General features: G+C 43.4%; 5 protein-coding genes across 8 annotated transcripts; 3 read left to right on the plus strand and 2 right to left on the minus strand.

The window, feature by feature from the left end:
• The first annotated feature begins 86,853 nt into the window (after positions 1 to 86,853).
• On the plus strand, positions 86,854 to 106,332 carry LYG2 (lysozyme g2). The gene is made up of 5 exons (XM_061626879.1): positions 86,854 to 87,139; positions 89,935 to 90,015; positions 95,545 to 95,741; positions 104,666 to 104,804; positions 105,844 to 106,332. Exons 1-5 carry the CDS (start codon positions 87,133 to 87,135, stop codon positions 105,975 to 105,977), a joined length of 558 nt encoding a protein of 185 aa, XP_061482863.1. The 5' UTR covers positions 86,854 to 87,132; the 3' UTR covers positions 105,978 to 106,332.
• Positions 106,333 to 111,523: 5,191 nt separating this feature from the next.
• MRPL30 (mitochondrial ribosomal protein L30) lies at positions 111,524 to 117,205 on the minus strand. Of its 2 annotated transcripts, none has more exons than XM_061626878.1 (5): positions 117,073 to 117,205; positions 116,389 to 116,472; positions 115,690 to 115,836; positions 112,203 to 112,276; positions 111,524 to 112,091 (listed from the first exon to the last, which is right to left on the minus strand). In XM_061626878.1, exons 1-5 carry the CDS (start codon positions 117,121 to 117,123, stop codon positions 111,956 to 111,958), a joined length of 492 nt encoding a protein of 163 aa, XP_061482862.1. In that variant the 5' UTR covers positions 117,124 to 117,205; the 3' UTR covers positions 111,524 to 111,955. The 2 variants fall into 2 exon arrangements, with proteins under 2 accessions (XP_061482862.1, XP_061482861.1); XM_061626877.1 differs by lacking the exon at positions 117,073 to 117,205 and adding an exon at positions 116,770 to 117,013.
• Positions 117,206 to 117,227: 22 nt separating this feature from the next.
• On the plus strand, positions 117,228 to 126,346 carry MITD1 (microtubule interacting and trafficking domain containing 1). 2 transcript variants are annotated; one of them, XM_061626875.1, is made up of 7 exons: positions 117,228 to 117,653; positions 122,348 to 122,449; positions 122,575 to 122,711; positions 122,792 to 122,878; positions 124,656 to 124,771; positions 125,912 to 125,972; positions 126,053 to 126,346. In XM_061626875.1, the coding sequence occupies exons 1-7, from the start codon at positions 117,533 to 117,535 to the stop codon at positions 126,146 to 126,148; spliced, it is 720 nt and encodes a 239-aa protein (XP_061482859.1). In that variant the 5' UTR covers positions 117,228 to 117,532; the 3' UTR covers positions 126,149 to 126,346. The 2 variants fall into 2 exon arrangements, with proteins under 2 accessions (XP_061482859.1, XP_061482858.1); XM_061626874.1 differs by having other exon boundaries at positions 117,229 to 117,653; positions 122,348 to 122,464.
• Positions 126,347 to 127,841: 1,495 nt separating this feature from the next.
• Positions 127,842 to 131,757, minus strand: LIPT1 (lipoyltransferase 1). Of its 2 annotated transcripts, none has more exons than XM_061626873.1 (3): positions 131,556 to 131,757; positions 130,337 to 130,478; positions 127,842 to 129,292 (listed from the first exon to the last, which is right to left on the minus strand). In XM_061626873.1, the coding sequence occupies exon 3, from the start codon at positions 129,091 to 129,093 to the stop codon at positions 127,978 to 127,980; it is 1,116 nt and encodes a 371-aa protein (XP_061482857.1). In that variant the 5' UTR covers positions 129,094 to 129,292; positions 130,337 to 130,478; positions 131,556 to 131,757; the 3' UTR covers positions 127,842 to 127,977. The 2 variants fall into 2 exon arrangements, with proteins under 2 accessions (XP_061482857.1, XP_061482856.1); XM_061626872.1 differs by lacking the exon at positions 131,556 to 131,757 and adding an exon at positions 131,350 to 131,529 and having other exon boundaries at positions 130,337 to 130,482.
• Positions 131,758 to 148,076: 16,319 nt separating this feature from the next.
• On the plus strand, positions 148,077 to 236,548 carry TSGA10 (testis specific 10). The gene is made up of 20 exons (XM_061629406.1): positions 148,077 to 148,133; positions 150,918 to 151,037; positions 153,229 to 153,444; positions 170,338 to 170,403; positions 179,086 to 179,277; positions 180,076 to 180,231; positions 183,055 to 183,228; positions 183,366 to 183,443; positions 184,499 to 184,650; positions 185,242 to 185,357; positions 191,420 to 191,574; positions 193,779 to 193,834; positions 194,173 to 194,341; positions 196,608 to 196,718; positions 204,016 to 204,201; positions 214,573 to 214,782; positions 223,134 to 223,336; positions 223,990 to 224,094; positions 232,897 to 233,031; positions 236,524 to 236,548. The coding sequence occupies exons 1-20, from the start codon at positions 148,077 to 148,079 to the stop codon at positions 236,546 to 236,548; spliced, it is 2,682 nt and encodes an 893-aa protein (XP_061485390.1).
• Positions 236,549 to 249,982: the final 13,434 nt, after the last annotated feature.

Raw genomic sequence — 249,982 nt, forward strand, 5'->3', positions numbered from 1 at the left:
CAATGTCCTCATTGCCTCAACCTGACAATAAAACATGTCAGCTGTGGCCCATGAAGGACCCCGCTTCTGGCCCATGAAAGAACCAGGTTTTAACTCCAGCACCAAGTATGATGCAAGCTAAATCAATGTAGGGCAGTTAACCATCAACAATGTCCCGTTCTTCTCACCCTGAAAATAAAAGTTGGAAGCTGTGGCCCATGAAGGACTCTGCTTCTGGCCAATAAAGGACCTCGCTTCTTGCCCATACAGGACCCCGCTTCTGGCCTATGAAGGAAACAGGTTTTTGCCCCAGCACCAAGTATGATGCAAACTAAACCATTGTGGGGCAGTTAGCAACCAGCAATGTCCTCTTTGCCTCAACCAGACAATAAAAGATGTAAGCTGTGGCCCATGAAGTACCCTGCTTCTGGCCAATAAAGGACCCCACTTCTGGCCCATGAAAGAACCAGGTTTTCACTCCAGCACCAAGTATGATGCAAGCCAAATCTTTGTGGGGCAGTTAACTATCAACAATGTCCTCTTTGCCTCAACCTGACAATAAAAGTTGTAAGCTGTGGCCCATGAAGGACCCTGCTTCTGGCTGATAAACGACCTCGCTTCTGGCCCATAAAGGAACCAGGTTTTCGCCCCAGCACCAAGTATGATGCAAGCTAAACTATTGTGGGGAAGTTAACCATCAACAATGTCCTGTTCTCCTCACCCTGACAATAAAAGTTGTAAGCTGTGGCCCATGACGGACGCTGCTTCTCGCCCATAAAGGACCTCGCTTCTGGCCCATAAAGGATCCCGCTTAAGCCTATGAAGGAAACAGGTTTTTGCCCCAGCACCAAGCATGATGCAAACTAAACCATTGTGGGGCAGTTAGCCACCAGCGATGTCTTCTTTGCCTCAACCTGACAATAAAAGATGTAAGCTGTGGCCCATGAAGGACCCCGCTTCTGGCCCATGAAAGAACCAGGTTTTAACTCCAGCACCAAGTATGATGCAAGTTAAATCAATGTAGGGCAGTTAACCATCAACAATATCCTGTTCTCCTCACCCTGACAATAAAAGTTGTAAGCTGTGGCCCATGAGGAACCCTGCTTCTGGCCCATAAAGCACCTCGCTTCTGGCCCATAAAGGAACCAGGTTTTTGCCCCAGCACCATGCATGATGCAAACTAAACCATTGTGGGGCAGTTAGCCACAAGCAATGTCCCCTTTGCCTCATCCTGACAATAAAAGATGTAAGCTGTGGCCCATGAAGGACTCCGCTTCTGGCCCATAAAGGACCGCGCTTCTGGCCCATGAAAGAATCAGGTTTTCACTCCAGTACCAAGTATGATGCAAGCTAAATCATTGTAGGGCACATAACCATCAACAATGTCCTGTTCTCCTCACCCTGACAATAAAAGTTGTAAGCTGTGGCCCATGTAGGACCCTGCTTCTGGCCTATGAAGGAAACAGGTTTTTGCTCCAGCACCAAGCATGATGCAACTAAACCATTGTGGGGCAGTTAGCCACCAGCAATGTCTTCTTTCCCTCAACCTGACAATAAAAGATGTAAGCTGTGGCCCATGAAGGACCCCGCTTCTGGCCCATAAAGGACCCCGCTTCTGGCCCATCAAAGAACCAGGTTTTTACTCCAGCACCAAGTATTATGCATGCTAAATCATTGTGGGGCAGTTATCCACCAACAATGTCCTCATTACTTCAACCTGACAATAAAAGATGTCAGCTGTGGCCCATGAAGGACCCTGCTTCTGGCCCATAAAGGACCTCGCTTCTTACCCATACAGGACCCTGCTTGTGGCCTATGAAGGAAACAGGTTTTTCCCCAGCACCAAGTATGATGCAAACTAAACCATTGTGGGGCAGTTAGCCACCAGCAATATCCTCTTTCCCTCAACCTGACAATAAAAGATCTACGCTGTGGCGCATGAAGTACCCTGCTTCTGGCCAATAAAGGACCTCGCTTCTGGCCCATAAAGGAACCAGGTTTTCGCCCCAGCACCAAGTATGATGCAAGCTAAACCATTGTGGGGCAGTTAGCCACCAAGAATGTCCTCTTTGAGTCAACCTGACAATAAAAGATGTAAGCTCTGGCCCCTGAAGGACCCCGCTTCTGGCCCATAAATGACCCCGCTTCTGGCCCATGAAAGAACCAGGTTTTCACTCCAGCACCAAGTATGATGCAAGCTATATCATTGTGGGGCAGTTAACAATTAACAATGTCCTGTTCTCCTCAACCTGACAATAAAAGTTGTAAGCTGTGGCCCATGAAGGACCCTGGTTCTGGCCCATAAAGGACCTCGCTTATGGCCCATAAAGGACCCCGCTTATGGCCTATGAAGGAAACAAGTTTTTGCACCAGCACCAAGCATGATGCAAACTAAACCATTGTGGGGCAGTTAGCCACCAACAATGTCCTATTTGCCTCAACCTGACAATAAAAGATGTAAGCTGTGGCCCATGAAGGACCCCGCTTCTGGCCCATAAAGGACCCCGCTTCTAGCCCATGAAAGAACCAGGTTTTCGCTCCAGCACCAAGTATGATGCAAGCTATATCATTGTGGGGCAGTTAATAATCAACAATGTCCTGTTATCCTCAACCTGACAATAAAAGTTGTAGGCTGTGGCCCATGAAGGACCCTGCTTCTGGCCCATAAAGGACCTTGCTTCTGGCCCATAAACGACCCCGCTTCTGGCCTATGAAGGAAACAAGTTTTTGCACCAGCACCAAGCATAATGCAAACTAAACCATTGTGGGGCAGTCAGCCACCAACAATGTCCTATTTGCCTCAACCTGACAATAAAAGATGTAAGCTGTGGCCCATGAAGGACCCTGCTTCTGGCCAATAAAGGACCCCGCTTCTGGCCCATGAAAGAACCAGGTTTTAACTCCAGCACCACGTATGATGCAAGCTAAATCATTGTGGGGCAGTTAACAATCAACAATGTCCTGTTCTCCTCACCTTGACAATAAAAATTGTAAACTGTGGCACATGAAGGACCCTGCTTCTGGCCCATAAAGGACCTCGCTTCTGGCCCATAAAGGACCTTACTTCTGGCCTATGAAAAAAACAGGTTTTTGCCCCAGCATCAAGCATGATGCAAACTAAACCATTGTGGGGCAGTTAGTCACCAGCAATGTCCTCTTTGCCTCATCCTGACAATAAAAGATGTAAGCTGTGGCCCATGAAGGACCCCGCTTCTAGCTCATGAAGGACCTCGCTTCTGGCCCATAAAGGAACCAGGTTTTCACCCCAGCACCAAGTATGATGCAACCTAAACCATTGTGGGGCAGGTAGCCACCAAGAATGTCCTCATTGCCTCAACCTGACAATAAAAGATGTCAGCTGTGGCCCATGAAGGACCCTGCTTCTGGCCCATAAAGGACCCCGCTTCTGGCCCATGAAAGAACCAGGTTTTCACTCCAGCACCAAGTATGATGCAAGCTAAATCAATGTAGGGCAGTTAACCATCAACAATGTCCTGTTCTCCTCAACCTGACAATAAAAGTTGTAAGCTGTGGCCCATGAAGGACCCTGCTTCTGGCCCATAAAGGACCTCGCTTCTGGCCCATAAAGGACCCCGCTTCTGGCCTATGAAGGAAACAGGTTTTTGCCCCAGCACCAAGCATGATGCAAACTAAACCATTGTGGGGCAGTTACCCACCAGCAATATCCTCTTTGCCTCATCCTGACAATAAAAGATGTAAGCTGTAGTCCATGAAGGACCCCGCTTCTGGCTCATCAAGGACCTCGCTTCTGGCCCATAAAGGAACCAGGTTTTTGCCCCACAACCAAGTATGATGCAAGCTAAACCACTGTGGGGCAGTTAGCCACCAACAGTGTCCTCTTTGCCTCAACCTGACAATAAAGGATGTAAGCTGTGGCCCATGAAGGACCCCGCTTCTGGCCCATAAAGGACCCCGCTTCTGGCCAATGAAAGAACCAGGTTTTAACTCCAGCACCAACTATGATGCAAGCGAAATCATTGTGGGGCAGTTAACAATCAACAATGTCCTGTTCTCCTCACCCTGACAATAAAAGTTGTAAGCTGTGGCCCATGTAGGACCCTGCTTCTGGCCCATAAAGGACCTCTCTTCTGGCCCATAAAGGACCCCGCTTCTGGCCTATGAAGGAAACAGGTTTTTGCCCCAGCACCAAGCATGATGCAAACTAAACCATTGTGGGGCAGTTAGCCACCAGCAATGACCTCTTTGCCTCACCCTGATAATAAAAGATGTAGGCTGTGGCCCATGAAGGACCCTGCTTCTGGCCCATAAACGACCCCGCTTCTGGCCTATGAAGGAAACAAGTTTTTGCACCAGCACCAAGCATGTTGCAAACTAAACCATTGTGGGGCAGTTAGCCACCAACAATGTCCTATTTGCCTCAACCTGACAATAAAAGATGTAAGCTGTGGCCCATGAAGGACCCTGCTTCTGGCCAATAAAGGACCCCGCTTCTGGCCCATGAAAGAACCAGGTTTTAACTCCAGCACCATGTATGATGCAAGCTAGATCATTGTGGGGCAGTTAACAATCAACAATGTCCTGTTCTCCTCACCTTGACAATAAAACTTGTAAGCTGTGGCCCATGAAGGACCCTGCTTCTGGCCCATAAAGGACCTCGCTTCTGGCCCATAAAGGACCCCACTTCTGGCCTATGAAGAAAACAGGTTTTTGCCCCAGCATCAAGCATGATGCAAACTAAACCATTGTGGGGCAGTTACTCACCAGCAATGTCCTCTTTGCCTCATCCTGACAATAAAAGATGTAAGCTGTGGCCCATGAAGGACCCGCTTCTAGCTCATCAAGGACCTCGCTTCTGGCCCATAAAGGAACCAGGTTTTCACCCCAGCACCAAGTATGATGCAACCTAGACCATTGTGGGGCAGGTAGCCACCAAGAATGTCCTCATTGCCTCAATCTGACAATAAAAGATGTCAGCTGTGGCCCATGAAGGACCCCGCTTCTGGCCCATAAAGGACCCCGCTTCTGGCCCATGAAAGAACCAGGTTTTCACTCCAGCACCAAGTATGATGCAAGCTAAATCAATGTAGGGCAGTTAACCATCAACAATGTCCTGTTCTCCTCAACCTGACAATAAAAGTTGTAAGCTGTGGCCCATGAAGGACCCTGCTTCTGGCCCATAAATGACCTCGCTTCTGGCCCATAGAGGACCCCGCTTAAGCCTATGAAGGAAACTGGTTTTTGCCCCAGCACCAAGTATGATGCAACCTAAACCACTGTGGGGCAGGTAGCCACCAAGAATGTCCTCATTGCCTCAACCTGACAATAAAAGATGACAGCTGTGGCCCATAAAGGGCCCCGCTTCTGGCCCATAAAGGGCCCCGCTTGTGGCTCATGAAAGAACCTGGTTTTAACTCCAGCACCAAGTATGATGCAAGCTAAATCAATGTAGGGCAGTTAACCATCAACAATGTCCTGTTCTCTTCACCCTGACAATAAAAGTTGTAAGCTGTGGCCCATGAAGGACCCTGCTTCTGGCCCATAAAGGACCCCACTTCAGGCCTATGAAGGAAACAGGTTTTTGCCCCAGCACCATGCATGATGCAAACTAAACCATTGTGGGGCAGTTAGCCACAAGCAATGTCCTCTTTGCCTCAACCTGACAATAAAAGTTGTAAGCTGTGGCCCATGAAGGACCCCGCTTCTGGCTCATCAAGGACCTCACTTCTGGCCCATAAAGGAACCAGATTTTCGCCCCAGCACCAAGTATGATGCAAGCTAAACCATTGTGGGGCAGTTAACCATCAACAATGTCCTGTTCTCCTCACCCTCACAATAAAAGTTGTAAGCTGTGGCCCATGAAGGACGCTGCTTCTCACCCATAAAGGACCTCGCTTCTGACCCATAAAGGACCCCGCTTAAGCCTATGAAGGAAACAGGTTTTTGCCCCAGCACCAAGCATGATGCAAACTCAACCATTGTGGGGCAGTTAGCCACCAGCGATGTCCTCTTTGCCTCAACCTGACAATAAAAGATGTAAGCTGTGGCCCATGAAGGACCCCGCTTCTGGCCCATAAAGGACCCCGCTTCTGCCCCATGAAAGAACCAGGTTTTCACTCCAGCACCAAGTATGATGCATGCTAAATCATTCTGGGGCAGTTATCCACCAACAATGTCCTCATTGCCTCAACCTGACAATAAAAGATGTCAGCTGTGGCCCATGAAGGACCCTGCATCTGGCTCATCAAGGACCTCGCTTCTGGCCCATAAAGGAACCAGGTTTTTGCCCCAGCACCAAGTATGATGCAAGCTAAATCATTGTGGGTTAGTTAACCGTCAACAATGTCCTGTTCTTCTCACCCTGAAAATAAAAGTTAGAAGCTGTGGCCCATGAAGGACTCTGCTTCTGGCCCATAAAGGACCTCGCTTCTTGCCCATACAGGACCCCGCTTCTGGCCTATGAAGGAAACAGGTTTTTGCCCCAGCACCAAGTATGATGTAAACTAAACCATTGTGGGGCAGTTAGCCACCAGCAATGTCCTCTTTGCCTCAACCAGACAATAAAAGATGTAAGCTGTGGCCCATGAAGTACCCTGCTTCTGGCCTATAAAGGACCCGGCTTCTGGCCCATGAAAGAACCAGGTTTTCACTCCAGCACCAAGTATGATGCAAGCCAAATCTTTGAGGGGCAATTAACTATCAACAATGTCCTCTTTGCCTCAACCTGACAATAAAAGTTGTAAGCTGTGGCCCATGAAGGACCCTGCATCTGGCTCATCAAGGACCTCGCTTCTGGCCCATAAAGGAACCAGGTTTTTGCCCCAGCACCAAGTATGATGCAAGCTAAATCATTGTGGGTTAGTTAACCATCAACAATGTCCTGTTCTCCTCACCCTGACAATAAAAGTTGTAAGCTGTGGCCCATGACGGACGCTGCTTCTCGCCCATAAAGGACCTCGCTTCTGGCCCATAAAGGACCCCGCTTAAGCCTATGAAGGAAACAGGTTTTTGCCCCAGCACCAAGCATGATGCAAACTAAACCATTGTGGGGCAGTTAGCCACCAGCGATGTCTTCTTTGCCTCAACCTGACAATAAAAGATGTAAGCTGTGGCCCATGAAGGACGCCACTTCTGGCCCATAAAGGATCCCGCTTCTGGCCCATGAAAGAACCAGGTTTTCACTCCAGCACCAAGTATGATGCAAGCTAAATCAATGTAGGGCAGTTAACCATCAACAATGTCCTGTTCTCCTCACCCTGACAACAAAAGTTGTAAGCTGTGGCCCATGAAGGACCCTGCTTCTGGTCCATCAATGACCTCGCTTCTGGCCCATAAAGGACCCCGCTTCTGGCCTATCAAGGAAACAGGTTTTTGCTCCAGCACCAAGCATGATGCAAACTAAACCATTGTGGGGCAGTTAGCCACCAGCAATGTCCTCTTTGCCTCAACCTGACAATAAAAGATGTAAGCTATGGCCCATGAAGGACCCCGCTTCTGGCCCATAAAGGACCCCGCTTCTGGACCATGAAAGAACCAGGTTTTCACTCCAGCACCAAGTATGATGCAAGCTAAACCACTGTGGGGCAGTTAGTCACCAACAGTGTCCTCTTTGCCTCAACCTGACAATAAAAGATGTAAGCTGTGGTCCGTGAAGGACCCCGCTTCTGGCCCATAAAGGACCCCGCTTCTAGCCAATGGAAGAACAAGGTTTTAACTCCAGCACCAAGTATGATGCAAGCGAAATCATTGTGGGGCAGTTATCAATCAACCATGTCCTGTTCTCCTCATCCTGACAATAAAGTTCTAAGCTGTGGCCCATGTAGGACCCTGCTTCTGGCCCATAAAGGACCTCGCTTCTGGCCCATAAAGGACCCCGCTTCTCGCCTATGAAGGAAACAGGTTTTTGCTCCAGCACCAAGCATGATGCAAACTAAACCATTGTGGGGCAGTTAGCCACCAGCAATGTCCTCTTTGCCTCAACCTGACAATAAAAGATGTAAGCTGTGGCCCATGAAGGACCCCGCTTCTGGCCCATAAAGGACCCCGCTTCTGGACCATGAAAGAACCAGGTTTTCACTCCAGCACCAAGTATGATGCAAGCTAAATCAATGTAGGGCAGTTAACCATCAACAATGTCCTGTTCTCCTCACCCTGACAATCACAGTTGGAAGCTGTGGCCCATGAAGGACTCTGCTTCTGGCCCATAAAGCACCTCACTTCTGGCCCATAAAGGACCCCGCTTCTGGCCTATGAAGGAAACAGGTTTTTGCCCCAGCCCCAAGCATGATGCAACCTAAACCATTGTGGGGCAGTTAGTCACCAGCAATGTCCTCTTCGCCTCAACCTGACAATAAAAGTTGTCAGCTGTGGCCCATGACGGACCCCGCTTCTGGCCCATAAAGGACCCCGCTTCTGGTCCATGAAAGAACCAGGTTTTCACACCAGCACCAAGTATGATGAAAGCTAAATCAATGTAGGGCAGTTAACCATCAACAATGTCCTGGTCTCCTCAACCTGTCAATAAAAGTTGTAAGCTGTGGCCCATGAAGGACCCTGCTTCTGGCCCATAAAGCACCTCGCTTCTGGCCCATAAAGAACCCCGCTTAAGCCTATGAAGGAAACAGGTTTTTGCCCCAGCACCAAGTATGATGCAAGCTAAACCGTTGTGGAGAAGTTAGCCACCAAGAATGTCCTCTTTGCTGCAACCTGACAATAAAATACGTAAGCTGGGGCCCATGAAGGACCCTGCTTCTGGCCCATAAAGGACCTCACTTCTGGCCCATAAAGGACCCCGCTTCCGGCCTATGAAGGAAACAGGTTTTTGCTCCAGCACCAAGCATGATGCAAACTAAACCATTGTAGGGCAGTTAGCCACAAGCAATGTCCTCTTTGCCTCAACCTGACAATAAAAGTTGTAAGCTGTAGGCCCATGAGGGACCCCGCTGCTGGCTCATCAAGGACCCCGCTTCTGGCCCATAAACGACCCCGCTTCTGGCCCATGAAAGAACCAGGTTTTCACTCCAGCACCAAACATGATGCATGCTAAATCATTCTGGGGCAGTTATACACCAACAATGTCCTCATTGCCTCAACCTGACAATAAGAGATGTCAGCTGTGGCCCATGAAGGACGCCGCTTCTGGCCCATAAAGGATCCCGCCTCTGGCCCATGAAAGAACCAGGTTTTCACTCCAGCACCAAGTATGATGCATGCTAAATCATTGTGGGGCAGTTATCCACCAACAATGTCCTCATTGCCTCAACCTGACAATAAAACATGTCAGCTGTGGCCCATGAAGGACTCTGCTTCTGGCCCATAAAGTACCTCGCTTCTGGCCCATAAAGGACCCCGCTGAAGCCTATGAAGGAAACAGATTTTTGCCCCAGCACCAAGTATGATGCAAGCTAAACGACTGTGGGGAAGTTAGCCACCAACAATGTCCTCTTTGACTCAACCTGAAAATAAAATACGTAAGCTGTGGCCCATGAAGGACCCTGCTTCTGGCCAATAAAGGACCCCGCTTCTGGCCAATGAAAGAACCAGGTTTTAACTCCAGCACCAAATATGATGCAAGCTAAATCACTGTGGGGCAGTTAACAATCAACAATGTCCTGTTCTCCTCACCTTGACAATAAAAGTTGTAAGCTGTGGCCCATGAGGGACCCTGCTTCTGGCCCATAAAGAACCTCGCTTCTGGCCCATATATGACCCCGCTTCTGGCCTATGAGGTAAACAGGTTTTTGCCCCAGCACCAAGCATGATGCAAACTAAACCATTGTGGGGCAGTTAGTCACCAGCAATGTCCCCTTTGCCTCATCCTGACAATAACAGATGTAAGCTGTGGCCCATGAAGGACTCCGCTTCTGGCCCATAAAGGACCGCGCTTCTGGCCCATGAAAGAACCAGGTTTTCACTCCAGTACCAAGTATGATGCAAGCTAAATCATTGTAGGGCACATAACCATCAACAATGTCCTGTTCTCCTCACCCTGACAATAAAAGTTGTAAGCTGTGGCCCATGTAGGACCCTGCTTCTGGCCCATAAAGGACTGTGCTTATAGCCCATAAAGGACCCCGCTTCTGGCCTATGAAGGAAACAGGTTTTTGCTCCAGTACCAAGCATGATGCAAACTAAACCATTGTGGGGCAGTTAGCCACCAGCAATGTCTTCTTTGCCTCAACCTGACAATAAAAGATGTAAGCTGTGGCCCATGAAGGACCCCGCTTCTGGCCCATAAAGGACCCCGCTTGTGGCCCATGAAAGAACCAGGTTTTCACTCCAGCACCAAGTATGATGCATGCTAAATCATTGTGGGGCAGTTATCCACCAACAATGTCCTCATTACCTCAACCTGACAATAAAAGATGTCAGCTGTGGCCCATGAAGGACCCCGCTTCTGGCCCATAAAGGGCCCCGCTTCTGCCCATAAAGGAACCAGGTTTTCGCCCCAGCACCAAGTATGATGCAAGCTAAATCATTCTGGGTTAGTTAACCGTCAACAATGTCCTGTTCTTCTCCCGACAATAAAAGATGTAAGCTGTGGCCCATGAAGGACCCCGCTTCTGCCCATAAAGGACCCCGCTTCTGGCCGATGAAAGAACCAGGTTTTCACTCCAGCACCAAGCATGATGCAAGCTAAATCATTGTGGGGCAGTTATCCACCAACAATGTCCTGTTCTCCTCACCCTGACAATTAAAGTTGTAAGCTGTGGCCCATGAAGGACCCTGATTCTGGCCCATAAAGGGCCCCGCTTCTGGCCCATGAAAGAACCAGTTTTTAACTCCAGCACCAAGTATGATGCAAGCAAAATCAATTTAGGGCAGTTAACCATCAACAATGTCCTGTTCTCCTCACCCTGACAATAAAAGTTGTAAGCTGTGGCCCATGAAGGACCCTGCTTCTGGCCCATAAAGGACCTCGCTTCTGGCACATAAAGGACCCCGCTTCTGGCCTATAAAGGAAACAGGGTTTTGCAGCAGCACCAAGCATGATGCAAACTAAACCATTGTGGGGCAGTTACTCACCAGCAATGTCCTCTTTGCCTCATCCTGACAATAAAAGATGTAAGCTGTGGCCCATGAAGGACCCCGCTTCTAGCTCATCAAGGACCTCATTTCTGGCCCATAAAGGAACCAGGTTTTTGCCCCAGCACCAAGCATGATGCAAACTAAAAAATTGTGGGGCAGTTAGCCACCAGCGATGTCTTCTTTGCCTCAACCTGACAATAAAAGATGTAAGCTGTGGCCCATGAAGGACGCCGCTTCTGGCCCATAAAGGATCCCGCTTCTGGCCCATGAAAGAACCAGGTTTTCACTCCAGCACCAAGTATGATGCATGCTAAATCATTGTGGGGCAGTTATCCACCAACAATGTCCTCATTGCCTCAACCTGACAATAAAACATGTCAGCTGTGGCCCATGAAGGACCCCGCTTTTGGCCCATGAAAGAACCAGGTTTTAACTCCAGCACCAAGTATGATGCAAGCTAAATCAATGTAGGGCAGTTAACCATCAACAATATCCTGTTCTCCTCACCCTGACAATAAAAGTTGTAAGCTGTGGCCCATGAGGGACCCTGCTTCTGGCCCATAAAGCACCTCGATTCTGCCCCATAAAGGACCCCGCTTAAGCCTAAGAAGGAAACAGGTTTTTGCCCCAGCACCAAGTATGATGCAAGCTAAACCATTGTGGGGAAGTTAGCCAAAAACAATGTCCTCTTTGACTCAACCTGAAAATAAAATACGTAAGCTGTGGCCCATGAAGGACCCTGCTTCTGGCCAATAAAGGACCCCGCTTCTGGCCAATGAAAGAACCAGGTTTTAACTCCAGCACCAAATATGATGCAAGCTAAATCACTGTGGGGCAGTTAACAATCAACAATGTCCTGTTCTCCTCACCTTGACAATAAAAGTTGTAAGCTGTGGCCCATGAAGGACCCTGCTTCTGGCCCATAAAGGACCTCGCTTCTGGCCCATAAATGACCCCGCTTCTGGCCTATGAGGTAAACAGGTTTTTGCCCCAGCACCAAGCATGATGCAAACTAAACCATTGTGGGGCAGTTAGTCACCAGCAATGTCCCCTTTGCCTCATCCTGACAATAAAAGATGTAAGCTGTGGCCCATGAAGGACTCCGCTTCTGGCCCATAAAGGACCGCTCTTCTGGCTCATGAAAGAATCAGGTTTTCACTCCAGTACCAAGTATGATGCAACCTAAATCATTGTAGGGCACATAACCATCAACAATGTCCTGTTCTCCTCACCCTGACAATAAAAGTTGTAAGCTGTGGCCCATGTAGGACCCTGCTTCTGGCCCATAAAGGACTGTGCTTATAGCCCATAAAGGACCCCGCTTCTGGCCTATGAAGGAAACAGGTTTTTGCTCCAGCACCAAGCATGATGCAAACTAAACCATTGTGGGGCAGTTAGCCACCAGCAATGTCTTCTTTCCCTCAACCTGACAATAAAAGATGTAAGCTGTGGCCCATGAAGGACCCCGCTTCTGGCCCATAAAGGACCCCGCTTCTGGCCCATAAAGGAACCAGGTTTTCGCCCCAGCACCAAGTATGATGAAAGCTAAACCATTGTGGGGCAGTTAGCCACCAACAATGTCCTCTTTGCGTCAACCTGACGATAAAAGATGTAAGCTGTGGCCCATGAAGGACCCCGCTTCTGGCCCATAAAGGACCCCGCTTCTAGCCCATGAAAGAACCAGGTTTTTGCTCCAGCACCAAGTATGATGCAAGCTATATCATTGTGGGGCAGTTAACAATCAACAATGTCCTGTTCTCCTCAACCTGACAACAAAAGTTGTAAGCTGTGGCCCATGTAGGACCCTGCTTCTGGCCCATAAAGGACCTCTCTTCTGGCCCATAAAGGACCCCGCTTCTGGCCTATGAAGGAAACAGGTTTTTGCCCCAGCACCAAGCATGATGCAAACTAAACCATTGTGGGGCAGTTAGCCACCAGCAATGACCTCTTTGCCTCACCCTGACAATAAAAGATGTAAGCTGTGGCCCATGAAGGACCCCGCTTCTGGCCCATAAAGGACCCCGCTTCTAGCCCATTAAAGAACCAGGTTTTCGCTCCAGCACCAAGTATGATGCAAGCTATATCATTGTGGGGCAGTTAACAATCAACAATGTCCTGTTATCCTCAACCTGACAATAAAAGTTGTAGGCTGTGGCCCATGAAGGACCCTGCTTCTGGCCCATAAACAACCCCGCTTCTGGCCTATGAAGGAAACAAGTTTTTGCACCAGCACCAAGCATGTTGCAAACTAAACCATTGTGGGGCAGTTAGCCACCAACAATGTCCTATTTGCCTCAACCTGACAATAAAAGATGTAAGCTGTGGCCCATGAAGGACCCTGCTTCTGGCCAATAAAGGACCCCGCTTCGGGCCCATGAAAGAACCAGGTTTTAACTCCAGCACCAAGTATGATGCAAGCTAAATCATTGTGGGGCAGTTAACAATCAACAATGTCCTGTTCTCCTCACCTTCACAATAAAACTTGTAAGCTGTGGCCCATGAAGGACCCTGCTTCTGGCCCATAAAGGACCTCGCTTCTGGCCCATAAAGGACCCCACTTCTGGCCTATGAAGAAAACAGGTATTTGCCCCAGCATCACGCATGATGCAAACTAAACCATTGTGGGGCAGTTAGTCACCAGCAATGTCCTCTTTGCCTCATCCTGACAATAAAAGATGTAAGCTGTGGCCCATGAAGGACCCCGCTTCTAGCTCATCAAGGACCTCGCTTCTGGCCCATGAAAGAACCAGGTTTTCACTCCAGCACCAAGTATGATGCATGCTAAATCATTGTCGGGCAGTTATCCACCAACAATGTCCTCATTGCCTCAACCTGACAATAAAACATGTCAGCTGTGGCCCATGAAGGACCCCGCTTTTGGCCCATGAAAGAACCAGGTTTTAACTCCAGCACCAAGTATGATGCAAGCTAAATCAATGTAGGGCAGTTAACCATCAACAATATCCTGTTCTCCTCACCCTGACAATAAAAGTTGTAAGCTGTGGCCCATGAAGGACCCTGCTTCTGGCCCATAAAGCACCTCGCTTCTGCCCCATAAAGGACCCCGCTTAAGCCTAAGAAGGAAACAGGTTTTTGCCCCAGCACCAAGTATGATGCAAGCTAAACCATTGTGGGGAAGTTAGCCAAAAACAATGTCCTCTTTGACTCAACCTGAAAATAAAATACGTAAGCTGTGGCCCATGAAGGACCCTGCTTCTGGCCAATAAAGGACCCCTCTTCTGGCCAATGAAAGAACCAGGTTTTAACTCCAGCACCAAATATGATTCAAGCTAAATCACTGTGGGGCAGTTAACAATCAACAATGTCCTGTTCTCCTCACCTTGACAATAAAAGTTGTAAGCTGTGGCCCATGAAGGACCCTGCTTCTGGCCCATAAAGGACCTCGCTTCTGGCCCATAAATGACCCCGCTTCTGGCCTATGAGGTAAACAGGTTTTTGCCCCAGCACCAAGCATGATGCAAACTAAACCATTGTGGGGCAGTTAGTCACCAGCAATGTCCCCTTTGCCTCATCCTGACAATAAAAGATGTAAGCTGTGGCCCATGAAGGACTCCGCTTCTGGCCCATAAAGGACCGCGCTTCTGGCCCATGAAAGAATCAGGTTTTCACTCCAGTACCAAGTATGATGCAAGCTAAATCATTGTAGGGCACATAACCATCAACAATGTCCTGTTCTCCTCACCCTGACAATAAAAGTTGTAAGCTGTGGCCCATGTAGGACCCTGCTTCTGGCCCATAAAGGACTGTGCTTATAGCCCATAAAGGACCCCGCTTCTGGCCTATGAAGGAAACAGGTTTTTGCTCCAGCACCAAGCATGATGCAAACTAAACCATTGTGGGGCAGTTAGCCACCAGCAATGTCTTCTTTCCCTCAACCTGACAATAAAAGATGTAAGCTGTGGCCCATGAAGGACCCCGCTTCTGGCCCATAAAGGACCCCGCTTCTGGCCCATAAAGGAACCAGGTTTTCGCCCCAGCACCAAGTATGATGAAAGCTAAACCATTGTGGGGCAGTTAGCCACCAACAATGTCCTCTTTGCGTCAACCTGACGATAAAAGATGTAAGCTGTGGCCCATGAAGGACCCCGCTTCTGGCCCATAAAGGACCCCGCTTCTAGCCCATGAAAGAACCAGGTTTTTGCTCCAGCACCAAGTATGATGCAAGCTATATCATTGTGGGGCAGTTAACAATCAACAATGTCCTGTTCTCCTCAACCTGACAACAAAAGTTGTAAGCTGTGGCCCATGTAGGACCCTGCTTCTGGCCCATAAAGGACCTCTCTTCTGGCCCATAAAGGACCCCGCTTCTGGCCTATGAAGGAAACAGGTTTTTGCCCCAGCACCAAGCATGATGCAAACTAAACCATTGTGGGGCAGTTAGCCACCAGCAATTACCTCTTTGCCTCACCCTGACAATAAAAGATGTAAGCTGTGGCCCATGAAGGACCCCGCTTCTGGCCCATAAAGGACCCCGCTTCTAGCCCATGAAAGAACCAGGTTTTCGCTCCAGCACCAAGTATGATGCAAGCTATATCATTGTGGGGCAGTTAACAATCAACAATGTCCTGTTATCCTCAACCTGACAATAAAAGTTGTAGGCTGTGGCCCATGAAGGACCCTGCTTCTGGCCCATAAACAACCCCGCTTCTGGCCTATGAAGGAAACAAGTTTTTGCACCAGCACCAAGCATGTTGCAAACTAAACCATTGTGGGGCAGTTAGCCACCAACAATGTCCTATTTGCCTCAACCTGACAATAAAAGATGTAAGCTGTGGCCCATGAAGGACCCTGCTTCTGGCCAATAAAGGACCCCGCTTCGGGCCCATGAAAGAACCAGGTTTTAACTCCAGCACCAAGTATGATGCAAGCTAAATCATTGTGGGGCAGTTAACAATCAACAATGTCCTGTTCTCCTCACCTTCACAATAAAACTTGTAAGCTGTGGCCCATGAAGGACCCTGCTTCTGGCCCATAAAGGACCTCGCTTCTGGCCCATAAAGGACCCCACTTCAGGCCTATGAAGAAAACAGGTATTTGCCCCAGCATCACGCATGATGCAAACTAAACCATTGTGGGGCAGTTAGTCACCAGCAATGTCCTCTTTGCCTCATCCTGACAATAAAAGATGTAAGCTGTGGCCCATGAAGGACCCCGCTTCTAGCTCATCAAGGACCTCGCTTCTGGCCCATAAAGGAACCAGGTTTTTGGCCCAGCACCAAGTATGATGCAACCTAAACCATTGTGGGGCAGGTAGCCACCAAGAATGTCCTCATTGCCTCAACCTGACAATAAAAGATGTAAGCTGTGGCCTATGAAGGACCCCGCTTCTGGCCCATAAAGGACCCCGCTTCGGGCCCATGAAAGAACCAGGTTTTACCTCCCGCACCAAGTATGATGCAAGCTAAATCAATGTAGGGCAGTTAACCATCAACAATGTCCTGTTCTCCTCAACCTGACAATGAAAGTTGTAAGCTGTGGCCCATGAAGGACCCTGCTTCTGGCCCATAAAGGACCTCGCTTCTGGCCCATAAAGGACCCCGCTTCTGGCCTATGAAGGAAACAGGTTTTTGCCCCAGCACCAAGCATGATGCAAACTAAACCATTTTGAGGCAGTTAGCCACAAGCAATGTCCTCTTTCCCTCAACCTGACAATAAAAGTTGTAAGCTGTGGCCCATGAAGGACCCTGCTTCTGGCTCATCAAGGACCTCGCTTCTGGCCCATAAAGGAACCAGGTTTTCACCCCAGCACCAAGTATGATGCCAACTAAACCATTGTGGGGCAGTTAGCCACCAGCAATGTCCTCTTTCCCTCAACCTGACAATAAAAGATCTACGCTGTGGCGCATGAAGTACCCTGCTTCTGGCCAATAAAGGACCTCGCTTCTGGCCCATAAAGGAACCAGGTTTTCGCCCCAGCACCAAGTATGATGCAACCTAAACCATTGTGGGGCAGTTAGCCACCAACAGTGTCCTCTTTGCCTCAACCTGACAATAAAAGATGTAAGCTGTGGCCCATGAAGGACCCTGCTTCTGGCCTATAAAGGACCCCGCTTCTGGCCCATCAAAGAACCAGGTTTTCACTCCAGCACCAAGTATGATGCAAGCTAAATCAATGAAGGGCAGTTAACCATCAACAATGTCCTGTTCTCCGCAACCTGACAATAAAAGTTGTAAGCGGTGGCCCATGAAGGACCCTCCTTCTGGCCCATAAAGGACCTCGCTTCTGGCCCATAAAGGACCCCGCTTCTGGCCTATGAAGGAAACAGGTTTTTGCCCCAGCACCAAGCATGATGCAAACTAAACCATTGTGGGGCAGTTACCCACCAGCAATGTCCTCTTTGCCTCAACCTGACAAGAAAAGTTGTAAGCTGTGGCCCATGAAGGACCCCGCTTCTGGCTCATCAAGGACCTCGCTTCTGGCCCATAAAGGAACCAGGTTTTCGCCCCACAACCAAGTATGATGCAAGCTAAACCACTGTGGGGCAGTTAGCCACCAACAGTGTCCTCTTTGCCTCGACCTGACAATAAAAGATGTAAGCTGTGGCCCATGAAGGACCCCGCTTCTGGCCCATAAAGGACCCCGCTTCTGGCCAATGAAAGAACCAGGTTTTAACTCCAGCACCAAGTATGATGCAAGCGAAATCATTGTGGGGCAATTAACAATCAACAATGTCCTGTTCTCCTCACCCTGACAATAAATTTGTAAGCTGTGCCCATGTAGGACCCTGCTTCTGGCCCATAAAGGACCCCGCTTCTGGCCTATGAAGGAAACAGGTTTTTGCCCCAGCACCAAGCATGATGCAAACTAAACCATTGTGCGGCAGTTAGCCACCAGCAATGACCTCTTTGCCTCACCCTGACAATAAAAGATGTAAGCTGTGGCCCATGAAGGACCGCGCTTCTGGCCCATAAAGGACCCCGCTTCTAGCCCATGAAAGAACCAGGTTTTCGCTCCAGCAGCAAGTATGATGCAAGCTATATCATTGTGGGGCAGTTAACAATCAACAATGTCCTGTTATCCTCAACCTGACAATAAAAGTTGTAAGCTGTGGCCCATGAAGGACCCTGCTTCTGGCCCATAAAGGACCTCGCTTATGGCCCATAAAGGACCCCGCTTATGGCCTATGAAGGAAACAGGTTTTTGCCCCAGCACCAAGCATGATGCAAACTAAACCATTGTGGGGCAGTTAGCCACCAGCAACGTCTTCTTTGCCTCAACCTGACAATAAAAGATGTAAGCTGTGGCCCATGAAGGACCCCGCTTCTGGCCCATAAAGGACCCCGCTTCTGGCCCATGAAAGAACCAGGTTTTCACTCCAGCACCAAGTATGATGCAACCTAAACCATTGTGGGGCAGGTAGCCACCAACAATGTCCTCATTGCCTCAACATGACAATAAAAGATGTCAGCTGTGGCCCATGAAGGACCCCGCTTCTGGCCCATAAAGGACCCCGCTTCTGGCCCACGAAAGAACCAGGTTTTCACTCCAGCACCAGGTATGATGTAAGCGAAATCAATGTAGGGCAGTTAACCATCAACAATATCCTGTTCTCCTCACCCTAACAATAAAAGTTGTAAGCTGTGGCCCATGAAGGACCCTGCTTCTGGCCCATAAAGGACCTCGCTTCTGGCACATAAAGGACCCCGCTTCTGGCCTATAAAGGAAACAGGTTTTTGCAGCAGCACCAAGCATGATGCAAACTAAACCATTGTGGGGCAGTTACTCACCAGCAATGTCCTCTTTGCCTCATCCTGACAATAAAAGATGTAAGCTGTGGCCCATGAAGGACCCCGCTTCTAGCTCATCAAGGACCTCGCTTCTGGCCCATAAAGGAACCAGGTTTTCACCCCAGCACCAAGTATGATGCAACCTAAACCATTGTGGGGCAGGTAGCCACCAACAATGTCCTCATTGCCTCAACCTGACAATAAAAGATGTCAGCTGTGGCCCATGAAGGATCCCGCTTCTGGCCCATAAAGGACCCCGCTTCTGGCACACGAAAGAACCAGGTTTTCACTCCAGCACCAAGTATGATGCAAGCTAAATCAATGTAGGGCAGTTAACCATCAACAATGTCCTGTTCTCCTCAACCTGACAATAAAAGTTGTAAGCTGTGGCCCATGAAGGACCCTGCTTCTGGCTCATAACTGACCTCGCTTCTGGCCCATAAAGGACCCCGCTTAAGCCTATGAAGGAAACTGGTTTTTGCCCCAACACCAAGTATGATGCAACCTAAACCATTGTGGGGCAGGTAGCCACCAAGAATGTCCTCATTGCCTCAACCTGACAATAAAAGATGTCATCTGTGGCCCATGAAGGACCCTGCTTCTGGCCCATAAAGGACCTCGCTTCTGGCCCATAAAGGACCCCGTTTCTGGCCTAAGAAGGAAGCAGGTTTTTGCCCCAGCAGCAAGCATGATGCAAACTAAACCATTGTGAGGCAGTTAGCCACAAGCAATGTCCTCTTTGCCTCAACCTGGCAATAAAAGTCGTAAGCTGTGGCCCATGAAGGACCCCGCTTCTGGCTCATCAAGGACCTCGCTTCTGGCCCATAAAGGAACCAGGTTTTCGCCCCACAACCAAGTATGATGCAAGCTAAACCACTGTGGGGCAGTTAGCCACCAACAGTGTCCTCTTTGCCTCAACCTGACAATAAAAGATGTAAGCTGTGGCCCATGAAGGACCCCGCTTCTGGCCCATAAAGGACCCCGCTTCTGGCCCATGAAAGAAACAGGTTTTAACTCCAGCACCAAGTATGATGCAAGCGAAATCATTGTGGGGCAGTTAACAATCAACAATGTCCTGTTCTCCTCACCCTGACAATAAAAGTTGTAAGCTGTGGCCCATGTAGGACCCTGCTTCTGGCCCATAAAGGACCTCTCTTCTGGCCCATAAAGGACCCCGCTTCTGGCCTATGAAGGAAACAGGTTTTTGCCCCAACACCAAGCATGATGCAAACTAAACCATTGTGGGGCAGTTAGCCACCAGCAATGACTTCTTTGCCTCACCCTGACAATAAAAGATGTAAGCTGTGGCCCATGAAGGACCACGCTTCTAGCCCATAAAGGACCCCGCTTCTAGCCCATGAAAGAACCAGGTTTTCGCTCCAGCACCAAGTATGATGCAAGCTATATCATTGTGGGGCAGTTAACAATCAACAATGTCCTGTTATCCTCAACCTGACAATAAAAGTTGTAGGCTGTGGCCCATGAAGGACCCTGCTTCTGGCCCATAAAGGGCCCGGCTTCTGGCCCATTAAGGAACCAGGTTTTCGCCCCAGCACCAAGTATGATGCAAGCTAAATCATTCTGGGTTAGTTAACCGTCAACAATGTCCTGTTCTTCTCCCCTGACAATAAAAGATGTAAGCTGTGGCCCATGAAGGACCCCGCTTCTGGCCCATAAAGGACCCCGCTTCTGGCCGATGAAAGAACCAGGTTTTCACTCCAGCACCAAGTATGATGCAAGCTAAATCATTGTGGGGCAGTTATCCACCAACAATGTCCTGTTCTCCTCACCCTGACAATTAAAGTTGTAAGCTGTGGCCCATGAAGGACCCTGATTCTGGCCCATAAAGGGCCCCGCTTCTGGCCAATGAAAGAACCAGTTTTTAACTCCAGCACCAAGTATTATGCAAGCAAAATCAATTTAGGGCAGTTAACCATCAACAATGTCCTGTTCTCCTCACCCTGACAATAAAAGTTGTAAGCTGTGGCCCATGAAGGACCCTGCTTCTGGCCCATAAAGGACCTCGCTTCTGGCACATAAAGGACCCCGCTTCTGGCCTATAAAGGAAACAGGTTTTTGCAGCAGCACCAAGCATGATGCAAACTAAACCATTGTGGGGCAGTTACTCACCAGCAATGTCCTCTTTGCCTCATCCTGACAATAAAAGATGTAAGCTGTGGCCCATGAAGGACGCCGCTTCTGGCCCATAAAGGATCCCGCTTCTGGCCCATGAAAGAACCAGGTTTTCACTCCAGCACCAAGTATAATGCATGCTAAATCATTGTGGGGCAGTTATCCACCAACAATGTCCTCATTGCCTCAACCTGACAATAAAACATGTCAGCTGTGGCCCATGAAGGACCCCGCTTCTGGCCCATGAAAGAACCAGGTTTTAACTCCAGCACCAAGTATGATGCAAGCTAAATCAATGTAGGGCAGTTAACCATCAACAATATCCTGTTCTCCTCACCCTGACAATAAAAGTTGTAAGCTGTGGCCCATGAAGGACCCTGCTTCTAGCCCATAAAGCACCTCACTTCTGGCCCATAAAGGACCCCGCTTAAGCCTATGAAGGAAACAGGTTTTTGCCCCAGCACCAAGTATGATGCAAGCTAAACCATTGTGGGGAAGTTAGCCAAAAACAATGTCCTCTTTGACTCAACCTGAAAATAAAATACGTAAACTGTGGCCCATGAAGGACCCTGCTTCTGGCCAATAAAGGACCCCGCTTCTGGCCAATGAAAGAACCAGGTTTTAACTCCAGCACCAAATATGATGCAAGCTAAATCACTGTGGGGCAGTTAACAATCAACAATGTCCTGTTCTCCTCACCTTGACAATAAAAGTTGTAAGCTGTGGCCCATGAAGGACCCTGCTTCTGGCCCATAAAGGACCTCGCTTCTGGCCCATAAATGACCCCGCTTCTGGTCTATGAGGTAAACAGGTTTTTGCCCCAGCACCAAGCATGATGCAAACTAAACCATTGTGGGGCAGTTAGTCACCAGCAATGTCCCCTTTGCCTCATTCTGACAATAAAAGATGTAAGCTGCGGCCCATGAAGGACTCTGCTTCTGGCCCATAAAGGACCGCGCTTCCGGCCCATGAAAGAACCAGGTTTTCACTCCAGTACCAAGTATGATGCAAGCTAAATCATTGTAGGGCACTTAACCATCAACAATGTCCTGTTCTCCTCACCCTGACAAAAAAAGTTGTAAGCTGTGGCCCATGTAGGACCCTGCTTCTGGCCCATAAAGGACTGTGCTTATAGCCCATAAAGGACCCCGCTTCTGGCCTATGAAGGAAACAGGTTTTTGCTCCAGCACCAAGCATGATGCAAACTAAACCATTGTGGGGCAGTTAGCCACCAGCAATGTCTTCTTTGCCTCAACCTGACAATAAAAGATGTAAGCTGTGGCCCATGAAGGACCCCGCTTCTGGCCCATAAAGGACCCCGCTTCTGGCCCATGAAAGAACCAGGTTTTCACTCCAGCACCAAGTATGATGCATGCTAAATCATTGTGGGGCAGTTATCCACCAACAATGTCCTCATTACCTCAACCTGACAATAAAAGATGTCAGCTGTGGCCCATGAAGGACCCCGCTTCTGCCCATAAAGGGCCCCGCTTCTGGCCCATAAAGGAACCAGGTTTTCGCCCCAGCACCAAGTATGATGCAAGCTAAATCATTCTGTGTTAGTTAACCGTCAACAATGTCCTGTTCTTCTCCACAGACAATAAAAGTTGTAAGCTGTGGCCCATGAAGGACCCTGCTTCTGGCCCATAAAGGACCTCACTTCTTACCCATACAGGACCCTGCTTGTGGCCAATGAAGGAAACAGGTTTTTGCCCCAGCACCAACTATGATGCAAACTAAACCGTTGTGGGGCAGTTAGCCACCAGCAATGTCCTCTTTCCCTCAACCTGACAATAAAAGATCTACGCTGTGGCGCATGAAGTACCCTGCTTCTGGCCAATAGAGGACTTCGCTTCTGGCCCATAAAGGAACCAGGTTTTCGCCCCAGCACCAAGTATGATGCAAGCTAAACCATTGTGGGGCAGTTAGCCACCAAGAATGTCCTCTTTGCGTCAACCTGACAATAAAAGATGTATGCTGTGGCCCATGAAGGACCCCGCTTCTGGCCCATAAATGACCCCGTTTCTGGCCCATGAAAGAACCAGGTTTTCACTCCAGCACCAAGTATGATGCAAGCTATATCATTGTGGGGCAGTTAACAATCAACAATGTCCTCCTCAACCTGACAATAAAAGTTGTAAGCTGTGGCCCATGAAGGACCCTGGTTCTGGCCCATAAAGGACCTCGCTTATGGCCCATAAAGGACCTCGCTTATGGCCTATGAAGGAAACAGGTTTTTGCCGCAGCACCAAGCATGATGCAAACTAAACCATTCTGGGGCAGTTAGCCACCAGTAATGTCTTCTTTGCCTCAACCTGACAATAAAAGATGTAAGCTGTGGCCCATGTAGGACCCCGCTTCTGGCCCATGAAGGACCCCGCTTCTGGCCCATAAAGGACCCCGCTTCTGGCCCATGAAAGAACCAGGTTTTAACACCAGCACCAAGTATGATGCAAGCTAAATCAATGTGGGGCAGTTATCCACCAACAATGTCCTGTTCTCCTCACCCTGACAATTAAAGTTGTAAGCTGTGGCCCATGAAGGACCCTGCTTCTGGCCCATAAAGGGCCCCGCTTCTGGCCCATGAAAGAACCAGGTTTTAACACCAGCACCAAGTATGATGCAAGCGAAATCAATGTAGGGCAGTTAACCATCAACAATGTCCTGTTCTCCTCACCCTGACAATAAAAGATGTAAGCTGTGGCCCATGAAGGACGCCGCTGCTGGCCCATAAAGGATCCCGCTTCTGGCCCATGAAAGAACCAGGTTTTCACTCCAGCACCAAGTATGATGCATGCTAAATCATTGCGGGGCAGTTATCCACCAACAATGTCCTCATTGCCTCAACCTGACAATAAAACATGTCAGCTGTGTCCCATGAAGGACCCCGCTTCTGGCCCATGAAAGAACCAGGTTTTAACTCCAACACCAAGTATGATGCAAGCTAAATCAATGTAGGGCAGTTAACCATCAACAATGTCCCGTTCTTCTCACCTTGAAAATAAAAGTTGGAAGCTGTGGCCCATGAAGGACTCTGCTTCTGGCCCATAAAGGACTGTGCTTATAGCCCATAGAGGACCCCGCTTCTGGCCTATGAAGGAAACAGGTTTTTGCTCCAGTACCAAGCATGATGCAAACTAAACCATTGTGGGGCAGTTAGCCACCAGCAATGTCATCTTTCCCTCAACCTGACAATAAAAGATGTAAGCTGTGGCCCATGAAGGACCCCGCTTCTGGCCCATAAAGGACCCCGCTTCTGGCCCATGAAAGAACCAGGTTTTCACTCCAGCACCAAGTATGATGCATGCTAAATCATTGTGGGGCAGTTATCCACCAACAATGTCCTCATTACCTCAACCTGACAATAAAAGATGTCAGCTGTGGCCCATGAAGGACCCCGCTTCTGGCCGATAAAGGGCCCCGCTTCTGGCCCATAAAGGAACCAGGTTTTCGCCCCAGCACCAAGTATGATGCAAGCTAAATCATTCTGGGTTAGTTAACCGTCAACAATGTCCAGTTCTTCTCCCCTGACAATAAAAGATGTAAGCTGTGGCCCATGAAGGACCCCGCTTCTGGCCCATAAAGGACCCCGCTTCTGGCCCATGAAAGAACCAGGTTTTCACTCCAGCACCAAGTATGATGCAAGCTAAATCATTGTGGGGCAGTTATCCACCAACAATGTCCTGTTCTCCTCACCCTGACAATTAAAGTTGTAAGCTGTGGCCCATGAAGGACCCTGTTTCTGGCCCATAAAGGGCCCCGCTTCTGGCACATAAAGGACCCCGCTTCTGGCCGATCAAGGAAACAGGTTTTTGCAGCAGCACCAAGTATGATGCAAACTAAACCATTGTGGGGCAGTTACTCACCAGCAAAGTCCTCTTTGCCTCATCCTGACAATAAAAGATGTAAGCTGTGGCCCATGAAGGACCCCGCTTCTAGCTCATCAAGGACCTCACTTCTGGCCCATAAAGGAACCAGGTTTTCGCCCCAGCACCAAGTATGATGCAAGCTAAACCATTGTGGGGCAGTTAGCCACCAAGAATGTCCTCTTTGCCTCAACCTGACAATAAAAGATGTAAGCTCTGGCCCCTGAAGGACCCCGCTTCTGGCCCATAAATGACCCCGCTTCTGGCCCATAAACGACCCCGCTTCTGGCCTATGAAGGAAACAAGTTTTTGCACCAGCACCAAGCATAATGCAAACTAAACCATTGTGGGGAAGTTAGCCACCAACAATGTCCTATTTGCCTCAACCTGACAATAAAAGATGTAAGCTGTGGCCCATGAAGGACCCTGCTTCTGGCCCATAAAGGACCCCGCTTCTGGCCCATGAAAGAACCAGGTTTTAACTCCAGCACCAAGTATGATGCAAGCTAAATCATTGTGGGGCAGTTAACAATCAACAATGTCCTGTTCTCCTCACCTTGACAATAAAAGTTGTAAACTGCGGCACATGAAGGACCCTGCTTCTGGCCCATAAAGGACCTCGCTTCTGGCCCATAAAGGACCCCGCTTCTGGCCTATGAAGAAAACAGGTTTTTGCCCCCGCATCAAGCATGATTCAAACTAAACCATTGTGGGGCAGTTTGTCACCAGCAATGTCCTCTTTGCCTCATCCTGACAATAAAAGATGTAAGCTGTGGCCCATGAAGGACCCCGCTTCTAGCTCATCAAGGACCTCGCTTCTGGCCCATAAAGGAACCAGGTTTTCACCCCAGCACCAAGTATGATGCAACCTAAACCATTGTGGGGCAGTTAGCCACCAACAGAGTCCTCTTTGCCTCAACCTGACAATAAAAGATGTAAGCTGTGGCCCATGAAGGACCCTGCTTCTGGCCCATAAAGGACCCCGCTTCTGGCCCATGAAAGAACCAGGTTTTCACTCCAGCACCAAGTATGATGCAAGCTAAATCAATGTAGGGCAGTTAACCATCAACAATGTCCTGTTCTCCTCAACCTGACAATAAAAGTTGTAAGCTGTGGCCCATGAAGGACCCTGCTTCTGGCCCATAAAGGACCTCGCTTCAGGCCCATAAAGGACCCCGCTTCAGGCCTATGAAGGAAACAGGTTTTTGCTCCAGCACCAAGCATGATGCAAACTAAACCATTGTGGGGCAGTTAGCCACCAGCAATGTCTTCTTTCCCTCAACCTGACAATAAAAGATGTAAGCTGTGGCCCATGAAGGACCCCGCTTCTGGCCCATAAAGGACCCCGCTTCTGGCCCATTAAAGAACCAGGTTTTCACTCCAGCACCAAGTATGATGAATGCTAAATCATTGTGGGGCAGTTATCCACCAACAATGTCCTCATTACCTCAACCTGACAATAAAAGATGTCAGCTGTGGCCCATGAAGGACCCCGCTTCTGGCCCATAAAGGGCCCCGCTTCTGGCCCATAAAGGAACCAGGTTTTCGCCCCAGCACCAAGTATGATGCAAGCTAAATCATTCTTGGTTAGTTAACCGTCAACAATGTCCTGTTCTTCTCCCCTGACAATAAAAGATGTAAGCTGTGGCCCATGAAGGACCCCGCTTCTGCCCATAAAGGACCCCGCTTCTGGCCGATGAAAGAACCAGGTTTTCACTCCAGCACCAAGTATGATGCAAGCTAAATCATTGTGGGGCAGTTATCCACCAACAATGTCCTGTTCTCCTCACCCTGACAATTAAAGTTGTAAGCTGTGCCCATGAAGGACCCTGCTTCTGGCCCATAAAGGACCTCGCTTCTTACCCATACAGGACCCTGCTTGTGGCCTATGAAGGAAACAGGTTTTTCCCCAGCACCAAGTATGATGCAAACTAAACCATTGTGGGGCAGTTAGCCACCAGCAATGTCCTCTTTCCCTCAACCTGACAATAAAAGATCTACGCTGTGGCGCATGAAGTACCCTGCTTCTGGCCAATAAAGGACCTCGCTTCTGGCCCATAAAGGAACCAGGTTTTCGCCCCAGCACCAAGTATGATGCAAGCTAAACCATTGTGGGGCAGTTAGCCACCAAGAATGTCCTCTTTGCCTCAACCTGACAATAAAAGATGTAAGCTCTGGCCCCTGAAGGACCCCGCTTCTGGCCCATAAATGACCCCGCTTCTGGCCCATGAAAGAACCAGGTTTTCACTCCAGCACCAAGTATGATGCAAGCTATATCATTGTGGGGCAGTTAACAATCAACAATGTCCTGTTCTCCTCAACCTGACAATAAAAGTTGTAAGCTGTGGCCCATGAAGGACCCTGGTTCTGGCCCATAAAGGACCTCGCTTCTGGCCCATAAAGGACCCCACTTATGGCCTAGGAAGGAAACAGGTTTTTGCCCCAGCACCAAGCATGATGCAAACTAAACCATTGTGGGGCAGTTAGCCACCAGCAACGTCTTCTTCGCCTCAACCTGACAATAAAAGATGTTAGCTGTGGCCCATGAAGGACCCCGCTTCTGGCCCATAAAGGACCCCGCTTCTGGCCCATGAAAGAACCAGGTTTTCACTCCAGCACCAAGTATGATGCAAGCTAAATCATTGTGGGGCAGTTATCCACCAACAATGTCCTGTTCTCCTCACCCTGACAATTAAAGTTGTAAGCTGTGGCCCATGAAGGACCCTGCTTCTGGCCCATAAAGGGCCCCGCTTCTGGCACATAAAGGACCCCGCTTCTGGCCGATCAAGGAAACAGGTTTTTGCAGCAGCACCAAGCATGATGCAAACTAAACCATTGTGGGGCAGTTACTCACCAGCAAAGTCCTCTTTGCCTCATCCTGACAATAAAAGATGTAAGCTGTGGCCCATGAAGGACTCCGCTTCTAGCTCATCAAGGACCTCACTTCTGGCCCATAAAGGAACCAGGTTTTCGCCCCAGCACCAAGTATGATGAAAGCTAAACCATTGTGGGGCAGTTAGCCACCAACAATGTCCTCTTTGCGTCAACCTGACGATAAAAGATGTAAGCTGTGGCCCATGAAGGACCCCGCTTCTGGCCCATAAAGGACCCCGCTTCTAGCCCATGAAAGAACCAGGTTTTCGCTCCAGCACCAAGTATGATGCAAGCTATATCATTGTGGGGCAGTTAACAATCAACAATATCCTGTTATCCTCAACCTGACAATAAAAGTTGTAACCTGTGGCCCATGAAGGACCCTGCTTCTGGCCCATAAAGGACCTTGCTTCTGGCCCATAAACGACCCCGCTTCTGGCCTATGAAGGAAACAAGTTTTTGCGCCAGCACCAAGCATGATGCAAACTAAACCATTGTGGGGCAGTTACCCACCAACAATGTCCTATTTGCCTCAACCTGACAATAAAAGATGTAAGCTGTGGCCCATGAAGGACCCCGCTTCTGGCCCATAAAGGACCCCGCTTCTGGCCCATGAAAGAATCAGGTTTTCGCTCCAGCACCAAGTATGATGCAAGCTATATCATTGTGGGGCAGTTAATAATCAACAATGTCCTGTTATCCTCAACCTGACAATAAAAGTTGTAGGCTGTGGCCCATGAAGGACCCTGCTTCTGGCCCATAAAGGACCTTGCTTCTGGCCCATAAACGACCCCGCTTCTGGCCTATGAAGGAAACAAGTTTTTGCACCAGCACCAAGCATAATGCAAACTAAACCATTGTGGGGCAGTTAGTCACCAGCAATGTCCTCTTTGCCTCATCCTGACAATAAAAGATGTAAGCTGTGGCCCATGAAGGACCCCGCTTCTAGCTCATCAAGGACCTCGCTTCTGGCCCATAAAGGAACCAGGTTTTCACCCCAGCACCAAGTATGATGCAACCTAAACCATTGTGGGGCAGTTAGCCACCAACAGAGTCCTCTTTGCCTCAACCTGACAATAAAAGATGTAAGCTGTGGCCCATGAAGGACCCTGCTTCTGGCCCATAAAGGACCCCGCTTCTGGCCCATGAAAGAACCAGGTTTTCACTCCAGCACCAAGTATGATGCAAGCTAAATCAATGTAGGGCAGTTAACCATCAACAATGTCCTGTTCTCCTCAACCTGACAATAAAAGTTGTAAGCTGTGGCCCATGAAGGACCCTGCTTCTGGCCCATAAAGGACCTCGCTTCTGGCCCATAAAGGACCCCGCTTCTGGCCTATGAAGGAAACAGGTTTTTGCCCCAGCACCAAGCATGATGCAAACTAAACCATTGTGGGGCAGTTACCCACCAGCAATGTCCTCTTTGCCTCAACCTCACAAGAAAAGTTGTAAGCTGTGGCCCATGAAGGACCCCGCTTCTGGCTCATCAAGGACCTCGCTTCTGGCCCATAAAGGAACCAGGTTTTCGCCCCACAACCAAGTATGATGCAAGCTAAACCACTGTGGGGCAGTTAGCCACCAACAGTGTCCTCTTTGCGTCAACCTGACGATAAAAGATGTAAGCTGTGGCCCATGAAGGACCCTGCTTCTGGCCCATAAAGGACCCCGCTTCTAGCCCATGAAAGAACCAGGTTTTCGCTCCAGCACCAAGTATGATGCAAGCTATATCATTGTGGGGCAGTTAACAATCAACAATATCCTGTTATCCTCAACCTGACAATAAAAGTTGTAAGCTGTGGCCCATGAAGGACCCTGCTTCTGGCCCATAAAGGACCTTGCTTCTGGCCCATAAACGACCCCGCTTCTGACCTATGAAGGAAACAAGTTTTTGCGCCAGCACCAAGCATGATGCAAACTAAACCATTGTGGGGCAGTTAGCCACCAACAATGTCCTATTTGCCTCAACCTGACAATAAAAGATGTAAGCTGTGGCCCATGAAGGACCCCGCTTCTGGCCCATAAAGGACCCCGCTTCTAGCCCATGAAAGAACCAGGTTTTCGCTCCAGCACCAAGTATGATGCAAGCTATATCATTGTGGGGCAGTTAATAATCAACAATGTCCTGTTATCCTCAACCTGACAATAAAAGTTGTAGGCTGTGGCCCATGAAGGACCCTGCTTCTGGCCCATAAAGGACCTTGCTTCTGGCCCATAAACGACCCCGCTTCTGGCCTATGAAGGAAACAAGTTTTTGCACCAGCACCAAGCATAATGCAAACTAAACCATTGTGGGGCAGTTAGCCACCAACAATGTCCTATTTGCCTCCACCTGACAATAAAAGATGTAAGCTGTGGCCCATGAAGGACCCTGCTTCTGGCCAATAAAGGACCCCGCTTCTGGCCCATGAAAGAACCAGGTTTTAACTCCAGCACCAAGTATGATGCAAGCTAAATCATTGTGGGGCAGTTAACAATCAACAATGTCCTGTTCTCCTCACCTTGACAATAAAAGTTGTAAACTGTGGCCCATGAAGGACACTGCTTCTGGCCCATAAAGGACCTCGCTTCTGGCCCATAAAGGACCCCGCTTCTGGCCTATGAAGAAAACAGGTTTTTGCCCCAGCATCAAGCATGATGCAAACTAAACCATTGTGGGGCAGTTAGTCACCAGCAATGTCCTCTTTGCCTCATCCTGACAATAAAAGATGTAAGCTGTGGCCCATGAAGGACCCCGCTTCTAGCTCATCAAGGACCTCGCTTCTGGCCCATAAGGGAACCAGGTTTTCACCCCAGCACCAAGTATGATGCAACCTAAACCATTGTGGGGCAGTTAGCCACCAACAGTGTCCTCTTTGCCTCAACCTGACAATAAAAGATGTAAGCTGTGGCCCATGAAGGACCCTGCTTCTGCCCCATAAAGGACCCCGCTTCTGGCCCATGAAAGAACCAGGTTTTCACTCCAGCACCAAGTATGATGCAAGCTAAATCAATGAAGGGCAGTTAACCATCAACAATGTCCTGTTCTCCTCAACCTGACAATAAAAGTTGTAAGCTGTGGCCCATGAAGGACCCTGCTTCTGGCCCATAAAGGACCTCGCTTCTGGCCCATAAAGGACCCCGCTTCTGGCCTATGAAGGAAACAGGTTTTTGCCCCAGCACCAAGCATGATGCAAACTAAACCATTGTGGGGCAGTTACCCACCAGCAATGTCCTCTTTGCCTCAACCTGACAAGAAAAGTTGGAAGCTGTGGCCCATGAAGGACCCCGCTTCTGGCTCATCAAGGACCTCGCTTCTGGCCCATAAAGGAACCAGGTTTTCGCCCCACAACCAAGTATGATGCAAGCTAAACCACTGTGGGGCAGTTAGCCACCAACAGTGTCCTCTTTGCCTCAACCTGACAATAAAAGATGTAAGCTGTGGCCCATGAAGGACCCCGCTTCTGGCCCATAAAGGACCCCGCTTCTGGCCAATGAAAGAACCAGGTTTTAACTCCAGCACCAAGTATGATGCAAGCGAAATCATTGTGGGGCAATTAACAATCAACAATGTCCTGTTCTCCTCACCCTGACAATAAATTTGTAAGCTGTGGCCCATGTAGGACCCTGCTTCTGGCCCATAAAGGACCTCTCTTCTGGCCCATAAAGGACCCCGCTTCTGGCCTATGAAGGAAACAGGTTTTTGCCCCAGCACCAAGCATGATGCAAACTAAACCATTGTGCGGCAGTTAGCCACCAGCAATGACCTCTTTGCCTCACCCTGACAATAAAAGATGTAAGCTGTGGCCCATGAAGGACCCCGCTTCTGGCCCATAAAGGACCCCGCTTCTAGCCCATGAAAGAACCAGGTTTTCGCTCCAGCACCAAGTATGATGCAAGCTATATCATTGTGGGGCAGTTAACAATCAACAATGTCCTGTTATCCTCAACCTGACAATAATAGTTGTAGGCTGTGGCCCATGAAGGACCCTGCTTCTGGCCCATAAACGACCCCGCTTCTGGCCTATGAAGGAAACAAGTTTTTGCACCAGCACCAAGCATGTTGCAAACTAAACCATTGTGGGGCAGTTAGCCACCAACAATGTCCTATTTGCCTAAACCTGACAATAAAAGATGTAAGCTGTGGCCCATGAAGGACCCTGCTTCTGGCCAATAAAGGACCCCGCTTCTGGCCCATGAAAGAACCAGGTTTTAACTCCAGCACCAAGTATGATGCAAGCTAAACCATTGTGGGGCAGTTAACAATCAACAATGTCCTGTTCTCCTCAACTTGACAATAAAACTTGTAAGCTGTGGCCCATGAAGGACCCTGCTTCTGGCCCATAAAGGACCTCGCTTCTGGCCCATAAAGGACCCCACTTCTGGCCTATGAAGAAAACAGGTTTTTGCCCCAGCATCAAGCATGATGCAAACTAAACCATTGTGGGGCAGTTAGTCACCAGCAATGTCCTCTTTGCCTCATCCTGACAATAAAAGATGTAAGCTGTGGCCCATGAAGGACCCCGCTTCTAGCTCATCAAGGACCTCGCTTCTGGCCCATAAAGGAACCAGGTTTTCACCCCAGCACCAAGTATGATGCAACCTAAACCATTGTGGGGCAGGTAGCCACCAAGAATGTCCTCATTGCCTCAACCTGACAATAAAAGATGTCAGCTGTGGCCCATGAAGGACCCCGCTTCTGGCCCATAAAGGACCCCGCTTCTGGCCCATGAAAGAACCAGGTTTTCACTCCAGCACCAAGTATGATGCAAGCTAAATCAATGTAGGGCAGTTAACCATCAACAATGTCCTGTTCTCCTCAACCTGACAATAAAAGTTGTAAGCTGTGGCCCATGAAGGACCCTGCTTCTGGCCCATAAATGACCTCCCTTCTGGCCCATAGAGGACCCCGCTTAAGCCTATGAAGGAAACTGGTTTTTGCCCCAGCACCAAGTATGATGCAACCTAAACCATTGTGGGGCAGGTAGCCACCAAGAATGTCCTCATTGCCTCAACCTGACAATAAAAGATGTCATCTGTGGCCTATGAAGGACCCCGCTTCTGGCCCATAAAGGACCCCGCTTTTGGCCCATGAAAGAACCAGGTTTTACCTCCAGCACCAAGTATGATGCAAGCTAAATCAATGTAGGGCAGTTAACCATCAACAATGTCCTGTTCTCCTCAACCTGACAATGAAAGTTGTAAGCTGTGGCCCATGAAGGACCTTGCTTCTGGCCCATAAAGGACCTCGCTTCTGGCCCATAAAGGACCCCGCTTCTGGCCTATGAAGGAAACAGGTTTTTGCCCCAGCACCAAGCATGATGCAAACTAAACCATTTTGAGGCAGTTAGCCACAAGCAATGTCCTCTTTCCCTCAACCTGACAATAAAAGTTGTAAGCTGTGGCCCATGAAGGACCCCGCTTCTGGCTCATCAAGGACCTCGCTTCTGGCCCATAAAGGAACCAGGTTTTCACCCCAGCACCAAGTATGATGCAACCTAAACCATTGTGGGGCAGGTAGCCACCAAGAATGTCCTCATTGCCTCAACCTGACAATAAAAGATGTCAGCTGTGGCCCATAAAGGGCCCCGCTTCTGGCCCATAGAGGGCCCCGCTTCTGGCCCATGAAAGAACCAGGTTTTCACCCCAGCACCAAGTATGATGCAACCTAAACCACTGTGGGGCAGTTAGCCACCAACAGTGTCCTCTTTGCCTCAACCTGACAATAAAAGATGTAAGCTGTGGCCCATGAAGGACCCCGCTTCTGGCCCATAAAGGACCCCGCTTCTGGCCCATGAAAGAACCAGGTGTTAACTCCAGCACCAAGTATGATGCAAGCGAAATCATTGTGGGGCAGTTAACAATCAACAATGTCCTGTTCTCCTCACCCTGACAATAAAAGTTGTAAGCTGTGGCCCATGTAGGACCCTGCTTCTGGCACATAAAGGACCTCTCTTCTGGCCCATAAAGGACCCCGCTTCTGGCCTATGAAGGAAACAGCTTTTTGCCCCAACACCAAGCATGATGCAAACTAAACCATTGTGGGGCAGTTAGACACCAGCAATGACCTCTTTGCCTCACCCTGACAATAAAAGATGTAAGCTGTGGCCCATGAAGGACCCCGCTTCTAGCCCATAAAGGACCCCGCTTCTAGCCCATAAAAGAACCAGGTTTTCGCTCCAGCACCAAGTATGATGCAAGCTATATCATTGTGGGGCAGTTAACAATCAACAATGTCCTGTTATCCTCAACCTGACAATAAAAGTTGTAGGCTGTGGCCCATGAAGGACCCTGCTTCTGGCCCATAAAGGGCCCGGCTTCTGGCCCATTAAGGAACCAGGTTTTCGCCCCAGCACCAAGTATGATGCAAGCTAAATCATTGTGGGGCAGTTATCCACCAGCAATGTCCTCTTTGCCTCATCCTGACAATAAAAGATGTAAGCTGTGGCCCATGAAGGACGCCGCTTCTGGCCCATAAAGGATCCCGCTTCTGGCCCATGAAAGAACCAGGTTTTCACTCCAGCACCAAGTATAATGCATGCTAAATCATTGTGGGGCAGTTATCCACCAACAATGTCCTCATTGCCTCAACCTGACAATAAAACATGTCAGCTGTGGCCCATGAAGGACCCCGCTTCTGGCCCATGAAAGAACCAGGTTTTAACTCCAGCACCAAGTATGATGCAAGCTAAATCAATGTAGGGCAGTTAACCATCAACAATATCCTGTTCTCCTCACCCTGACAATAAAAGTTGTAAGCTGTGGCCCATGAAGGACCCTGCTTCTAGCCCATAAAGCACCTCACTTCTGGCCCATAAAGGACCCCGCTTAAGCCTATGAAGGAAACAGGTTTTTGCCCCAGCACCAAGTATGATGCAAGCTAAACCATTGTGGGGAAGTTAGCCAAAAACAATGTCCTCTTTGACTCAACCTGAAAATAAAATACGTAAACTGTGGCCCATGAAGGACCCTGCTTCTGGCCAATAAAGGACCCCGCTTCTGGCCAATGAAAGAACCAGGTTTTAACTCCAGCACCAAATATGATGCAAGCTAAATCACTGTGGGGCAGTTAACAATCAACAATGTCCTGTTCTCCTCACCTTGACAATAAAAGTTGTAAGCTGTGGCCCATGAAGGACCCTGCTTCTGGCCCATAAAGGACCTCGCTTCTGGCCCATAAATGACCCCGCTTCTGGTCTATGAGCTAAACAGGTTTTTGCCCCAGCACCAAGCATGATGCAAACTAAACCATTGTGGGGCAGTTAGTCACCAGCAATGTCCCCTTTGCCTCATTCTGACAATAAAAGATGTAAGCTGCGGCCCATGAAGGACTCTGCTTCTGGCCCATAAAGGACCGCGCTTCCGGCCCATGAAAGAACCAGGTTTTCACTCCAGTACCAAGTATGATGCAAGCTAAATCATTGTAGGGCACTTAACCATCAACAATGTCCTGTTCTCCTCACCCTGACAAAAAAAGTTGTAAGCTGTGGCCCATGTAGGACCCTGCTTCTGGCCCATAAAGGACTGTGCTTATAGCCCATAAAGGACCCCGCTTCTGGCCTATGAAGGAAACAGGTTTTTGCTCCAGCACCAAGCATGATGCAAACTAAACCATTGTGGGGCAGTTAGCCACCAGCAATGTCTTCTTTGCCTCAACCTGACAATAAAAGATGTAAGCTGTGGCCCATGAAGGACCCCGCTTCTGGCCCATAAAGGACCCCGCTTCTGGCCCATGAAAGAACCAGGTTTTCACTCCAGCACCAAGTATGATGCATGCTAAATCATTGTGGGGCAGTTATCCACCAACAATGTCCTCATTACCTCAACCTGACAATAAAAGATGTCAGCTGTGGCCCATGAAGGACCCCGCTTCTGCCCATAAAGGGCCCCGCTTCTGGCCCATAAAGGAACCAGGTTTTCGCCCCAGCACCAAGTATGATGCAAGCTAAATCATTCTGTGTTAGTTAACCGTCAACAATGTCCTGTTCTTCTCCACAGACAATAAAAGTTGTAAGCTGTGGCCCATGAAGGACCCTGCTTCTGGCCCATAAAGGACCTCACTTCTTACCCATACAGGACCCTGCTTGTGGCCAATGAAGGAAACAGGTTTTTGCCCCAGCACCAACTATGATGCAAACTAAACCGTTGTGGGGCAGTTAGCCACCAGCAATGTCCTCTTTCCCTCAACCTGACAATAAAAGATCTACGCTGTGGCGCATGAAGTACCCTGCTTCTGGCCAATAGAGGACTTCGCTTCTGGCCCATAAAGGAACCAGGTTTTCGCCCCAGCACCAAGTATGATGCAAGCTAAACCATTGTGGGGCAGTTAGCCACCAAGAATGTCCTCTTTGCGTCAACCTGACAATAAAAGATGTATGCTGTGGCCCATGAAGGACCCCGCTTCTGGCCCATAAATGACCCCGTTTCTGGCCCATGAAAGAACCAGGTTTTCACTCCAGCACCAAGTATGATGCAAGCTATATCATTGTGGGGCAGTTAACAATCAACAATGTCCTCCTCAACCTGACAATAAAAGTTGTAAGCTGTGGCCCATGAAGGACCCTGGTTCTGGCCCATAAAGGACCTCGCTTATGGCCCATAAAGGACCTCGCTTATGGCCTATGAAGGAAACAGGTTTTTGCCGCAGCACCAAGCATGATGCAAACTAAACCATTCTGGGGCAGTTAGCCACCAGTAATGTCTTCTTTGCCTCAACCTGACAATAAAAGATGTAAGCTGTGGCCCATGTAGGACCCCGCTTCTGGCCCATGAAGGACCCCGCTTCTGGCCCATAAAGGACCCCGCTTCTGGCCCATGAAAGAACCAGGTTTTAACACCAGCACCAAGTATGATGCAAGCTAAATCAATGTGGGGCAGTTATCCACCAACAATGTCCTGTTCTCCTCACCCTGACAATTAAAGTTGTAAGCTGTGGCCCATGAAGGACCCTGCTTCTGGCCCATAAAGGGCCCCGCTTCTGGCCCATGAAAGAACCAGGTTTTAACACCAGCACCAAGTATGATGCAAGCGAAATCAATGTAGGGCAGTTAACCATCAACAATGTCCTGTTCTCCTCACCCTGACAATAAAAGATGTAAGCTGTGGCCCATGAAGGACGCCGCTGCTGGCCCATAAAGGATCCCGCTTCTGGCCCATGAAAGAACCAGGTTTTCACTCCAGCACCAAGTATGATGCATGCTAAATCATTGCGGGGCAGTTATCCACCAACAATGTCCTCATTGCCTCAACCTGACAATAAAACATGTCAGCTGTGTCCCATGAAGGACCCCGCTTCTGGCCCATGAAAGAACCAGGTTTTAACTCCAACACCAAGTATGATGCAAGCTAAATCAATGTAGGGCAGTTAACCATCAACAATGTCCCGTTCTTCTCACCTTGAAAATAAAAGTTGGAAGCTGTGGCCCATGAAGGACTCTGCTTCTGGCCCATAAAGGACTGTGCTTATAGCCCATAGAGGACCCCGCTTCTGGCCTATGAAGGAAACAGGTTTTTGCTCCAGTACCAAGCATGATGCAAACTAAACCATTGTGGGGCAGTTAGCCACCAGCAATGTCATCTTTCCCTCAACCTGACAATAAAAGATGTAAGCTGTGGCCCATGAAGGACCCCGCTTCTGGCCCATAAAGGACCCCGCTTCTGGCCCATGAAAGAACCAGGTTTTCACTCCAGCACCAAGTATGATGCATGCTAAATCATTGTGGGGCAGTTATCCACCAACAATGTCCTCATTACCTCAACCTGACAATAAAAGATGTCAGCTGTGGCCCATGAAGGACCCCGCTTCTGGCCGATAAAGGGCCCCGCTTCTGGCCCATAAAGGAACCAGGTTTTCGCCCCAGCACCAAGTATGATGCAAGCTAAATCATTCTGGGTTAGTTAACCGTCAACAATGTCCAGTTCTTCTCCCCTGACAATAAAAGATGTAAGCTGTGGCCCATGAAGGACCCCGCTTCTGGCCCATAAAGGACCCCGCTTCTGGCCCATGAAAGAACCAGGTTTTCACTCCAGCACCAAGTATGATGCAAGCTAAATCATTGTGGGGCAGTTATCCACCAACAATGTCCTGTTCTCCTCACCCTGACAATTAAAGTTGTAAGCTGTGGCCCATGAAGGACCCTGCTTCTGGCCCATAAAGGGCCCCGCTTCTTGCACATAAAGGACCCCGCTTCTGGCCGATCAAGGAAACAGGTTTTTGCAGCAGCACCAAGCATGATGCAAACTAAACCATTGTGGGGCAGTTACTCACCAGCAAAGTCCTCTTTGCCTCATCCTGACAATAAAAGATGTAAGCTGTGGCCCATGAAGGACCCCGCTTCTAGCTCATCAAGGACCTCACTTCTGGCCCATAAAGGAACCAGGTTTTCGCCCCAGCACCAAGTATGATGAAAGCTAAACCATTGTGGGGCAGTTAGCCACCAACAATGTCCTCTTTGCGTCAACCTGACGATAAAAGATGTAAGCTGTGGCCCATGAAGGACCCCGCTTCTGGCCCATAAAGGACCCCGCTTCTAGCCCATGAAAGAACCAGGTTTTCGCTCCAGCACCAAGTATGATGCAAGCTATATCATTGTGGGGCAGTTAACAATCAACAATATCCTGTTATCCTCAACCTGACAATAAAAGTTGTAACCTGTGGCCCATGAAGGACCCTGCTTCTGGCCCATAAAGGACCTTGCTTCTGGCCCATAAACGACCCCGCTTCTGGCCTATGAAGGAAACAAGTTTTTGCGCCAGCACCAAGCATGATGCAAACTAAACCATTGTGGGGCAGTTACCCACCAACAATGTCCTATTTGCCTCAACCTGACAATAAAAGATGTAAGCTGTGGCCCATGAAGGACCCCGCTTCTGGCCCATAAAGGACCCCGCTTCTGGCCCATGAAAGAATCAGGTTTTCGCTCCAGCACCAAGTATGATGCAAGCTATATCATTGTGGGGCAGTTAATAATCAACAATGTCCTGTTATCCTCAACCTGACAATAAAAGTTGTAGGCTGTGGCCCATGAAGGACCCTGCTTCTGGCCCATAAAGGACCTTGCTTCTGGCCCATAAACGACCCCGCTTCTGGCCTATGAAGGAAACAAGTTTTTGCACCAGCACCAAGCATAATGCAAACTAAACCATTGTGGGGCAGTTAGTCACCAGCAATGTCCTCTTTGCCTCATCCTGACAATAAAAGATGTAAGCTGTGGCCCATGAAGGACCCCGCTTCTAGCTCATCAAGGACCTCGCTTCTGGCCCATAAAGGAACCAGGTTTTCACCCCAGCACCAAGTATGATGCAACCTAAACCATTGTGGGGCAGTTAGCCACCAACAGAGTCCTCTTTGCCTCAACCTGACAATAAAAGATGTAAGCTGTGGCCCATGAAGGACCCTGCTTCTGGCCCATAAAGGACCCCGCTTCTGGCCCATGAAAGAACCAGGTTTTCACTCCAGCACCAAGTATGATGCAAGCTAAATCAATGTAGGGCAGTTAACCATCAACAATGTCCTGTTCTCCTCAACCTGACAATAAAAGTTGTAAGCTGTGGCCCATGAAGGACCCTGCTTCTGGCCCATAAAGGACCTCGCTTCTGGCCCATAAAGGACCCCGCTTCTGGCCTATGAAGGAAACAGGTTTTTGCCCCAGCACCAAGCATGATGCAAACTAAACCATTGTGGGGCAGTTACCCACCAGCAATGTCCTCTTTGCCTCAACCTCACAAGAAAAGTTGTAAGCTGTGGCCCATGAAGGACCCCGCTTCTGGCTCATCAAGGACCTCGCTTCTGGCCCATAAAGGAACCAGGTTTTCGCCCCACAACCAAGTATGATGCAAGCTAAACCACTGTGGGGCAGTTAGCCACCAACAGTGTCCTCTTTGCGTCAACCTGACGATAAAAGATGTAAGCTGTGGCCCATGAAGGACCCTGCTTCTGGCCCATAAAGGACCCCGCTTCTAGCCCATGAAAGAACCAGGTTTTCGCTCCAGCACCAAGTATGATGCAAGCTATATCATTGTGGGGCAGTTAACAATCAACAATATCCTGTTATCCTCAACCTGACAATAAAAGTTGTAAGCTGTGGCCCATGAAGGACCCTGCTTCTGGCCCATAAAGGACCTTGCTTCTGGCCCATAAACGACCCCGCTTCTGACCTATGAAGGAAACAAGTTTTTGCGCCAGCACCAAGCATGATGCAAACTAAACCATTGTGGGGCAGTTAGCCACCAACAATGTCCTATTTGCCTCAACCTGACAATAAAAGATGTAAGCTGTGGCCCATGAAGGACCCCGCTTCTGGCCCATAAAGGACCCCGCTTCTAGCCCATGAAAGAACCAGGTTTTCGCTCCAGCACCAAGTATGATGCAAGCTATATCATTGTGGGGCAGTTAATAATCAACAATGTCCTGTTATCCTCAACCTGACAATAAAAGTTGTAGGCTGTGGCCCATGAAGGACCCTGCTTCTGGCCCATAAAGGACCTTGCTTCTGGCCCATAAACGACCCCGCTTCTGGCCTATGAAGGAAACAAGTTTTTGCACCAGCACCAAGCATAATGCAAACTAAACCATTGTGGGGCAGTTAGCCACCAACAATGTCCTATTTGCCTCCACCTGACAATAAAAGATGTAAGCTGTGGCCCATGAAGGACCCTGCTTCTGGCCAATAAAGGACCCCGCTTCTGGCCCATGAAAGAACCAGGTTTTAACTCCAGCACCAAGTATGATGCAAGCTAAATCATTGTGGGGCAGTTAACAATCAACAATGTCCTGTTCTCCTCACCTTGACAATAAAAGTTGTAAACTGTGGCCCATGAAGGACACTGCTTCTGGCCCATAAAGGACCTCGCTTCTGGCCCATAAAGGACCCCGCTTCTGGCCTATGAAGAAAACAGGTTTTTGCCCCAGCATCAAGCATGATGCAAACTAAACCATTGTGGGGCAGTTAGTCACCAGCAATGTCCTCTTTGCCTCATCCTGACAATAAAAGATGTAAGCTGTGGCCCATGAAGGACCCCGCTTCTAGCTCATCAAGGACCTCGCTTCTGGCCCATAAGGGAACCAGGTTTTCACCCCAGCACCAAGTATGATGCAACCTAAACCATTGTGGGGCAGTTAGCCACCAACAGTGTCCTCTTTGCCTCAACCTGACAATAAAAGATGTAAGCTGTGGCCCATGAAGGACCCTGCTTCTGCCCCATAAAGGACCCCGCTTCTGGCCCATGAAAGAACCAGGTTTTCACTCCAGCACCAAGTATGATGCAAGCTAAATCAATGAAGGGCAGTTAACCATCAACAATGTCCTGTTCTCCTCAACCTGACAATAAAAGTTGTAAGCTGTGGCCCATGAAGGACCCTGCTTCTGGCCCATAAAGGACCTCGCTTCTGGCCCATAAAGGACCCCGCTTCTGGCCTATGAAGGAAACAGGTTTTTGCCCCAGCACCAAGCATGATGCAAACTAAACCATTGTGGGGCAGTTACCCACCAGCAATGTCCTCTTTGCCTCAACCTGACAAGAAAAGTTGTAAGCTGTGGCCCATGAAGGACCCCGCTTCTGGCTCATCAAGGACCTCGCTTCTGGCCCATAAAGGAACCAGGTTTTCGCCCCACAACCAAGTATGATGCAAGCTAAACCACTGTGGGGCAGTTAGCCACCAACAGTGTCCTCTTTGCCTCAACCTGACAATAAAAGATGTAAGCTGTGGCCCATGAAGGACCCCGCTTCTGGCCCATAAAGGACCCCGCTTCTGGCCAATGAAAGAACCAGGTTTTAACTCCAGCACCAAGTATGATGCAAGCGAAATCATTGTGGGGCAATTAACAATCAACAATGTCCTGTTCTCCTCACCCTGACAATAAATTTGTAAGCTGTGGCCCATGTAGGACCCTGCTTCTGGCCCATAAAGGACCTCTCTTCTGGCCCATAAAGGACCCCGCTTCTGGCCTATGAAGGAAACAGGTTTTTGCCCCAGCACCAAGCATGATGCAAACTAAACCATTGTGCGGCAGTTAGCCACCAGCAATGACCTCTTTGCCTCACCCTGACAATAAAAGATGTAAGCTGTGGCCCATGAAGGACCCCGCTTCTGGCCCATAAAGGACCCCGCTTCTAGCCCATGAAAGAACCAGGTTTTCGCTCCAGCACCAAGTATGATGCAAGCTATATCATTGTGGGGCAGTTAACAATCAACAATGTCCTGTTATCCTCAACCTGACAATAATAGTTGTAGGCTGTGGCCCATGAAGGACCCTGCTTCTGGCCCATAAACGACCCCGCTTCTGGCCTATGAAGGAAACAAGTTTTTGCACCAGCACCAAGCATGTTGCAAACTAAACCATTGTGGGGCAGTTAGCCACCAACAATGTCCTATTTGCCTAAACCTGACAATAAAAGATGTAAGCTGTGGCCCATGAAGGACCCTGCTTCTGGCCAATAAAGGACCCCGCTTCTGGCCCATGAAAGAACCAGGTTTTAACTCCAGCACCAAGTCTGATGCAAGCTAAACCATTGTGGGGCAGTTAACAATCAACAATGTCCTGTTCTCCTCAACTTGACAATAAAACTTGTAAGCTGTGGCCCATGAAGGACCCTGCTTCTGGCCCATAAAGGACCTCGCTTCTGGCCCATAAAGGACCCCACTTCTGGCCTATGAAGAAAACAGGTTTTTGCCCCAGCATCAAGCATGATGCAAACTAAACCATTGTGGGGCAGTTAGTCACCAGCAATGTCCTCTTTGCCTCATCCTGACAATAAAAGATGTAAGCTGTGGCCCATGAAGGACCCCGCTTCTAGCTCATCAAGGACCTCGCTTCTGGCCCATAAAGGAACCAGGTTTTCACCCCAGCACCAAGTATGATGCAACCTAAACCATTGTGGGGCAGGTAGCCACCAAGAATGTCCTCATTGCCTCAACCTGACAATAAAAGATGTCAGCTGTGGCCCATGAAGGACCCCGCTTCTGGCCCATAAAGGACCCCGCTTCTGGCCCATGAAAGAACCAGGTTTTCACTCCAGCACCAAGTATGATGCAAGCTAAATCAATGTAGGGCAGTTAACCATCAACAATGTCCTGTTCTCCTCAACCTGACAATAAAAGTTGTAAGCTGTGGCCCATGAAGGACCCTGCTTCTGGCCCATAAATGACCTCCCTTCTGGCCCATAGAGGACCCCGCTTAAGCCTATGAAGGAAACTGGTTTTTGCCCCAGCACCAAGTATGATGCAACCTAAACCATTGTGGGGCAGGTAGCCACCAAGAATGTCCTCATTGCCTCAACCTGACAATAAAAGATGTCATCTGTGGCCTATGAAGGACCCCGCTTCTGGCCCATAAAGGACCCCGCTTTTGGCCCATGAAAGAACCAGGTTTTACCTCCAGCACCAAGTATGATGCAAGCTAAATCAATGTAGGGCAGTTAACCATCAACAATGTCCTGTTCTCCTCAACCTGACAATGAAAGTTGTAAGCTGTGGCCCATGAAGGACCTTGCTTCTGGCCCATAAAGGACCTCGCTTCTGGCCCATAAAGGACCCCGCTTCTGGCCTATGAAGGAAACAGGTTTTTGCCCCAGCACCAAGCATGATGCAAACTAAACCATTTTGAGGCAGTTAGCCACAAGCAATGTCCTCTTTCCCTCAACCTGACAATAAAAGTTGTAAGCTGTGGCCCATGAAGGACCCCGCTTCTGGCTCATCAAGGACCTCGCTTCTGGCCCATAAAGGAACCAGGTTTTCACCCCAGCACCAAGTATGATGCAACCTAAACCATTGTGGGGCAGGTAGCCACCAAGAATGTCCTCATTGCCTCAACCTGACAATAAAAGATGTCAGCTGTGGCCCATAAAGGGCCCCGCTTCTGGCCCATAGAGGGCCCCGCTTCTGGCCCATGAAAGAACCAGGTTTTCACCCCAGCACCAAGTATGATGCAACCTAAACCACTGTGGGGCAGTTAGCCACCAACAGTGTCCTCTTTGCCTCAACCTGACAATAAAAGATGTAAGCTGTGGCCCATGAAGGACCCCGCTTCTGGCCCATAAAGGACCCCGCTTCTGGCCCATGAAAGAACCAGGTGTTAACTCCAGCACCAAGTATGATGCAAGCGAAATCATTGTGGGGCAGTTAACAATCAACAATGTCCTGTTCTCCTCACCCTGACAATAAAAGTTGTAAGCTGTGGCCCATGTAGGACCCTGCTTCTGGCACATAAAGGACCTCTCTTCTGGCCCATAAAGGACCCCGCTTCTGGCCTATGAAGGAAGCAGCTTTTTGCCCCAACACCAAGCATGATGCAAACTAAACCATTGTGGGGCAGTTAGACACCAGCAATGACCTCTTTGCCTCACCCTGACAATAAAAGATGTAAGCTGTGGCCCATGAAGGACCCCGCTTCTAGCCCATAAAGGACCCCGCTTCTAGCCCATAAAAGAACCAGGTTTTCGCTCCAGCACCAAGTATGATGCAAGCTATATCATTGTGGGGCAGTTAACAATCAACAATGTCCTGTTATCCTCAACCTGACAATAAAAGTTGTAGGCTGTGGCCCATGAAGGACCCTGCTTCTGGCCCATAAAGGGCCCGGCTTCTGGCCCATTAAGGAACCAGGTTTTCGCCCCAGCACCAAGTATGATGCAAGCTAAATCATTCTGGGTTAGTTAACCGTCAACAATGTCCTGTTCTTCTCCCCTGACAATAAAAGATGTAAGCTGTGGCCCATGAAGGACCCCGCTTCTGGCCCATAAAGGACCCCGCTTCTGGCCGATGAAAGAACCAGGTTTTCACTCCAGCACCAAGTATGATGCAAGCTAAATCATTGTGGGGCAGTTATCCACCAACAATGTCCTGTTCTCCTCACCCTGACAATTAAAGTTGTAAGCTGTGGCCCATGAAGGACCCTGATTCTGGCCCATAAAGGGCCCCGCTTCTGGCCAATGAAAGAACCAGTTTTTAACTCCAGCACCAAGTATTATGCAAGCAAAATCAATTTAGGGCAGTTAACCATCAACAATGTCCTGTTCTCCTCACCCTGACAATAAAAGTTGTAAGCTGTGGCCCATGAAGGACCCTGCTTCTGGCCCATAAAGGACCTCGCTTCTGGCACATAAAGGACCCCGCTTCTGGCCTATAAAGGAAACAGGTTTTTGCAGCAGCACCAAGCATGATGCAAACTAAACCATTGTGGGGCAGTTACTCACCAGCAATGTCCTCTTTGCCTCATCCTGACAATAAAAGATGTAAGCTGTGGCCCATGAAGGACGCCGCTTCTGGCCCATAAAGGATCCCGCTTCTGGCCCATGAAAGAACCAGGTTTTCACTCCAGCACCAAGTATAATGCATGCTAAATCATTGTGGGGCAGTTATCCACCAACAATGTCCTCATTGCCTCAACCTGACAATAAAACATGTCAGCTGTGGCCCATGAAGGACCCCGCTTCTGGCCCATGAAAGAACCAGGTTTTAACTCCAGCACCAAGTATGATGCAAGCTAAATCAATCATCACCCTGACAATAAAAGTTGTAAGCTGTGGCCCATGAAGGACCCTGCTTCTGGCCCATGTAGGACCCTGCTTCTGGCCCATAAAGGACCCCGCTTAAGCCTATGAAGGAAACAGGTTTTTGCCCCAGCACCAAGTATGATGCAAGCTAAACCATTGTGGGGAAGTTAGCCAAAAACAATGTCCTCTTTGACTCAACCTGAAAATAAAATACGTAAGCTGTGGCCCATGAAGGACCCTGCTTCTGGCCAATAAAGGACCCCGCTTCTGGCCAATGAAAGAACCAGGTTTTAACTCCAGTACCAAATATGATGCAAGCTAAATCACTGTGGGGCAGTTAACAATCAACAGTGTCCTGTTCTCCTCACCCTGAAAATAAAAGTTGTAACCAGTGGCCCATGAAGGACCCTGCTTCTGGCCCATAAAGGACCTCGCTTCTGGCCCATAAATGACCCCGCTTCTGGCCTATGAGGTAAACAGGTTTTTGCCCCAGCAGCAAGCATGATGCAAACTAAACCATTGTGGGGCAGTTCGTCACCAGCAATGTCCCCTTTGCCTCATCCTGACAATAAAAGATGTAAGCTGCGGCCCATGAAGGACTCTGCTTCTGGCCCATAAAGGACCGCGCTTCCGGCCCATGAAAGAACCAGGTTTTCACTCCAGTACCAAGTATGATGCAAGCTAAATCATTGTAGGGCACTTAACCATCAACAATGTCCTGTTCTCCTCACCCTGACAAAAAAAGTTGTAAGCTGTGGCCCATGTAGGACCCTGCTTCTGGCCCATAAAGGACTGTGCTTATCGCACATAAAGGACCCCGCTTCTGGCCTATGAAGGAAACAGGTTTTTGCTCCAGCACCAAGCATGATGCAAACTAAACCATTGTGGGGCAGTTAGCCACCAGCAATGTCTTCTTTGCCTCAACCTGACAATAAAAGATGTAAGCTGTGGCCCATGAAGGACCCCGCTTCTGGCCCATAAAGGACCCCGCTTCTGGCCCATGAAAGAACCAGGTTTTCACTCCAGCACCAAGTATGATGCATGCTAAATCATTGTGGGGCAGTTATCCACCAACAATGTCCTCATTACCTCAACCTGACAATAAAAGATGTCAGCTGTGGCCCATGAAGGACCCCGCCTCTGCCCATAAAGGGCCCCGCTTCTGGCCCATAAAGGAACCAGGTTTTCGCCCCAGCACCAAGTATGATGCAAGCTAAATCATTCTGGGTTAGTTAACCGTCAACAATGTCCTGTTGTAAGCTGTGGCCCATGAAGGACCCTGCTTCTGGCCCATAAAGGACCTCACTTCTTACCCATATAATTGAGGGGCAGTTAACAATCAACAATATCCTGTTCTCCTCACCCTGACAATAAAAGTTGTAGGCTGTGGCCCATGAAGGACCCTGCTTCTGGCCCATAAAGGACCTTGCTTCTGGCCCATAAACGACCCCGCTTCTGGCCTATGAAGGAAACAAGTTTTTGCACCAGTACCAAGCATGATTCAAACTAAACCATTGTGGGGCAGTTAGCCACCAAAAATGTCCTCTTTGCGTTAACCTGACAATAAAAGATGTAAGCTGTGGCCCATGAAGGACCCCGCTTCTGGCCCATAAAGGACCCCGCTTCTAGCCCATGAAAGAACCAGGTTTTAACTCCAGCACCAAGTATGATGCAAGCTAAATCAATGTAGGGCAGTTAACCATCAACAATATCCTGTTCTCCTCACCCTGACAATAAAAGTTGTAAGCTGTGGCCCATGAAGGACCCCGCTTAAGCCTATGAAGGAAACAGGTTTTTGCCCCAGCACCAAATATGATGCAAGCTAAACCATTGTGGGGAAGTTAGCCAAAAACAATGTCCTCTTTGACTCAACCAAAAATAAAATACGTAAGCTGTGGCCCATGAAGGACCCTGCTTCTGGCCAATAAAGGACCCTGCTTCTGGCCCATGAAGGACCCTGCTTCTGGCCCATAAAGGACCTCGCTTCTGGCCCATAAATGACCCCGCTTCTGGCCTATGAGGTAAACAGGTTTTTGCCCCAGCACCAAGCATGATGCAAACTAAACCATTGTGGGGCAGTTAGTCACCAGCAATGTCCCCTTTGCCTCATCCTGACAATAAAAGATTTAAGCTGTGGCCCATGAAGGACTCCGCTTCTGGCCCATAAAGGACCGCGCTTCTGGCCCATGAAAGAACCAGGTTTTCACTCCAGTACCAAGTATGATGCAAGCTAAATCATTGTAGGGCAGTTAACAATCAACAATGTCCCGCTTCTGGGGCAGTTATCCACCAACAAGGTCCTCATTACCTCAACCTGACAATAAAAGATGTCAGCTGTGGCCCATAAATGACCCCGTTTCTGGCCCATGAAAGAACCAGGTTTTCACTCCAGCACCAAGTATGATGCAAGCTATATCATTGTGGGGCAGTTAACAATCAACAATGTCCTGTTCTCCTCAACCTGACAATAAAAGTTGTAAGCTGTGGCCCATGAAGGACCCTGCTTCTGGCCCATAAAGGACCTCGCTTCTTACCCATACAGGACCCTGCTTGTGGCCTATGAAGGAAACAGGTTTTTGCCCCAGCACCAAGTATGATGCAAACTAAACCATTGTGGGGCAGTTAGCCACCAGCAATGTCCTCTTTCCCTCAACCAGACAATAAAAGATGTACGCTGTGGCGCATGAAGTACCCTGCTTCTGGCCAATAGAGGACCTCGCTTCTGGCCCATAAAGGAACCAGGTTTTCACCCCAGCACCAAGTATGATGCAAGCTAAACCATTGTGGGGCAGTTAGCCACCAAGAATGTCCTCTTTGCGTCAACCTGACAATAAAAGATGTAAGCTGTGGCCCATGAAGGACCCCGCTTCTGGCCCATAAAGGACCCCGCTTCTGGCCCATGAAAGAACCAGGTTTTCACTCCAGCACCAAGTATGATGCATGGTAAATCATTGTTGGGCAGTTATCCACCAACAATGTCCTCATTGCCTCAACCTGACAATAAAAGATGTCAGCTGTGGCCCATGAAGGACCCCGCTTCTGGCCCATAAAGGGCCCCGCTTCTGGCCCATGAAAGAACCAGGTTTTCACTCCAGCACCAAGTATGATGCAAGCTAAATCAATGTAGGGCAGTTAACCATCAACAATGTCCTGTTCTCCTCAACCTGACAATAAAAGTTGTAAGCTGTGGCCCATGAAGGACCCTGCTTCTGGCCCATAAATAACCTCGCTTCTGGCCGATAAAGGACCCCGCTTAAGCCTATGAAGGAAACTGGTTTTTGCCCCAGCACCAAGTATGATGCAACCTAAACCATTGTGGGGCAGGTAGGCACCAAGAATGTCCTCATTGCCTCAACCTGACAATAAATGATGTTAGCTGTGGCCTATGAAGGACCCCGCTTCTGGCCCATAAAGGACCCCGCTTCTGGCCCATGAAAGAACCAGGTTTTCACTCCAGCACCAAGTATGATGCAAGCTAAATCAATGTAGCGCAGTTAACCATCAACAATGTCCTGTTCTCCTCAACCTGACAATAAAAGTTGTAAGCTGTGGCCCATGAAGGACCCTGCTTCTGGCCCATAAAGGACCTCGCTTATGGCCCATAAAGGACCCCGCTTCTGGCCTATGATGGAAACAGGTTTTTGCCCCAGCACCAAGCATGATGCAAACTAAACCATTGTGGGGCAGTTACCCACCAACAATGTCCTCTTTGCGTTAACCTGACAATAAAAGATGTAAGCTGTGGCCCATGAAGCACCCCGCTTCTGGCCCATAAAGGACCCCGCTTCTAGCCCATGAAAGAACCAGGTTTTAACTCTAGCACCAAGTATGATGCAAGCTAAATCATTGTGGGGCAGTTAACAATGAACAATGTCCTGTTCTCCTCACCTTGACAATAAAAGTTGTAAGCTGTGGCCCATGAAGGACCCTGCTTCTGGCCCATAAAGGACCTCGCTTCTGGCCCATAAAGGACCCCGCTTCTGGCCTATGAAGAAAACAGGTTTTTGCCCCAACATCAAGCATGATGCAAACTAAACCATTGTGGGGCAGTTAGTCACCAGCAATGTCCTCTTTGCCTCATCCTGACAATAAAAGATGTAAGTTGTGGCCCATGAAGGACCCCGCTTCTAGCTCATCAAGGACCTCGCTTCTGGCCCATAAAGGAACCAGGTTTTCACCCCAGCACCAAGTATGATGCAACCTAAACCATTGTGGGGCAGGTAGCCACCAAGAATGTCCTCATTGCCTCAACCTGACAATAAAAGATGTCAGCTGTGGCCCATGAAGGACCCCGCTTCTGGCCCATAAAGGACCCCGCTTCTCGCCCATGAAAGAACCAGGTTTTCACTCCAGCACCAAGTATGATGCAAGCTAAATCAATGTAGGGCAGTTAACCATCAACAATGTCCTGTTCTCCTCAACCTGACAATAAAAGTTGTAAGCTGTGGCCCATGAAGGACCCTGCTTCTGGCCCATAAATGACCTCACTTCTGGCCCATGAAGGACCCCGCTTCTGGCCCATAAAAGACCCCGCTTCTGGCCAATGAAAGAACCAGGTTTTAACTCCAGCACCAAGTATGATGCAAGCGAAATCATTGTGGGGCAGTTAACAATCAACAATGTCCTGTTCTCCTCACCCTGACAATAAAACTTGTAAGCTGTGGCCCATGTAGGACCCTGCTTCTGGCCCATAAAGGACCTCGCTTCTGGCCCATAAACGACCCCGCTTCTGGCCTATGAAGGAAACAGGTTTTTGCCCCAGCACCAAGCATGATGCAAACTAAACCATTGTGGGGCAGTTAGCCACCAGCAATGACCTCTTTGCCTCAACCTGACAATAAAAGATGTAAGCTGTGGCCCATGAAGGACCCCGCTTTTGGCCCATAAAGGACCCCGCTTCTAGCCCATGAAAGAACCAGGTTTTCGCTCCAGCACCAAGTATGATGCAAGCTATATCATTGTGGGGCAGTTAACAATCAACAATGTCCTGTTATCCTCAACCTGACAATAAAAGTTGTAGGCTGTGGCCCATGAAGGACCCTGCTTCTGGCCCATAAAGGACCTTGCTTCTGGCCCATAAACGACCCCGCTTCTGGCCTATGAAGGAAACAAGTTTTTGCACCAGCACCAAGCATGATGCAAACTAAACCATTGTGGGGCAGTTAGCCACCAACAATGTCCTCTTTGCGTTAACCTGACAATAAAAGATGTAAGCTGTGGCCCATGAAGGACCCCGCTTCTGGCCCATAAAGGACCCCGCTTCTAGCCCATGAAAGAACCAGGTTTTAACTCCAGCACCAAGTATGATGCAAGCTAAATCATTGTGGGGCAGTTAACAATCAACAATGTCCTGTTCTCCTCACCTTGACAATAAAAGTTGTAAGCTGTGGCCCATGAAGGACCCTGCTTCTGGCCCATAAAGGACCTCGCTTCTGGCCCATAAAGGACCCCGCTTCTGGCCTATGAAGAAAACAGGTTTTTGCCCCAACATCAAGCATGATGCAAACTAAACCATTGTGGGGCAGTTAGTCACCAGCAATGTCCTCTTTGCCTCATCCTGACAATAAAAGATGTAAGTTGTGGCCCATGAAGGACCCCGCTTCTAGCTCATCAAGGACCTCGCTTCTGGCCCATAAAGGAACCAGGTTTTCACCCCAGCACCAAGTATGATGCAACCTAAACCATTGTGGGGCAGGTAGCCACCAAGAATGTCCTCATTGCCTCAACCTGACAATAAAAGATGTCAGCTGTGGCCCATGAAGGACCCCGCTTCTGGCCCATAAAGGACCCCGCTTCTCGCCCATGAAAGAACCAGGTTTTCACTCCAGCACCAAGTATGATGCAAGCTAAATCAATGTAGGGCAGTTAACCATCAACAATGTCCTGTTCTCCTCAACCTGACAATAAAAGTTGTAAGCTGTGGCCCATGAAGGACCCTGCTTCTGGCCCATAAATGACCTCGCTTCTGGCCCATAAAGGACCCCGCTTAAGCCTATGAAGGAAACTGGTTTTTGCCCCAGCACCAAGTATGATGCAACCTAAACCATTGTGGGGCAGGTAGCCACCAAGAATGTCCTCATTGCCTCAACCTGACAATAAAAGATGTCAGCTGTGGCCTATGAAGGACCCCGCTTCTGGCCCATAAAGGACCCCGCTTCTGGCCCATGAAAGAACCAGGTTTTCACTCCAGCACCAAGTATGATGCAAGCTAAATCAATGTAGCGCAGTTAACCATCAACAATGTCCTGTTCTCCTCAACCTGACAATAAAAGTTGTAAGCTGTGGCCCATGAAGGACCCTGCTTCTGGCCCATAAATGACCTCTCTTCTGGCCCATAAAGGACCCCGCTTCTGGCCTATGATGGAAACAGGTTTTTGCCCCAGCACCAAGCATGATGCAAACTAAACCATTGTGGGGCAGTTACCCACCAGCAATGTCTTCTTTGCCTCAACCTGACAAGAAAAGATGTAAGCTGTGGCCCATGAAGGACCCCGCTTCTGGCCCATAAAGGACCCCGCTTCTGGCCCATGAAAGAACCAGGTTTTCACTCCAGCACCAAGTATGATGCATGCTAAATCATTGTGGGGCAGTTATCCACCAACAATGTCCTCATTGCCTCAACCTGACAATAAAAGATGTCAGCTGTGGCCCATGAAGGACCCCGCTTCTGGCCCATAAAGGGCCCCGCTTCTGGCCCATGAAAGAACCAGGTTTTCACTCCAGCACCAAGTATGATGCAAGCTAAATCAATGTAGGGAAGTTAACCATCAACAATGTCCTGTTCTCCTCAACCTGACAATAAAAGTTGTAAGCTGTGGCCCATGAAGGACCCTGCTTCTGGCCCATAAATGACCTCGCTTCTGGCCCATAAAGGACCCCGCTTAAGCCTATGAAGGAAACTGGTTTTTGCCCCAGCACCAAGTATGATGCAACCTAAACCATTGTGGGGCAGGTAGCCACCAAGAATGTCCTCATTGCCTCAACCTGACAATAAAAGATGTCAGCTGTGGCCTATGAAGGACCCCGCTTCTGGCCCATAAAGGACCCCGCTTCTGGCCCATGAAAGAACCAGGTTTTCACTCCAGCACCAAGTATGATGCAAGCTAAATCAATGTAGGGAAGTTAACAATCAACAATGTCCTGTTCTCCTCACCCTGAGAATAAAAGTTGTAAGCTGTGGCTCATGAAGGACCCCGCTTCTGGCTCATCAAGGACCTCGCTTCTGGCCCATAAAGGAACCAGGTTTTCGCCCCAGCACCAAGTATGATGCAAGCTAAATCATTGTGGGTTAGTTAACCGTCAACAATGTCCTGTTCTTCTCACCCTGACAATAAAAGTTGTAAGCTGTGGCCCATGAAGGACTCTGCTTCTGGCCCATAAAGGACCTCGCTTCTTGCCCATACAGGACCCCGCTTCTGGCCTATGAAGGAAACAGGTTTTTGCCCCAGCACCAAGTATGATGCAAACTAAACCATAGTGGGGCAGTTAGCCACCAGCAATTTCCTCTTTGCCTCAACCTGACAACAAAAGATGTAAGCTGTGGCCCATGAAGTACCCTGCTTCTGGCCTATAAAGGACCCCGCTTCTGGCCCATGAAAGAACCAGGTTTTCACTCCAGCACCAAGTATGATGCAAGCCAAATCATTGTGGGGCAGTTATCTATCAACAATGTCCTGTTCTCCTCACCCTGACAATAAAAGTTGTAAGCTGTGGCCCATGAAGGACCCTGCTTCTGGCCCATAAAGAACCTCGCTTCTGGCCCATAAAGGACCCCGCTTCTGGCCTATGAAGGAAACAGGTTTTTGCCCCAGCACCAAGCATGATGCAAACTAAACCATTGTGGGGCAGTTACCCACCAGCAATGTCCTCTTTGCCTCATCCTGACAATGAAAGATGTAAGCTGTGGCCCATGAAGGACCCCGCTTCTCGCTCATCAAGGACCTCGCTTCTGGCCCATAAAGGAACCAGGTTTTCGCCCCAGCACCAAGTATGATGCAAGCTAAACCATTGTGGGGCAGGTAGCCACCAACAATGTCCTCTTTGCATTAACCTGACAATAAAAGATGTAAGCTGTGGCTCATGAAGGACCCCGCTTCTGGCCCATAAAGGACCCCGCTTCTAGCCCATGAAAGAACCAGGTTTTCGCTCCAGCACCAAATATGATGCAAGCTATATCATTGTGGGGCAGTTAACAATCAACAATGTCCTGTTCTCCTCAACCTGACAATAAATGTTGTAAGCTGTGGCCCATGAAGGACCCTGCTTCTGGCCCATAAAGGACCCCGCTTCTGGCCTATGAAGGAAACAGGTTTTTGCCCCAGCACCAAGCATGATGCCAAGTAAACTATTGTGGGGCAGTTAGCCACCAGCAATGTCCTCTTTGCCTCAACCTGACAATAAAAGATGTAAGCTGTGGCCCATGAAGGACCCTGCTTCTGGCCCATAAAGGACTCCGCTTCTGGCCCATGAAAGAACCAGGTTTTCACTCCAGCACCAGGTATGATGCAACTTAATTCATTGTGGGGCAGTTAACAATCAACAATCTCCTGTTCTCCTCACCCTGACAATAAAAGTTGTAAGCTGTGGCCCATGTAGGACCCTGCTTCTTGCCCATAAAGGACCTCGCTTCTGGCCCATAAAGGACCCCGCTTAAGCCTATGAAGGAAACAGGTTTTTGCCCCAGCACCAAGCATGATGCAAACTAAACCGTTGTGGGGCAGTTAGGCACCAGCAATATCCTCTTTCCCTCAACCTGTCAATAAAAGATGTAAGCTGTGGCCCATGAAGGACTCCGCTTCTGGCCCATAAAGGACCTCGCTTCTGGCCCATGAAAGAACCAGGTTTTCACTCCAGCACCAAGTATGATGCAAGCTAAATCACTGTACGGCAGTTAATTATCAACAATGTCCTCTTTGCCTCAACCTGACAATCAAAGTTGTAAGCTGTGGCCCATGAAGGACCCCGCTTCTGGCTCATCAAGGACCTCGCTTCTGGCCCATAAAGGAACCAGGTTTTCGCCCCAGCACCAAGTATGATGCAAGCTAAATCATTGTGGGGTAGTTAACCGTCAACGATGTCCTGTTCTCACCCTGACAATAAAAGTTGTAAGCTGTGGCCCATGAAGGACCCTGCTTCTGGCCCATAAAGGACCTCGCTTCTGGCCCATACAGGACCTTACTTCTGGCCTATGAAGGAAACAGGTTTTTGCCCCAGCACCAAGTATGATGCAAACTTAACCATTGTGGGGCAGTTAGCCACCAGCAATGTCCTCTTTGCCTCAACCTGACAATAAAAGATGTAAGCTGTGGCCCATGAAGTACCCTGCTTCTGGCCTATAAAGGACCCCGCTTCTGGCCCATGAAAGAACCAGGTTTTCACTCCAGCACCAAGTATGATACAAGCCAAATCATTGTTGGGCAGTTAACCTTCAACAATGTCCTGTTATCCTCAACCTGACAATAAAAGATGTAAGCTGTGGCCCATGAAGGACCCTGCTTCTGGCTCATCAAGGACCTCGCTTCTGGCCCATAAAGGAACCAGGTTTTCGCCCCAGCACCAAGTATGATGCAAGCTAAACCATTGTGGGGCAGTTAACCATCAACAATGTCCTGTTCTCCTCACCCTGACCATAAAAGTTGTAAGCTGTGGCCCATGAAGGACGCTGCTTCTGGCCCATAAAGGACCTCACTTCTGGCCCATAAAGGACCCCGCTTAAGCCTATGAAGGAAACAGGTTTTTGCTCCAGCACGAAGTATGATGCAAGCTAAACCATTGTGGGGCAGTTATCCACCAACCATGTCCTGTTCTCCTCACCCTGACAATAAAAGTTGTAAGCTGTGGCCCATGAAGGACCCTGCTGCTGGCCCATAAAGGACCCCGCTTCAGAGATTTGCTCATCTCTGTGCAGCTCTTACCTTCTATGTCAAGTGTCGTGCATCAAACTTAGACACACCTGATGGTCAAACACATGTTAATGGCTGCCTCCATTAGAAACTGCTGTCAGAAGTAGCTGCATCACCTGGTTTTATGGTAACACAAACCTGCCTTGTAGGCTTGTAATGTTTTGATTATTTATTTGTTTATTATTTGATTTATATCCTGCCCTTCCTCCCAGCAGGAGCCCAGGGTGGCAAATACGCTACGGTTCGGATGGTTAGACTTCATGGTTAGACTAGATCAGGATCCAATACTCTAGATCAGGATGGTTACACTTCAAGTTTTTGGTATTGATTTTTTTATTATTATTATTACTACAAAAACCCAAGATCCACCAACCAGAGCAAGCCACAAAATATATGCACTTAAGAGTTAAGTAATTCTTAGCCGAGTAATTTGTTTGGAGTTCCAAAATTGAACTGAGCTCACAGTCTTTCCACACAAAAATCCACTCTGATTACCCCCCACTTCCTTCATTTCAGCAGTATAATGGTGGGGTGGTCATTTTCTTGTTTTCACTGTGAAACAGGAGTCTCAAATCCTCACTGATCTTCTGTGAGTCATGCTGAGGTACACCAATACATTTTGATCTACATTCTGCCCACCCTGCTTTTAAGTGCTATCCAAAAGCTAAATATTATGACATAGATCAGTGGTTCCCAACCTGGGGTGTGTGAAGTAATCCGGAAGGGGCTGCAAACAGTAAAGAAATTAATTATTAATTTTTTAAAAAAGTCTTCACTCCCTAGACACTGTCTGCTCCCCACTGCCGCTGCAGATGACACCTCCTCCTTGCTCCAAATGAGAAGGGAGGACTTTTGCTCGAGTGCTAGAGCATCTTTCGGGCGCACCAAAGGCAGGCATCTGCCTCTAAAATACATGGCAGGCACCAAAGGAGACTGAGGTGGAGCTACCAGAAAGAAGGAGGAATTACTACCACTGACTGCCGTCTCCTCACACTACCACTACTGATGACGTCCTTACTCAGAACGAGAGGGCTTTTTGTGAAGCAAAAAGGACCAAGGCTGCATTGAAAGGCCGCTTTCCCCCATCCTTCCTGGCAGCCAAGCTGCCTTCCTGGACGGAGGAGGTCACAAAAACTTTTGAGCTTATAAAGGGGGTTCCATACTCATAAAGGTTGGGAATCACTGACATAGATCATAAAAAAAGCTACTGATGATCACTTTTTGATACTGAGCTACAAACATTTCTACTGAAAAACCACAGCCCAGAGCTTTCCTGTTTCCCAAATACCAGGAAAGGCTTTCCAGGGGACAGAGTATGTTACAGTGGGAGCAGTAGGCTGGAAAGCCCAACTGATAAATATTTTTTTCCCCACATTTATATTTTGAGTGTAGTTTTGTGTATTAAAACGGATGATATCCTCAAGAAAGAATCAGGTGTACCATGTTGGAAGAATAGTTTCAGTTCATAATCTTTTAAGCAGCTTGTTTTTGTTGCAGCCCCCTCAAAATATTTTCATATATAAATATTCAATATATTTAGGTCTGCACTTTCACACATTTATCTATGAGTCCTATTGATCTCTATAGGACTGTATAGACATGTATAGGATTGATCCATGAAAGCCTACATCAAAACCCATACATTCTCTAATAACAGACAATGAAAAATGCAATATTTTAATAACTACATTTATGATAGTTACAGGTTAGTATTTTCTTTTTAAAAGTTGGTGTTTTGATTTTAAAAACTTAAGAATCTGCAGGAAAAATGAAAAGAGTAAAACTACATTCCTGCTTCTGCCAACACTCTTTCTATTGAATGCACCCCTTGACAAGAAACAGTTTGAGGAAGTATAACAGACCCAGCATGCCTTGCCTTGTTGCCAGTAAAAGGGAATTGCTTCAATGGCGCATTTATAAGTGTCATTGAAGCCATTTTCTTTCCCTGGCAGCAAATATGTATATAACAGACTGTACACTCGTTGAATGTTACATGTCAATAACTGTACGAGTGTACAGCGCAGCTACTTCTGTACCAGGATACACAGACTGTACACTCGTTGACTGTAACGTGTGAACAGGGCCGTGGTGATTTCAAAAATCACCACGTGTACAGGTACCCTGAAAAAAGACGTCTTCTACTCACGTGGTGATTCTCCCTGCATGCTGTCCACGTGGAGCTGATCCTGAGCAATTAGTTTTCCTCCCCGGGGACAGCCTGAGCCTTCGTTCTGGTAGCAGCAGCAGCAGCCAATCAGAAATGGGCTCAAGGAAACGTCAGTTGCTGGAGCCATGGAGCGGGAAAGAAGAATAAAGCTAAAATGGAAGCAAGGGAAGATTTGTAGTTAATTGGCAAGCGCTTCTGGCTTCCAGTTGTTTAACAATAGCAACAAAAGGACACACATCCGTTTGGAAATTTGACAGCTGAAATTAAGAATACTTGTGGTAGGAATAGATCTAGGTGTGGAAAGACTGTGAGCTCATCTCAGTTCTGATAACCCTGTGCTCAGCAGCTTCTCAGACACCATGTTCTTTCATACTAGACGTACGTCTTTTGCAGCTGGTGGTTCTTGAGGTTCTAGTAAAATGCAGGGTGGATCCCTGACTCTGCAATAGCAGTGCTCTCTCAGTAATGGCAACATTGCCACTCACTGAATGAGACAAGGTGCCTGCAAGTTCAGGGCTGGTGGCTCCACCATCCTGCAGCACGTGGGCATGCCCCTGCAAGCTTGTGCTGCATTCCACCAAAGTACCCCCAACCTTGCCGTGTCTGTGCCACTGCCATTCCGAAAGGACCCATCTAGTCCAGCCTCATGTTCTCACAGTGGCCAACCAGATGCCCCAATGGGAAGCCCGCAAGCAGGACCTGAGCGCAAGAGCACTCTCCCCCTCCTGTAGTTTCCAGCAACTGGTATTTGGAAGCATACCACCTCTGGCCATGGAGGCAGAGCGTAGCCACCCACCCCCTCCTCTGACAGTTCCATGGGTTCATCATCAGGTATCGACCCAAAGGGGCCCTCAAGGGGGCCATCAGCATTGGATTCAGGGTGTGGCTGCCTGCTCCCCAAGGTCCTCAATCTGTGGAGTGTCTGGTACCAGGTCAGGGCTAGGCATGACAGATCCTGGGTGTGAGGAACATGATGCACAGCCACTGGACCACCACCCCTCCCATTTTCACTTCATCAACAACTGGCCTGGTATCCAAGATGGAAACTGCCCTGCCTCCTGCTCCATCTTGCAGCTCACAAAGGCTGCAACCCAATACATGCTTACCCGGGAGTAAGTCCCATTGAACCTAGTGGAGCTTACTTCTCAGTAGACACATATTAGATTGCAGCCTAAGCTGTTTGTCCCTGACACACACACACTGCATCTCTTTATGGCTGCAATCTCGTACACATCCCTATTTAAAGAATAATTTAATTAAGTGGAAGAAAGTGTAATTAATTTTATTTATTTATTTATTTATTTATTTATTAAATTTATATACCGCCCGACTAGCAATAGCTCTCTGGGCGGTGAACATAAAATAGCATAAAAATACAATGAATAACAAAATGATACTAAAATACAATCATCAATCCAATACAATAAACATTTTAAAAAGTAAATCAGTGTAACTTAAAATGCTTCAGAGAATAGGAAGGTTTTGACCTGGCGCCGGAAGGAGAGCAGAGTCGGCGCCAGGCGTACTTCCTCGGGGAGACTGTTCCATAGTTCGGGGGCCACCACTGAGAAGGCCCTAGATCTTGTCATCACCCTCCGGGCCTCCCTGTGAGTTGGAACCCGGAGGAGGGCCTTCGTAGCAGAACGTAGTGCACGGGCCGGTTCATATTGAGTGTAACCCCATCCAGGACAGGGTATATATCCACCATCCGATCAGAGAACCCGTCCACCAACAGCATCTCAGTCTTGTCTGGATTGAGCTTCAGTTTGTTAACTCTCATCCAGTCCATTGTCGCGGCCAGGCAACGGTTCAGCAAATCGACAGCCTCACCTGAAGATGAAAAGGAGAAGTAGAGCTGCGTGTCATCAGCATACTGATGACAACGCACTCCAAAACTCCTGATGACCTCTCCCAACGGCTAATTTTAATTGTTGATGATCATTCATTTTCCCTTTATTAATATATCTATCTATCTATCAGTGCCCAGTTAATGTTGTATAATAGGCTTATTAAATTCTCTTATAAGAACTAGTTAATCTTCAAATGCTTTGGACGTGGCAGAGCTCAATGACCCTTGGGGGCTTTGTCTGAGATTGGGATTGACTCCAACAGCTGTCAGGAATCAGAGAAGAGTGTCTCTGAACATAGGCAAAGTTAGGCACAAGAGTGGACGGGGAGGAGTGAACATGTACACTACAATACCTCTATAATTCCAATATACATTACCCACTATACTTCTCTTCCTTGGTCTTTTAAAACCTATTGAAATCAATGGTAAGGTAAATTCAGTGATACATGGGGGGGGAGAATGGCAGTGGCACAGAGATGGCAAGGTTGGGGGTACTTTGGTGGAATGCAGCACAAGCTTGCAGGTGTGTGCCCACGTGCTGCAGGATGGTGGTGCCACCAGCCCTGAACTTGCAGGCACCTTGTCTCATTCAGTGAGTGGCAATATTGCCATTACTGAGAGAGCACTGCTATTGCAGAGTCAGGGATCCACCCTGCATTTTACTAGAACCTCAAGAACCACCAACTGCAGCCAGCTGCAAAAGACATACGTCTAGTATGAAAGAACATGGTGTCTGAGAAGCTGCTGAGCACAGGGTTATCAGAACTGAGATGAGCAAACAGTCTTTCCACACATAGACCTATTCCTACTTTCCACAAGTATTCTTAATTTCAGCTGTCAAATTTCCAAACGGATGTGTGTCCTTTTGTTGCTATTGTTAAACAACTGGAAGCCAGAAGCGCTTGCCAATTGACTACAAATCTCCCAGGGATCTACCAATACATTACAGTCTATCTTCTGGCCATCCCTGCACTAAATCATTTGTATGGGCACAGACCTACCTTGCAGGGTTGTTGTAGCATGGTTCAAAGGAGTGCTTGCAAGAATGAAACTACAATAGCAGAGGTAAGACTCTTCAAAACATTGCCAAAGAAGGCATTCTCAAAAAAGCAGTGTCACCTTTCTACTGTGTATCCAGAAATTGAGAAGGAAAAAATTGTGGATTTGCTCATCTCTGTGCCACTGCCATTCTCCCACCCCCCATGTATCACTGCCGACCTATGTCATCAAATTATTGGAAGAGTCTTGGCTACATTTCTCTTCCTTGACCTTTAGGAGGAAATAGAAAGCACACAACAGAATTTACCTTACCATTGATTTCAATCGGTTTTAAAAGACCAAGGAAGAGAAGTATAGTGGGTAATGTATATTGGAATTATAGAGGTATTGTAGTGTACAAGTTCTACAAAAGCCAGTGTGGTGTAGTGATAAGAGTACTGGGCTAGGGCCTGGGAGACCTGGATTCAAACCCTAATTCAGCCATGAAACTCACTGGGTGACTTCTGGGCTAGTCACCTTCTCAGCCTAAACTACCTCATAGGGCTATTCTGAGGATATATTTGAGAGGTGCAGGACTACGTATGCCACACTGAGCTCTTTGCAGGAAAGTTGAGACGTAAAGGAAATAAGGCATTAAATAAGATTAAGGCTACAATCCTTTGCACAATTACTTGAGAGTAAACTCCATTGAACTATGAAAGTTACTTTCGATAAACCTGCTTGGGATTATGTTGTTAAGATACAAGGGATAGCTATTATTTATTTATTTATTTTATTTATTAATTATATTTCTATACCGCCCAATAGCCGAAATTCTCTGGGCGGTTCACAGCAGAAGACATCCAGTATACAATTAAAAACATATCAAACAACTTAAAACAATATATCAAAATAGCTAGAATAATTAAACACATAAATAACTACAGACACAATCCCAAAATGTTAAATATAAAAACGTATTAAATCAGTTAAAAGTATTAAGATGTTAAATGTTAAAAATTACTAAAATATTAAGATTGTAAGTGTTAGATGTAGGTGTTAAAAGCAGATGTTAAAAATATTAAAATGCCTGGGAGAACAAAAAGGGTTTTACCTGGCGCCGAAAGGATAACAATGTTGGCGCCAGGCATACCTCATCAGGGAGAGTTCCATAATTCAAAATTTCTATTATTTATTGATAACTATCCTTTCTGAGCAATGTGTTACCTAGCCATTAAGTTATTTTATCATTGCAGTTGTGATAGCAGCTATTATTCATTACCTGCACAGGGGGGCTGGAGCAAGTTTTGGAATATCTTTGTGGCACTATCCTGAATAGTAGGTGTACAACTCCTAACAAGAAACAATAAGAGTCACATGATGACACATTGAACATTTAACAGACATTATAAATTCTATAATATTTATTGATAAATCACCTAGTATTTAAAGGAAAGGATTGAATTTAGAAGTTAAAGGCTGTAATTCTATATTCACATTCACTCCAGGAGTAAGCCCCATTAAACTCAGTGGAACTTACTTCTGGGTAAACATGGCTAGGATTGGACTCGACTGTGAGCAGACACAGAGGCAAACTCCCCTCCCTTTCTCTGCCCCGCCCCCAACTGTTTATTTTAAGGGGCTGGAATCCTAATGCTTCTTACCTGGGAGAAAGTCCCACCAAACTGAATGGAATTTGCTTTAGAGTAGGCATGGGGTTAGGATTGTACTTTAACCATGTAAACAGTCCTGCCTAGCTCTAGCTTCTCTGACAGAACACTTGCTTTTTTTTAGGCAATCCTAACTCCACTTACCTGTGAGTAAGCCCCATTGAACTAAGTGAGACTTACTTCTGAGTAGACATCTTTAGCATTACAGTGCGAGCCCTCAGAATCTCTGCCCTTTTCTCTTCACTCGCTGATTGCTCCTTCCTTCTGCCCTTCTCTCAAAACAGCAGTTTCCATTTGTCTGAGCCCACAAGAGGCTTCAACTCCATTTAAGTTTGTAAAACAAACTTATTTTTTAAACCTAGCTTCCTGACAAGTCTCTCACATTTTTAGTCACTCCATTTACCTGGGAGTAAGCCCTATTGAACTCAGTGGGATTTACTTCTGAGTTCTTTTGCCTGCTTCCTTCCCCTCAGGCTTATTGCTAGCACACAGAAGCTCTGCTCCATTTACATTGGAGTAAGCCCCACTGAACTCAGTGGGATTTACTTCTGAGTAGACATTTTTAAAATTCAAATGTGAATCCTGCAAAGCTCTCCCCTCTCCATTTTTTCCTCTGTCCTTTCCTCAAACTCACTCATTGCCAGCACACAGAAGCACTGCACTCAATGGGACTTACTTCTGAGTAGACTTTTTAAAAATTGCAGTGAGTCCTTCACAGCTCCTCCCACCACACACATTTTTTGCCTCTTTCCTTCCCTCAAGCTCATTTGTTGCTTCAGGCTGGTCTCCCTTCCCTTCCCTCCATTTTAGCTTTATTCTTCTTGCCCGCTCCCTGGCTCCAGCAACTGATGTTTCCTTCAGCCCACTTCTGATTGGCTGCTGCTGCTGCTGCTCCTAGAAGGAAGGCTCAGGCTGTCCCCAGAGAGAAGAACTAATTGCTCAGGTGGACAGCATGCACGGAGAATCACACTGATGACACATTGAACATTTAACAGACATTATAAATTTTATAATATTTATTGATAAATCACCTAGTATTTAAAGGAAAGGATTGAATTTAGAAGTTAAAGGCTGTAATTCTATATTCACATTCACTTCAGGAGTAAGCCCCATTAAACTCAGTGGAACTTACTTCTGGGTAAACATGGCTAGGATTGGACTGGACTGTGAGCAGACGGGTGACCTAAGTGGTTAAGACTACCTTTTACCAGCTTCAGCTGTTTCTGGACCAAGATAGCCCGACCACTGCTGTACTGGTAACCTCCAGGCTGGATTACTGTAATGTGCTCTGTGTGGGGCTGTCCTTGAGGTTAATCTGGAAGCTGCAGCTGGTGCAAAATTTGGTGGCATGCCTGCTCACTGGGGCAGGGTATCTTCAACATGTTTTTTTTTTTTTTCAATAATTTTTATTCAGATTTTCATAAAACATACAAGACAAAATCATAAAACATTCAAAGACAAAAAACAAAATCAAAAATAGTTAAACAAAAAGAAAAAAAGAAAAGAAAAAAAAAACAAAAATAAAAAATAAAAAGTAAAATATTGACTTCCCATTTGTCAAAGATCAAATCAGTTATAAGTCTATAATATATAGCAATCCTGTCTCTTAAGTCATATTATAAAATCACTTTCCTCCAGTAGTTATCTTACTTAATCATCAAATCTCATAAACATTACTTTATTCTTTCCACAAAAAGTCAAAGAGAGGTTTCAATTCTTTAAGAAATATATCTATCAATTTTTTTTTCCAGATAAGCATATCGATTAATCCATCTCATTACTAATTATGATAATCTTATTGTCATAACCATAGTCAAAATAAACATTTCAATTAATCCATCACATCAGAATCTGTTAGGTTCAGTAATTTCAGTAGCCATTGTTCTATTATCTCTATTAGTTCCATTTTCCATCTTCCATCTTCAGTAGTCTTGTTAAGTCCAGTAATTTCAATATCCAATCTTCCATTATCAGTATTCCATAATAATCTTGCTGTCAAAGCCATAGTCATATAATAAGAGTCTGATGGGAATTACCTCTATCCCAAATATTTTCTTGCCATCCATTCTGAATAAGTTGCTGAAATACTGCTGTAAAATCATATCTCTGTTCTTTTTTTCAAAATACACTGGGTCATCTCTTAAAAGTTTTTCCATTGTCACATGGCTGCAGTTAATTCCATAGATTTTCTCTATATTGGGCTCCATCACATCATTCCAGTCCAGAAGATAATCCATGCCATTGATAACTTTATCTCTAGAATCTTCATTAATTTCTTCAGAGATAACATTGAGTTCCAAACAATAGATTTTATTTCTAAAGTCCATAGACTCCAAATCTTGTTCCTGTTCCACGTTTGTTCCAATCTCCGGGATCTCCTCTCTCACAGGGACCCCTATTCCAGTCTCCAGGGTCTCCTCTCTCACAGGGACCCCTGTTCCAATCTCCGGGGTCTCCTCTCTCACAGGGACCCCTTCCAGGGTCACCTCTCTCACAGGGACCCTTATATCTTTAATCTCCTGCTTCATTTTACTCAATTCAATTTTCGTTATCTCAATCTCATCCATTATTCTCTGAAACATAGTTATTTCCAGATTCTCAGCCACTTTCTTAATTGCCATTTTAAAAGAAAAATATAGGAAAACCACTTCTTATTTCAGCAACAATTGGGTTAATACTCCAAACTTGGTGACATCACAGTATAAACAGAGCAGACAGCCTTATCTCTCCAATAGTTAAGTAAACAAAATGCAGTTCCCAGGATCGAAGCAATTAATGGCAATCGTCAAGAAACAGATTCGTCAAAATAAAATAGACCAAAAAGAGAGTAGTCTCAAAACAGTATAATATTTTTCAAAATAAAAAATCTGGAATAGAAATCCCTCTTCTGTGTGTATCTTTAGAATGCAAATCCAGGACAGCTTTTTGCAACAAAAACAGAGATAAGCTATTAATTAGTGCGTAGCAGAGAGAAGTTACGGCTCCCCAGTGAGATGTCAAAAACCGATCAATCTGGCAAATCTCTTTTAAACAGCAACAATTTAAGTCAAGTAAAAGAAAAATATAGAAAGAAGGGTGCTTGCCTGTTAGTGCGTTCTCTCTTAGAAGATAAGATGAACGTTCGCTTTAACAGATAGAGCTTGCTGTTGAAAATCCGTCCCACCTTCGTCGGCTGGACCTCGTCCCATAAATTAATGAGATCTGGTCGTCCCAACAAAAATAGGCTTTGAGGTTAATCTCTTCGTTTCTCCCTACCCGGGAGAAGTTTAATCAGTCAAAAAAAAAAGAAAAAACTGACTGATATATCTGAATAAGCTTCTTTTGAGGCAGGAGCCCGTCTCAAAAGCAGGCACAGGCTAAGTCACCCTTCCCGGAAGTCGGTATCTTCAACATGTTATCCTGCTGCTGAAAGAATTGCACTGGCTGCCCATTAGTTACTGGGCCAAATTCAAGGTTCTGGTTTTGGTGTACAAAGCCATATACAACTTGGGACCAGGATACCTGAAAGATATTACCCGTTATATACCCACTTGATCACTGCGCTCTGCAGGCTGGGGCCTCCTGCAGATACCATTTTATGAGGAGATCCGTTCCATACCACATAGGAAATGGACCTTTAGTGTTGTGGCACCTACCCTTTGGAATTCCCTTCCCTCAAAAATTAGACAGGCGCCATCTCTGTTATCTTTTCAGTGCCTACTGAAGACCTTCCTCTTTCAACAAGCCTTTTAAATACAGACCTTATCCCAGTCTGTGTCTGTGTTGGAATTACTTTTTCAGATGTTTTTCAAGCTTTGTTTTAAAAAAAAAATGTTTTAAAAGATGTTTTGGTTTAATATGTTTTAAAGTCTTTTGTTTCAAGATGTTTTAGAGTGTTTTTAGTGTTTTTGTTTGCTGCCCTGGGCTCCTTCTCGAAGGAAGATCAGGATACAAATAAAACAAACAAACATTATATATTGTGAATGGCTCCTTGTATATTCCAGGTAATCCTGCAGAGGGCTGAACTCAACTCTAAAAGAGTTAATCAGCAGGTGTCTAAAAATGGAAAGCAATTGTGCCAGAACAGAACAGACATATTCTCATTATAATTAATACTATATATATATATATATATATATATATATATATATATATATATATATAAATGACAGGGATAACCCTTCGTGACTAGCTGATTTGCATTTCTTCACACTGACTTAATCCAGCTCATTTATCTTAATCCTTGTATTATTTCTGGTGACTGGTTCCTTCTGCTGACTCCAGCAAGCCTTGCAATTTGGCTATTGTGCCCCAATGGCTACATTTTCAAAGAACAGTCAAGAGAGATGCTGTTGCTACACATGGGAACATGGCCCAGTAATTCCCATGAGCATCAATGAGGTTTGTGTAGGTGAATATTAGCGCCCTGCCCTGAAAACTCACCTTTGCTTTATCAGGTCTAATCTGTTGTGCCTGTGGACTGTAGCACAGATGGTAAGTAACATCACATACCTTTGGGGAATCTGTCTGACAGCTGAGTACAAATTGCTTGCCAAAGGATAGGGAAGAATAGGTCACTGTGGGATTTCTCCTTAAACAGAGCAAGTTGGGTTCTATTGTCTTGATTTTTGTTGTAGTCAGAATGTATAATAAAAATATGCGTAGTTTGTAACAGTTTTACTTAATTACAAGGAGCCAGCTCATACACCTGGCCTTATACTGAATCAGACAATTGGTCCCATGCCTCCTTAAACATGTCTACATTTCATTGGATGCCAGGATTGGACACCCTCCCTGCCTCCCATTATGAATAGAGGAGATGTGCAAAGAGCTTCTCTCTGTGAGTGAGAGCAGGGGTGACTGATGTAGGTGTCTTTTTTCCACGGGGGGGGGGACTGAGGGGGTGTGCCTACACCATTTTGTGGTCCTGTCTCTTTTTCTGCTGTTTTACATGTGACAGCCATTTTGTGTTTTCCACACACTCCATGGCAGCCATTTTGTGTTATGCCACACACTCTATGAAAGCTAGGGTTGCCAGGTCAGAAGCATCCCAAACCCTGAGATTTCAGGAGTGGGCCCTAGTGATGTCACAGGGTGGGGCCTTAGTGATATCACAGGGGCAGGGCCCTAGTGATGTCATTAAGCATGATATTAACCACAGTTGCTTGGAGCATACCACTCAAACAAAGAAAATCTCTGATTGGAAATTAAGATAGAAATCTTAGCTAAATGAGGGTGTTCCCAGGTCCTGCTGAAGTGACAGGATCATTCCTTTTCATCTGTTTAGGGATCTTGGGTAGGGAACCCTTTGCCAGCCTTTTAATGTGGCTGCTCCAAACATGTTTGGGAAATGAATAAGAGTTAAGAAGTTTGGGAAATGAATAAGAGTTAAGATGATTCTCTAGTCTTTTTCCAGAGACTGGATTTTGGACCTGTGCATACAAAGCATGTGCTCTACCACTGAGCTACAGCCCTTCTCCTGTTTAAAAAATATCTTTTAAAATTGCTCTTTTCAATTCACTAATGAAGCACAACATACCTAGGGCAGATCCACGTCATGCATTTAAAGCACATTCAACACTTATTTGAAGCACATGAATTCCAGCACAGAATCATGGGAACTGTAGTTTGTTAAGGGTGGTGAGGACTATAACTTCCCAGGTCTTTCTTTGGGGGATGTCATGTGCTTTAAATGCAAGTCGGATGTGCTTTAAATGTATTAACTGAATCTGCATTACTTCATAAACTTTGGGAGGAAAGGCGGGATATAAATAAAATAATAAATAAATAAAATAAACTTGCCCTGTGTATAAATCATTTTAATTAATTTTTAAAATGGAAATCGTCTACAAAGTTTACTGGGTGACCATGGGCTACTCACCATCTCTCAACCTAATCTACCCCTCAAGGTGAAAATAATGAAGAGGGACCATGACCACTCCAAGGAACAAGAGCATGTTTAAAATGTAGAGGAAATAATGTACAGCCATAGTATGAAATCAGATACTTATCGGGACATAGTATGAAGAAATATTTATATAAGCACGACTATGAAAGATGTTTATTATTTACACAAATCCGGACTCCAAACCCTGCCGCAGATCACGAGAAGGAGCTCCCAGCCCCCCCCCCACTGCGCAGGCCCACAATACCCTCCTGCATGCTCCACTTACCTCTCCCTTGACATAAACGCTGGTCACTCTGCGGGCACAATCCTGCCATCAACCAAGATGGTGACTGAGGTTTCCCTAAGGGGCTGATGCCCCTCCCACCATCTTGGTTGATGGCAGGGATGTGCGCATGTAGCATGCAAGCATGCCATCAACCAAAGTGGCGGCGGAGGCATCAGCTCCTTAGGGAAGCCTCAGCTGCCATCTTGGTTGATAGCAGGGTTGCGCCCGCAGTGCAACCAGCATTTTTGTCAAGGGAGAGGTAGGTAGGTGGAATGTGTGTGCATGTGTTGGGGCAGGCTGGTGCGGGCCCTGAGTACTGCCCACCTTGCCCTCCCCGTGCATCTCCTTTTCTCCTCACCAGTCTGTGCAGCTCAGCGCCCGCCCAGAAAATCTGGGCCACCTAATGGGCTAAGCAGGTGCGGGTAGCAGGGCTATAATCTGGGGGAAACCTGGCTAACCAAGCAATATGGCAACCCTACTCTTAAAGTGGTTGCTTCACTCAGCATAATAGTAAGGACTGGCTCTCACTGAATGTGTACACATGCTATACACACAGGGGCCTGGTCAGACTCAACAGATATTCATGCAGGGACTCTCTTCAGGCATTCTGTAGTTGCTCATAGGGGAAGGGCTGAGACTGCTGCCATGATAGTCAACTGGTAATAGCCAGCTGGTGATCTGCTTAAAGTTTTTTAAATTGTATTATAATTGTGTAAATTGCTTTGATATTTTTATTTTTAATGAAATTGCAGTAAACAAATAGTTTTTGTAAATAAATGAAGGAAGGAATAAAACAAATAATGCCAACCTCCTTTTCCCACAAACAAGCCTTCATTGAAAGCCATGTGTTTTGAACTCTTGAATAGTGCTATAGTTGGTGAACAAATTTTTGTGCTAAGAAAGTGATTCATATTAAGCCCTGGGATCCATCCAGAATACAATCAAGTTTACTCTGAGGCAAATAGTAGAGAATTGCCTACTCACACTCCATAATTTTAAAGTCTTTCCAAGCTTATCAGCCCCATTTAGTTTGGAGCAAAAATGTTAACAGCACTTTTTCAAGTCAGATTTTGTCAAATCACACAAAGGCTTGGGCCTTCAGCATCAACAAACAGAGGAACAGACCAGTGACATTACAAAGAATATTAGGGTAACTTACTAGGGTTTCCAATTGACCAGAAAAATGAACAAACCACCCTGGTCTGCTTCTATGCTTGAACATCAGCTTGATCTGAAAAACAAGCACCTGAAGCTTTTGACAGCATGGAGATCAGCACTGTCACCTCTTTGAGGCTGCTGTAAAAGAAAGAGCAATAGAAGACAGTAAAAGTTGTCCACCCTAGTTACTACATTGAAGTAATGCTTACTGCAAGTCCAGTGAAGAGGGGGACATTCATCACCTGCATCTTACATTTAAATAAGCAGACTTGAGCTCAATCTCAATCATGTCTATTGATTTCAATAGTTATCATTTCCAACCAAGATGATGATTTTCTTAAATTTCTATCCTGCTCTTCCTGCCAAAGGGGCTCAGAGTGGCAAACAACAAAGGAGCAAAACCAATACAATTAACATACAACAAAACATCTAAAAACAATTAAGAATGTCTAAAAATAGCCACATACCCTCCCAACTAATAATGTCAAGGTTGCCTAGAACAGTAGATTTCAGTCATCAGATGTCTGGGTGAACAGGAATATTTATAAATTCCTCCTGAATGTTAATGATAAGGAAGGGAGATGCACCTCACCAGGTGTAGATATCACGACACAGTGAGACACGGTGAGACCAGAGTTCAATTTCGGAGCCCCCCTCGTAATTCTCGTCTCCGCTTTTATTTTACCTCCGCTTGGAGGCGTGGATTATTTTCTCTCCATAAACAGCCTATGACCTTTAACTATTGTATAACATCACGTACATACATAGTACAACAGCATTATCTACGTGGCAATATGCAGGCAGTTATTTAACCACTACAGATGTCAGTATCGTTTACAGCCATAAAGTTAACCACATCCTGTTTTTCCACTGGTCAGATCGCAATGTCTTGAGAGATAGTGTACTGAGAACAGCAGCGTGGTTTGCCAACGTATGCTGTTCATTCAGTCCACCCCACATCTCCCCCTTTTTTATTTTTTAGCAAAAAGTAATTACTACGTAATGGTCGCGGAGCAACAGGTGTACACGTCTGGAAAAGGTATTGTAAAAAACAGCATAAGCCTATACTTAAAATGAGTAAAAGAATAGCATATCTAAGAATCTGACTTAGCCATCCAGTGGGCAGCCAACTCCAAAGCCACTGCCACCAAGTTGTAGGGGCGTCCTGCAAAATGTTATTAGCTAGATCCTTCAAGTTTTTTACCTGTGTTCTGATTTCAAAACTGTTGTCAGTTAAATTAAAACAGCACATATTCTTTATCGTTTCGCACCCCAACTGATGTTGTAATAGCAGGTAATCTATAGCTGCACGATTATCCAAGATAGCTTGTCTTAATATACCCTGCTCTTCATTTAACAAAGCAATGGCTCGAGAGGTGGCATTTATCATCTTAACATAATTACAGGCTAATTTATGTAATTGATTGCTGTTACTTACTGCCAATGCAGGAAGTCCAACAAGGGAGATGGCTAGGGATACACTTTCTGCTTTATTAAGCAATTCCACCTTGTCATTACAATCAGCCGGCATGGCAACAGCTTCTCTTTTCCTACGTTGGGCTAGCAACTCCCTTTTATGAAGGAAAATGGGAACCAGTCGACTCAGGCAACAGATGGTATCAGAAATATTAGCGGGAACATAATTAAAAGTGGTTTCTCCACATGTCCAAAACCATCCACCTGGTAAAGGAATGTGTCCGTACATACTGGATATGTTAATGTGCTGTGTACAATTCCATGTGGGTCTCCCAACCTTTAGACATCCCTTCTGCACCTTATGTCGACTACAATTAACCATCCGAGCACACGTATTATTAATGGAATTTGCAACATGTGATGTAAATAATTGAAAAGCATTAACAGGCAGCTGGAAGGTTGGAGTTCCCCAATTCGAAACAGTATGATATTTAATCTCTGAAGTATTCATGAACCGCCCAAGTCCTGTAATGTTCCCAATATCCCCAGGTGCTTTGCATACGGGTATTAAACATGTTCCCAACATACCCATTTCCTGTACATGTTCAGTCATGCAAAAGTCACTCACATTTGTCATTCTTGCTAACTGAACCCAGATATTGTGTTGAAACCGCATCCCCAACTCCTGCCCCAACCTGTCAGCCCCGGCGCTTCCTAAAATCCAACAAATGCAAAGTACAAAAATAGAATTTGTATTTAAAGACGCAATTAAAGCAAGAATGGTATTCTCAGTTGTCTTGTCCACCCCGGCTTGTTCCATTGCTTTTTCTGCTTGTGTTGCTAAGTTCTTTATTTGGCCCCAAGTCACGGGAGGTTGCGGAACATTCCGACCACGCTTCCTGGAAGACATCCCAGTATCCTGAAGTTGCAGAGAAAAATTAGGGATGGGATTCTTAAGATTATCGTGCCAGGACATCGTCTTTCCAGGGCCGGATACACCTAGCAGGTACCCACACAGGACCGTCAGGCGTAGACACAGCCGCGTAACCTCGACCCCACGTTATAAGCGGAACTGGGCCTTTCCACTCTGGATTTGGTAGTTGCCGAAACTGCACCCGCGGGGCAGGTAGAGACTCCGACTGCTGAAAATGCCGCTGCGCTCGAGTAGAAAAGGAAAAATGAGTATTGGGAGATTGAGACAAATTTAAATGATTAATGGTAAACAACACTTGTGCCAGCCACTCCTCTTTGGTGGCCAATCCCAGTGGTACTCCTCCTTTTTGTTTTTGTTTAAGCAAATGCTCTTTAAGGGTACGATTGGTACGTTCGACGACAGCTTGACCTGTAGAATTATAAGGAATACCAAACAAATGTGTAATGGACCACTTAGTGCAAAACTGTGCAAATTGCTGTGAAACATATGCAGGACCATTATCAGTTTTTATCGTCTGAGGTTGGCCCATGATGGCAATAGAACGAATGACATGATTAATAACATTCTTAGTTTTTTCCCCTTTCTGAGGAGTTACCCATATGTATCCGGAATATGTATCTACTGTAACATGCAAATACTTCCATGGGGAGAAAGTAGGAAAATGTGTAACATCCATTTGCCACAACTGGTTAACTATGAGACCTCGTGGGTTCACTCCTGGTTCTGGGGATAGAGTTAACTGTGTGCATTGGGGACATTGTTGAATAATGGCAGAGGCTTCCTGGGCAGTAAGATGGAATTGCTTCTGGAGTGCTTTAGCATTTTGATGATGAAGGGCATGACTTTCTATGGGTGTGCAAAGGAGGGCACGAAGAGCCTGATCAGCATGAAAAAGCAATCTTTCAGGTCTATAATAGCTAAGGAATAGTCATATGGAATTAAATTTGGATTGGGCGTCCCACATTGTAGCGGACCCATGGGCACAATTAATTTATTTATTTCTCGTAAATCATGTAAGAGCCTCCACTTTCCAGATTTCTTTTTAATCACAAACACTGGGGTGTTATAAGGGCTATTACTTTCTGCTATATGATCAGCTTCCAGTTGCTCCTTTACCAGTTGGTGCAGAGCTTCTAATTTTTCTTTGGGTAAGGGCCATTGTTCTACCCAAATGGGTATGTCTGTCTTCCATTGTAAAGGAAGAGCTGCCTTTTGTTGGCTAATCATTAATAACAATGGTGGTCTGGAATTGCTCCAGTAAATCCCTTCCCCACAGATTTACTGAAATGTCCAAAATACAAGGGCGAATGTGGGCTATACGATCACCATCAAGAGCAACAACTTGTATCCAATCCTTACTCCGTTTTGAATCCTGAGCTCCGCCCACTCCCCACACAGAAGGGGCCACTTCTACTGGCCAAGAGGATGGCCAGTTATGTTCAGCAATTACTGTGACATCTGCCCCAGAATCTATAATACCTTCAAAAATAACATTGTTTAAACAATACTTACGAACCGGTTTCTCCCTGGTCACTTCTGCCAGTACTGCAGCTACCTGTGGATGGAAAGGATTACCTGAAATACTCACACTCGGCGATTTCGTCCTTGTAGATCCGAATCCACCAGTACGTTTTTGGGAGGAAGTGTTCGATGTGAAAAGACGATATGGCAATAACAATAGTTGCGCAAAAGAATCTCCCTTCTTCAACTGAAGGGGAAGGTGACTCCAATACTGAATATAAATAATTCCCTGATAATCAGAATCAATAACACCAGGTACCACCATTATATTATTCTTGGAAGCAGAGGATCGCGGTAGTACAAGGCCTACGGTGCCTTCTGGTAAAGGGCCAGTGAGTGTGGTAGGCATTAAAAGAACTGCTCCAGGCAAAGGAACATCTTTTGACTCTGCATGTATTAAATCAATTCCAGCGCTTCCTTGAGTAGCAGGGGTGGGTACACTTCCTTGAGATTCGGGGCTGGAAGCCTGCCCCAAGTTCAGTTTCCCTCAATAGGACGGGAAGACACATTGGTATTGGTAGTGGGAGCTGAACGACACTGATTAGCCCAATGATAACCCTTTTTACATTTCGGACAGATTTTCTTTGGCCGGTTTGTAACAGTGCCCCCACCTTTAAATGCTCCTCCGCCAGGAGCCCGACATTCCCTTCTGAAATGACCAGGCTTTTGACAATTAAAACAATTGCCTGTAGGTTTGTTACCCTGTCTTAATGCCCCAGCTAACAATGTCATGGCATGAACATGTGTACCTACCTCTGCACAAGCTTGAATCATGTCTCCCAATTCATATTGCGGTCTATGAATAATGTTTTTCAAAATCTTTTTACAGTCTGTGTTAGAATTCTCGTAAGCTAATTTTAACAATAATTCCCCTTGTGCCTGAGGGTTATCAACCTGCCGTGTCAGAGCCTCTTTCAAACGGTCAACAAACTGAAAATAGGGCTCTGTTGCTTGCTGCCGTACATTCGTAAAAGAACGTAAGGGTTCTTTCCCAGCAGGCACCTTTTTAAATGCTTTCTGTATACACTCAGCAGTTCGATGAAATGCGGCTTCAGGCAATACCCCTTGTTGTGCTATGGTAGCAAAATTACCTGACCCATAAATTTGCTCGGGAATGATATTAGCATCCCCAGCTGCTATAGCAGCATGTCTAAATTCTTGGTCCCAAACTACATATTGCGAAGGAGTCAAAATCATCCTAAAGAGATCCTTCCAATCTTGAGGGATCATGTTATATCCAGTAGCTACTCCTTCCAACATCCCTTGTACATAATTAGCCGTAATCCCATATTCTCTTACTGCCTTATTTATTTCTCTAATAACAGAAAACGGAAGAGCTGTCCAAGTTGCTATGCGATTATTAGCATTATTAGGATCTGGCTGATATGTAACGGGAAAAGCTGAAATTGTACCCTCCCAGTCTCCCATTTCTTCCATAGATAATAATCCTGAGGCTGCAGCCTGAGCTATGGCTGCTTTAACCTTCCCAGTAACCTGTTCTTGTTGAACTGGAGGGCTATATGGAGGAGCATTTACAAATTTCTCAATATCCTTTTCAGGTGTAGGTAAAGAAAGTTGGGGATAAAGAGGAGTTTTCTGGTCAGAATTGGCAAACAGCGATGTCTCTTTTATCCCTAAATGACTAATGGCCTCAGCACACTTTTGCCATAATAAGAGATGGTGAATAGGTGCTCTTGGTTCTTCATGTAATTTTCTCCCTATCTTTATCCAATCTGACTGACGTAGTGATCCTTGCTCTGGATACCATGGACATTGACATTGAATTGTTTTTAACAATGATTCAATGTGAGAACGACTTATAAAAGCTGAGGTATCCTGTTTTAAAATTTTTTGTAGCTCTTGTGCATGAACCTTCTGCTGAGCTGACAATTCCCCCCCCATACTCACGAATGGGAGCTGTACGCTGAGGTGCACCGTTGGCTGATCCTGCCAGTGGGTACGAGGGTGTTTGTTCTGAATCACGTCGGGGTCACCAGATGTAGATATCACGACACAGTGAGACACGGTGAGACCAGAGTTCAATTTCGGAGCCCCCCTCGTAATTCTCGTCTCCGCTTTTATTTTACCTCCGCTTGGAGGCGTGGATTATTTTCTCTCCATAAACAGCCTATGACCTTTAACTATTGTATAACATCACGTACATACATAGTACAACAGCATTATCTACGTGGCAATATGCAGGCAGTTATTTAACCACTACAGATGTCAGTATCGTTTACAGCCATAAAGTTAACCACATCCTGTTTTTCCACTGGTCAGATCGCAATGTCTTGAGAGATAGTGTACTGAGAACAGCAGCGTGGTTTGCCAACGTATGCTGTTCATTCAGTCCACCCCACAACCAGGGAGGGCACTTCCACAAATGGGGAACTGCCACCAAGAAGGCCCTGTCATGGGTCAGCTCCAACCAGCAGCACCCAGCAGCAGCACCATCTACTGGGCTTCTCCTGCCAATCATAGAGCCAACGATGGTTGATATTCAGGATTACAGCCTGGCTGATATTCACGATGGCAGTTGATACTCATGATTCAACTTACATCAGCCACAGTAGCTGAAGTGCCATGTAAGCATACTGAGGAAGATGAAGAAGTAATTTCAAGAAACCCCAAATTCAATTAGAACCTCCCATCCCAGTTTTTAAAAGTCCATCTGAGTCATCTTGTCCAGTTTCTACCGCTCTTTTTCGATCCTCTGTGATTTCACTGTGAAATAATTTGGCACATTCTATGCCTGTCTGTATTAATATTTTCTTTTCTGATAGGCAGGGTTTTGTTTGCTTCTAATCGGTTAAGAGCCATCAAAGTACTTTGAACTGAACAGGCACATACTGAAATCTTCCCTTCCGTCTGTTCCCTTTTGGGTTCCTTTTTTCTTAAATAAATAATAAAAGTCTTTTTGCACAGCTAAACCCTTTCACGGAAGACATTAGTCTGCCTTGTGTGATAGTGGAAAACTCTAACAGATGTTGATTTTAAAAAAAATAACCAGTATATTTGGCTTTGATAGTTCATGCCTGTTAATTAAACAATCTGACAATAGTTTGCTATGATGGGTGCTAGCAAGGACAAACCATTGATGCTTGCATAAGGAAAGGAGAAAGGGTGGGAAAATCCTTATTGAAAGAACTTATACACAGCAATAAATGATTACAGGATCTGGGGTAGCCTATTCTGGGACCTCACACTGATCTGTTGGAGTTAGTTGTAGCTGTGTTAGTGTAGAGACGAAGAAATACAATGAAGTTTTTTCATTGGATTGATAATATAACTGGAAGAATTTACCGACTCTAATTCAAAGCTAGGGATGCATCTGCAATTCTGAGCAGAATCAGCATCAGCAGCAAATGCCAGGGCCTCAGAGCCCTGGCTGGGCCCACTGTTGATGCCAGCCCATCCAACACCCAGCCAGCATCCAACACTGGGGGGAAACCACAGTAACAGTTTTTGGGGTGTATTTTCTACCCCAATGCGATTTCCAATGTATGGTGGGGTGATATTTTGTCTCAAGGCAGCATTTGTGTCTGAGTGTCAGGAGTGGTGTGCTTGACAATATCCAACAACCAGAGCCACAAAACCCTTATCCAGAGGAGGCAGAATTTTCTGGGTAGCAAATGCTTGCGCCTCCCCCTACATATTGAGTAAACAACACAATTTCTGTTCCTTTAGTAAGCTATTGTTTTTATTTTCAACAATAAAAAATAAAGTAAAATGTTATGAAAATATTGTAAGCTGTCTAGAAAAAAACTTTATTACAACTGATAAGTTAGTGGTTTCGTGGGGTGTTTTCCAACCCCATTAAGAAACTTGCAAGAAAACTATCCTTGGTTAGAGAAATGTCCCCAAACAACATTATATGGTTTGTGCCAACCTACTGAAAATCCCAGTTAATTTCCACCATGCTGTGGACCCCACTACAGAACTTCTCACAGTCGTTGCACCATTTGCTGGTATTCTTTTCCTGTGCTTTTAAAGCTTTTTTTTTTTTAAGATGTTTTGTTTTAATGTGTTTTTAAGGATTCTTTGTTGTAATACATTTTAAAGTCTGTTTTTATGATGTTTTAGAGTATTTTTAGTGCTTTTGTTTGCCACCCTAGGCTCCCACTGGCAGGAAGAGCGGGATATAAATCTAATAAACAAACAAACAAACAGACAAATATTCTTTTCTGTATGTGTTGCTTTCCAAATGAAGTTGTGTGCAGTGATAAAAGGTCAAACAGTCAATCAATCAATCCCATTTTTATTATTATTATGTCATAGCATAACTAAGAGATATTACAACATTCAGATATACTGCCAGTTTTTCTGTAATGGATTAGACCCCTCAAGGAAGATAGTTAAAAGGATCCCTAAGGATTGACCAGGAAACCACCTCATAAGGAGATAAATTATGTATTCTCTAGCCCCTTGATAAAACCTACGGTAAAAAAACCACATGAAAAACTGTGTCAAGCTCTAAATGGTTGCAAGGACAGCACTTATCTTAATGGAAACTTTAGCAAATCTGCCATCTAGCATCTTGGAGGGTAAAACGTTATAACATGCCACCAAAACTGCTCTTCTGTATTTAGGTATTGCTGGCAAATATAAATATGGCATACATTTGTTAGAGGCAACCAAGTCAGGCCCAGTGATCACGGTGTACATAGCTCGTCAGCGAACTCTTGCCAATCCATATCTGATTAAAGATCATTAAAAGGAACTGCGCAAAAGGAACCAAGATGCAATTATACATATCAAGATTGCCTCTTTTTTTTTTTAAGGGGAAATGTTCGATTCACACATATGTATTAACAAACAGAGGGAAAATATGTCGGCACAGGAAGGAACTGAAAATTGCAGCAATCTGTACATACTCCACTTCCAGAAATGTTCCTAGTTTAACCAGACTTTATAAAGAGTAGGGACATCAGAAGCTGCCTTATACGCAGACCATTGAAGATCGGTAATTAAAAACTGTGGAAAGATGAGCCCAAATCAACTGTAGCCAGGCTTTATTGGTATGCATGTATTTCTGTTTTATGTCTACCAAGCTCCACATTTGTCCTTCTCTGGAAATCTACCCAGAGGTAGTGATGGTGTAATCTGATATGCAGAAAAATCCATCTCCTTTTCTTAACAGCAATAGGAGCTCCTCATGACGTAACTGATCATCTTGGCAAATGGGCTAGGTTTCACCAAGACCATTCCCACAAGACAGGTGAGCAGAAAATGGCACTTTTATTGATGTGAACGATATTTTTAGGCTTCAATAAAACAGCAATCAATACACTTATAAATGCAATGATATATATGAGGAATTCACATAGTTAATAGCTTCTGTATGCTGGCATATGAACAAAGACAGAAGTAATCTAATAGACTGATGACTTATTTTCTACAGTTTGGACAAATGTATGGATAAATTTGAACCCTACCTGTATTGGAGTATATTTAAAGGTGTTAAGAGAAGAGCTGCAAAACAACATTTAACAGGCATTACATAGCCCCTGGAAGTTTAAAAGAAGGTGTATTGTCAACAATTGTCTGGGAGTTTGTTCTAAGTCAAGAGGCTACAGCAAAAAACGACTTCTACACAGACGATGCAGATTTCACCAAGAAGTGAGCGCACCTAAGGGAATGTCACACCAAGTGACTTGCCACTGATGCTGATTCTGTGCTGAAATTCGAACCCAAGTGCACTTCAAATAAGCCATCCATTGGACCATAATAGCTGCAGGATTTATTGCGATCAGACTCAGGCATTTGGGGAACTTTTGAGGTTGTTTATTATGACAAGCAAATAAAAGGAAAACATCCCTTTTAAATTTAGAGCTAAAGTGTCGGTACCGTAAAAAAGATGGATAGAAGATCTTCTAGGCTCATTATGGTCCTTGCCAAAGATCTTGATCCGTGGCATAAGCCAAGCGAATGCTGTTTGCTTCTGGCTCATAAAGGAACCAGGTTTTCGCCCCAGCACCAAGTACGATGCAAGCTAAACCATTGTGGGGCAGTTAGCCACCAACAATGTCCTCTTTGCCTCAACCTGACAATAAAAGATGTAAGCTGTGGCCCATGAAGGACCCTGCTTCTGGCTCATCAAGGACCTCGCTTCTGGCCCATAAAGGAACCAGGTTTTCGCCCCAGGACCAAGTATGATGCAAGTTAAACCATTGTGTGGCACTTAACCATCAACAATGTCCTCTTCTCCTCACCCTGACAATAAAAGTTGTAAGCTGTGGCCCATGAAGGACCCTGCTTCTGGCCCATAAAGGACCTCGCTTCTGGCCAATAAAGGACCCTGCTTAAGCCTATGAAGGAAACAGGTTTTTCCCCCAGCACCAACTATGATGCAAACTAAACCTTTGTGGGGCAGTTAGTCACAAGCAATGTCCTCTTTGCCTCAACATGACAATAAAAGATGTAAGCTGTGGCCCATGAAGGACCCCGCTTCTACCTCATCAAGGACCTCGCTTCTGGCCCATAAAGGAACCAGGTTTTCGCCCCAGCACCAAGTATGATGCAAGCTAAACCATTGTGGGGCGGTTAGCCAACAACAATGTCCTCTTTGCCTCAACATGACAATAAAAGAAGTAAGCTGTGGCCCATGAGGGACCCTGCTTCTGGCCCATAAAGGACCTCGCTTCTGGCCCATGAAAGAACCAGGTTTTCACTCCAGCACCAAGTATGATGCAAGCTAAACCATTGTGGGGCAGTTAACCATCGACAATGTCCTGTTCTCCTCACCCTGGCAATAAAAGTTGTAAGCTGTGGCCCATGAAGGACCCTGCTTCTGGCCCATAAAGGACCCCGCTTCTGGCCTATGAAGGAAACAGGTTTTTGCCCCAGCACCAAGTATGATGCAAACTAAACCTTTGTGGGGCAGTTAGTCACCAGCAATGTCCTCTTTGCCTGAAGCTGACAATAAAAGATGTAAGTTGTGGCCCATGAAGGACCCCGCTTCTAGCTCATCAAGGACCTCGCTTCTGGCCCATAAAGGAACCAGGTTTTTGCCCCAGCACCAAGTATGATGCAAGCTAAACCATTGTGGGGCAGTTAACCATCAACAATGTCCTGTTCTCACCCTGACAATAAAAGATGTAAGCTGTGGCCCATGAAGGACCCTACTTCTGGCCCATAAAGGACCTCGCTTCTGGCCCATAAAGGACCCCGCTTCTGGCCTATGAAGGAAACAGGTTTTGCCCCAGCACCAAGTATGATGCAAACTAAATCATTGTGGGGCAGTTAGCCACCAGCAATGTCCTCTTTGCCTCAACCTGAAAATAAAAGATGTAAGCTGTGGCCCATGAAGGACCCCGCTTCTGGCACATGAAAGAACCAGGTTTTCACTCCAGCACCAAGTATGATGCAAGCTAACCCATTGTGGGGCAGTTAACCATCAACAATGTCCTCTTTGCCTCAACCTGACAATAAAAGATGTAAGCTGTGGCCCATGAAGGACCCCACTTCTGGCCCATAAAGGACCCTGCTTCTGGCCTATGAAGGAAACAGGTTTTTGCCCCAGCACCAAGTATGGTGCAAACTAAACCTTTGTGGGGCAGTTAGCCACCAGCAATGTTCTCTTTGCCTCAACCTGACAATAAAAGATGTAAGCTGTGACCCATGAAGGACCCTGCTTCTGGCTCATCAAGGACCTCGCTTCTGGCCCATAAAGGAACCAGGGTTTCGCCCCAGCTCCAAGTATGATGCAAGCTAAACCATCGTGGGGCAGTTAACCATCAACAATGTCCTGTTCTCCTCACCCTGACAATAAAAGTTGTAAGCTGTGGCCCATGAAGGACCCTGCTTCTGGCCCATAAAGGACCCCGCTTCTGGCCTATGAAGGAAACAGGTTTTTGCCCCAGCACCAAGTATGATGCAAACTAAACCATTGTGGGGCAGGTAGCCACCAGCAATGTCCTCTTTGCCTCAACCTGAAAATAAAAGAAGTAAGCTGTGGCCCATGAAGGACCCGCTTCTGGCCCATGAAAGAACCAGGTTTTCACTCCAGCACCAAGTATGATGCAAGCTAACCCATTGTGGGGCAGTTAACCCCCTCCATACACACAGATAGATACAGTGACATTCCTCCCCCATGCAAATCAGATGAGCAACAGTGTTATTGTCCCCTCTCTGCTCATCAAATGATCAGTGTGATGACCGTGGAGGGGGTGATTTGCATCCCCATCAGGATGCTGGGTTCCATCCATGCAAGCACTTTGAGTGCTTTGTTTCCTTTTTGCTGTTGCCAGAATCAGTGAGATGCAGAGGGAGTAAAATGTGCTTGGGGGCTGAATTAGCCCCCAAACTAGGGGTTATCCACCCCTGTTTTACATGGGCAGTTATCTAGAACTGGGAAAAGAGGCCATGATTGCTATGCAGGAGTTTTTACACACTTTATACCACTTTTCTGCTTTGAATCACTTAATTTTTTGATCATGGAAACACATCCAAAGAGACTGTTCTCTGAAAGAGTGCACATTAAAGTTATTGCTGTACCAGATCAGATATATTTACCAAAGTATATTGCCAAAACAAAGTCTACGATCTCTTAATTGTATATTCTGAGAAATGTTTAAATACAAACTATGCATAACCCTTATTGGCTCAGATGGCAAAATGTTCAATCATTACTATAAAAAAAAGTTTGTTGCCTGTAACGCTTGTACTCAGTAAAGTGAGAATCACGCCTGTCCCTGATGATACTATACTTGTGTAGGAGAATTCTTTCTCCATTGGGATCTTTTGCTGGGGGTCCATGAATAAAAATTGAAAAGACAGGCCTGGAGCAAAAAGGTAGGCCTTTATTAAAGAAACCAGCATATGCAGGCTCAGCCTCTCAAAACATCCAAGAGAGACTGCACTGAGACACTGTGTGCAAGCTCTTTATACCTTAATATTACAACATGTGACAGTAATTCACCAATCTTATGAGTCCTTGCCCACCCCACATCACAGTTCCTCCTCTCTACATTCATTCCAAACCAATCAGAAAGCATTAGCTAACTCCCTTGGTGATTTCCAAGATTCTGTCCATATCATAAATGTCACCGTTGTCCTACTGTCTCTTGAAGACTAATGAATTTTGGTTCTAGTTAGAACAGTTTCTACTGTTGTTACACTAGAATTTCAGGTTCGTTTCCTGCTGGTTGAGAAAACCCAATCACTCAAACAACAGAGAGTCAGAATAGCCAACCAAGGCCCCTTTATTATACGTTTTGCAAAGCGGAGATCTCACAGTGACTCGTGTCAGTCTATGAGATCTGAAACATTCATGATTTTACAGGCAGTTATACACTTTGGTTCCAAGGAGTTGGCAGTACACACAAATTCCGAAGGTGGGGGTAATCATGCTCTGTACTTTTGCACTGTAGCTACAAGATAAGCAAATTGCAACGTCTAAATCACTCATTGTATTCTTCACAGTTTTGCTGACTTCTTAGCAAATGGTCAATGGCCTCATGTTGCCAACTTACCAAAGATCATTGTCATCTTTCTAACGTGTTGTCAGCATTTCTATAGGTACAGGAAAGTTTTTAATTCAAACTTCAGTGTAACACTGTGAATATGTTTCAAGCATATACCATTGTTGCATTGTTTTCAGATGGCTCAGGCTGACTCAGGCACTCCTGGAAATATTTTGGACAAGTTTCCTTGAGTTAAGTTTGGAAACTTAACTCATGGTGTTTGTGAATGTATGAGCACCCCCAGTTCTAATTTATTTGCCATAGGGATTCTTGTCCTTCTGTTTTTCTCAGAAATCCCTTTTCCTTATTTATAAAATACATAGCTTATGAAGGAGGATTTTATTTAAAACACTTGGGCTCATTTTGAAGTCACACAAAGAAAAATAAAGAACTGGTTAACTAGTATTTGTTTCTTAGCCACTTAGATATATAGACAGACAAGCAGGCCACCCCAGATGTACCCTTTTCTTTATGGAAAGACACCTATAAAGTTAATACACTGTTATTTAAAATCTAACATCTATTTCTCTTTATTAAAACATTTGATTACTTATCCCCTAGATGGCATTCAAGAATCAAACATTGGCAATTCTTACGAATCAGAACTTCCTGAAACGCTCCTTGCTTCCGGACAATGAAATAATTAATCTTCAGCCTAGTCAAATACCAGTCGATTTGCCAAGAAACAAAAGATCGGCATGACCCATTGCCAATGGCAACGGGTTCTGAGTTAAATATTAAGATTCAGGTTTTCTCTACAAGTATGAATCTCAGAGCCCCAATAGGCCTGAAATTCAATATTTAACTCCTTATGATTATAAAAGAAATCTGCCTTCTTAATAATCATGATCATACATGTGTGAATATATAAATTCCCCATTACTTGATGCCCAACAAATTAGTAATTGTATTTTACTACTGTATTTTACTACTGTCATTTGTATGTGTGTCCCTAGATGAGCAATATCTAGATATGCCTATTGCTATACCAGCAACCAATAAGAAAGTATGTCAAGCAATGCCATCTGTGTTTAATTAGCATGTCATTTCTTGACATCAAACGTTGCTCAATGAGGAATTATTGAAATGTAATTGCAAACCATATTTCATAATAATGCTGTTAAAATCAATTAGAACATGCACCCTACCCCAAGAAGCCCACTCTGCTCCCTCTCTGATGGTGTTCTGAAGACTTTTGAAAACCATCTTGTTCTGGAGAGCCTTTGGAAGGGACTGATGGCTGAGTCTGAAACTGATTTTATTTCCCCCCCTTTTTAGTTTTGCCTCTTTAGTTCCCTTTTAATATAACTCCCCTGGATTTCTTAACTATATTTTATGTATGTTTATCTATTTTTTGTGTTTTTATGATTTTGTAAGCCACCCTGAGTACCCTATTTTAGGGTAGAAGGGCGGGATAGAAATATTTTAAATAAATAAAAAATATTTCCATTTTAGTCATGAAGATAAAATCATATCTGCCTTAAAATCTTCAATTCAGCATGTCCCTACAGAATAATTTGTTTAGCATTCAGATTATATGTAATTCAGAAACCTGATTTATCCCTAGACATGCATTCAAATCCTCATCCCCAATAATGCAAATGAAGCTACTGTCTGCTGAACATCGTTCTAATTTTAGGGAGAAGATAGATGTTCATAATTTCAACACAATTCCAGTACAGAAGTGTACCTGACACTACGTATCCAACACACATGAAGCTTTCTTCCAAGGCTCAGGCTTGAGGGAAACCTATAATTCCAGTTAGAGCAGAAACTATATTTGCATGGTACTTACAAGTTAGCTGTATCACTCATGAAGCAATTCCCACACGCACACACCTCTTGGAGCCAGACTATGTACAATGTTGATTGGCTGGCTCTTATGTCAGTCACTCCCCCTCCCTTCTTCTGAGCTGATTTCTACATTGAAATAAAAAAGGAAGTGAGGAAGGTTAAAAATTAAAATTAAGCCCTGAACTTGCCTGATGCTTGGAAAACATCCAACAATAATGTAGTCAGCCTGCAGGCTGTGTGTGTACTATTTGAGGAGCAAAGCTGTGGGTAAGATTGTCCTGAAACTGAAAAACATGTGCCTTCTCTTCATTGAAGGTGCATGTATCTGCCTTATCGACCCCATGATGTAATAGATCCAAATGAAAAAAAAGATGCACAGGGTTTTTCTAGCCCCTCTTATCATTGCTGTCACAAAACCCTGTTTTGTCATGTGACTTATACCTGAGCTTGCCTATGTAATGTATATGTGCACTATGAACATTTGCCATAAAAATCAAAAAAAGAAGCAAGAGTAACTGCAACGAACTCAAAAAGTTTGTTGTGATGATTGGTGAACTAATGGTTAGTCAGCACCGGAGACATTTATAATAATTTATAGACGCTTTATTGCACTGTTGCTACTACAGTTATATTTTTTAAACATCTCAATAAATGTCATTACACTGGAGGAAACTGGAGCATTAGTCAGGACAAAGGGAGTGGCTTCTACAGAATATAAAAAGTTCCCTGGGAAAAGGAATTGATTGTTAAACCACTTGGGGAATTGTAGTTCTCTGAGGAGAATTGGCGTCTCCTAACAACACTCAACACCTTTCACAAACTACACTTCCCAAGATTCTTTGGGAGAAGCCATGACTGTTTCGAGTGGAATAAATGTATGGTGTGAATGAGGCCCTACTCTCATCGGAACTGGTGTGTATGTCTGTCCCTCTTCAGGATTTCCTCCAAAATATCTCAGATCATCGGTCCTTCCCTCTCCTATGGCAACTCCTGAAGGCCAAATAAGGATGTGAGCACATTAGTCACCTACAGCAAAGCGTTTCCATCAGCCACACCTGGAGAGGGAAGCTGAATTTTAAAAAACAAAAACACTCAAGCCGCTCCCACCAGATTTTTACAGTAAAAAGCAGGGCTGGTCCCAAAGGTCAGGCCCTGGTCAAGGGCCCCTGGAGCCACAGAGGCCCCTGAGGGGCCTCTCAATAGGGTGGGGGAGGAGTAGTGCTCCTTTTCCACAATATGTGGCAGGGTAGCTGCCACAGATCGCAGGGAGGGAGCTTCCACCTGCTTGTTCGCTGGCTCCACCTACCTGTCCTGTCTTGCGGCTGCGCACGCAGGACTGTCATTAACCAAGATGGCAGCCAAGGTTTCCCTAAGGGGCTGATGCCTCCAGTGTCATCTTGGTTGATGGTAGCAATGCGCACATATAGCAGCTTGCGCAGCCACAAAAGACAGGAGAGATGGAGCCAGCGAAAGGGTGGGAGGAAGACGCTCCCTCCCTGCGAGAGACAGGCAAGTACAAGTGTGTGTGTGCACGCACGGAGCAAGCTGGTGCCCAAGGGCCCCAGCATGTCTGGCGCCAGCCCTGGTAAAAAGGGCCAGGGTATGACTAGCATTGACTGCCCGCTTTTTCAGACACACTGGAACCGACAGAAGAGTGGGTGTGTTTCTACCTTTTGAAAGACAGACAGGCTGTGCTCTAAACATCCCACAGGAGGCTACATTGCACAGGATTACACTGATAATCGAACTGATTATAATGTAATCAGCATAGTGGCAAATTCAGAAGTGAAGGGTCCCTTCATGATAGGCACAGCCATGCTCCTCACCCCTCCCTTCTTTTTTTTTGCTGCTGCTGGGTTGAGAATTAGATCCTTATTAGATCTTTATTCATGCCTTCTCCCTACATTCATTAATGCCCTGGGTTCCTACTGGGAGAAAGAGCGGGATATAAATCTAATAAGAGAGAGCTTCAGCTATGGGGCAGTGTATAAATGCAATAAATAAATAAATAAAATAAAATAAAATAATAAAAAGCAGATGTCCCTGTGAGCCAATAAGGATGAAAGGGGAGTGTTAGCTACTGAAAAGAATCTTCTCAATGGTAGTAGGTAGAAAGAGACAGAATTACTGTTCTGCCAGTTCCAGTGTGTCTCCACCTCTCTTCAGAAAACGGGCTCATGAAGTTAGGTAAACCCCACCCCTTTTTACTGCAAAACACTTGAGTGCATTTTTTTAAAATTCGCTTCAAAGAGATTTTGTAACTGATCGGCGGATCAACCCATTCCCCCTCCAGGTGAGGCCAATGAAAACGCTTTGCTGCAGGTGACTAGTGTCTGATTGATTCCAGTCAGCAGGAAAGGACAAGACAGCATGTTAGAAGACTCTTCTCATACATTCCCCTTTCATACGGTTTGGCTTGTAGGATGTTGGGACCCTGCTCCCAAAAATGCAAGGGGTCTAAGACCTCCTCCCAAGACTCTGGACAACCTCAACCTTGAATATAATTGTACATTTATGAGGTGAACGGAATTCTTAATTGGGAAGAATGAGAAATTACTTATTAGCTACAGAAAGGAAAGATGCAATCATCGATGGCTGTGAACACACTAGTAGCCAGATCAAAGCGTTTCCATTAGCCACACCTGGAGGAGGGATGGGTTTATCTGCCTTTCAGTTGCAAAATCTCTTTGAAGCCATTAAAAAAAAATGCACTCAAGCAGGTCCCACCACATTCTACAGTAAAAAGGGGCGGGATTTGACTAGCTTAGTGTGCCCGTTTTCAGAAGAGAAAGGTGGAGACACACTGGAACCAGCAGAATAGTGTGTTTCTGCCCTTAATGTGATAACCCTAGTTAGCAGCAGGGAAGGCTGGCCACATCCCTGTATTAAACATTTTCCCAGATGTCTCAACTGACATGCCATTGAGCAAGTCAGCAGGCAGACAGGAAGGAACCTTATTGTAGAAGTGAAAGTAGCGAGATCGTTCCCAGCTAGATCGTCTACTCGTTTATAATTACAGAACTGAAGGAGACCAGAAACATAAAGGAACCATGGAAGGTATTTGTTTTACATTAATTTTTCATGTCTTGATTAATAAGATTTCTGTTATGTAATATATATATATATGTTATGAAATTCGGGAATTTCAACAGGTGGAACCTTTTCATTTAAGTCCTGCTGCATTAAATCATATTAGAAAAGCTCTGAAGGAGGACATTTTTGCAGAGCTGGCTGCATTTTGTCAGTCTTTTCAAGTAGCTCCTGCACAAGTACAGCAAGTTTCACAACCACGCCCTGCAACAGTGAATCGTCAATTACTTTTGAATATATTGAAGCGCAGTGCTCATTTGAATCAGGCAGATAATGCCATTAATGAGCAACAGGGTCTACAGAGAACAGATGCAAATGACTCACCAGACCCGTATGATGGTTTCAGAAGTAGAGCACGGAGGCTGATGGCACACAGGTCTGACAGACAAACCACTGATGTGCAACAGTTTGTGTATGTTTCAGTTCTTGCTCTGGAGGAGGATACAGAGAAATGGAGTGATGGTTCACAGGTGGATGAGCAGCCTTCCTAGATGTTTCCATAATGCTCACTACATGCCTTTACTAAGCAAGGCAATGGCAACATACACGGCGTGGGACCACAGTATCTTGTGGAACGCGTCTCCCGCTATGAACCGACCCGGTCACTTCGCTCAGCATCTAAGGCCCTCCTCCGGGTACCAACCCATCAGGAAGCCCGGAGGACAGTTACTCGATCTAGGGCCTTTTCTGTAGTGGCCCCCGAACTGTGGAACAGCCTCCCCGAAGAAGTACGCCTGGCACCGACGCTTCTATCTTTTCGGCGCCAGGTTAAGACCTGGCTATGCTCCCAGGCATTTTAATGCGTTTAATGTTACAATTTTAAATCTTTTTGTTTGCTGTTTATTTATTGTGATATTTTGTATTTCTGTATTTTAATCTTTTGTACACCGCCCAGAGAGCTACTCGCTATGGGCGGTTTAAAAATGAAACAAATAAATAAATAAATAAATAAAAATATATAACAGTAAGCATATAGTTACAAACTGATTGTATCATTATTTGCTTCCAGTCAATTCAATCGGGGGAAATGGGAGGGATTATGAAAGATAACAGATAAATCAAGCATACACCAAATATTGTGTTTTTGATTTTGCAGATATTTACATTGTTTGTCGTATATGGTTATATGTGGTTCAGTTTCTGTAGGTGGGTCACTCTTGAGTCCAGTGTAGCACTAGTAGTGCATTCTATTAATAGAAGACTAGTGAATTCTGTTAACTAAATAATTTTTTTTAAAGGATCTTAGGGTAGAAGTTCCTCTAGTTTTTGAATAATCAAAAGCCTTCTCATCAATTTTTGTTCACTGGAGCTGAAAACATCCCTATGAATTTTTAAAAATGAAAATCTATTGTAAAACTGCAAAGAGTTCCCCAAATGTGGATGGGTTGCAACATAGTAGAATGGATTTATGGAAAATCCAAAATTTCCTCCTATATTCATATTCAGTTGACATTCCCAAATCTCACTCACCTCATCCTACTTTGAAGACTGTGGAAAAGAACCCAAAGCCTGGAAAGTCCAAAATGTGCTAAATGAATATTAACTGAAATTGAACTTCCCCTTTCTCACAGTGATGGTGAAATACTTTTTTAAAAACAACAACAACAATTTAGGCAACAATCCTATGCATACTTACCTGGGAGTAAGTGCCATGGAACATAGTGGGGCTACTTCTGAGTAGAGTTGTCTAGGGTTGTGCTGTTAGAGGACAAATATGCAGAGTAAGTTTCTAATTTGGACCATTGCAACCTATAAATGAATTCCAAAAACACAAACTTTAAGGCTACAATCCCTAAATATACTTACTAGAGAATAAGCCACAATAAACACAGTAGAACTTACTTCCCCAAATAAAGATGTCTATAATTGCACTACAAGTCATCCTAGGTTGTTGAGAATATACTGTAGCTATAATTCAGACATGTCATGTATTATGCCTCCTTCCTAAATAATATAAGAACTATTTATATAGATCAATTTTTGATAATGTGGAGGTATTAACATTGGACCAGTAAACTATCTGAGAAGTACACTTCTCAATAATCGGTTGGCTTTTTGGTGTGCTGATAAATGAAGCATGCATACCAACCTTGCTTAGATTAGGACACCAGCCATTGCTTACAACTGTTGCCAGCCATATTCTGTTACAATATAGCACATGGGGAACTCCCCCTCCCCCCCCCGCATCAAGGTAAAGGCTGCATTCACGCAGGGATAATGTCAGGGGCTACCAGCTGGCAGTGGTCAAGACCAACAGTGAATAGAGCCATAATCCACACCATACATTTACAGCATTCTTATTCCACTAAGAGTCATGGCTTACCTCCAAAGAAACCTGATGGGGGACTGTAGTTTGTTAAGGGAACTGAGAGTTGTGCAGTCAGGTCCCCAGATGTTGTTGAACTACAACTCCCATGATCCCTTGACCAGTGGCTAAGCTGCTGGGGATTCTAGTCCAAGAATATCTGGGGACCCAAGGTTGAAGAACAGTGTGTTAGGAGACCCTTAACAAATCACAGTCCCCACCAGGATTCTTTAGAGGTAAGCCATCACTCAAAGTGAAATAAAAGTACTTTAAATGTATGATGTATGGATTCTCTCTCTGCCATCCCATTTTTCTCTCTGTACCACTTTTGCCCCATTTCCCCCTCCTTGCCACTTGCATTAAATTAGACCAAGAGCCACAAGCTAGGCCTGTAAGAAAATATCTGACCTATTGTTTTTGGACTCCATAAGATAATTATTGTGTTTATCCTTGCCAGATCATTATGGTAAAATAATGGATGTTGATACCACTGGGGCTTCACTTGAAACTGGGAAACAAGAAGGTCTGAGTTATGGTGGTAAGATATTTGTTCAAATATATTATGATAGTTTTGTAAATCGATTGATGCTACCCAAGGGAAACACTTGGTCAAAAAGATAACCTGACTTTTTTTTTTTGCATCTATGTATTCTAATATATGTATGATTCTCTAATAGGCAAAAACCTTGTGGTTTAAGAACATGCCTATAGCCCAAAGATATTTCTATCCAACTTTAAAAAGCAGGAAAATTGGGCAGCTATAGTGAATGAACCAGGGGAGCAGGAGACCTCACCTCCTCTCTGAGATATTGGACTGCCCTACAAATTGATCAAAATGCAACACCATTTGGGTTGGTCTTTCACAGTCCAATCCACTTGTTGTGTAGCTTGGAAGAATTTGGTAATGTGCCTCTGAGCATATGGTGAGTGGTGGCAACCAGGGCTGTGGAGTCGGAGTTGTGGAGTCGGAGGCAATTTTGGGTGGAGTCAGAAGCAATTTTGGGTGGAGTTGGAGTCGGTAGAAATGTACTGACTCCGACTTCAAAATAAAATTAATATTTTAATATTAATATTAATTAATATTAATACATTAATATACATTTGCCATTTATGAAGGAGTCAGAGTCGGAGTCAGACAGTAGGAAAATTAATATAAATTTGCCATTTATGAAGGAGTCGCAGTCAGAGAGTAGAAAAACAGAGGAGTCGGAGTCGGAGTCGAAGGTTTGACATACCGACTCCACAGCCCTGGTGGCAACACCTACCATCTCCAAAGATGGAGAATTATATTTTTGTATGTTTGCTGGTGGTGATCTTACTATGCTTCTTTCCTGTGTTGCTAATGTTTCTACAGAGAATCTAATCTAGAAATTTTTTATTTCCCTCATTATTCATCCTAGAAATCTGTGCCAAATTTATTTTTATTAATTTCAAAGCCTATTTATTGGTCAATGTCATATGATGGTGAAGACGGCCTTTTGTGTTTCAAATTGGAGATTATGTTATATTTTTATTTTGGGTGCATAAACAGTTGGATCTGAAACTGCAGTTTAATGTAAAATCAGACTGATTACAATATGTTGCTACTTCAGCAATGACTCTAAAAAAGGTAAAGGCCCGCACTTGTAGTGCGAGTCGTTTCCGACTCAGGGTGACATCTTGCAATGTTTACTAGGCAGACCATATATATGAGGTGGGATTGCCAGTTCTGTCCCCGGCCTTTCTTTACCCCCCAGCGTATGCAGGGTACTCATTTTACCGACCACGGATGGATGGAAGGCTGAGTGGACCTCGACCCCTTTTACCGGAGATTCGACTTCCTCCTATTGTTGGAATCGAACTCCGGCCGTGAGCAGAGCTTCGGCTGCATTACTGCCACTTACCACTCTGCTAGCTGTTGGAAAAAAGAGGATGCATGTTTTCAGCCTGCTATGTTTCAACCACTTCATTTAAGGCAAGGTGGGCATGGTCAATTAAAAACATAGAGCACACCTAGAATTTTGCTAGAATATATTTCACCTCCCACTGTTTTATCTTGGGCAAACTGAGACGCTCCTCATGTCCATTGGAAACTATTCTGCAGAACAGTCAGTGCCATTATTCCACAATTGTTTTTGGAGCTTTTTTTTACTGTGGCAAAATGTTGCTATACTTCACATATTCATGTCTTCTTTCTATTATTTGGGCTGATTGCAAGTGGGGCTGGTGCTCAGAGGCACATGTTAGCAAATTCTTCCAAGCTACACAGCAAGTGGATTGGACTGTGAAAGACAAACCCAAATGGTGTTTGCATTTTGACAAATTTGTAGGGCAGTCCAATATCTCAGAGAGGAGGTGAGGTCTCCTGCTCCCCTGGTGCATTCACTATAGTTGCCCAATATCCCTGCTTTTTAAAGTTGGATAGAAATATCTGTGGGCTATAGGTACATTCTTAAACCGCAAGGTTTTTTGCCTATTAGCGAATTTCTCTGCTTTTTAATCCAGGAGGTAAGAAATAGGATTCTGTGCACGTTTGCTGAGAATAGATTGATCATTTGCATGCTTATTGAGTTCAGTGGGCTTTACTCCCTTGCAATCATGCTTAGGATAGGTGAAACTGACCACAGGGGATGGGAGGAGGAGGAGGGAGGGCGGGGAGGAAGGGCAGAGGGGAGAAGAGGGAGGGGAGCAGGCAGGAGGGGGAGGGGAGAAGGACAGATTTAATCATTTGCATGTTTATTGTGTTCAGTGGGATTTACTCCCCTGCAATCATGCTTAGGATAGGTAAAACTGGCCAGGGGGGAAGGAGGGAGGGCTTGAGTGGGCAGGGAAGGAGGAAGAGGGGAGGGGAAGAGGATGGGAGAGGAGAAGGGAAGGAGGGGAAAGATGGGTCTGATCATTTTCATGCTTATTGAGTTCAATGGGATTTACTCCTATGCAATCATGGTTAGGATAGGTAAAAATGACCGTGGGGGAGGAGGAGGGGGAAGAAGTGGATTAGAGGGGGGCAAAGGAAGGGGAGGGGAGGGCAGGTTTGATAATTTGCATGCTTATAAAGTCCAGTGGTATTTACTCACGTGTAATCATGCTTAAGATAGGTAAATATCACCATGGGAAGGAGGAGGGGGAGGAAGGGGAAGGGGAAGAAGGGGATGGGGACAGAGGGGCAAAGGAAGGGGGATGGAAGGGGCAAGAGAGAGGGGATAGGAGGGAGGAGAAGGGATGGTGGGTTTGATCAGTTGCATACTTTTTGAGTTCAATGGGATTTATTTCTGTGCTATCGTGTTTGAAAATGGAAATGGACTGCCTTCAAGTCGATCCCGACTTATGGCAACCCTATGAATAGGTTTTTCATGGTAAACGGTATTCAGAGGGGGTTTACCACTGCCTTCCTCTGAGGCTGAGAGATCCAAGGTCACCCAGTGAGCTTCATGGCTGTGTGGGAATTCAAACCTTGGTCTCCCAGGTCGTAGTCCAACACTGACCCAGGGGAGGAGCAGAGATTGGATGGGTGGGCACTGGGCAGAGGGAGAGCCCGTTTCCTTTCCAAAAACCACATTGTGAACAGTATCATTGCTTTTCAGCGTTTCCCCCACCTTTTTATTCTACAGCAGGCACATGTAGCCTCCCACGCAAATTTAAACCAAAGCTGTTCCTGGCCACAAACACACCAGGCCCTTATTTCTCTTTAGACAGTCATGGCGTCTCTCAAAGAATCCTGGGAAGTGTAGTTAGTGAAGGGTGCTGAGAGTTGCTAGGAGATGCCCTGTTCCCCTCGCAGTCCTTCAATTAGAGTGGCTGACTGTTAAACCAGTCTGGCCACTGGAGCTCTGTCAGTGGAATAGGAGTCTCCTCTTAGCACCCTTCAAAAACTGCACTTCCCAGGATTCTTTGGGGGAAGCCATGACTGTCTCAAGTGAAATCAAAGTCTGGTGTGGGTGTGGCCCCCTGATTAGGCAAGCCCAGCAGCTGTGAGTCTGGTTTTAGAACATTGACAGTTGGTTCTCACTGAGCATGCCTGACATTATTATTAAGTTCCAGCCAAAATTTATTAAATTAATTAAAAATCAGCCAGGCATTTTTTTAACGTTTAAACTGCAGAAGATGAAGGTCAGAGTATGGGGCAAGGTCAGTAATGGATTACAGGTACTCTGTGGACATGGCTGATGTTTAATGAATTTCAACAGATTATGAGAACTCTGAAAGAAAAAGTCCAAAAGGGCTCTGGGGTTTTTCTCTCTCTCTTTAGACTTTGAACTCTTTATTCTCTCTGACTGTTTTGTGTATCGCCATGAAAATTTAGAGGGTTGTTAAGCAAGCGTTTCTGAGTTCAGGACTTTAAGTTTTGTAAGGTTTTGTTTTGAAATGAGGTTATGGGAAGCATCAGAATGGCATGGGGGTATTTTCAATTTAGCATTGCAGAATGTGAAAAATCCATTGCTGGCTATAGTATACAGCCACTCTTGAGGCTGTACATTAGGGATCACATACACATTACACTTACCACATGGAACTGCCTTCAAGTAACCACATAACCCTTCTGATAAGGAAGTGTGGTTTGCTCTTTGGTGGTACACATTATGATTATGGCATCAATAGGACTATCTCCAAGACAGACCCACACATGACCTGGAGGCTGGTGCTAATGTGGAAATGTTTTACCAGATAAGGAAATGTTTTCTAATGCTCTCTGTTTTATGGTGGGAATGGATAGCACCAGCAGTATATCATGTGGGGTATTTTGTATAGTAACATGTAGACGAGGCCTCAGGTAGTTACAGTGAAACTAGCATGGGATTATGATTTATAAAAGCCCTTCCCACATTACAAAAATGCTATTTTTGGACTCCTTATCACCTGGCTCAACCATGATTTTTAAGACCCAAATTCCATCACCTCTACAATTTGCCAATTCTAGACAGTACAAGTGGGGGGGGGGAAGAGATCCCTCTAAATAATTCTAGGCCCACCCTCAAAGAGTTCCATTTGTTCCTAGCAGGACTGCCTCAAAGGTAAGGTTCGGCATTCTCTCACTAGTTCTTTAAGTCACATCTTGTTTCAATACCTTTTTCACAGGTAGTTGGTAGTAAAAGGCTCTTGAGACAGGGAAGGGGTATTATTTGAGGGGGTCTAAGTTTGTTTTTTATTTTTAAAATTAAAAGTTAAATTAAAAACTAAGTTAGTTTTTTAATTGCCCTTTGATTTGTGGGAAGTTTTTTTCTTGGTGCCTAGCAGGTGGAAACATTAAGCTAATTTTAAGATGTACATAGCAGAGGGTGCTTCCAGATGGGTGCTTATTGTGGGAGTTGGTGCTGCTCATGCATGCAAGCATTTTGCAGCACGCACACAATGCCAGTGCTATCTAACTGCTGGGTCATATCCTCCCCCCCCCATTTTTTCTGGATTTACCCTTTTCAGGAAAAATATGGTAAATAAATTTTCAATGCTTGTTGCCAATGACCTGTTTAAAATATTATGCCCCCAGCTAGAAGCACCCAAATATGACTTTCAGGTGCGTTTGCCTCACTCTTCTCCTCCGTTTTCCAATTGGAAAGCAGAATAAACGTTTGACAGCTGGACATACAGTGTGAATATCTGTAGGAGAAGATCTTTGCATGTATAATTGCATGACGGCTTTCATGGAATCTGAAACCTCAGTTGCTCAGAGTTCAACTATACACATGGTCCTTCTCCTGGCAGATGTTTGCACTGCATGCACAGATGTTGGGGAAGGGCTGGATGGAGCGTGCAACAATGGGGGCAGAGCACCTTGGCGCAGCGCTGCTCCTTGCTCTTGTGTTGGTATACACAGAAGATTTTAACACCGGAAGAGGACACACACCTCCAAGACTCTTCTACACGTGTAGTGAATGTTAATGGTACAGTGTTCTTCCATGGAAGCAGTTGTTGTTTGATGAGATTGGTCTTTCCCTTCTAGGTCCACTATTTTAATGCATGACTGAAGCTGGACTGTGGCCCTCCTATTTACCTCAAAATGTCACTTCAACCATATGCAATTGAGGTTCCCTTTTTCCGTGCATTTGAAACTAATTTTTAAAAATCATATTTACTTTTACTTTTCCACAAGGGGTTGAAGCTTCAGAAAGAATTGCAGAGAGAGACCTTAAGAATATGGAAAAATATAAAACAAAGATTAAGAATGTCAGTAAAAAGACAAATATTGATGCAGCTATAATTGCAGCTATAATCTCTCGAGAATCTCATGCTGGAACTATCCTGAAGGATGGTTGGGGCGACCATGGAAACGGATTTGGTTTGATGCAGGTAAAGGATTTATGTTTGATTGACATAAATACATGAAACACAACTCCCCAATACTTAGCAACCCCAATTCCTGCTGTGCTTTCCTGGCATTATAAGGAGCCATTACAAGTGTGAATCATCCCCAATCAAAACAAAGTTTAGTTTAGTTTAATTTCATTTATAAACCGCCCATAATCAATGGCTCCCTGGGCGGTGTACAACATAAGATAATACAATAAATCAACAAAAATCACGAAATATAAAAATACAGATACATAATAACAATAATGTAATATTAAGATCACTAAACCATTAAAACATTAAAATACTTTAACATGAATGAAAAGCCTCATATAATTGCAACTGCTCCCATTTCCCTCTTGTTACAAAAGGAGATTGATTTAAATCAGCAAGAAAAAAAGGCTGATTTGTAGTATTGGCTTAAAGCAAGGTTTAGTTACTCATTGATACATCTATATACTTCCTAAACAGTTGTGCAAATCTGAACAGTTAATTTACAGCTAAAAATAATATTGTTTACATTGTTTTTCAGTCTTACAACCAGGCTTTGCATGTTAGTCACAATGTATACATTTTGCATGCTTTTATTGATCGATATGGGAATATTTTAAAAATATGCCTTCTATAGAACCAGTATCCATGACAGTTGCTGAGGTTAAATATGGGAATTTGGGAGCATGCACACTTGACAATATAGCCTTGTCTTCTTTCTTCTGTTACTCCTTTCTGGTTCACTCTGCCTCGATCCAGCCCCATCCTCCCAAAAACATAGTAGCAAACAAAAACTGAATGTCTGATAGTTAAGGCAGACTAGAACAGTTTGTTTTCATCAGATGAAGATGTAATGCTGATGCATGGTAGGTAGAGTGTATTCATAACTGAAAAATGATTAATTTGATTCTTGATACAGGCTTGCATACAAAAGCCTGCTGTAACATATCTGCCAGAAGCATTGATACAAGTTAGAGATTAACCGTAGGGCTGATAATGCTTATACAATTTCTAGATTATGGAGTATTAAACTAGTATTCCACAAGAGAAGCTTACCATTAAAAAAAACTGATTTAAAACTTAAAAGTAATTTAATACACAGTGCCTTGCAAAAGTATTCAGACCCCACCAATGCTTTGATATTACTGAATTACAAGTGGTATGCTGTAATTTCATTCTGTATGATATTTTATTTTGAAACACTGAAATTCAATATCAATTATTGTAAGGCGACACTGGTTTTATGTTGGGAAATGTTCGTAAGAAACATAAAAAACTGAAACATGTTGCTTGCATAAGTATTCAACCCCTGTGCTGTGGAAGCTCTCAGTTTACACAGATGAAAGAAATTGCCCTATCGAGGACACGATTACCTTACCATTGGCCTCCACCTGTGAACCATTAAAGTTGCTGTCCCATTGTCAAGATAAAAACCCCACTGTTGAAGGATCATTGATCATGTGGATCTGAAGGAAAATGAAGACCAAAGAGCATTTTACAGAAGTGAGAGATAATGTCATACAAATGCATAGATTAGTAAAAGGGTACAAAATAATAACCAAGTGTTTGGATATCCCAGTGAGCATAGTTGGATCAATAAGCAGGAAGTGGAAGCTGCATCACACCACCCAGGCACTGCCAAGAAAAGGACGTCCCTCAAAATTCAGTGCACAGACAAGAAGGAGACTTGTGAGAGAAGCCACAGAGAGGCGAACAATTACTTTGAAGGAGCTACAGAGTTCAGTGGCTGGGAGTGGAGTAATGATGCACCAGTCAACCATATCAAGAGCTCTGCGTAACACTGGCCTGTATGTGAGGGTGGCAAGAAAGAAGCCATTGCTCAAAAAGTACCATCTGAAAACATGCCTGGAGTTTGCCAGAAAGCATGAGAGTGCCCCAGCTGTGATGTGGGAAAAAGTTTTGTGGTCACATGAGACCAAGAGAGAGGTTTTCGGCCAAAACTCAGAGTTGGATCAGGCATAAAACAGGGATGTGTCATTGCTCCTCCCTTATTTGCTATCTTCATTGCTGTGATTCTACACCTTATTGAGGGGAAACTTCCTACTGGTGTGGAAAGCATATCGAACAGATGGAAAGCTTTTTAATCTCAGTAGGCTAAAAGCAAAAAAGTAATGCCAACCTCTGTCGTAGAACTTCAATATGCTGATGATAATGTAGTCTCCGCACATTCAGAGAAAGATCTTCAAACTATCCTCAATGTCTTTGCAGAAGCATATGGAAAGCTTGGGCTCTCAATATTAAAAAAACCAAAATGCTGCATCAACAGGTGTGAACTAGTCCCTCTGTAGTACCATCAATCTAGCTTAATGGTGTGACACTGGAGAACGTTGATCACTTCCCCTATCTTGGCAGCCATCTCTCTGTAAAAGCTGACATCGATGCTGAAATTCAACTTTGGCTGAGCTCTGCGAGTGCTGCATTCTCCCAAATGAAGCGTAGTGTGTTCGAGGATCAGGATATTTGCAGGGAGACAAAAATGCTTATTTACAAAGCCATTGTACTACCAACCTTACTGTACACCTGTGAAACATGGACCTTTTTTTTTTTAACATGAACCATTTATAAACACCACTCCCAACTTGAAAGATTCCACCAACGCTGCCTCTGGAAAATTCTGCAAATTACTTGGGAAGACAGACAGACTAACGTTAGTGCGACGTCCTTCCCTGGTTCTCCCTGTCAGGTTCCCACCTGCTTGTGGCTACTGCCTTTCACTAGGCATCACTAGGGACACCACCAGTCAGGACCATCCTTTATATGGTTTCTCACTCCGCTCTAGCACAGATCTCACTAGATCCCACTGCTAGGCAGCACCACCAGTCACTTCCTGTAACCGATACTCCCAGAGACCTTGCCTCAGTCCCTCTATAGCTTGTTACTTTGTGACTGTGTGCCTATGCTGTTCCCAACCCCCTTGTATCCTTATATATAAAGCATACAACTCTGGGTTGCTCTGGATACTTGACTTGTTACATTTTCTCCCTTCACCGCTGCCACCATTAGATACAGTTTCTGTTCAGTCTTGGTAATTACCTTGCCCTCCCTTCTGGTCTGTATATTCCCCCAGCCAAGGATCAGGCCTTAGGTAAACCAAGTAAGTATTTATTTACTAACAGGAAATAACAAGATTACTTTAGGAATGTTTCACAAGCATATGGTTTCATATATGGTCACTCTTTATGTTTCTGTTCATATATATACTCTTTAAATATCACCAAATACAATCCAAACTTCCCTCAGAACTCTGCCAACCAACCCTCACCAAACGACCTCACTCCAACCAACTCAACTTCTCTCCCTTAACCAACTCAACTCCCCTCATCACTCAGAAACCTCCATTTATACCTTCAGCCAGCCAGCCACTCAGCCAATCATCTCCACGAGCTAGAGGGAGCCCCAGCTGACAAAGCGTCAAGGCGAGTTAAGGAGCAGAGCGAGTTCGGCAGCAGGGCGAGGAGGCCAGGGCCCCCCACTCTGCCCTTCTCTTCCCTGACCTCAACTAAACCACAGTCTCCAACCTATTGACGTAATAAACCTCAAACAAAACTATGCAGGTAAGAAGCCAGCAGGCGTGTGGGGGCTTTCCAGTGTTTTGCACAGCCTGCAGCATGTACGACTATCTGCCTGTTGGACAGAAGTCTTGGGTGTGCTCTCGGTGCAATGAGCTCCTGGCTCTCCGGGAACGACTTCATTTCCTTGAGGCCAAGGTGGCAGACCTGGAAAAGCTGAGAGAGGCAGAGAGGTGTGTGGAGGAGGCCTTCAGGGACGTTATAGCTGTGTCCCACTCCAACGATGATAGCTCTCCTGCTATCATGGAGAACGATGGTCTCGGGGAAGGAGAGCATCCAGCTGAGGAAGAGGGAAATGATCCCTTAGAAGGGACCCATTCCTTGGGGGATGAGCAGCTATCCTCTCGTGCCGAGGATATATCTCCAGGGGGTGGAGGGATCCTTGTAGTGGGTGATTTGATCATTAGGAACATAGACAGTGGGGTGTGTGATGGGCGTGTAGACCGCAAGGTGTTTTGCCTGCCTGGTGCGAAGGTTGCGGATATCGCCCGTCGTTTAGATAGTTTGGTAGACAGTGCTGGGGAGGAGTCAGTGGTTGTGGTGCACGTTGGCACCAACGACATGGGGAAATGCAGCTGTGAGGTCCTGGAAGCAAAATGTAGGTTGCTAGGTAGGATGCTGAAAGCCAGGACCTCCAAGGTGGCTTTCTCTGAAATGCTACCGGTTCCACGCACAGGACCAGCCAGACAGGCCCAGCTTCGCAGTCTCAATGCGTGGATGAGACGATGGTGTCGGGTGGAAGGGTTTAGATTTGTTAGGCACTGGGGAACATTTTGGGACAAGCCGGGCCTGTACAAAAGGGATGGGCTCCACTTGAACCAGAATGGAACCAGACTGCTGGCACTTAAAATTAAAAAGGTAGCAGAGCAGCTTTTAAACTGACTGAGGGGGGAAACCCGACAGGAGCTGAGAAAGGTCCGGTTCAGAATAAACCTCCCCCTGGGATAAAAACCAAAGAAATGATGAAATTTTAAAAGGGGTAGGCCTAGAAGTAGGCATTGTGAGAGCAGGGGCACAGGATATCAATTCAGAAGAGCAAAATTACCACAGGCCAAACCACAAGTGCCAAAGACACTTGAAGAGAGACACTGCTTACAAGTGCCTGTACGCTAATGCTAGGAGCCTCCGAACCAAGATGGGAGAACTGGAGTGCTTGGTCTTAGAGGAGAGCATTGATATAGTGAGCATAACGGAGACCTGGTGGAATGGAGAAAACCAGTGGGATACGGTTATCCCTGGATATAAACTATATCGGAAGGACAGGGAAGGACGTATTGGTGGCGGAGTCGCTCTATACGTGAAAGAAGGCATTGAATCCAGCAAGCTCGAAACCCCAAAAGAGGCAGACTCCTCCACAGAATCGTTGTGGGTGGTGATACCATGCCCCAGGAGGGACTTAATACTGGGAACGATCTATCGTCCCCCTGATCAAAATGCTCAGGGAGACCTTGAGATGAGATATGAAATTGAGGAAGCATCCAAACTAGGAAATGTGGTAGTAATGGGGGACTTCAACTACCCGGACATAGACTGGCCGCATATGTGTTCCAGTCATGACAAAGAAGCAAAGTTTCTAGATATTCTAAATGACTATTCCCTAGACCAGTTGGTCATGGAACCGACCAGAGGGACGGCAACCCTGGACTTAATCCTCAGTGGGGACCGGGACCTGGTGCGAGATGTAAGTGTTGTTGAACCGATTGGGAGCAGTGACCACAGCGCTATTAAATTAAACATACATGTAACTGGCCAATTGCCAAGAAAATCCAACACGGTCACATTTGACTTCAAAAGAGGAAACTTCACAAAAATGAGGGGATTGGTAAAAAGAAAGCTGAAAAACAAAGTCCAGAGGGTCACATCACTCGAAAATGCTTGGAAGTTGTTTAAAAACACTATATTAGAAGCTCAACTGGAGTGCATACCGCAGATCAGAAAAGGTACCGCCAGGGCCAAGAAGATGCCAGCATGGTTAACGAGCAAAGTCAAGGAAGCTCTTAGAGGCAAAAAGGCTTCCTTCAGAAAATGGAAGTCTTGTCCAAATGAAGAAAATAAAAAAGAACACAAACTCTGGCAAAAGAAATGCAAGAAGACAATAAGGGATGCTAAAAAAGAATTTGAGGAGCACATTGCTAAGAACATAAAAACCAACAACAAAAAAATCTATAAATACATTCAAAGCAGGAGACCATCTAGAGAGGCGATTGGACCCTTGGATGATAAGGGAGTCAAAGGTGTACTAAAGAACGATAAGGAGATTGCAGAGAAGCTAAATGAATTCTTTGCATCTGTCTTCACAGTGGAAGATATAGGGCAGATCCCTGAACCTGAACTAACATTTGCAGGAAGGGATTCTGAGGAACTGAGACAAATAGTGGTAACGAGAGAGGAAGTTCTAGGCTTAATGGACAATATAAAAACTGATAAATCACCGGGCCCGGATGGCATCCACCTGAGAGTTCTCAAAGAACTCAAATGTGAAATTGCTGATCTGCTAACTAAAATATGTAACTTGTCCCTCGGGTCCTCCTCCGTGCCTGAGGACTGGAAAGTGGCAAATGTAACGCCAATATTCAAAAAGGGATCCAGAGGGGATCCCGGAAATTACAGGCCAGTTAGCTTAACTTCTGTCCCTGGAAAACTGGTAGAAAGTATTATTAAAGCTAGATTAACTAAGCACATAGAAGAACAAGCCTTGCTGAAGCAGAGCCAGCATGGCTTCTGCAAGGGAAAGTCCTGTCTCAGTAACCTATTAGAATTCTTTGAGAGTGTCAACAAGCATATAGATAGAGGTGATCCAGTGGACATAGTGTACTTAGACTTTCAAAAAGCGTTTGACAAGGTACCTCACCAAAGACTTCTGAGGAAGCTTAGCAGTCATGGAATAAGAGGAGAGGTCCTCTTGTGGATAAGGAATTGGTTAAGAAGCAGAAAGCAGAGAGTAGGAATAAACGGACAGTTCTCCCAATGGAGGGCTGTAGAAAGTGGAGTCCCTCAAGGATCGGTATTGGGACCTGTACTTTTCAACTTGTTCATTAATGACCTAGAATTAGGAGTGAGCAGTGAAGTGGCCAAGTTTGCTGACGACACTAAATTGTTCAGGGTTGTTAAAACAAAAAGGGATTGTGAAGAGCTCCAAAAAGATCTCTCCAAACTGAGTGAACGGGCGGAAAAATGGCAAATGCAATTCAATATAAACAAGTGTAAAATTATGCATATTGGAGCAAAAAATCTTAATTTCACATATACGCTCATGGGGTCTGAACTGGCGGTGACCGACCAGGAGAGAGACCTCGGGGTTGTAGTGGACAGCACAATGAAAATGTCGACCCAGTGTGCGGCAGCTGTGAAAAAGGCAAATTCCATGCTAGCGATAATTAGGAAAGGTATTGAAAATAAAACAGCCGATATCATAATGCCGTTGTATAAATCTATGGTGCGGCCGCATTTGGAATACTGTGTACAGTTCTGGTCGCCTCATCTCAAAAAGGATATTATAGAGTTGGAAAAGGTTCAGAAGAGGGCAACCAGAATGATCAAGGGGATGGAGCGACTCCCTTACGAGGAAAGGTTGCAGCATTTGGGGCTTTTTAGTTTAGAGAAAAGGCGGGTCAGAGGAGACATGATAGAAGCGTATAAAATTATGCATGGCATTGAGAAAGTGGATAGAGAAAAGTTCTTCTCCCTCTCTCATAATACTAGAACTCGTGGACATTCAAAGAAGCTGAATGTTGGAAGATTCAGGACAGACAAAAGGAAGGACTTCTTTACTCAGCGCATAGTTAAACTATGGAATTTGCTCCCACAAGATGCAGTAATGGCCACCAGCTTGGACGGCTTTAAAAGATTAGACAAATTCATGGAGGACAGGGCTATCAATGGCTACTAGCCATGATGGCTGTGCTCTGCCACCCTAGTCAGAGGCAGCATGCTTCTGAAAACCAGTTGCCGGAAGCCTCAGGAGGGGAGAGTGTTCTTGCACTCGGGTCCTGCTTGCGGGCTTCCCCCAGGCACCTGGTTGGCCACTGTGAGAACAGGATGCTGGACTAGATGGGCCACTGGCCTGATCCAGCAGGCTCTTCTTATGTTCTTATCCAGCATACTTCAGCTTCTCACCCATGTACTCCCCCTTTCTCTCAGTCAATTACCATACATCACCTAATAGACCCGCACTTACCATATTTACAGATGCTAACTTACAGGAACATCACAGTTAGCGTTTTGGAAGAAGCAAAGACTACCAGTGTTGAAACAATGATCCTTCAACATCAACTTCGCTGGACTGGCTATGTTGTTCGAATGCTTGATCACCATCTTCCAAAGCAGCTACTTTACTCACAACTTGATGGAAAATGGAATATCAGTGGACAGCAAAAGAGATTTAAAGATGTTCTTAAAGTGAATCTAAAAAAAGAAAAGAAACATGAACATTGAGAACTGGGAAGTCTTGGCCCATGAATGTCCCAAATGGAGGTCAGCTGTTATCAAAGGTGCTATGGACTTCGAAGAAGTATGAATACAGGGCGAACAGGACAAACAAGCTAAGTGGAAGGCACATCAAACAAATCCTCACTGCAACCATCTTCCATCTGGAAACCTATGTCCTCACTGTGGGAGGCTGTGTGGATCCAGAATTGGCCTCCACAGTCAAGACCTTATCTTAGAAGACAATCTTACTCAGCCACAAGTGATCACCAATGAATGAATGAATGAATGATCCCAAGCACAAGGCCAAAGCAACATCAGAGTGACTCAAGAACCAAAAGGTGAATGTCCTACAGTGGCCCAGACAAAGTCCTGATCTCAATTCCATTAGAATCTGTAGTGCTCTTTGAAAATTGTGGTCCACGAGTGACATCCACCAACCTGAATGACCTGGAGCAAATCTGCCAAGAATGGGCCAGATCCCTCTGACACTGTGTGCAAAGCCAGTACATACCTACCCCAAAAGACTTAAAGCTGTTATTACAGCGAATGTTGTCTCTACCGAATATTAATGAGGGTGGGTTGAATACTAACACAAGCAACATGTTTCAGTTTTTTATGTTTCTTACAAACCTTACAATAATTGATTTTGAGTTTGTTTCAAAATAAAATATCACACAGAACAAAATTATAATGTAACATTTGTAATTCAGTAATATCAGTGCATTGGTGGGGGTCTGATTACTTTTGCAAGGCACTGTATATATATTTTATCCACCCTGCTTGTTACCTTCTTCACTTCTTTTGTAATCTCCTTGGGGCAGGAACTGTTTTTTTAAAATTTGCCTGTCACTTTGTAAAGCAGCCATACATTGACAGCACCGTACAACTATCACTGAAATACTTCGTTTATTTTAGGTTGATAAAAGATACCATAAACTAATTGGCACATGGGACAGTGAGGAGCACATCACTCAGGGCACCCTCATTCTATGTAGCATGATAAAGGATATCCAAAAAAAATTTCCACAGTGGACTAAAGAACAGCAGCTCAAAGGTATGAAACTACTGGTTCCAAAATACTTTCCACAAGCTCAGGCCTGTGGATTTGCTATGGACGCATGAGATTGGGCAGAGATGTTTCTGCCCTCCCTATCTGGGAAGGTTAGTGTTCAGTAATTACACAGAACACTTCAGGGCAAGGGGGGATCTAGGGTGGTCATTGCCAAGTACAGAAGCAGGCCTTCTCAGAAACCCCTTCCCCTTGTATCTATAGAATCATTCCACTAAAACATAGCAAACTGCCTTATACCGAGTCCCACTACTGGCTTATCTAGCTCAATATTGTCTGTAATGACTAGTGCCTCTCCAGTTTCAGGCCAGAGTTTTTGCCAAACCTACCTGGAGACATCAGGGATTGAACCTGGACCATTCTGCATACAAATTATGTGCTCTACCACTGCTGGTTATGACCCTTTCCTGGCAAAAGCAATACCCTTTATCAAATGACAGTTGCCATATTGACACAGTCTGCACCTGTGTGAAAAGAACATTTCCCCCCATTTAGCTGATCTTAGAAGCAGGTCTACATTTATCTTACAATTAGTGACGAGGATGTTAGATAGATGGGGAAAGTTGATACTCCTCATACTCAGATACACTTAAATATGTACCTCTGCTCAGTTACATATTGTAAGATTGTTTCAATTCTTGATATGATAAATTGTACATGATTAGGAACCCATCCTTTTCAATAAATTTCACTCAGGTTGCAAACACACACACAGGAATAAGTCCTTTTGAATTCAGAAGGACTTCTGTGTAATCATGAACCAATATATATGTATGTATTGGTGGCTTGAAGACTTCATACCTAATGATCCTGACCATCAAGTAGAGAAGGAAAGCTTACATTATTCATCTTCTATGTTTCAATCAACACTATTATATTCGATTTTGACTACATCAGGAATGTAAGCATCCTAAATTCAATTTTCTAATTGTAACGTATTTTAAACACATGGGAGATGCCTGCTAAAGCACATGCCTTTGATGTGACTTATGTTACTTTGATCTTAAAAGTTTTTTCATTACAGGTGGAATTTCAGCTTATAATGCAGGAACTAAAAATGTCCAGAGCTATGACAGAATGGATATAGGCACAACAAACAACGATTATGCCAATGATGTTGTTGCAAGAGCCCAGTTTTACAAAAGAAATGGATATTAATTGTGCTTTTAAGCAGTAGATTATTGCTTATTTGTTTATTGCTTATTTGTTTTAAATGCCTTAATCAAAACTTTTGCATAAAACCATTAGGCCTTTCTTTTTCAGCTGTTAAACAAAGATGTGTAAAGTTTTACAGAAAACTTTTAACACATTTCTTGCATATTGACCAGCATATTTTAAACTGGCCATGACTTGAGATCACAACAGCAAGTTAAAATACATTTACTTCTTTAAAAGCATACAATACTGATTCAAGTACTAACTGGCTATTGTGTACAAATGAGTATGAACTTTTACACATACCCAACTGCATGAAATTTGTCCAAGAGCTACGGTAATAAAGTATCTAACCTACTGTTACTTGCTTTTATTTACATTGTTAATACACAAATTTACAGTGCACAAATGACAGAAAAGCGTTCAGACATTATTGTTCAATCAAGTGACAGAAAGAATCTGAAATGCCAATACCTGGAATAATGGTATCAAAATGTTTATTATGTATTTGGAGAAATTATTTAAAACAGGTAGCAGCTGATCAAAAAGCTCAGAGGAAGGTCATCACAAAGGTAGCCATGCCATTTATCCCTAGCATTTGGTTATACAAACAATACTGCTTCTACTCACTGATGTTTAATTTCTAGCCATCATGGCTAACAGCTAATCCAGTCTTTGCCCACTAGTTCCCTCCAGATGTTTTGGAGTACAATTCCCATCAGTCCCAGCCAGCACAGGTTGGGGAAGCAGAGCTAAAAAGAGCTTCTCTTTCATATATGTCCATTACTTTTAAAGCCATCTATGCCAGGTGCTGTTAGTAGACGGCAATAATTCTGTAAACTGTGAAATGTAGGAACTACTTTTTGTCTGCTCTAAATTTAATGCCAATCAGTTCACTGCTCTCAGGATGTAACATTGAAAGAAACTCCCAGTTAAACACTTCCTAATTTTATGTCTGACTTGTCTCCATACAGCTGTTTCTGTATACCAAAAAGTCCCAGCTGGTTAAAAGGAAGATCTACTAACATCTGATGATTATTTAATCTGCACTTTTAGTAAACACACATTGTGATATTGGGAGGGATAGTCCTTTGATTAACACAAATGATGATGTTTGATTACTACAGTACATTTCACCAAGATTCTACTTTGATTCCACGATCTCTTTCCAGACTTGTTACATCCCATTTAGACAGCATTAGTGTACGTGTAACAATAGTGCCAAAGAAGCTCATCAGCCATTCACGCTGGCCTAGTTTGCATGTAACATTAAGCCACAGTTAATGCAATGAGTAGGGTGCTGGTACACATTCCTCAAACATTCCTGATTTGTTTCTGCATCTGGGAGGAAAGAAACCAGAGGCAAGCTTGTTGTTACATGCAAACCAGCACTCATGGGTGTTTGGTTTCCCCAGACAAACTATAAGTGGTATGCCAAGAACAAACCTTGGCTTCCACTTGTGGTTTATTTGTTTCTTTCCACACAAAACACAAAGCCAAACTCTGGTTTGCTTCTTCCCTGGTTAACAACAGCAGGAGTTTGGAAGGAGTGAATCAGGAACTCTGGAGCAGCATGTAATACTATACTGCTCAAATACATTAAGACATAGTTAAAAATTAACTATAGTTTGATGAGAAAACCAGGCTGCTGTTGTCCAATGATCCTGTTTAGAAGGCAGTCATAGGAGGTTTTTTTAAAATAGAATGCATACCACCCATTCTCATTTAAAAATACAACAGACTTTAAATGTAGACTTTTGCATGCACTGAAACCACTCATCTTTTATTTCTATCTCAACCAGGAAACGTGAATACCTTCTATATTTCAAACACTCTTTTAAACAAGCTGTTCCAGGGAACTGAGTTTCTTCAACAGTTTATAAGGAATCCCTCACTGAAAAGAAAATGGCAGACAAGCTTCCCTGAAAGGCAGCTTGTCCATCAGTATAGAACTTCTGCAATATAGAGCTGTAGGATAGTACTATGCTGTCCTGGGCTGCACTTTGGATTACAGCCTCACCCCCCCTTTATGCCAGGCTGGGAAGGGTGGAGGTGTCCCATTCTATAAAGTAAGGCCAGGGTCATTTCGCCAGCACAGAGTTCCCCACTCTGCCCACTGAATGTGCTGCTGGTGGTAATAATAATAATAATAAACTTTAATTTATAGGCCGCCTATCTAGCCAATGGCCACTCTAGGCGGCTTACAATAAAACATAATAAAATACAATAAACAATATAGCCAGTACAGTATAATACAAAAATTACAGTATTTAGTAGATTGTTTTTACAGTTCTAGGACTAGTTCACCTTGGAAGTCTCAAAGGTCATAAAGGCCTGATGGAAAAGCCAAGTTTTCAGGCCCCGGCGAAATATATCTAGGGAAGGGGCATGTCGAAGATCCATTGGGAGGGAGTTCCAAAGCGTGGGGGCTGCCACAGAAAAAGCCCTCTCTCGAGTCCTCACCAACCTAGCCACTTTAGTCGGCGGAACCGAGAGAAGGCCCTGAGTGGCAGATCTTGTAGGGCGGCACACTTTATGACGGTGGAGGCGCTCCTTCAGGTATACTGGGCCGAAACCGTATAGGGATTTAAAGGTTAATACCAACACCTTGAATTGAGCCCGGAAAATAACTGGAAGACAGTGGAGATTGTATAACACTGGGGTAATATGATCATAACGGCGGCTATTCGTAAGTAAATGAGCCGCCGCGTTTTGTACCAGTTGTAATTTCCGGACTGTTTTCAAGGGTAACCCCACGTAGAGCGCATTGCAGTAGTCTAAACGAGAGGTGACCAGAGCATGTACTACGAGTGGGAGCTGGTGGACAGGAAGATAGGGTTGCAGCCTTCGGATGAGACGCAATTGACCCCAAGCTGCCCGGCACACCGATGAAACCTGGGCCATCATGGACAGCCCGGAATCAAGGATCACCCCGAGTCTGCGGACCTGGTCCTTCAGGGGCAGTTTTACCCCATTAAACACCAGGTCAGTATTTCCCAACCCTCCTTTGTCTCCCACGAGCAGTACTTCCATTTTATCAGGATTCAGCTTTAGCCTGTTTCTTCCCATCCATCCACTCACAGATTCCAGGCACTTGGACATGGTCTCCACAGCCAACTCTGGTGAGGACTTGAATGAGAGGTAGAGCTGAGTGTCATCCGCATATTGGTGGCACTGCAGCCCAAACCTCCTGATGATAGCTCCCAGCGGTTTTACATAAATGTTAAATAGCATGGGAGAGAGGAGAGAGCCCTGTGGCACACCACATTTGAGGGGCCAAGGGTCTGAAACCTCATCTCCCAATGCCACCTGCTGGTGTCTATCGGAGAGAAAGGAACGGAACCAGTTTAATACTGTACCTCCTATTCCCAATCCCTCCAGACGATCCAGCAAGATACCGTGGTCGACGGTATCAAAAGCCGCTGAGAGATCAAGGAGGACCAGAAAGGTGAATTCTCCCCTATCTAGTGCCCTCCTCATATCATCCACCAGAGCGACCAAGGCTGTTTCAGTTCCATGTCCAGTCCTGAAACCCGACTGGTATGGATCTAAATAATCCGTTTCATCCAAGTGCGCTGACAGCTGATTGGCCACCACTCGCTCAATGACCTTGCCCAAGAATGGTAAATTTGAAATTGGGCGAAAGTTGTTTAGATCTTGGGGATCCAAGGAGGGCTTTTTCAAGATGGGCTTTATAATTGCCTCCTTGAGGGCTAATGGCAATACACCCTCATTCAAGGATGCATTTACCACCGCCTTGATCCCTTCGCCCAATCTCTCTTTACAGCTCATCGCAAGCCATGATGGGCATGGATCGAGGAGACAGGTGGTAGGTTTCACAGTTGACAACACCTTGTCCACATCCTCAGAAGGAAGAGGCTGAAACCGATCCCATTGGATCACATTATGACTGGTCAACTCTGGTCCACTATCTGCATTCACGGTACGCGAAATCGAGCTTCTCAGATGTTCGATTTTATCGGCAAAGTGTTTTGCTAAATTGTCACAGGAGGCCTTCGAATATTCCAAGGGTTCCTGAGCAACTGGACCGACCAGGCTTCGGACCACTTGGAATAACCTCCTGGGACAGCACTCTGCTGATGCAGTAGAGGCAGCAAAGTAATCTTTCTTTGTTGCCTTTATTGCCACATGTTAGGCAGCTACTGCTGCTCTAACTTGTGTCCGGGCATCTTCGGAGCGGGACTTACGCCACCGGCGTTCTAGTCGTCTCACCTCCTGCCTCAGAACACACAACCGTGGTGTGTACCATGGTGCTGTCTGGGATCTTTTCAGGGGGAGAGGACGTTTTGGGGCCACTCGGTCTAATGTCCCGGTGATCCTTGAGTTCCACTCCATCACCAGGGTATCGACTGAATGACCTTCAGCAAGTTCCAAATCCCCCAGCGCAGTCAGGAATCCTTCTGGATCCATCAGGCGCCTGGGGCGGACCATTCTAATAGGTCCTGTGCCTTTGCAGAGGGTGTGCGGCATTGAGAAGTCTACGTTTACCAGATAGTGGTCTGACCATGACACAGGGGTAAAAGTAATGGCCCCCAACTTCAGAGCACTTTTCTCCTCTCCCAGGACAAATACAAGGTCGAGAGCATGACCGGCTACATGGGTGGGCTCAGCATTACTAAGGTGCAGTTCCCAGGAAGTCATGGTTTCTAGGAAATCCCGAGGGGCTCCATTGAGAGTGGTCTCAGCGTGCACATTGAAGTCACCCATCACCAACAGTTCTGGGGACATCATGCGCACACCTGAGACCACCTCTAGCACCTCGGCCAGGGATTCTGCCGTGCAGCGAGGCGGGTGGTACACAAGCAGGATCCCTAAACTGCCCTTCGGGCCCAACCTCCAGTACATGCAGTCAACAAACTTGGTCTCATGGAGAGGAGACCTGGCAAAGACCAAGGACTCCCGACAGATGACAGCCACTCCCCCTCCCCGCCTTCCTTCCCTCAGCTGATGTGCATAATGGAAACCTGGCGGGCACATCGCCTCTAGAATAGGTGCCGAGGCGTTGTCCAGCCAGGTCTCCGTTATACATGCCAGGTCTGCAGATTCATCCAAGATCATATCATGGATGCAAGATGTTTTCTGTACCACAGACCTGGCATTACACAGCAGCAAACGAAGGTTGGTTGGAATCTTGCATCCCCCAGTTATCTTCGGGTTATGGGCAGACCTGGAACAAGGGATGGATATTATGCATCTATCCCTTGTTCCTCTATTCTGACATGGTCTGCCTCCAGCAGCACTCCATCGTGTGCCGCCCAATGTTTGTTTCATAATCCACAAAAAGCCCCAAAAATGGGGCTGGCAGGAACTGAGCCATCCGAGCATCCACTGAATTCTTAGCTGGCCCAACTGCCACATGATGACGTCCGGCTGATCACTCCACCAGTTCCACAGATTTTCCTGCCCCACCTTCTGCCCTGGGTGGCGTTAGCAACAGGACTGCAGATGCTGCTCTGTCATGCCCTGCTGGTGCCTGGCCAGGGTTTGGATTATGAAACCCAAAAAGGAACAGAAGCAAAATACAATGGGGTAGACAGATGTGTTTATTAAGCCAACACATTTTGGACTGTAGTAGTATTCAGGGAATTTCAAACAGCGATTAAAAGTTTACATATGCCAACATATGCCATCTCTGTTTATTATGTTGCCCACGAGTGAACCAAGTATGCACAATAAAATATGCACAGGGGTTCCTCAGCATACAAGTCACTGTGGAAACTGATCCCTGGAGGTAAAAGGTTTGAGAACTACTGCTGTGCCATTATGGCGCTTATAATAGGCAAACTGGAGAAACAGGTATTATGTACAAATCCAGACAAGTCACGCTAGATGGAACACTTGGTTGCTCAGCATGTTTGATCAAACAGTTAAATAAAACTTGGACATGTTGCTACGTAGATTAGCTTCCCACACAACTTTCATTTTAAGATTACATTTATTGTATAAAATGTCACTACACATTACAAAGCATCAATTGTTTTCTTTTCCAGTGCTTTTAGACGATGGCGAATTATTAGCTCACCAGCACAATTAATATAAGTATCAGACATTTCTTCTTCCGTTGGAATTCCATAGGGTAGCTTTAATGGTTTTATGCTACAGACCGGGCCAGGGGGTGGGGGTGGGGAGAGACAAAGAGATGAAACACTTTAGTATTGTTCTACAAAAACCATTTTAAAATGTTGCTGGCAAGAAGAGTTAACTAACCTTATCAGATGTTTAATCACTTTCAGTTTTTTATTAACAGAAGGGATGTTTTTGTGCACTCTGGCCTCATATCTCTGTAGATAAGCACAGATTTTAAAGAAAGATTTAGTTTCAAACACATGATTACACATACTGAATTTGTGAAGGTGACTAGACGTTGTCTAGATGCTGGACTTCATCAGCCCCAACCAGCGATCAGGGATGATAGGAGTCATAGTCAAACAACATCTGGAGGACATTATGTTGGCTATCCCTGTATTACTTTGTCATTTCTATTATTATTATTAAATTCATTTTTATACTGCCCTTCCCGTGCGGAAGCCCAAAGAGGCAAATCCAATCATGAAGACTAACAGATTTAATAAAAACAAAGACCCAGGATGATATCTAATGTTAGTGACGTTCAGAGTAAACCACTGGAATAAATACTTAAGACTACTGATTTCAGGTGGTCTGCTCTGAATATCACTAACATTGGGTAGCACTCTGTATCACCAAAAAGCAAACCAAAGATTAAGACAGGAAAAATGAGATTATAATTCATCCCTTTTTAGATCACACATTTTGGTACAGGATCATTTATGCTAAACTCCATGAAACACTGCATATTTATTTATTTATTATTTATTTAATTTGTATCCCACCCTTCCCCCCAGCAGAAGCCCAGGGTGGCAAACAAAGCACTAAAACACTTTAAAACATCATAAAAACAGATCTTAAAATACATTAAAACAAAACAGCATTAAAAACATTTTTTAAAAAATGTTTTAAAAGGGTTAAAAACATTATTAAAAAACATATTAAACAATTCTGACACAGCTGCAGACTGGGATAGGTCTCAACCTAAAAGGCTTGTTGAAAGAGGAAAGTGCTAACACCCAGCAATATGTGCTAACACCCAGCAATATTCAATGAACTTGTTCCATCAAGGATGTTTAACTGTGCAATGGAACTTCCCCTCCCTCTCCTATCCCATCGTGCCCCCTAAATCTCTTCTGGAGGTTCCCCCAACCCTCTAGCGCAGATGTGGACAGAGTGTGGGATGTGTACAGAATGAAACAAGTGCACTGGATACTGCCCATCTTAATTTATTATGATCAAGCTATGATAAATGGCAACAACTTAGATAAAGGTGTGGACCAAGATTCATTAACTGATCTACTAAAAATTCACATTGGAAAAATCCATTTCGGCACCTCTACTCAGTAAGGGAGAACCACACTCAAAAAGCAGGCTTCCGTGTGCAGATTCCCTTCCTAATCAGGGACAGCACTCGCCAACTAGATGCATATGCTTATTTGCACTGAAACATATATATATTAGATGCAAAACATTTATCTGTCTTGCAAGGTAAGAGATGGTTTGTAGGAGGTACAGTAGGACAAAATCCATTTGGTTCTTAAATGGTCATCAACTAGAACAAGTTAGTACCTTTAAATATTTAGGTATTTGTATTAATAATAATCTCTCTTGGTCCTCCCAATTAGAAATGATCAAGCTGACGGCATTAAGATCTAATGGCCAATTAAAGAAGTTTTTTTACTCACGTGGTGGCCAGCTTTTAGGTCCAATGTTAAAAATCTACACTGCTAAACTACTTCCAAAAATTCTGTATGGTGTAGAGCTCTGGGGCCATTTGGTTAAAAATAGACTTGAAGTTCTCCAAAACCAATTTATGAAGCAAATTTTGGGTCTTTCTAAAGGTACTCCTGCAGCCCATTTAAGGGCGGAATTGGGCCTTCCGTCCCTGGCTGCTAGGATTGATCTGGCTTTTCTAAGATATTGGAAAAGGTCCAGATTTCTGGACGATTCCTCCCTTATAAAACTTTGTTGGAACGACCCGCAGGGAGTGAATGTCTGGGGGAAAAAAAACACGGAGTTATTATCGTTTTACGATCTTACTCCAACCAAGTTCCTAAGCCTTTCCTCCTCTGATCTTCAAAATTGGATTTTTAATCACGATGCATATCAGGATAGAGCCTCAATCGTGGCAGCTTCTTTTTCCTCGTGGTTCCCTCAAATAAAACTTAACCACGCTCCACCATCTTATTTTACTACTCTGACCCGCGCTCCGTTACGTAAAGCTTTTACGGAGCTGAGGTTCCAAGCCATGCCTACTGCCATTTTAGAGGGCCGATATAAGGGAATTCCGTTTGCAAATCGTTTTTGCATTTTTGGTTGTATGGTCCTTGAGGACTTAATACATTATATGTTACTCTGTCCTCTCTATATACATCCGAGAGGAAAATTTTTGGTTCCTCTTCCTTGTTTTTCTAGCGGTCTTTCTTTTAATGAATTTATAATTGCCCTTTTGATGGACAACAATAACCAAACTACTATTGCGGTGGCAAATTTCGCTCTTGCTGCCAGAAAGATTAGAAAAAAGTATATTACCTCAATGTGTGAATAAATTGTTGATTTACCTTCTTATTTTAAATGTATTTTAGAATTACTGTTTTGCTGTTTCATGTTGCAACGGCCTATGGCCATAAGCAAATAAAGGATTGATTGATTGATATGACTAACTTAGGTTCATGAATTTTAATGGGTCTACTCTGAGTAGCTGAATACAATCCTAAGTTCCCACATGCTCTCTGAAGCAACTGGTTGTACATAATACAACATAGAGTATGAAAGAGAAGTTCCCCAGTGAGAGATTTACACAAACTGAGAACAAAATAATGAAGAAAGGATCTACCATGAAGCCCTGGAAAGCCCCAGATGGATATTGGGGAGTCGCTCCAGAAAAGGCTTGTTCAAACAACCTCCTCTATGTTCTCCCAGATGGTTCTAGCTGCCCCACACTCAAAATAAACAGAAGATGCTAGGAGTGTACACTTCTGGTTCTCCTTCTCCGAATTTAGAAGATTCTACCACTGCAGCATGTGTGACTAGGCAATGGGGAGTTGTTCCAGAAAAGGTTTGATGAGAGTTCCCATTAAATCTAGTTTTCAATTCAATCTCAAAACTTCTTTTTAAACTCAGGGAAATCACCTCTATACTACAACCCAGTGCTGGAAAAATATATTTCCTACTTTAGAGAATCAAATTTTAAATGCTCTGGTGACCAGATGCCAGAGACACTGCTAGTCCCAATAAAGGCTGAATATAAAGGTAAAAGATCTCAAACCCATTTATAACTATTTTTAATTAACGGATGTGGATCTTTAACAAGAAACTGGAAAGGGACTCTGCAAATCATTCAATTTAATACCTTGCCCTGAGATAGAGATGTTCTAGTTACAGGTTTTTCCAACACGCCTGTCCAAACTTCTGATCTCGGAAAGACTACAGACCTGTGCATATTTACCTAGGAGCAAGTCCCACCTAATTTAATGGGACTTACTTCTGAATGATCTTGCATAGGATTGGGATGTGTGAGTTAATGTCAGAGAAAGATAACGATTTCCTGAGCATTTTATTTCCTGGAATAAGGCAAAAAAAGAAAAAAGAGAAAGAAAAACAAGATTGCTAATGTGATAGATACTTTTTCTAATCCCAGAGATTTGAGCAATTCCTTTTCCCAATAAGGACGCCTTATTCCACTTCTGATTCTGGTGACAAGATGCAGTTTATGAGGCTGCTGTGGATCACCTCCATATTTTTCATGATCACCAGGTTGTGGCTCAAATACCTAAAATAAGTTCAACAAAGTCAGGCTTTAGTTATACTGTCATTACCATTCAACACATTACGTATCTTAAGGCCTGTTAACAGTAATAAAAAGTGACTCATAGCAAAGTAGTAGATGACAGCAAGAACAAATCTGTATCAAATAATTTTTTCCTCTGCAAATCTAAACTAAAATCAGACTTTCATATTAAAATTTTAATTCCGCTCCAGGAAGGTATCAGAATTTAGAAGATACAGAATTAGCAGCCCTGCATACAGGTTTCTCAAAATATGTTGTGTTGCAGATTCGGGCTGCAATCCTTTGCATACTTACCCAGGGGTAAGCCCCACCGAACACCATGATGCTTACTTCTGAGTAATGTGCACAAAATTGCATTGTAAACAGCAAAGAGTGGAGCAAAAGTAATGTTTTACATGAGGTTTTGGTTTGTGAATATATGTTTCAAGGCAGACATACTAATCATTTTCATTCATAACCCAAGAAGTACTTTCATAAGCCTTCTAAGAAGTGTGAAAGTAAAACAAATTATTTTTTTTCCAACACAAGGCTTACCCATTCAGGAACTCTTGGCTTTGTAAATTTCTGCCTAATCCACACCCTCCAAGTGGTTGACTCCACTTTGGTTTTTGCAAGATTCTGAATTAGGAAGGGAAGAAAGAGGGAGATGACACATAGTTAACACGTGCTTAATGTTAATTTACAGATTTCTCTCAGTAATTAATTCTCCATTGCTAGTTAACATTAAATTCTACAAATTCCTTTATCATTTTTATTTAGTGATAAAAATTTTAAAAACACTCAGTACCAATCATTGTTGTTATGTGCCTTCAAATCGATTACGACTTATGGCAACCCTGTGAATGCGATTTTTTTAAAAAAGCAGATTTTTAAATGGCATTCAAGAATCAGGAAAAAAAAGTTTACCAAGCTTACTCCAGTCTGTGTATTATGACAAAGAAACCCAGCAAGCTTGAAGTCATAAGCTCTGTTAAAAGTCATCCTCCCTATTTTGAATATATTTGGGAGTAAAGGCGAAGAGAGAAATGACACCCCGCAGATATCCAGGAGAACAACCATGTTAACTACAGAATTAAACCTAGCATTAACACCAGATTTGGGGACTAAGCTGTGACCAACACCACCGAAGACTATACTGGACTTGAGGCCGAGGCCCTCTACACGCAGGACAACAGTCTCTAACTCTCCACTGCGAAGCACCTTTCCCGCATCTCTCACCTGCCAGGCACTAAAAGGACTGCCGCACATCGTTCTTCTAAACACCGCCATCTTAAATCTCAGAGTGGGAAAACGTCAGACGTTGTACGTAGAAAAGGGAGGAGCTCGCTTGAATCGCCCAATCACAGAGAGCACAATCTCCACCTCCTTGTACCAGGAAGTAGATGTATTGGAGGAAAAGGGAAGCCGAGCGGTATCGTGTTTCCATGATTCTAGACTTCCGACCGTTCGGTGGAAATATCTTCAGTTTCTACTTCTTAGAAATCACGTGATGGGCAGAAGGCGGGGAGGGTTTTTTTTTTGTTTCGTCGCTGTTTACTTGTATCTGCTGATTGGGTTCATGTTTGGTCTCCCGGAAGTTTACCGGACTTTGTAGGGTGATTCTTGTTATTAGTGGGGTTCGCAACCTCCTACGAAGAGGATTCTCATCGCCGATGGTTGGGGTGATTTCCCAGCCACCATGGAAGATCCAGCGGTGTTGGTCTTGAAGCGGGCGGTGGAGCTGGACTTGGCATCTCGCTTCCAGGAGTCACTTGTTTGCTATCAGGAAGGGATTGATCTTTTGCTGCGAGTGCTCAAAGGTGAGATCTTTTGTCTCTCCCATCACTCGCTACAGATGATGCTGTCCATTGTATGCAGTTTGATGCAATATGTGAGTAAAGAACAGCACAGCAGTCCTAAGCACACTTGAGAGTAAGTTCCATTACATTGCATATAACTTCTGAATAAATGTAGTGCACGTTATCTGTTTAAATGGCAATTTTAATGTACTGTTTTTAAAAAGTAGAAATATCACGTTTAAGAAATAATAAATAGCATATACCGTCATAGATGTTATAATATCCTACCTTATTGCCCAGCTGACAGAAGCTAAATCGGAATCTCCTGGTAGATCTGTGGTCTGTGGATAATTTGAAATAGGTTGGCAAGAATTTTCCAATTGAATAACTGTAACAAAATGACTCCTCAACCCTACGTATACAGGTGAAGAAAGATGTGGTGGTGGGATAATGGATCTTTGTGTGGAAGGGCTGTAAGTTCAGTTCAGTTCTAGTACTCATAACAAATACCTGGGCTTAGAATTATTTCAGTTTAAGACTATGTCTTTGCCAACCCTTGCTGTACACTACAGTAAGAACAGCCTTTCTAGATCAAACTAGTCCCGCTAGCCTCATTCTGTCTCTACACTGCAGCCAGCCAGATGCTCATGGAAGCTCCCAAACAGGTTATGAAGAAAACAATGTCTCCATCCCCACATCTGTCTCCAGCAGTTGATATTCAAAGGTATACTGTCTAAAAACATGGAGTTTCCATTTATTTATTTAAATTATTTTAAACTGCTTTTTGGAGCCACATCCTTCCAAAATGATACGCAAAGGAATGAAATACTTGGTTCTTCACAGAAGATGGCAAACCTGTGTCTGTGCCCTTCCACTTCAGACTATATATATTACGTTCATACAGTGTTCTATATATAAAGAAATATTTTCATGTACTACAAGAGCAAAAGCTAACCACAAGAAAAAGAAAAACAGGAGATTCAAAAGAGTTACTCCAAAAACTTCCACATGTATAACAAGATCACCTGACATAACTTACAGAAATGACTCCACAACAATAATAGATCTCACTGCAGGCAAAATGTCATCTAATGAAATTAGGCTTCTATCCAAAGGCCTCAACTTCTGCCCAACACCTAGAGAGCACACTATAGCACAGATGAAATGTGACATCAAAGCATTTGAAAGGAGATGTAGATTGGCTGAATTTTTTTATGACTCTAAGAACAACATAGACCTCTACAGTAGAGATACTCTGCTACAGTTTCTGCCACCTAAAACTTGGACACCAAACAGTAACAGGAATCCAATCCTAGAAACCTTTCTCTTATCAATAAACAGAGTCATCAACAACCACACACCAACTCCTACTCACGACAACCTTTCAAAAGAAGAAAGAATAGCCCTAAAGAACCTTCAGGTGAGAAGGGATATTGTCATCAAGCCTGCAGATAAGGGTGGTGCTGTTGTGGTACTTCACACTACAGACTATATAGCAGAAGGTCAAAGACAACTATAGGATGAAACAACATATAGATTTCTTGACAAAGACATCACCACAGATCTCAATACTTGTATTATTACATCTATACAAAACCTTACAAGTAGGAAGCTTCTTAAAAGAGGAAACTGCTGATCTCCTTGTTAATCCAAATCCCACCCCTGGAAGGTTTTACATGCTGCCTAAAATCCACAAAGCCAACAATCCTGGTTGCCCAGTTGTCTCAGGTAACAACACAGCTACTGAAAGGATTTCTCTGTACATTGACTTAAATGTACAAAACTTGGTGCAAAACCTCCCATCGTATATCAAAGACACCAAGAACTTCTTGCTTAAAACTGAGTCTTTAAACAAGCAGTATCAATTCCACAACAATACTATACTAGCTACTTTAGATGTCACATCTCTTTATACCAATATACCACATAATGATGGGATTCAGACTTTAAATGAGTTCCTTAACACCAGAGATATGAACAATCCTCCAACAGAGGTTCTCACAACTTTAGCTACACTAGTCCTGACTTGTAACAACTTTACATTCAATGGAGAACACTACCTGCAACTACAAGGCACAGCTATGGGGACTCGCATGGCTCCATCATATGCAAATCTCTTTATGGGTAAACTGGAACAGGAGATCCTCAAAAAGGCCATCAGCAAACCACTTATATGGTGGTGATACATTGACAACATCTTTATGGTCTGGACGAATGGTAAAGAGAGTTTGGAACAATTTAAAAATTACATCAACTCTATCCATCCCTCTATTAAGTTTACATTTAATAGTACAAATGACAATCTGCACATCCCTTTTCTGGATGTCCTTCTTACCATTGAAAACAATACAATAGGCACTGATCTCTACAGCAAACCCACTGATGCCCACACCTATTTAAACTGGAAATCCTGCCATCCTAGGTATATAAAGAAGAACATTGTGTATAGCTTAGCTCTGAGAATCAAACTTATTTGCAGCACTGAAGATAAATACGAGAGAAGGATCAGTGAACTTAAAGAACACCTTCTTCGAAGAGGATATTCTCCACATATTATGAATTGCAACATCCACCGAGCCTCCATTCTGTCCAGAGAAAACCTCCTCCATCATACTGAGGTGTCAAAGAGCAGAGAGCAATGGATTCCATTTGTGGTAGATTTCCATCCAGCATCTCCTAACTATCACCGAGCAATCAGGGAGAGCTACCCATTGCTGGCAAACTCTGAACATCTTACCAGAGCCATCAGCAGGCCTCCTGTTTTAGCATTTCGCCAACCTCCTAATTTGCGCAGACTGTTGGTGAGAGCTGTGCTTAAGCCACCTATCACCAATCCAGGGTCTCATCCTTGTCACTCCAAACGCTGTATCACCTGTGTGTACCTCAGGGAGACAGCCACTTTTACAAGCACTAGGACAGGCAGGACATATTACATCAAACAGAACATCACCTGCAGGTCCTGCAATATAGTTTACATCATCGAGTGCAAAAGACCAGGATGTCATATCCAATACGTAGGAAAGACCACAACTGACCTACGCACATGCTTCAGGAACCACAAGTAGGCAATTTTGACAAAAAAAAGTAGAGCAACCAGTTGCAAAGCATTTTAACATCGAGGGTCACAGCCTGTTGGACTTTTCCATTACAGCGATAGAGATGCCAGCAGATCCAGCAGCATTGACCAAAAGGGAGAACTTTTGGATTTACTCTCTGGACACATTGGCACCACATGGCCTGAACCTGGAGGACAGTACCACCACTACTTAGCTTCTGCAAATGAAGCCCCTCTGAGCATTCCATCCTCAAAGCTCTATAACTGCCACCTTGGTAACAGCATTTGTATGTTGGCAGCTGATGAAGGCGGAAGCTGAAACGTTTTGTTAATATAATAAAAACCTCTGTTTGGTTAATTACAATTACGTTTATATATATATATACACACACACACACACCCCATAGAACATTAGGTGTCAGGGAGAAGGCCAGTTTAGAACCTTTCTTCCCATTTCTTATTTTTTAGGTAGCTGGTCTGAGGGTTTTTTGTTATGGAGGTACATTCATGTGAACCTCCATGAGCTGTCGTTTGAAATATTGATCATCATAGTGGGACTGAGGCCTAAGTTTATAATGATAGACGTGTCTCCCATGAATTTATATAATCCTTTCTTTAAAAAAGATTCACAGTGCAATCCTATACATGCTTACTCAGAAATAAATCAGTGTTTGTTTAAGATTTTTTTAAAAACCTGCTCTTCAGCCAAAGAAAGGCTCCCAATATGGTTTACGAATCTGAAAAGGGGAAGGGACACAGCCTCTGCCATTAGGCTTGCAATCGAAAAATACATGACACGAAAGAAAAATGGAATGGTAGTGAATTCTGTGGTGTACAGTTCTTTCTTTTTGTCTTGAACCTACTGTCAATTAATATAAAAGAGGGTGATTTTTTTCACCTGTTATCTCTCCGCACCTTCTATAATTTTGTAAATGTCTATTATGGCTATTACCACCAATTCTATCCATGTTTTTAAATTTGCAATGGCCTGTGGCTACAAGCAATAAACATTTATTGGAAAATCCATATTTTCCTCCTAATTTTCAGTGGGTGCATTAAATTGCAGTCTTAGGCATCTTTTTCTGTACTAAAAAAACTCCAAAACAGTGAGCCTTTTCTTGTAAGGTAGGTACTTCGACCCCTTAATCATTCTGGTTGACCTTTTCTGTGCCTTTTTCATTTTTAAGATATCCTTTTGCGATGGAGTGAACAGAACTGTATAATGTCCCAAATCTGACATACAACCTGTGGAGTGAGTGGCTTCTGTACTGGGATAAGGACCCCAGCTGAGATAGTAACTACACTGCACTAACGTATCTGAATTGTCAGGGCTCATAGAAGGTGCAGCAAACACAATGCATATGGTGTTTTAGGAACCCAAAACACATAACTCTTATTATGTTGAATTGGTGACAGTTGTCATTTTGCTTTAAAAAAACACACACCCTCATATCCTTACCCAGGCAAAGCTCAGGAACCCGACAGGCCTTGCCAGTTACTTCTTCAGCTAATCGCTCTACTGCATGGAAGCTGGATACCAGTCAGTATCCTTGCTGTGTATATGCATGTCTTAAGTTTAAACTGAAATGAAATAAGTGGGCTTAATGAAAAGGAACCCTTTTTTTCACTGTCTTCTATGCATCTTGTCTTCTGTTGGCAGCGACAAAAGATGAGAAGAAAAAGGCTTGTTATAGAGACAAAATAACAAGTTACATGAACAGGGCGGAAGATATTAAAAAATATCTTGAGAAAGAGAAAGAAGGTATGAAGCTATTGTGTAAGTTTCATTATTACAGCAATGGAATTGTACATTGGAATCAATTTTTTTCCTTTAAAGAAACCATACTGCCTTTTTTATTTTTTAGTGAAAATATTTCTTGTTTTTAGATGGAAAATACCACAAACAAATTAAAATTGAAGAAAATACAAGAGGTTTCAGCTATGAAAAACTATTCAAAGAATATCTCAGTGAAACTGTTACAGAGGTTTGGGTTGAAGACCCTTACGTTAGGCAAGCCCATCAGGTAAGACATTGTTGATTTATACAGTTAAAAGCATCTTGTCCTTTTGCATCTCAAAATTAATCCTATTTACTTGTTTACAGTTGTACAACTTCTTAAGATTCTGTGAAATGCTTGTTAAAGGACCATGCAAAGTGAAAACTATACACCTTCTTACCTCTCATGATGAAGTAAGTATTTTACACTTAAGGTTGCAATCCTGTAACCACTCAGATTTTGCCCTATTGTATTCAGTTGGACTGGTTTCTGAGTAGGTATGTATAGGATTGCAGTGTAAGACTCATTATTCTGTATAAAGTTATATTTATTGAAGTTAAACAGTTATAATCACTATGGCAAGAGTAAAAAGGATTTGCTCTTGTCAGAGGATTTTTCAATTAATGTTTTGCTAGCTGCAATAATATATTAGGACTTTCTAATTCTGAATGGAAATGGTCCTGAAAGAAATATGCTATCTTGTTTACTTCTGAGCATAACACTCTATTTCTGATACATCTGTTGTGTGGAGAAACAATATATTAAACAATTCAGTCCTAAGGGAAACAAGGTGGGAAAGATTGCTATATTTTGTACCTAAAAGTACGCATTTATACTGGGGAGATAATTTTGGGATAAGGGTAGGCTCATAAATAACTACTCACCTAGGTGCCTGTGTCAAGTAACAGGCAAGGAACATTTTGGTTAATTGGAAGAGAATATAGGAAACTGTCTTTTACTGAGTCAGAACATTGCTCCATGTAGCCCAATATTGTCAATAGGGCTAGCAGGGCTTTCCAGCGTTTCAGAGGTCTTTCATAGTCCTACCTGGAGATGCCAGGGATTGAACTTGGGACCATATTAATGCAAAGCATGAACTCTACCACTGAGCAACAGTTTTGTTCTCCTTTCAGGTCATTATTGTTGCACAAATGACTAACTTAAGTGTATATGCAGAGCTGGTGGTTTAGTAAAATGTAAAAAATTGTGTGCGCGTCTAATTTTTTGTGGACTTTGCAAGTCTGAGTTTGAAGCCACATTTAGGAGTGGGCATACATGGGGCTTTGTTCAGAATGTGATTTTTTACCGTTTTTCTTCTGACAAGACATCTAGCCTCTACCTCTCACTTATTCCCTCTCCCATAACACTAGAACTTGTGGACATCCAATTAAGCTGAATGTCGGAAGATTCAGGACAGACAAAATAAAGTACTTCTTCACACAACTATGGAATTCACTCCCTCAAGAGGCAATGATGGCCACCATTAGACACATTCATGGAGGATAAGGCTATTAAGGGCTACTAGACAATTAGGAGAGCCAGTGTGGTGTAGTGGTTAAGATGTTGGACTATGACCTGGGAGACCAGGGTCCGAATCCCCACACAGCCATGAAGCTCACTGGATGACCTTGGGCCAGTCACTGCCTCTCCGCCTCCGAGGGAGGCAATGGTAAACCCCCTCTGAATACCGCTTACCATAAGTCACTGTAAGTCAGAATCAACTTGAAGGCAGTCCAGGATGCATGCAGACACATTAGACACATTCATGGAGAATAAGGCTATTAATGGCTACTAGCCATGATGGCTATGCTCTGCCTCCATAGTCAGTGGCAGTGTGCTTCTGAACACCAGTTGCTGGAAACCGCAAGAGAGAAGAGTGTTCTTGTGCTCAGGTCCTTCTTGCAGGCTTCCGATTGGCCACTGTGAAAACAGAATGGTGGATTAGATGGACCACTGGCCTGCTCTAGCAGGCTCTTCTTATGTTCCTACTCAGTCTCCAGCAGTCAACACACATTCCCTTTCATAAGATTCTTTGTGAATATTAGCTGATAATGTTTTAACATTAAATTGAGTGTTTGCATTAATAAAAGTGAAAATATTAAAGAGGTTTCATTCAGATAAATATGTCCATAATCTCAGTATGTAATGTTTTCATTATCTTTATTTGATTTTTAAAACAAATCTTAACAGGTCAATGGAAAGAGTCAACAGATGAGTATTCTAGAAGAGATAAAACAGTCCCTGAAGGACTTTGGCATAACACTGGATGTATCATATTCTCCTTCAATACATGACCGAGAGATTAGGTTGGTGACATGAGAACAAAATAACCACCAGTATTCGACACTGATTTGCTAAGATACATAGGGTGATGTCCAATGTTTTTCAAACTTACGAGGGTCTTCTCTCAGTGTGTCTTAATTGGTTGTCATCCATATAATTGATTACTAAGGCTGCAATCCTAATTCCACTTACCTGGGAGTAAGTCCCACTGAATTTAGTGGGGCTTGGTTCTGAGTATATATCGTTAAAGATTGTAGCCTAAGTTTATCTTCTAACTTTAGATAGCACATTGGGATTTGTCAGTTCAAGTTCTGGAAGACTTAGTATCATTAGTTTTAAAGAGTATGCAGCAGTGGTATCTCCTGCCAACTGTTTAAATATCTCTTTCCCACCCTTGCTGCCTGCTGTTGGGCAAAAATGATGACAGCAAGCCATATGATGGGAAAAGCAGGCAAAATATTTGCTTGCACACACCAGGTTAATATACCTAACATGGCGGCTAAGCTTTCATATCAGGTTTGTATGTCACTGAGAGACCAATGTAACCTACTTCACATTATCTCCTACACCCCATCCCGTTTGGGCCTCCACGGGGGAATCTGCTTCATGTAAAATGGTATTTCAGTGGGAAAGGGGAGGTGTTTGCATCACTCTTCCATGCTGCAAATTATAGTATGAACAGGAGCATAGTGACTCTATGAGAACAACTTAAAAGTTGCAGAGATTGAAACTGGCAACTGTCATCCATTGTCTGATCATTGTGACTCGCTGATGGAGTAATCACCTCTCAGAACTTTTAATTTGTAAAATACTTTTGTTTTCTTTCTCTTGCTAACCTTAGTAGCAGCCCTGTGAGGAAGAACACTAGTGTCCCCATTTTTCAGATGCAGAACTGGGGTCAAAGCAGTGACTTGAATCCAGGTTCCTTAAAGTCTAAGGTTCCACCGAATGGACTACATTGGTTCATTTATTAGCTAAACTGTTGCTATGCCTTCAACCAATTTGAAAAACCAGGATTTATAGATGCAGTCAAAACAAATTCTTAAAAAGTCTTTTGAAATCTACATCACGCATGTTCCAAACAGGATTTTTATCCAATTACATAACGTCTATAGTTTCTCTATGTGTGAAGAATAACTTCTTTCTTTTTGTATTTAAAACAGATTCAACAATGGATGGATAATTAAAATTGGAAGAGGCCTTGATTATTTTAAGAAACCACAGGTGAGAACTGCTCTGTTCATTTTTTAAATAAATTTGGTTTACTGAATTGCTTAATTAGAAGAACAATCTGTTTTCCACAGGGTCGTTTTTACCTTGGATACTGTGATTTTGATCTGAGACCATGTTATGAAACTACAGTGGACATCTTTCACACTAAACATACAAAGAAAACATGATCCTCAGTTCTCTTTCCAACCACTCTTACTGCTTTTTTCAAGCAAGAGCTGTTGTGCATTTTTTTGTAAAATAAATTGTATATAGTTTTTTTTAATTACTGTACATCAGTCTGATTAGTATCCTATCTAAGCAAAGAGGCATGTTTACCCCAGGGTAATCAGCTGTCAAAGGTTATTAAACTCTGTTGAAGACCACAATTCTGATTTGCTTGTTTGTACTGAACTACCTTGTTTTCTTCCCGTACTGTGTGGAAGGATGTTCAAAAAAGCCTTGAAACTAAAACTTGACTACTACACTTGTCTCTTACCACTCTATGGGTGTACAGGGAAGATTGTGCATATAGCTGATAAATTTCCAAAAGTTTCCACTGTAGCCATTTACACAGCTATTAGATTTAAATTTCAAACTAAGAAGTAGGCTGCACCTTCACCATGTGGTGAGACTTCAAAGAAACCTTAAGTAGCATTTTCCTCTTATTTTAAGTGAGATGGATGCAGACTAAATTAGTCATGCTTTAGTCCCATTCAAATCCATGGGACAAGTTAGTCATGACTCTTAAGCTCCATTAATTTCAGTTACTGAATCTGTAACTAACTTAATCTGGATCTGTAAGCAAAACAGGGATTGCTGATGGCTCCTAGACCAAAATTTAAGAATCACAAACGAAGCAAATGGCAAAAATCTGCTCAACTCAGATATTTTAGGAATCACTGATGTCTGAAAAAGCAACTTAATTTCCTTTGTGATGTTTTAGATCAAAGCTGATGAGAGGCTACAGCTATGTATAATGAAGTGTCTACCAGATATGTTGCAAGGCATTTGGAATACTACATGGAGCTGATACCATGTGTGTCAGTTACTGAAAAAATAAGAGTTTTGGGGACAGTCGTGCAGCAGTCATTTCTGTCACAATAGCATGCTGATGTCATCTCCCAACAATGGAGCCTTCCTGATTAGGGAAACCTGAGACTGTGATGCAGGCATTACATGAACACTGTTATCTCTAACTGGAGATAACCTATGGTGATAGCCAGAACAATAGCCAGGGACTCCCTCATCCTAGCAAAATCAGGCCCCATGCCAACCTGTAAACAATGGGAGGTCAGGACTTTTCTTGTGAACTTTCACATAAAGTGACCACTGAGTTAAGCGTTCTAAGTCTCTTTTAAATCTACCTCCTGATAAACTACTAGGAAATACCAAGTCACCAAAGTCTTAAGTACATTTACATAGAATCAAGTCCAACTGATTTCAGTATAACTTGTTTTCAAGTAAATGGGCTTAAGATCCCAACCTAACAATGCACATTGTAACTCCTGTTTCATGCACAGCATGCCTTATTAGAACTGGGAATTCAGCAAGACTAAACTGCCCTTCTTAAAACTCTTGTCCTAAATGTTTCTGGGTACATGTTTTTAATGTTTTATACTTACTTCTTTTTGTTTGTTTCTACCTCCATTTTTATTTTGCTTTATATTGTTTGCAAGCCATTGGGTGAATCACTTAGGCATGTATGTAGGATGTTAATTGTTAGAAATAAAAAAGAAATGAGAAGACTTCTAAGGTGTGATGATAAACATTTCAAATTAATCTGAGTAGTGATATGAAAGTAACCAATATGGAACCTGAATTTTTACCAGGAAAGTAGAATGGTAACTGAGCTTACAGCAACAATGACTTAACAAGCTCCTCTTTAAAAAGAAAATAAGTGAATTTATTCATGTTAAGTAGTCTTTTAACTTCACTATTCAATCTGTTATGTTCTGCCAAGTCCTTAAAACCCTCTACCACAACAAGATTGTATTGACATAGCATTAATGATCAGGAATCACATTAGTTTTACTATCTTCTCACACAAGAGATTCCACTTGCTGTGTATCTTGTAATCTGTACACGTTCCCAGCAAAGCAGCTGCCACTGTAGTGGTTTCCCTTGGGCAAAACTTGCTGCCAATGAGATTGTTCTTTAGTTCATTACACATGATTGGTGGCAACCAGAACTGAGGCACATCAATGTTGCAAGTTTCAATTTTGCCATTCTTTACATCCATATTTATTTTAATTTCAAGGCAAGATTGTTCATCAGCTATATTAAAGGATGTGCTAATGCTGAACTTTGGTGTTTTGCCATATAGCCAATCCCAGGATTGGAGCTCTTTGGCTTTATTATTAATTCCAGGGAATTCTGTTTCATCAGCTGGATTTATTTCAATGATATGGTTATCAATTTGATGGTATGCAGCATATTCTTCAGCAATGGCATCCATGAGCATCTCATAAGTTAAAGTAGGTTCTTCTTCAAAGAGATTTTTCACTAAGGCATGTACACTTGGAGTGGCATTGCTTTTTATCCTATTGTAAGGACTCTTGAGCACAGTTGATAAAACAAATTTATCAGCACTGCAGAGCAAGGTGCAATGGTGGTAAGCAGCAGTTCTTCCGAGTTTTGCAGCAGTTCCCGAGATTTTAAAAATCCCATTCAACAAGAGGTCATATCTGTCTGTAGCCTGCACATCTAATTGGGGTCGCAGGGCTTTTAAAGCTCCAACAACGAGTTTTAAGTTTTCCATTCTTTCATACTTTTTCCTTGTTGTAAAGAAAGTGAGATTGATGTTGCCTGGATCATGGTAAACTGCTCCTCCTCCGCTTCGTCTTCTAGCAAGTTTTATACCCTTTTGTCTCATGAATCTAAGATTACATTCCTGCCAGGGATTCTGATGTCTACCAATTACTACAGTAGAAGAATTTCTCCAAAGGAAAAGAACTTGTCTGTCTTCTAAATTCATATTATCATGGATCCAGTCTTCTAATGCTAAATTCTGATAAACATCCTGAGAAACAGATTGTAGGATCAGTCCTCTTGCTGCACATTTGAACCCAGCAGTTGGAACCTTGAGGACATAATACAACTGGAACCATTTCTTCAGAGATGGCTGGGCTATCATGTTTTCAGGTAATAAAACAAGCAAACATCAAAGGCTTACACACGTTTTGCATAGTCCACTCTCCTTCAGTACAAAACCCTTGAAAGGATTATATCATTTTATACAATATTTCTCCTTTCTGGCAAGCAAATAATGAACTTTTACAAGACAGAACAACATGCAGAAATTTTCTATTCCACTTGTGTGTATAATTGACAACCTAAGGAGAAAAAAAGCATTCATTGTTTACCCTCAAATAGTTCGTATAACACACTATAAAATATTTGGTTGGGTAATTAGTGGCTTCAAATCAATAATTTTAGCCACATGAAATGCAACGAAGGATTATTAGTTCTTAACAGATTAGGTTTTATGCTACAAACTAAACGGTATCTTTCCTCCCACTTTTGATTAATTTGCTAAAGTACATGTTTCTTTCACAACCCAGCTTTACATGCCAAGCATTACGCTGTCAGCGCTGGTGCAAGCAGATACATATAACCCTCATTTTTATAGCACATGTTGCCAGTCCATTTGGGACAGCTAGTGTGGCTGGCACTAAGAATATACTCCCAACAGTGCAAGGAGAAGAGAAAGAGGGGTTTTATAGATAAAGCCTCGTTTCTGTTTTAGGCTAGATATAATCCTAACGAAGTTACTGATGCCTAGGGCAATGGTTTCCCAGACATGCAGTCTCGTGGGATTATTCCCCTGGATACGTGTATATTAAAAAGTTTAGTGGGATCCCCCCCCCGGACATGTGTGTGTTAAAACCTTTTGTGGAAGTGTTTAGTCACGCAACTTGCCCACAGAGGAACCTGTAAACTACAACTGCGTTTCTGGCCAAATCATCCAGGAATAATAAAAATAATACTGCCTGCCAAACATTTTCAACTGTGCACAAAGCTATCACCTTTGTAATCATTCAAGCAGCCATCCTGTAGTTACAAAATATTTAAGCCCATTAAGACTTTCAGGGTGTCCAAACATACTACACTCAAAGAGACCTCTTTGTCACACTCAAGGGGAAGCATATTGACGGGCAAGGCTTAGGATACGGAAGGCATGCAGTACTTCAAAAGCATTACATTGAATGCAACCTTATAGTACAAAAGTAAACCCGGTCGAGTTCAATAGGGCTCTATATAGGATTGCCACCTAAAAGCAATATATAAGTGTGGAGCCCAAAAAGAAAGGGAGGCGACTGGAGTCTATCAAAGACAACCCGCGGGGCGCCGGCACCAAGATAAGGAGGGAGATTTACCAGCTTCTCTTTAGCGTGCTCGATATCTGTTGAAATGCTTTCTGGAAATCAGCTCCTGGGTCCGCGAGGAATAATCTCAAACAGTTCGTTGAATAGATTGGCAGTGGCCATAGACATAGAAATCAGCCGAACAAGCTCTGTTCTACCTAGAGCCAAGAAATATGTAGAGTCACACATTGTCTGGATAAGGAACTTCCTGGTTTCTTTAAACCCTATTGCCCTCTCCTCGGCAGAAGTGACAATAGCCATAGAAAATAATGGGAAAATTCATGACTGGGGAAAAGCGGTGATTGCGCACCAGTGTGTAGTCCCCCCGCCTTAAAAAAAAGAAGAGTAGCAGCAAAGACGGGAGTTCATGCTTTTTCTAACTTATATCGTGCGCTCGTGTGTTTTGTAGTGTTTAAATATTCGAAAATTTCCCCTTCTGTTTGCAGGAATTGTTTTAAAAACATTTAATATATTGTCCTATCTGCTTGCAGGAATTGCCTTGTTTTTTATGACAAGTGGACAAAATAACAGTAAGCAACCTGGGAACAAAAATTATAGAAGGTTCCTGTAATTATACCTTCTTGCTGTCTGTGTGAGGGAAGGGAGTTCTTTTTTTTTGTCTTCTGTATTACCTGTTTAGAAATTTCAGTAAAGTACTAGTACACACACACACCCAGCCTTGCCAACGCTAATATTGCAGATGGAGTGGGAACAGTTCTGGCTCAAGAGTGGCTTACAATAGATCAATATTGTCGAATGTTAATATTGCAAGTCAGAGCTCGTGCTAAGGGTGGTTTGGTTTTCTAGCCCAAAGTCCTGTATAAAAAACTCAATTTACAGAGCCGGTCAGTTTCGATAAACTGTCTCCTCAAATCCATGAGCCAATTGCCTGCAGAAACTTTGTGCTCCATTGACCTACGTTCAAACATTTTGCTTTTTTAAAAAAAAAATCAAGTCAACATTTTCGACATGAGAATGAGATCAGACTGTTGCTGTTTTCAAGGAACTTTTGTCATTGTTGGTACCTTTTGGCGGATAGTCTGCCGCACAGCAGTTACGCTAAAATCCTTGATTTTTCCATTTTTTTCCCCTATGGGCAGCTCTCTATTCCGGGAGAGATTAGGGGTACAATGTCGAAATAACCCGGAAGATGTCTGTGGAGACTAGAGACTACTTTTCTTAATAACTGTAGTTGTTGCACAGAAAGCCTTCCGTGTCCGTACAATAGGACCTACCCTTGAGTTCCTATCCAGAGAGCTCCTTGGGGGCACACGCACACGCAGCAAAAAAAAGAAAGCCGTTTCTTTTCCATGCTGTCAAATTCTGCTCAGTGTTTTTTCTCCTGCGGTTGAATGGAGAGAGGAGCTTTTCTCTTTTACGTTTCTCTCCCCCTTGCAGATTGTTTTCAAGACAGCTGACGGTAATTCTCTTGTTAGTGGGCAGAGAACGGGAAGAGAGATTGGCTGAAGGGCAGCGACGTGTTCTGATATTTGTAGACACAGTGCGTTATTTGAATGTTTTGCCTTTCTTCTTTGCCAGACAATGTGAGAATCTCACGAGTAATTTTTCATAGCCGAAGAGCATACTTGCAAAAATATATTAATACGTGGATCAGAATTATGAGGAAATCAAAGCCACTCACAAGATATATATTAAATAAATAAATAATATCTGCTAAATTTGAACACAATGACTTTTAAAAAAATCAAATAGTGGACTTTGTAGTTCCGTGGCCTTTTAAGATCAAGTCCTCATAATTTTTCTGCCCAACCATAACAGAGGCTGATAACAGAAAGGAAAGCAAAATCAGAAAGTGCCCTGTATTCCTTCTTACTAAAGTGCAGCTGCTCATGGTACATCCTTACTCCTTTCCTCTCCTCTGCAAAATAATTGGCAGCCCCATTACCAAGCTGCGAGTAATTAATGTGGCCAGCCTTGGGGAAACACTAAAGCTGGACAGCGTCTCTGAACACATTGCTTCAAATCTGTGAAGGATTGCAAGAGGAAGCAAATAACTACAAAAGGGAAAAAATCAGTTCCACAATGTGTTAACTTTTCAGGTTTTCTTGTTTTATTTTAACACAAGGCAAGCACAAATTATTATTAGGCAAGCAATAATTGGGATAAGTACAACCAGGGCTTTTTTGAGACAGAACTCACCAGTATGGAGTACCAGCATTTATAGCCCCAGCATTTACCGGCCCTTGTTGTTTCTACCCAAAAAGCACTGAGTAGAACACTCATTACATACAACAATAGTTGATGCATACACCCCTAATGTGGTAAGAAGATACAGTACTACATGAAATGGAAATGGACTGCCCTCAAGTGGATTCCAACTTATGGCAACCCTATAAATAGGTTTTCATGGCAATTTGGGATTCTAGATGAATGAAAGTACTTTTTTCCCCAGGGAAGCAAAGTAAGAAACCCAGGATGTCTCCATTGCGCTGCTGTTTCATGTAATCTGAAATGCATTCTTTCTCCTGTTGTGGAATTTTCTCCTTAATGGAGTCCTTGTCCAGGAAACGACACTGAGGCAGGTTGAACCTTACAGCTGTTTATTATACTTACAATTGTAAGGAGTCCCTGCTAGCATGTGCTATGGCAGAAGACTGCCTTCTTCCTCAAATAGAGGGTCTTTCATATGTTTTTACAATGTACAGTCATGTGCTCCCACCTGGCTCCATGATTCGTCAGGTAATTCTCCATTAAGAGGAAGTATGAATGCACATACTCATCTTTTGTCTGCCCCATCCTGTCACAACATCCTTACCCTTCAACCTTATTTACAAACTAATACCAATGACCCCTGAGAGTGGAAAATTCCACTTCACTCCATTATTAAAATAGTTCAGGTGTGATCTCAATAAAATGAGTGCCTGATTCACTTTCCATATTTAAAGCACATTGACAGTGCAATCCTAAACATGTCTACTCAGAAGGCCTACTAAGCTCAAGGGGTGTTTCTCTGCTGATGGAGCATATGCACCAGCAGAATGGGGAGGGAGGCCATTTTGTTCCCCACCCCACCCCACCTCACCTCACCTCACCTCGCAGCCCCACCATCTGCTCTAAGGTTGTACAGCCTTCAAAAGAAGATGGGGGGGGGACAGGAGGCTGCAAGAATATGAGGAGGAATCATTAAAATTGTCTTTGCTGATGGATTCCTTCCATCTGTGGAGTGACAGCCATTGGATTCCACCCAATGGGAAAAGGCAGGGCTTTTTTTGTGACAGTACTCACTGGCAAGGAATACCAGCACATCTCTTTTTGCTTCCCATGGCAGCCATTTTGTGCTGGCACCCACAGCATTTTTAGCAAGAGACGAGTAGATGCACCTCATTTTTTTACTAACAAAAAGCACTGGGTAAAGGTATTGTTATATGGTGGGGGGTAGGCTAGATGTCATGTTTGGGGTACCCTTCCATGCCTGTGGTTGTATATCTGTAATATAGGATTCTGTAGAAAGAGATTTTTAAAGTGGTCAGACCTGCCTTTCTGTTAGGTTAATGCCTCTAGTAGTCTAGTTAGTCTATCAAGTATTGATTTGCATGATGACTGCTTGTCAGCCTCATGAAAACCCTATTAACAGGGTTGCCATAAGTCGGAATCGACTTAAAGGCAGTACATTTACATTTTAACAAGTACAAGTGACTGGTTGCCACAAAAACTACTAGCTGAAGATGCTTCGAGAAGGTGGACCAAAGGGGGCCAGCCTTCTGCCCGTCCCTGGAGGTGATGTCATTGGTGACTATAACAGATGAGGAACCAGCTTTGTCTTGAACTACACTGGGAAGAAACAGAGAGACTTGACTTGGTTAGGACAAACCTTGTTTACAGTTCATGATTTGTTTGGAGAGACCTAACGTACAAGCCCAGGTTCAGCTGACATGCTAAGCCAGAGGCTCGCAGAGTTGGGAGTTGGAGGTACTGCTTGGCAGTGGTTCCGCTGCTACTTGGCGGGTCGTCTCCAGAAGGTAGTGCTTGGGGAACATTGCTCAACACCGTGGGCTCTCCAATGTGGAGTCCCGCAGGGGTCAGTTCTGTCTCCCATGCTTTTCAACATCTACATGAAGCCGCTGGGTGCGGTCATCAGGAGTTTTGGAGTGCGTTGCCATCAATACACTGATGACACGCAGCTCTAATTCTTTTCATCTTCTTCAGGTGAGGCTGTCAATGTGCTGAACCGTTGCCTGGCTGCAATAATGGACTGGATGAGAGCTAACAAACTGAGGCTCAATCCAGACAAGACTGAGATGCTGTTGGTGGGTGGTTTCTCTGATCAGATGGTGGATATACACCCTGTCCTGGACGGGGTTACACTCCCCCTAAAGGAACGGGTTCGTAGTCTGGGAGTCTTTTTAGATCCTTCCCTGTCACTTGAGGCTCAAGTAGCCTCGGTGGCACGGAATGCGTTCTACCAACTTCGGTTGGTAGCCCAGCTACGTCCCTATCTGAGCAGGGAGGACCTCACATCAGTTGTACATGCTCTGGTAACCTTGCGATTGGATTACTGCAATGCGCTCTACGTAGGGCTGCCTTTGAAGACAGTTCGGAAGCTACAGCTTGTGCAAAACGTGGCAGCCAGATTGATAATGAGGACCAAGCGGTCTGAACACATAACACCTGTTCTGGCTCGTTTGCATTGGCTACCAATATGCTTCCGAGCCATATATATAAAGCCATATAAAGCCTTATACGGCATGGGACCACAATACAATCGACAGGATCGCTCCCACACGCCCCCTTCAGTGCCGAACTCATACAGCACCGTGGTATACCCCGGAGCTGAGAGTGATGAAGCAAGAGAGAAGGAGGCTAGAGTGCAGGTGGAGGTGAACTCCTGACGGATGTAATCATTCCTTGGTAAGTGCTTCCACTAAGTTGTACATAAAAGCGGTTAGGGCGGCAAAAAAGTCTTATTTTGCTACCACCATTAGATCATCCCTTTGCCGCCCAGCGGAGCTTTTTAGGGTGGTACGAGGGCTTCTACCTTCTGGCTCTCATGATACTAAGGAAACATCGGAAGCCCGCTGCAACGAATTTGTGGAGCACTTCCAGGACAAGATTGCATGCATCCGTCGGGACTTAGACTCTGATGTTATGACAGATGAATCCATTGAAGTGTCCAGAGCGCGGCCTTGTCCTTTATTATTGGATGAATTTCAGTTGGTGCAGCTCGAGGAAGTGGACAAGGTGCTTGGAATGGTGCGGGCGACCATGTCTGCTCTGGACCCTTGCCCATCTTGGCTAGTGAAGACTGGCAGGGCTGTAACCGCCGGCTGGGCCAGGGAGGTAATAAATGCCTCCTTGAGAGAGGGAGTAGTCCCTGGTAGTCTCAAGGAGGCAATAATAAGACCTCTTTTAAAGAAACCTTCTTTGGACCCAGATGTTTTGAACAACTACAGACCGGTGGCGAATGTCCCTTTTTTGGGCAAGGTTCTGGAGCGGGTGGTTGCCGGCCAGCTCCAGGCGCTCTTGGATGAAACCGATTATCTGGATCCGTTTCAATCCGGTTTTAGGTCCGGTTTTGGCACTGAAACAGCCTTGGTCGCCCTGTATGATGACCTTTGTCGGGAGAGGGACAGGGGGAGTGTGACTCTGTTGATTCTCCTTGATCTCTCAGCGGCGTTTGATACCATCGACCATGGTATCCTTCTGGGGAGGCTTGCGGAGTTGGGAGTTGGGGGCACTGCTTGGCAGTGGCTCTGCTCCTACTTAGCGGATCGTCGCCAGAAGGTAGTGCTTGGGGAACATTGCTCGACACCCTGGACTCTCCATTGTGGAGTCCCTCAGGGGTCGATTTTGTCCCCCATGCTTTTTAACATCTACATGCAGCCTCTGGGTGTGGTCATCAGGAGTTTTGGAGTGCGTTGCCATCAGTACGCTGATGACACGCAGCTCTACTTCTCCTTTTCACCTTCCACAGGTGAGACTGTTGATGTGCTGAACCGTTGCCTGACCGCGATAATGGACTGGATGAGAGCTAATAAACTGAAACTCAATCCAGACAAGACTAAGACACTGTTGGTGAGCTCTTTCCCTGCTCAGATGGTGGATGCTTATCCTGTTCTAGATGGGGTTACACTCCCCTTGAAGGAACAGGTTCGTAGTTTGGGGGTCCTTTTTGACCCTTCCTTGTCGCTCGAGGCTCAAGTGGCCTCGGTGGCACGGAATGCGTTTTACCACCTGCGCTTAGTAGCCCAACTACGCCCCTATCTGGACAGTGATGATCTCGCCTCGGTTGTTCACGCTCTGGTAACTTCTAGACTGGATTACTGTAACGCGCTCTACGTAGGGCTGCCCTTGAAGACTGTTCGGAAACTTCAGCTAGTGCAAAATGCGGCAGCCAGGCTGTTGACAAGGACCAATCGTTCTGCGCATATAACACCTGTCCTGGCTCGCTTGCACTGGCTACCTATTTGTTTCTGAGCTAGATTCAAGGTGCTGGTGTTGACCTATAAAGCCTTACACGGTGTGGGACCGCAATACCTTGTGGAACCACTCTCCCGCTATGAACCTACCCATTCACTTCGTTCAGTATCTAAGGCTCTCCTCCGGGTACCAACTCACCAGGATGCCCGGAGGACTGTTACTAGATCTAGGGCCTTTTCTGTGGTGGCCCCCGAATTATGGAACAGCTTACCGGAGGAAATACGCCTGGCGCCTACGGTTCTTTCTTTTAGGCACCAGGTTAAGACCTGGCTATACTCCCAGGCATTTTAATGTTTAATGCTTTATGTTTAATGTTTTTAGTTTAATGTGTTCCTTTGTTACTGATTTTATTCTATATTGTATTTTAATCTCATTTTGTACACTGCCCAGAGAGCTATTAGCTATGGGCGGTCTAGAAATGAAAATAAATAAATAAATAAATAAATAAATAATACCTGCTGGAACGCCTCTCACGATATGAACCGGCCCGTACACTGCGCTCTACATCAAAGGCCCTCCTCCGAGTTCTGACTCACAGAGAAGCTCGGAGGGTGGTAACACGAACTAGGGCCTTCTCAGTGGTGGCCCCCAAACTGTGGAATAGTCTTCCCGATGAGGTGCGCTTGTCGCCGACATTGCTATCTTTTTGGCGCCAAGTTAAAACCTTCCTCTTTTCTAAGGCATTTTAATCTAATTTTAATTTAGTTTTAAAATTTGCTGTAACTGATTTTAGACTTTTCATTTTTATATATGTTTCTGTTGTATTATATTATGGGATCTTATTGTATATATCTGCATTTTTTGTTGTACACCGCCCACAGAGCTATGCTAGTGGGGCGGTATAAAAATTTAACAAATAAATAAATAAATGCATCAGCACAGCACAACAGCAAACAGAGTAAAGTGACTGCAACTTTCTCTCAAGGAGCCTGCATGTTTCTGGTAAGCCATAGATTGTCTTAATATTGTGTGTAGACTGGACCAATGAGTAAACAAACCAAGTATTCTAAAATAGTTGATGATTAAAAACTAGAATAAGGCTGCAGTCCTATACATGGTTATCCATTACTTACTCTTAGAGCTTACTTCTGAGTAGACTTGGGAGTAAGTTCCTTTGAATACAGAGGGCCTTACTTTTGAATAAACATACACATGACTGAGCTTTAAAGCTTTAAAAACATATTAAAAAGCAATTCCAACGCACTTGCAGACTGGAATAAGGTCTCTACTTAAAAGGCTTGTTGAAAGAGAAAGGTCTTCAGTAGGAGCAAAAAAGCTAACAGATATGGTGCCTGTCTAATATTTAAGGGGAGGGAATTCCAAATGATAGGTGCCACAACCACTATGTTGTACAGAATGGACCTCCTGATAAGATGGTATGTGCAGGAGGCCCACACCTGTAGAGTGCAGTGATCACCTGTAGAGTGCAGTGGGTATATAAGGGGCAAGATGATCTTTCAGGTATCCTGGTCCCAAACTATGTAGGGCTTTGTACACCAAAACCAGAACCTTGAACTTGGCCCGGTACCTAATGGGTAGCCAGTGCAATTATTTTAGCAGCAGGGTAACATTTGGCAATACCCTACTTCAGTGAGCAGTCACGCCGCCATACTACATTTTTCTTTTTCAGATGGAAGACAAAGTTTTAATCAGAGCTTGGAAAAGTTACTTTTTTGAACTACAACTCCCATCAGCCCAATCCAGTGGCCATGCTGGCTGGGGCTGATGGGAGTTGTAGTTCAAAAAAAGTAACTATTCCAAGTTCTGGTTTTAATAAGGTTGCAATCCTGTACCCAATTACATAAGAGTAAGTCCCATATAAGTTGATGGGAGTTACTTCTGAATAGATATGTATAGGATCTATTTGTTTTATTGATTATTACATTTATACCCTATCTTTCCTCCAAGGAGCTCAAGGTGGTTTACAAACATGAATCTCCCCTTCCCAATTTTATCCTCACAACATCCCTGTGAGGTAGATTAGGCTCAGAGACAATGACTAGCCAAAAGTCACCTAGTGAGCCTTATGGCTGAATGGGGATTTGAATCCTAGTCTCCCAGATCCCAGTCTGACACTCTAATGATTCACTATATCACACTGGCTCTGATTTGGAAGGGTTCCTATGTAACCAGAATTACTTACATATATAAAACAGTTTAGGTTTCCTGCTTTATAAGTTATAAGCTAACCATATAATTGCTGAAGTCCAAAGTGCTATGCGTGATGTTTGCATATGCATGTGGGCCAACTTCCATGCTTCTCCTAAACCTTCCCTGAAGGATGGGGGCTCTCTGGAGCAGCACGCTGGGTGAGATATGGGGTGTTTAGCTAAAAATGTTTGTGATAAACAGTTTTCAACATACAGTGGGTTAGGGAAAGGATTCAGTAGCTGGTTCCTATCCGTTTGAATTCTGACAGTCCAGCTTTCACTACCGATCTGCCATTTTTTGTTCCTGATCGTTTGTGCAATTGCCGATTTGCAGGGGGTTTGCCAGTGGGGAAAAAATGTAATTACTAATGAAAATGCTAATGAAAATGCTTATTCTGTAGGCACTTGATTCTCCGAGTTAGGTTAAGAATGCATCAGCTTAGAGAAAAGCTGATTACAAAGACAATAACATAAAATTCGAAGTGGATTTTTTTAAAAAAACAAAACGAGCCGATGACAGCTGTAACCTACCGCAAGAAATCAGTGCTGGTCCAAAAACAATGTGGATTGTTGGATTAAGTCAAAATCTGGTAATAAATTCAATTCAGCAAATATTCTCCCCCATCCCTAGAGTGGGTCTTGAGATTCATAGTAGATTATTGAATTTGATTTGGCTTTTAAACATTATTTTTGTTTATTCTTCTAATAAGCAAATGGAAAATTCTCATACTATAAACATTTTGGCAGAAGCATTTAAACAAGCATCATTGAACATCAGTCATTTCCAAACCATCATTTTCTTTAGCAAAGTTTTGAGAGCTCACTACATTACTAGAGCTAGCATCTGAGAGAGTGCTTGCATTATTTTGTATCCATTCTGGTATCTTTTTTCCTGTGTTTTGGAAAAAGCCAGTCATAGGTCCTAGTCTGATTTCCCCAGTGTTTTGAAGAAAATGGTCATTTGCACTTGAAGTTCCAATATTTGCATCATTCTGTATTATAGATACTGGAGTACTAGTTTTACTGCAACACTTGCCCATTATGTAGTTACCATTTCAGAAAGATTTCAGAAATGCAGTCAGTGATGGTGGTCAGAGACAGTTATACAAACCCAATGCAAAAGTTCAACAACAAAAAATATCAGAATATTTGAAAGAATTAAGTTAACTAACATATTTGATCCTAGCAACTATGCATTTTGCCACTGGTAGAAATATTAAGATACATGAAATTTAACATTCTTTATTTTGTTAAAATGAAAATGCACTGGATGTGCTATAATCACAAAAACGACAAAGTCAATTGGATTGGTGAACCAGATAAGTAACAGTGAGTGTTATTAATGGAAATAGCAATACAATATAGCAGTGCAGTATGTAGTAACAGTAATAAATAAACCCCATTTGGGAAATTTTGTTGCTTTGGTGTAATTTAGTGGTTTGGACATGGTTATGCAACCCAAGTTTTTTCAGTAATTCAGGTAGCAATTAACAAAGAGAAATAACCATTATTCATTAAACATATTTACGATACAGCATAATGTGTCATTCAATAAAGTTGTAAACATAATATAGTTGACCTTAGGTTGTAGACTCAGTTGCTTGTGAAAATAGGGTGTATCTTTCTAAATGTACTTTTTGTCTTCCAGCCAACTCTGGCTGAAGCTCTAGTATGATGGAAGGAAAGAGTGGAACCTCATTTTAATATTTTGCCTGATGCATCACATACCCAAGCAATATATATACATTTGATATTTCTCTATAACTTCTACTCTGTGCCTCTGACATGGTATAGTCTATATCAGGGATGGGAAGCCTCAGGCTTAAAAAGGTTACCTACCTCATCTGGATAATATGGACTGATCCCTGATCTAGATAATATGGATGGACTACAAATTTTATTTATGCAACATCTTATCTCGGTGCAAGGAGTGCACTATGTTATCTTGAGAGCCCAGCAGCCATACAATTGTATCATCTGAATATTTAGTAAGTAACATATTATTCTATGCCTAGTTTGGGTTTAGTAGTTTCAGAACTAAGACAAGGATAGATGAATATTATGAATATACATAAATACTGTTATTTATATACTATAATATTCAGCAAGTCATTGTATTCATGGATAGAAGGCGACATCATTTATTGTTTTGTGTCATTTTCATTGTTTACATAGAGGACCCCTTTGTTTACACATTCTATAGGGTCCAGACCATCCTTATTTCTGTAATGGAAAGAGCCGGTTATCACATGTTTTGGTCAATCCCGATTATGCCACTCTTCTTTAGGTGGAGAAATTATAATCTGCTCCATTTTCCCCCAATTCAGCTGATACTTTTTATGGACCAAGTACATTGCTATTATCCTGTATTTCTCCAGAATTTGTTAGCTGCTCTATAGATGAAAAAAAGTCTTTGATTAGCTGAATGTATGTATATATGTTGTTTAGTATTTATTTGATATCAGTTCACACATTAGGCTATGACACTACATCTAAAAAAATTGAGTTACCTTAGAAATATATTTAAAAGTACAAGACTATGCTGATAGTACTGATGTGCAATGTGATTACTTTTATAAGTGTGTTAGTAGTACTATACTTATGATACAATCCAGCCTCTGTTCGTGAGCTAAATGCCACAGAGCTGCCTATTTTTTCTTTTACCTGAAGAAAAGAAGAAAACACAGCAATTCTTACTAACCAGAATGCAAGTCTTCCTGGTGTAACCTGAGGAGTTCTTGAAATGCAACTGATCTCTTTCCTCCATTATTTTCAATAACAAATCGGTGCTACTGGCAGGCACTCCTCAGTTAGTGTGATCTTTCTAAGCAGAGTTATATGTTTATATGAGAAGCTTTCCGTTGGCTAGTAGCAGTTTGTCAAGCAGAGTCTCCTGGATACATATTCCCTCTGCTAAAACCTACAGGACGTGGAAAGTCTTGAGGCGTATTTCCCATCTTCCTTCAGCCAATTGTTTTGCAGAGCTCTAGAAGAAACTGTAATGAAAAATATCAATGTGAGGAAAAAACCACTGTAATATTTACTAACAAGTGAGATCTGCAACAAGATGTTGCAGTAAGGATTGCTGCTCTACAGTATTCCAGATAGTCAGTTGTGCCTTCTATCAGGATACTCCTCCCTTTTCCATTTTCACTCTCTTAACATAACATTCTGTGCCTGCTGAGCATGATCAGTCCTGGGGGTGGGATGAGGGTTAGACGCTTAGGTTTTTGTTTCTTACACGTTTTGTTTTGTACTTCTGCAAACCTTGTGGTTACCTCAAGCATGCTGATACCTCCCTTTGGGGGTTTTTTCAACAATATTTTTATTCAAGGTTTTCACAAAGAACATGTAACTATAGAAACACTGGTATCAATTCAAAAAAGGGAAATGTAATAAGTCTCATGTCCACACTGATTTATGCTCTCTGTCCATAAGGAGCCATGGACTGACTTGATAGTGGCTCATTTAATGAGTCTGACCTGTTTACATATGCATGAAAGCAAAACAAGTCTATTCCAAAGTTACTGTTTTGCCCTCTTGTTTTCTTCAGTCTGCTTGCGAGTTTCTCTGCCAAGGGAATCTGCCACATGTTGTTGTACCATCTGTTTAGTGATAGTCCCAACACTCTTTTGCCAGTGTTGGCTAATTAATTGGTGAGCTGCCACCATAAAAATGTTATTGTGTCTTTAAATGGTAAGTACCCTCCCTCTTGTTCATGAGCGGTGATGTTTTGCTTGTATCATGATTGGTGCTTGGAGAAATGAGTTTGCTATTAGTATATACAAATGGGACCTGCAACAAAATGATGTAGTGTTCTCCTATTCTGATATCCAGCCACTCCATTCCTCCTCACTCTGGTTCTCTGTCTCCTCCCCCATCCAATAGTCAGCATTCTGTGTCCATTAAGCATGTTGTCTTCGCTACTCTATTTCTGGGGTTTCCTCTTAGAGGGTTTTTTTCCTTTGTGCATGTGTGTAGGTACTTCTGCAAACCATGAGATTTTCCCAAGCCTCCTGATTCCTCTCTCTTGTGTGTTTTTTATGTAAGAAAGTTACACCTTACACTGCTGAACACCATCCATCCATAGACATTCCTCATACACACACAAAGACACAAATAATTGGGGGGGGAGAGGTAAGGTTTATTACTCTAGCCCTCAAATTTGTCAAAACACCTTAGAAGGTAAAGTTCAGTCACACTGCTCAAACAAGTTCATGCATGCAGACCAAATATCTGAAAACTTTTCATACTGCTGCCACCTGTGAAAAGGCACCCACTTATATGTTGCCAGTGGTAACAGATCCTCCAACCACAGCACAATAGGAGGCGAGAGATGTTCTTTCAGATATTGCAAACATCAATTGCTTTGGCATTATCAGTGCCTGCAGGATCCAACTTCAGGCTTATCCACATGGGAGCATAACTTTGTGCTACAGACACTGTTTTTACCTCCGTTTTCTGTTTCCACCATCCACAGTAAGGGTTCAATGCCAACTGCAAACATGGTGTTTTCTAGTCAAACTTGAGTGGAAGCATCAATTACACAGTTTCCTAAAGACCACACCCTCTAATTTTACATTTCCACTCTCTTTGGTTACCTGGCAACCGAGCATGCTCAATTTGCTCTACCAGTAAGTTTCATTTTTTAAAAAATAACAACCTGGAAGTGCAATTATTTGTATTTTCCCTGGTATAATACAGATGAAATACAAATCTTTGTTTGAACAGTGTTATGCTTTTGTGCACAAGTTAGGGGGAAAAGAAAAATAAGGTACTGTTTGCAGCAACATAAAAAAGGCTTTGCAGAACAGGAGAAAGCAGTGAAAGTTTCTCTTCAGCCCGCAGGAAATTAAATGAAATGAAAGGAGGGAGTGGGCATGGAAAGGGGAACGATTGACACACCCACCTAAAAACATCAGAGCAAAGCATCTGCAAGCCCTAAAGCTACGGAGTGAAGACGTTTTTTCCTTTCCCTTTTGGATTATCAGAAGATTGGGTTAGTACTGATTTACAGGGGGGAAACTGTGTGATAGCTTCTGTTTGCCAGTAATGTCATGTAAATCATGCAACTTAAGAGGAGATGTGAGTAACACCAGACACACAGTAACCCCGTGTAGATGAGCCCGTCGTTGCCCCTCGGTGAGATCCCTAAATATCAGAATATATTCCAATATTATGTTAACATGTGGGAATGTCCAAGATTTTTCTAGAACTAGATTAATGTGTGTGAGGACCTCTGACCAAAACGGGGTTACCACCAGGCAGGACCATATGATATGTACTAAAGATGCTGGAGATGCGCTGCAGTGCCAGCATTTATTGGCACTTGAAATGCATTTTTGGTAAAATCAGTGAGGGATCCAGTACACTTGGAATAAAATTATCTGCTGGATTAAGCACAATATGCCTCTGAAAGCCAATTGCTGAGAATCACAATTGGGGAGAGTGCTGTTGCTCTCAGGTCCTTCTTGCAGGCTTCCCTTAAACATCTGGTTGAGAACAGGATGCTGGACTAGATGGGCCATTGGCCTAATCCAGCAAGCTATTCTTATATTAGTAATTTAACATCCAAATATATTCCTCACACTGAGGCTAGAACTGCTTTCTGCTGTGTTTCCCTTACTGGTTGTTCTGGGTCCCCGTTCTACTCCCTATGAACCTGCTAATCAAATTTAATTTTATCCTAAAATGATCAACACATGTATATGTCTAGCCTGTAATTCTCAGCTGAGGCAATCAGGTCCTCCAGCAACTCTGAAGATTCCAAGGCGCTGAGGGCCACAGGGCCAGATAAGGTAGTTGACAAATGTTTCAGCTGGCTGTGGTGCCACTATGCTGCCATAGAGAGGTCATACCCACTTTGCAAGCTCAGGAAGAAGAGAAAGTCTCCATCCCTCCAATCAGCTGTCTAATGTGTACAGGCTGTTTTCTGCCCAACACTTCCACAAGAAAGTCCTGCCCCCAATCTTCATATGAGGATTACATCAAAGGATGACCTTTTTGCGGGTATAAGGGTCAAATATGAATTTCCTCACCAAGTCTGCCATGCTGACAAATATGCCTGGTGTGGCAGTGCCTCCCTCTGATATGTTGAGAGCCAAGAGCACTCCAGTCCCCCATGAATCTAAGGATTACCCAAGGCACAACATCCGTTGGCAACGGATACTGCCACCTTTGGGTGCTAATTAGGAGAAAACTACAATGGTGAAAACAGCCATTTTCAGTGGCACAGGCCTATTAGGGATTAAGGCTACAAATCCTAAACTAACTTACGTGAGAGTGAATCCTGAAGGTTTGCAGAAGTACCAAAAATATTTAGGAAACTGCCCCTAAAAACAACTCAATGAGGGCCAAGAATGCTCAGTGACCATGGAATGCTGATTTGGCTTGGGAGAAAGTCTAATGAGATGGTTAAGTAAACACTGCAGTCTTAGAGGTATAGGGATATTTGACTGGGAATGGTTTCATCTTCATGGATGCAATATTAGGCTATATTCCAACAGTCTGAGTTTTGGAATTATTGCAAGAAGCCTATTTTATTAGTTTTTATCAAACTTTATCACAAAAATGGTAGCGCAACTACGCCCCTATCTGGACAGGGACGACCTCGCCTCCGTTGTCCACGCTCTGGTAACTTCAAGATTGGATTACTGTAATGCGCTCTACGTAGGGCTGCCCTTGAAGACAGTTCGGAAGCTTCAGCTGGTGCAGAACGCAGCTGCCAGATTATTGACGAGGACCAGTCGGTCTTCGCATATAACACCTGTCCTGGCGCGTCTGCACTGGCTTCCTATTTGCTTCCGGGCGAGATTCAAGGTGCTGGTTTTGACCTATACAGCCTTACACGGCGTGGGACCTCAATACCTTGTGGAACGCCTCTCTCGCTATGAACCTACCCGTTCACTTCGTTCAGAATCTAAGGCCCTCCTCCGGGTACCAACCCATCGGGAAGCCCGGAGGGTGGTTACGAGATCTAGGGCCTTTTCTGTGGTGGCCCCTGAGTTGTGGAACAGCCTCCCCGAAGAGGTACGCCTGGCGCCTACACTTCCATCTTTTCGGCGCCAGGTAAAGACCTTTTTATGCTCCCAGGCATTTTAATCTTCTTAACTTTTTAAATCTTTTAATCTGTATTTTAATTTTTGTAGTATTTATTTTGTTTTTGCTGTGCTTTTCGTTGTTTGTTTGTATATGTTTTTGTATTTTTATTATGATATATTGTATTTTATTTTGTTTGTTCACCGCCCTGAGAGCTATTTCGCTAAGGGCGGTATATAAATTGAATAATAAATAAATAAATAAATAAAATAAAAAAGTCCTCTATGGCCCCATTCATAACTGGCAGAACTCTGTTCATCAAAACCACAACTTTAAAAGAGAGAATACTTTAAACTTTCAAAAAGAACAGGAAAACCATTCCTAGAGTGCTTTGGTGATAACTAGTAAGGATTTTTCCTTATGGAAGGGCGGAATCACATATTTTCAACCAGGTGCATTATTCGTTGGAGTAACAATGGATACAAATACATATAATTATATTGCTCACACTGAGTTCCTTTCTTTCCCCCTCAGGAATATAAGTTCCAGAATGGTCCTACAATAATGTTAGGAGGGAGCAAACTGTTCGGATATAATTGACTGTAGCAAACTTGACTTTCTAGGCAAAATGATGTTTGATTTGTGAAGTCTGACCAGGCCCTCTCAGAGGTCGACAAAGGCCCAGGCCACTTCTACCTTTTGAAGCCCTAGTCATGATAAAAATAAAAAAATGACAGCACATGAAAACACAGTAAGGCACCAAAAAAAGAGTGTCTGGTTTGTTTATACAATCAGCTGATCTGAGGACATGGTAATTATGGTCTAATCTTGTTCCGTGGAACAGATATATTTTTATTTATTTATGAACATTTTATCTCTTTAATATAACAAAAGCTATAGCATTTAACAAAAAATATTTTACCACATCAAATCTCTCATTTGCTTGAGTTTCCACCTGTTAGCTGAAAAACAAGTTGCAAAACTTATTCTTAGCTGAAAAACAAGTTGCAAAACTTATTTAATGCCAAAAATTAACAAGTGTTTAGTGAGGCTCCCTTTGAGCCTCAGGCCCAGAGGCCAAATGGCCCTTTTCTGATTCTCCCCGAGTCTGACCTATTTTTAATTTTAGTCCAGGACAGGCACAGTGAGTCAAATGGCATGGGAACCAGGCTTCTGGATCCTCTGTGCATATCCTATCCTATTATTACCTCAAACTTCAATTCTAGTTCATATTTGAGAAATGCGTGCCCCGGAAATCAGTTGTCTTAACAACTTCTCAATATAATGTGAGGTTTGCAATATTTAAACAGCTGAAAGCTCTGGCTGAAAAGAATACTAACGGCTGAAAAAAAGAAGCACCTCGTGTGACATCGATGCAAACCTTAGTGGTCACGAAGCTGATGCCCAGGGATCTATGGCCTCCCCTCCCCGTAGGTGGCAACAGCGCGCCCCCGCGATGGAACTTTAGGTACCGCGACCTTCGACTGAGGGCACATTCCTGAGGCTACCGTGGGGTGTTTGATTACCAGCGGCGGTTGAAGGGGCGAGAGTGCGCCTCGTGCGCGCCAATGGAGGGAGAGTGGTCAAAAAGAAGAGCGCATCGCTTGCCCGGTTTTGTCTAACAGGTAACGAGAGCGGGAGGGAGCAGGTGTGGTGTTACTAGGAGACGCTGGGGGTCGGGGAGGGGCATTATTGTGGCAAGCTTGAAGCCCCTTCAAGCTTGCCACAATAATGCCCCTCCCCGACCCCCAGCGTCTCCTAGCACGTTTAATGAAGGGAGACGTCCTGAAAACAACCAGAGGGGTCTTTCTTGAGAGCTGCAACCATCAAATCCCACCCCCTTTTCTTATTTGGGGTAGGACGGCTGGCTACTTGACTGAGAAGCTTACTAGGCAGATTTGTGGTTTCCTTTGCCTTCTCTGCCCTGGCCAGCCGTTACGGTGAAGGGAGAGGGAGGGTGAGAGAGAAGCTATTATTTTCTCTGAGCTGTCGCCATCTGGCCTGGCTGCTCATTGGACTACCTGGCTTGAGAGGGAAAAGGAGGCGAAGTAGCGGGTAAGACTGAGAAAACGAACCGAGAAGAGAAAGGCAGAAATTCTTCTGGAGCGGACAGTTTAGCTGCCATCATGACCTCTAGAAAGTTTCCTGAGCGCTGGAAGAAAAAACCAGAGTTTCCTTCAAAGGTACAGAGAGCCCCTAAGGAAATAAGGACAAGAAGAAACCTGCTAGCTTGCCAGACAGGCTGCAGAGGTATTGGGTAGGATATATAGGTACGGTGACTGAGTTGGACCAAGTGTGCTTGCTTACATGGGGGTCCCATTACAAGTATATGTGGCTGCAATCCTAAAAATCCCATACTATGTAATAGAAAAGTTTCAGACAAGAATGAAAGAAAATGCCAACACACCTCGATTATTATATATGGGAAATACAGCAACAATTTCCTCTCATTCCCTTAGGATTATTTTTAAATGTATATTTTAAAAATATAAAATACATTTTACAGGTTTAAGATGTTCCCTTGATAGCAATTCCCTTTGAGAATGCCAAGTGGTTAAGTTCTCAAGCAAAACAAATTCCACTGCCATGGTGACTGACATCCTGCATTGTGTCTAACACAAAGTAGGCATGGCACAGCCCCTCTAGATGCCTTTTTGTATTTGCACAGAATTAATCGAGTCAATTTCATTCAGTAAAACTACTAGACACATAACTTTGGTTGCAGACATAATAGGAAAAGTATTTTAGTTTGTTTAAAAAACCATATGCTTCCTTCACATAACATTTAAATTTTTCCTTCACTTAATAGTAAACAATCTAACCATGTGGCAAGTGTATATAAGTTTTTAAGGTATATGTTAATATAAAAGGAGTGCATGAGATTGGGATTCAACACTTTTTGCTGAACCTCTCTGGAGTATGATTGTTTGCATTTGTGTATGCTAATATCTATATAATAATATAAGGTTTTCTTATTAGTGATAATGTTGATGCTTGTAATTCTTGGTTGACAGATTAAAAATAAAAGAAGCTTGTGATCTGTAATAGAAATAGGAATAAGCTCAATATTTGTGTTCTCTTGTTTTATTTTCCTAATAAATGTGTACATGGAAGGCAGTCCTATTTATTTAATTCCATAGATACACCTACAATGCAAGCCTATGCAAGACTACTCAGAAGTAAGTTCCATTGAGTTCAATAGAACTTACTCTCAGGTAAGTGTATATAGGATTGCAGCCCTATTTGGGAGTAGAATTCAGTGGTACTTACTTCCAATTAAGCTTGGGTATGATTTAGCTGCATAGGCCATAACCCTAGTAAGTCTCTTTTTAGAAAAATATAGTCTGCTATATTTGTTAATGATAATCACTTACCATGCAACTTATAAAACATTTTTATCTAAATTTCCTTAGACAGAATTTACTGGATCAGTTTTTCAGAAAGAGTTGCAGAATATTTTTTCTGTTGTATAGTGCAATTCTTATGTCACTTAATTCTTGTTATGTATCATTTGGTATAAAATCATACTTTTATGTCTTGAAATTTTGTGTAGTATAAATAATGTCATCTTTAGTCACAGAGGAAATAATAATTCAGTTATAATAATTTTGGCTTAAATGCTGTGCACATTTACCTTGGAGTATCACAGAATCATAGAGCTTGAAGAGCTTTGTAGGCTATCTAGTCCACCCCCCTGCTCAGTGTAGGAAATCCAGAGCTAGTGTGTCCTGAAAAGATAGTTGTCCAGCCTCTGCTTGAAGACCTTCAGCAAGGAAGTGCCCACCACGCATCTAAGTAATTTGTTCTGTTGTTGAACTGTTTTACCTTCAAGAAGTTTCTTCTAATGTACGAATGAAATAACTTAAGTCCGTTAGTTCTAAATCCTAAACTCCAGGGCAGCAGAGAATCAGGGTGCTGCAGACATAGATGATGTAGCAGCACCTAGTCATTGTTATCCTACTTTAACTTGTAAGTTGAATAGCAGCTTTGTTTTGTTCATGAGGTCATGCATATGCCCTGTAAAAAGTGAGTCAGACTGTTCCACAATAGATGCCCAGTATGGAAGCAGTCCTGGTGTTTTGTCTCTTCTGTGTATTTGAGAAGTTCCGTCTCAGTCTTCTGTTCTCTAGGTTGGGCATACCTACGTCCTTCAACCTTTACTTTAGGATTTGTTTTCCATACCACTGACTGTCTTAATTGCTCTCCTCTGAACCTATCCCAATTTGTATATTTCATTCTTAAAGTGCTGCATTGGACACAGTATTCCAGATGAGATCTAATTGGTGCAGAATAAAGTGGAATTATATCTTTCAGGGACTTGAAAACCATGGTTTTATTAATGCCACCTAAAATTGCATTAGTCTTTTTTGGAGCCACATCACACTGCTGACACATGTTCAGCTTGTAATTGATTTACTATATTGAGATCCTTTTCACATGAGCTGATTCCAAGCCAGGTATCCTCCATGCTACACCTGTGGATTTTATTTTTGTGTTTAATTCCGAACTTTGCATTGTCCAGTTTTCCATTCCATCAAGGTCATTTTGCATTTTATTTTGTCTTTTGAGGCATTAGCTATCCCAGTTGTGTCATCTGCAGATTTGATAAAAATTCCTCCCATGCTTTTAGCTAAGTTACTGATGTTGGAGTACCAGGCCTTGGACAGAGCCCTGTGGCACCCCACTCAAAACCTCTCTCCAAATTGATGATAAACCATTGATGAGCTCTGTTTGATTATGGTTTTCCAACCAGCTCTGATTCCATCCGAAGCTTATCATGTAAGGCCTATTTAACACAGTGAATTTTACTTTCAGCTTAATAGGCATTGGTTTGGGATGCAAACATATTTTCTGTATAATACCTGCTGGCAGTAACAATCAAAATTTGTATTTTTCAGTTAATGCAGAAATAGAATATTGCAAAATAGGACTGTTCTTTAAGCTGTTTTGCTCCCTTTTTTTCCTAGAGGGTGACAACCAGAGAAGAGCTAGTGTTAGGAGGTCCATATTCTGAAAGTGAGAGAACTTTGAAATCAGAAAACAGCTTTAACAACAAAGACAAAATCATCCAAAAACTACAATCAGAGGTTCTGTAATTTCTCTTGCTATTTTGGCCATTCATAATGACTAAACTAGGTCATAAACACAACACTGCATCATTTATTTAGCTTCGTTGTGAGAATATGGCTTTGTCCTTTTAATAGGAATGTAGGGACAAAATCATGGATAAGATCAGTGATCCTATTATAATTATTATATAATAGTAGTTAATCAACTTGTGATGACGCTTTATCATTATGACAATATCCCTTCTATTAATGTGCCTTCCCAATATAAAGCCCTGTAAGCTCAGCTCATTTAGTTACTGACGGAACAGAGAATAGTTGCAGTACCTAGATGCATTAGGACTACTAGGCTTTTACCACTTTTGATTCAGACTTGCCAATAAAACAAGGTTGATGGGCCCTTTAGAAATGGACGAAGATTGCATTTGCCACTAAAAAAATAAGATATTTAGAGTTAGGTTTGATATCATTTCATCCCAAGTCTACATATTTGCTTACAGACTACAATATCAGCAGCAGCAATAGATAAAATGTTTTGAATTAAAGTATCATTCATAGAACTGGTTTGCATGACATGCTAAGCTACATTTTGGCTTAGTAAGACCACATGAGCATGTAGGCTTCTGGATAGGAGCTTGCAGCCACTTTATTAATCCCTGGTCCTTTTTACTGCTATGCTGTTCTGTGCTAAGCCAAACTTTGGCTTACCATGGCATCCAAATCAGAGCTTATGGTTATCCTCACTAACCACAAGCTGTAACCAAGGTTTGTTCTTACTTACAGCTCACTGTGAGTGAAAAGAGGGTTTAACCATGAGCCCCAGTTAAGACAACATGCTGAGCCAGCAAAAATGGTCCGGGGAGGAGCAAAGTAGCAGTGAGCTCCTCTCCAGGAGACTGCACACTTGCACAGTCTTGCTAATCCATGGTTTGCCTTAGCTTGTTGTGGGAGACAGTATCATAACCCTGCTAGTGATAACTGCTCAGATTTTATTCTCCTTACACATGCTCCCATCACATGAAAGCCATAGATCCTGAACTTTTTTTTCATGCTGCAAACTCTACTGTATGTTTTACATAAAACTTTGCTATCATTCAAGAACCTTGGAAACAAAGTTGCTACACAATTAAGAATGCTATTTGAGCTGCATTATATGTTCTGGCTTTTTCTTTTTGGAGTTAAAAGACACTGACTTTGACATAAATGCATCACGGACCATCTTGGAGCTTTTCTAGAAGATGAGGCAAAGTGATTTGGTAGGAACAACATGAATGGGAGCAGGGTTTGGCTTTGTTTTGCACTTTAAATATCACCCTTTCCCTCTACTTTGTGTTGAATCAATGACGACCCAGTTCTTATACAGGGGCCACTTTGGCCCTAAGAGTTCCCATTATTCCATTAGCAGCTTTTTTTTAACAGTTCAGCATATTAGATTGGTGACAATTCATAACTGTAGAAGTATGCCTCAAGTGCTGGTCTTGAGCATGGTATTTCTGCCTCTTTCTTTTAGTCTGTCTTAATGCTGGGCTGGTTCACACATGAGTTTTCTTACACTAATGTAAAGTAACACATTGCCCTTGTGAAAATTAAACAAGGATCTGTTTTACCACATGAACACACATTGGAAATGCTGAGTAGCAGTGAATAAGATGTTTGAGAATGCTTCTTTACATGCTGTCCCTATTCAAACTTGGTTCATTGAGGAACCATTCAAAAGGTTTTGACAGCCATCTATAAAGTTTGTAAGGGGCCACATGGACAGAGATAATCTAAGACATGCTGGGCCTGAGCTCTCCAGGACTAAAGCCAGTGCTGTTGAATAAGTGTGAAATGTATTCCTCCCATCATGAGTAATCTTGGCCAGCCTCTCCATCTGGGAGTAAGCAGCAAGGTGCCTAGGTTAGATAGCATGGCTCCTGTTGGGAGGAAGGGTGGGATATAAATCAAATAATAAATAAATAAAATAGACCTGGGCCCTCATAGCTAGCAGTAGTGCTTTATGGTTTAGCAGTCTTTGTGAGAGATTCTTTGTACTTTCATCATTGATGAACCCACTTAATTTAGCTCATGTTTGACCAGTTTGAATAGACCCTTACTATGACCAGCTGCCGAGTTTTTTACACAGTGTACATGATATAACCTAATGTTTTGCTGCAAAGACTTTTAAGAGATAAGAGAACTGAAACAATTCTGTTCTTTTTGGATCCACAAGGTTGAACATCTGAAAACAAAAAATCTTGACTTGGAGAAGTATGTTACAAAAATACTTGATAGTAAGGAGGAAGTAACAACTCAACTGAATGACTTGGCCAGTAAGAATGAATATCTACGTAAGGAACTCGCTCATGTAGACAAGTTAGCAGAACGGCTGGAAAAAGAAAAAGAATTTGTATTGGAAAGGTCAGACCAAGAACTTGCAGACGCCAAGGTACTTGAATTATTAAATGAAAATTTTATACATGTAGTACTTTTAGTTTGTTATTTTTGAGCATTAGTTCTCAACTACATGAAAAGCACATCTATATCCAGCATTTCTGGATGCTTGTGTAGATTTTAGAGTTCACATAAGTGAAATTTGGTAATTGTAACTAATTGGAAGAGCCGTAGCTCAGTGGGTGAGCATCTGCTTTGCATGCAGAAGGTCCCAGCTACAGTCCCCAGCATTTCAAAGTAGGGCTGGCAGAGGCTCCTGTCTGAAATCCTTAAAGCTGCTACCCGTCAGTGTAGACACTACTGAGCTGGACAGACCAAAAGTCTGACTCAGAATGTACCATTGGTATCACCTGAAGGGTGATTTTCTCAGGTAGACCGGCATCATGTGGGAAAACACTGTCACCTAGCGTCCGAAGGCAAGAATGGATTGAAGTCGAGACCTGGGGCATCAAGCACTCCCACCCCAGTTCATTCATGACGAGACCGAAGTGAGATATCTGTGAAGACAAAAACGGCCAACGGGCCTACCAGCAAGGAAAACATTGTCCCAAATAATAACTCAGAGACTACATGCACTTTAACAGTTCCTAAAGGGTTTTGACTTGACTAAATAGTTTAAAAAGTATAATTCTGAAGAGTGAGAACTCCAATAGCCTCCAACAGGGAGGGCCATGATGTCGGTCTACCTGAAAAAATCATCCTTCAGGTGATACCTATGGTACATTTTTCTCAGGTAGCCTGACATCATGTGGGATGTACCAAAGCATCCCCCAGTAGGGAGGGACCGCCCCTTGTTACTTGTAATAAAGGACCTGTTGTAACGCACGCCTCCGAAGGAGGCATCGGCAGAAGCGTAACGGTCTATCTTGTAATGTATTATGAAGAAATTGGAGTAGACCATACGCCACTCTGCAATTTCTGCAAGAGGTGCATTGGTAGCGAAAACAGCCGAAGGGCAGTTGACCTAGGTGAGTGCGCCGTTATACTACGATGCACTGGCAGCTGAAGAGACTCAAGGCCAATTCAATGCAGGTGCGCCTCCAACAATACAAAGTAGAGTTAGCAACCTATTCTCCCAGAGTGCATGGGTGAAAGAAAACAAACAATGAATCTGTTAGTCATCTAGCGAATGCTAGGTCTTCTCCAGTGGATAGACAAGATTCAGACAGAACGAGGGAAGAATAATGTCCCGGTTGCAGAGGAAATCTGAATAAACCTTGGGGCAAAAGGACAGGTGTAGACGTAATATCGCTAAGTTCTTATGAAAGATACAGAGGCCCAGTTGCTGAACATCGAAATGAGCCTGACAAGACTGCATGGAGTTGAAGGAGCTGATATCACCCAGGAAACTGCAGGAAATAAGTTCTAGCTCCCTAGTTCATGATGTTTTACTGCTAGACATCATTTACCAGGGAAAAACGTCAACACAGAAAGTCTGAGGTCCCTCAAAGGTATATACAGAGAAAAGGAGGGCTAAACTCAGAACCAAAGTCGAATAAGTTAGGCCCGTAGAGGGACCGGTTGAACCATTGTTGCCCTTGGAAGAGGCCTGCTATTAGTTCAGGCTTAGGGCAAAGGTGGAAAAATCGATATCGTGGTTAATGCATAAAATCGAACATACTCCCGGGCGAGGAGTCTGCCAACTCTCCGGCAAGTTGGAGAAAAAGCTGGACCCCTCTTGCCGTCACTAGACAGAATAGCATGAATTTGAGAGGAGAATGCTACACCGTTGACTGCTCCAGGAGACTGAGCAGCAAGCTAGGCTCCCTCCCCAGGAATCTGAGGGAAAGGCTAAGCATTTCCAGAGTCACTGGATAGACCACAAGGAGCCTCAACACCAACCCTGCTGCCCAGATGCAGTGCTGAGGAGGAATACTAGAAGTTCCAAGATTGGCTACAATACTCACCGTGAGACCCCCTCACCTACCTTAGGGTCAATGTACACCTTGCACGGGTCAAACTGCATGCAACATTCGTCCCTGCAAAATTCCCTCTGACACAGGCTGTGCAAAACGTGGAACCGACAGCTGCTAAAAAGGCTACTGCATCACTGACTGTTGCTGAAGGTGCTGCTGCCTAGCATTGCCAGCTGAAGAAACAGCTATAGCTGTGCTGTTCCTAAATAACGACATTTAGAAACCCAACACAGGGTATCTGGCCACAAATATGCCCACACAGTAGAAGGAAGCTGGCCCAGCCCAAAAGCAACCTCCTTAGAGGAAGAGAAGCAGAAAGAAGAGGCCCAAAATGACCCAGCACAAGAATGTGGAGGTCTGGTCTTGAATGAGCTACAAATGCAGGCAAAGGCTGGATCTGCGAGGCCAGAAGGGCCCAACGAAGCGACTCTGAATACAGCCTAGCCAAAGAGAGCTGCCCAAGAGAGAGGGGAGTGAAATAGCAAGATCAAGCTGCTTAACAGAGGCAGAGGAAGCAACCTGCCTTTGTAAGGCCAGCACACAAGTGCCTCAGTAGAGGGAGCATTGCCTCATAAAATCAGCCTAACCATACACCACTGAAGGGAATGTGGCCACCTCTGAGAACCCAAAAATTCGCAGTCAGTGAGGACGGGCATTGAGAATGTCGTTTCGCACTGATGTAGTTCCTGGCCTGACCGGAACCGTAGAAACATAACATGATTAGATAAGGGAGAGGAGCAACTCCTGAGAGTTAGAAATATCGTATGCAGTGGGGAGGGGCAAAGAGAGTGTCCCTCTGCACTGGTATGTCTATGGCCTGGCATATTTGACCTGGCCTAACAGGACCGTAGATAACTTAACCTGGTTCTACAACAGCAGCAGTCTGCTTATCTGGATATGTCAGCAGATTGGAAATTCGCCAAGATGCTCCATGTAGTAGATGGGATCGGTTAACCTTTGAATATAGCCCAGAGAAGGGTCTCAGGGCGAGAACATGCAAACACCATCAACTTACAGTCCAAGCCAGTTACTTGTAGCTAAGAAGTGCCTCTAATAACCAAAACAACTACACACAGTGGGAAGGGGCAGTGAGGGCGTCCTTCCGCAGTGGACTTGAATCTGGGACACAGTGGGGAGGGGCAGTGAGAGTGTCCCTCCGCAAAGTTGCCTGTGATCTGATAGGAACAGTGAAGAGCTCCTTATTACTCTGCAGCAGCAGCAGCCTGCTCATCTGGATATGGCTATCATGCCTGAGTAGAAACCTCTGACAGGGACTCACTGGAAGTGAAGGCAAATAAGAGGACCACCAGTCAATCTGCCCCACCGAAATAGTAGAAGAGACCTCTGCCAGGTCTCGCTGGGTAGCAGCCAAAAAGGGCGAGAGGTTATAGACCTGATATAGACTCACCTGTTGCCTGGGCTGGTCCACACTCACCTGTCATCTGGTCTTATTAGAGAATATGCACTGGAAGAGAGGTGCAGAGATAATAGGGAACACCGGAATATGCCCACGGACGAGGGAAGCGGTATGGCCCCAAGCGTACTTTAGCTGGGTGGTGTCAAAAATAGCTAACTTTGGTCAAGCTGAAGTGAGGCAACCAGAGGGAATTCTGGGAGCCTGTTGCTTCCTTAAGCTCAGTGTCAGACAGGCAATTTACAACCTTGCAAGGAAATGCAACTGATTCTTAGGTGTTGCTCCTTATCAGCTTCCTGGGATTAAAAGTCAGGAAGAGGGGATGTTGTAGATCAGGACACCTGGATGATGCTGTCTCGCTCTCTCAATCTTCAAAGACTTCAAAGGAAGGGATCCCTAGCAGGGGTGGGATATGGCTATTTACTTTCCCCCCTCCTTGTTGAGGAAAAGAAACCCATAAATATGAAGGAGGTTCTTTCAAACCAAAGTTCCCTTTTTTGTTCCATCTACCTCGACTCACTGACGTGTAACAGGGACAGCCGCTTGGGAACCCGGCTGCTCCACGAAGGAATAGTTACTTGGATGTAAGTATAGGATCCTAGTTAGGATAAGTCTTTCTTTTGTTTTGTCTCTGTATTGAACATCTCTCCTTTTGTTATGTCAATGACTGTGTGTAGCCCGCCTGAGGGTGATTAGCTTTAAGGAATCAAACTACTATTGCTCCTTTTGTATATACCAACATATATACTCTTAAATAAACAATCTTTGTATAAAAGGTGTGTATTGGCTTGGAACTAAGGATTCTAAATCTAGTGCTGGAAGGCTGAACGCTACGGATTGATTAGTGAGGGTAAATCCCTCCAAAATCACATAGTTCTCTGAGGTCCCTTCACTCAGGGGTAGAATTTAGAAAGAAGGGTGGTGGCAGTGAATACCAGGGATAGTTACTTCCGTGGAAAGGGAGAAGTGTGTCTGAGAAGTGGGAACCCAGTGGGGTTCTGTTCTCAGAAGCAAAGAACCCCCTTGGAGTACTGAGGGTAAGTGTCCTGTCCAGAGCTGGAACCACGAGACGGAGACGCGGGTGCAATTAAATCTTGCTTTATTAAAGTAATGGATACATCAAAGACATTGCGCTTCATATAGAAACCTGCCTTACTCACTAGAAATCCCTATCTGCACTCTAGACATGCTCTGCAGCGTGTAAAGGAAGTTGACTCAGCGACTCCTCTCTGTGAGCTGCCAGCTTAAGTAGGGAACGTTTTCAATCGTAATATCTGACTCCTTCGCAAGTCCTGTCTCTGCCCTGTCTGTTTCTTGCAGCGGCGGGTGTGAGGTGAAGGGGGGCGTGTTTCCAACGGCTCATCAGAAGACACCTGCTCTTGGGCTGCAGGCTCGAGGTCAGGAGGGGGCGTCACGCTGGAAGTGTCCTGGGAACTGCTTGGCAAGGGAGGAGTTGGCACAATCTCTGGGGCGTCCCCTGACAGGTCCTTGGGAACAACTGGAGGCAGCGCACTCTCCTCTTCGGAGCTCACGCCACCCGTGGGAACTGGCTGGAGTTCAGGCTCACTGCTCCCCCCAAGGTGCCGAGCAGACTCAATAACTTCTGGGCCTTCCGCGCCTTCTGGCAGCTGAGGTGCCTGAAACTCATGCCTCTCCCCTCCCTGCTCCTTCAGGGAGAGCCGAGGCTCAACATCATCCCCCCCCCTCCATGCATTAACCCTTCCCACCCCTGAGGTCTGGGTTTTGCAGGATAAGCCTCATGGAATTCTCTCACCAAAGTTGGAGCGTGCATGTCCTCTGCTGTTTCCCATGGACGTTCTGATGCATCGTAGCCCTTCCAATGGATCAGGTACTGCAGGCGCCCGTGGCGCTTTCTCGCGTCCAATAACTGTTCCACCTCGTATTCCTCCTCACCATCCATCAACAACGGCGGTGCAGGTTCGACCCACGGACAGTGAGGGTCGGGAGGAGCGTCCTTCGTCAGTAGCGCCCGGTGGAAGACCGGGTGCATCTTGAAAGTGGGAGGCAGCCTTAGTCTGTATGCCACAGGGTTAATCTGCGCCTCTACCTCAAAGGGCCCTACATGTCGATCCTGCAGCTTACGACACCGGCCAGGCATAGATAAATAACGTGCAGACACTCACACCTTGTCTCCCACTTGAATGAGGGCTCCCTCTTGCCGGTGCTGATCGGCTGCGCGTTTGTAATCCGCCTTAGCATGTTCCAGTTGTTCCTGAAGCAGCTGTTGCATAGCGTGAAGTTCTTACAGGAGATCCTCAGCCGCTGGGACAGAGAGATTGTTCTTTGGAGCAGGGAACGCTCGGGGGTGGTAGCCAAAATTGGCAAAGAAAGGAGTCTGTTGTGTGTGCGACTGCACAGCATTATTATTGGCAAATTCTGCTAAATGCAGGTAAGACATCCAATTGTTCTGCTGGTAGCCCAAGTAACAACGTAAATACTGTTCTAAAATCATAGAATCATAGAGTTGGAAGGGGCCTTGTAGGCCATCGAGTCCAACCCCCTGCTCACAGCAGGAAATCCACAGCTAGAGCATCTCCCGCAGACAGGCGTCTAGCCTCTGCTTGAAGACATCCAGCGAAGGGGATCCCACCACCTCCCTAGGCAGTCGGTTCCATTGCCGAACTGCCCTTACTGTCAAGAAGTTCCAGTCTGAATCTACGCTCTTGCAACTTAAAACCATTAGACCTAGTCCTACCCTCTGGGGCAGCAGAGAACAAATCTGTACTCTCCTCTATGTGACAGCCCTTCAGGTACTTAAAGAGTGCAATCATGCCACCCCTCAGCCTTCTCTTCACCAGACTGAACATGCCAAGTTCCTTCAACCTTTCCTCATAAGACCTGTTCTCCATACTGGCTATCATCCTTGTCGCCCTCTTCTGAACCCGCTCTAACTTGTCTATATCCTTCTTAAAATGAGGCGCCCAGAACTGAACGCAGTATTCCAGATGAGGCCTGACTAATGCAAAATATAGTGGGACTATTACTTCCCTCGACCTGGAAACTATAGCTCTGTTTATGCATCCCAAAACCGTGTATGCCTTTTTTGCCGCAGCATCACACTGCTGGGTCATGTTCAACCTGCGATCCATTACAATTCCAAGGTCCTTCTCACACGCACTACTGCTAAGCCGGGTATTTCCCATCCTGTACCCATGCATTTTGTTTTTGTGGCCTAAGTGCAGAATCTTGCATTTGTCTTTATTCAATGTCATTTTATTAATTTCAGCCAAATTTTCTAGTCTATCCAGGTCCCTTTGGATTTTATTCCTGTCTTCCATTGTGTTAGCTATCCCTCCCAGTTTCGTGTCATCCGCAAACTTAATAAGGATTCCCTCCACTCCATCTTCTAAGTCATTGATAAAAATGTTGAAGAGTATCGGCCCCAGGACAGAACCCTGTGGCACTCCACTCGAGACCTCCTTCCAATCCGAAGCAGAGCCACTGACGACCACTCTTTGAGTATGGTTTTCCAACCAGTTGTGAATCCACTTGACAGTATTTCCATTTGACAATTTCCGCATTTGACAAGTTTGCTAATCAAAAGGTCGTGGGGGACTTTATCAAACGCTTTGCTGAAATCTAGTAAGCTAGTGACCCGATAAAAAAAGAGATGAGATTAGTTTGACAGGATTTTTTCTTGACAAACCCATGCTGGCTCCTTCTAATCACAGCATTGTCATCTAGATAGTTGCCAATGGACTCTTTTATTATCTGTTCTAATATCTTTCCCAGTATTGAAGTCAGACTGACCGACCTATAATTCCCCGGATCTTCTTTTTTACCCTTTTTAAAGAGCGGGGCGATGTTTGCCCGTCTCCAATCCTCCGGCACCTCTCCCGTTCTCCAGGATTTCTCAAAGATGATGGCAAGAGTACATCTTGATGGCGAGATGATGATGATGGCGAGAGTACATCAGCAAGTTCCTTCAATACTCTGGGATGCAGTTCATCAGGCCCTGGAGATTTGAACTCATTTAGGTTAACTAGGTATTTCCTGACTATCTCCTTATCAATGTTGAACTGCAATCCCGACCCCTTACTGAGATTGCTACCGATGCAAGGTTGCACAGCGTTCCCTTTTTGGGAGAAAATGGAGGCAAAATAGGCATTGAGCAGTTCTGCCTTTTCCTTGTTATCTGTCAACATTTTGCCATCCTCATTGAGCAGCAGACCCACCGTTTCCTTGGTCTTTCTCTTGCTTCGAACATATCTGAAAAACCCCTTTCTGTTGTTCCTCGCTTCCCTCGCCAGCCTCAGCTCATTCTGGGTTTTAGCTTCCCTTACACTATTCCTGCAAGCCTGAGCCGTTCGTTGGTACTCTTCCTTGGTGATGCGTCCTTCCTTCCATTCTTTATACATGCTCTTTTTTATTTTGACCTCCTCCACCAGTCTTCCATGTAGCCACATTGGCTTTTTCTGCTGTCTTCTGTTTTTCTTCCTCTTTGGAATTGTTTGCGATTGCGCTTTTTGTAATACGTTCTTCATGAACTCCCATGCTTCTTGGGCTCCTTTTTTCTTTAGTCTATCTAGCCACGGGATCCTACCCATCATTTCCCTGAGCTTGCTAAAATCGGCTTTCCTGAAATCCAAGGTCCATATTTGACTATATTCTTCTTTGGGTTTCCCCAGAATCACGAATTCCAGCATTACGTGGTCACTTTCCCCCAGGGTACCGACCGCTTTAATTCCCGTGACCAATTCGTCCCTGTTAGTTAAGATCAGGTCCAGGATTGCCGATCCCCTTGTTCCTTCTTCTACTTTTTGAAAGAGGAAATTATCAGCAAGGCCCATCAGGAATTTGTTGGAGGCTTTGTGCTTCGCAGAGTTTGTCTCCCAGCAGATATCCGGGTAGTTGAAGTCCCCCATCACTACTACTTCTTGCCTCCTTGAGATTTCAGAGATTTGTTTGAGAAAGGCCTCGTCTACCACCTCTTCTTGGCCAGGGGGTCTGTAGTAGACACCTACTACCATGTCGGTTTTATTTGTTTCTCCATTTATTTTTACCCAAATGGTCTCTACCGGACCACTTTGTTCGTTTTCTTTGATTTCCATAGAGGTGTATTTGTCTTTGACGTATAACGCTACTCCCCCTCCTTTTCTGTTGCTTCTATTCTTTCTGTAGAGTTTATATCCTTGAATGGCTATATTCCAATCATGGGAGTCATCCCACCAAGTCTCTGTTATCCCTATGAAGTCATATTTGCCTTGACGCACTAAGACTTCAAGCTCCTCTTGCTTGTTTCCCAAGCTCCGCACATTGGTATATAGACAACAGAAGTCTCTTTTGTCCCGATTGAATTCCTCCGTTAATATACCATGAGCTTTGCCATGCATCCCTTTCTCTCTCCCAGTGTCTCGTGTACCCTTCAAACCCTTGCGTTTACAGCCCGCTGTCTTTGGATCGGTATTTGAGCTATCATCTCCATCCCCCAGAGGCTTTAGTTTAAAGCCCTCTTGATGAGTTTTGCCATACTTCTGCCCAAGAGATTTTTGCCAGTCCTCGTGAGGTGCAGCCCATCTCTTGCCAACAGTCCCCCCTCCAAGAAGCTTAGACCATGGTCCCAGAATCCAAACCTCTCCTGTCGACACCATCTGCGTAACCAGTCGTTGACCTGCAGTATCTTCCTTTCCCTTTGTAGTCCTCTATCCTTGACGGGAAGAATTGACGAGAAGACCACCTGCGCCCCAAAATCCTTGACCTTCCTACCCAGAGCCTCATAGTCTGAGGTGATCTGTTCCAAGGTGTTTCTGGCCATGTCGTTTGTGCCCACATGGATGAGGAGAAAGGGGTACTGGTCTTCGTTCCTGATGAGCCTCAGCAGGTTGTCAGTGACGTCCCAGATGCGTGCCCCAGGGAGACAACAGACTTCCCGATTCATTTTGTCCGGCTGGCATATCGGTGCCTCTACCTCCCTGAGCAACGAGTCTCCAACCACCAGCACCCTCCTCTTTTTGCCGCGAGCGGTGGTTGCATCAGCTTCCTTCTTCTGGGGTGTGGAGTCTTCCTTTGCAGCCAGTGGCTCTTGATGCTCTTGTTGAGGCTCTTCAGAGGTGCTGTCCACTGAGAGATGCTGAAAGCAGTTTGTTAGTTGCAGCAGTTCTGAATCCCTTCTCTTTTTCCTTGCCCTTACAGTGACAGTCCTCCATGGGGATTTGTTGGTGTTGCAGTCCTCTTCTTCCTTGTTGTTTTGTTCCTGTAGTTTGTGCTGTTTGATTAGTTCCTCCTGTGTTCTATCGAGGAAGTCCTCATCTTCTCTGATAAGTTGCAGGGTGTCTATGCGTTGCTGCATCCCCCTGACCTTTTCTTCTAGGAGCACCACCAATGTGCACTTGCTGCAAGTGTAATCACAGATGTTTTCCGTCCAGAAGATGAACATAGTGCACACCTTGCAGGTGACAATCGCGTTCACCCTCTCAGATTGGCCATCCATCTGGGGATGATGAGCGGATGACAGTCTTAATTTACTTTGTAGCAACTTCCACAAAGCTTTCCAAAAACACACAGTAAATTGAGTTCCTCAGTCAGAAACCAGGCTGTCTGGCAACCCATGCAGCCGGTACACATTTTGAACGTACAACTTGGCGGTGTCTTGGGTGTTTGGGAGCCCAGCACATCATCATCATCATCATCATCATCATCATCATCATTTAATTTCTGTGTCGCCTATCTGGCCAATGGCCACTCTAGGCGACATACATCTTTGTTTCAATAAAATACATCATAATAAAACAATACGATAAAACTATAAAACTATAAACAATGACAGTTCAGAGTACTAGGCAATTTATCATAGTGATTAACCCTCCCCAGAAGTCCCAAAGGCCTGTCTGAAAAGCCAGGTCTTCAAGGCCTGGCGGAATACATTCAGGGAAGGGGCATGCCAAAGATCATACGGGAGGGAGTTCCAGAGAGTGGGGGCCGCCACTGAGAATGCCCTCTCTCTAGTCCCCACCAACCTAGCTGTTTTAGTTGGCGGGACTGAGAGAAGGCCCTGTGTGGCTGATCTTGTGGGGCGGCATAATTGGTGGCGTTGGAGGCGCTCCATCAGATAAACTGGGCCGAGACCATATAGGGATTTAAAGGTTAATACCAACACCTTGAATTGGGCCCGGAAAACAACTGGGAGCCAGTGCAGATCGAACAGCACTGGAGTAATATGCTCCCGGCGGCGACAGTTTGTAAGTAGTCGAGCCGCCACATTTTGTATAAGTTGTAATTTCCGGACTGTTTTCAAGGGTAGCCCCACGTAGAGCGCATTACAGTAATCCAAACGAGAGGTGACCAGGGCATGTACCACCAATGGGAGCTGGTGAACATGGAATGAAGTGGGCCATCAACTACCACTAAAACTGTGGTTTTCCCTTGAGAAGGTGGAAGATCTGTAATAAAGTCCATAGTAACCATCTGCCATGGTCCTGGCGGAGCAGGAAGGGGTTCCAACAATCCCGACGGCTTCCCCGTAGCATGTTTAGCGCAGCGCAGCTTGGACTTGGGCAATCAAGGCTTGAAGATTCTGGTTATCCGCTTGCAGGGCCTGCGTGGCAGCTCTGAGGTTCTGGTTCTCGGTTTGCAGGACTTGTGTAGTGGCTCTGAGGTTCTGGATCTTGGTGTACAACACTTCCATGGTTATGGGTCTTCCCCCTCTTGCTCCGTTCACGTCCATGTCATCCGCCATGGGAACAGATTCGAGTAGGGATGGTGGCTGAGTCAAACTGTCCCGTCCAGAGCTGGAACCACGAGACGGAGATGCGGGTGCAATTAAATCTTGCTTTATTAAAGTAATGGATACATCAAAGACATTGCACTTCATATAGAAACCTGCCTTACTCACTAGAAATCCCTATCTGCACTCTAGACATGCTCTGCAGCGTGTAAAGGAAGTTGACTCAGCGACTCCTCTCTGTGAGCTGCCAGCTTAAGTAGGGAACATTTTCGATCGTAATCTGACTCCTTCGCAAGTCCTGTCTCTGCCCTGTCCATTTCTAGCGGCGGCGGGTGCGAGGCGAAGGGGGCATGTTTCCAACGGCTCATCGGAAGACACCTGCTCTTGGGCTGCAGGCTCGTGGTCAGGAGGGGGCATCATGCTGGAAGTGTCCTGGGGACTGCTTGGCAAGGGAGGAGTTGGCACAATCTCTGGGGCATCCCCTGACAGGTCCTTGGGAACAACTGGAGGCGGCACACTCTCCTCTTCGGAGCTCGTGCCACCCATGGGAACTGGCTGGAGTTCAGGCTCACTGCCTCCCCCCCCAAGGTGCCGAACAGACTCAACAACTCCTGTGCCTTCCACGCCTTCTGGCAGCTGAGGTGCCTGAAACTCATGCCTCTCCCCTCCCTGCTCCTTCAGGGAGAGCCAAGGCTCAACAGTAAGGAACCCCAGGGGGATGGATCTTTGACAGGTGTAGGCATCTGGGTGCTGATCCTCCGTCATATACACGCACAAGGCAGGAGTTGCGGTATATGCCACCAACAAATGCACAAAGTAGGAGGAGTGGTGTGGAGCGAGGCCAGTACATGCACACAAAGGGAAAGTTGTAGTACTGCTCTGTTTTTAAATGCTTGGTTTTGTTGACAGTCTTGAAGTGAAGCCTGAGTGCTTGTGCTTTGTGTTGCTCCGGGGCATAGTACTGTTGGTTTGCCCGAGGCTGGTCTGCCATGTCCAGAGCAGGATACACGCACACAAAGGGGAAGGTACGGTATCACTCCTGTGCACCTGACAAGTATGAGCAAAACAATCATCCTGGTTGTAGTATGGATTGAGGAAGGTGGATGCACTATGGAGGCCAGGTTCTGAGAGAAATAATCTAGAATTAATATGGCACCAGGACAGCTAGATACACGCACACAGTGGTGAAGAAGCAGTATTGCCACAGTGCACTAAATAGGCAGATAATTATTAGCCGGACCTTGCTTAGTGTAACCGCATCTGGATTAGGGTTGTCTAAGAGATCATCCAGCCATATAATAGAAACTCTAGAGAGGATGAAAACTGCAGCAGAGGCCCAAAAGCTAAGGCGGTAGCCCCGTGATTATGGCGAGGGCAGCAAAATGACGTGCCTGCAGCAGGTGAGCCAATTCTTCTTTGGCCGGTTTGTCGATGGGATTTGGCACAGGAAGGAGTTATCTGTTGATCTTGGAAATTTCAAAACCGTGGCCCTCTACACAAGGGGAATAGCAGATTCAGTCTGGAAAATTTGGAGACCTAAGGTGTCCAAAACTCTACGAGTGTGGGGAAGATAGTCAGCCGTGTGAAATGGGCAATAGGACGCATTCTCCTCCTGTTCTAAATCCTCGTGCCACTCACCTCCCTCGGCTTGAAAAGAATACGAGGGATCCTCTGAACCGGTAGTCCCAACGCCAATGCTGCCTCTAAAGGATTTGGTGAGGGTAGTGGATTTGCCTCGCTGCAGCCACAATGTCTTATAGCACCAGAATGTCCTGTGCATTCTGCCGAGGAAATGGTTTGGCCTGTGACCCTGAATGCACTTATGAGAAAAGCTCAGAAAGTCCTGTAAATGTGGGAGAAACCACATTGCAATCCCAGAAGAGGGACAAGAGCGGCCATCTGAGGATCCGAGGTCACTGAGTTCACTTGGCAGAGCAGAGGCTAGTGCCCTAGTTGAGGCCAATTAGCAGTGGATTCATGAGACCGGTGAGATATATGAGCCCGTTGATGACATGGGTTTAGAAGGACAGATCCCAGCTGGTTGGCTAGGGAGCCCTTCAAATATGTCCTCAGACAAGCCGGCAGGTGAATGAAAGAGGGCTGTTAATCTGTCTTGGCCAGCAGACTCTGAAGTTCGGATAGACACGTATCGTGCTTTGTTGGCAGCGGTGTGGCTAGATAAGTGTTTGGTTTCAGCGACAGCCTTGGTATGAAGTCTGGGTTGCTTGTGCTTAGTAGATGTGAGACGCCCTGGGGTCTTACACGGTCGCTGTGCCCCTGTAGCACGGGCTGTCTCTGGCTGTTGATTCGCCATTATATACACGCACAAGGTGGGAGGGTGCAGTATATAACACCAACACACTCTTCGTACATGCCACACGGATGGAGGAGAATGTACGGTATACATCACCAACATACGCTGCTGTATACGCCCACGGGTGGGGGGGAATATACAGTATAAATATATTGCCAACACATGCTTCTGTACATGCCCACAGGTGTGGGAGAATGTACAGTATATATATCGCCAACACACGCTTCAGTACACGCCCACAGGTGGGGGAGAATGTACAGTATATATATCACCAACACACGCTTCAGCACATGCCCACAGGTGGGGGAGAATGTACAGTATATATATCACCAAAACACGCTTCAGCACATGCCCACAGGTGGGGGAGAACGTACAGTATATATATCACCAACACACGCTTCAGTATACGCCCACAGGTGGGGAAGAATGTACAGTATATATATCACCAACACACGCTTCAGCACATGCCCACAGGTGGGGGAGAATGTACAGTATATATATCACCAAAACACGCTTCAGCACATGCCCACAGGTGGGGGAGAACGTACAGTATATATATCACCAACACACGCTTCAGTATACGCCCACAGGTGGGGAAGAATGTACAGTATATATATCACCAACACACGCTTCAGCACATGCCCACAGGTGGGGGAGAATGTACAGTCCCGAATGCACAGTAGTAAATAATTAGTGAGAGATGTGCAACTGCTGTGCGGGTAAGTCGTGTGAAGGGAGAGCAGTACACACCCACAGGTGGTGGAGAATGTACAGTCCCAAATGCACTGTAGTACACAAGGTGCAGCTGCTGCTGTGGAGATGAACTTTGCAGGATTTCTCTGTACTTTGTTAAAAGAAAATGGAGACTCTGGTCTAATACCTCAGAAACTATGCACACACATCCAGAATCACACTCACATGTGACTAACTCCTCTTTCAGAATAGTATAGACAAATAGCAGCAATGCAATCACACATTCATGGCTGCCAAAATTAATATTCTGCCTTAACTTACACGGGATACCTACAGGCAGATAGGAACAAGCAGAGCCTTAACAGAAAAGGCGCCCGCTAAAAAGAGCGGGAAAACATCAAAACAAAATGACGGTCGTGGGGGGGGGAGACGGAGAAGCGGCCTTAAAAACGGCTGTGGTTGGTGCCCACGAGGCCGCAACAGGGAGCTGTAAAGGGGAGCCGCAGAAGCGAGCTCCAACACTGAAAAAACACCCGCTGCCGCCGCCGGAAGCTTAGGGCTGTAAAACGGGACTGCTCGAGAGTAGCCGCAGCAACTCCCAGCCGCTAAAATTCGAAGCCGCAGCCTAGGTAGCAACGGAGCTGTGGCAAGGACAGGCGTGAGGCTGTAAAAGGGGAGCTGCAGCCGCAGGCTCCTGGACGAAAAAAGACAAAGGAGTCGCAGCCGCAGGCTCCCGACTGCAATATACAAGCCGCCGCCGCCGCCTGAGGGAGAGCCGCTAACACGGTCTCCCAGCTAAGGGAAAGACAGCAGCCGGCGCAGCCCCGCACAAAGGGACTAAGGGGGGGGGACAGGGAGACCTGAAACAACCCCCCAAAAATCCCAGTCACAAAAACTAAGGGGGGATAGGGAAGACCTTAAACAGCCCCCCCCCCAAAAAATCCCAGTCACAAATAAAAACGAAGAGATAGAAAGGAAGGCAATCAGTTCCACACACTCTAAGGTAATGACAGAGAGAAGGGAACGATAGGAAACAACAATGAGACTTACACACTCTATCACACAAAATACAAACTTAGCTAAACGCTATTCTAAATAGTCAACTGCCAACAGACGAAGGCAAGAATGAACTGGGGTGGGAGGGGCTCGATGCCCCAGGTCTTGACTTCAATCCATTCTTGCCTATGGATGCTAGGTGGCAGTGTTTTCCCACATGATGTCGGGCTACCTGAGGAAAATAAGGCAGTTTTCTATGTTCCTATTAATGTCTAGATAATTTTACAATGTCCAGATCATTTTTTGAAATGTTTATTCTTTTATATATTGAATTTGTATTGGCCAAGTAAATACATATAGATGTAGATCAAAAATACTATGGACCCTTAGTCATAATATATATATGCTTTATATTTAGCAAACTGCAGGTGCTATTTTGTTTTTTACTAGAACCCCAAGATCCAGCAACTGGAGCTTAGTGTAAAGGGCATAGACTCCGAATTAAAGAATTCTTAGCATAGGATACTCAAAACTGAATGGAACTTCCAGTCCTTCCACACAAAAATCCACTCCCTGTTACCCTAAGTTTTCTTCATTTCAGCTGTATAATTCAGGAGGGGAGTCATTTTGTTGTTGCCATTGTTAAGTAGTCAGAAGTCAGAAATCCTTGTCAGTCTACTTCAAATCACCGAGAGATTCAGTAGTAGATCCTGATCCACCTTCCGCCCATCTCTGGTGTTGAATAGGGCTCAACGTTTTGTTGTTGAGGACTGCATTCTCTTGGGATAATCTGTCTGGGGGGTCTGCATGCAGATAGTGGGCAGGGTTGGAGCTGATGGTGGGCAGGGCCAGGGCAAAAAATGGGTGTGGCCACCCCTTTTCCTTTCTCATTCTGACACTCTCTTTTTGTCGCACTCTCTCTCTCTCTTTGGCTCCCTGTCCAGTAGCTTGCTGGAGGAGGAGCAGATAACTCTTGGCAGTGCTATGAACTGATTACTGGCAAAGGACTTCCCCCCCCTTCCTTTCATTTCTCCATCCGTTTAAGTTTCCCCCCTGCTTTTCTCCCCTCCTGTGCTGCTTCTCTCTCTCTGCTCCTGCCATCTGCATGAACTTAGATTGTGGGCCACACATTCCCCATTCCTGTTGTAGAGTAACTTCTGTCTTAAGCAAATTTGACAGCAACTATGTGACTTTGAGAGGAAAATAGGGTAAGTCTATCATGCTGTACTGCCTACTATGCTGCGTTGAATCTTATGTCTTAATGGCCAAACAGCCTTTAGAACTATAAAAATAAATCACCTTCAGTCCTATTTCTCTTTCACCAAGTCCTCTCTTTGTGTGTTCTTACTGCTATTCTGTACCTAGTAATAGTGGCTGTTACTTATAGAGTAGAACTGGCCAATGTAGCTTGCACTGGTATAATGTCGTAAGATAGACTTGACACAACACGGTTCCATGAGTGATATTCTGCAAGTACAACAACCCTTGTGTAAAATTTTATACACCTATTTGTCAGCACAGTGATTCATAGAATTAGCCTAATGCAGAATGCTTTATGAAAAAGTTACAATTAAAGAAAATTCAGTTGTGTATTAAACAATATATTTGGACATATTCTGCTGAAAAAATCCTTTAATTCAATCTACTTAAAAACAGTGTTGCTTTGTTAATAGCATGCTCATGTTATCTTATCCATGTCAGAGGGATAAGCGTGTATGTTTCTGTTTTATTACAAGCTTAACTTGATCTGTTAATTGAATGGCTTCCTGCCTTTTCAGTTCATATGATTCAGTAAAATGTATTTCACAAAAGCTCTGTTTTCAGTTGACTAATGATATCTTTTCCTTCTTATTTTTTCCTTTTCATTTTAGTCTCAGATTAAATGTCAGCAAAATACTATATGGAAACTGGAACATAAAATCAACATTCTTAGCTCTGTAAGTAATTTAATCTTTATTTTTGCTGTTGAAATTTCATCATTTGTATATTGCAAAAGACATTTCAGATCAGTACAACTGACACTTCTTTTAATAGGCACTTAAATGCATGGTTGCAGTGTTCAGAATACATAACATTCAAAATGCTACTTATCCTGTCTCTTCAGTGTGATTTCTCCCTTCAGCATTCACATTGTTTTGACATTCCTGCATGCCTGTAACACATAGAACCATGGACACAATCTTTTCCTTCTCTCATGTTCAGCTTCCAGCTCTGTGCACATGGGAGGGAATCCTTGTAGGTCATTATTGCGCTCTTTCCTAACAACCCTTAGGCATGGGGAAGGGGAAGGGAAGAGCTTAAAAAATTCCTGCGGGTGCACCCTCCTCAAGTATAGAAATGCAAGGAGTATGTGATGGAGATGCATTATGCCTAGAGCCTCTCTCTAAAAATTTAACCTACCTGTCAGAATGACTTGGTCGTGCCATTTCACACTTAACCACCATTTCACGTACAGAGCATACTACATGCACCCAAGCCGGGAAACACCCTGCATTTTTTGTTTAGCAGGCAGGCAGGTGAAAGATCTCTCATTTTTACCCACACCATTATCTCCTACTCCCTGTGGAGATGTCAAAACACTATGCAATTTACTTTTCAGATCTCAGTAACCAGACTCTGCTCCCAAAGATCATGTCCCTTCTGTTTGGGACTGAGAGTCCAAGTCTCCCTTCACTCTGCTTTCCCAATTCCTCTTTGTTCAAAATAGGAGCTTTTCCCTGTTGGAAATTATCTTCTGACCATCCAAGTTGAATCTTGTATTTTGATGTTGAATATCCAGATGCTGTTTAGAATCCAAATTGTCTAGGGTTAGAACTATGTTTTTATTTGGTTTGTGGTGCTCTTTTGTCTTATTTCTTTTTATTACCCAGTATTACTGTTCTTTTTTGATTCCATCTAAATACGTTTTTCTCAACTTGGCTATGCAGTTTTGACAGTTTCTCTTTGTAAGCTCAAGGGGAATTCCCTCTTATGTGCTAGACTACTCTTTCAGACTACAGGCTTAGAGCTAGACTTACTTCATAGTAAATGGAGAGTTAGCTAATGGTTGTTTCCACCCTTGGTGGATGTTAGCTCAGGTCTCTGGCAGTTCCTCTTGCCCTAAGCTGAGAAGAGGTGACAGACTACTGAGTAAGTGGTTTTATTTCACAGTTATCAATCACTTCTGAACCGGCAACAGTTACACTCCATGATAGTGTATACAGAAGAGGATGGATTATCCCTCTATATACAAAATGACAGAAAACAAAATAAAATATTTTGGCATTGTCTCAAATCCAGAAATCTTTGCACACAATTACTAAATGTACTGTTGGTGCTGCCAGCTTTGTAAAGGACAGGGAAAAGAAAAAAGGTGGCAAATACCAGTCCGCTTCTCATACTAAAGTTGTGGGCACTGAACATTTGTTCAGTGATGTACAAAGGCAGTCATAGCAACATGCATGCCTCTGAATGTAGGGTTTTTTTCTGACCACTTCCAGACTGTGACTATTTTGCAAGTGGCATTTAATTGCATTGCAGCAAATTCAGGTCATGCAATTAAAGTGCACTTAGTGCTCTTATGCAACAAACCCGCTTCCAAAAAAACCCCACAGACTTTCTCACGTGCATGTAAGATGATCTCAGGTGGGACTTGAGCTCCACCTTGAAGGCAGAAAATACGCTGTTTGATTCTGCAGTCTTCTAGTCTCCCCTTACACACAGGGATCAGTTCTTTTTGCCTTATAGAATAATAGAATAGTAGAGTTGGAAGGGGCCTATAAGGCCATTGAGTCCATTGCTCAATGCAGGAATCCAAATTAAAGCATACCCGACAGGTGGCTGTCCAGCTGCCTCTTGAAGGCCTCCAGTGTTGGAGAGCCCACCACTTCCCTAGGTAATTGGTTCCATTGCTGTACCGCTCTTAACGGTTCAGAAGTTTTTTATTGATGTTCATTTGTAATCTGGCTTCCTTTACCTTGAGCCCATTATCCGTATCTTGCACTCTGGGATGATTGAGAAGTGATTCTGGCCCTCCTCGGTGTGACAACCTTTCAAGTACTTCAAGAGTACTATCATATCTCCCCTCCAACTTCTCTTCTCAATGCTAAACATGCCCAGTTCTTTCAGTCTGTCCTCATAGGGCTTTGTTTCCAGTCTCCTGACCAAGTGTGACTAGGTTTGTGCTCTCTGCTCACCTTCTGCTGGATCAGGCCTGTATTTTAAGAGTTATTTCAGTGTGATTTCGTTTACCATTCGTCTCTACTAATTCCTTGTGCTTACCTTCTTCATCCATCCATATGTTTTTCCTCAAAAACAAACACACTTTTTTTGTTTATTTCTCAGCTTTTCCTCCTGTGCATCTGCTACTGCTTTTTTGTCTCCTTTCTCCTTTTGGGAAAGAAGAACCTACCACTGGATTCTGTTTTTTACTTCAGAAATTCCCGCTGTGACTGCAGCTTTCGTCATAAACACCCACCCTCAGCACTCTCCTGTTTGATATTCAGTTGGCGTCCTCCATTTGTACTGTTTGGTATTACCCATCCGGCTGTCCCCATAAGCCCCGCCAGCCTCTCAGCAAACACTATCCCGCTTTCAGGTTATGGGAAAATCTAAAGAAAAACCAGCAGTTCCCACCTAAAAAGTCTAGGCCTCTGCTGCCACCTCTACTTCCTGCCATAACAACTTTGTCAGCAGCTTCTACACCAGGGCTCCTTTTTAGCAGCTGTTAGTGCCAACCACTCTTCCCTAGGACCAGAGGATGTCTTGGCACCTTTGATGTCTACAGGCAGGGAGACTAAGGAAATACCATCAAATTTCATCACACCATCATTGAGATCCTTCAGCACAGTGAGTCTGTGGAACAGGGGGAGAATACCAACAGAGATTTGTCACTCTCCCTTCACAGTGAGTGGGATCATCTCAGAGGAGGCAGAGGACGGGGGCACACTTTGACTAACATGTCTGGCACTGGAGAAGGATCACAATGTTTAGTACGCAGATCCTTCAGAGCTGAGGAGCAGCTCTCTGATGATGGGGTGGGGGCAGTCTTCATCAGCCCTTAGGTTCATGGGTTTTTTTCCTACTCAGTTTTCTCCTGAGGACTTTAGGGACTTTCAGGACACCTTCAGGGTTCAGCCCTCTTGCCCCCTCATGTCTTGCAGGACCATAATTCCCAACCTGCTTCATCAGCTGGGCTGCCCCATGTTTCCCAGTCGCCTTTATCAGCTTTAGCAACTGGGTTGCCTCCTCCAGCTCAATTGCATCTATCAGCTCACATGCTTCAACATTTAAAGAAGCTTGGTTAGGTGATCTTTCTAAGGAGTTGGCTGCTATGTTTCAATCATACCTAATGCCTCACAGCTGGACCTGCTATACCAAGTTCCAATTTACTGCCAAACCGGTCTCATTCTTGACTGCAGTAGGGTGCTCCCTCTATTCCACAGGTTGTGCCCAGGCCTTTGGTTCTACCCCATACATCTCCTGACTCCCATGCTGTACATAGTGGGCAGACGAGAGGCATGTGATCTAACTAGACCAGAAAGAGCTGAAAATCCAGATTCTGATTTGATTGTTTTGGACAAGGAGGAATGGATTGGTGTTTCAGAGTCCAAGGATATGGCTTTCTAATAGCCTCTTCCAAGATTCCCACTATCTTACCTTGCTGATGATGGAGACTCTGTATCTGAATTCCAAGGAGAAATCTCCTGCTTCCTCCTCATCCAGTGTGGCAGCAATATGTCCTGTTTCCAAAGTCCAGAGTGGCAAAGCCTCCATCTCTGTTTTCTAAAGTCATCAAATCTGAGGTTGATACATCCTTGCATTGCAAGAAGTCTGTTCCCACAGCTAACAGGTATTATGCTGTAGAGCAAAATCTGATGGATCAACTGACACTTCCTGTCATTGACAAGCACATCATGGGGCTAGTGAGTCCTTCTTTGAATGTGAAAGTTTTGTATGCGCAGCTGAAAGGTGCCGTGGTACAAAAGATGGATCTGGGTTTGAGATGAGTCTTGTCAGTGTGGGCAGTTGCTTCAGCTTCAGTCTTTGCAAGGACCTCCTTGTTCTGGCTAGGAGGCTTGTTGGATGGTTCACAACAAGATCTGGCTATAGTCTGCAAGTCTCTCTTGGAAATCTCCCATGCTGAAGCCTTCATGGCTGATGCTTCCATGGATGCAGTGAAAGTTTCCGCTAGAGGCATGGCAGCAGGCATTTCACAAGGAGGACCCTTTGGTTATGCCATTGGGAAGCCGATGTCACGGCTATGCACCAACCTGTCCTCTGTGCCTTACTTTGGTGGCAAACTGTTTGATGACACAGCCTTAGAGAAGCTTCTGATGGAATCAAAAGATGGAGGAAAATTATGTCTTCTTTTTAGTAGAAAGAAGATGTGTTCCTTTCATAGGTTGTTCCAGCCTTGCCAGGACAACCAGTCATTTCAAGTCTCTAAACCAGCTGGAAGAGGTCAAACTGTTCAGTCTGCTTGCCCCTTCTGGAGTAACCAATGTTTTAGCACCAGGAGCTGGTGAGAGTACTCTGGCAAATTTGGATCAGGCATCCATTTGCAAGGCATCAGTTCTGACGCTGACATGCTTCCTGTTGGAAGCCACCTATAGCTCTTCTCAGATTGTTGGCGAAATCACCTTGGTGCTGCAGACTATGAGGTAGGGCATCATCCCCTTCCCAGAGGTTCCTTCCTTCCCCTCTTTCCACCAATTTGGAAACAAGAGCCAGGGTTCGGGATGCCATTCAGTATCTGCTTCAGATCTCTGCCATAAAACCAGTTCCCTCCGGGGAAGTATCCTCAGGCATCTATTCCATTTTCTTTTCTGTGGCTCCTTCTCAGGCATTTGTTCCATTTTCTTTACTCCGGCTTCTTCAAGGTAGTGCTGGGCCTGAAACGTCTAAATGAGTTCATTCGATATCACAAGTTCTGGATGGAGATGCTTCTGCCTGTTGAGGAGGCCGTGGAAAGGGGGACTTCGCTCATCAACATTCTTCCACTATACACCTTTATGAAAGTACATGGAAATTGTTTATCTGCTTAGTGCTGTAAGGAGCAATTAGCTTCCAGTAAATCAGGTGTTAATGAGGTGTTCTCCCTCCTTCAAGACGGGCTGACTATAGGGCTCAGACCCAGTGCTCTTCAAAGGCAAGCCTCTACTCTGCCCTCTGTCTTTTCCACAACTGCAGAGAAACCATTGGATTCTCACCCATTCCTGAAGTGTTTCCTGCTAGGAGTCACTGTCTTAGCAACTCCAACACAGCATTACTTTCCTACCTGGGACTTGCACAAGGTTTTGACTGCTCTTCAGAAGCCTCCTTTTGAGCCGTTGTCCCTTTGTCTATTTTCTTTCAAAGTTCTGTTTCTCATTGCTATCACTTCTCCCCGGAGGATTACAGAGCTCATTGCTCTGTCTGTGGACAAACATTTCTGTACCTTCCACAGAGTGATCCTTTGTATTATTTCTTCTTTCCGTCTTAAGGTCCTTTCTTGCTTTTACTATCAACAGGAGCTCATTCTACCTTCTTTATGTCCTTCGCCTGTCTATTAGACTGAAGAAGCTTGGCACTCGTTGGATGTACGTACGTTTACATCTCAAGAATGAAGCCCTTTTTGCCAAACTGATGCCCTGTTTGCTTCCTTTCACCTCACTTCTTTGGGAAGAAGCGTGCATCTCCACTCTGTCTAGGTGGCTTAAAGCCTGCATGGCATTGGCCTAGGCTTCCTTGAGACTCACTCTGCCGTCTAAGATTCTGGCACATGCTGCCAGGATGGTGGCTACTTCAGCTGCCTTTTTTCCTTAATGCTTCTCTTCATGAGGTTTGCAGGGTGACCACATGGACTAACCCTAACACATTTATCGACCATTATAAGATAGATTCCTATGCCTCGGCCAAGGCAGCCTTTGGAAGAAGGATACTGGAGCATGTTCTCCCAAGCCAGTGGGCAGTCCAGTTTTGCTTTTAAGTTTACTCACCCTTCATGGGTCAGCTTTGGTATGTCCCACCTGAAATTATCTTATATGCACAGGGGAAGAAACTTTGTTGTTGTTGTTATGTGCCTCCAAGTCGACCACGACTTATGGCGACCCTATGAATCAGCAACCTCCAAGAGCATCTGTCATGAACCACCCTGTTCAGAGCGGAAGAAACTAAATAGCTAAAACTACAGCTGCCCAAAGGAAACCTATAGATAGCTGTTAAACCAACAAGGGCCCAGGAGAAACTGAGAGGTGTATGCCTCTTCAGCCAGTCGCTCCTCTTCCTGATTACATGCCAGATTATAATGTACACTGTTCAGTTCCTGAGCAGATCCTTCCTCCCAAGTAGACTCCTGATGTGAAGAGTTCTGGCAGCTAAACATGCATTCCTCTGTTCTGGATTTCCCACTGGGTCGACAGCTGGTTGTCATCAATTCCTGGGCCTCAGGAGTAAAGGAGGAGAGTCTGGGGTTGAGGCAGGATGTGTGTGGATCATGGGGAGGCTGTCAAAATGTTCTTAGGATTGAGTATCTTGGGCTCTTCAAAATTCCCTGCTGTAGTAGGTTTTTTTTAGAGTCCTCCTTCTTAAATGAGATCAGCCCAGGATCCTGGTCAGGGTGAATTCTGATGGAGCTGGAATAGACAGAGGAAAAATATGTGATTATTTCAATTACATGTACTTAAGTGTAAATATAGTAGGGTATGGGGACTAAGGAGATTGTTCAAAAGCTTCATAGAAAATGTGGGTTTTTAGGAGGGATTTGAAGGACGTGTGAGGTGGCATTATTCAGGTCAGTTCTCAGAGTCAGTTTATTTAATTAATTTTATTTAAAATATTTCTTACTTGCCCTCCCATCACCAGCAATCCCAGGTCAAGGCACAGGTGCATGTATAAGGGGCAGCAATGGAGAAAGTGCAGATCATATATGAAATCTCTTGAACCATATTCTACAGAACTTAAGAAGACAAAACTTGATGTATTTAGAATTTGTCTTCAACTGGTATTGAGAAAAAAACCCAACCTGTCTTCCTCCTTAGGAATATTTTATTCTTTTTGGAACATGTTTGCTTTTTAGCAGATTTCCTCAAGACATCACACAGGACATCAGGGTGAGAGAAGATTTGAGGTGCTGGCCTACAACCTCTGCTTACTTCTCAACTCTAAGAAAACTTATTACTGATCAGAGGTCCATACATTTACCCAGTTTAGACATTGCATTCCCAGTCCAACAAACCATTGCTTGTTGGAACAAGAATGTGCTGTATACCCATATGTTACCTCCTCCCGCTCCCCTTTCTTTCTCCTGTTGTGTGCTTGGCTTAATATAAGATTTCCTGATTTGTCACTCTGCTGTTTGTTATATTTGAACCAGTAAACTAGAACTTGAGTACTCTCTGCAAGCCAAGTTTGCAAACTGGAATCAAACAGTAGGGTTTTTTTTATTTTGTTCTGTTTTTATTATTGCATTTATATCCCACCTTTCCTCCAAGGAGTTCAAGGTGGCATACGGATATGGTTCTCCCCCTCCAGATTTCATCTTCAAACAACCCTGTGAGATAGGTTGGACTGAGAGACAGTGACTGGCCCAAGGTCACCCAATGAGGTTCATGGCTGAGTAGGAATTTGAACCCTGGTCTCCCAGGTCCCAGTCTAATACTCTAACATTAGCTATCATGGGCTGTGTACCCATTACCATTTACTCTGCATCCAGTGCAATTCCACCACTGGTTTTTGAAGCTGTGTACACGTGATGTTAGCCACAGTCTATAACTATCCTGTAGTTTCTTGAGAAATACTGCTGTTCGATGCGTCTTCCCTCAGACCAGTTTGATTCTCATTGAAAAGCCACATTCACTTCACAGTTAAGCTGAGGTATGTACATTTGAGATCTATTGTGCATGTGCAGATGACAGCTTCATGAATAGGAATTCCAGGGGTGTGGGTTGTAGAGGCACTGAAGCCAAAGAGGTAATGCACATCATCCCCTCATTGTTGTGGACAGACGGTGGGTGACTTAGAAACACATCAAACCACACTGATATGTACAATGTGCAAATGCAACTTGTAATACAGTGTGTGTGGGGAAATGACCTTGCTGCATTTTAAGCTGGTAACGTGTACGTAACCCTGGTTTGTAAAGAGCACTCAAAACAGTTTCCTGTTTTGGACCTCATGGCAAATAATGCTTTGACAAACCAAGGATGTCTTGTATTTAGTTGGATGGAAGATGGAGAAAGAATGGAGGGGGGGGGAGGAGATAGCATGTGAGCACACCACGCATTTCCATTTCAGCAAAACATTGTATGTCGGGCTGGGAATGAGATGTCAGGAGGACCACTATTTTCCACTTAGTCAGAGGTTTTTGATTACATACGAGCATTAATAGTGGCATATCCTTGTGGAAGTGGTCCTCCTATGTATTCTTCCACTCTTCACAGCCTTTATTGTGAGATCCACTTCACACAACCAACTTTGCTAGTTTTTGCAGAAACGGCTTTACCTCCCTATAATGATTTTATAACAGGCTAAATTCAGAATATATTCAAAATACATAAAATATACATAATCTTGTACAGTAATTTTTCTGCAGAAATGTGGAAATACCTGTTAGTTGCAAAAATGTATTTATAATAAAATTTTACTTTGTCATTTAAAAGACTGCCTCAAACATTGAAAAATCACAAGACAGACATCCTTCAAAGCTTGACAATTTTATAAAGTCACTAGAAGAAGACAGAGATTATTATAAAGCTGAAGCTGGGCATTTGAAGAAGATGCTTCGAAATACGTCTTCAAGTCCTAGGCGCAGCCACTCTCACTCTATTTCAAAGGATCCCTCCCCCATCCAGGTATATTTGCTTTCTTAAAGTATAGCATTTCTGCATTTAGTTTAAGGTGATTTTGATTACTTGGTATTTCAATCCAGATATATGAGGGAGGGATTGAAATAATTTACACAGGCTGCATAAAGCTGTTGAAGTCAGTAAGATTTCGGCAGCTTAGCGTGCAATCTTTTATATGCCTATTCAGAAGCAAGCCCCTTTAAGTTCAATGGAACTTACTCCCAGATAAGACTGCAGCCTAATGCATATAAAATGCAGGCACCTTTCCCAGTATACTTGCTATCTGCTTGTTGCATATTGTTGTCTGGACTGATTGGTAATGGATTAGTGGGTGGATAGTTCTATTGTTGGGAAGAGGCTAGAATCCATATTTTTTTGCCATTTCCATCTTCATGATATACATTTAAGTCATACAGTCTTCAAGATATTTGTCTATTTAAATACTTTTAAAACCCGTTATGATTGAATTAATCACATTCTAAATAATATCAAATAAAAAGCATTTCAGGATAGGTTAGTTAATAATGCACAGAATAATATGAACTGAACATACAGGTGATATCCAATGTTAGTCATAGTCAAACAGACTCATTGAATTCAGTGGACTTAAGTACATAAGTATTTATTTCAGTGGGTCTACTCTATTACTTAATTGGACATCACCAACAGTCTTCCTGGAGAACTTAAAATCGTATAATCAAATTCTTAAGGTTGTGACCTATTGATGCTGAATATGTGTGTGTTTGTGTGTGTAAATCTAAAGCAGTAGAAAATGAAGTCAGTTTCTCCTCATTAAACATTTAGGGATGTAACTCTGATCCAGAATTTCTGCAAATCTTGAGGGAACGTGAAGAATATAAGACAATGCTGGAAAAATATGAACGTCACTTGGCAGAAATTCAAGGCAACATCAAGGTTCTCACAGCAGAAAGAGACAAAGTCATTGATCTTTATGATCAGGTAATCTTTGTAGGTACATGGAATAGTTTGGTGAGAACAGTTTCTGAGAAAATATAAAATCTTAGAGTGTTTTGGAGCTGTTTACCCTAAAATCATCTTAGGAGACCTTGTTGAGGGTTCCTTGCTCTCAGGATTTATGATCTGCAAGTGCCTAAAGCTTGGACTCTTACTAGTAGCACCTAATTCTAGAATTCTTTCTATCTGGAGGGATAGTGAACTGCCTCAGTGTCGATTTAAACAGTTGGTTAAATTATTTTCCCAGGCTTCTGGTACTTGGGATTCCTTTTATTAACTGTTTGTTGGTATGTACTGCATTTTTAATAAATAAATACTGCTTTTATAAGCAGGGAGTTTTATGATTTAGGTTTTAAAATATTTTTCTCTTGCTGTCTATTTTATGCTGTTATGATTTGTCATGGTATACTGCTTTGTGCAATTACAATGAAAATCAGTTTCTAACTTTTGAAGATAACATTCATTATATTATTTATCTCGCCTTTTGTGACCTATCATGGAAAATAAGGTGAAGTAAAGGTTTAGCTAGTGGGAGGGAGTGCCACCACAGACCTGGACTCTTAGTAATACTGCTGCTGTCACGTAATAGGATGGGTGGGGTGGCACTGAGGTCAGGATGGTTCAGTTACAGTGGTAGGAGTGCCGTGTTGGCTCTGCTGGTGCTCCTGAACCACTGTAACTTTGCTGCCACTTTACCCTGTCCTCCTACCATCCAGAAACATGGCAATAATGCCACTGCCAGGACAGATCCACATTGGCACCCCTGCCGGCTGCTCCTGGGCAAACTATTAAGAACATAAAAAGAGCCTTTCCGGATGAGATCAAGGATCAGTCTAGTCCAGGATGCTGTTGCCAAAGTGGCCAGTCTAAGCAGGTTATAACAACAACAAGCATCTATTGCTTGCCCACGGGCAACTGGTATTCATTGGTACAATTTCTCAGAATATGAAAATTCCATTTAGCTGCTGTAGCTAGTAACTGCTGATAGACCTTGCACCATGAATATTTTAACTCCCCTTTTATATCCTCAGATTGTGAGTCCAATAGGAACAGATCTATTAACTACACTTTGAAAAATTCTGTGTTCTGTTCTGTGGGAACAGATCTATTTACACTTTGAAAAATTGCTGTATGCTGCTCTGAGCTGGATATAAATCAAATAAATAATGCCATCTAAGCCTCATGATCATTACCACATCTTGTGGTAGTAAAATCCATAAGCTACCAAAAGATTTTCAATTCTTAACAGTGCTGAAATTCAGCCTTTGGAAAGTTGGGGACAGGCCATAGCTCAGTGGGAGAACATTTGCTTTGCATACAGAAGGTCCCAGGTTTAATTCCTGTTATCTCCAGGGAGGGTTGGGAATGTCCCCTATCTAACATCCTGGAGAGCTTCTCAGTGTAGACAATGCTGAGCTAGATGGATTAATGGTCTGATGCAATATAAGGCATCTTCCAGTGGGATATTCTTTGGGGGAACCCAACGTTTTGGAATTCCTTCCTCATACTAGTTTGTCTCAGTTCTGATCTTTTCCTGTCAGGATATTCAGGAAATTATATGAGCTCCTTCTGGAAGGAAGGATGGGATACTAATTAATTAATATTGATTGATTGATTAATATTCCACCCTTCCTCCCAGAAGGAGCCCAGGGCAACAAACAAAAACACTAAAAACATTTTAAAACATCTTAAAAACAAACTTTAAAATAAAATTATATCTTTTTAGACAAATGAATGCTGGTATGTGGTGATGAGGTCTTTATGGTTTGAACTTCTGTGATTTTTAAATAATGTTTTCGTTATCCTGAATTAGTTGTTCAGATTGTATGTACATCCTAAGTATTTGCCATTTGCCAAACTAAGACCTTAATTAACACAGTGGGACCTAACTCTCCCAAGTGCTCAGAAGTTAGAACCCAGCCCAGTAGACTAACCATGGTTTGTTTTCTGGCAGCAAATTACAATGTGAAGGCACAGTTTGTTGCTGGCTTATGAACTATGGCTTGTTTTAACTATTGTTTGGTGTTGTCTGAACCCAATAGCCTTGCTTAACCATGGTTTATTTGACCATCCCATCCCAAACATAGCATGAAACAAGAGCAGCTGGAGAAGAATCCAAGCTTTGGGGAAACAATCTGTGATGGTTTGCTTATCCATTAGTGTTATGGAAATATGCAGAGATACTCAGCATGTGTGCCAGTATGTGTATTTACCCAAGTAGCAGGCTTTTACCTTGCATTTAGATCAATGAGACTTAAGACTTAGTAAACTAAGAAAAGCTACTTTATAGAAATGCATAGTAGATAGGAAACGCATACCTAGTTCTAATTAACTAAGTTGGAGGTTCAATGCCCAACCCTCATGGCTCAGGAGTGAGAACAAAGACAAAGATGTCTCCTCTCTCCTTGGACAGTTGAAGAAGACAACAAAGGAAGGAGGGGCAGGTCAGCTTCCCTGAGCATATCAGTTTACAATGGAAGGAAGTTAGGTAGAGAAGAGCACAGGTAAAGGTAGGCAAGCCTAGCCAGCTGGAGAACCCTAACTATCTTCCTTCTGGAATACAAACAAAAGAACCCAAATAGGAGTTGCTCTTGCCCCACTTCTAACAATGACATGATTCATGGTTTGTTGAACAAACCATGGCTAAAATAAACGATGAGTTAGGGTTATTTGTGAATTCGATATTGTATTCACTTTAATGTCTGTTAAAGTATGTTGGTTGCCAGTTATGGCTTCAATAGGCCAGTTACAACTTCAGTTGTCTTTTATTAGACAAATCTGTGTCTGAGTTTTAATTTTAAATAATAGGCACAGGAAGAAATAAGTCGACTGCGAAAAGAAGCTATCAAAATCCCCAAAGCATCTAAAACTGCGATGACTACACAGGCTGTTCTGAGACGTGTGGAGACAGAAAGGGATGCAGCTATTTCTGATTTCCGAAGGATGGCCACAGAACGGGATAGCTTGAGAGAGAGGTTAAAGGTTTGATTTTTTTTATCCAAACTCATTTGTGCAATATCTCTTGAACATAAGACAATTGCCAAGGCAGCTGTGTGGTATCTAATAGATTAAATTTTATTATACTAAATTTATGTGATTTATGTTTTTGTTTGATCCAGATTGCTCAAGAAACTGCATTTAATGAGAAAGCTCACCTGAAACAGAAAATTGAGGAGCTGGAGTTAAATGTTCAGAGTGTAAGGGAAGATGTCTCTTTATTTGAAAGATATGATAGATATTAAAATTAAACAAGTGGTTAGAAGTCTGTAAGGACAGTGACATTGCAAAGATACACTGAATGACTTTTTAATGAATATACTAGATCTATTACATTATTCAAGAAATATGCAGTTATTTGTGTGCATTAATGCTGATTGCTGTTACTATTTTAATTCTATACACAGAGCTTTATTAAGAAAATATTACTCTTAAGGATTTAATCTTATAAACTATAGTATCTAAGATAAAATCTTGTTGCATACTTACTGGAAATATAGGAAATTGGGTTATCTTTGGGGGGGGTTGTGCTGTGGCAAGAGAAAAGCTGTGGCCCCAATGTGGCACTGCACCTTTCTCATCATACCGTTTACCTCTTTGGCCCTTCTCCCTTTAAATTACAACAGGTTTCACAAATAGAAAGTGAGAACTATAGTAATATGCTATATGGACTGCAAAAGCATTTTACTGGCCAGGCTCCTGAACCAAAGTATAGGCTAAAGTGTCAATTTGTATTGTTACAATGATTATACTGTATATGTGATAGTGTTTATGTCCTTAACAGGAGCAGCTGGTGGGGAGGGGCTGCATCACAGACCTGGCCGTCTGGTGTTGATTCTGGAATGGTTTTTAGATATTTAAGAAACTAAAATATGAGGAGTTCAACCAAGCTTTGAGCTTAAAGTCTTTGCTTTGGCTTCTCACTCTTTTTGAATGATATTCAAGAGTACTAGTTTCAAAACCTTTGTAGGTGCTCAGCTTGCAATCTTGTGTCGAAACGACTTTGTCTAAGACCTCACACACTGTTATTTTGTTTTGGGGGCACCAGGAATGTTATTTTTTCACACACACCCCATTCACCTGGAAATTGACTCCATCTGCAGAAGATGCATACTTTTTCTTCATATAAAAAAAACCTGAAAAGGCAACATAAATATTTCCTAAACAAAAGTGCATACTAATTGAAGTACTTGGATGTTATATAGAGTGGGCTTTTCACATTTCTTAATGATTCCTTGTCACTTGAATGCCTCAGCTTGACAATGAACGATTAGAACAAATTTCAAAGATGGCTTTGATGAAGGAGACCATTGAGTCTGTAGAAATGGAGATGAAAATATTGGTAAGAAGAGCAGTAGATTTTGAAAGTGAGCTAAACAAACAAAAGGCAACTAATGCGTCACTGAGGTAAATATGTAATAAATTAAACATTTTACATTTGTGTTTAGTTTTTGTTTATAAATCTGTGTCTGTTGCCTGACCATTTTCTTAACTGTTTGAGATCTGAAAAAGTATTATTGGCAGCTAGGTTTATTAATGAGATATAAAGATTAATCCAGTTTGAAAGGCTTGTGATGTACATTCTACTTTTCAAATTGTTGCTCTTTAGCTCAGTTGTTTTATTTCACACATTCATACTAAATTTCCTGATGCCTGACTTGCACTCCGATAATTAAGGCTGACTTCTGTTTAAAGTGTTCAATAGTTTGTGCTTAGTTTTAATTACATGCTTTAATTTTTGTGTGTGTTTTCATTGTGTTTTAATTTTTGTGCTTTTATCGTATTTTAATTGTTGTAAACTGCTTTGATTTTTTAAATGAAATCATGGTATACAATTTTTTATAAATGAACTGTTAACCACATGCTCAAAAATTGTTTTGCTTCATAATCAGTAGCTATATGTTAGTTGTTATTCATCACAAGATCCTTTTTAGTGCTATTGCAATGTTTGTGTGAAAAGATGAAATTTTAATTAAAAGATGAATGGTTAATCTTTAGCATATTGAATGAAAAAACAGAGCATAGCCTTTCAGAGGCCCAACGACAAATTTCAAAGAAAAAATATGAACTTCAACTCATTCAAGATAAAATTATGTGTCTGGATGAAAAAACTGGTAAGTTCTAAATACTAACCTTTGAGTAAAAATGTTTTTTATATATATTTATACATGATTATACATTGGTTTGGACACTTTTTACAAAGAATTTCCCCTCTAATGTTTTTCTTTATTTGGGGGTCTATTTCCTGGCTGCATCCAAAAAAGCTTCCCTTTTTCTTCTTGCCTCATTTCTTTTTAAGAAAGATTGATAAATAATGATTTTTTTTATTTTTTTGTCATTGAAGAAAAACAGTACAAAATACTAGTCATTTACCATTAGATTAAACATGATTATAGCCACATACGTAGTTGAGCAGTAATGTCTTTTATGGGAACTGCAAATGACTGTAAAACATTGGATTTTTGATGGGACAAGATGGAGCCGGAGCTCCTTCTGCAATAATGTGACTGCTGTTTATATGTGCCATGATTTTTATTTATTAAATTTATATCCCACCCTTCCTCCCGTAAGGAAGCCAGAGCAGCAAACAAGTGATAAAATATAAAGAAAAACTTTTTAAATATTCCAATACAGATTGGAATAAAAGTATCTACTTAAAAGGCTTGATAAAGAGGAGGTCTTCAGCAGGTGCCAAAAGACAACAGAGGTGGCGCCTGTCTAACATAAGGGGAGAGAATTCCAAAGGGTGGGTGCCACAACATACTTGGTAGGTGCCAAGTACTCTTAGATGAAGCATATTATCTTGACCCATTTCAGTCTGGGTTCAGGCCTGGTTATGGGACTGAATTGGCCTTGATTGCCCTGATGGATGACCTTTATTGGGAGAAGGACGGGGAGTGTGACCCTGTTATTCTTACTTGATCTGTCTGCGGCTTTTGATATTATTGACTATGGTATCTTTCTGAACCAACTTAGTGAGATGGGTATCGGAGGCACTGTTTTACAGTGGTTCCGATCCTATCTCCAGGGTCATTTTCAGAGAATAGCATTGGGTGATTGTCTTTCGGCCCCCTGGCAGTTGTGCTGTGGAGTGCCGCGGGGTACCATCTTGTCCTCCATGCTGTTTAACATCTATATGAAGTCCTTGGGAGCAGTCATCAGGAGATTTGGGGCAAGGTCTCAGCAGTACGCTGACTATCCCCAGCTCTATTTCTCTATAACATCTGAATCAGGAGAGGCCATGCAAGCCCTGGATTGGTGCCAGGGCTCAGTGGTGGGCTAGATGAGGGCCAATAAACTGACCCTGAATCCTAGCAAGACGAAGGTGCTGTGGGTTGATGGTTTCTGAATTTGGATAATTGGTCAGTTGCCTGCTTTGGAAGAGGTCATACTCCCTCTGAAATAGCATTTTGTAGTCTGGGGGTGCTCCCAAATCAATCTTTGTTGCTAGAGGTCCAGGTGATCTCAGTGGCTAGGAGTGCCTTTTACCAGCTTTGGCTGGTAAGACAGCTGCAGCAGTTTCTGGACTGCATAGCCTAACCACTGTTGTCCATACATTGGTAACTTCCAGGTTGAATTACTGTAAGGCATTCTATGTGGGGCTGCCCTTGAGGTTGGTCTGGAACTGCAGCTGGTGCAAAATGTGGCAGTGGGACTGCTCACCGGGGCAGGGTATTGCCAACATATCACCCTTCTGCTGAAAGAATTGCACTGGCTGCCCATTAGCTACTCGGCTAAATTCAGGGTTCTGGTTTTGGTGTACAAAGCCCTATACAGCTTGGGCCAGGATACCTGAGAAATCATCTTACCCCTTATATACCCAGTTGCACTATGCTCTGCAGGTGAGGGCCTCTTGCAGATACCATCTTATCAGGAGGTCCATTCCGCACAACATAGGAAGAGGACCATAAGTGTAGTGGCACCTACCCTTTGGAATTCCCTCCCCTTAAGTATTAGACAGGCTCTGTTATCTTTTTGGTGCCTGCTGAAAACCTTACTCTTTCAACAAGCCTTTTAAGTAGAAACCGTATCCCAGTCTATGTCTGTATTGGAATTGCTTTTTGAGAAATTTTTTAAGCTTTTTTTAAAAAAGATGTTTTTACAAATGTTTTGTTTTAATGTTTTTAAAGATGTTTTGTTTTAGTATATTTTAATTTCTGTTTTTATGTTGTTTTATAGTGTTAGTGTTTTTGTTTGCCACCCTGGGCTACTACTGGGAGAAAGGGAGGGATATAAATTTAATAAATAAATAAACAACCAACCATTAAAGGCCCAATTTCTATGTTGTGTGGAACATAACTCCTGATAAAATGGTATCTTCAGAAGGTAGTCATCTGCACCGTGCAGTGTGGTAGTGGCTGGTGCCTACTAGACTTGGTGGAGCTGCTGAGAGGTCCCACGGGAGAGCTCACAAGAGCATGGACAAGTTGTTCTGGTTTTCTCCCTTGCAAAGGTACTGTAGACACTGTAGACACTTAAGCACTGCTGTTTTACATGCAGTTAGCACCTAATTTAGCTGAAAAAGTCTTACTTTGGTTCAGAAGGGGTCCCTGCTGTCATTGTTGCTTTTTTGCTACAAAAAAAGTTGTGTGGCCTCCAGCTGTTGGTTCTCTCGCTATCTTCCTCCTTTGCAAAGAAACAGTGGACAGTTAAACATTGCAGTTTTATTAATATTTAGCACATAAGTGTCTTAACTTGGTTGAGAAAGGCTCCCTACTGTCACAGTTTCTGGTGTGAATTCATGCCACAATAACTTAACATTATTCAAAGGTAAGCCTCCACTGAATTCCATGAGGATAGCTGCCTTGTAAGTTTGTACAGGATTGCAGCTTGAATCAGTTAGTCTGAAAGGTGCCACACAAGACTCTTAACAAGAGATCCCATGCATTTCCAGATCTATGGGAAAATGTTATTCCCCCTTCCACCAGCTTATCTATTTCTACATCTTTCCAGAATGTGTAATAAAATGCAGGGAAATTAAGTTGACTAGGACCTGGAAGACCAGGGTTAAAATCACCACTCAGCCAGGAAACTCACTATGTGACTTAAGGACAGTCACTGTCTCTCTCAGCCTAATCTACCTCATAGGGTTGTTGTGAGGATAACATGGAGAAAAGAAGACCTTTGAATGCTACCTTGACCTCTTTGGAAGAAAGGTAGAATGTATATAAATGTAATACTGATAAATTTGGAATAATCAAAATTTGTGTTCAGAAAATCTTATTTCCATTCTGCTTGTCCCTGATTCTGAACTGGGTGAGGGTGCAGGTTTGGAATTTTTAAAAAACCCAACCTAAAAAACAAGTCCTGGTGCAGTTTCCAAAGTAGGGCTCCCTTCTCCAAGAAAGGGACACATGAAATAAGGTACCACAAAATAAGTTTTGGACTATCTCAACACTAACACATTTATTATGGTACAAGCTTTCATGGGCTACAAAAGATACTCTGAGCATGTGACGTTTAACATTTTAAACTCACTTAACTCATTGTTTTTGCTCACTTCCTGCCCTGGGCCAGTTATCAACTCTCAGCCTTATTTTTATATATAGGACTGCACTGCAAACTTTATTGATGCAGACAGAGATCTGAAATGAACATCAGAGTTTTTCCTTGGTCAAGTCACCAGCTCATAGTATTATCCTAACCATGTATACTCAGAAGCCTGTCCAAAGGGACTTACTCCCAGGGAAATGGATTTAGAATTGCAGCCTTAGCAAGGGAAATAAAAACTGGACTGGGATAATGATTCACCACCTCCTCCCAACTGTCCAACAGCTGTCCTGGTAAACAAATTTACAGGGGAGGAAGGCAGCCACAATTCCCCCCTTAAAAAAACACTCTATGGGCAAACAGAAGAGGAAGGTGATGGGAGAGCAGAGACTTACAAGCACAATATCCTCCCCCTTTGAACTTTCTAAGAGCCCCTGTGAGCAAACAAACTTGCAGGAAGAGGACTCCAGATGGGACTTCAGGATATGTACTTACTGCCACCTTCTAACTTTCAAAATGCCTTTGTGAACAAACATGCTTACAGAAGAGTCTTTCATTCAGCACGTCACCACTTTACAGTGACATCCTAACCACATCTACTTAAAACTGTGTCGTATTGAATTCAGTGGGCTTATGTCCATGTAAGTGGGGTTCAGATTGCAACTTTAGCAATGGAGCAAAAGCTGGATTGTAGCAATGATCCACCACCTCCTACCAGCTTTCTGTCAACAATCTTGTGGGCTTAGAGAAAGATGGGTGGGATATTAGGAGAGTGGAGAATTACTGCAGCCTCCTAAATGACAGAGAAAATAAATGGTGGTACAGCTACTCAGCAAGAATGGCAAAATGATAACAGATGACAAAGAAAAGGCAGAAGTGCTCAATTCCTACTTTGGTTCAGTCTTCCCCCAAAAGAGGGTCTATGACCCTTCTGGCAAACATGATGCACAAGTTGAAGGGGCAGGATTGCAGCTTGAGATGGATAGACACATAATCAAGGAATACCTAATTACTTTGAACAAGTTCAAATCTCCAGGGCCTGATGACCTGCATCCTAGAGTATTGAGGGAACTGGCTGAAGAACTCTTGGAACCACTGTCTATTATCTTCGCAAAATCATGGAGGAGAGTGAAGTGGATGATGGGTGAAGTACCAGATGACTGAAGGAGGGTTGTGTAGTCCCTGTCTTCAAAAAGGGCAAAAAAGAGGAACCTGGGAACTACAGACCAGTCAGCCTGACATCAATCCCTGGGAAAATTCTGGAGCAGATGATAAAGTGGTCAATGTCAGCACCTTGGGGGGAAAATGCAGTGATTACTAATCTTATCTCATGTTTTGATCAGGTAATCTTCCTGGTAGACTGTGGGAATGCTGTAGATATAATATATATCAACTTCAACAAAGCTTTTAACAAAGTGCCCTATGATAATCTGATTAGCAAACTAGCTAAATGTGGGCTGCATGGAACAACTATCATGTGGATCAACACTTGGATACAGAATTGTACTCAGAGAGTGCTTACCAATGATTCCATCTCAAAGTGGGGGGAGGTAACAAGCGGGATACTACAGAGCTCAGTTCTGGGCCCAGTGCTCTTCAACATTTTTATTAACTTGGATAAGGAGGTGCAGGGAATGCTTATCAAATTTGCAAATGATACAAAGTTAGGAGGGATAGCTAATACCCTGGAGGACAGAAACAAAATTCAAAGTGATCTTGATAGGCTGGAGCATTTGGCTGAAAACAACAGAAATTTAACAGGGATAAGCGCAAAATTTACAGCTAGGAAAAAGAAACCAAATGCTCAGTTATAAGATGGGGGATACTTGGCTCAGCAATACTACCTGCAAGAAGGATCTTGGACTTGTTGATCACAAGCTGAATATCAGCCAACAGTGCAATGAGGCTGCAAAAAAGGCAAATGCTATTTTGGCTTCATTAACAGAAGTAGAGTTTCCAAGGAGTATAGTTTCCAAATCACGTGAAGTACTATTCGGCACTGGTTAGGCCACATCTTGAGTACTGCGTCCAGTTTTTGAACACGGCACTTTAAGAAGGATGCAGGCAAACTGGAACAGATTCAGAGGAGGGAAACAAGGATGATCAGGGTATTGGAAACAATGCCCTGTGAAGAGACATTCAAAGAACTGGGCATGTTTAGCCTTGAGAAGAGAAGATGGAGGGGAGATGTGATAGCACTCTTCAAACACTTGAAAGGTTGTCACATAGACGAGGGTCAGGATCTCTTCTTGATCATCCCAGATTGCAGGGCACGGAGTAATGGGCTCAAGTAACAGGAAGCCAGATTTCAGCTGAACATCAGGAAAAATGTCCTAATTGTTAGAGTGGTATGACAAAGGAACCAACTACCTAGGGAGATGGTGGGCTCATGGATCTCATGAAGTGGATTGTAGTCAGCAAAAGCTTGTACCATAATAAATTGCTGGTCTTAAAAGATGTCACAGGACTTTGTTGTTTTTGCTACAAGAGGCTAATATGTCTCTGGAATCCATACCAAATGTTTGCAGTTTAGCCAAAGGGCAGTTCTTAAATCACAAAATAGATGAAAATCTTGATTGCACATACATGTTTGTATGCGCATCAGAGACTTTGCTTGATCACAGCCTATTTGTCAAAGGTTTTTTTAAATGGATAAATGAATGAGATTCTATGATGATATTTCCAGAAAAACTTTACAAACAAAATATTGCTCAACAAGAAGATATTTGCACACTAAATGAAACAATAGCTGAAATAGATTCAGAAAAGGATTCTTTACAAGACCTTCTGGAAGAGAAGTCAGACAAAGTTGTCACCCTTGAAGAAAGCTTGGCCATTAAAGTAGGTTCTGATATATAAATGCTTATGTAGTTAAGATTCATAGCTTTTAGAACATTTCTGTGCATCGTGCAGGAAGGAGAATTCATACTTGGCATGTAGCATTTGAAAGTACACATTATAGGTGCATCGTTCCATTTGCTTTAATGGCATAAGAGTTGTACTAGTGATGAGAAATGTGGATTATATTTCAATAATCCTATTTTAATATGCAAGTATGTGAATTTGGGATTATGACCAGTTAAACATTCTAGTTATTAAAATAGCTGCTTTTTAGATTTAGTATAAACACACATACCCCTATCTACCTGATTATCATTTTTAAATACAGTTTTAAAACTTCTTAGATTCTAGAACAAAGAACTTTACTACCATTTAGAGAAGTATTAAGATGTAGAAAGATTTTGACAATAGCTTTCTATTATACACATGTTATTTGTAGATTATTTATATGTTCCATGTTTATATATGTTTATATGTTCAACACACAGTATAACATGGTGCTAAATAATTGCTGCTGGCATTTAGCAAAGGTAGCAAGGAAGAAACATATAGATCAAATAATAAAATTTGTATTATTGGTCTTACCATTGGTCTTTATAGACCACAGCTCCAAATGGCTTCCAAGTACCACTCTGACATTGAAAGAGGTGTATAGGAACAGAGAGAACATAGTTGACACAATTCAGGTTTGTAATTGGAAAGGCAGAGATGCACCAGTGAGCCATGGGCAGTCATTGCTTTCTGGTGCACATGCCAGTCAGCCATGGGCAGACATAACTTTCTGATGCATGTCCACCATGTGTCCCCATTTAGAGATTTGCATCTCTTCTTCACACATGATGTGTAGGACTGCAATCGTATACATTTCTACTCAGAAGTAAACCACTGCTGAGTTCAGTGGAATTTACTCTCAGTTAAATGTATTTAGAATTGCAGCCTAAATATTGGTATATACATAGCAGGAGCAGTTGCCACATACATTGTATTCTCTCTGAAGAAATGAGCTAGAACAACCTGCACACTTCTGATTACTCACTGTAGATCCAAGAAGCCTACTTACATATGCTGAATAGATTGCACTTGTTCAGCCAGGCTTTTTGTAACTTGTTTGATCAGGGAGAGACACTGCTGTGCCTCTTTTAAAAAATACTAAAACTCCCAAAGAAAAACAAGAAGCCTATTGAATAATATGAAGCTAACAAACATGCTCTTCTGGATCATACCTCCAGACTTCAAAATGTAAAATAAAAAGAATAGTGCTAAAGTAACTGATATTGGTTCTAACAAATAGCAATATCAGATACATCTCAGTTTTACAAAGTCTAGCCATAGTGGCTAACAGCATGTTTACTCAGAAATAAATTTCACTGAATTGTGGGACCTATTCCCAAGTAAGTATGGTTAGGACTGTAGCACTAATTCTTTAAATACATTTCAGGTTATAAGAAAATGCCTTATAGTGAATAAGGCCATGAGTATTATCAGTGTTTTCAGTGGATCTTGAATCTGGTCCTATAGGGTTTGAGGACCAAAACAGATGTGATTTCTTTTTTTCACTTCAAAGCAGTTGCACTGGGCTCCACTTTTGAGCAGAGCAGCATGTTAAGTCTCCCCCATGTCATTTCTCTGATCTAAATCTCAAGAAGCTGCTAGCAGACCCATGGGGGGAAACGACAAGTACCTGTCTTTTTTCTGCCGAGACTCTAACAACAACTTTGGACAATTTTATTGGGGAAACAGGTGAAAGAGATAACCTTCCCCTCCAGCACCATTGTTCAGGGATCTCCCATTATATCACATCTGCTTTGACCCTCAGTTGGAGAGTCCTGCTGCAAATCTGCCTGTACCATGAAGTTTAGTCTCTTACATATTTATTTTGCAACACTGGCAGACTAACAGCGCAATCACATGCATGTCTACCGAGAAGTAAGCCCCACTGAGCTCAATGAAGCTTACTCCCAAATATATGATTGCAGGCAAAATGTTAAAACCTGTGCAACGCAAACCTATGCATATTTATTCAGAAGTAAGTCTCACTCTATTCATTGGTGCTTACTCTCATAGAAGTGTGATTAGAATTGCAGCCTTAATCTTATAAAATATTAATGAATAAAATAAACCTACCTGAATAAAATAAATTGTATTTTCAGTTTTATTCAGGTTTTTTTTACTAATAGGAAAAAATACATTTATTTGTTTTCAAGGAAAAGACAATTTCAGATTTGAAGTGCATACTTTCTGATATGGAGCATTCATCAAAGTAAGACAGAGATTTTGTATTTAGTTTCTTCTTTTAAAGTTATCTTTATTTAACTCAATCTATTCTGTTAGAATTTCCATATATAAATAAATCTTTTCTACATTTATAACTTCTAAGTGATATTAGATTCTTATTAAAAATGTTCTGAATTTCATTAGGTAGTTTTGAAAACTATCAGCGGAAGCCAGTTTTATAGAACTCTTTTGAATTTGTAAACTTTACTGTATATTATTAAATAAATGTGACATTTGTGTTCATAGTAGATACATTTTTCTTTCCTTATTTTGTAATAATATTTTTATATAAAATGTTTATTGCATTTTTAATTTGCTACCCAGACATTCTACTGAAGCACTCCGCAGGTATGAACAGGATATTACCAAACTACATCAACTTTTGGATGAAGCCAATAATGAACTTACTCAGACTAGCAAGGAGAAAGAAGTATTAATTCAAGAGAATGATAGGCTACAGGAACAGCTTTATGGCTTTAAGGAGGAAAATCAGGTATATATTGACCATGTTTGAATATCGTGGTAAGTCATAAGCCATAGATTACCATGCACTCATGCTGAGGGCAAACAAACACAATCCTTGGCTTAACATTGCATCCAAAACAGGGATCATTATTTGTTTTGCCCCAAGCAAACCACAGTGATAAGCCAAGGTTTGCTATTGGCTTACTGTGACGTGAATATGGCTAGACTATAGAAATTGCTGGCTGAAGGGATTATATCAAATATATAGTAAATTAGCACATTATATACAACTTTAGGCAACAAAATCAAAAGTCTCCACCATTCAATTCTCTGTTTCTGGAACAGATCTCTGTCAAGCCCTCTCCCTCCCTTTCCTTTTAAATTTCTCTTCAAAACTCAATTCTTCTGTAAAAACTTTCTGAAATAATACAGTTTATCCTACACTGTCATTTCACTTTGGCCTGCCTGTCTTGCGTATAGCTTTTTTTTCATGCTGCAAAAGTGCTATGGTTCTCTGGACACTACTAGCTGAACAAATGAACATAGACAGAATTAGAATGTCCAACCCTCCTTTCTCATTCTCAGTGGTTTAATGACTGACAAGCATTAGGGGCAAGCCCCAACTCTTCTTTAAAATGAAAGCAACCCGTAAGGCTGCAGTTTTACTGGAGGAACAACACAGAAGGAGGATCATCACAAACTGTTAATGCAAAATTGCCTCTCCCCAGCTGCATATCCTCCTGCATTGCTCCAGATTTATGTTTTCAAGGGGATACTATACATTTTCTAAAAATTAGTCAGAGTCTCATTACATACTTACAGATTTATATGGATTGTTTTTAATTGGGTTTTTCTGTTTCTTAGTACCTGATTTTGGGGATCCACAACCCCTCCCCTAACAAATAAAACCAAACCCTTTTTCTTCAGACTTTTCCAATAGTATAGGGCTTGAATTCTAGGTACTTCATTGACTTTATTCAATACTTAGAAGTCCTATAGGAGGGAGGGAGGTTTACTCAAACCAGAAAACACTCTGCCTCTCTCTAAGCTATATATTGTATTGACTAGTTATGTAAATGTTACTGAGTCCAGTGGAACATGTCTAACTGTGTGGAAAAGTGCTGTCCTGTTGCATGTAAAAAGAGCAAATAATTTGTATATGTACACATGAGCACGTATCCTTTCTGTAAGAAATCTTTACATGTTTCCTATACTTTAATCAGAGAGCCAGTGTGGTGTAGTGGTTAAGGTGGTGGACTACAACCTGGGAGACCAGGGTTTGAATCCCCACACAGCCACAAAGCTCACTGGGTGACCTTGGCCCAGTCACTGCCTCTCATCCTCAGAGGGAGGCAATGGTAAACCCTCTCTGAATACCACTTACCATGAAAACCTTATTCATAGGGTCGCCATAAGTCGGGATCGACTTGAAAGCAGTCCCTTTCCATTTTCATACTTTAATCATTCTGCATTCTAGAATTGTGAGCCTGGGTTTAAATTTTTCCCCTTAATAAAAGCCGAATTTGCATAATTGCTTTCCACCAATTTGCTGAAAAGGAGAAGTAGGGGCAACATGGCCAAATCTGCTAAAAAATAAATGAGTTGGTGAAATTAGTAAAGAACCTGGGGGTCAAAGTACACATCACAAACAACAATTGCTTTAGGAAAACACACCTTCAAGAAGGGATGATTTTCAGTATAGATCTAGCAGGAGGCGTTCCCCATTGCAGTTTCTCCACTACAACCCTTCCCCTGCTCACTGCAGTTCACTTTTCAGGGTTCCACAGACTCACAGGGGGGTTCCAGTACTGTTCTTTTGTTTGTGAAGCACACTTCCACTTGTGCAGTGGAACTTTTCCCCTCCTCTCACTTGCAGCTCTGTATGCAGCCTCAAAATCTGCTCTAGAGGGGTGGGGTGCGGGGCTCCAGAGCAGATCTTAGGGGTGCACAGGGAGAAGAGAGGAGGTCACATTGTGTAAGAACTCAGTGGAGCATTGGATACAATCCATATTAACCTTTCCATAGATAACCAGGAAATGTTTTGTGACCAACTAAGCAACATATGTTCTAAACTTTTATTTATCGCTTGGAAAGAATGCACTTGATTGAAATGTTGGAGCTATGACACTGCTAAAACACAAACTTTTCAAATCAAGAAGGTTAATATTTCTCCTTCAATATATAAGAATGTAACTTTAATTTTAACATTTTTATACTTGTTTCCATTTCTAAATGAACATGAACAGGATATAAAATGTTTGGATAAAACAGTAGGTTGTTGTTGTTGTTTACAGATTCTGCATCAAAAACTCAATAAATGTCAGAATGAACTTGATAACATTAAGGTGAAAACTGAAGATTTGTATACAGACATATCCAAGTTGAAGAGCATGCTGAACGCTAAAGTAAATGTATACTTTGAAAAGCTACAACTATAAAAAGACCCTATGCAAGGCTTCCTACAACAGTAGGCAAACTCCAGGTGTTTAATAGTAGATGCTACAGAGTCAGTGGTCTCACAGAGCACAATAATGTCATGATGCCTCATTAGGACAGTACAACAATTTACAAGGAAAATATAGGACTCCTCATCCTGTGTATCCCTCATAATGCTAACATGGAGGAGGGCATTTCCAAGGGAGAATTGGTGGGTAATAGAATGCTTAACTCTTCCCTAGTCTGCTGATTCTTCCCTGTAAATGATATCTCCCTAGTCATTTGTCATTTGAGAAATAAACTTGCATAGTTTGGGAATGGTTTGTGAGAAGCAATTACAGGGAGGAATTGACTTTTGTAATTGGAGTTAAGCACCTCTGCCTCCTGCCCACCAATTCATCCTTACGCATGTCCCCCTCCCAGCCCCTCATTATTAAACAGCCACGAGAGTGGCTCTATACTATAGCCAGCATGGATTTTTCCACATTCCGCAATGTTACATTGAAAATACCACCCATGCCATTCTGGTGCTTCCCATAAGCACATTTCAAAACAAAACCTTACAAAACTTATAGTTCTGAACTCAGAAACGCTTGCTTAACAACCCTCTAAATTTTCATGGTGATACACAAAACAGAGAGAATCAAGAGTTCAAAGTGTAAAGAGAGGGAAAAAACAGCCAGACCCCTTTTGGACTTTTTTCTGTCAGAGTTCTCATAATTTGTTGAAATTAATTTAAATCATCCATGTTCACCGAGTACCTGTAGTCCTATTACTGACTGTGCCCCACACTCTGACCTTCATCTTCTGCAGTTTAAAAGTTTAAAAAAAGAGAATTCCCCTGACAGAACTCCAGTGGCCAGAGTGGTTTAACAGTCAGCCGCTCTGATTGAAGCTCTGTGAGGGGAACAGGGCATCTCCTAGCAACTTTCAGCATCCTTCACTAACCACATTTCCCAGGATTCTTTGAGAGAAGCCATGACTGTGTAAAGTGAAATTCACTAATAGGCAAAAAAACCTTGCGGTTTAAGAACGTACCTATAGCCCACAGCTATTTCTATCAAACTTTAAAAAGCAGGGAAATTGGGCAGCTATAATGAATGCAACAGGGGAGCAGGAGACCTGACTTCATAAGAACATAAGAACATAAGAAGAGCCTGCTGGATCAGGCCAGTGGCCCATCTAGTCCAGCATCCTGTTCTCACAGTGGCCAACCAGGTGCCTGGGGGAAGCCCGCAAGCAGGACCCGAGTGCAAGAACACTCTCCCCTCCTGAGGCTTCCGGCAACTGGTTTTCAGAAGCATGCTGCCTCTGACTAGGGTGGCAGAGCACAGCCATCATGGCTAGTAGCCATTGATAGCCCTGTCCTCCATGAATTTGTCTAATCTTCTTTTAAAGCCATCCAAGCTGGTGGCCATTACAGTCCAATCCACTTGCTGTGTAGCTTTGAAGAATTAGGTAACATGTGCCTCTGAGCATATGGTGGGTGGGAGACTACATGTGCCTGCTGTAGAATAAAAAGGTGGAGGAAACTCTGAAAAATGATACTGTTTACAGTGTTTTCCTTTTGGATAGGAAAGTGGCTTCCCCTCTGCCCAGTGCCCACCCACCCAATCTTTCCCCTTCCTTCACCCATCCTTCCTCCCTCTCCCCTTCCTACCCACCTCCAGGTCACCTATCCTAAGCATGATTGCATGGGAGTAAATCCCATTGAACTCAACAAGCATGCAAATGATTCAACTTGCCTTCCCCTCCTCCTATCCCCTCCCTCTTACCACTCCCCTCTGCCCTCCTCCCCTCCTTGCCCCTTCTCCAGGTCAGTTTCACCTATCTTAAGCATGATTGACGGGAGTAAATCCCATTGAATTCAATAAGCATGCAAATAATCAAACCTGCCCTCCCCTCCTCCTTCCTCCCTTTCCTCCTCCCCTTCTTCACCCCTCCCCTTCCTTCTGCTCCCCTCTCCCCTTCCTTCCTCCTTCACTCTTCTCTCCTGTCCCTCTCCTCCTCCCCCATGGTCAGTTTTACCTATACTAACCATGATTGCACAGGAGTACAGGAATACCCCACATTAACATACATAATGGGACCAGAGCGTGTATGTAAAGTGAAAATGTACTTAAATTGAAGCACCACTTTTTTTTCACTTATCGATGCATGTACTGCACTGCAGTCATATACGGGCATAACTGATGTAAATAACGCATTTATAACTAAAATAAATATAAAATAAAATAAAATAAACACAATTAAAGCAGGAAAGGAAGATGGGACAATGGAGAGGTATAAAATGGGACAATGGAGAGGTATAAAATGAAATCGGGGATCTAAAGAATTTTTTTATTTTTTTATCACAATCAGTTAAAGCAGGAAAGGAATGGGGGACAATGGAGAGGTATTAAATGAAATCGGGGATCTACACTACTGTAAAGAGCATGAGGTGCCCCCCCCACACACACACACACACACTGCCGCCGCCGACCTAGGACAGGGCAGGCAGAGCTCCGATCGCAGTACAGTACAGTACTGTACTCTAGTTAAGAATTTAAACAATTTAAAGAATATTTACTGAAAACGAGGATGAAGCAGACCAGATGAGAAAGGACAGTCGCTCAGAGTCGCTCTAAATGCTGCGGGAGACGATGCTTCACAACGCACGTGGCACATGGAATGCAAGTTCGGGCATTCCGTCAGTGTCTGTTATTGTGAAGCGCGCGTATGTTAAGTGGGGTATAGTGCACTTGGAGAATGTCTGTTATAGCGAGTGTCTGTTAAACGAGTGTCTGTTATTCAGGGTATTCCTTAAATTTTGTTGAACTCAATAAGCATGCTAATGATCAGACCTGCCTTTCCCCTCCTTCCCCTCTTCTCTTCCTTCCCCCTCCCCTCCCTTCTTCCTTTTTCCTCCTCCCCTGCTCACTCCAGCCCTCACTCCTTCACTCTTCTCCTCCTCCCTACCCCCCATGGTCAGTTTTACCTATCCTAAACATGACTGCACAGCAGTAAATCCCAATGAACTCAATAAAGATGCAAATGATCAAACCTGTCCTCCTGCCTGCTCTCCTCCCCTCCCCATCCCCCTGTGGTCAGTCTCACCTATCCCAAGCATGATTACAGGGGAGTAAATCCCACTGAACTCAATAAAAATGCAAATGATCGATCCATTCTCAGCGAACTTCCACAGGATCTCATTTCCTACCTCCCGGATTAAAAAGCAGAGAAATTCACTAACAGGCAAAACAAAAACAAAAAAAACCACCCTTGCGGTTTAAGAACATACCTATATCAACAGATATTTCTATCAAACTTTAAAAAGCAGGGAAATTGGGCAGCTATAGTGAATGTACCAGGGGAACAAGAGACTTAACCTCCTCTCTGAGATATTGGACTGCCCTATACATTTGTCAAAACGCAAACGCAATTTGGGTTGGTCTTTCACAGTCTAATCCACTTCCTGCGTAGCTTGGAAGAATTTGGTAACATGTGCCTCTGAGCCTATGATGAATGGTAGCAACACCTGCAATCAGCCCAAATAACAGAAACAAGACATTTGCTATGCTGATCTTGTTTTAGCAGGGAAGAAGCAACAATATTAAGAAATTAATATAGGTCAGATAGTCACTTTAAATATGTTCGATTTACTTTGCAATTTTAGCAAAGTTTCCTATAGTAAATCATTTTCTTTTGCTTCTGGTTCTGTGAATATGTGCAGTACAGCAACACTTTGCAACAAAAACTCCAAAAACAATTGTGGAATAATGGCACTGACTATTCTGCAGAATAGTTTCCAATGGACATGAGGAGTGTCTCAGTTTGCACAAGATAAAACAGCAAAATTGTAGGTGTACTTTATGTTTTCAATTAACTGTGCCCACCTTTCCTTAAGTGGTGTGGTTTAAGCATAGCAGGCTGAAAACATGCATCTCGGATAGGCCAAGTTTATTTTTTCCAACAGCTAGAGTCATTGCTTAAGTATTAATATATTGTAATCAGTCTGATTTTACATCAAACTGCAGTTTCAGATTCAACTATTAATGCACCCAAAATAGAAATAGAACATAACCTCCAGTTTGAAACACAAAAGGCTGTCTTCACCATCATATTAACATTGACAAATAAAAAGGCTTTGAAATTAATAAAAATAAATCTGACAGATTTCTAGGATGACTGAGAGAAATATAATTTCTAGGTTAGGTTCTCTGTAGAAACAGTAGTAACACAGGAAAGAAACAAAGTAAGAAGAACACCAACAAACATACAAAAATGTAATTATCTTTGGAGTTGGCAGGAGTGGAGTTGGCCACCACTCACTATATGCGCAGAGGCACATGTTACCCAATTCTTCCAAGCTACACAGACAGTGGATTGGACTGTGAAAGACCAACCCAATTTGTGTTTGCATTTTGACCAATTTGAAAGGCAGTCCAATATCTCAGGAGCCAGTGTGGCGTAGTGGTTAGAGTGTTGGACTACAACCTGGGAGACCAGGGTTCAAATTCCCACACAGCCATGAAGCTCACTGGGTGCCCTTGGCCCAGTCACTGCCTCTCAGCCTCAGAGGAAAGCAATGGTAAACCACCTCTGAATACCACCTACCATGAAAACCCTATTCATAGGGTCACCATAAGTCAGGATCGACTTGAAGGCAGTCCATTTTTTCCACAATATCTCAGAGAGGAGGTCAGGTCTCCTGTTCCCCTGGTACATTCACTATAGCTGCCCATTTCCCTGTTTTTTAAAGTTGGATAAAAATATCTCTTGGCTATAGGTACGTTCTTAAACTGCAAGGTTTTTTTGCTTGTTAGTGAATGTAATTAGAGATAGAAAGCCTTTTTCAACCCAAGGGCTACATTATCTCATGGGCAAACTTCAAGGGACCGCAGGCCACTGGTGGGCTAAAGGTAGGTGTGGCCAGAGGCATAAGTGGATAGAGCAACAGATGTGACTCTTACCTTTGTATAGTAGATTGCAATACAGCCATACAAAAGCCAGAGGTTTCTATTCCCCCCCCTGCCCCCCAACATCTCTCTGTCCAGGCAAGCCAGAGGCATCACTGTTCAAGGACACATTCTACCTAGGTAAAAGCACTCAAAAGAAGGTGTGAACCAGGGCTGATGAGGGGCTGAGAGCAACCCCATTGGCTACACTAGGAAGTTCCTGATGGGGAAAGCCCATAGTGCAGCCGATCCCAGCTGAAATACTGTTCAAGTCCCATGAGAGAGGAAGTCTGATGATTTTTTCTTTTACAGCTTGCGTCAGCAAGAATGAAATACATGCACTTTGTGAGTTTTTTTCTGGAAAATACAGGAAATTAGAGGATGCAATGATACGAGAATACTGAAAAAAACCCTTAAACTGGCCATATTAGAAAATGGAACTCAAACACAGAGTGTTATCCCAGTCAAAATGAACCACTAAGGATGACGGATCAAAACTATAATATAAAAACAATAATGCGAATAAATAATGTTCACATTTCAAATAGCCACAAAACAGTAACTCACAAGAAAACAAGGATGTAGCTATATCTGATTTGAACGCTGGTCTCCCTTGTTATAGTCCAGCACTCTAACCACTACATACTGATGATAATTTAGCCATCATAATTAATAGCAATTGATAGCCTTATTCTCCATGAATTTGTTCATAGTTTAACTATGCACAGTGTGAAGTACTTCCTTCTGTCTATAATCTTCCAACATTGAGCTTCATTGGATAACTGCCGGTTCTAATATGGGAAAGGGAGAAAAAAATTACAAAATTTATTATTTTGTGGCCATTTCCTCAACATCATGCATAAGCTTATACCCCTCTGTCATGTCTTGCCTTACTCATCATTTTTCTAAACTAAAAATCCATACGTTGTAACCTTTTCTTTTTGAGAAAGTGTAGCCTGGCAGAGACCCCAGGGCCATGCAGAGGCACCTAGAGGATTGTATTTAGCCTTCATGTTTGAGATTTCTCACTCCTGATCAACTTGGATACACTTTTTCTGTACTTTTTCCAACTCTACGATATCTTCTTTTAGATGCAGTTACTACACAGTGCAGTTGCATCATATATTTGTATAATGACATATTTTATTAACCCTTCACTTTTAACATGCAGAGGCTATAAAAGTCAAGCCGCTTCCCTGTGCTGGCAGAGCTCAATTGCTTTTCAGAAGTTCAAAAGTACAATGTGATTAAAAGTTTTGTAAACCATGGAATCCATAATGGAGAACTTCCTGTCAAGGGACAAATTCTCATGTGTACATTCTGAGCCACTCTCCTTCAAAGAACAAACACTCTAGCTGATTGGAGAAAGCTATCCAATATGGCTCTCAAGGTTTGAAGAACATTTAGTCACAGAATGCTTCTTTGAACCTCTAAGGTGGGGAACCTCTGTTCTGCAGGCCTAATTAGCCCTGCCAGGCTTGTCCATTGGATCTGCCAGTCCATTTCAGCCAAGCCACGATCACCTGCCCTACATCTGATATCAACCTGGGTTAGTTGAAAGGGTGCATTTTTGCATGTGCACATTTGCATGATTAACAACATTGTACATGATGGATTGGATCCATACATTTTGTCCGCAGAGTGGTGCTTGCACAATAATTTGTTTCATGCCCTTTTCCCCCTGCAGTTCATGTATCACCTGAAAGGCCCTGAAAAGTTTGGTGAACCCTTTGAGCAGCATGGGCTGTGGTATGGGAGGCTGCAGAGGGAGGAGAGACTCCCCCAGAATCTGTCAGACATATTGCTCGAATTGAGCACTGCCTGCATAGCAGGTCCATCCCTGTTCAGCAGAGTTCAGATATTTCGAAGCTCTGCATGCACATCAGTACTGCTGGACTGAAATAAATATAGTTAGTTAAAGGCCAGATCACATTTTTTAACCCTCTGTATGTAAAGTGTGGCAATAGAGCCATGTGCTCTCTTTCCAATGTTTGTGTAACAATATGTAATGCATAGTACCAATCAAAAACCATGTGGAAGGATTGCAAGCAATGAGGAGATAGCGTATGTGCCCTGTGTCACATGTGTTGCCAGCACTAGGATAGGGGTAGCTAATATGGTGCCTTCCAGATGTTTTTGACTAAAACTCCCATGATGATTGCCCATGTTGGCTGGGGATGTCGAGAGCTGTAGTCCAAAACATCTGGACAACACCACTTTGGTTACTCCTGCTCTAGGGATATGCATGCTTCTCTGTTGTCTCACTAGACATATGGTAAATGTAAACTGGCCCCAAATTTCAAAAATAAAACCGAATTTTGAATTTCAGGAAAAGGAAAATCAAGATCTTTTGGAGAACTACGAAAGGGCCAATGAACAGGCAGAAAAGTGGGGGGGAAAGTTCCACCAAATAGAAGCAGATTGTAACTCTATCCAGCTGGAGCTTCTCAGTGTAGAGTCTGAGAGCCATAGACTGAAAGAACAAACGGAGTCCCTTGAAACAGAGATTGGGCAAGTAAGTTTGAAAAGCCTTATCAATTCATTTTTTTATAATTTAATTTTCTCCTAATAGCTAGGCAGAGCACCTGCTTACACTTTTTTATTTGCATTCAGGACTTTTCCACTTGTTCTTCATCTCCATTGTGAGTAATGAATTAAGGGAGGAATTTTCTTGTGCGATGTATGTATCTGTGGTGCAGGCTACACTTTCAAAAAGCACACTTTTATAATGAAAAGAGGTCTTCCACTGACTTTTTTTTTAATGGCAGGCACTTCTTTCACCTGTGGAGTGTTTTCTGAATGCGTGTGTGTCTGCCAAGTATGCTCTGTGTTTGTAATTGAGAGAGATGCACTTGGGCAGACAGGGAGACGTGTATGTGTGGTCTGTATGTGGGAGGGAGGGGGAAGTATGTATGTATGGTCTGAGAGAGGGAGAGATGTATGTGTGACTGTATATGTGAAGTTCATGAGTGTCTGTGTGAGAAAGACATGAATGGGCACCTGTGGTCTGTTAGTGAGTGTGTGCATGTGCTGTGTGTGCAAAAGAGTGTGTTGTTCCCCCCTTGCATTTTTTCCTGGTACTGGGGAAGATTCCCTGTTGTTATTAGACAGCCACAGCATTGGTGTGTGTACATGTGCAGGGGGGGGATCAATATGTGAACTCCACAGTCAGAACCATCAGGACATATGTGCCTTTCTACAATATGTTGTCCAGGAGGATGAGGGAAGCAGCAGTGATGGTACTCTCTCTAGTTTTGTGTTATGTTATGCCCTTCATGGCAGTCATGTTGTGTTATGTCATGCTATTGCTGCCATCTTGGGTGGTGGCAGGCCTGTGCGTGCAGTGTGCTAACGTGGCCAGGCCTATTTAAGTTAAGTTCCTGGTTGTGGCAGCAATAGTAGTGGGCCCACTGCATTCCGGTGCTGGCTCTGATACAGAGCAAAAGTGTTCATAAAAAAAACCCCAACCCAGCACCCAGCTCTAAACTAGTACTCTTGACCCACCTGCTTTCAAGTCTAGTTATGCTGAGATGTTCCCCCCACTTACACCACTAAAGAAGCTGATCAATCAAGAACAAATGTGTCAATCTTTGTTATGTTGCAGTTGCTGAAGGTGTCTTATACAGAGTTTAGCCAGAAGGATGTAAATTATTTTGCCCACAGTAGAGGAGGGCATCATCGGATGGGATTATTCAAATTAGATTTACCCAAGTGGAATGGGCAACCCTTCTCTTCAGTTCTTTCCTGCTCAGCTCCGCTGCAAGACACGTGGCTCGATCTGTGTTTTTTTCCAGCTGTCAGCCATTTCTTTGCATTACTCTTTCTGCCATTTCTTCTTGCCAAGACTTTCAGTATATTATTTTGCCTAGCAAGCTATCTTTGTGATATCTAGAGCTTGGAGCTTCAGCATGAATTCTCCAGCTCTGTCTTCTGGTTCATCGAATGAGTCTGGGAGGCCCATAGTCACCTGAGAGGATGGACCCAAGACCTCAAGGCCAGCTTCGGCATGCCAAATTGGTCTAATTAATGAGCAGGGGGCTTGGGTTCCCCAGATAACTCCACCTTGCTGCTGCCTAGACACAGAAGGGCCTGCTGCATCCTGGTGAGCCAGGACATGGGAGTGGAGGCCCTAGAGATGTTTCCTTCATCCCACACACAAACCAATAATTGATAGCCAGGCGCTGTATGCAGAAGTCTGCAAGTCAGTACAGATGGTTCTACCTAAGGATCTTTAATCCACAGGAGTGTCAGGCATTGAGGTGCAGGGTGACCCATGGCTCCCTGTATCCTCTCAGCTACTTCTTACTGCCTTATCCACTATTTTAGGGACAGATTTTGGTGTGAAATCTCCACTCCATCTTTGGAGGCACAGCAGCCCTCCAGGGGACACATAGTAAAGCTGTGTCTTTTCCTCCCTCCACAGTAGTAATTCCTCCACAGATCCCCACGGGTCTCAGGATTATGAGGCACCATTGAAGAGATGCACAGTGCTGCCATGGTCTAATGACCCTTCTGTTACTGCTTCTGCGGCTCTGTGTGTGGGAGGGAGGATTAGGTTCATGTGAAGGGAGGAGGAGTTTTCAGCAAATGGAAAGGAGGAAGAGGAGAGTGGCTTAGTTCACCTGTTCTTTCCTGGGGACCTTTAAGTCTGTGCCATTCTCAGTGCAGGCTTCAGGGGAACCTAATGTTGCCAAACCCTAGAGTCTGAGGGATGTCTCTGTGATAATGGGCTATCTTCAGTGCCACAGGTTCCTAGTGACCATCAGCAAGAGTCAGTTGTTCCTCTGCAAGGAGATGACTCACCAAGTATAACCAACACCAAGTAGGGTGTAGTGTTCCTTCTAGAGGACTGGATTCAGAAGATTCAAAGGGTTGTAAGGACTGGGCTTTTTTTCAGGCACCTAGATCTGTTCTTGCTAGCTCACCTGCAGGAAGCGATGATTTTGTGTATTGACATCGGTCTATGGGCCACATTCCATTTCAAAGAGCTCTAATGGTGGGCCTTTCCTTACCAGCAAGAGATTCTGCAGAGGAAACGCATGAAGGTACTGGTGGGGGAGGAGGTGCAACATTCTCTAAGGTGGTGGCTCTTCCTGCAGTCCAGTAGGGTGCTCTGATCTGGGAGCAGCAGCAGGTTCAGATCACCACCTCTGACAGGCTGGGTGGGTGTCACCTGGGACATAATTTTACTCAGAGAAGTCATCTCTCTCAGAGTCAAAAAGGCTGATCAGTTGGTTGGAGCTGAGGACTGTAAGGATGGTCCTTCACTTTCTCTCATTAATCCAGGGCAAGCATGTGCTGGTGAACACTGACAACATAATGACCAAAACACTCATAATTCAGCAGTGGGGCATCAGGTCTCCCTCATATAGGAAAGCACTCTGCTGCTAGATTGGGGCAAATGTCATCTAGAATCCCTGTTTTCAGAGCATGCTCTGGCATTTCCAATGTACAGGCAGAGTGGCTCAGCAGGTATCAGGGCCCAGCCAGGGGAGTCCTCATCAGAGGAAGACCAGGAGGCTCCGGTCTTGGGTCCAGCTTTGGCTCAGGCTCCATGTGAGGGTGAGGAGCTAGGGTCCTGTGACAAGGTTGAGGAAGGGCCATCTGCACCCAGGTAAGGCTTGGCCTCTAACAGCCACACTAAATGGGTCCCAAGCTCAAGGGAGAGGTCTCAGATGCCAGCTGGAGACCCAGACCATCTGGAGGAGTGTTTGGTTGCAGGTCTGAACTCTTAGGGAGTAAAGGACTGGCTGCAGGTAATTAATAGGAGTTGGCTGGGGTTTGGGGTGTGGTTCCAGCAGCTGCAGGACAAAAACCCCAGTGTTAGGCTGGAAGAGCTGCTGGAACAATGTCTATATTTTTTCCATTTTCAGACTTGGGTGCCATGGGGATGGATGTTGATTTTTTTTTATTTGATTTGATTTATTAGTCACCCATCTGGCTGGAAACCCAGCCACTCTGAGTGACATACAAAATAAAGGCATATAAACATCAAAATATATAAACATCAAAAAACAAGTAATAAAACTAAACAACAAAGTAGAAGCTATCCCCCAACCCACACAGCCCAACCCAAAGATCAGAAAGTCCTCCTAAAGAAGCTGTGTTTGAAGGCTGGAGAGTGGGGCAAGGCAGGTGGAAGCAGCCTTCCCTGATGGCAACAGAATCTCTCTCCCCTCATAGTCCTCCTCCTGAGGCAGCTCCCTTTTGAGAGCTGGAGGATGGGGCGAGGCAGGTGGAAGCAGCCTCTCCTGATAGCAACAGAGTATTTCTCCCCTCATAGTCCTTCTCCTGAGGCAGCTCCCTTTTGAAGGCTGGAGGATGGGGTGAGGCAGGTGGAAGCAGCCTCCCCTGATGGCAACAGAGTCTCTCTCCCCTCATAGTCCTTCTCCTGAGGCAGCTCCCTTTTGAAGGCTGGAGGATGGGGTGAGGCAGGTGGAAGCAGCCTCCCCTGATGGCAACAGAGTCTTTCTCCCCTCATAGTCCTTCTCCTGAGGCAGCTCCCTTTTGAAGGCTGGAGAGTGGGGCAAGGCAGGTGGAAGCAGCCTCCCCTGATGGCAACATAGTCTTTCTCCCCTCATAGTCCTTCTCCTGAGGCAGCTCCCTTTTGATGTGCTGTTGTCCAGTTGGCCTCAAGGGCTGCTTTATGCTTTCCCCCCAATGGTTCTGCTCCAGAGGGTCTTTTGGAAGATTAGAACAGAGGCGGTAGATACCATACTAGTGGCTCCTTTCTGGCCCAGCAGGGTTTGGTTTGCAGAACTGATGTCCCCATCCTGAATGTAGCCTTTCCTTCTCTCCAGCTGCAAGAGTCTGTTAAACTGAGGGGCAGGTGTTGCATCCAGATCTAGACTGGTTGCAACTGCATGCTTGGCATTTGAGTGCAAGAACCTAGTTGACTTTGGCTTTGATACTCCACTGGTTTCCACAATTCTGGCTTTCTGCAAGCTGTCTACCTGGAGGATTTACAAGTTTATGTGGAGAGCTTTATGAGTCATATTGCTCCTTGCCCCCCAATAAATAAAATAACCTTTCTCCCTCATCACTGAATGATCATCATTGAAAAGACAAGAACTCTCAAGATATTAACAGCTGCCATTGACAGCTGTCACTCTGCCTTTCTTGGCTTCATATACGTTCTGGCCTTTCTAGAGGTTGTTTGGGATAAGGCTGTGGGGTAATCCATAGTTTTTCTACAAATGAGTAAATTTAACTTTTACTGAGCCCATTCTAGATACCAATATGTACCTTAAATTGTCTCTGAACACAGTGTGGTTGATAGGAAATAGTGTGTATGTTTTCATATCCTAAAGGAAAAATCTAAAATCTGAATTTGCAGCCAAAAATAAGAAATTTGGAGATTTGGGATGTGTGGCTTTGCCTACAAGCGGGATGGTGCATAGTACTGAGTCTCCTGAATCCACAGGGCCGATAGCGTGACGGACTGCTGGTTATAATTGATGTAATGCATAAAATTGGCAGATATACTTAGGTATTTCAGGCAGATTTCTTCCTAAAAAGTGCTAAAATTCCGAAGCTCAGCAATAGTGCTGAAATAGACTCATGTTCTGCAGAGCTCTCTGACAGCACTGACACTTTTGTCAAAATGGCACGGGGAGGATCTAAAACTGCCAAGAGTGGGAAATCGGCTAGCCTTCAAGAAGGCGCTGAAATTGCCAGATACGTGTCCTGAATGAGAGAAGCTTTAGTGGCAGACTGGTCAGTGGCTCTGCAATCGCTAGAAGGGAAAATTGAGACTGTCTCTACTCAGTTAAAGGACATAGCAAAAATAGCCAATGCTGCAATGGACTTAAGTTTAAATAATGACAGTGCAGTTAAGTGCCTGAAATTGGCAGTTTTGGATCTAGAGCTCAGGCAGGAGGACAGGGAGAACTGGGATCATAGAAAGAACCTTCATCTGAGAGGGATCCCCAAAAAGGAAGAAGGGAAGGATATGCCTTTGCTGGCCCTCTCCAGCAAAGAATTGGAGCGAGTTGACAGGGCTCTGGGCCCTAGACAGCATTCAGATGGTTTCCCTCGAGACATCATTGTTAGATTTGAATGCTGCAGAATGAAAGAACAGTCTATAAGGTCCTGTGCAATCAAAGAGAATTCGACTATGGGGACTCAGAGGTGGAAGTATTCCAAGATTTATGCTCAGAAACTCTCAAGCACTGCCGGGCATTTTGACCATTCACACTAGCATTCAGAGGAGCGGGTCTCACCTATAGATGGGGCTTCCCATTTAAGCTACTGGTTGAATGCAAAGGAAAAGTTTATTCAGAAACGGATGAAAAACAAATGCAAAAAAAATTGAGAGATCTGCAAATTAATATTCCGGAGACTGAGGGATTGAGCACAGATGGGGAAAATCCCTGGCAACAACAACAAGGGAAGCAAGATAAGAAACAGAAAAACTTTACCCCTTCTGGGCATAACAGTGAGTAGTCCCTATCTTTCACAAAACTAACCAACCCACCATTTTCTTCTCACCTCCTTGTTTGAACCAACTCCATCACTAAGTTAGCTGCTCTCATCTTTAACCAATTGTGCCCCATGGAGGGAGAGAGTTCAAGGATGAATACAGGGCTCCCGTCTACCCCCACATTCCCTCATGGCAGGAGGCATGTCTTGGTGTCACCTAATGCCTCCCTCAGAGGGAGTATCTCCATGTTGGGATTTCTGTTACTTTTCGTATTCGATGTTACAGTTCAGTCAGGTTTTTATCCCTGCCCCCTTGTTTGGAGTACTATTTAAAGTTTTTCTCATATGGTATCCAACATGTCAAGGGATGAAGCAGTACCCAATGAATTAAGTTTGTCATCTGCTCCTTTTGGCTCTCAGCCTCTTAAATTGATCTTGCTTAATGTGAAAGGCTTGGGAACGGCTCTTAAGAGAACAAGAATCGAGAAAGTCCTAAATGTTATGGAAATTTGTATATGCAGAAATCCTCAGCGTCTGAGCTGCATGTGTGTATTTACTTAAGTAGCAGGCTTTTACCCTGCATTTAGATCACTGAGACTTAAGATTTTGTAAAATAAGAAAAGCTACCTTATTTATAGAAATACATAGTAGATAGGAAAGGCATACCTAATTCTAAATAAGTAAGTTGGAGGCTCAATGCCCAGAAGTGGGTATTGCCCTCATGGCTCAGGAGAGAGAGCAAAGACAAAGATGTCTCCTCTCTCCTCAGGTAGTCCAAGAAGAACACGAAGGAGGGGCAGATAAGCTTCCCTGAGCATATCAGTTTATAGTGGAAGTTAGGTAGAGAACAACAAAGGTAAAGGTAGGCAAGCCTAGCCAGCTGGAGGACCCTATCTTCCATCTGGATTACAAACAAAAGAACCCAAACAGGAGTTCTTGCCTTCAGGCGTTGTTCTTGTCTTGGAAGTGAATCACTTCCAACACTAAAGAGAGAACGTCCAGACATAATCTTACTGCAGGAAACACATCAGTGGAAATCCTCCGCTCAATGCCTCCTAAAAGGAAGGAGGTTGAGTGATCAGATTTGCACTCCTAGGTCATCTAAATCTAGAGATGTGGCCATTCTCATCACCCGGTCCTGCCCATATGTCATTCATGACTCTATGATCAATCCTAATGCTAGATTTGTGTTTGTAGGGGGGGGCTCTTTCTGGGGAGGAAATTATGTTTGCATCCAACTACATTCCAAATTCAGACCAGCTCAGCCTTATTGCATCTACCTTGAAACATTTGGAAAACTTTGCAACTGGCCCAATAATTGTGGCAGGAGACTTTAATGTATGTTGTGAAAATTCTAAGGACAAACAGTCATTCTTCACAAGATCCCAGGGTCAGCGCAATTTTGTGGAACTTATAAACTCATTTGATCTTATAGATGCATGGAGGGCATTGACTCCCTCTGCGAAAGATTATAATTTTTTCTCTTCTAGACACCATTCATATTTCTGGATAGATTACGTGTTCATTGTCAACTCATTATGGGATAGGGTAGTTGACGCTGGAACAGGTCCTATCAGTTTCACACCATGCTCCGGTCACCTTAGAATTAGCAACTTCAGCCCTTTGCCCTTTCTCTTTTAAATGGAGGTTCAGTTCCAACCTGCTGGCTGATTCAGTGGCTACTGCAAACGTAAAGCAAGGGATTAAAATTATTTTACTGAGAATGACACCCTGGGATGTTATTGCGAACATTGTGGGACACAATGAAAGTTGTAGTCAGAGGCCACTGCATCAATGAAACTTTGTTGTTGTTATGTGCCTTCAAGTCAATCATGACATATGGCGACCCTATGAATCAGTGACCTCCAATAGCATCTGACGTGAACCACCCTGTTCAGATCTTGTAAGTTCAGGTCTATGGCTTCCCTTATGGAATCAATCCATCTCTTGTTTGGCCTTCCTCTTTTTCTACATCTTTTCTTATGAATCTTGTCTTCTCATTATATGTCTAAAGTATGATAACCTGAGTTTTATCATTTTAGCTTCTAGTGGCAGTTCTCATTTAATTTCTTGTAATACGCAATTATTTGTCTTTTTCACAGTCCATGGTATGCGCAAAACTCTCCTTCAACACCACATTTCCAATGAATTGGTTTTTCTCTTACCTGCTTTTTTCACTGTCCAAGTTTCACATCCATACATAGAGATTGGGAATACCATGGTCTGAAAGATCCTGACTTTAGTGTTCAGTGACACATCTTTGCATTTGAGGACCTTTTCTAGTTCTCTTATAGCTGCCCTCCTCAGTCCTAGCCTTCTGCTTTCTTGACTATTGTCTCCATTTTGGTTAATGACTGTGCCAAGGTATTGATTATCCTTGACAAGTTCAGTGTCCTCGTTGTCAACTTTAAAGTTACATAACTCTTCTGTTGTCATTACTTTAGTCTTCTTGACATTCAGCTGTAGTCCTGCTTTTGTGCTTTCCTCTTTAACTTTCAACAGCATTCGTTTCAAATCATTACTAGTTTCTGCTAGTAGTATGGTATCATCTGCATATCTTAAATTATTTATTTTCTCCCTCCAGTTTTCACACCTCCTTCATCTTGGTCCAGTTCCACTTTCTGTATGATATGTTCTGCATATAGATTAAACAAGTAGGGTGATAAAATACACCCCTGTCTCACACCCTTTCCGATGGGGAACCAATTGGTTTCTCCGTATTCTGTCCTTACAGTAGCCTCTTGTGCCAGTATAAGTTGTGCATCAGGACAATCAGATGCTGTGGCACCCCCATTTTTTAAAAAACATTTCATAGTTTTTCATGATCTACACAGTCAAAGGATTTGCTGTAAACTATAAAGCACAGGGTGATTTCCTTCTGAAATTCCTTACTCCGTTCCATTATCCCACGTATGTTTGCAATATGATCTCTGGTGCCTCTCCCCTTTCTAAATCCAGCATGGACGTCTGGCATTTCTTGCTCCATATGTGGTAAGAGCCTTTGTTGTAGAATCTTGAGCATTACTTTACTTGCATGTGATATTAAGGCAATAGTTCGATAATTACTGCATTCCCTGGGATCCCCTTTCTCTGGAATGGGGATGTATATTGAACGCTTCCAGTCTGTGGGCCATTGTTTTAAACTTTAAAATTTTTATTTAGATGGCATTGGACTCCATTGCATCTTTACCATGTCACTAAGCTGATCTCACCAAAATGTTGGAGAGGATGTGATACACTAGGATGTTTTAAACATGTGGTGGGATTGTGCTCCAATCCAGACTTTCTGGAATTCAGTCTTTAGTATTGTTTCTTTTATAGTGGATCAGGCTTTGTTACCTGATCCGGTGCTGGCATTGCTTTCCACAGAACATAATGGTAATCCTCATATACAGTATTTCATAAGGAACTGCTAGCCTTTCTCTTGTCAGCAGCATAATTAGTAATATCCGCAAAATTTAAAACTGGCTTGGAATTCTCTACTTAATACTGGCTAAGCAAGGTCTGCAAGTTGGCCTTGGCAGAGTGCCTCACACAACATAGTAGTGATCTGAAGTCTGTTGAAGAAAGACAAGTTTGATGGGGTCTTGTTTCCCTTTCTGAGTTATGTGAATAATCATTCTTCTGTGTTATCCCCACCAGCAACACAAGTGTCTTTGTAGAAAGATATTCATATTACTGGTGCAGCACCCTCACAAATTGCTCATTTTATATTTCTCACTCCTCAGTTTGTATTATCCCTGCTATATATTCGAACTCCTAAAGGTTCTTAACTATGTAACCTGCTCTACAATGTATTCCAATCTTGTTTATTGTTCACTCTGGCTCCTGTGTTTAAGTGTTCCAGATGTTATTGTTTTGGTTTTATAAAATTCAATAAAAATAAGTTAAAAAAATTTTTTGGAAGATTTGTCACTTTTATTGTAATCCATCCCAAGATCCTTGATAGTCTTCTTTTATTTAGAACAAACTCTGTTATCTCAATGTAGCAATTACCAGCACAGATTCTTCAATGTTCACATGGTCCTCTATATTACAAAAGCTTCCTTGTTCATGTACATGGATAGAACAACTTCCTACACTGAAATCACTTAGAAAGTTCATACAAGCTAGTGCTTTCTGCACACCACTGAATGCACATGGAACTCTGTTAAGGGCTATGACTTAGGCAGACCAATCCAATGTACATAAATCCCATTTATTTAAATGAAATTTAGCTGCACCCAATGTTCACTGGTTTGTTTCCAATGGATTTCTTTTAGGATATGTTTTCAACAATTTCAATTTTTTATTTTACGTTTACTGCAGAGTCTTTTAAAAGTTTGGTATTATACAAAATAAGGCAATACACTCAGATTAGCTTGTTTAACTAAAACAGTAATTGAGCTTTCCTAAAGTTTTAGGCATTTTTCAGGTACATTTCTAGTAAAATGTTTATTGTCTTTATTAATACATGTTTTGGCAGCATTTAGCAGCAGAAAAAGCCTACAAATCACAGATTTCTACGTTAGGTAAGTCTGTTGTGAAAATGGAGGAGGAACTCCACAAAGTCCACCTGGAAAAAGTTTCTGTACTCTCAGCCTTGACATCTACTCAGGAACTGTGCATAAAATTAGACACTAGCAAAGAGTTGTTAACCCGGCAACTAAACAACACAACACAGGAATTAGAACGGGTAAGTATAATATAATCTACATATTGTTTAGAGAAATTTTGAAGACAGAAAACATAGTTTGAAATGCATTTTAATATAAACTTTAATGAAATTTTCCACAATATATCAACATTCATTTTAAGTAATACTGTAGATACCTGATCTGAATTCAGCCTTTTCCTTAAGACAGGCCAATGACTTGGGATAGCCTGATCACAGTTGTCCTTGTATTGGTAACCTCAGAATTAGATTGCAGCAATGCACTCTGTGGGCTGCCCTTGGTTCAGAGGCTGCAGCTAGTGCAGAACACAGTGGCTAGGTTGCTTGTAGTGGCAAACTACTGCCAGCATATAACACCTTGGTTGCAGGATTTGCATTGGCTGCCAGTCTATTACTGGCCAAGTTCAAGGTTTCGGTACTAACATATATGGACCTAAAGAGCTCAAGATCAGGTTACTTGAGAGACCACTTTGTCCTTTATAGACACAGTGGGTCACTGCATTCTTCAGGAGAGTTTCTCTTTAAAGTCCCCAAAATATCAAAATCATGCTCCATGGTAACTCAGAGCAGGGCTTTCACTGTGGCTGCCCCATTCTTTAGAAAAGCATCCTTGTTGATGTATGATAGGTGGCCCACTATTTGTACTTCCAGAAACAATTGAAGACATTTTTGTTTCTACAAGCTTTTCCAGCTGGATGAAAAGTGTTCGTTGTGTATTGTTTTAAAACTTATCTTTTTAATGTTTTAAAAATTATTTTAGATGTTTTTATAGTTTGTAAATCATCTTGACATGTATATAAAAGGCCATTAATTAAAGGAGAAAGGATCTTGATCTTGGTGAACACACCATCCATTCCTTTGGCATGATTTTTGGTAGGTCAAGGGGACACTTTTTATATTTTCTTGTGGGAAATATGCAAACAGCTCTTTAGAGCACTTTTAAGGGTAAAAAACAGAACTGAATGATATTCCACCTTGATATCCAACATGTACAAAAAAAGCAAAAATGTGGTATTATGCATGAGATGTGATTTAATTCAACCAATTTGAGAACAAAAAAATAACAGGAATGTTAAATGCAAACACTGGTGGTTCATGTGTGCAATTCAAATATTTGGTGGAATCTAGACACATCAAAGCATGAATTCTAGTTTTAGCTCTCTAAGGTTGATATGAGATATGTATTCATCATATCATAATTGCAGGGATGTATGCAGGAGGCATCCAGAAAACAGTGGGTTTATTCCCCTCGCCAACTGTCCTAACACAAGTAGGGTCACATGGTACCACAACGAATGAATAAGGCAGCTGCTAAGGTTCTACCTCCAGGTCCTTCCCTGCCTAACAGTTCAGAGCTCCTGCTTCTTATTTTCTTAATCTTTACCTTGGCTCTTTGTTCCTTTTTTACCCTTTTTATAAATTGCTTCAGTTTTCTTTCTCCTCTCTTCTGCCCCTGCTCCCTAACTTTTCCTATGGTAGTCTCTAGGGAAACAAGCCCTTAGAAGAGACAAAACAACACATGTCTGAGTAATAAGAAGTAAAAAAGGCCAGCTCTCAGTCCCCCAGATTGGCTTGCTACTGAACAACCTGTGGTAGAGGAAGTGTGTGCATTGTCCTTGGAATGCTTCTCAGTTATAGCCACAGCTCTGACTTGCAGCCTGCCCTTTCCAGTGTCAACCAGACTAAGGGGTTTATCGAAGAGGGAGAGTACCAGAGCACAATGGAGTTTGCCTGTGATTTTAGCGAACCCATTCATCCTTTTGAGCATAAGCTTCAGAGTTTTTCTAACTCAGCTGGGGCTTCATAGGGCAGCAGTTTTTGGCAGGTCCCTGAAATGCAGGGAGGAGGTGGCCATTTGATTTTTGTATGCGCCAAACCCCTGCACCACTATTTTGGGTGGACAGTTTGGTAGTCCTCCCTTCAGTCAGCCAGTAGAGGGGCAGGATTCTTCTCCCTACTAGATATTCTAGAACTGGTGTGCTTTTACAGACTCTGGCAGCTTAAGACCTTGGCTCCTATCTGTTTCACAGCCTCCCTCATATGGACAGTGGTGTTCCTTCATTCCCTCCTGCAGGCATGATTATCTCTTATCAGCTCAGCAACTGCTTGCTCAGTAATGCAGCCCCTTACCATCACCATACAAGCCTGGCTAGTGCTTCTGGGTTCAGCAGCCACCTATCTAACACAGCCTATTTGTCCCTCCAATCTAGCTATTGATCAAAAGGCTAATTAAGCAGCCTTCTCCAGCCTTCTCCCTCTCACCTTTTACAACAGCTCAGAGTACTTATGAGGCAGACGTCACTCAACATTTAGCTCCAGCCCTACAGCCATCATTCTCTAGGAAAAGGGAAAAATGAACTCAACATACCTTGGATTTGTCTGCTGCTCCTCTTTCCAGGGGCTTAAGCCATTCTAAAAGGACTAAAAAGACTAAGGTGTTTGTTTTTTTGCAATAATCCTAAGAAGTTAAACAAGTTTCTGTATTGCAGTTACTGGCATTTCTCAGAAGAATTATTGGTCTTCCCTGACCCACCTGCTCTCTTCAGGCCAGCCAGTGGCTAAGCAGATAAAGAGTGGTGAGCATCCAATTCGATATGTAGAAAAAGGGGTCAAAGACCAAAATGCTGAAGTATTTTATAGAAAACTGGTCTTATTGCGAGATTTTTTTCAGAAAAGCCCAAACTGGTTTTATTGCAGAATATTTTTCAAAGAAGCCTGACGTGTTTCAGCCTGTAATCACAGGCCTTCATCAGGGGATAATAAAGACCAAAATTGTTCGGTTAACCATTGAAAAAGTTTATTATCCCCTGATGAAGGCCTGTGATTACAGGCTGAAACGCGTCAGGCTTCTTTGAAAAATATTCTGCAATAAAACCAGTTTGGGCTTTTTTGAAAAAAATCTCGCAATAAGACCAGTTTTCTATAAAATACTTCAGCATTCTGGTCTTTGACCCCCTTTTTCAGCCAATGGCTAAACATACTAGGAGGGGCTCTTAGTGAGATATTTCCCGAGTCATCTTTGCTTCCTCTTCACAGGACTCCTCCTCAAGGCTCCTCTGGAAAAGAAAGGAATGGTTGGACACAAGTCAGTAGGAGGATGCTTTCTTTGACTGTCTTTAAAGCTAATGATTTTGTATTGCTTCTTTCAAGGTGTTGTTTTCCTTAAGCATTGAGTCCAAGCAATCCTCAGCATCCTAGCTAGTGTCCAGAGGGGATTCTATTTTTCCAGCAGCAAAGTCCTTTCCTGAGAGATTCCTTTTCCTGCTTATTTTGAAGAGGTAGTTAGATGAGTGGGCTTCACCTTTTCATGGCTGGAAAGCTTCAGAGGTCACCTGAAAGTTTTGTTCTTTACAGGAAAATGTTTTGGAATCTTTTAAGTTTCCTCTGGTCAGGCCCTCTGGTTGATAACAGCAGTCTCCTGAGATGGGACAACCTTCCTAAAGACCAGAGAGAGAGGTGTTCTAATTTAGTTCTAAAGAAGACCCGTGACGCTGCAGCTTGCTCTATTTGTGCAGCTTTTCCAGCATCTGTGTTCTCACACATATCTCTTCTCTGGGTTAAAGACATGAAGCTACTGAGATCTTGTGCATAGAACTCTGGTTCAACTTGCCAATCTATAGTCTTTTTTGCAGATACATATTTGGATTACTACATTTTGCAGTATGGTGGTCTGATGGGTAATTTGATTACATCACTGTAATGTTGACACCACTCCAAGGTCTAACTCTTTTCTGTGTGATTTAAAGGTGAGCACCTATTTTGAGAGAAGGCCCTAAAAGATGTTTTAGTGAAAACAAAGGATAAAAAGAAAGTGATACCCTAAGCTCTGAAAATGAGGAAAAGCACTCCTCTTCACTACAGATGTGACTTCTTTCATCAGAATTTTCACTCCAGGGACTTCAGACAGTCCCAATCAGCCTGGTATGGGGCCAGATTTTCTTCTTGATGCCAGTCTAGTCCAGCCTCCAAACAGGGTGGCACCCAGTTAGTACAGCCTGTTCATCAGCAATCTGATTTGAGTCTTCACCTGGTGGGGCGGTATCACTTTTAGGATTTTTAGTTGGTCTGGGAGGCCTCTACCTCAGACAAATTGATCCTGAACACCATCTGACAAATTATTTCACAGAATGTTGTTTGGCCAAAGTATCTTCTGCAAAGAAGAGACAAACTTTGTAGGAAGCAGTGAACAGTCTCAGGGAGAATGCAGCTGTAGAACAAGGTTGGGGAACCTTTTTTAGCCTAAGGGCCACATTTCCCACTGGGAAGTCTTCCAGGGGCTACATGCCAGTGGTGAATGGGACAACAGATGTGACTCTAATCTTTTTATAGTAGCCTACAGTACCACTACACAGGAGTTAGAGGTTTCTACACGTACATCTCTCCATCTAGGTAAGCAAGATGCATCATTACATTTTCAAGAACACATTCCAACATGGTAAAAAAAAATGGAGGAGGATGTGGAGCAAGGCCAGTGAGGGCTATGGCCTAGGGAAGAGGCATAGCCTGTGCAGAATTCCAAGGACCAGATAGAGAGGCTCGGGGAGACATTTGACCCCCAGGGCAGAGGTTTCCCACTCCTGCTGTAGGAGAGGTCCCTCTTCTAGAATGCTTCCAGGGTATTTATTGCCTATTTTTGGACCCTAAGAAGGGGAGAATCTTAGCACTTCATCTTGGATCTTGGACTTGAAATATGTCAGCAAACGTGGTATATCAGTTTCAGGATGGAGACCCTGCTTTCTTTTGAGAAGCAATTTGATTTGAGAATTTCCTGACCTCAGTATATTTAACAGAAGCTTACCTTCAAATCCTAATTACCCCTGCACACAGGCAGTTCCTTTGGTTTACATACCAAGACTTCCACTGTTTATTGAGGGTGCTCCCCTTTGGCCTATCCTTGATGTGTTTTAACCAAACTAATGGGGTTACTGGTGGCCCTTTTTCAGATGCAGGGGATGCACATTTATGCTTCTGCAGTTTATCTTCTCAGGGCTGTGCAGGGGCACAAGCTATCATGATTCAATGTCTCCAAACTCTTGGTTTCCTGGTAACCTCCAGAAGAGCCACTTCTTTCCTTGCAGAGTCTTTATCATCTGAGAGCTCAGAGAGATACTAGATCAGGCCAAATGTTTCTCTCAGACAAGCAAATTCAGAAGATATCTCAGGAATTGTTACAGACCTCGCTTGGTCTCATGAACCTGGCTCAGGCTCCTGAACTCATGATGTCCTGCCTTGTGCAAAGATTCACTCCCATCTGTTGCAGTGCTTGCCTTTAGTACATCAGCAGAGTATCACACTCAAGCTACCCATCTAGATCCCTCTTTGTCCCATCAGTCTGTCATTCCTGGGTTTGGTGGAGGGATCCAATCAATCTTTTGACAGTCTCACCTCTTCATGATTCACCCCACATTGGAGAGTTCATGGGGCCAAACAACATCCCCCCAAACTGCCATCCAAGTAGGACTGGAACCACTGTAAAGCAGTACCACCCACTTCCAACGCAGACAGCTGCTTCAGAAGAATACCATGGCCGATGGTATTTAAAGCTACAAAGAGATCAAGGAGAATCAACAGGGTTACACTCCCCCTGTCTGTCTCTCAGCAGATGTTGTCATAAAAGGTGACCAAGGCAGTTTCTGTGCCAAAACCAGGCCTAAACTCTGATTGAAATGGATCTAGAAATTCGGCTTTATCCAAGAGAGCCTGGATGTCTTTATAAACATTCCCATAAGGTTCATATTGTTCACAAATGGGCATAAAGATGGTTGGCTGTCCTTGAAGACTTTGGTTCTCTTTTAAATGGCTAAACATGAGGTGGGTAGGGCCATCTGGAATTATAGTTATTCTTCACCCAGATCCTTCTTTTCCCTGTAAACTCTGTACCATACATCTTAAGAATTGTTTTACCATTCTTCTGTCCTAATCCCTCTATATTTCTGAGTGGGCATGACATAGACTAGATGTCTGGAGGGCCTTAAAAGTTTATCTCCCTCCAAGAGTCTTTTTGCAAACCAATTTTCCTTTTGTTTCTTTAAATCTTCCTAAGTCAAAATGTTAATCATTTCAAATTGACTTGCTGACTATGATGGTGGATTGCCAAAGCCTATGAATCTCAACATCTCCCTTCGCCTTTGAACATTTAGCTTCATCTACTGGGGCGGCAGTGACTTTGGCTGCCTGCTCTAAAAATACTCTGTTGAGGACACTTGCATAGCTGTTTCCTGGCCTCTGCCAAAACTTACTAGATACTACAGAATTGACCAGTGTGCTTCAGCTGAGGTATCTTTGGTCAGCATATACTCCAACAGGTACTTCTACCGGCCTAAGGGCAGCCACCTCTCTGATCCCTTCCTGATTTGGCTTGGCTTAAGTAAGTCATATTGTTTAATGGATGGCTCCTGGATGCATCCCTAGGAACAGAATGTTGGTCATTCTCTTTAATGTTCTTTCATAGGGTGTGCAGGAGGCATCCAGACCCATTCTTTATCAGGTGGCTTGGGCTCCAGTGTCTATTTCATGCCATACCTATTTGAAGAGTTTACTTTTCTTTTCTAGGCTCTCTCTATTTTGTTCGCAAGTGCTTCTCTGACTGCTCTTTCTCTGGCTCAGATACAGTTGGAGCTGGAGACAGAGTCTTAAAAGTATCCTTTTGGTACCTTGTGTGACCCAGCCTATCCTAGGGCAGTGGGTAGTAAACTACTGTTTTCAGCATGCCCCCAGAAATAATGTTTATGGTAAGTGACCAATGTTCCATTCTATGCTCATGTTATAAGTAGGGATGGAAAGATCTGTCAATTTTAGTTCTCTCAGTTTCTCACTTTTCTAATGTTAATGGCAAACTGCACCCCAAAATTCTAATAAATGCGAATTTCGAAGGATGGCTGTGTTTCGGTTCTCATGGCTGTGTTTTGGTTCTCATATTGTTTCGGAAAGTGCAAATTTGATAAATTCTGCTTGAAATGTGAACTGAATCGAAATTCTCACCCACCCCTAGTTATAAGTACCTGGTATAGACATACCCCAAGTTTCTGCTGTGATAAATGAACACCAAAGCTGCCTAAAATAGCATTTTTAAAAACCCTATGTTGACAGGTGGAGTCAAATACACCCTGATAGCACTGAAAAAAAGTGCAAAACTTTTTTGTCAGTCTTCCACAACTCCATGTTCCAGGTAGTTCTCAGCAGTGGCAAGGTGTGAATTGTCACGTGGCATTTCAGGGCTCCTCTTCCTAATTTAATTAAAACTCAGTGTTTTTACTCTCAGGGCCAATTCTGTCCCTGTTGGAATTACAGAAAATCAACAAAACACCACATAATGTGCTAGGAATCAAAGTGACCCCATGCTGTTTGAAGTTATTAGTCACTTTTCTACAGATGCTTAGGGCAGAACCTATTCTGTCCATTTGCTGTGGAGAAAAGAGTGTAGAAAGTGAAAAAAAAGTATTTTGTCTATTTCCATAATAGACTAATCAGTCACTCCCCTTAACATCACCACATCAGAGGTCAAAAGTGCCCCCACAAGTTTACAAAACCCTTTTATAAACTCAAATTTTAAAAACACTTTTTCCAGTTGGAACCTTGCCTATGACCCTGGGTGTTTCCTATCCCCACCCATCATAGCTATCATTTTGTATTAAACGTACAAATCCAGCTTTTGGGACTACTGCAACCCCAACTGCATCTGCAAATCTTTGCAAGCAACCAGCACTTTCACCTTAATTAGTGGTCAGACATAATGGCAACTCTTAATCAAAGACTTGTAACAGGAATATGAAGGAGCTGTGTGCTTATTTTACCCTGCTCTTCTCTATAAGTCAGAATGTCCTATGTGCAGAATAAGTTTACTCACTGAACATCAGAGCATTATCCAGCATGTAAAAAAACATTAAGGCAACCTCTGCTGTCATGGAGCTTGGTGTGTGAAGAATTGGAACTCTATGGAGCTTCAGATCATGCCCTCTAAAGTTTAACTGGGACATACCATTATATAATTTTCAGGGGTGGGGGAGAAAAGAAAACTGACATAACCTAGTCAGAGTTAAGCTTGTTTAAGTCATGCTGATTTAAGTGCAAGAAAATTAAATAGGAACTAAAAGTGCATAACTTTGGATGGACTGTAACCTGTGTGTTTATTTTCACTTGTTAGGCTATATTTTTATACTGTCAGTAGAGAACAATATTGTAAATATTCTTGACAGACTGAGAATTGCAGTTGTTGGCTGTTAGGTGGGGGGAAAGATATTTTACATTTAGGAAGATGGTATGGGCAAAAAGAGGGTTAATGAGGTTTAGTTTACAATTTGAAATATAATCCATCAGCTTCTAATATAGCAGGCATGAGAGAAAATGAAGAAACTAATCTTTTTGGCTTTCAGCTGCAGAATGAATGGGAATCGTCTCACTCAGAAACAGAACTGCTCAAAAAACAACTTACTAATGAAAGAATCTCAATAAAAAATCTAGAAACATTGTTAGCATCCAACCGTGAAAAGGAATTTCAATCTCACATGATAAACCAAGAAAAAGATTCTGAAATTCAGCTTCTTAAAGAGCAGCTTTCTATGGCTGAAAACAAAATGTACGTTAATAGGTGGAAGAAACCTCTGTGTTTCCATATTTGAAACTGATATATTAATTCTTGTTAGTATGCCCACCTTTATATTCACAAAGTGGGAGGGATTCCATGGTCATAAGCAATGATAGCACCTGCTATGGATGGTAATTGAGGAATTACTTGAAAAGCACGCAGCCTGAAAAATTGGAGGAAACTATCTTGGGAATGGGAGGAGGTTGCAAGGTTACTAAATTCCTTCCCTGGACCAGGCATGCACATACCTGATTCTATATCCCATTGCCCTGGGAAAGTAACTGTCATGGGTGTGTGAGGGACTAAGAAGTAGGCACAGAAAGTATTACATACAAAGCATGTCCGAATTTTTGTATGTCTGTTTGTACACAGTTGTGGATGCATGTGGATGAAATTTTAAGCACTGAACATATTTAAGATCTTTTGAGAGCAGAAATATGCTAAAATGGTTTTTGAGGTTTTTCGGGGACCCTGATACAACTTTTTAAAACACTTTAATACATTGGAAGCTATTCTTGAAAAGCTAATCATATTGGAGTTGATCCAGACGTGATCATATTTAGAGCAGACCCACTGAAAGCAATGGGACATTGTTATGATTACTTGCATCCTTTCAGTTCATATACTACCTTTCTCTGTTATAGTGCTATGCAGACTCGAGAGTTTTCGCAGCTCAAAAATACAATAACTCAACTGGAATCTGAGTTAGATATCACCAAAAGACAGCTGGGTACAGAATGCTTTGAAAGGTAAGTGTGTGATCACATTTTTAATCTTCTAAATTTATTTTGAATTAGATAGCATGCTATTATGATAATTTAGAAAGATGCATGAATATATGGCTAAAAACATCATATCAGTACAGGAATACCCCGATCTATGTACCTTCGTTTTACAGACCCTTGCGATTACAGACATACTCCATACTCCACCATACCCCACTTAACGTACACGCGCTTCGCAATTACGGACACTGATGGAACGCCTGAACTTGCATTCCACGTGCCATGTGTGTTGCGAAGCGTCATCTCCTGTAGCGTTCAGAGTGATCAGAGTGACTCTGAGTGACTGCTGACCTGAAGGTTCTCATTTACAGTACAGTACAGTAAAGATCTTCTTTAAATTGTTTAAATTCTTTAAATTGTTACTACAGTACAGAGCGATTGGAGCTCTGCCTGCCCCAGCCTAAGTCGGTGGCGGCAGTGTGTGTGTGTGTGGGGGGGGCACCTCGTGCTCTTTACAGTACTGTAGATCCCCTGATTTCATTTTATACCTCTCCATTGTCCCATTTTATACCTCTCCATTGTCCCCCATTGTCCCATCTTCCTTTCCTGCTTTAATTGATTGTGATAAAAAAAAATTAAAAAAATTAAAAAATTCTTTAGATCACCCTGATTTCATTTTATACCTCTCCGTTTTCCCATCTTCCTTTCCTGCTTTAATTTAATACGTTTCTCTCTGTCTCTGCCCATCATTAGTTCTGGCTTTTGCCACTGCTGGCTTGTGACTACCAATAGCGTGTGTGGGGTGTATGTGTGTATTGGTATTGTTTTCCCTTGCCTTCAGTACAGTACAGTAGTACAGTGCTGTATAGTATTACAGTACATAATGGCAGATAGAAAGAAAAGTCATAAATCTATTACCTTAGATATGAAGCTTAAAATGATTAAACTGTCTGATGAAGGTGTTTCTCAAGCTGAGATAGGCCGAAGGCTAGGCTTCACTCGAACTACAGGTAACACGGTCATGAGGAGCAAAGAAAAAATTCTTGCAGAAGTTAAGAGTGCTACACCAGTGAACACAACAAAAATTAGAAAAAGGAATAGCGTTGTTGCAGACATAGAGAGACTCTTAATAGTTTGGATAGAAAATCAGACTGCACGCCAGGTTCCTGTAAGCCAGGCAATGATTCAAAGTAAGGCCTTAAGCCTATTCAATGACCTGAAGGCTAAGAAAGGTGAGTCAGCGAAGGATGCCGAATTTGTTGCAAGCCGTGGATGGTTTGATAGGTTCAAGAACAGGTCTCACTCACATAACATCAAAGTGCAAGGAGAGGCAGCTGCTGCACATACTGAGGCTGCAGAAAGCTATCCACGCGACCTTGCCAAAATTATTGAAGAGGGAGGCTACTCCAAGGAACACATTTTTAATGTGGATAAGACTGGGCTGTTCTGGAAAAAGATGCATGCAAGAACCTTCATCGCAAGAGAAGAGAAAACAATGCCAGGCTACAAGGCAGCTAAAGACAGAATAACCCTTCTGTTAGGTGGCAATGCCTCTGGTACCTTAAAGCTAAAGCCTATGCTAATTTATCATTGGCAAAACCCTAGAGCTTTGAAGAACTATGTTAAAACTAGACTTCCAGGGCATTGGAGGTCTAATAGAAAAGCATGGGTGACTGTAGCCGTTTTCGAAGATTGGTTTGAAACCAGCTTTGTACCAGAGGTGAAAGCCTATTGCAAGGACAACAATATCCCTTTTAACATTTTGCTCCTTGTAGACAATGCTCCTGGCCACCCTCGAACGTTAGATGAACTGAACCCTAACATTCGAGTACCACCGAATACCACCTCACTCCTGCAGCCCATGGATCAATGTGTTCAAGTTAAACTACTTGAAAAGAACCTTCAGTAAGTGTATTGCAGCAATAGACAATGAAGAGGGGACAGGACAAGAAGTCCTAAAGAAATTCTGGAAAAGCTATGACATCTTGGATTGCATCAAAACTATAAGAGATGCTTGGAATGACATCAAGGAAACAACAATGAAAGGGGCCTGGAAAAAATTATGCCCAGTTTGTTGATGTCGAATCCTTTGAAGATCCTGTAGCTAATGTTACTGAAAATATTGTAGAGATGGCAAGGCAGTTAGAGCTGGAAGTGGAGCCAGAAGAAGTTGCTGAACTTATGGTGTCCCATCCTGAACCCCTCAGCAATGAAGATCTTCTGGAACTTGAAGAGCAGAGAGAAGAAGAAAATGTGCCGGATGAGGATGAGACCATGGAACAGCCTGAAGGCCTAACTTCAAAAATTCTCTTGGAAGCTTTCCGTCATCTTGATAGCGCCACGGCTCTTTTTGAAAAGCATGATAGGGACTTTGAAATAAGTTCCAAAGTCAATGCTATCATTTCGTGGACTTATGCCTGTTACAAAGAAATCTACAGGGAAAAGAAAAGAGCTACAGTTCAAACCTCCTTAGATACCTACTTTCATAAAAGGCCAGCAGCAGCACCCAGTCAATCTCCCAGACCATCAACATCCACTGAAACAGCAGCGTCACTAGCGGGACTGCGGGGGGGTGCGGACTTGCGGCGCGCACCCTCCCAGGGGCATGGACAGGGGTGGCTGGCCACGTGCGCGCACACACTCAGTAGCTGATGCTGACCACGTGCTCCAGGCTGACAGTGGAAGGTCCTTCCCGGCTTCACCGCCAGCGAGCGGGCACCTGCTTTGGGTGTGCACAGGACCGGGTGCCGGGGGGCCCTTGGCGAGCCCCCAAATCTTGTGCTGAGCACGTGCATGCGTGCGAGGCCAGCCACCCCCATCCATGCCCCTGGGAGGGCGTGCGCCGGAGGGGCATCCAGACAGAAGCAGGCCTGGGAACGCCAGCGCGGCTCCCTTGCCCCGCCGACACTGCTCCCAGTCTCGCCCGCCCGCCTGCCTGCCTCCGAGGAGGAGTTGGCTGCTCCGACGCCGACCCGGAGCGCTTCTCGGCTCCTTTGCTGGGCAATGGCGCGGGCGCCCTGCCTTGTGACGGGGCAGCTCTGGGTGTCACCCCCCTCATGGTGTCACCCGGGTGAGGTACGCACCCCCCGCACCCCGCTAGTGACGCCGCTGCTCTGAAAGTCCATCTCTAGCATTGACATCAGCCCCAAGCCCTACTCCTACTTCAGGTAGTCCATCCAAATCGCCAGCAAGAAAGTGTCTAGCCCTTGATGACTCGACTTATGAAGTAGAAGATATGCCCTCTCCTTCATCCTTCCTGCAATGCATATAAATTTTCGTTCATCCATTTCGCATCTGCCAGCTGACATTAAAGGTAAGCTTACCCTTTTTCATAAAGAGTTTATTTTATTTTATTTTATGTTTATTTTAGTTATAAATGCGTTATTTACATCAGTTATACCCGTATATGACGATTGCAGTGCAGTACATGGCCCCCGAATTGTGGAACAGCTTACCGGAGGAAATACGCCTGGCACCTACGGTTCTTTCTTTTAGGCGCCAGGTTAAGACCTGGCTGTACTCCCAGGCATTTTAATGTTTAATGCTTTATGTTTAATGTTTTTAGTTTAATGTGTTTCTCTGTTACTGATTTTATTCTATATTGTATTTTAATCCTGTTTGTACACCGCCCAGAGAGCTATTAGCTGTGGGCGGTCTAGAAATGAAAATAAATAAATAAAATAAATAAAATAAATTGATATGTGAAAAAAAAGTAGTGCTTCACTATAAGTACATTTTCACTTTACATACTCGCTCCGGTCCCATTGCGTATGTTAATGCAGGGTATTCCTGTAGTCTTATATCCACTGGAACTAAGGGTGTAATTAAAAGCACACTTACTAGGGAGCAAGAACCACTGCTGTGTGACTTAAATTTGTGAGTAAAAATTCATTCCACATGTGCAAAATTGGCGCAGGATTGTAGATCAGTTCTGTAAGTCAGTCTTTTGTATCTTCAGTAAGCATATCATTTGTGTGTGCCTTGTGCATTTTTCTTATTAATAAAAAAGGAAAGCAGAAGATTTATAAACTATCAATTGTTTTTATAGGATTTTCTTCAAATATTCTTTGAAGAATACAAGGTATAGCAGTTGAATCTGTATTCATCTGTAGAGAGAACTAGAAAAAGTTCTCAGATTCAAAGATGTATCACTGAACACTGAAGTCAGGATCATTCAGACCATGGTATTCCCGATCTCTATATATAGATGTGAAAGTTGGACAGTTAAAAAAGCAGATAAGAGAAAAATAAATTCATTTGAAATGTGTTGTTGGAAGAGAGCTTTGTGTATACCATGGACTGCGAAAAAGACAAATAATTGGGTGTTAGAACAAAAACGATCACTAGAAGCTAAAATGATGAACCTGAGGTTATCATACTTTGGACACATGAATGAGAAGACATGATTCACTAGAAAAGACAATAATGCTGGGAAAAACAAGGGAGTAGAAAAAGAGGAAGACCAAACAAGAGATGGACTGATTCTATAAAGGAAGCCACAGACCTGAACTTTCAAGATCTGAACAGGGTGGTTTAATGACAGATGCTCCTGGAGGTCACTGATTCATAGGGTTGCCATAAGTCGTAATCGACTTGAAGGCACATAACAACAAACACATATCTACACACAAGTAACTCCCATTGACTTTAATAGGGATCCATTTCTCCTCATCCATGTGGGAACAAATGATACTGCCAAACGGAGCTATGAAGAAATCACATCAGACTTTGAAGCTCTAGGAAGGAAACTCAAGGACTTTGGGGCCCAGACAGTTTTTTCATCCATCCTTCCAGTACTTAGAAGAGGAGCAGAAAGGGAAAGAAAAATACTCCGTGTGAACGAATGGCTACGAAAGTGGTGCCAACGTGAGAGATTTGGATTCTGGGACCATGGGCTATGCTTCCTGGAAGATGGACTGCTTGCAAGTGAGGGGTTGCATTTCACAAGGACTGGGAAGAATGTGTTTGGCATACCATGGAGAAGTTCATCAGGAGGGCTTTAAACTGAATCCTAAGGAGGAGGGAGACGTAAACTTAGTGGTAACGACTGATGAAGGCTTGTGCACAGTAATGGGAACAGAGAGATCGGCTCTAATAGGGCCCAGTAACAGTCCTCAGAAAAATGTAGTAAGGAAGCCAAGCCATAAATCACATGGTCTTCGATGTCTCTATACCAGTGGTTCTCAAACTTTTTTGGTTCGCGGCGCTCTGTTAAAACATATAAAAAATTTCTGGCGCACATCGTGTACAAAATTAAAAATATATTAATATATTTTAAACTATGCATAAAAATAACTTAATAATAATATACTTTCATAATATTCACGGCACACCTAGCCACCTTTTGCAGTGCACCAGTGTGCCCTGGTGCACCATTTGAGAATCACTGCTCTATACTAATGCGCAGAGCATGGGAAACAAGCAGGATGAACTTGAACTCTTAATACAGGAGGGCAATTACGACTTGATAGGTATAACTGAAACTTGGTGGGATGACTCCCATGACTGGAATACAACAATTGAAGGATATAACTTGTTCAAAAAGAACAGAAGAAATAAAAAGGGAGGTGGAGTTGCGCTATATGTTAAAAAATATATATCCCTGCACAGAAATACAGGAAGATGAACTTGGTAGCTCCACCGAGAGTACCTGGATTAAAATTAATGGGGCAAGTAATAAAAGGAATGTGGTGCTTGGAGTCTATTACCAACCACCCAATCAAGGAGAAGACGAGAATGTAACTTTTGAAAAGCAAATTGCCAATGTTTTGAGGAGGCATGATGTAGTAGTAATGGGGGATTTCAATTATCCCGATACCTGTTGGGAGACAAATTCTGCCAAACATGGCCCCTCCAAGAAATTTCTGACTTGTGTTGGAGATAACTTTCGCCTACAGAAAGTGGAGGAAGCAACCAGAGGATTAGCTATCCTTGACTTGATTCTAACCAATAGAGATGATTTGGTGGATGAAGTGGCAGTTACGGGAACTCTGGAGGAAAGTGACCACACCATACTTGAATTCTTGATTTTAACAGAAGCAAAAGCTGAGAGTAGCCATACACGCACCCTGGACTTCAGGAAAGCTGATTTTAATAAACTCAGAACAATTGTAAGTGGCCCTAATGAGAAAAGGAGTCCAAGATGGGTTGGAGTTTCTAAAAAAGGATATTCTAAAAGCACAATGGTAAGCAATTCCATCAAGGAAAAAAGGGGGAAAACAGCAGAAGAAGCTAATGTGGCTTCACAAAAAGCTTAGAGCTGACCTGAAAACAAAAAAGAACACATACAAGAAGTGGAAAGAAGGCCAGGGAAAGGAAGACTACAGGCACGTATCACAGAATTGCAGGGATGGTGTCAGGAAGGCTAAAGCTGAGAATGAGATGAGGTTAGCGAGATGCTAAAAGCAGCAAAAAAGCTTTCTTCAGGTACATCCATAGTAAAAGACAGAGAAAAGAAATGGTGGCACAGCTACTCAATGAGGATGGCAAAATGGTAACAGATGACAAAGAAAAGGCAGAAGTCCTCAATTCCTACATTGCTTCAGTCTTCTCCCAAAAAAGGGTCTATAACCCTTCCGGGAAACATGAAGTAGAAGGGGCAGGATTGGAGCTTGAGATTGATAGATAAACGGTCACGGAATACCTAATCACTTTGTTCAAATCGGCAGGACCCTATAAACTGCATCCTAGAGTATTGAAGGAACTGGCTGAAGAACTCTCAGAACCGCTGTCTATTATCTTTGCAAAATCATGGAGGACTGGTGAAGTGCCGGATGACTGGAGGAGAGCTAATGTTGCCCCTATCTTCAAAAAGGGCAAGAAGGAGGAACCGGGGAACTACAGACCAGTCAGCCTAACATCAATCCCTGGAAAAATTCTGGAGCAGATTATAAGCAGTCAATCTGTAAGCACCTTGAAAGCAATGCAGTGATTACTAGGAGCCAACATGGATTTATGAAGAACAAATCCTGCCAAACTAATCTCATCTCATTTTTTGATCAGGTACCCTCTCTTGTAGACTGTGGGAATGCTGTGGACATAATATATCTCGACTTCAGCAAAGCTTTTGAGAAAGTGCCCCATGATATAAATGCGGGCTGGATAAAACAACTATCAGATGGATCCACAGTTGGCTCCAGAATCGTACTCAAAGAGTGCTTATCAATGGTTCCTTCTCCAACTGGGCAGCAGTAATGAATGGGGTACCACAGGACTCGCTCCTAGGCCCAGGGCTCTTTAACGTTTTTATTAACGACTTGGATGAGGAGGTACAGAGCATGCTTATCAAATTTGCAGATGATACAAAATTGGCGGGCACAACTAATACCATGGAAGACAGAAACAAAATTCAAAGGGACCTTGATAGGCTGGAGCATTGGGCTGAAAACAACAGAATGAAATTCAACAGGGATAAATGCAAAGTTCTACACTTTGGAAAAAGAAACCAAATGCACAGTTATAAGATGGGGGATACTTGGCTCAGCAATACAACATATGAGAAGGCTCTTGGAATTGTCATCGATCACAAGCTGAATATGAGCCAACAGTGCGATGCGGCTGCAAAAAAAGCAAATGCTATATTAGGCTGCATTAACAGAAGTATCGTTTTCAAATTGCGTGATTAGTTCCCCTCTATTCAGCACTGGTTAGGCCTCATCTTGAGTACTGCATCCAGTTCTGGTCTCCGCACTGCAAGAAGGATGCAGACCAACTGGAACGGGTTCAGAGGAGGGCAACAAGGATGATCAGGGGACTGGAAACAAAGCCCTATGAGGAGAGACAAAGAACTGGGCATGTTTAGCCTGGAGAAGAGAAGACTGAGGGGAGATATGATAGCACTCTTCAAGTACATGAAAGGCTGTCACACAGAGGAGGGCCGGGATCTCTTCTCAGTTGTCCTAGAGTGCAGGACACGGAATAATGGGCTCAAGTTGCAGGAAGCCAGATTTCGGCTGAACATCAGGAAAACCTTCCTAACTGTTAGAACCATACGACAATGGAACCAATTACCTAGAGAGGTAGTGGGTTCTCTGACACTGGAGGCATTCAAGAGGCAGCTGGACAGCCATCTGTCAGGAATGCTTTGATTTAGATTCCTGCATTGAGCAGGGGGTTGGACTTGGTTACTTCACCTCAAAAAGGATGCTGTAGAGCTGGAAAAGGTTCAGAAAAGGGCAAGCAAAATTTTTAAGGGCCAGAATCAATTTCATGTGCGGAAAGATTACAACATTTGGGGGCTTTTAGATTAAAAAGGGCAAATAAGGGGGGAATATGATAAAGGTATATAAAAATATGCATGGTATAGAGAAAGAGGACAGAGAGACTTTTTGCCTATTGACCTCTGGGCAAATGCTGGAGCAAGCCTAGATCTGGGTGTAGGTCCACTTGAAAAGAGTTCCAGTTGCCAGTGGGGTGAATGGTTACCCAATCAGACAAATGGAGGAGGTGATGTGAGATTTGCTTGGGGGGACCACAGCTTGGCAATATAATACATGTTTGAATGTAGAAGGTTCAAGCAGTAGTTTCTCCAGTTTTAAAAAGGGTCAGCTAGCAGGTAATATGAAAGATATCTGCCTGAGAACCTGGAGAGCGGCTACCAGAGTAGACAATAGTAGGTTAGATGGACAAAATAATTTGACCTGGTATAAGGTAGCTTTCTATTGTTCTATAATCTTACACCCAAAGTCTGCACTGGCCTTACTCCTTGCTTTGTATTACAAACTGTCACCATTCCCCTCTTTCATTGTGATGGTCTGTCTGAAGAAAAATCTTCACTTTTAAGCTTGTATTTGCCCCTTCTTCAAATAAATTATACTTTTGTTATAGAGAGCTTGCTGTCCAAGAACTTCGCCACCAGAGTCTTACAGCTTCATACCACTTAATGTCTACAATAAGGCCATCGTCACCTGAACGTTCTCGGCACCGATCTCCTGACAGGTCTCTGGACAAATCTTTGGAAGGGTGAGAACATCACTTTGCTCAGAAAGGAAATGATATAGGATCTTAGCTCTGAAATACTGTTTGTGATGAAAGGAGTATTGTGGTCATGGCTGGCATAAAAGTCTCTGCAATTTGACAAGGGCAAGAATAAGTCCTGCTCAGTTACAGAATTCAGGACCAAATGTTTGGTAGTCAATATTGACTCTCTTTTTGTCACTCATTAGATAATTCACGTAAACAAAGGCCAACTGCCTTAGGTATTTCAATAGGGTTGTTCAGGAAAGTGTGCCTTACACACACTACACACATACTTCAGAGTCCATGCTCTTGTTATCCCATCACTTCAATGTTCATTACAGATGTTTCAAAGAAGTGGTGAGAGGTGAAGTATGAATGAGTCAAACTTCCTCACTCTTTACTTCCAGATTACCTGAAGGGTGGAGATGCTAACTTTTCCTGTTTGCTGCGGGAAGATGAGTATTATCTTTCTGCAAAAGGAGAACATGCACCTTCCTCCTTTGCATTAGACCAGGAAGCATGGGGAGAGGAAATGTGGATCACTCATGTTTCCTTTCTTTTACAACAACAACACTTTATTCGCTTTTAGCCATGGGCCATAGCATACATGTTTCCATAAAATAAATAAAATAGAGATAAACCATACAATGTAGTACACAATTTTGTTGGCTTCCCTATGAGATAAAACGATTTAAAATTCAATGCAATTAGGTTTTGCAATATTGAATTCTAATATGCTTTGCAGCAAGAGCAAAATTGGCTACAGCCATAGTGATTACTCCATAGTTATCTGACAACAAGTCGGCTATTAAAACATCAGAGGAAAGCCCAGCTCTAGAGTTAATAAAGGGAGATAAAAACTTGTGTCTGGGAGCATTATATAGAGGACATTTTAAGATATAGTGGGCTAGATCCTCGGTCTCCTTATTACCACAAATACAGTAACGTTCAGTTCTTGGAATCCCATTATATCTACCCTCCAAAAAAGCTGTTTTCATAGTCTGGAATCTGATTTCAGTGTAAACTTTCCGTATCTTCGGGTTAGTGAGTATAGTAAAATAAGAGGCAATTACGTGATTTGATTTAAAAGATGGAAACCATCTCGAGAAAGGAGATGTCACTATATAGAGCCTATCCTGGACCTCCTGGAAATTAAAGATCCAGTTTCTCAAGTCCTTTGGAGAAAGGGTTAGAAGATTACTGGGGGAGAGGTTATAAAAATTAATTAGCGTTAGTGTGGTATGGGCCCAGCCTCCAGATTGTATTTGTTCTTGCCAGCAAGATTTTACAATTGAAAATTCATCAAGATGAATAATTTTCCTCCAAAACCTTAATATCGCGCAATCTATTTTCGCTGCCAATGTGGAGAGTCCCGTCTCGGCTCTTACATGAGCAGAAGGCGTTCCTTGGGGAAGGCCCAGAATCTGTTTTAAAAATAAATTTTGGATGGGTTCTAAAGTTGGCTTAAGAGCATAACCCCAAATTTCTGCCCCTTTCTTGTTTGCTCTTCAGAACATTTGAAACATCTCTCAGTGAATAATACAGTATTTCAGATAAAACTGTATTAGGGGTTATTTATTTTTTATTTTTTATTAATACATCTATTTAGAGGCTAAGCCCACCACACAGTACCATGCAAATATGCGAATTGTGTGACTATTATGAGTAACTAATAAAACATATAGAATGTATATAGAACTCCTAACTTCTTTTTCCAGCCGGCTTTCTCTTGGCCTCTGCTTCCTTCCTCTCTTCACCCACTGGGATCTTTTTCTATCTCCACTGCCTTATTTATACCTTTATCTCAAGACTCTGCCTCTGTTCTTTCAGTACTATTGCAATGTAGGGTATCCCTGTGGCCAAGATGCCCACAAAATGGAAATAATACCCTTAAGGTGCAGAGTGCTTGCACAAAAAGAAGAGTTTGGGTCATTTGCTCCAAACCTTTCGAATAGTACCTGTTACTGCTTTGTTGATCACCTTTGCTATGTTTTCATTTATTCTTGCACTTTTGCTTCCATGGTGATTAAGTGTGACTGCCTTTGCCCCTTTCTTTATTGCAAGAAACGTTGGGTTGTTATGCAGGCCTGAGATGAGGAGTGGTGTAATGGTTCCTGATACTATAAAGACACTGATACCTCCCTACAGTTGGGAAAGGCAGTTTTCTTCCCCATAAGGGAAAGAAACGTTTGCAGTGTTCTCTTCTACGTGAAACATTGCTCTGATAATGGAAGTGAGTTGGGAACAGAGAAAAGTGGCTAGAGCAACAGACTGAGGGGCAGAGTTCAGCACACATCCCCTACATGTTCTTTTTACTCTTAAAAAGAGACTTCCCACTTTATATGTAACCAGGGCAAACATATGAAAACACACGTCCTTCACTGTCTACAAAGCCTTAGCTGTTAATTGATGAACAAACCATTTTTGTCCCAAAAATGGCATAGAAGAATCGATGCATGTATTTGTTTATAATAATTGGGTGGGATCCAGAGGAACTTCCTCCAGTGGAGGAGCTTTCTGTGGATACTACCCATTGTTTTCTGTGCAATGGATGGAATTAATTGATCCTATATTCTGAAGTAAACAAGGCAAACTTGGTAGGATTACAGAATACATTAACTTATACTGTTACTGAAAATACTTTGTGTTTGCATCAGAGTGGTAGAAAATTGATTGACTGAGCCTGACATTTAATTGATTAAAAGTAATGACAATTAAAAAATTATAGAGCTGGAAGATAATTGATCTTCTGATCCAATTCCCCTCTTTTTGGATCTTCTTCACATATGGCTGCTCCTGGACTGGGATAGCTTGACCACAGTAATTCAGGCATTGGTAATTTCAGGACTGGATTACTGCAGTACATCCTATGTGGGGCTTCCCTTGCACTTGGTCCAGAAACTGCTGTTAGTGCAGAGTGCTGCAGCATATTTAGTGACACGAGTGAGACTGTTGGCATATTATATTCCTGTTCAGAGATCTGCACTGGCTGCCTTACCAAACCAAATTCAAGGTATTAGTATTGGAATACAAAGCCCTCAATGGCTTGGGACTAGTTTACTTGGATCATCTTATCCTGTATGTGCCCACTCACCATTTTATACTTTTAATTGACTATTTTATGTAAACCACTTAGAGGTTTTGGGTGATTAAGCAGAATATCAAATTTATTAAACAAGCAACAAACATACAACTGGATTTGGAGGTGGGGGTCATTTTGTGAGTGTTTATTTTGCTGAAGAAGCATGCCAAGAGGTACACTGGACTAAATGTCCTTTAAACAAATGAAAAAGTGAGCAATGAAAGAGGGGAGATTTTTGTATGTGAACTAAGTTGTAAAGGCATGATGATTTCAAGCATGATATATTTAAAAACATTATTTAGGGCCTTATAACTGAAGCCAAAGAAAGGAAGCAATGCATACCATTTGATTTGAGGGATAACTGCCTTTACTGGATAAAACAGTTAAACACCACAATTTCCCCTCTTTTATAGGGATTCTATTTTGAAGAACTTCTAACTGAGAAGATATGAGAAAAGTCTTGATATCTATTATAGAAATTCAGGTACCAAACTGAACTCAGGGCTTATTAAAACAACTGCTTTAATCCAATTGATGGTGGATAAAATTCAGAGCACTTATTAAAAGGAACATGCACACAAATATTTTATTTCAGCCACTGGAAAAGAAGTTTTAACATGTTTTTTATACAACTAATATCCATTCTTAGAATGTCATCCTGAAAAGTGAGCATTACTATGAGCAAAGTGAGCACATTGTCAAAGAAACACTACTAATGAATCTATTGTTGTAAAGATGAAAGTGGAAAACAATTAAACAGTTTACACTTATTTCTTCATTGATCTGTTGTAACTTCATTGAATGTGAAGTTATGAAACATTTTCACTTCAGAGGAGGAAAGACATTTTTATGAAGGATATTTGATATATATGGCTTAATTTTGAATAAAAATATGATGTAAAATAATTGGCTTGGATCCTAACTTCCCTTCTGTGAACAGAACAGCATTCATAATCACTGAACAGAGCTTTGCTATCTTCTTGCAGAAAAACTGGTCCTGGAATTGGGGTACTCTCGGGAATGGTGTGTGTGTGGGATATGGTATGGGAGACTGCAAATGGGGAGGGAGTTGCTGGAAATCACACAAATCCCTTGTGGCGTAGTGGTTAGAGTGTTGGACTAGGACCTGGGAGACCAGGGTTCGAATCTCCACACAACCATGAAGCTCACTGGGTGACCTTGGGCCAGTCACTGCCTCTCAGCCTCAGAGGAAGACAATGGTAAACCCCCTCTGAATACCGCTTACCATGAAAACCCAATTCATAGGGCCGCCATAAGTCAGGATCGACTTGAAGGCAGTCCATTTCCATTTTTCCTTGTCTGAACAGAAAAGTAACTTAGGATCCATCCAAGTATCAAAAAGCAATTTGTTTTTCAAGTAAAAAAGCAACCATCTCCCTATGGAAATAATATTGTCAGCTGCTATTTCATATACAGTGCACTGAAAAAGTAATCTGACCCCTGACCAATGCTCTCATATTACTGAATTACAAATGGTACATTGTAATTTTGTTCTGTATGATATTTTATTTTGAAACACTGAAATTCAAAATGAATTATTGTAAGGTGACACTGGTTTTATGTTGGGAAATGTTCGTAAGAAACAAAAAACAAACATGTTGCTTGTGTAAGTATTCAGCCCCTGTGTTGTGGAAGCTCCCAATTTACACAGATGAAAGAAATTGCCCTATCGAGGACACAATTACCTTATCATTGGCCCCCACCTGTGAACCATTAAAGTTGCTGTCCCATTGTCAGGATTAAAGACCCCACTGTTGAAGGATCATTGGTCAGGCTGTGGATCTAAAGGAAAATGAAGGCCAAAGAGCATTCTACAGAAGTAAGATATAATGTAATACAAATGCATAGATTAGGAAAAGGGTACAAAATAATAACCAAGTGTTTGGATATCCCAGTGAGCACAGTTGGATCAATAATCAGGAAGTGGAAGTTGCATCACACCATCCAGGCACTGCCAAGAAAGGCCATCCCTCAAAACTCAGAGCTTGAACAAGAAGGAGGCTTGTGAGGGAAGCCACAGAGAAGCCAACAATCACTTTGAAGGAGCTACAGAGTTCAGTGGCTGGGAGTGGAGTAATGTTGCACCAGTCAACCATATCAAGAGCTCTGCATAACACTGGCCTGTATGGGAGAGTGGCAAGAAAGAAGCTGTTACTCAAACAGTACCATCTGAAAGCACATCTGGAGTTTGCCAGAAAGCATGAGAGTGTCCAAGGTGTGATGTGGGAAAAAGTTTTGTGTTCAGATGAGTTTTGGCCAAAACTCAAAGTGCTATGTGTGGCGCAAGCCTAACACTTCCTATGCCTCAAGACACACCATCCCTACAGTGAAGTATGGTAGTGGCAGGATCATTCTGGGGGGATGCTTCTCATCAGCAGGGAATGGGCATCTTGTTAAAATTGAAGGAAGAATGGATGGAGCAAAATACAGGGAAATACTGCAAGAGACCCTGCTCCAGTCCACTAAGAAACTGAAGCTTGGGAGGAAATTCATTTTTCAGCAGGACATTGATCCCAAGCACAAGGCCAAAGCAACACTGGACTGGCTCAAGAATAAAAAGGTGAATGTTCTACAGTGGCCCAGTCAAACTCCTGATCTCAATCCCATTGGGAATCTGTGGCGCTCTTTGAAAATTGCGGTCCACAAGTGATATACACACAGTAATGTTATATTGGCTCTGCAGCCATAAATCAATCCTAAGCACTTCTTTGGAGGAAACAACAAGTTTTCATCAGGCTTTTAATTAGGTAATATATTACGATTTGGAATAATGCCATAGTGTCTAAAAAAGTGTTTTTGTATGTTCATTAAAAATGTTATTTGGAAATTATAAAATACGTAAACCATAAACACCTGTTTTTAACTTAGTTTTGAAAAATACATATTGACAAGAACACAATCAAATTATGTACTCTTCATATTTAAGTAAGATATAAGCATTGTAAATGTTCTTAACAGCCTATCAAAAACATTCATTCAATAATTATTTATCATTTTTGTCTAATCAGAAGCCACTTTTTTATTACAGTGAAACAACTCTTTTTTTCAGTGTATCACATTTGCAAAACACTTTGCCGATAAAATCGAGCGTCTGAAGAGCACAATTCCATACGCCGTGGATACAGGAAGTGGACCAGAGTCGGCCAGTTGCATTCCGGTCCGATGGGATCGGTTTCAGCCTCTTCCCTTTGAGGAAGTGGACAAGGTGATCTCTACTGTGAGGCCAACCACCTGTCTGTTTGATCCTTGCTCTTGTGGGCTGCAAAGAGAGACTGAGCAAAGGGATCAAGGCAGTGGTGAATGCTTCCTTGGAAGAGGGTGCTATGCCATTAGCCCTCAAGGAGGCAGTAATAAAGCCCATCTTAAAAAAGTCCTCCTTGGATCCCCAAGAGCTGAATAACTTTCGCCCAGTCTCTAATTTACCATTCTTGGGCAAGGTGATTGAGCGAGTGGTGGCCAAACAGTTACAGACACACTTGGAGGAAACAGACTATCTAGATCCATTCCAATCAGGCTTCAGGACTGGACATGGAACTGAAACAGCCTTGGTCACCCTGGTGGATGATATGAGGAGGGGGTTGGATAGGGGAGAATGTACATTCCTCATCCTCCTGGATCTCTCAGCGGCTTTCGATACCGTCGACCACGGTATCCTTCTGGATCGCCTGGGGGGAATGGGAATAGGGGGCACTGTTTTGCGGTGGTTCCATTCCTATCTCTCAGACAGGCATCAACGGGTAGCATTGGGGGATGAGGTTTCAGACCCTTGGCCTCTCAATTGTGGTGTGCCACAGGGTTCTATCCTCTCCCCCATGCTATTTAACATCTATGTAAAGCCGCTGGGGGCCATCATCGGGAGATTTGGGTTGCAGTGTCACCAATATGCGGATGACACTCAGCTTTATCTCTCCTTTAAGTCCTCACCAGAGTTGGCTGTGGATACCATTTCCAAGTGCCTGAAGTCCGTAAGTGAATGGATGGGAAGTAATAGGCTGAAGCTGAACCCCGACAAGACCGAGGTGCTGCTTGTGGGAGATAAGAGAAGGTTAGGAAATATAGACCTGGTGTTTAATGGGGTACGATTGCCCCTGAAGGACCAGGTCCGCAGTCTCGGGGTCATCCTTGACTCCCAGCTGTCCATGGAAGCTCAGGTTTTGGCAGTGAGCCGGGCAGCTTGGTATCAATTACATCTAATACAGAGGCTGCGACCCTACCTTCCTGTCCATCTACTCCCACGGGTAGTACATGCCCTGGTCTCCTCTTGCTTAGACTACTGCAATGCGCTCTACGTTGGGTTACCCTTGAAAACGGTCAGGAAACTCCAGCTGATACAGAATGTGGCGGCACGTTTGATCAAAAACAGCCATCGCCGTGATCACATCACTCCGGTGTTAGAAGAACTACACTGGCTACCAGTTGTGTACCGGGCCCAATTCAAGGTGTTGGTGTTAACCTTTAAAGCCCTTTACGGTTTCGGACCAGTTTATCTGAAGGAGCGCCTCCAACATCACCAAATATGCCGCCTGACAAGATCAGCCATGCAAGACCTTCTCTCAGTCCCACCAGTTAAAACAGCTAGGCTGGTGCGGACCAGAGAGAGGGCATTTTCAATTGTGGCCCCCACCCTCTGGAACTCCCTGCCTTATGATCTTCGCCATGCCCCCTCCCTGGTAGGCTTCCGCCAAGCCATAAAGACCTGGCTATTCAGGCAGGCATACAGGATTGCTGGGGTGGACTAGGGTTAGCTGTATAGATGGGCGGTTTTAGATTTTCATCGACTCTTGTTCTGGTTAAATGCTGTATTTTTATCCTTTTATCTTTTTATGTACGTCGCCTAGAGTGGCCGTTGTCGCGGCCAGATAGGCGACTTAAAAATAAAATTTATTATTATTATTATAAAGAGATGTTTATTAAGGCAGTTTCTAATTATATTTCATGTAAGTTTCTGTTTTGAGACAATGGTCAGGAAACGATTAAAACCTTTTCATTTTTTTGTTTTGTTTTCAAAAGCTTAACAGTATTTAAAATCCTAAAAATGTATACAAAAAATCCTGATCATTTTAAAGGTATAAATGCAAGTGTGCATAAGAAAAATGGAAATGGACTGCCTTCAAGTCGATGCCGACTTATGGCTACCCTATGAATAGGGTTTTCATGGTAAGCGGTATTCAGAGGGGTTTACCATTGCCTCCCTCTGAGGCAGCCTTTCCCAACCAGTGTGCCTCCAGATGTTGTTGGACCACACTCCCATCAGCCTCAGCCAGCATTGCCAATGGTCAGGAAAGATGGGAATTGTGGTCCAACAACATCTGGAGGCACACTGGTTGGGAAAGGCTGCTCTGAGGCTAGTCCTCCCCAGCTGGAGGGCAACTGGGCTCCTTGGGATTATGCAGCTTGCTCACGGCTGCACAGGTGGCAGGGCACGTAACCTCTGAGCCACTCACTGTGGGGGTGATCTTTAGCTGGCCCTTGACACCCAGGAGACATGAGCAGGGATTTGAACACACAGAATCTGGACTCCCAGCCAGGCTCTCCTCCCCGCTGTGCTATACCAGCTGTGGTGCATAAGAAGACTGGCCTATAAACCCTATATAGAAACGTATATAATAATTCTGAAAAACAACCCGACAAGTTTAAAGTTTAATATTCAAGACTTTTCACTCCTTTCAACCAATTATGATTCAGAGAGCAAAATTTGAATTTTAAAATGCTCCTTAATATAATGAGTTAAAGGGAAGTTAAAGTTGATGTCTATAGAACTGTCTGTAGGGGCCTGCCCAAAGAATCCAGTTTGACCCCTTTATGTGCATGCTCACACTGTACCTCTTGCTAAGCTGATTCATTACCTACGGCCTCCAGCTAGGATTGGGTCCAGCCCTGTAGCCATCCATCCTTGTTAGTTGGAGCACCCACATTTCTAGGTGGGGCATTAGGGGGGCACATAGCACTAGCCAATTCCCCCCATCACTGGTGGAGAGGATGTAAGGGTAAGACCAGTGGAAGGAAAAGGCAGTGACTTTCTCCCTTACTCCTCCATCCAGAGAGAGTGTTAACTTACCTGAACCTTAATATGTTGAATTGGCTCACCCTTTTTTGAGAGATCCCCAGGAATACCAGACTCAAAAGCTCGACTTTGCCTATAGCAACAGCCCTCATTCACCTGTGGTCCATCCCTGTGCTCTGATTCTTTATGAACTTAACTTCCACCTGAACAGCAAACTTGTCCATATTCCAAGCTTAAGGAAGGACAGAACGAAAATAAACACATTAGGGTGTGTTTGTTAATTTCTCCTTGAGGGTCCCTCCTTCTAGTCTTGTTCCTGACCATTAGATTTTCCTTCCTGTTGGACAATTAAGGGGAAATATCTTCACTGGCGGCTATAAAAATTGCTAACAAAACAATTAGAAACTTATTGTGGAAAGCAATTGCGTTTTTTTTTTAATTGGTTGCTGGGTTGATTTTTCTGTTCAAAACCCCCGAAAAGGCCTCATGCTGAGCTGCACATAATGGGAGAATCAGAAATTAGGCCTGGGACACAGCCTAGGTAGCCAGCTAGCTAGCTAACTGTAGTGTACCCAGAAAAATTGCTATTCCTCTAGGGCTGTTTTACATCCTTTGCCATCAAGTACTCAAGAAAAAGAAGAAAAAATACCCACTATGATTGTAGTATAGTGGATGCTTTAAAAGAGTAAAGGGTAACTTAGTGTAGATATTTCTCAGATTAAATTATCTATTTCACCTTTTATCAATAGGCACCCAATCCTGTTCTATTCTTTATAGTAACTGCAGAATAATCAAACACTTACTTCTTACTGCAGGCGAATATGCTTCTGTTTTGCTGGCTGGATAGAGAATACAACTGAAACTGAAAAGCAGAGCAAAGGAAAGTCTAACTCTGGCCTGTAACACAAAGTTCTAATATTGAACTCTTCAGGGGTCATGTTACTATACAGGCTGTTTTTTTCCAACATTACTTAAGTAATTATAGGATGATTGTGATAATGAAAAATCCATCCTCAGTCAAGGAAAGTCTTGAGTGAGCATACTTTTGGGGGCTCTTCCAAATAAGGCTTCTGTTGTGCACTCACCCCGCCTTACATAATTTTTCAGAGGCTCCTATTCTTACATTGCTTCTCTTCTTAAAACATGCAACCGTTCTTTAAATGGAAATTGTCATTGTTTGTCATGTCACATATTAAAAAGACAACAATTTCCCCTAAAACATCCTGGAGGGGGGTGAAGCACAGCTCAGTGTGGGGACAGTATCCCCATCTGTTCCCCCCCTCAGGTACAGGGCTGAGTGGGTCACACCCTTTGTTAATTGATCTTTTATTCTTTTGCTCTCTACGTATTACTCGAACACACCTACAGCTGCCTCTTATAGATTTCTTCCATCTCAGTACATACTATATAGTATATATATCTCCTCAAGTGAATAGTTGCCAGAGCAGGCTCTAGCCTATGAAAATGCTAGAACAAATATGCTAGTCTTTATGGTATCAAAAAACCCTTAATACTCTTCATTCTGGCCTTTAACACTCTCTATATATTTTCAGGATCCATCCTATTCTTGTGACTAATTTCTTTTAAACTATTTTTAATACTGTGTTTTCAAATTGTTGTAACCCACCCTGTGATCTTCTGGTGAAGGGCAGGTTGGAAATTGAATAAATAATAATTAATAGTTTTTGAACTAGTGCTTTATTTTGAAATATTTTAACAAATATCACTGAACATTAAAGTCAGGATCATTCATAAGAGAAAAATAAACTCATTTGAAATGTGGTGTTGGAGGAGAGCTTTGCCCATACCATGGACTGCAAAAAAGACAAATAATTGGGTGTTAGAACAAATTAAACCAGAATTATCACTAGTAGCTAAAATGATGTAAGTGAGGTTATCATACTTTGGACACATAATGAGAAGACCTGATTCACTAGAAAAGACAATAATGCTGGGAAAAACAGAAGGGAGTAGAAAAAGAGGAAGGCCAAACAAGAGATGGATTGATTCCATAAAGAAAGTCATAGACCTGTATTTACAAGATCTGAACAGGGTGGTTCATGACAGATGCTCTTGGAGGTCGCCGATTTATAGGGTCGCCATAAGTTGTAGTTGACTTGAAGGCAGATAACAAAATATGATTCAATGTGGCTGCTTTTACATGCTTCAGTATAATATGGTCCACCATGGTTGCTGTTATGATTATTTTGCTGAGATTTACTGTGTTTTTTTAATGGATTTGTTAATATGTTTTTAATGTTATTACCCAGACAACTTTCATTATGGAAAATCTAATAAATAAGTTTCTCTCAAATGACAGCAAAAAAGATTGAGGGTATAATCCAGTGGGAAGTCTTTCTGTGCAAGCCCTATTAAAATTCTTGCTACGCTGTTAAGAAAATCCCACTGATTTCAGTGAGGCCTCTGCCTTGTGCCCTGTGTACTTTTCCATATTTTAACTGCGGTTAGATTGTGGCAGTTCTCATTTAATTTGTTCTAACACCCAATTATTTGTCTTTTTCGCGGTCCATTGTATCTGCAAAGCTCTCCAACACCACATTTCAAATGAGTTGATTTTTCTCTTAGCCGCTTTTTTCACTGTCCAACTTCCACATCCATACATAGAGATTAGGAATACCATGGTCTGACTGATCCTGACTTTAGTGTTCAGTGATACATCTTTGCATTTGAGGACCTTTTCTAGTTTTCTCATAGCTGCCCTCCTCAGTCCTAGCCTTCTTCTGATTTCTTGATTATTGTCTCCAGTTTGGTTAATGATGGTGCCAAGGTATTGATAATCCTTGACAAGTTCAATGTCCTCGTTGTCAACTTTAAAGTTACACAAATCTTCTGTTATTACTTTAGTCTTCTTGACATCCAGCTGTAGTCCTGCTTTTGTGCTTTCCTCTTTAACTTTCAACAGCATTCGTTTCAAATCATTACTGGTTTCTGCAAGTAGTATGGTACCATCTGCATATCTTAAATTATTGATATTTCTCCCTCCCATTTTCACACCTCCTTCATCTTGGTCCAATCCTACTTTCCGTATGATATGTTCTGCGTATAGGTTAAACAAATAGGGTGATAAAATACACCCGTCTCACACCCTTTCCAATTGGGAACCAATCGGTTTCTCCATATTCTGTCCTTACAGTAGCCTCTTGTCTAGAGTATAGGTTGTGCATCAGGACAATCAGATGCTGTGGCACCCCCATTTATTTTAAAGCATTCCATAGTTTTTCATGATCTACAGAGTCAAAGACTTTGCTGTAATCTATAAATCACAGGGTGATTTCCTTCTGAAATTCCTTGGTCTGTTCCATTATCCAGCATATGTTTGTGATATGATCTCTGGTGCCTCTTCCCTTTCTAAATCCAGCTCGGACACCTGGCACTTCTCGCACCATATATGGTAAGAGCCTTTGTTGTAGAATATTGAGCATGACTTTTTCTTGCATGGGATATAAAGTCAATAGTTCAATAATTACTGCATTCCCTGGGATCCCCTTTCTTTGGAATTGGGATATATATGGAATGCTTCCAGTCTGTGGGCCCTTGTTTTCTTTTCCATATTTGTTGACAAATGTTTGTCAAAATTTGAACAGATTCAGTTTCAGTAGCTTGTAGCAACTCTGTTGGCATGTCATCTGTTCCTGCTGATTTGTTTCTTCCAAGTATTTTAAGAGCAGCTACCACCTCACATTCTAAAATGTCTGGTTCTTCATCATACGGTTCCTCCATGAATGAATCTGTCATCCTTGCATCTCTTTTATCGAGTTCATCAGTGTACTGCTTCCATCTTCCTTTTATTTCATCTCGGTCAGTCAGTGTGTTCCCCTGTTGATTGTTCAATATCCCTACTCTTGGTTTAAATTTTCCTTTAATTTCTGTAATCTTTTGGAATAGGGCTCTTGTTCTACCTTTTTTATTGCCCTATTTTTATATAATTATTGTAATAGTTCTCTTTGTCCCTATGTACTAGTAGCTGTATAGTTGCATTTAGGGTCCTAACCGTGTTATATACCCACTAAAATATTAGACAATACACACTATCTCAGTTAGCGAAACCAGCTACAAATTAATGAATTAATAATGTCTTTTTCTGATGTAGGCATAGAAGTTAATAATGCAACTCAAAGACGAATGCAGCAGAGGAGAGGAGCAAACTAGTTTTGTAGTTGAAAGTGGTATATATGTATATGTTTTAGATAGCTTTGTGTACTGTCTTCATATCTTTATAGTTTTATCCTGTATTTTTATTAATATGGATTCTCTCACAGTAAGATATTTTGTTAAATTGGAAATTTTAATATTTGTTTTCATTGTAGTTTGCTTGTTTGCCCTGTGACAGAATTGTTCATTTATTGTTTCTTGGACCTGTTTATATGATTTTGTAATCTTTGTATATATTTTCTATGTTTATTAGTTTGTTCTGCACTCTGGGATTGAAAATATTCAATACTGTTAATATTACTAATACCATCATTTCATTATCATACATGGAACAAAACACCTTTATAAAAATGCAGTCTCACTCAAAGTTGATGAAACAAATATTTTTCAACGTTTGCAAAAGACAGTAGAGCTTTCTTTACCTCTTCTGAGAGGAGATTACATATTCTGGAGGCTATTGCCAAAATGGCCAAACACCTAGATGGCTGCTGTCTGTAAACATGTTAAATGGATGGTGCAGACAATGGGCTTAACTGAATGACTGAAGTGCAGTAACAGGAAAATAGAGCTAGGCACAGATCACGCAAATACCTTTAGATTTAGGTTCTAAAGGAGACCTATGTTTCTTGTATGGGATGATGTATGAGCCAATTTTTGTTGCAGCAGGACAAAAGTAGATGCGACACAGCAACAACATTAATCCATGTGTCAGCCCCACTTATGTCTAAAGAGAGAAGCAAATACAATTTATACCAAAAAAAGTTAAGTGTAGGCGAAAGGAATTGAATCTGTTTTCCTTGGCTTACTTCCCTGGGCTCTGTGGCCAGCGGTACCTTTCTGCTAAACTGGCGAAGTAGCTGGACTAGGGAGAGAAATTTAAATGATGTATCACAGAGAGGTAAAACAGAGGAGGGGAAATTTTGAGATCCACTCACCTGTGTACAGTTTGTACAGTAGGGCCCTACTCACACAGCAGGTTATGTTCCGGACCCCCGCTGAAAAGTGGAACTCATTTAATAGAATGGAGCACGATGCTCGAAAACTGCCGTAAAAGCAGAACAAGCGCCGTATGAGTGGGGCTTTAGTCTAATTGCATCTAATTGAGACCGCCACATTAGCGAAGCGTCGTAAAGCGAAGCACTATAAAGAGGGCCCTACTGTAGTAAAAAATAGGCACACAACCCACACTGCTTTAAATGCGAATAGGACTAACAAACAACTGTGTGAACCCTACTTCACATCTAATTTGGCTCTTATTCTTTAGGGTCCGGTGGAAAATGATCTAGTAAGATAGGAACTGAGAACTTTGGCTCAAATTAGGCCCATGTTGAAGCACTTGAGAAGGATGGCATCTTTCTAAGCTAGTAGTTGCTTTAGACTTCCTTATACTGTGGGCTGGTTTACATACAAAACCATGGTTTAATAAACTATTGTTTATTAAACCACAGCTTAGCATTACATGTGAACTGTGCCTTCCAGCTTTATTACAGTTTGTTTACTGCCAACAAACTACATGTTGAAACCATAGTTTGTTGTTGGCTTACGAACCTTGGTTTGTTTTAACCATGACTTTGTGTTGCATGTGCACCCAGGATTCTTTCTTAACCATGGTTTATTTGACTGCCCCAGACAATAAACCAAAGTACAAAGGCACAAACAGGTAGAAAACAACACAAACAAGGCATGGTTTGTTTGTCTGTGGGACAACTTGTGGTTTGTTAAACCAACCATGGCTTAGCCTCATGCAGAAATCAGATTTATATATAAAACCCTAGGATGTTGTGCTTACAAACTGCACTTAGCCCCAGGATATTATTCTTGCCCCTTATCAAAACAGACTTTGAGAACCCAGAATTAATAAATACAGCATTTCAAATGAAATACCCTTCTCTTTCTCTTAATACAAGTGTTCCAGGTTTACCATATTCTGTTATTTTAAAATAACTGGTACAATTTCACAGTGGTGATGTTTATTTTTAAAGTGGAGGGCAAAAGGTTTCTTGCTGGGTTCACAAAGAATGATTTCTACTTTTATTATATTCAGTCTTACTTATATAAGAATACTTATGTTCTTCAATATTATACTAGTCTGAAACAATATACACCCATTGAATCAACTAAGCCTTATAAATGCTACTATTAGAACACATCACTTGATAACGAAAAGCTTTTTAATACTGATTACTTAGTTGGGAGTATAAAGGTGAAAAAAGGTAAACAAACTCAATATTGTTTTCTTTATGTAACTGTGTGGGTGTGGTTAACATGTTATAGAAAAGTTTGTTCTTTCCCACATGGTACAGCTAAGAAAACAAGGAGTATCAGACACTCCATTCTTTTTTTAAAAAAAAACAATTGAGAAACAAACCTGAGCTGTGAACCAATGGGTTCTTGAAACTCTCCACCCTATTTAAGGGCAAAGAAATTGGGACAATCTTACTCCTAACACTTTTTCACTGGCGATGCTCACCATTTGCAGTTCTACATTCTTTTTGTTTCAGCTGCTGCTGCAGCAGCATGGCCACCACTTTGAATCCTCCTCAATAACCTCAACCTTGTGATGTTCTGGGACATGAAGGGGAAGAACGGTGGCAACCAGGGCTGTAGTCATTTGGAGTCACAGGGGGTCATAGACCTCTTGCTTTTTTGGGAGCAGGGTCATAGCCAGGCCCCTATGTATGAGGCAATCAGTATGAAAGGGGAGTGTGTTGGCCACTAAGAAGAGTCCTTGTCTTTTTCTGCTTATTGGAGCCAATCAGAATGAAAGAAGGTGACGGCAGCCACTGAAAAGATTCTTCCAGATAGCTAACATACACCCTCCCCTTTTATGCTGATTGGCTCCTAGGGACATTTGTTGTAGTGGAGTGTGGCCATGGAGAGCAAGGGAAAGTGGAAAAGGATGTGTGACTATCATAAAGGGACCCTGAACTTTTGAATTTGCCGCTATACTACTGGTGGCAACAACAACAACAAATGGTGGAGAATATTCAGGGGGGAAATCCACAAAATGGCCCTTTTCTTTTTGCAGACTGCAAATAGGGGGATCCTATTTTAAATGCTCCCTTACTAAGCACCCACCTGCACACTGTGTATAAGCTATCAAAGAGGAAGATCTCTTATAGCCCTCTCCTTTCCTAATGTATTTTTACATTAAAATGGGGGCGGAGTTCAAATGAGAATCTCCCCTCACAGTTTGAGTGATAACAGTCCAGAAGGTTAACACCTCAGTCTACACCTTATTCTGCAACATTTGGTCGAAGAAAACACATTTTAGTACCAGACGATACTCACATATTTTTGCCAAACTAGACACAACTATATTAGCATTTTTGGCAGTTAAATATGATTTCTCAATGAGAAAAGGGCAAATAATTGGGTGTTAGAACAAATAAAACCAGAATTATCACTAGTAGCTAAAATGATGTAAGTGAGGTTATCATACTTTGGACACATAATGAGAAGACCTGATTCACTAGAAAAGACAATAATGCTGGGAAAAACAGAAGGGAGTAGAAAAAGAGGAAGGCCAAACAAGAGATGGATTGATTCCATAAAGGAAGTCACAGACCTGTATTTACAAGATCTGAACACGGTGGTTTATAACAGATGCTCTTGGAGGTCGCCGATTTATAGGGTCGCCACAAGTCAAAATCGATCTGAAGGCATATAACAAC

Source organism: Rhineura floridana, chromosome 5 (genome assembly GCF_030035675.1).
Source record: "Rhineura floridana isolate rRhiFlo1 chromosome 5, rRhiFlo1.hap2, whole genome shotgun sequence".
Classification (NCBI taxonomy): domain Eukaryota; kingdom Metazoa; phylum Chordata; class Lepidosauria; order Squamata; family Rhineuridae; genus Rhineura; species Rhineura floridana.

What these genes read in the sequence shown, in the direction of transcription:
- LIPT1 (XM_061626873.1), bottom strand. Translation starts at nt 129,093, where the DNA reads ATGATAGCCCAGCCATCTCTGAAGAAATGGTTCCAGTTGTATTATGTC.
- MITD1 (XM_061626874.1), top strand. Translation starts at nt 117,533, where the DNA reads ATGGAAGATCCAGCGGTGTTGGTCTTGAAGCGGGCGGTGGAGCTGGAC. An exon ending in ACGTTAGGCAAGCCCATCAG is followed by an intron (nt 122,712 to 122,791) that starts GTAAGACATTGT and finishes ACTTGTTTACAG; the next exon opens with TTGTACAACTTCTTAAGATT. An exon ending in TTCTTACCTCTCATGATGAA is followed by an intron (nt 122,879 to 124,655) that starts GTAAGTATTTTA and finishes AAATCTTAACAG; the next exon opens with GTCAATGGAAAGAGTCAACA.
- MRPL30 (XM_061626877.1), bottom strand. Translation starts at nt 116,913, where the DNA reads ATGGTTGTTCTCCTGGATATCTGCGGGGTGTCATTTCTCTCTTCGCCT. An exon ending in AGCCAAGAGTTCCTGAATGG is followed by an intron (nt 115,837 to 116,388) that starts GTAAGCCTTGTG and finishes AACTTATTTTAG; the next exon opens with GTATTTGAGCCACAACCTGG. An exon ending in GTGATTAAACATCTGATAAG is followed by an intron (nt 112,092 to 112,202) that starts GTTAGTTAACTC and finishes CCCGGTCTGTAG; the next exon opens with CATAAAACCATTAAAGCTAC.
- TSGA10 (XM_061629406.1), top strand. Translation starts at nt 148,077, where the DNA reads ATGACCTCTAGAAAGTTTCCTGAGCGCTGGAAGAAAAAACCAGAGTTT. An exon ending in AAGAACTTGCAGACGCCAAG is followed by an intron (nt 153,445 to 170,337) that starts GTACTTGAATTA and finishes TTTTCATTTTAG; the next exon opens with TCTCAGATTAAATGTCAGCA. An exon ending in TTGAAACAGAGATTGGGCAA is followed by an intron (nt 204,202 to 214,572) that starts GTAAGTTTGAAA and finishes ATGTTTTGGCAG; the next exon opens with CATTTAGCAGCAGAAAAAGC.
- LYG2 (XM_061626879.1), top strand. An exon ending in AGAAGGTCTGAGTTATGGTG is followed by an intron (nt 90,016 to 95,544) that starts GTAAGATATTTG and finishes CTTTTCCACAAG; the next exon opens with GGGTTGAAGCTTCAGAAAGA. An exon ending in TAAAGAACAGCAGCTCAAAG is followed by an intron (nt 104,805 to 105,843) that starts GTATGAAACTAC and finishes TTTTCATTACAG; the next exon opens with GTGGAATTTCAGCTTATAAT.